Source organism: Engystomops pustulosus, chromosome 8, assembly GCF_040894005.1.
Source record: "Engystomops pustulosus chromosome 8, aEngPut4.maternal, whole genome shotgun sequence".
Classification (NCBI taxonomy): domain Eukaryota; kingdom Metazoa; phylum Chordata; class Amphibia; order Anura; family Leptodactylidae; genus Engystomops; species Engystomops pustulosus.
In genome coordinates this window covers 8608431-8896788 of record NC_092418.1, presented here as the reverse complement: position 1 = coordinate 8896788, position 288358 = coordinate 8608431, and the positions used below count along the sequence as shown (strand labels likewise).

General features: G+C 50.8%; 12 protein-coding genes across 21 annotated transcripts; 7 read left to right on the top strand and 5 right to left on the bottom strand.

Annotated features, from left to right (window-relative positions):
* Positions 1-31564: 31564 nt before the first annotated feature.
* LOC140074578 (large neutral amino acids transporter small subunit 4-like) lies at positions 31565-71979 on the top strand. Its single transcript, XM_072119581.1, has 14 exons — positions 31565-31985; positions 33757-33822; positions 42602-42791; positions 42879-42934; positions 50407-50483; positions 51316-51408; positions 51563-51696; positions 51808-51968; positions 58780-58929; positions 59004-59130; positions 59203-59317; positions 59485-59558; positions 59628-59751; positions 71388-71979. The coding sequence occupies exons 1-14, from the start codon at positions 31847-31849 to the stop codon at positions 71532-71534; spliced, it is 1653 nt and encodes a 550-aa protein (XP_071975682.1). The 5' UTR covers positions 31565-31846; the 3' UTR covers positions 71535-71979.
* On the bottom strand, positions 71918-98400 carry LOC140074579 (phosphatidylinositol transfer protein beta isoform-like). The gene is made up of 12 exons (XM_072119582.1): positions 98254-98400; positions 94159-94189; positions 93897-94042; positions 93402-93493; positions 93277-93284; positions 89412-89486; positions 77710-77793; positions 77558-77635; positions 77357-77467; positions 72597-72719; positions 72442-72516; positions 71918-72334 (listed from the first exon to the last, which is right to left on the bottom strand). Exons 1-11 carry the CDS (start codon positions 98271-98273, stop codon positions 72469-72471), a joined length of 816 nt encoding a protein of 271 aa, XP_071975683.1. The 5' UTR covers positions 98274-98400; the 3' UTR covers positions 71918-72334; positions 72442-72468.
* A 4051-nt stretch (positions 98401-102451) lies between these two features.
* On the bottom strand, positions 102452-123194 carry LOC140074577 (sulfotransferase 1 family member D1-like). Its single transcript, XM_072119580.1, has 8 exons — positions 123058-123194; positions 120544-120724; positions 107056-107184; positions 106693-106790; positions 106117-106243; positions 103356-103450; positions 103099-103279; positions 102452-102860 (listed from the first exon to the last, which is right to left on the bottom strand). The coding sequence occupies exons 1-8, from the start codon at positions 123070-123072 to the stop codon at positions 102748-102750; spliced, it is 939 nt and encodes a 312-aa protein (XP_071975681.1). The 5' UTR covers positions 123073-123194; the 3' UTR covers positions 102452-102747.
* A 20547-nt stretch (positions 123195-143741) lies between these two features.
* Positions 143742-156431, top strand: LOC140074574 (sulfotransferase 1C1-like). The gene is made up of 7 exons (XM_072119569.1): positions 143742-143970; positions 153719-153850; positions 153916-154013; positions 154119-154245; positions 155587-155681; positions 155767-155947; positions 156155-156431. Exons 1-7 carry the CDS (start codon positions 143784-143786, stop codon positions 156265-156267), a joined length of 933 nt encoding a protein of 310 aa, XP_071975670.1. The 5' UTR covers positions 143742-143783; the 3' UTR covers positions 156268-156431.
* Positions 156432-162895: 6464 nt separating this feature from the next.
* Positions 162896-179882, top strand: LOC140074576 (sulfotransferase 1C1-like). Of its 6 annotated transcripts, none has more exons than XM_072119576.1 (8): positions 162896-162999; positions 168013-168185; positions 168264-168377; positions 168454-168551; positions 168652-168778; positions 168923-169017; positions 169081-169261; positions 179693-179882. In XM_072119576.1, the coding sequence occupies exons 2-8, from the start codon at positions 168014-168016 to the stop codon at positions 179803-179805; spliced, it is 900 nt and encodes a 299-aa protein (XP_071975677.1). In that variant the 5' UTR covers positions 162896-162999; position 168013; the 3' UTR covers positions 179806-179882. The 6 variants fall into 6 exon arrangements, with proteins under 6 accessions (XP_071975677.1, XP_071975678.1, XP_071975679.1 ...); XM_072119577.1 differs by having other exon boundaries at positions 162906-163003; XM_072119578.1 differs by lacking the exon at positions 162896-162999 and adding an exon at positions 163033-163049.
* A 675-nt stretch (positions 179883-180557) lies between these two features.
* On the top strand, positions 180558-191924 carry LOC140074575 (sulfotransferase 1C1-like). 4 transcript variants are annotated; one of them, XR_011849210.1, is made up of 9 exons: positions 180558-181651; positions 187390-187783; positions 188326-188454; positions 188757-188854; positions 188931-189057; positions 190621-190715; positions 190791-190971; positions 191339-191537; positions 191763-191883. XR_011849210.1 is itself a non-coding variant. In XM_072119572.1 (8 exons), exons 2-8 carry the CDS (start codon positions 187612-187614, stop codon positions 191873-191875), a joined length of 915 nt encoding a protein of 304 aa, XP_071975673.1. In that variant the 5' UTR covers positions 180565-181651; positions 187395-187611; the 3' UTR covers positions 191876-191924. The 4 variants fall into 4 exon arrangements, 3 of the variants coding, with proteins under 3 accessions (XP_071975673.1, XP_071975671.1, XP_071975672.1); XM_072119572.1 differs by lacking the exon at positions 191339-191537 and having other exon boundaries at positions 180565-181651; positions 187395-187783; positions 191763-191924; XM_072119570.1 differs by lacking the exon at positions 191339-191537 and having other exon boundaries at positions 180565-181651; positions 191763-191924.
* Positions 191925-192671: 747 nt separating this feature from the next.
* LOC140074571 (uncharacterized) lies at positions 192672-197761 on the top strand. The gene is made up of 12 exons (XM_072119564.1): positions 192672-192976; positions 193988-194099; positions 194193-194286; positions 194527-194581; positions 194662-194802; positions 195217-195377; positions 195524-195622; positions 195704-195849; positions 195923-196094; positions 196822-196934; positions 197016-197100; positions 197185-197761. Exons 1-12 carry the CDS (start codon positions 192859-192861, stop codon positions 197239-197241), a joined length of 1353 nt encoding a protein of 450 aa, XP_071975665.1. The 5' UTR covers positions 192672-192858; the 3' UTR covers positions 197242-197761.
* Positions 197762-197882: 121 nt separating this feature from the next.
* Positions 197883-206870, bottom strand: NUPR1 (nuclear protein 1, transcriptional regulator). Its single transcript, XM_072119568.1, has 3 exons — positions 206213-206870; positions 205799-205951; positions 197883-198263 (listed from the first exon to the last, which is right to left on the bottom strand). Exons 1-2 carry the CDS (start codon positions 206853-206855, stop codon positions 205806-205808), a joined length of 789 nt encoding a protein of 262 aa, XP_071975669.1. The 5' UTR covers positions 206856-206870; the 3' UTR covers positions 197883-198263; positions 205799-205805.
* Positions 206871-209084: 2214 nt separating this feature from the next.
* Positions 209085-211890, top strand: SGF29 (SAGA complex associated factor 29). Of its 2 annotated transcripts, none has more exons than XM_072119567.1 (10): positions 209085-209205; positions 209677-209770; positions 209934-210009; positions 210095-210167; positions 210587-210651; positions 210753-210882; positions 210958-211104; positions 211173-211208; positions 211457-211619; positions 211724-211890. In XM_072119567.1, the coding sequence occupies exons 2-10, from the start codon at positions 209696-209698 to the stop codon at positions 211838-211840; spliced, it is 882 nt and encodes a 293-aa protein (XP_071975668.1). In that variant the 5' UTR covers positions 209085-209205; positions 209677-209695; the 3' UTR covers positions 211841-211890. The 2 variants fall into 2 exon arrangements, with proteins under 2 accessions (XP_071975668.1, XP_071975666.1); XM_072119565.1 differs by lacking the exon at positions 209085-209205 and adding an exon at positions 209260-209351.
* A 3291-nt stretch (positions 211891-215181) lies between these two features.
* On the bottom strand, positions 215182-229649 carry LOC140075945 (structure-specific endonuclease subunit slx1-like). Its single transcript, XM_072122394.1, has 7 exons — positions 229556-229649; positions 219898-220071; positions 219717-219768; positions 218564-218890; positions 218363-218490; positions 215652-215730; positions 215182-215574 (listed from the first exon to the last, which is right to left on the bottom strand). Exons 2-7 carry the CDS (start codon positions 220068-220070, stop codon positions 215545-215547), a joined length of 789 nt encoding a protein of 262 aa, XP_071978495.1. The 5' UTR covers position 220071; positions 229556-229649; the 3' UTR covers positions 215182-215544.
* Positions 229650-229939: 290 nt separating this feature from the next.
* Positions 229940-246043, top strand: LOC140074570 (bolA-like protein 2). Its single transcript, XM_072119563.1, has 3 exons — positions 229940-230098; positions 233603-233700; positions 245820-246043. The coding sequence occupies exons 1-3, from the start codon at positions 230024-230026 to the stop codon at positions 245917-245919; spliced, it is 273 nt and encodes a 90-aa protein (XP_071975664.1). The 5' UTR covers positions 229940-230023; the 3' UTR covers positions 245920-246043.
* Positions 246044-246302: 259 nt separating this feature from the next.
* On the bottom strand, positions 246303-286102 carry CORO1A (coronin 1A). The gene is made up of 11 exons (XM_072119562.1): positions 285952-286102; positions 285044-285246; positions 264521-264643; positions 264302-264431; positions 248237-248418; positions 247849-247968; positions 247644-247748; positions 247416-247561; positions 247286-247343; positions 246990-247211; positions 246303-246911 (listed from the first exon to the last, which is right to left on the bottom strand). The coding sequence occupies exons 1-11, from the start codon at positions 286085-286087 to the stop codon at positions 246807-246809; spliced, it is 1530 nt and encodes a 509-aa protein (XP_071975663.1). The 5' UTR covers positions 286088-286102; the 3' UTR covers positions 246303-246806.
* Positions 286103-288358: the final 2256 nt, after the last annotated feature.

Sequence of the window (288358 nt, the reverse complement as noted above, 5' to 3'; positions counted from 1 at the left end):
CAGTATTATAGTAGTTATATTCTTGTACATGGGGGGCAGTATTATAGTAGTTATATTCCTGTACATAGGGGGCAGTATTATAGTAGTTATATTCTTGTACATAGGGGGCAGTATTATAGTAGTTATATTCTTGTACATAGGAGGCAGTATTATAGTAGTTATATTCTTGTACAAAGGGGGCAGTATTATCGTAGTTATATTCCTGTACATTGGGGGCAGTATTATAGTAGTTATATTCTTGTACATAGGGGGCAGTATTATAGTAGTTATATTCCTGTACATAGGGGGCAGTGTTATAGTAGTTATATTCTTGTACATAGGGGGCAGTATTATAGTAGTTATATTCCTGTACATAGCGGGCAGTATTATAGTAGTTATATTCCTATACATATTCCTGTACATAGGGGGCAGTATTATAGTAGTTATATTCCTGTACATAGGGAGCAGTATTATTGTAGTTATATTCTTGTACATAGGGGGCAGTATTATAGTAGTTATATTCCTGTACATAGGGGACAGCATTATAGTAGTTATATTCTTATACATAAGGGGCAGTATTATATTAGTTATATTCTTGTACATAGGAGGCAATATTATAGTAGTTATATTCCTGTACATAGGGGGGCAGTGTTATAGTAGTTATATTCTTGTACATTGGGGGCAGTATTATATTAGTTATATTCTTGTACATAGGGGGCAGTATTATAGTAGTTATATTCCTGTACATAGGGGCAGTATTATAGTAGTTATATTCTTGTACATAGGGGGCAGTATTATAGTAGTTATATTCCTGTACATAGGGGGCAGTACTATAGTAGTTATATTCCTGTACATAGGGGCAGTATTATAGTAGTTATATTCTTGTACATAGGGGGCAGTATTATAGTAGTTATATTCCTGTACATAGGGGGCAGTATTATAGTAGTTATATTCTTGTACATAGGGGGCAGTATTATAGTAGTTATATTCTTGTACATAGGGGACAGTATTATAGTAGTTATATTCCTGTACATAGGGGACAGTATTATAGTAGTTATATTCCTGTACATTGGGGGCAGTATTATAGTAGTTATATTCTTGTACATGGGGGGCAAGATTATAGTAGTTATATTCTAGTACATAGGGGGCAGTGTTATAGTAGTTAAATTCTTGTACATAGGGGGCAGTATTATAGTAGTTATATTCTTGTACATAGGGGGCAGTATTATAGTAGTTATATTCTTGTACATAGGGGGCAGTATTATAGTAGTTATATTCTTGTACATAGGGAGCAGTATTATAGTAGTTATATTCTTGTACATAGGGGGCAGTATTATAGTAGTTATATATCTGTACATAGGGGGCAGTATTATAGTAGTTATATTCTTGTACATGGGGGGCAGTATTATAGTAGTTATATTCCTGTACATAGGAGGCAGTATTATAGTAGTTATATTCTTGCACGTAGGGGGCAGTATTATAGTAGTTACATTCTTGTACAAAGGGGGCAGTATTATAGTAGTTATATTCCTGTACATAGGGTGCAGTATTATAGTAGTTATATTCCTGTACATAGGGGGCTGTATTATAGTAGTTATATTCCTGTACATAGGAGGCAGTATTATAGTAGTTATATTCTTGTACATAGGGGGCAGTATTATAGTAGTTATATTCCTGTACATAGGGGGCAGTATTATAGTAGTTATATTCCTGTACATAGGGGGCAGTATTATAGTAGTTATATTCTTGTACATAGGGGGCAGTATTATAGTAGTTATATTCCTGTACATAGGGGGCAGTATTATAGTAGTTATATTCCTGTACATAGGGGGCAGTATTATAGTAGATATATTCCTGTACATAGGGGGCAGTATTATAGTAGTTATATTCTTGTACATAGGGGGCAGTATTATAGTAGTTATATTCTTGTACATGGGGGGCAGTATTATAGTAGTTATATTCCTGTACATAAGGAGCAGTATTATAGTAGTTATATTCTTGTACATAGGGGGCAGTATCATAGTAGTTATATTCCTGTACATAGGGGGCAGTATTATAGTAGTTATATTCTTGTACATAGGGGGCTGTATTATAGTAGTTATATTCCTGTACATAGGGGGCAGTATTATAGTAGTTATATTCCTATACATAGGGGGCAGTATTATAGTAGTTATATTCTTGTACATAGGGGGCAGTATTATAGTAGTTATATTCTTGTACATAGGGAGCAGTATTATAGTAGTTATATTCCTGTTCATAGGGGGCAGTATTATAGTAGATATATTCCTGTACATAGGGAGCAGTATTATAGTAGTTATATTCCTGTACATAGGGGGCAGTATTATAGTAGTTATATTCCTGTACATAGGGAGCAGTATTATTGTAGTTATATTCTTGTACATAGGGGGCAGTATTGTAGTAGTTATATTCCTGTACATAGGGGGCAGTATTATAGTAGTTATATTCTTATACATAAGGGGCAGTATTATAGTAGTTATATTCTTGTACATAGGAGGCAATATTATAGTAGTTATATTCCTGTACATAGGGGGCAGTGTTATAGTAGTTATATTCTTGTACATTGGGGGCAGTATTATAGTAGTTATATTCTTGTATATAGGGGGCAGTATTATAGTAGTTATATTCCTGTACATAGGGGGCAGTATTATAGTAGTTATATTCCTGTACATTGGGGGCAGTATTATAGTAGTTATATTCTTGTACATGGGGGAAGTATTATAGTAGTTATATTCTAGTACATAGGGGGCTATATTATAGTAGTTATACTCTTGTACATAGGGAGCAGTATTATAGTAGTTATATTCCTGTACATAGGGGCAGTATTATAGTAGTTATATTCCTGTACATAGGGGGCAGTATTATAGTAGTTATATTCATGTACATAGGGGGCAGTATTATAGTAGTTATATTCTTGTACATGGGGGGCAGTATTATAGTAGTTATATTCCTGTACATAGGGGGCAGTATTATAGTAGTTATATTCTTGCACATAGGGGGCAGTATTATAGTAGTTACATTCTTGTACATAGGGGGCAGTATTATAGTAGTTATATTCCTGTACATAGGGTGCAGTATTATAGTAGTTATATTCCTGTACATAGGGGGCAGTATTATAGTAGTTATATTCCTGTACATAGGAGGCAGTATTATAGTAGTTATATTCCTGTACATAGGGGGCAGTATTATAGTAGTTATATTCCTGTACATAGGGGGCAGTATTATAGTAGTTATATTCCTGTACATAGGGGGCAGTATTATAGTAGTTATATTCTTGTACATAGGGGGCAGTTTTATAGTAGTTATATTCTTGTACATAGGGGGCAATATTATAGTAGTTATATTCTTGTACATGGGGGGCAGTATTATAGTAGTTATATTTTTGTACATAGGAGGCAATATTATAGTAGTTATATTCCTGTACATAGGGGGCAGTGTTATAGTAGTTATATTCTTGTACGTAGGGGGCAGTATTATAGTTGTTCTATTCTTGTACATAGGGGGCAGTATTATAGTAGTTCTATTCTTGTACATAGGGGGCAGTATTATAGTAGTTTTATTCTTGTACATAGGGGGCAGTATTATAGTAGTTCTATTCTTGTACATAGGGGGAGTATTATAGTAGTTATATTCTTGTACATAGGGGGTAGTATTATAGTAGTTATATTCTTGTACATAGGGGGCAGTATTATAGTAGTTATATTCTTGTACATGGGGGGCAGTATTATAGTAGTTATATTCTTGTACATAGGGGGCAGTATTATAGTAGTTATATTCCTGTACATAGGGAGCAGTATTATAGTAGTTATATTCTTGTACATGGGGGGCAGTATTATAGTAGTTATATTCCTGTACATAGGGGGCAGTATTATGGTACTTATATTCTTGTACATAGGGGGCAGTATTATAGTAGTTATATTCCTGTACATAGGGGGCAGTATTATAGTAGTTATATTCTTGTACATAGGGGGCAGTATTATAGTAGTTATATTCTTGTACATAGGGGGCAGTATTATAGTAGTTATATTTCTGTACATAGGGGTCAATATTATAGTAGTTATATTCCTGTACATAGGGGGCAGTATTATAGTAGTTATATTCCTGTACATAGGGAGCAGTATTATAGTAGTTATATTCTTGTACATAGGGGGCAGTATTATAGTAGTTCTATTCTTGTACATAGGGGGAGTATTATAGTAGTTATATTCTTGTACATAGGGGGTAGTATTATAGTAGTTATATTCTTGTACATAGGGGGCAGTATTATAGTAGTTATATTCTTGTACATGGGGGGCAGTATTATAGTAGTTATATTCTTGTACATAGGGGGCAGTATTATAGTAGTTATATTCCTGTACATAGGGAGCAGTATTATAGTAGTTATATTCTTGTACATGGGGGGCAGTATTATAGTAGTTATATTCCTGTACATAGGGGGCAGTATTATGGTACTTATATTCTTGTACATAGGGGGCAGTATTATAGTAGTTATATTCCTGTACATAGGGGGCAGTATTATAGTAGTTATATTCTTGTACATAGGGGGCAGTATTATAGTAGTTATATTCTTGTACATAGGGGGCAGTATTATAGTAGTTATATTTCTGTACATAGGGGTCAATATTATAGTAGTTATATTCCTGTACATAGGGGGCAGTATTATAGTAGTTATATTCCTGTACATAGGGAGCAGTATTATAGTAGTTATATTCTTGTACATATGGGCAGTATTATAGTAGTTATATTCCTGTACGTAGGGGGCAGTATTATAGTAGTTATATTCTTGTACATAGGGGGCAGTATTATAGTAGTTATATTCTTGTACATGGGGGGCAGTATTATAGTGGTTATATTCCTGTACATAGGGGGCAGTATTATAGTAGTTATATTCCTATACATAGGGGGCAGTATTATAGTAGTTATATTCCTGTACATAGCGGACAGTATTATAGAAGTTATATTCTTGTACATAGGGGGCAGTATTATAGTAGTTATATTCCTGTACATAGGGGGCAGTATTATAGTAGTTATATTCCTGTACATAGGGGGCAGTAATATAGTAGTTATATTCCTGTACATAGGGGGCAGTATTATAGTAGTTATATTCCTGTACATAGGGGGCAGTATTATAGTAGTTATATTCCTGTACATAGCGGGCAGTATTATAGTAGTTATATTCCTGTACATAGGGGGTAGTATTATAGTAGTTATATTCCTGTACATAGGGGGCAGTATTATAGTAGTTATATTCCTGTACATAGGGGGCAGTATTATAGTAGTTATATTCTTGTACATAGGGGGCAGTTTTATAGTAGTTATATTCTTGTACATAGGGGGCAGTATTATAGTAGTTATATTCTTGTACATGGGGGGCAGTATTATAATAGTTATATTCCTGTACATAGGGGGCAGTATTATAGTAGTTATTTTCTTGTACATAGGGGGCAGTATTATAGTAGTTATATTCTTGTACATAGGAGGCAATATTATAGTAGTTATATTCCTGTACATAGGGGGCAGTGTTATAGTAGTTATATTCTTGTACGTAGGGGGCAGTATTATAGTAGTTCTATTCTTGTACATAGGGGGCAGTATTATAGTAGTTCTATTCTTGTACATAGGGGGAGTATTATAGTAGTTATATTCTTGTACATAGGGGGTAGTATTATAGTAGTTATATTCTTGTACATAGGGGGCAGTATTATAGTAGTTATATTCTTGTACATGGGGGGCAGTATTATAGTAGTTATATTCCTGTACATAGGGAGCAGTATTATAGTAGTTATATTCTTGTACATGGGGGGCAGTATTATAGTAGTTATATTCCTGTACATAGGGGGCAGTATTATGGTAGTTATATTCTTGTACATAGGGGGCAGTATTATAGTAGTTATATTCCTGTACATAGGGGGCAGTATTATAGTAGTTATATTCTTGTACATAGGGGGCAGTATTATAGTAGTTATATTCTTGTACATAGGGGGCAGTATTATAGTAGTTATATTCCTGTACATAGGGGTCAGTATTATAGTAGTTATATTCCTGTACATAGGCGGCAGTATTATAGTAGTTATATTCCTGTACATAGGGAGCAGTATTATAGTAGTTATATTCTTGTACATATGGGCAGTATTATAGTAGTTATATTCCTGTACGTAGGGGGCAGTATTATAGTAGTTATATTCTTGTACATAGGGGGCAGTATTATAGTAGTTATATTCTTGTACATGGGGGGCAGTATTATAGTAGTTATATTCCTGTACATAGGGGGCAGTATTATAGTAGTTATATTCCTGTACATAGGGGGCAGTATTATAGTAGTTATATTCTTGTACATATGGGCAGTATTATAGTAGTTATATTCCTGTACGTAGGGGGCAGTATTATAGTAGTTATATTCTTGTACATAGGGGGCAGTATTATAGTAGTTATATTCTTGTACATAGGGGGCAGTATTATAGTAGTTATATTCCTGTACATAGGGGGCAGTATTATAGTAGTTATATTCCTGTACATAGGGGGCAGTATTATAGTAGTTATATTCTTGTACATAGGATATCGGGCACACGATCTTAGTGACTCCCCGCACAGCGCATTATACACGGACAATGCACTTACATGCACCAGGAAGAAGAAGGTGAACTCCGGGGACCTGAGCAGGGAAGTGACACATGCAGGATATCGGATGCAGGATCTTAGTGACTCCCCGCACAGCGCACTATACACGGACAATGCACTTACATGCACCAGGAAGAAGAAGGTGAACTCCGGGGACCTGAGCGGGGAAGCGACACATGCAGGATATCGGGTGCACGATCTTAGTGACTCCCCGCACAGCGCATTATACACGGACAATGCACTTACATGCACCAGGAAGAAGAAGGTGAACTCCGGGGACCTGAGCGGGGAAGCGACACATGCAGGATATCGGGCGCAGGATCTTAGTGACTCCCTGCACAGTGCATTATAGACGGACAATGCACTTACATGCACCAGGAAGAAGGTGAACTCCAGGGACCTGAGCGGGGAAGCGACACATGCAGGATATCAGGTGCAGGATCTTAGTGACTCCCCGCACAGCACATTATAGACGGACAATGCACTTACATGCACCAGGAAGAAGAAGGTGAACTCCAGGGACCTGAGCGGGGAAGCGACACATGCAGGATATCGGGCGCAGGATCTTAGTGACTCCCCACACAGCACATTATAGACGGACAATGCACTTACATGCACCAGGAAGAAGAAGGTGAACTCCAGGGACCTGAGCGGGGAAGCGACACATGCAGGATATCGGGCGCAGGATCTTAGTGACTCCCCGCACAGCGCATTATACACGGACAATGCACTTTCTGTGACTTCCATAGGTAAATAAATGTGCCCCTGGGTGTCAGTTGTCAGATACTGCAGTATACCGCCCTATCTAGTCCCACTCCCACAGACAGACATATTCTAGCAGCTGATAGGTCAGACGTTGCAGTCAGGGTCTGTGTACGGTGTTGCAGTATATTTCGGCACTGTACAAGCTGCAGACACTATTGCCGGGGTCAGAGGTTGCGTTATATTTGTATATTTCTTACTTCTTGGAAAGTGAGTTCGGCTCCAGCCAGTCACACACTTACAACATTCAGACATTTCAGTAGAGAAATCTTAACAATGTGAAACCCAATGTCATATAACATTGGCCAATGGATTTCATCACCTGCGAGTTATTACTAATAGGAAAATCTGCTTAATAATGTCCAGACAGACATGGGGTCGGGTGCGGAGGTGACGAATAAGCCCGTCCCTCGGGGTACAGCAGCGCTGGATGTTGTGTATCTGGACCCCTACAAGTCTTATAACATCGTACAATGTATATATATATATATATATAATGCTGTGCAAAGACAGAGGGGATAGTAATGGTACAGGACACAGCAACTGGGATCAGTGGGGTACTAGGAGGGTCAGTATTAGAGGGGTCACAGTTATACATGGAGTACCACAGGGGTCTTTATAAAAGGAGTAACCATTACTTGTGGGGTGCCACAGGGGTCAGTACTGGAGGGGTCACCGTTACTTGTGAGGTACACAGGGGTCAGTACTGGAGAGGTCACAGTTATTTGTGGGGTACACAGGGGTCAGTACTGGAGAGGTCACAGTTATTTGTGGGGTACACAGGGGTCAGTACTGGAGAGGTCACATTTATTTGTGGGGTACACAGGGGTCAGTACTGGAGAGGTCACATTTATTTGTGGGGTACACAGGGGTCAGTACTGGAGAGGTCACATTTATTTGTGGGGTACACAGGGGTCAGTACTGGAGAGGTCACAGTTATTTGTGGGGTACACAGGGGTCAGTACTGGAGAGGTCACATTTATTTGTGGGGTACACAGGGGTCAGTACTGGAGAGGTCACAGTTATTTGTGGGGTACCCCGGGGGTCAGTACTGGAGAGGTCACAGTTATTTGTGGGGTACCCCGGGGGTCAGTACTGGAGAGGTCACAGTTATTTGTGGGGTACCCCGGGGGTCAGTACTGGAGAGGTCACAGTTATTTGTGGGGTACCCCGGGGGTCAGTACTGGAGAGGTCACATTTATTTGTGGGGTACCACTGGTGTCATATTTGCAGCCTCTTTAACATATTTATGAGCTCATAGGGGAATTGCACAGATGGAAAATTAGGGTTAATACTGATAATTGGATGATTCTGCAGATCTGAGGGGAATACCTGCCGAAATGACTTAATTAATGGAAATGACTGGATGATGGAGATATGTGTGTGTGGGGGGGGGGGGATGTTCAGAAAATTGATCTATTAGTAAATGTAACTACAGCTCCCAGCGTCAGGCGGCTGCTGTAAAGACATCAAAAAGGGGGAACAGGCAAAAGGGGGACCTCTACATCTGCAGGCTACATGCATGTACTAAGCCATTCGTACTGTCAGGGCCGCCGATAGGGCAGTACAACTGGTACTGCCCTATGGGGCCCGGACTCTAAGACACTAGGGGGGGGGGCCCGGGGGCCCGGCCGGTGGGCCGCAGACTGTGCGGTCTGTGCTGCACACAGGTGTGGCCGGTCGGTCCTGGGCCGGTCTGGGGCCGGGCCGGCGCTGATCCGGGCCGCCCGCACTCCCTCCTTACAATTTTTGATTTAATGTATAGTACCTGCATCGTACGATCGTTCGATGCAGGTACTATTAATCAGTACACAGACGCAGCGCAGCACCGCTGCTTCTGCGTCTGTGTATACAGGCAGCTACACAGGTTGCGCAATCGACGTCATTGCGCAACCTGTGTAGCGTGGAGGAGGCTGGCACTTACCATGTCAGCTCCGGCCCTCCCTGCAGCTCCGCGGCTTGGTGTGGAGGCGCGGGGCAGTGACGTCACTATCCTGAGCCTCTACACCAAGCCACAGAAGACCGAGGACAGGAAGAAACCTGCGCCAAAGGGGTGAGTATTATGTATTTTTTTTTTAATTATAGAAAGGGGACATTAATTTTATGTCTGGGGCAGGGGGGGGCATTATTCTGTATCTTGGGCCCGCAGGGGGCATTAATTATATGACGGGGGGTATTCTATATCTGGGGCTGGCAGGGGCATTATTTATGTGTCTGGGGCAGGGGGGGACACATTCTGTATCTGGGGCCCGCATGGGGCATTAATTATATGACGGGGGGCATTCTATATATGGGGCTTGCAGGGGGCATTATTTATATGTCAGGGGGGGGGGGGGCTTGCGGATATTATTCTGTATCTGGGGCCCGCAGGGGGCATTAATTATATGACGGGGGGCATTATTCTATATCTGGGGCTGGCAGGGGGCATTATTTATGTGTCTGGGACAGGGGGGGGGGGGGCATTATTCTATATCTGGGGCTGGCAGGGGGCATTATTTATGTGTCTGGGACAGGGGGGGGGGCATTATTCTGTATCTGGGGCTGGCAGGGGGCATTCTATATCTGGGGCTGGCAGGGGGCATTATTTATATGGTGGGAGGCATTATTCTATATCTGGGGCTGGCAGGGGGCATTATTTATGTGTCTGGGGGGGCATTATTGTATATCTAGGGCTGGCAGTGGGCATTAATTCTATGTCTCGGGCAGGGGGGCATTAATTATATGTCTGGGGCGGGCTGGGGCCATTACTTCTATGTCTGGGGTGGGCAGGGGCCATTCATTCTGTGTCTGGGGTAGGCTGGGGCCATTCATTCTGTGTCTGGGGTAGGCTGGGGCCATTCATTCTGTGTCTGGGGTAGGCTGGGGCCATTCATTCTGTGTCTGGGGTAGGCTGGGGCCATTCATTCTGTGTCTGGGGTAGGCTGGGGCCACTCATTCTATGTCTGGGGTAGGCAGGGGCATTTATTAAATGTCTGGGGTAGGCAGGGGCCATTCATTCTATGTCTGGGGTAGGCAGGGGGCATTTATTATATGTCTGGGGTAGGCTGGGGCCATTCATTCTATGTCTGGGGTAGGCAGGGGGCATTTATTATATGTCTGGGGTAGGCAGGGGGCATTTATTATATGTCTGGGGTAGGCAGGGGCATTTATTATATGTCTGGGGTAGGCTGGGGCCATTCATTCTATGTCTGGGGTAGGAGAGAAAGAAGAAATAAATTACCCTTACCATTACAGTGTGTTACATTATGGGGCACTATTTGTGTGGTACTAATATTTCAGGGGGCTCTATTACAGTATTTGGGGCACAGTATAGGTTATAGCAGAAGAAGGGACAATGGGAAAGTGCAGAACATAAGATGTCTGTGTGGTAAACTCTGCAGGAATTCTGTGTACGTGGAGGAAGAGACAAGGTGATGGTGGAACTAATGGAGAAGAGGAACGAGAACAATCCGAGGACACGTCACCTGATGTCACTGGATGCAATAGGTGAGGATCTCATGTGTTTTCTGTAGCTGTATATGATAAATACTGATTTTTTGCATGTTCATTTCTGTGTATATATGTAGTATTATAGTAGTTATATTCTTGTACATAGGAGGCAGTATTATAGTAGTTATATTCTTGTACATAGGAGGCAGTTTTATAGTAGTTATATTCTTGTACATAGGGGGCAGTATTGTAGTAGTTATATTACTGTACACAGGGGGCAGTATTATAGTAGTTATATTCCTGTACATAGGGGGCAGTATTATAGTAGTTATATTCTTGTACATAGCGGGCAGTATTATAGCAGTTATATTCTTGTACATAGCGGGCAGTATTATAGTAGTTATATTCTTGTACATAGGAGGCAGTTTTATAGTAGTTATATTCTTGTACATAGGGGGCAGTATTGTAGTAGTTATATTACTGTACACAGGGGGCAGTATTATAGTAGTTATATTCCTGTACATAGGGGGCAGTATTATAGTAGTTATATTCTTGTACATAGCGGGCAGTATTATAGCAGTTATATTCTTGTACATAGCGGGCAGTATTATAGTAGTTATATTCTTGTACATAGGGGCAGTATTATAGTAGTTATATTCTTGTACATAGGAGGCAGTATTATAGTAGTTATATTCTTGTACACAGGGGGCAGTATTATAGTAGTTATATTCTTGTACATAGGGGGCAGTATTATAGTAGTTATATTCTTGTACATAGGAGGCAGTATTATAGTAGTTATATTCTTGTACATAGGGGGCAGTATTATAGTAGTTATATTCTTGTACATAGGAGGCAGTATTATAGTAGTTATATTCTTGTACATGGGGGGCAGTATTATAGTAGTTATATTCTTGTACATAGGGGGTAGTATTATAGTAGTTATATTCTTGTACATAGGGGGCAGTATTATAGTAGTTATATTCTTGTACATGGGGGGCAGTATTATAGTAGTTATATTCCTGTACATAGGGGCAGTATTATAGTAGTTATATTCTTGTACATAGGGGGCAGTATTATAGTAGTTATATTCCTGTACATAGGGGACAGTATTATAGTAGTTATATTCCTGTACATAGGGGTCAGTATTATAGTAGTTATATTCTTGTACATAAGGGGCAGTATTATAGTAGTTATATTCCTGTACATAGGGGTCAGTATTATAGTAGTTATATTCTTGTACATAAGGGGCAGTATTATAGTAGTTATATTCCTGTACATAGGGGGCAGTATTATAGTAGTTATATTCCTGTACATAGGGGGCAGTATTATAGTAGTTATATTCTTGTACATAGGGGGCAGTATTATAGTAGTTATATTCCTGTACATAGGGGGCAGTATTATAGTAGTTATATTCCTGTACATAGGGAGCAGTATTATAGTAGCTATATTCCTGTACATAGGGGGCAGTATTATAGTAGTTATATTCCTGTACATAGGGGGCAGTATTATAGTAGTTATATCCTTGTACATAGGGGTCAGTATTATAGTAGTTATATTCCTGTACATAGAGGGCAGTATTATAGTAGTTATATCCTTGTACATAGGGGGCAGTATTACAGTAGTTATATTCCTGTACATAGGGGGCAGTATTATAGTAGTTATATCCCTGTACATAGGGGTCAGTATTATAGTAGTTATATCCCTGTACATAGGGGTCAGTATTATAGTAGTTATATTCTTGTACATAGGGGTCAGTATTATAGTAGTTATATTCTTGTACATAGGGGGCAGTATTATAGTAGTTATATTCTTGTACATAGGGAGCAGTATTATAGTAGTTATATTCTTGTACATAGGGGGCAGTACTATGGTAGTTACATTCTTGTTTATCAGAGAAGGTATTGTAGTATGTTTTTAGTGTACATATATGGCAGTATTAAGTTGTGTGCTCTTAAAATAGAAGCATTATTCCTCTATAATAGAGGCAGTACGAGTTGCATTTACTTTATCCATTGAATGCTGATGCTTATTTATTGGCATTCTTGTGACTACACACTTATAGATGCATGCATCTAATAAAGTTATTTTTATAGTGTGGTACATGAGTATTTTGTCTTTATATATATCCCTTGTTTAAAGGGAATCAAGCACCAGGTGCACAGCATAGTACCTGAAGGTATCATGCTATGCACCTGATGACCCTGACTTCAGCACTGTAAGTTCCATCAAAATGGCCTCTATGGTTATCCTTTAATGCTTTTATAAAGAATTATGTTAATTACCAGCTTAGGAGCAGTGGGAGTGCTCCAGTGCACCTAAGGGCTCCTTATGTCACCCAGCGGCCAGTCCTGCGGTGATCCGAAATCCCGATACCTGTGCCTGCTCAGCAGCCTCTGTGAATCAGTGTGCAGGTGCTGGGACTTTAGGTTTCCTTGGGGCATGCAATGAACGCTCCTTCTTTTCCTTCCCATTGGTTCTGAGGAAATATGAAGTCCTGACCCTTATGCAGTGATTCACAGAGGTTGCTGAGCAGGCACAGGTACCAGGACTTCAGATTACCTCAGGACTGGTGGCAGGGTGACGTAAAGAGCCCTTAGGTGCACTGGAGCACCCCCACTGGTAATTAACACAATTCTTTATTAAAACATTAAAAGATAGTGGCGGCCCTAGCAATTGCACTTTATAATGTTATATTTGTTATATGTTGTCTGTTAAACACTTTTATATGTTTACTGTTCACCATGCTTTAGTTTTTGATGCCATATTTGCACTATAATAAATATACTTGACCAAAAGTATGACTCCTATTGGCAATCTACCAGAAGAGTGTGCCTTGTCGTAGCAACAGGCCTCAAACCCTGTTTGTGAAAGGTCACTGCGGGGGGCAGGAGGCTTGTTCGGTTTTGGGGTGTGTTGGGGCCCAGACACTTTTGCTGTATGGGGCCCCGAATTTCCTGATGGCTGCCCTGCGTACTGTACAGGCCGAGGACTATGGGGGCCACAAGAAGCATCAACATGGGTCCGGAGTATAGGGGAAAAGTCAGCTATACAGTGCTGTCATAGTACTGCTATACAGTGCTGACATAGTACTGCTATGGAGGTGTGTGTGACCTCCATACAGGGCCTATATAATACCTATATAATACTGCCATCTATCTATGTCCTGATTACTTCTGTATGGCCATACAGTACACAGATAATACCGCCACGCTGTGTGATCGGGGAGCTCCTTCCTGTCAGTGTTGGTAGATACTAGTGACTCAGTGTTGTAGGAAGTCCTCGCCCCCCCCCCCCCGCCGCAGACCGCAGGAATCCTGACACTTGTTTCATAAGGAAGTGGCGATATCAGCAGAATCCGTGATCCGCACCCGGGGTCGGGGCTCCCCTCTTGTATTCGGGGCTCCCCTCTTGCATTTAGGGTCGGGGCTCCCCTCTTGTGCTCGGTTTCAATGAAAAAACAAAAGTGCTCAATATATATATCCCATGTACCCCTACATACATCTGCCGCTCACCACACGCTGCCATACCGTACATTAACCGCCAAAGATATAGATATAACCCCACCCTCCACATAGGCAAATTGTTATCATTATCGTAGAATTATTGTTATACATTGGGGGTCATTTACTAAGGGCCCGATTCGCGTTTTCCCGACGTGTTACCCGGATATTTCCGATTTGCGGCGATTGTACCTGAATTGCCCCGGGATTGTGGCGCACGCGATCGGATTGTGGCACATCGGCGCCGGCATGCGCGCGACGGAAATCGGGGGGCATGGCCGCACGAAAACCCGACGTATTCGGAAAAACCGCCGCATTTAAAAACCGAAAATGTGTCGCTTGGGAAGCGCTTACCTTCACCTGGTCCAGCTCCGTGTATTCCGGTGCGTTCAGATGATTTTCAGCGCAGCGGACCCGTATCCTGTGCAGAGAACGCGCCGTTGGATCGCAAATGGGCCGGGTAAGTAAATCTGCACCACACTGCTCAAAAAAATTAATGACCTCCCTACAATGCCTCGGCATGCTCATGATGAGGCTCAGTATTGTGTGTATGGCCTCCATGTGCCTGTATGACCTCCCTATGATGCCTCGGCATGCTCCTGATGGGGCTCAGTAGTGTGTGTGGCCTCCATGTGCCTGTATGACCTCCCTATGATGCCTCGGCATGCTCCTGATGAGGCTCAGTAGTGTGTGGCCTCCATGTGCCTGTATGACCTCCCTATGATGCCTCGGCATGCTCCTGCTGAGGCTCAGTAGTGTGTGTGGCCTCCATGTGCCTGTATGACCTCCCTATGATGCCTGGGCATGCTCCTGATGAGGCTCAGTAGTGTGTGTGACCTCCATGTGCCTGTATGAGCTCCCTATGATGCCTCGGCATGCTCCTGATGAGGCTCAGTATTGTGTGTGGCCTCCACGTGCCTGTATGACCTCCTTACAACCCCTCGGCATGCACCTGATGAGGCTCAGTAGTGTGTGTGGCCTCCACGTGCCTGTATGTTCTCCTTACAACCCCTCGGCATGCACCTGATGAGGCTCAGTAGTGTGTGTGGCCTCCATGTGCCTGTATGACCTCCCTATGATGCCTCGGCATGCTCCTGATGAGGCTCAGTAGTGTGTGTGACCTCCATGTGCCTGTATGACCTCACTATGATGCCTCGGCATGCTTCTGCTGAGGCTCAGTAGTGTGTGTGGCCTCCATGTGCCTGTATGACCTCCCTATGATGCCTGGGCATGCTCCTGATGAGGCTCAGTAGTGTGTGTGGCCTCCATGTGCCTGTATGACCTCCTTACAACACCAGGACATGTTCCTGATGGGGCTCAGTAGTGTGTGTGGCCTCCATGTGCCTGTATGACCTCCATACAGTGCCTGGACATGCTCCTGATGAGGCTCAGTAGTGTGTGACCTCCACGTGCCTGTATGACCTCCCTATGATGCCTCGGCATGCTCCTGATGAGGATCAGTAGTGTGTGTGGCCTCCATGTGCCTGTATGACCTCCCTATGATGCCTCGGCATGCTCCTGATGAGGCTCAGTAGTGTCTGTGACCTCCACGTGCCTGTATGACCTCCCTATGATGCCTCGGCATGCTCCTGATGAGGCTCAGTACTGTCTGTGACCTCCACGTGCCTGTATGACCTCCCTATGATGCCTCGGCATGCTCCTGATGAGGCTCAGTAGTGTCTGTGACCTCCATGTGCCTGTATGACCTCCCTATGATGCCTCGCCATGCTCCCAAAGAGGCTCAGTAGTGTGTGTGACCTCCATGTGCCTGAGCATGCTCCTGATGAGGTCAGTAATGTATGCGGCCTCCACGTGCCTGTATGACCTCCTGGTGCCGCTTCGGCATGCTCCTGATGAGGCTTATTATTGTGAGGCTCCACATGCCTGTATGTTGTATTTATTGTATTTTAACAACAAAATATGACAGTTTTTATTATCAGCTTTTTTTGCATTTATCTTACTACATTGCCTTTTTAATTGCATTTCATGTCCATATTTATTTTATTTTTACGTTATACTAGTGTTAGTTTCATAGTATTTTGAGTATACTATTTATCTGCATTTTCTGTCAAAAATTTTTTTTGCACCTGTATTACATTTTTATTGTATTTTTTTGGTCAGATTTAGTTTATTTTGTATTTTGTTCTTATTTTTCTATTTGTTTGTGTCTTTTATCTAGATACAACTTTTTAATTGTGTTTTATAATTTGGATTCATATACATTTTTATATGAATTTTGTTGTATTTCAGTTGATAATTGTCTGATGTCTTTGTAGATATTTAGATAGATTACTGCTATGATTTTACATTTTATTCATTTTCGTATCAAAATGATTGAGTTGATTGATTTATTTGAGTTTACTTTGTGATTGTTGAAACTTATTTAATTGACTTATCTCCATTCCTGTTGGATGTGCTCTATGGCAACAAACGCCCTAGGGGAGGTGTGATTCTAGTGACGCCCCCTACTGACAACCCCAATTACTGATAGCAGCGATCACAACTGTTTGACCACTTAGATGCCGCAGGATCCTAAGCACATTTACATTAGATTGTGCGAGTCATAGATAGGATCACATGTTCAAACTATGGGCCACATTTATCACTTTTGTGCGCCTAAGTGTAGTAGTTGCGCCTAAATTCGGGCGCACTGTTTTGCCAGAATTATCACAAGCTACAACCATCTGTGATAAGTATATTTTCTGCCTCTTATTAATCACTTTACTTTAACACAGTTTAGGCGCAATGTTAGATTCGGGCACTTATATGTGATCCTGCTACAAGCTCCTCTCTGCTTCTCCCACATCCCAGAATGAGAATAACACTCACAGCAGCACCCAGGTGTGTGACACCCAGCACCCAGTGACCTCCTCAGCAGTGGCTTCTCCTGGAGGGGATCCCCCAGTGCTGGTCTCCTGCTGCACCCCTGTAATTCTGCACAGTATCCCCCTCAGACACTGTGCAGAATTACATGGGGGACACTTGTTTGTAGTATCTGCAACATTCTGCAAACTTGTGCAAACTTCTCTTGCTCTTGCTGTGAGCTCAGCGTTTTGCAGAATATTTTGTAAATAGAAGGTGATGAACTGTAAATAGAGTCTGCAGCTCCTGTAATGTATCTAATTGTATCTATTATATGTACCAGTGTCTGCAGAGTATCTAATGTATCTATTATCTGTTCTAGTGTCTGCAGTGTATCTAATGTATCTATTATATGTTCTAGTGTCTGCAGTGTATCTAATGTATCTATTATATGTTCCAGTGTCTGCAGCTCCTGTCTGTAATGTATCTAATGTATCTATTATATGTTCCAGTGTCTGTAATGTATCTAATGTATCTATTATATGTTCCAGTGTCTGTAATGTATCTAATTGTATCTATTATATGTTCCAGTGTCTGCAGTGTATGTAATGTATCTATTATATGTTCCAGTGTCTGTAATGTATCTAATTGTATCTATTATATGTTCCAGTGTCTGCAGAGTATCTAATGTATCTATTATATGTTCCAGTGTCTGTAATGTATCTAATTGTATCTATTATATGTTCCAGTGTCTGCAGAGTATCTAATGTATCTATTATATGTTCCAGTGTCTGCAGAGTATCTAATGTATCTATTATATGTTCCAGTGTCTGCAGTGTATGTAATGTATCTATTATATGTTCCAGTGTCTGCAGAGTATCTAATGTATCTATTATCTGTTCTAGTGTCTGCAGTGTATCTAATGTATCTATTATCTGTCCTAGTGTCTGCAGAGTATCTAATGTATCTATTATATGTTCTAGTGTCTGCAGAGTATCTAATGTATCTATTATATGTTCTAGTGTCTGCAGTGTATGTAATGTATCTATTATATGTTCCAGTGTCTGCAGTGTATCTAATGTATCTATTATATGTTCCAGTGTCTGCAGAGTATCTAATGTATCTATTATATGTTCCAGTGTCTGCAGAGTATCTAATGTATCTATTATATGTTCCAGTGTCTGCAGTGTATGTAATGTATCTATTATATGTTCCAGTGTCTGCAGAGTATCTAATGTATCTATTATATGTACTAGTGTCTGCAGTGTATCTAATGTATCTATTATATGTTCCAGTGTCTGCAGTGTATCTAATGTATCTATTATATGTTCCAGTGTCTGCAGTGTATGTAATGTATCTATTATATGTTCCAGTGTCTGCAGTGTATGTAATGTATCTATTATCTGTACTAGTGTCTGCAGTGTATGTAATGTATCTATTATATGTTCCAGTGTCTGCAGAGTATCTAATGTATCTATTATATGTACTAGTGTCTGCAGTGTATCTAATGTATCTATTATATGTTCTAGTGTCTGCAGTGTATCTAATGTATCTATTATATGTTCCAGTGTCTGCAATGTATCTAATGTATCTATTATATGTTCCAGTGTCTGCAGTGTATGTAATGTATCTATTATATGTTCCAGTGTCTGCAGAGTATCTAATGTATCTATTATCTGTCCTAGTGTCTGCAGAGTATCTAATGTATCTATTATATGTTCCAGTGTCTGCAGTGTATGTAATGTATCTATTATATGTTCCAGTGTCTGCAGTGTATGTAATGTATCTATTATATGTTCCAGTGTCTGCAGAGTATCTAATGTATCTATTATATGTTCTAGTGTCTGCAGTGTATCTAATGTATCTATTATATGTTCCAGTGTCTGCAGTGTATCTAATGTATCTATTATATGTTCCAGTGTCTGCAGAGTATCTAATGTATCTATTATATGTTCCAGTGTCTGCAGAGTATCTAATGTATCTATTATATGTTCCAGTGTCTGCAGAGTATCTAATGTATCTATTATATGTTCCAGTGTCTGCAGAGTATCTAATGTATCTATTATATGTTCCAGTGTCTGCAGAGTATCTAATGTATCTATTATATGTTCTAGTGTCTGCAGTGTATGTAATGTTTCTATTATATGTTCCAGTGTCTGCAATGTATGTAATGTATCTATTATCTGTTCCAGTGTCTGCAGTGTATGTAATGTATCTATTATATGTTCCAGTGTCTGCAGTGTATGTAATGTATCTATTATATGTTCTAGTGTCTGCAGTGTATGTAATGTTTCTATTATATGTTCCAGTGTCTGCAGTGTATGTAATGTATCTATTATATGTTCTAGTGTCTACAGTGTATGTAATGTATCTATTATATGTACCAGTGTCTGCAGTGTATGTAATGTATCTATTATATGTTCTAGTGTCTGCAGAGTATCTAATGCATCTATTATCTGTTCCAGTGTCTGCAGTGTATGTAATGTATCTATTATATGTTCTAGTGTCTGCAGTGTATCTAATGTATCTATTATATGTTCCAGTGTCTGCAGAGTATCTAATGTATCTATTATATGTTCCAGTGTCTGCAGTGTATGTAATGTATCTATTATATGTACCAGTGTCTGCAGTGTATGTAATGTATCTATTATATGTTCTAGTGTCTGCAGAGTATCTAATGTATCTATTATATGTTCCAGTGTCTGCAGTGTATGTAATGTATCTATTATATGTACCAGTGTCTGCAGAGTATCTAATGTATCTATTATATGTTCTAGTGTCTGCAGTGTATCTAATGTATCTATTATATGTTCCAGTGTCTGCAGAGTATCTAATGTATCTATTATCTGTTCTAGTGTCTGCAATGTATCTAATGTATCTATTATCTGTTCTAGTGTCTGCAGAGTATCTAATGTATCTATTATCTGTTCTAGTGTCTGCAGAGTATCTAATGTATCTATTATATGTTCCAGTGTCTGCAGAGTATCTAATGTATCTATTATATGTTCCAGTGTCTGCAGTGTATGTAATGTATCTATTATATGTTCCAGTGTCTGCAGAGTATCTAATGTATCTATTATATGTTCCAGTGTCTGCAGTGTATGTAATGTATCTATTATATGTTCCAGTGTCTGCAGTGTATGTAATGTATCTATTATCTGTTCTAGTGTCTGCAGAGTATCTAATGTATCTATTATATGTTCCAGTGTCTGGCTGAGCTTTGCTGCTAGAAATGAGCTGTTCTGCAAAGGGGCTCAGTGCTTTCTTCTCAGATAACGCCACCTTCGGGCTGGAGTGTTTTTGCGCCCGTTTTTGCGCCTAAATGCAAAAGTCGCACGTGATGAATATCATTAGGCGCAGCAAAACATCTGGAATTGAACGATAGATGAGGGAAAGGTGGTTATTTTAGCTGCGCGGCTAATTTAACGTTTAATCGCAAAAATGGCGCAAAAACGGTGCGCCCAAACGAAAAGGCGCAAAAACAACAGAAAAAACAAGTGATAAATGTGGCCCTATAAAAGTATCGCAAAAATAATAAATAATAAAGTAAAAAAAAGAATTTAAAAGTATAAAATATTTTACTTAACAACATTATTTATTTAACTATTGTAAATTGTGGTGCCTTTAGAAAATACAATTTTTCCTGCAAAAAAAAAAAACAAAAAAAACCCACCCCCACGGGGCGAGAGAAAAGTCTGGGAGGTTGGTAAAAATGAAAGGAAAAAAAAAGGAAAAAAGGTTTGTTTTATAGGAAAACTCTTTAAACTTTATTACTATAAACATTATCATTTATTATTATTACACTTTTTAATCTTTTTGGTGATTCTTCCTTTTTCTGTGTTCTATTCTTTTTATTATATGTCAGAAATTTTGTTACATTTATATATTATGATGTAATTTTTTTTTGTTTTCATTTGTAATTTTGCACAAAAAAAGTTCCTGTGAAACCTAATTAAAAAAAAAAAACCTATTCATATTCAGTCTTCCCATAGAAACTGCTGACAGTGCGCCTCCTCTGTGTGAGGGCGCAGATACTTCTGGTGTCATGTGTACAGATCACAACTTTTAGTGATTCTCTGTGGAGTGGACACTGATGGGTCACACATGTGACACTGCTGCGAGGGCGGCCGCTGCTCCCATGCTCATTATGTAGGTGGTGAAACTGTATGTAGGTGGAGGTTTGTATGTCTGTGGAAATTTCACAAGACCAAGACTTTATACATTTCCCCTTTAAAAGTCACCGAAATATGCGCAGGACTGAAAAATATTTGACCGCTCATCAGCTTTGTCCTGTGTCCCAAATGAAGCAGAAGTAGGGGTGGGTATCATGTCCACCTCCCCTTACTCTGATCCAGTCATCGGTAGATGTAGTGGAGCAGACCTCATGGTGGGTATCATGTCCACCTCCCCTTACTCTGATCCAGTCATCGGTAGATGTAGTGGAGCAGACCTCATGGTGGGTATCATGTCCACCTCCCCTTACTCTGATCTGGCCACTGGTGGATGTTGTGAAGCAGACCTCATGGTGGGTATCATGTCCACCTCCCCTTACTCTGATCTGGCCACTGGTGGATGTTGTGAAGCAGACCTCATGGTGGGTATCATGTCCACCTCCCCTTACTCTGATCTTGTCACTAGTGGATGTAGTGGAGCAGACCTCATGGTGGGTATCATGTCCACCTCCCCTTACTCTGATCTGATCACTAGTGGATGTAGTGGAGCAGACCTCATGGTGGGTATCATGTCCACCTCCCCTCGCTCTGATCTGGCCACTGGTGGATGTAGTGAAGCAGACCATGGGACTAGGTGTTATGTCTGCCTCCACCTCTGCTCACTGGTAGATGAAGTGGCCGGGTATCATGTCCACCTCCCAACGCTCTGATCGGTCACTGGTGGGTGTAGTGTAGTAGACCCCAGGTCAGGGTGTTATATTCGATTCCTCCTTACTCTCATCTGGTCACTGGTATATGTAGTGGAGCAGACATCAGGGCTGGGTGTCATGTCCACCTGCCCCCTCACTGTCACTGGTGGATGTAGTGGAGCAGAGCACATGGCCGGCTGTCATGTCCATCCCCCCACCCCCTTACACCGGCACTCCTTGTTGTCTCTGGTGGACTTAGTGGAGAAGACCTCTGGTCCAGGTGTCATGACCGTCTCCCCCCTCGTTGTCTCTGGTGGATGCAGTGGAGAAGATCTCTGGGGCAGGTGTTATGTCCGCCCCCCCTCGTTGTCTCTGGTATATGTAAGTGAAGAAGACCTCTGGTACAGGTGTGATGTCCACCCCCCTCGTTGTCTCTGGTGGATGTAGTGGAGAAGACCTCTGGAGCTGGTGTCATGTCCGCCGCCACCTCGTTGTGTCGGGTGGATATAGTGTAGCAGAGACAATGGCTGGGTGTCATGTCCGCCTCCCCCCTTGTTGTCTCTGGTGGATGTAGTGGAGAAGATGTCTGGAGTAGGTGTCCTGTCTGCCTCTCCCCTTATCGTATTTGGTGGATGTAGTGGAGAAGACCTTTGGCACAGGTGTCATGTCCGCCCCCCCTCGTTGTCTCTGGTATATGTAAGTGAAGAAGACCTCTGGTCCAGGTGTGATGTCCGCCCCCTCCCATCCTCGTTGTCTCTGGTGGATGTAGTGGAGAAGACCTCTGGAGCAGGTGTCATGTCCACCTTCCCCCTCGTTGTCTATGGTGGACGTAGTGGAGCAGAGCCCATGGCTGGGTGTCATGTCCGCATCCCCCCTTGTTGTCTCTGGTGTATGTAGTGGAGAAGACTTCTGGTCCAGGTGTCATGTCCGCCTCCCCCTTCGCTGTCTCTGATGGATGTAGTGGAGAAGACCCCGGGTCCAGGTGTCATGTCCGCCTCCCCCCCTCGCTGTCTCTGGTGGATGTAGTGGAGAAGACCTCTGGAGAAGGTGTCATATCCGCCTCCCCCCTCGCTGTCCCTGGTATATGTAGTGGAGAAGACCTCTGGAGCAGCTGCCATGTCCGCCGCCCCCCTGGCTGTCTCTGGTGGATGTAGTGGAGAAGACCTCATGGTGGGTATCATGTCCACCTCCCCTTACTCTGATCTGGTCACTGGTGGATGTAGTGGAGCAGACCTCATGGTGGGTATCATGTCCACCTCCCCTTACTCTGATCTTGTCACTAGTGGATGTAGTGGAGCAGACCTCATGGTGGGTATCATGTCCACCTCCCCTTACTCTGATCTGATCACTAGTGGATGTAGTGGAGCAGACCTCATGGTGGGTATCATGTCCACCTCCCCTTACTCTGATCTTGTCACTAGTGGATGTAGTGGAGCAGACCTCATGGTGGGTATCATGTCCACCTCCCCTTACTCTGGTCCGGTCACTGGTGGATGTTGTGAAGCAGACCTCATGGTGGGTATCATGTCCACCTCCCCTCACTCTGATCTGGTCACTAGTGGATGTAGTGGAGCAGACCTCATGGTGGGTATCATGTCCACCTCCCCTTACTCTGGTCCGGTCACTGGTGGATGTTGTGAAGCAGACCTCATGGTGGGTATCATGTCCACCTCCCCTCACTCTGATCTGGTCACTAGTGGATGTAGTGGAGCAGACCTCATGGTGGGTATCATGTCCACCTCCCCTTACTCTGATCCGGTCACTGGTGGATGTTGTGAAGCAGACCTCATGGTGGGTATCATGTCCACCTCCCCTTACTCTGATCTGGTCACTGGTGGATGATGTAGTGGAGCAGACCTCATGGTGGGTATCATGTCCACCTCCCCTCACTCTGATCTGGCCACTGGTGGATGTAGAGGAGCAGACCTCATGGTGGGTATCATGTCCACCTCCCCTTACTCAGATCTGGTCACTGGTGGATGTAGTGGAGCAGACCTCATGGTGGGTATCATGTCCACCTCCCCTTAATCTGATCTGGTCACTGGTGGATGTAGTGGAGCAGACCTCATGGTGGGTATCATGTCCACCTCCCCTTACTCTGATCCGGTCACTGGTGGATGTAGTGGAGCAGACCTCATGGTGGGTATCATGTCCACCTCCCCTTAATCTGATCTGGTCACTGGTGGATGTAGTGGAGCAGACCTCATGGTGGGTATCATGTCCACCTCCCCTTACTCTGATCTGGTCACTAGTGGATGTAGTGGAGCAGACCTCATGGTGGGTATCATGTCCACCTCCCCTTACTCTGATCCGGTCACTGGTGGATGTAGTGGAGCAGACCTCATGGTGGGTATCATGTCCACCTCCCCTTACTCTGATCTGGTCACTAGTGGATGTAGTGGAGCAGACCTCATGGTGGGTATCATGTCCACCTCCCCTCGCTCTGATCTGGCCACTGGTGGATGTAGTGAAGCAGACCATGGGACTAGGTGTTATGTCTGCCTCCACCTCTGCTCACTGGTAGATGAAGTGGCCGGGTATCATGTCCACCTCCCAACGCTCTGATCGGTCACTGGTGGGTGTAGTGTAGTAGACCCCAGGTCAGGGTGTTATATTCGATTCCTCCTTACTCTCATCTGGACACTGGTATATGTAGTGGAGCAGACATCAGGGCTGGGTGTCATGTCCACCTGCCCCCTCACTGTCACTGGTGGATGTAGTGGAGCAGAGCACATGGCCGGCTGTCATGTCCATCCCCCCACCCCCTTACACCTGCACTCCTTGTTGTCTCTGGTGGACTTAGTGGAGAAGACCTCTGGTCCAGGTGTCATGACCGTCTCCCCCCTCGTTGTCTCTGGTGGATGCAGTGGAGAAGATCTCTGGGGCAGGTGTTATGTCCGCCCCCCCTCGTTGTCTCTGGTATATGTAAGTGAAGAAGACCTCTGGTACAGGTGTGATGTCCACCCCCCTCGTTGTCTCTGGTGGATGTAGTGGAGAAGACCTCTGGAGCTGGTGTCATGTCCGCCGCCACCTCGTTGTGTCGGGTGGATATAGTGTAGCAGAGACAATGGCTGGGTGTCATGTCCGCCTCCCCCCTTGTTGTCTCTGATGGATGTAGTGGAGAAGATGTCTGGAGTAGGTGTCCTGTCTGCCTCTCCCCTTATCGTATTTGGTGGATGTAGTGGAGAAGACCTTTGGCACAGGTGTCATGTCCGCCCCCCCTCGTTGTCTCTGGTATATGTAAGTGAAGAAGACCTCTGGTCCAGGTGTGATGTCCGCCCCCTCCCCCCCTCGTTGTCTCTGGTGGATGTAGTGGAGAAGACCTCTGGAGCAGGTGTCATGTCCACCTTCCCCCTCGTTGTCTATGGTGGACGTAGTGGAGCAGAGCCCATGGCTGGGTGTCATGTCCGCATCCCCCCTTGTTGTCTCTGGTGTATGTAGTGGAGAAGACTTCTGGTCCAGGTGTCATGTCCGCCTCCCCCTTCGCTGTCTCTTGTGGATGTAGTGGAGAAGACCTCTGGAGAAGGTGTCATATCCGCCTCCCCCCTCGCTGTCCCTGGTATATGTAGTGGAGAAGACCTCTGGAGCAGCTGTCATGTCCGCCGCCCCCCTCGCTGTCTCTGGTGGATGTAGTGGAGAAGACCTCTGGTCCAGCTGTCATGTCTGCCTCCCCCCTTGTTGACTCTGGTGGATGTGGTGGAGAAGACCTCTGGAGCAGGTGTCATGTCCGCCTCCCCCCTCGCTGTCTCTGGTGGATGTAGTGGAGAAGACCTCTGGTCCAGGTGTCATGTCTGCCTCCCTCTCGCTGTCTCTGGTAAATGTGGTGGAGAAGACCTCTGGAGCAGGTGTCATGTCCGCCTCCCCCCTCGCTGTCTCTGGTGGATGTAGTGGAGAAGACCTCTGGTCCAGGTGTCATGTCCGCCTCCCCCTCGCTGTCTCTGGTGGATGTGGTGGAGAAGACCTCTGGAGCAGGTGTCATGTCCGCCTTCCCCCCGCTGTCTCTGGTGGATGTAGTGGAGAAGACCTCTGGTCCAGGTGTTGCAACACCCTCGCCGATGCAAGGCAGAGCTGTGTTTGCGAATACGTCCCACCATGTAGTTTGCAGCCTGTGTAGGGTCTAGTCAGCCCCACAGCATGTCACTACATCACACTACATAGTCCTTATAGGACAGAAGGGAACAGTGCAGTGGTAGATCCTGCCTGGTAAGGCAGGAGTTAAGTGTTTTGTGTGATGTCATATGTGTCAGCCAATCACATGTGTTACACTCTGTCTCTGTTAGCTGAGAGGTAATTGGAGGAGCAGCCACCACCTGACCAGTGGGAGTAACAAAACCCCTGGCAGGAAACTTCTAGAAAGCAGTTCCAGTCAGACCAGAGAGTCTGAAAGACAGTCTAGTCAGTCAGACCAGGGAGTCTGAACAAGTTAGACAGAGAGAGAGGAAAGGGGTATCATCCTACCTTCAAGGGTGATACCTGAAGCAATCCAGGATAAAGCTGAAGCATCCTACTAGGACACAGCTATCCCCCAGCCTGCCATTGCATCCAGGCTGGTGATCTACATCCTGTGGCTCCCTCCAACTGCATCTCAGCAATCTACCATTCTGTTAAAGGCACGTTGCTGATGTTCCTGTCGGTTCCAATAAAGAACTGTAAGTTGTTTTTGTTCAAACTCTGCCTCCATCTGGTCCCTGCTACTACGGCTGTCACCATCACGGGCACCCTGTCCACCACACAGAGACTCATACTCTAGACACCAAAGGGTTGCCCCAGGGAGATCCGCTATAGCAGCCTCTCCCTCATCATTTCTTGCCAACACCACCCTGCTGGAGACCTGCCAGGCTGTAGGACAGCCCTCCGGTTCCCCCGTACCAAGCACCGTGACACAAGCGTGCTTAGGCCGCAACCGCCAGCCACTCAGGTACTGCGGGCCCCGGCTGACTCCAGGCCCCAAGAAAAGGCTAGGCCCCGGTGGGGGATGTTGCAAGTGGCGTCACGAACAGGATTTATACTTCTGTGCCTTATACTGGCACTATAGACTGCTGCCTAACCCTGCTGCCATTCGGGTTTAGGCCCAAGCGATTGTGTGCTTCTGCATTGAACTGTATTACTGCTGGCACGTGCTGTCGAGCACCGCTCCAGCACTCAAGAGGTTAAACCCTGCAAAGAACTTTGTCAGCTCTGCTACATCCGGTGCTGCCGCGCCTGAAGATTTTACCTCAGAGGCTGTGGCGCAGCAAGTATTTCCAGCCCGCCAAAAATCTGCACTGGCGGGAAATCCAGATGACACACCAAGCTCCACCCACGCGCGAATGGCGCGAACCACGCCTCCTGTGGCGCAGGAAAAAATAGAGCCCGCCACAGCTCTTGGCGGGAAGGACTTGGACTCCTCCCTCTGGCCTGAAGCGGACTTCCTGCCCCGCCTCAACGGAACGCCAGAACGAGTGTGGATCTTGTGCAGTGAGGTCAACACCATGTGGGGTCCTCGGCCATTCCCCTTCGTGGAACAACCAGAGTTCCTGGAAGTTCTTGAGACCATGACTGTGGTCTCTGCTCAGCCGGTCCGGAGGCCCTTCGCTGGGCACCGGCTGCATCGTGGACTGACCCGAGCCTTCATCACGAGGACGTACTTTCAGTCAGTGACGGAGCGCCAAGTACCACCCGGGCGGTTCCTAGTGCCTCTCCCGGCTACGATGCTGGTACCGCGGGCCCACGTGGAGGCGCCACGTGGGGAGACCCCGACTCCTGTCGAGCCAGCGCCTGGGCCTACTGCTGCTGTGCAACCTCCGGGGCCTAATGCTACTGCCGACCAGCCTGCCATACCTGCTGTTGTGGTTCCTGACCCTCCGGTTGCTCCTGCTCCAGTTCCGGCACCTGCCCGGCAATCTGCGAGACCAGGACCTGCACCGGAGAGACCTACTCCAGCACCGGCACCTCCGCAGCCTCGAGGCCGAGGTGAGGCCCTCCGCCGGCAACTCCGAGACGCTGTCTCGGAACAGCGACGCCGAGAGAAGGAGGCCCAGCGCTACATGGCCGGACGATCTCAAGAAGGAGCCTGGGTGAAGCAGAACCGCACCACCGGCATGGTCCGGTACTTTGACCGCGTGGCTATGGCTTTGCCACTCAAGACTATACCGGATGGGAGGTATTTATTCCCCGCCGGTCCGTCAAAAGGCCTGATTTGCCGGAGAGACTCCATAATCTGAGACCGGGAGAGTGCATCGAGTTTTCCATGCAGGAGGGACCTTGATCGCCGTGGGCAGCTGGCGTGATCCAGATCCCGGACTCTGATGAGGACCGCTACCCATCATGTGACGAGCTGTACGAGGACGATGAGTGGGCGGAGTCTCCGAACACGTCTTCTTCCTCGGCTGCGAGTCCCCGAGCGGTGACCCACGTGAATGCTCCATCCACGGTGATTGTGAATACAGGCCCCATTGCTATCCATGGGCCGGGCATGATCCAGGGCGCCACCCCCACCGCCTCCCCTGCAGGGAGCGTTGCCAGACCCCGTAGTTCTTCCGTGGGAGAGGATATCCCGGTTGGTGAGCCTTATCCGGAGGCTCCAACTAGACCCTCATCTTCACCTGCCGGTTACCAGTGGGGTGACAACCCGGCCCCAGAAGAATTAGAGCTGGAAGGAGCCGCGGCGCTGCCGCAGGTTCCCATTTACTTCTTTCTGGACCCCTCCGTGGTCCCTGGCTCTGTCGAGCCCCCGGCTGGAACAGCCGACACCCCGGGCTACAGCGCCCCTCCACCGGAATATCAGGAGGATGCTGCTGCGCCTGCAGTTCCTGAAACTGCCACCGGGTGTCCCCAGCCGGCTCCTACTTCCGCTGAGGATGCACAGGATTCCCTGCTGATTCTAGATCCTGTCCCTGCTGTCATGTGCTATGATAGCACCCCTTCCTCTGCCACAGCAGAGATTCCTACAAAGGACGCTGTCCCTCTGCACAAAGAGGAGACCCTTTGCATCTTTCTTTGCACTTTTCCCCACATCAAGGGCTGTACCCAGAAGATGGACTTTGCTATAAAAGACCTTCTGTGAGACTTTTGCCAACTCCAAGGAAAAGTTGCTACTTCAATGACTTCTTATACTGCACTTAATGCCTTCCTTTTTAGGTATGGACATTCTGCATGCACTTTTATGCCTTTCCTTTTCAGGTAAAGAGACATTTTATCCTGCTACCCTGAGTAGCTCACCTATGTAACGTTTGTAACGTTCAAGATGTGTACCCATTGGGCTCCTAAGCCAATGTGAGTTTGCCAGTAGTTTGCACTAACCTTTTATAGGCTTTTCAGGTTGTAGTGTGGCTGTGTCGGACCGTCTCTATGTAAAACCCTGACCGCTACTATCTTATGCCTCAAACCAAGGTTTGCACGTGGGGGTAGTCCGTAAACTGCGGGTCCTTCGGGGACCGGGGGTGTTACAGAGATAGCACCTGGATGCCAATCATACAAGGGTAAAAATGTCAGTCGGCAGGTACTTGTACATTGTACAATGTTTAATTGTGTCACATATGCCCATGTAATGCATATACACACTATATATTTGTCGCCAGGGAAGAAGTGTTTATATAACAAATATACAGGCCCTGGTGCAAGGAGTGGATTACAGTACATGACACCACACCTTTCCTACTGTACAGTTTGGTTTAATGGCGTTAGCGACCAACTGTCATACTTAGCATTTACATATCCGTGTCTTAGTCCGACACCAACCCAGGTGCCTGTCTCCAGGACCATGGGCGGATTGTCCCTACATATCAAGTAGCCTGCACTTCATAGAAGTGCCCCTATCTTCCTCTGCGCTCCAAACCATCCGTAGTCGAGCCGAGGGCGGCTCTTTCAATTGCCCCGGGGGTATGCAACACCCTCGCCGATGCAAGGCAGAGCTTTGTTTGCGAATACGTCCCACCATGTAGCTTGCAGCCTGTGTAGGGTCTAGTCAGCCCCACAGCATGTCACTACATCACACTACATAGTCCTTATAGGACAGAGGGGAACAGTGCAGTGGTAGATCCTGCCTGGTAAGGCAGGAGTTAAGTGTTTTGTGTGATGTCATATGTGTCAGCCAATCACATGTGTTACACTCTGTCTCTGTTAGCTGAGAGGTAATTGGAGGAGCAGCCACCACCTGACCAGTGGGAGTAACAAAACCCCTGGCAGGAAACTTCTAGAAAGCAGTTCCAGTCAGACCAGAGAGTCTGAAAGACAGTCTAGTCAGTCAGACCAGGGAGTCTGAACAAGTTAGACAGAGAGAGAGGAAAGGGGTATCATCCTACCTTCAAGGGTGATACCTGAAGCAATCCAGGATAAAGCTGAAGCATCCTACTAGGACACAGCTATCCCCCAGCCTGCCATTGCATCCAGGCTGGTGATCTACATCCTGTGGCTCCCTCCATCTGCATCTCAGCAATCTACCATTCTGTTAAAGGCACGTTGCTGATGTTCCTGTCGGTTCCAATAAAGAACTGTAAGTTGTTTTTGTTCAACCTCTGCCTCCGTCTGGTCCCTGCTACTACGGCTGTCACCATCACGGGCACCCTGTCCACCACACAGAGACTCATACTCTAGACACCAAAGGGTTGCCCCAGGGAGATCCGCTATAGCAGCCTCTCCCTCATAATTTTTTGCCAACACCACCCTGCTGGAGACCTGCCAGGCTGTAGGACAGCCCTCCGGTTCCCCATACCAAGCACCGTGACACAAGCGTGCTTAGGCCGCAACCGCCAGCCACTCAGGTACTGCGGGCCCCGGCTGACTCCAGGCCCCAAGAAAAGGCTAGGCCCCGGTGGGGGATGTTGCAGTGTCATGTCCGCCTCCCCCCTCGTTGTCTCTGGTGGATGTAGTGGAGAAGAGCTCTGGAGCAGCTGTCATGTCAGCCTCCCCCTCGCTGTCTCTGGTGGATGTAGTGGAGAAGACCTCTGGTCCAGGTGTCATGTCCGCCTCCCCCTCGCTGTCTCTGGTGGATGTAGTGGAGAAGACCTCTGGAGCAGCTGTCATGTCAGCCTCCCCCTCGCTGTCTCTGGTGGATGTAGTGGAGAAGACCTCTGGTCCAGGTGTCATGTCCGCCTCCCCCTCGCTGTCTCTGGGGGATGTGGTGGAGAAGACCTCTGGAGCAGGTGTCATGTCAGCCACCCCCCTCGCTGACTCTGGTGGATGCAGTGGAGAAGACCTCTGGTCCAGGTGTCATGTCCGCCTCCCCCTCGCTGTCTCTGGTGGATGTAGTGGAGAAGACCTCTGGTCCAGGTGTCATGTCCACCTCCCCCCTCGTTGTCCCTGGTGGATGTAGTGGAGAAGACCTCTGGTTCAGGTGTCATGTCCACCTCCCCCCTCGTTGTCCCTGGTGGATGTAGTGGAGAAGACCTCTGGTCCAGGTGTCATGTCCGCCTCGGCTTCGCTGTAAGTCTATACATAGGTCCCCACCCGCTGTTTGTGTACGGTCCTGGTGCTGCTGTATTGTACACACTCCGTCTCTCCTCCTGGTTTCTAGGATTGGCTCTGTATAGTTGTGGGTCACCATTACAGATGTGTCATGTGTAAACACGGGGGACGTCATACATGTACACACAACGCACAATAGCCAGAGACAGCAGAGGAGACGCAGAGACAACCCAATCTACAGTCCTCCATCTACTAGAGGAGACCTATAATATACCGCCTGGGATATACAGCCAAAGTACCGCAACATCCTGCCTATAGGACATCACTGGAGGAGTATTATATACCGCCTGTAATACACAGCAGGAATACCGCTACACACATTGGACTATTATCGCCTGTAATAAACAACCCAGTACTGCCACATAGCGCACAGAGGACATCACTGGAGGTGACCTATACCGCCACACTCTGCACTCGTCCTAACGTGTGAAATATGGGGCGAGTCCTGAGGCTGTGGGTGCTCGGCTCTGCCCTACTTGAAACTCTGCTATTTTCGGGGTGTCTTCTTGGCTGGAGTTCACTGTCCCCCATCTTGGTAGATGTGGGGGTGATGTCTAAGGACTGTCACTCAGGTCTGTATCAGCTGATTATTATCTTATTATAATGTCCCCCTCTCATTGTGTCCCCATATAATGTCCCCCTCTCATTGTGTCCCCATATAATGTCCCCCTCTCATTGTGTCCCCATATAATGTCCCCCTCTCATTGTGTCCCCATATAATGTCCCCCTCTCATTGTGTCCCCATATAATGTCCCCCTCTCATTGTGTCCCCATATAATGTCCCCCTCTCATTGTGTCCCCATATAATGTCCCCCTCTCATTGTGTCCCCATATAATGTCCCCCTCTCATTGTGTCCCCATATAATGTCCCCCTCTCATTGTGTCCCCATATAATGTCCCCCTCTCATTGTGTCCCCATATAATGTCCCCCTCTCATTGTGTCCCCATATAATGTCCCCCTCTCATTGTGTCCCCATATAATGTGCCCCTCTCATTGTGTCCCCATATAATGTGCCCCTCTCATTGTGTCCCCATATAATGTCCCCCTCTCATTGTGTCCCCATATAATGTCCCCCTCTCATTGTGTCCCCATATAATGTCCCCCTCTCATTGTGTCCCCATATAATGTCCCCCTGTCATTGTGTCCCCCATATAATGTCCCCCTGTCATTGTGTCCCCATATAATGTCCCCCTCTCATTGTGTCCCCATATAATGTGCCCCTCTCATTGTGTCCCCATATAATGTGCCCCTCTCATTGTGTCCCCATATAATGTCCCCCTCTCATTGTGTCCCCATATAATGTCCCCCTCTCATTGTGTCCCCATATAATGTCCCCCTCTCATTGTGTCCCCGTATAATGTCCCCCTCTCATTGTGTCCCCGTATAATGTCCCCCTCTCATTGTGTCCCCGTATAATGTCCCCCTCTCATTGTGTCCCCGTATAATGTGCCCCTCTCATTGTGTCCCCGTATAATGTGCCCCTCTCATTGTGTCCCCGTATAATGTGCCCCTCTCATTGTGTCCCCATATAATGTCCCCCTCTCATTGTGTCCCCATATAATGTCCCCCTCTCATTGTGTCCCCATATAATGTCCCCCTCTCATTGTGTCCCCATATAATGTCCCCCTCTCATTGTGTCCCCATATAATGTCCCCCTCTCATTGTGTCCCCATATAATGTCCCCCTCTCATTGTGTCCCCATATAATGTCCCCCTCTCATTGTGTCCCCATATAATGTCCCCCTCTCATTGTGTCCCCATATAATGTCCCCCTCTCATTGTGTCCCCATATAATGTCCCCCTCTCATTGTGTCCCCATATAATGTCCCCCTCTCATTGTGTCCCCATATAATGTCCCCCTCTCATTGTGTCCCCATATAATGTCCCCCTCTCATTGTGTCCCCATATAATGTCCCCCTCTCATTGTGTCCCCATATAATGTCCCCCTCTCATTGTGTCCCCATATAATGTCCCCCTCTCATTGTGTCCCCATATAATGTCCTCCTCTCATTGTGTCCCCGTATAATGTCCCCCTCTCATTGTGTCCCCGTATAATGTCCCCCTCTCATTGTGTCCCCTTATAATGTCCCCCTGTCATTGTGTCCCCATATAATGTCCCCCTGTCATTGTGTCCCCATATAATGTCCCCCTGTCATTGTGTCCCCCATATAATGTCCCCCTGTCATTGTGTCCCCATGTAATGTCCCCCTGTCATTGTGTCCCCATATAATGTCCCCCTCTCATTGTGTCCCCATATAATGTCCCCCTCTCATTGTGTCCCCATATAATGTCCCCCTCTCATTGTGTCCCCATATAATGTCCCCCTCTCATTGTGTCCCCCAGGTCTGGAGCTGCCCGGGGCACAGGGTAATAATACCACCAATGGTGACCTACATATACAAGCTAAAGGTGAGTACAGGAGCTGTAATACCGTAACGTATGAGGAATCGCTGTAGACCTACTACATAACAGACATCAGTATAGACCTATTATATACCGTACTGCAATATACCGTACTGCAATAAACCGTATATCAGACATCAGTATAGACCTATTATATACCGTACTGCAATATACCGTATATCAGACATCAGTATAGACCTATTATATACCGTACTGCAATATACCATATATCAGACATCAGTATAGACCTATTATAGACCGTACTGCAATATACCGTATATCAGACATCAGTATAGACCTATTATATACCGTACTGCAATATACCGTATATCAGACATCAGTATAGACCTATTATACACCGTACTGCAATATACCATATATCAGACATCAGTATAGACCTATTATATACCGTACTGCAATATACCGTATATCAGACATCAGTATAGACCTATTATACACCGTACTGCAATATACCGTATATCAGACATCAGTATAGACCTATTATATACCGTACTGCAATATACCGTATATCAGACATCAGTATAGACCTATTATATACCGTACTGCAATATACCATATATCAGACATCAGTATAGACCTATTATAGACCGTACTGCAATATACCGTATATCAGACATCAGTATAGACCTATTATATACCGTACTGCAATATACCGTATATCAGACATCAGTATAGACCTATTATACACCGTACTGCAATATACCATATATCAGACATCAGTATAGACCTATTATATACCGTACTGCAATATACCGTATATCAGACATCAGTATAGACCTATTACATACCGTACTGCAATATACCATATATCAGACATCAGTATAGACCTATTATATACCATACTGCAATATACCGTATATCAGACATCAGTATAGACCTATTATATACCGTACTGCAATATACCGTATATAAGACATCAGTATAGACCTATTATATACCGTACTGCAATATACCATATATCAGACATCAGTATAGACCTATTATATACCATACTGAAATATACCATATATCAGACATCAGTATAGACCTATTATATACCGTACTGCAATATACCATATATCAGACATCAGTATAGACCTATTATATACCGTACTGCAATGTACCGTATATAAGACATCAGTATAGACCTATTATATACCGTACTGCAATATAACGTATATCAGACATCAGTATAGACCTATTATATACCATACTGCAATATACCGTATATCAGACATCAGTATAGACCTATTATATACCGTACTGCAATATACCATATATCAGACATCAGTATAGACCTATTATATACCGTACTGCAATATACCGTATATCAGACATCAGTATAGACCTATTATATACCGTACTGCAATATACCGTATATCAGAAATCAGTATAGACCTATTATATACCGTACTGCAATATACCGTATATCAGACATCAGTATAGACCTATTATATACCGTACTGCAATATACCGTATATCAGACATCAGTATAGACCTATTATATTCCGTACTGAAATATACCATATATCAGACATCAGTATAGACCCATTATATACCATACTGCAATATACCATATATCAGACATCAGTATAGACCTATTATATACCGTACTGCAATATACCGTATATAAGACATCAGTATAGACCTATTATATACCGTACTGCAATATACCATATATCAGACATCAGTATAGACCTATTATATACCATACTGCAATATACCATATATCAGACATCAGCAGGCTCGGTCTGGCCCGCCGGGGGGCCGGGTAATTCCCCGGTGGGCCCCAACTCCTGTCATTATGGCAGGGGCCACCGTTCGTATCCATCGGAGGCCCCTGCCAGTGGCTGCAATAGTACTCGGTGCGGCCGAAACGGCCGCTCGAGTACTATTCCTGAAGCCAAAGCTGTCAGTGTGACGCGGCCGGCTGCTTTCCGGTGCACGTCACACTGTAACTTAGATGCGCTGCCGCGTCGTCACGTCATCGCAGCGCCGTGACGTCACGACGCGGGCGCGCATCTCTACCCCGTCCCACGGCAGCAACAGAGACAGGACGCAGGATGAGGTGAGTACATTTTTTTTTTTTCCTAATGGCAAAACAAATGGAGGTGGGGGTTAATGTGTATGGGGGGCCTAACTATTATATGAAGGGGGGCCTAACTATTATATGAAGGTGGGTTAATGTGTATGGGGGCCTAACTATAATATGAAGGGGGGTTAATGTTTATGGGGGGCCTAACTATTATATGAAGGGGGGCCTAACTATTATATGAAGGGGGGTTAATGTGTATGGGGGGGCCTAACTATTATATGAAGGGGGGCCTAACTATTATATGAAGGTGGGTTAATGTGTATGGGGGGCCTAACTATAATATGAAGGGGGGTTAATGTTTATGGGGGGCCTAACTATTATATGAAGGGGGGTTAATGTGTATGGGGGGGCCTAACTATGATATGAAGGGGGGTTAATGTGTATGGGGGGGGGGGCTAACTATGATATGAAGGGGGGTTTAATGTGCATGGGGGGTAAATATAATATGAAGGGGGGAAACATGTATGGGGGGGGGGTCTTACTAGAATCTGGAGGGGACAGTGTGTATGGAGGTGGCCTATTTAAAAAAATCTGGAGGGGGGTAAATGTTAAATGCTTAGGGGGGGTGTATAATAAGGGGGGGAGTGTGTATATACAATATACAGAAATAAAACTATTTATATGTAGCGGGAATGTGTCAGCAGGGAGTTTCCCAGTAACCAGCACCGTGTGCAACAAATCATTCACTTTATATTATAATACAATTAAATAATGTGCAGATACTAGGTGTAAATAAATAAATAGGAGGCAAGTTGTAAAAATATATAATTGAAGGGATACTATATGCCCATTAATAATTTGGGGGGGGATTATATGTATAATAATAATTAGGACATGGTATAAAAACGTATTAGTACATTTTGTATAAAAATAATAAGTAGATTGTTATATTATGTTATATTTTTTTAGTAGGGGAAATGAATAAAAATAATTAGAAGGGACATTAAATAGATAAATTAATTCATTAAAATAACTCACAGAGGAACCAAATATTGGGGGTCATTTACTTACCTGGTTCTGTCGCGATCCAGCGGCGCGTTTACCAACAAGGATTCAGGTCTTGCGGCGATTCACTAAGGTCGTGCGCCCGATGTCCACCAGGTGTCGCTGCTGAGCCGAGGTCCGCCAGAGTTCACCAGTCTATCCTTGGTGCATGTAAGTTAGTGTCAAGCGACACTTTTTATTTTAAAATAGCGCAATTTTTCCGACGGCCACGCCCCCGGATTTTCGGCGCATGCAACCCGGCACCGATGCGACACAATCCAATCGCGAGATTGCGCGATTTGGACCCTTAGTAAGAGTATGGTTCCCCCCATCTAATTAATGGGGGGAACCATACTTTTTTATGGCACAGTATTTATTCACAGACTGTAGTATAGTAATATATTTGGGGGTAACAATGTATTATTTGATATGCTGGGGGCACAGAGGGGTTTCTTATGTAGATTCTTTAGAAGTACAGTGTGGGACATAGTTTTATCCAGGTGACATTACACTGTAAGTAACTGTGGTATTTTTAGGGGCGCAGTGCGGGGATCTGCTTCCCAGAGCTGAACACATCTGACAGAAAATTCTGCAACCAGATTTTACGATGATGCTGGATGTGAATGAGAAGACATGTCACCTGCGAGGTACAAGATCCTACTTCTCCCTGTGTCAGATCTGTATTGTAGTCACTAAATAACCTTCTAGTGTGAGACAGGTCTCAGAGTATGTACGGTTATATCTATAGGGTCGGAGAGCCAGGTGTGACTTGTCTATGTGGTGCGGGGACGCCAGAGTAGGGTATCATTTCCTTATTGGAAGGTTGGTGCAGTGCGAACACTTACATCCCTAACCACTGCCCGGGACACCAGGGGTAACTCTTATACTATTCCTAACATTAATGCCCTGAGGTAATGTCACCACTGCAGCCCCTGTACACAAACCAAGAGCCGAGCACTAGCAGAGAGGGATTAGCTTATCCTTTATTTCACACCCCCCGCTAGTGCTTAGAAATTCCCTTATCCTAGAATATTTCTATGTAGTAGTAGTAGGTGGGCCCCCAAAATCAATTTCACTGGTGGGCCCCAGGTACCCCAGTCCGACCCTGGACATCAGTATAGACCTATTATATACCATACTGCAATATACCGTATATAAGACATCAGTATAGACCTATTATATACCATACTGCAATATACCGTATATCAGACATCAGTATAGACCTATTATATACCGTACTGCAATATACCGTATATCAGACATCAGTATAGACCTATTATATACCGTACTGCAATATACCGTATATCAGACATCAGTATAGACCTATTATATACCGTACTGCAATATACCATATATCAGACATCAGTATAGACCTATTATATACCGTACTGCAATATACCGTATATCAGACATCAGTATAGACCTATTATATTCCGTACTGAAATATACCATATATCAGACATCAGTATAGACCTATTATATACCATACTGCAATATACCGTATATCAGACATCAGTATAGACCTATTATATACCGTACTGAAATATACCATATATAAGACATCAGTATAGACCTATTATATACCATACTGCAATATACCGTATATCAGACATCAGTATAGACCTATTATATACCGTACTGCAATATTCCATATATCAGACATCAGTATAGACCTATTATATACCGTACTGCAATATACCGTATATCAGAAATCAGTATAGACCTATTATATACCGTACTGCAATGTACCGTATATAAGACATCAGTATAGACCTATTATATACCGTACTGCAATATAACGTATATCAGACATCAGTATAGACCTATTATATACCGTACTGCAATATACCGTATATCAGACATCAGTATAGACCTATTATATACCGTACTGCAATATACCGTATATCAGACATCAGTATAGACCTATTATATACCGTACTGCAATATACCGTATATCAGACATCAGTATAGACCTATTATATACCGTACTGCAATATACCGTATATCAGAAATCAGTATAGACCTATTATATACCGTACTGCAATATACCGTATATCAGACATCAGTATAGACCTATTATATACCGTACTGCAATATACCGTATATCAGACATCAGTATAGACCTATTATATTCCGTACTGAAATATACCATATATCAGACATCAGTATAGACCCATTATATACCATACTGCAATATACCATATATCAGACATCAGTATAGACCTATTATATACCGTACTGCAATATACCGTATATAAGACATCAGTATAGACCTATTATATACCGTACTGCAATATACCATATATCAGACATCAGTATAGACCTATTATATACCATACTGCAATATACCATATATCAGACATCAGTATAGACCTATTATATACCATACTGCAATATACCGTATATCAGACATCAGTATAGACCTATTATATACCGTACTGAAATATACCATATATAAGACATCAGTATAGACCTATTATATACCATACTGCAATATACCGTATATCAGACATCAGTATAGACCTATTATATACCGTACTGCAATATTCCATATATCAGACATCAGTATAGACCTATTATATACCGTACTGCAATATACCGTATATCAGACATCAGTATAGACCTATTATATACCGTACTGCAATGTACCGTATATAAGACATCAGTATAGACCTATTATATACCGTACTGCAATATAACGTATATCAGACATCAGTATAGACCTATTATATACCGTACTGCAATATACCGTATATCAGACATCAGTATAGACCTATTATATACCGTACTGCAATATACCGTATATCAGACATCAGTATAGACCTATTATATACCGTACTGCAATATACCGTATATCAGACATCAGTATAGACCTATTATATACCGTACTGCAATATACCGTATATCAGAAATCAGTATAGACCTATTATATACCGTACTGCAATATACCGTATATCAGACATCAGTATAGACCTATTATATACCGTACTGCAATATACCGTATATCAGACATCAGTATAGACCTATTATATTCCGTACTGAAATATACCATATATCAGACATCAGTATAGACCCATTATATACCATACTGCAATATACCATATATCAGACATCAGTATAGACCTATTATATACCGTACTGCAATATACCGTATATAAGACATCAGTATAGACCTATTATATACCGTACTGCAATATACCATATATCAGACATCAGTATAGACCTATTATATACCATACTGCAATATACCATATATCAGACATCAGTATAGACCTATTATATACCATACTGCAATATACCGTATATAAGACATCAGTATAGACCTATTATATACCATACTGCAATATACCGTATATCAGACATCAGTATAGACCTATTATATACCGTACTGCAATATACCGTATATCAGACATCAGTATAGACCTATTATATACCGTACTGCAATATACCGTATATCAGACATCAGTATAGACCTATTATATACCGTACTGCAATATACCATATATCAGACATCAGTATAGACCTATTATATACCGTACTGCAATATACCGTATATCAGACATCAGTATAGACCTATTATATTCCGTACTGAAATATACCATATATCAGACATCAGTATAGACCTATTATATACCATACTGCAATATACCGTATATCAGACATCAGTATAGACCTATTATATACCGTACTGAAATATACCATATATAAGACATCAGTATAGACCTATTATATACCATACTGCAATATACCGTATATCAGACATCAGTATAGACCTATTATATACCGTACTGCAATATTCCATATATCAGACATCAGTATAGACCTATTATATACCGTACTGCAATATACCGTATATCAGAAATCAGTATAGACCTATTATATACCGTACTGCAATGTACCGTATATAAGACATCAGTATAGACCTATTATATACCGTACTGCAATATAACGTATATCAGACATCAGTATAGACCTATTATATACCGTACTGCAATATACCGTATATCAGACATCAGTATAGACCTATTATATTCCGTACTGAAATATACCATATATCAGACATCAGTATAGACCTATTATATACCATACTGCAATATACCGTATATCAGACATCAGTATAGACCTATTATATACCATACTGCAATATACCGTATATCAGACATCAGTATAGACCTATTATATACCGTACTGCAATATACCATATATCAGACATCAGTATAGACCTATTATATACCGTACTGCAATATACCGTATATCAGACATCAGTATAGACCTATTATATACCGTACTGCAATATACCATATATCAGACATCAGTATAGACCTATTATATACCGTACTGCAATATACCGTATATCAGACATCAGTATAGACCTATTATATACCGTACTGCAATATACCGTATATCAGACATCAGTATAGACCTATTATATACCGTACTGCAATATACCATATATCAGACATCAGTATAGACCTATTATATACCGTACTGCAATATACCACATATCAGACATCAGTATAGACCTATTATATTCCGTACTGCAATATACCATATACCCTTCCATGCGCTCGCTGTGCCCCTCCTATGGCGTTCAGCAATGGCTTCCTCTTACCTCTTCCATAAGGAGCAGATTTTTGGAGATCCTGTCCGGGGTCTCACGTACCACCGTATCTGCGACTACTCCCCCCCCCCATAGAAGTCTATTATATACAGTCACCGGGCGGCCGATACAATCAGATACAATCACAAATAAGATAATAATTCCCACTAATGTCTCTTTCCCTTATATAACTTATTGTGCTACGATTTGTTTGCTTTGTTGTTTAGTTCTTTCTCCAATTTTCCTTGGAACGAGAGTTTCCGTGTGCGCCATAGTAGGAGGATCTCTACCGGGTTGTGACTGGTATAAGAGTCACAAACAGTGGGCCCCGAAGACTACACCCTCCCCCCAGCTGTCCCTTCCTACTTGCCTCACATTACCCCCCAAGTACAAACAATCAATGTTCCCTTCCTGCACCAAAGTGCCAAACACGGAGACAAAATTAAACAAAGAAGAATAGTCACCAGAGCAGAGTCACAACAAAGAGGGCAAAAGCAGTACAAAAGGAAAGGGTCAAAATACCAGAATATAGGGAAAAAAATCTGGATATAGGGAATTTACAAGGTAGGCCGACCCCTTATGTGATGTCAGAGGCCCCGCCCCTGGAGTGATTGAACCATAACTACAAGTAATGTGAGAGGAGGGAGAGTCTGTCAGTAACTGCCCGATGACTATAGAAGAACCAGAACCAAATCTTATAATAAAGTGGGTCAGATCAGGAAGAAACAATGGACGTCGTCAGTCATGTCTACATACCGTACATTCATTGGCTGTATGGGGAGGGCCTTATATGTATAGCAGATGGTCACATGACTAATGGAACTATGAAGGGGTAGAGGGGACACCCCTGGAGCTTCCATTTGTAATCTGGAAACATTTGGATGGGAATCCAGGGGAAAAGGTCTGATGGGTCTAAATTATGAGCTCATATTAAGGTGGTAAATATTTTATTTGGGGGGGGGGGGGGGTAAAGACCTATTATATACCGCACGGTAACATATAGCTCAGATCAGTATAGATGTATATATATAGTATCATATAATGTAAGATCCTGCTGATCCCGCTCACATCTCTCATCTCATGTCTCCTCCTGTTCCTGCATGTAGAGGCCGAGTCCTCCCTAGTGGAGAAGATCCTGAGAACCCGACAGCAGGAACCCCGAGCCTCCTGCATCACACAAGAGCGCTACCTGCACCTGGGGTTCACACTGGGAGCGTTCTGTGTCTGGGGCGGCTTCCTCCCACTGCAGCTGCTACTAGGATATGCACAGATCAGGTCACTGCGCCAGATAGGAGGGTGAGAAATATATGTACCCCCCCCCCCCCCGAAATACAGCAACATTGTCTACCACCGCTATAACCTACCTATACTGTCCCCATACAGAGCACTGGTATCTGTATCCTACCTCATGCTGGCGTATTGTCTCATTAACCCCAAAAGTAAGTATAAGGCTCGTCCATAGGGGGCAGTATTATAGTAGTTATATTCCTGTACATAGGGGCAGTATTATAGTAGTTATATTCCTGTACATAGGGGGCAGTATTATAGTAGTTATATTCCTGTACATAGGGGGCAGTATTATAGTAGTTATATTCCTGTACATAGGGGGCAGTATTATAGTAGTTATATTCCTGTACATAGGGGGCAGTATTATAGTAGTTATATTCTTGTACATAGGGGCAGTATTATAGTAGTTATATTCTTGTACATAGGGGGCAGTATTATAGTAGTTATATTCTTGTACATAGGGGGCAGTATTATAGTAGTTATATTCTTGTACATAGGGGGCAGTATTATAGTAGTTATATTCCTGTACATAGGGGGCAGTATTATAGTAGTTATATTCCTGTACATAGGGGGCAGTATTATAGTAGTTATATTCCTGTACATAGGGGGCAGTATTATAGTAGTTATATTCCTGTACATAGGGGGCAGTATTATAGTAGTTATATTCTTGTACATAGGGGGCAGTATTATAGTAGTTATATTCCTGTACATAGGGGACAGTATTATAGTAGTTATATTCTTGTACATAGGGGGCAGTATTATAGTAGTTATATTCCTGTACATAGGGGCAGTATTATAGTAGTTATATTCTTGTACATAGGGGGCAGTATTATAGTAGTTACATTCCTGTACATAGGGGACAGTATTATAGTAGTTATATTCTTGTACATAGGGGGCAGTATTATAGTAGTTATATTCTTGTACATAGGAGCAGTATTATAGTAGTTACATTCCTGTACATAGGGGACAGTATTATAGTAGTTATATTCCTGTACATAGAGGGCAGTATTATAGTAGTTATATCCCTGTACATAGGGGCAGTATCATAGTAGTTATATTCCTGTATATAGGGAGCAGTATTATAGTAGTTATATTCCTGTACATAGGGGGCAGTATTATAGTAGTTATATTCTTGTACATAGGGGGCAGTATTATAGTAGTTATATTCCTGTACATAGGGAGCAGTATTATAGTAGTTATATACCTGTACATAGGGGGCAGTATTATAGTAGTTATATTCTTGTACATAGGGGGCAGTATTATAGTAGTTATATTCTTGTACATAGGGGGCAGTATTATAGTAGTTATATTCCTGTACATAGGGGGCAGTATTATAGTAGTTATATTCTTGTACATAGGGGGCAGTATTATAGTAGTTATATTCTTGTACATAGGGGGCAGTATTATAGTAGTTACATTCCTGTACATAGGGGGCAGTATTATAGTAGTTATATTCTTGTACATAGGGGGCAGTATTATAGTAGTTATATTCTTGTACATAGGGGACAGTATTATAGTAGTTATATTCTTGTACATAGGGGCAGTATTATAGTAGTTATATTCTTATACATAGGGGGCAGTATTATACCGGTAGTAGTTATATTCCTGTACATAGGGGGCAGTATTATAGTAGTTATATTCCTGTACATAGGAGGCAGTATTATAGTAGTTATATTCCTGTACATAGGGGGCAGTATTATAGTAGTTATATTCCTGTACATAGGAGGCAGTATTATAGTAGTTATATTCCTGTACATAGGAGGCAGTATTATAGTAGTTATATTCCTGTACATAGGAGGCAGTATTATAGTAGTTATATTCCTGTATATAGGGGGCAGTATTATAGTAGTTATATTCCTGTACATAGGGGGCAATATTATAGTAGCTATATTCCTGTACATAGGGGGCAGTATTATAGTAGTTATATTCTTGTACATAGAGGGCAGTATTATAGTAGTTATATTCCTGTACATAGGGGGCAGTATTATAGTAGTTATATTCCTGTACATAGGGGGCAGTATTATAGTAGTTATATTCCTGTACATAGGGGGCGGTATTATAGTAGTTATATTCTTGTACATAGGGGCAGTATTATAGTAGTTATATTCCTGTACATAGGGGTCAGTATTATAGTAGTTATATTCCTGTACAAAGGGGGCAGTATTATAGTAGTTATATTCCTGTACATAGGGGGCAGTATTATAGTAGTTATATTCTTGTACATAGGGGGCAGTATTATAGTAGTTATATTCTTGTACATAGGAGGCAGTATTATAGTAGTTATATTCTTGTACATAGGGGGCAGTATTATAGTAGTTATAATCCTGTACATAGGGGGCAGTATTATAGTAGTTATATCCCTGTACATAGGGGGCAGTATTATAGTAGTTATATTCCTGTACATAGAGGGCAGTATTATAGTAGTTATACTCTTGTACATAGGGGGCAGTATTATAGTAGTTATATTCTTGTACATAGGGGGCAGTATTATAGTAGTTATATTCTTGTACATAGGGGGCAGTATTATAGTAGTTATATTCCTGTACATAGGGGGCAGTATTATAGTAGTTATATCCCTGTACATAGGGGGCAGTATTATAGTAGTTATATTCCTGTACATAGAGGGCAGTATTATAGTAGTTATACTCTTGTACATAGGGGGCAGTATTATAGTAGTTATATTCTTGTACATAGGGGGCAGTATTATAGTAGTTATATCCTTGTACATAGGGGGCAGTATTATAGTAGTTATATTCCTGTACATAGGGAGCAGTATTATAGTAGTTATATTCTTGTACATAGGGGCAATATTATAGTAGTTATATTCCTGTACATAGGGGGCAGTATTATAGTAGTTATATTCTTGTACATAGGGGGCAGTATTATAGTAGTTATATTCCTGTACATAGGGGGCAGTATTATAGTAGTTATATTCTTGTACATAGGGGCAGTATTATAGTAGTTATATTCTTGTACATAGGGGGCAGTATTATAGTAGTCATATTCCTGTACATAGGGGGCAGTATTATAGTAGTTATATTCCTGTACATAGGGGGCCGTATTATAGTAGTTATATTCTTGTACATAGGGGGCCGTATTATAGTAGTTATATTCTTGTACATAGGGGGCAGTATTATAGTAGTTATATTCTTGTACATAGGGGGCCGTATTATAGTAGTTATATTCTTGTACATAGGGGGCAGTATTATAGTAGTTATATTCTTGTACATAGGGGGCAGTATTATAGTAGTTATATTCTTGTACATAGGGGCAGTATTATAGTAGTTATATTCCTGTACATAGGGGGCAGTATTATAGTAGTTATATTCTTGTACATAGGGGGCAGTATTATAGTAGTTATAGTTTTGTACATAGGGGGGCAGTATTATAGTAGTTATATTCCTGTACATAGGGGCAGTATTATAGTAGTTATATTCCTGTACATAGGGGGCAGTATTATAGTAGTTATATTCCTGTACATAGGGGCAGTATTATAGTAGTTATATTCCTGTACATAGGGGGCAGTATTATAGTAGTTATATTCCTGTACATAGGGGACAGTATTATAGTAGTTATATTCTTGTACATAGGGGCAGTATTATAGTAGTTATATTCTTGTACATAGGGGGCAGTATTATACCGGTAGTAGTTATATTCCTGTACATAGAGGGCAGTATTATAGTAGTTATATTCTTGAACATAGGGGGCAGTATTATAGTAGTTATATTCCTGTACATAGGGGGCAGTATTATAGTAGTTATATTCTTGTACATAGGGGCAGTATTATAGTAGTTATATTCTTGTACATAGGAGGTAGTATTATAGTAGTTATATTCTTGTACATAGGGGCAGTATTATAGTAGTTATATTCTTGTACATAGGGGGCAGTATTATAGTAGTTATATTCCTGTACATAGGGGGCAGTATTATAGTAGTTATATTCCTGTACATAGGGGGCAGTATTATAGTAGTTATATTCCTGTACATAGGGGGCAGTATTATAGTAGTTATATTCCTGTACATAGAGGGCAGTATTATAGTAGTTATATTCCTGTACATAGGGGGCAGTATTATAGTAGTTATATTCCTGTACATAGGGGGCAGTATTATAGTAGTTATATTCTTGTACATAGGATGCAGTATTATAGTAGTTATATTCTTGTACATAGGGGGCAGTATTATAGTAGTTATATTCTTGTACATAGGGGGCAGTATTATAGTAGTTATATTCTTGTACATAGGGGCAGTATTATAGTAGTTATATTCTTGTACATAGGGGGCAGTATTATAGTAGTTATATTCCTGTACATAGGGGTAGTATTATAGTAGTTATATTCCTGTACATAGGGAGCAGTATTATAGTAGTTATATTCCTGTATATAGGGAGCAGTATTATAGTAGTTATATTCTTGTACATGGGGGGCAATATTATAGTAGTTATATCCCTGTACATAGAGGGCAGTATTATAGTAGTTATATTCCTGTACATAGTGGGCAGTATTATAGTAGTTATATTCCTGAACATAGGGGGCAGTATTATAGTAGTTATATTCCTGTACATAGGGGGCAGTATTATAGTAGTTATATCCCTGTACATGGGGGGCAGTATTATAGTAGTTATATTCCTGTACATAGGGGGCAGTATTATAGTAGTTATATTCCTGTACATAGGGGGCAGTATTATAGTAGCTATATTCCTGTACATAGGGGGTAGTATTATAGTAGTTATATTCCTGTACATAGGGGGCAGAATTATAGTAGTTATATTCTTGTACATAGGGGGCAGTGTTATAGTAGTTACATTCTTGTACATAGGGGGCAGTATTATAGTAGTTATATTCCTGTACATAGGGGGCAGTATTATAGTAGTTATATTCCTGTACATGGGGGGCAGTATTATAGTAGTTATATTCTTGTACATAGGGGGCAGTATTATAGTAGTTATATTCCTGTACATAGGGGGCAGTATTATAGTAGTTATATTCCTGTACATAGGGAGCAGTATTATAGTAGTTATATTCTTGTACATAGGGGCAGTATTATAGTAGTTATATTCTTGTACATAGGGGGCAGTATTATAGTAGTTATATTCCTGTACATAGGGGTAGTATTATAGTAATTATATTCCTGTACATAGGGAGCAGTATTATAGTAGTTATATTCCTGTACATAGGGAGCAGTATTATAGTTGTTATATTCTTGTACATGGGGGGCAATATTATAGTAGTTATATCCCTGTACATAGAGGGCAGTATTATAGTAGTTATATCCCTGTACATGGGGGGCAGTATTATTGTAGTTATATTCCTGTACATAGAGGGCAGTATTATGGTAGTTATATTCCTGTACATAGGGGGCAGTATTATAGTAGTTATATTCCTGTACATAGAGGGCAGTATTATAGTAGTTATATTCCTGTACATAGAGGACAGTATTATAGTAGTTATATTCCTGTACATAGGGGGCAGTATTATAGTAGTTATATCCCTGTACATAGGGGAAGTATTATAGTAGTTATATTCCTGTACATAGGGGGCAGTATTATAGTAGTTATATCCCTGTACATGGGGGGCAGTATTATAGTAGTTATATTCTTGTACATAGGGGGCAGTATTATAGTAGTTATATTCTTGTACATAGGGGGTAGTATTATAGTAGTTATATTCCTGTACATAGGGGGCAGTATTATAGTAGTTATATTCCTGTACATAGGGGGCAGTATTATAGTAGTTATATTCTTGTACATAGGGGGCAGTATTATAGTAGTTATATTCCTGTACATAGGAGGCAGTATTATACTAGTTATATTCTTGTACATAGGGGCAGTATTATAGTAGTTATATTCCTGTACATAGGAGCAGTATTATAGTAGTTATATTCCTGTACATAGGGGGCAGTATTATAGTAGTTATATTCCTGTACATAGGGGGCAGTATTATAGTAGTTATACTCCTGTACATAGGGGGCAGTATTATACTAGTTATATCCCTGTACATAGGGGGCAGTATTATAGTAGTTATATTCCTGTACATAGGAGGCAGTATTATAGTAGTTATATTTCTGTACATAGGGGGCAGTATTATAGTAGTTATAATCCTGTACATAGGGGGCAGTATTATAGTAGTTATATTCCTGTACATAGGAGGCAGTATTATAGTAGTTATATTCTTGTACATAGGGGGCAGTATTATAGTAGTTATATTCTTGTACATCGGGGCAGTATTATAGTAGTTATATTCTTGTACACAGGGGGCAGTATTATAGTAGTTATATTTCTGTACATAGGGGGCAGTATTATAGTAGTTATAATCCTCTACATAGGGGGCAGTATTATAGTAGTTATATTCTTGTACATAGGGGGCAGTATTATAGTAGTTATATTCCTGTACATAGGAGGCAGTATTATAGTAGTTATATTTCTGTACATAGGGGGCAGTATTATAGTAGTTATAATCCTGTACATAGGGGGCAGTATTATAGTAGTTATATTCTTGTACATAGGGGGCAGTATTATAGTAGTTATATTCCTGTACATAGGGGGCAGTATTATAGTAGTTATAATCCTGTACATAGGGGGCAGTATTATAGTAGTTATATTCCTGTACATAGGAGGCAGTATTATAGTAGTTATATTTCTGTACATAGGAGGCAGTGTTATAGTAGTTATATTCCTGTACATAGGGGGCAGTATTATAGTAGTTATATTCCTGTACATAGGGGGCAGTATTATAGTAGTTATATTCCTGTACATAGGAGGGCAGTATTATAGTAGTTATATTCCTGTACATAGGGGGCAGTATTATAGTAGTTATATTCCTGTACATAGGGGGCAGTATTATAGTAGTTATATTCCTGTACATAGGGGGCAGTATTATAGTAGTTATATTCCTGTACATAGGGGGCAGTATTATAGTAGTTATATTCCTGTACATAGGGGGCAGTATTATAGTAGTTATATTCCTGTACATAGGGGGCAGTATTATAGTAGTTATATTCCTGTACATAGGGGGCAGTATTATAGTAGTTATATTCCTGTACATAGGAGGGCAGTATTATAGTAGTTATATTCCTGTACATAGGGGGCAGTATTATAGTAGTTATATTCCTGTACATAGGGGGCAGTATTATAGTAGTTATATTCCTGTACATAGGGGGCAGTATTATAGTAGTTATATTCCTGTACATAGGAGGCAGTGTTATAGTAGTTATATTCCTGTACATAGGGGGCAGTATTATAGTAGTTATATTCCTGTACATAGGGGGCAGTATTATAGTAGTTATATTCTTGTACATAGGGGGCAGTATTATAGTAGTTATATCCTTGTACATAGGGGGCAGTATTATAGTAGTTATATTCTTGTACATAGGGGGCAGTATTATAGTAGTTATATTCTTGTACATAGGGGGCAGTATTATAGTAGTTATATTCCTGTACATAGGGGGCAGTATTATAGTAGTTATATTCCTGTACATAGGGGGCAGTGTTATAGTAGTTATATTCCTGTACATAGCGGGCAGTATTATAGTAGTTATATTCCTGTACATAGGGGGCAGTATTATAGTAGTTATATTCCTGTACATAGGGGGCGGTACTCTTTATGATTATATATGTGATGTTTTCCAGCTCTGTCTCTGTTCCTGCCATTTGCACTGGTGGCGCAGGGTCTCGGGGGCAGTTGTGTCCTTTTCTCCTCGCTCCTGGTAAGGATAAGATCTCTCCTCTGGATATAAAACATCTTATCAGTGAGACATTTATTGTGTTTTTAGTGATCGCTCTGTGACGTCTCATGTGTCACCTACAAACTGTCCCGAGCGTTTACACAACAGATTCTGGATCACACCCAAGAACCACAAGCACAAAGAGCACCCAGGGCACAACATACCACTGTTTAGCTGTGTATCTAATCCTATCCTGTGTGATACTGCCTGCTGAGCTGTGTATCTAATTCTATCCTGTGTGATACTGCCTGCTGAGCTGTGTATCTAATCCTATCCTGTGTGATACTGCCTGCTGAGCTGTGTATCTAATTCTATCCTGTGTGATACTGCCTGCTGAGCTGTGTATCTAATCCTATCCTGTGTGATACTGTCTGCTGAGCTGTGTATCTAATCATCTCCTGTGTGATACTGTCTGCTGAGCTGTGTATCTAATCATCTCCTGTGTGATACTATCTGCTGAGCTGTGTATCTAATCCTATCCTGTGTGATACTGTCTGCTGAGCTGTGTATCTAATCCTATCCTGTGTGATACCGCCTGCTGAGCTGTGTATCTCATCCTATCCTGTGTGATACTGCCCGCTGAGCTGTGTATCTAATCCTCTCCTGTGTGATACTGTCTGCTGAGCTGTGTATCTAATCCTATCCTGTGTGATACTGCCTGCTGAGCTGTGTATCTAATCCTATCCTGTGTGATACTGTCTGCTGAGCTGTGTATCTAATCCTCTCCTGTGTGATACTGCCCGCTGAGCTGTGTATCTAATCTGATTATGTGATACCTCCAGTTGTAGAAGTCTTCCTCTCTTGTCTCCTTTAGCTCCCGCACATCATGGAGGACGCTGGGCCTGTCTTCTCCGCTCTGGTAATTGCTAGTTTCTCCGCCTCTGCGGCCATCTTCACCATCATTAAGGTAAGTCCAGTGATCCACACATCGCCCAGGGCCCCGGTAGCATCGACCTCTCAGGGCCCCGGTACCCCGGGGGCATCGACAGCTCCGTCCCTGGTGGTCCAGTTGTGTATCACGCAGATTTCAGGATGTTTTATAATTTTTTGTGCTTGTCCAGGTCATCTACTATTCCGGGGCCCCCATTGTTGCCATCATTTTGGGGTACGGTTCCCTTTCCTGCGCCATGTTCCTGAACAGCACCCTCTGCTGGAGCCTCAACCTAAAGGGGAAGGAAGAGGACACCATGTACAGGTGAGGCCAGTGACCTCTGGAGGATGGGGGTCCCCGGGCCTACAGGGGTCCTGCCCGCTAGTGAAGTGAGGGGTCAGAGGTCAGCCCCGTCCTCCTCCTGTGTCTCCTCAGTGTCAGTCTGCGGCTCAACTGCTACGAGGCCATGAAGAAGCAGCAGCCCAGAGAGGCCGAGTGGTGCCAGAAGTCACTGAAACTCCGATTCCAGGAATCTCTGAGGGACCGGGAAAGGATCCTGAGCCTGAGGAGGACCATGAGCTTCAAGAGGCCGGACGGTAACCACCTAGTCACCACTATATAGTCCGGGTGTCCTCCAGGACACCAGGGCACCATCAAGAGGCCGGATGGTAACCACCTAGTCACCACTATATAGTCCGGGTGTCCTCCAGGACACCAGGGCACCATCAAGAGGCCGGATGGTAACCATCTAGTCACCACTATATAGTCAGGGTCTCCTCCAGGACACCAGGGCACCATCAAGAGGCCGGATGGTAACCACCTAGTCACCACTATATAGTCAGGGTCTCCTCCAGGACACCAGGGCACCATCAAGAGGCAGAACGGTAACCACCTAGTCACCACTATATAGTCCGGGTCTCCTCCAGGACACCAAGGCACCATCAAGAGGCAGAACGGTAACCACCTAGTCACCACTATATAGTCCGGGTCTCCTCCAGGACACCAGGGCACCATCAAGAGGCAGGATGGTAACCACCTAGTCACCACTATTTAGTCAGGGTCACCTCCAGGACACCAGGGCACCATCAAGAGGCAGAACGGTAACCACCTAGTCACCACTATATAGTCCGGGTCTCCTCCAGGACAACAGGGCACCATCAAGAGGCCGGATGGTAACCACCTAGTCACCACTATATAGTCCGGGTCTCCTCCAGGACACCAGGGCACCATCAAGAGGCAGAACGGTAACCACCTAGTCACCACTATATAGTCAGGGTCTCCTCCAGGACACCAGGGCACCATCAAGAGGCAGAACGGTAACCACCTAGTCACCACTATATAGTCCGGGTCTCCTCCAGGACACCAGGGCACCATCAAGAGGCCGGATGGTAACCACCTAGTCACCACTATTTAGTCAGGGTCTCCTCCAGGACACCAGGGCACCATCAAGAGGCCGGACAGTAACCACCTAGTCACCACTATATAGTCCGGGTCTCCTCCAGGACACCAAGGCACCATCAAGAGGCAGAACGGTAACCACCTAGTCACCACTATATAGTCCGGGTCTCCTCCAGGACACCAGGGCACCATCAAGAGGCAGGATGGTAACCACCTAGTCACCACTATTTAGTCAGGGTCACCTCCAGGACACCAGGGCACCATCAAGAGGCAGAACGGTAACCACCTAGTCACCACTATATAGTCCGGGTCTCCTCCAGGGCACCATCAAGAGGCCGGATGGTAACCACCTAGTCACCACTATATAGTCCGGGTCTCCTCCAGGACACCAGGGCACCATCAAGAGGCAGAACGGTAACCACCTAGTCACCACTATATAGTCAGGGTCTCCTCCAGGACACCAGGGCACCATCAAGAGGCAGAACGGTAACCACCTAGTCACCACTATATAGTCCGGGTCTCCTCCAGGACACCAGGGCACCATCAAGAGGCCGGATGGTAACCACCTAGTCACCACTATTTAGTCAGGGTCTCCTCCAGGACACCATCAAGAGGCAGAACGGTAACCACCTAGTCACCACTATATAGTCAGGGTCTCCTCCAGGACACCAGGGCACCATCAAGAGGCCGGACAGTAACCACCTAGTCACCACTATATAGTCAGGGTCTCCTCCAAGACACCAGGGCACCATCAAGAGGCAGGACAGTAACCACCTAGTCACCACTATATAGTCAGGGTCTCCTCCAGGACACCAGGGCACCATCAAGAGGCCGGACAGTAACCACCTAGTCACCACTATATAGTCAGGGTCTCCTCCAGGACACCAGGGCACCATCAAGAGGCCGGACAGTAACCACCTAGTCACCACTATATAGTCAGGGTCTCCTCCAGGACACCAGGGCACCATCAAGGACGGTAACCACCATGTACCAGTTACTATTCGTAGGGTGAGGGACTATGAGACACGGGGCCTCCAGCGCTAGACCATATATCTAGAGACTAGACAGTTACCACCATGTACCAGTCACCGCTATATGGTCAGGGTGAGGTCTCCTCCATGACACCAGCTAGATGGTACATGAAGAGGCTGAGTAGTAACCACCGAGTGCCAGTCATGGCTGTACAGGGAGGGCGCTGGAGAGTACCCACCATATACCAGTCACCTAGGAGGAGGTATTCTACAAGACAAAAGTACCATCATATGTCATGGGACCAAACGGTGACCACCACATACTAGTCCCTGCTGTAGGGCGAGGTCTCCTCTGAGACACCAGGCCACCATGAAGAGGAAGGAGACCTCGCGCACCAGGCAGGTAGCGCAAGGTCTCCTCCGGGACACCAGGCCACCATAACAAGGCTGGACAGTAACCACCAGGCAGGTAGCGCAAGGTCTCCTCCGGGACACCAGGCCACCATAACGAGGCTGGACAGTAACCACCAGGCAGGTAGTGTGAGGTCTCCTCCGGGACACCAGGCCACCATAACGAGGCTGGACAGTAACCACCAGGCAGGTAGTGTGAGGTCTCCTCCGGGACACCAGGCCACCATAACGAGGCTGGACAGTAACCACCAGGCAGGTAGTGTGAGGTCTCCTCCGGGACACCAGGCCACCATAACGAGGCTGGACAGTAACCACCAGGCAGGTAGTGTGAGGTCTCCTCCGGGACACCAGGCCACCATAACAAGGCTGGACAGTAACCACCAGGCAGGTAGTGTGAGGTCTCCTCCGGGACACCAGGTCACCATAACGAGGCTGGACAGTCACCACCAGGCAGGTAGTGTGAGGTCTCCTCCGGGACACCAGGCCACCATAACGAGGCTGGACAGTAACCACCAGGCAGGTAGCGCAAGGTCTCCTCCGGGACACCAGGCCACCATAACGAGGCTGGACAGTAACCACCAGGCAGGTAGTGTGAGGTCTCCTCCGGGACACCAGGCCACCATAACAAGGCTGGACAGTAACCACCAGGCAGGTAGTGTGAGGTCTCCTCCGGGACACCAGGCCACCATAACGAGGCTGGACAGTAACCACCAGGCAGGTAGTGTGAGGTCTCCTCCGGGACACCAGGCCACCATAACGAGGCTGGACAGTAACCACCAGGCAGGTAGTGTGAGGTCTCCTCCGGGACACCAGGCCACCATAACAAGGCTGGACAGTAACCACCAGGCAGGTAGTGTGAGGTCTCCTCCGGGACACCAGGCCACCATAACGAGGCTGGACAGTAACCACCAGGCAGGTAGTGTGAGGTCTCCTCCGGGACACCAGGTCACCATAACAAGGCTGGACAGTAACCACCAGGCCGGTAGTGTGAGGTCTCCTCCGGGACACCAGGCCACCATAACGAGGCTGGACAGTAACCACCAGGCCGGTAGTGTGAGGTCTCCTCCGGGACACCAGGCCACCATAACGAGGCTGGACAGTAACCACCAGGCAGGTAGTGTGAGGTCTCCTCCGGGACACCAGGGCACCATAACAAGGCTGGACAGTAACCACCAGGCAGGTAGTGTGAGGTCTCCTCCGGGACACCAGGCCACCATAACAAGGCTGGACAGTAACCACCAGGCAGGTAGTGTGAGGTCTCCTCCGGGACACCAGGCCACCATAACAAGGCTGGACAGTAACCACCAGGCAGGTAGTGTGAGGTCTCCTCCGGGACACCAGGTCACCATAACGAGGCTGGACAGTAACCACCAGGCAGGTAGTGTGAGGTCTCCTCCGGGACACCAGGCCACCATAACGAGGCTGGACAGTAACCACCAGGCAGGTAGTGTGAGGTCTCCTCCGGGACACCAGGCCACCATAACAAGGCTGGACAGTAACCACCAGGCCGGTAGTGTGAGGTCTCCTCCGGGACACCAGGCCACCATAACGAGGCTGGACAGTAACCACCAGGCAGGTAGTGTGAGGTCTCCTCCGGGACACCAGGCCACCATAACAAGGCTGGACAGTAACCACCAGGCAGGTAGTGTGAGGTCTCCTCCGGGACACCAGGCCACCATAACAAGGCTGGACAGTAACCACCAGGCAGGTAGTGTGAGGTCTCCTCCGGGACACCAGGCCACCATAACAAGGCTGGACAGTAACCACCAGGCAGGTAGTGTGAGGTCTCCTCCGGGACACCAGGTCACCATAACGAGGCTGGACAGTAACCACCAGGCCGGTAGTGTGAGGTCTCCTCCGGGACACCAGGTCACCATAACGAGGCTGGACAGTAACCACCAGGCAGGTAGTGTGAGGTCTCCTCCGGGACACCAGGCCACCATAACGAGGCTGGACAGTAACCACCAGGCAGGTAGTGTGAGGTCTCCTCCGGGACACCAGGTCACCATAACGAGGCTGGACAGTAACCACCAGGCAGGTAGTGTGAGGTCTCCTCCGGGACACCAGGCCACCATAACGAGGCTGGACAGTAACCACCAGGCAGGTAGTGTGAGGTCTCCTCCGGGACACCAGGCCACCATAACGAGGCTGGACAGTAACCACCAGGCAGGTAGTGTGAGGTCTCCTCCGGGACACCAGGCCACCATAACGAGGCTGGACAGTAACCACCAGGCAGGTAGTGTGAGGTCTCCTCCGGGACACCAGGCCACCATAACAAGGCTGGACAGTAACCACCAGGCCGGTAGTGTGAGGTCTCCTCCGGGACACCAGGCCACCATAACGAGGCTGGACAGTAACCACCAGGCAGGTAGTGTGAGGTCTCCTCCGGGACACCAGGTCACCATAACAAGGCTGGACAGTAACCACCAGGCCGGTAGTGTGAGGTCTCCTCCGGGACACCAGGCCACCATAACGAGGCTGGACAGTAACCACCAGGCAGGTAGTGTGAGGTCTCCTCCGGGACACCAGGCCACCATAACAAGGCTGGACAGTAACCACCAGGCAGGTAGTGTGAGGTCTCCTCCGGGACACCAGGCCACCATAACGAGGCTGGACAGTAACCACCAGGCAGGTAGTGTGAGGTCTCCTCCGGGACACCAGGCCACCATAACGAGGCTGGACAGTAACCACCAGGCAGGTAGTGTGAGGTCTCCTCCGGGACACCAGGCCACCATAACAAGGCTGGACAGTAACCACCAGGCAGGTAGTGTGAGGTCTCCTCCGGGACACCAGGCCACCATAACGAGGCTGGACAGTAACCACCAGGCAGGTAGTGTGAGGTCTCCTCCGGGACACCAGGCCACCATAACGAGGCTGGACAGTAACCACCAGGCCGGTAGTGTGAGGTCTCCTCCGGGACACCAGGCCACCATAACAAGGCTGGACAGTAACCACCAGGCCGGTAGTGTGAGGTCTCCTCCGGGACACCAGGCCACCATAACGAGGCTGGACAGTAACCACCAGGCAGGTAGTGTGAGGTCTCCTCCGGGACACCAGGCCACCATAACAAGGCTGGACAGTAACCACCAGGCCGGTAGTGTGAGGTCTCCTCCGGGACACCAGGCCACCATAACGAGGCTGGACAGTAACCACCAGGCAGGTAGTGTGAGGTCTCCTCCGGGACACCAGGCCACCATAACGAGGCTGGACAGTAACCACCAGGCAGGTAGTGTGAGGTCTCCTCCGGGACACCAGGCCACCATAACGAGGCTGGACAGTAACCACCAGGCAGGTAGTGTGAGGTCTCCTCCGGGACACCAGGCCACCATAACAAGGCTGGACAGTAACCACCAGGCCGGTAGTGTGAGGTCTCCTCCGGGACACCAGGCCACCATAACGAGGCTGGACAGTAACCACCAGGCAGGTAGTGTGAGGTCTCCTCCGGGACACCAGGCCACCATAACGAGGCTGGACAGTAACCACCAGGCCGGTAGTGTGAGGTCTCCTCCGGGACACCAGGCCACCATAACAAGGCTGGACAGTAACCACCAGGCCGGTAGTGTGAGGTCTCCTCCGGGACACCAGGCCACCATAACAAGGCTGGACAGTAACCACCAGGCAGGTAGTGTGAGGTCTCCTCCGGGACACCAGGCCACCATAACGAGGATGGACAGTAACCACCAGGCCGGTAGTGTGAGGTCTCCTCCGGGACACCAGGCCACCATAACGAGGATGGACAGTAACCACCAGGCAGGTAGTGTGAGGTCTCCTCCGGGACACCAGGCCACCATAACAAGGCTGGACAGTAACCACCAGGCCGGTAGTGTGAGGTCTCCTCCGGGACACCAGGCCACCATAACGAGGCTGGACAGTAACCACCAGGCAGGTAGTGTGAGGTCTCCTCCGGGCCACCAGGCCACCATAACAAGGCTGGACAGTAACCACCAGGCAGGTAGTGTGAGGTCTCCTCCGGGACACCAGTGCACCATAACGAGGCTGGACAGTAACCACCAGGCAGGTAGTGTGAGGTCTCCTCCGGGACACCAGGTCACCATAACAAGGCTGGACAGTAACCACCAGGCAGGTAGTGTGAGGTCTCCTCCGGGACACCAGGCCACCATAACAAGGCTGGACAGTAACCACCAGGCAGGTAGTGTGAGGTCTCCTCCGGGACACCAGGCCACCATAACAAGGCTGGACAGTAACCACCAGGCAGGTAGTGTGAGGTCTCCTCCGGGACACCAGGCCACCATAACAAGGCTGGACAGTAACCACCAGGCAGGTAGTGTGAGGTCTCCTCCGGGACACTTCTATGCAGGTAGGAGGATGTCTCAGCCATGTAGCAGCTACTGCCATATGGTCTGGGTGAGGTCTCCTCGGAGACACCAGGTCACAATCCAGAAGATAGACGGTAACTGTCATGTACCAATCAGGAAGAGGTAGAGAGAACATATAGAAAGGCTGAATAGTAACCGCTACACGTTCATGATGAGGTCTCCAGCTAGATCATGGATTGAAGGCCAACAATGGGTCCTTCAAGTAGCCCGTAAGGTCCAGGACACCTGAACTGTATCTCTGCTCCGAAGATTTTATAAAATGTTTTGGCATGTTTTTGGGTCCTGACCAGCTCCTGCCCCGACCCCTCTCCTGGAGAGCCTGACCAGCCCCACCTTCCTGCTCCACCTGCTGGCGGAGGCCACGCTGATCACCTGGATCTACTTCTACATTTCCTCGGTAAACTCTCATCTTCAGGATCAGGTGGAGGAGGATGAGGCAGGTGAGCGCTGTCATCCATCCCTCCCCATCACAGTCCTGGTCCCTGCTCCATGTCCTGGTGTCATGTCTCCGCAGAGCTCTACTCCTCGGTGTTCGGGGCGCTGCAGATGCTCGGCCTATTTGCTGCACCCTTGGTCTTCATCTTACTCCATAACCACCGGATCCGGAAAAGACCCATAAGAAGCGGCCACACCGAAGCCAGGTCCTGTTATATCCCGCTGTACCCCATCAGTCAGGGACGGCAGTCTAATCCTTGTGTCATGGTGTCTTGCAGGATGTCTCACAAGATTGCGTGCAGTGTGAGGAGACTGTCCATGGTCTACGCTCTCAGGTGTCTCCTGGTCATCGGCTTCGGGGTCTGCTGCCTCTTACCCTCCCCGCACATCCAGGTAACTGGGCCTAGATGTAGTACCACCTCCACGCCAGCAGATGGCGCTGTATCACTGCCATACACATGCCTCACACCTCCACCTGCAGGCAGAGACTGGTACTACACTTATCAGTGATGGGGGATTCCATGCCACCACCTGATTCCTGCCTCTCTTCACCCCCCAAGGTTGTCAGCTTCATCCTCCACGTGGTTATAAGAGCCTCCATGTTTGTTGTCAGCTCCAGCCTTTATCGATGCATGTGAGTACAATTCACACGTCATCAGACAACACGAAGGAATTGGGCGTCACCGTCCCCTCTGTCCCTCAGGTTTCCTGAACACCATTATGGAGCGCTGCTGGGAATCACCACATTCATCTCCTCCATCCTGTCCCTTCTCCAGTGCCCAATATTCCTGCTGCTCACCGGCCCCCTGCAGGGGGAGCCATTCTGGGTAAGTATCTGTCTATGTACATAGCCCTAATACATGCGGCCTTATACTCCAGAGCTGCACTCACTATTCTGCTAGTGCAGTCACTGTGTACATACATGACATTACTTATCCTGTACTGATCCTGAGTTACATCCTGTATTATACCCCAGAGCTGCACTCACTATTCTGCTGCCGGTGCAGTCACTGTACATACATGACATTACTTATCCTGTACTGATCCTGAGTTACATCCTGTATTATACTCCAGAGCTGCACTCACTATTCTGCTAGTGCAGTCACTGTGTACATACATGACATTACTTATCCTGTACTGATCCTGAGTTACATCCTGTATTATACCCCAGAGCTGCACTCACTATTCTGCTGCTGGTGCAGTCACTGTGTACATACATGACATTACTTATCCTGTACTGATCCTGAGTTACATCCTGTATTATACTCCAGAGCTGCACTCACTATTCTGCTAGTGCAGTCACTGTGTACATACATGACATTACTTATCCTGTACTGATCCTGAGTTACATCCTGTATTATACCCCAGAGCTGCACTCACTATTCTGCTGCCGGTGCAGTCACTGTACATACATGACATTACTTATCCTGTACTGATCCTGAGTTACATCCTGTATTATACTCCAGAGCTGCACTCACTATTCTGCTAGTGCAGTCACTGTGTACATACATGACATTACTTATCCTGTACTGATCCTGAGTTACATCCTGTATTATACCCCAGAGCTGCACTCACTATTCTGCTGCTGGTGCAGTCACTGTGTACATACATGACATTACTTATCCTGTACTGATCCTGAGTTACATCCTGTATTATACTCCAGAGCTGCACTCACTATTCTGCTAGTGCAGTCACTGTGTACATACATGACATTACTTATCCTGTACTGATCCTGAGTTACATCCTGTATTATACCCCAGAGCTGCACTCACTATTCTGCTGCCGGTGCAGTCACTGTACATACATGACATTACTTATCCTGTACTGATCCTGAGTTACATCCTGTATTATACTCCAGAGCTGCACTCACTATTCTGCTAGTGCAGTCACTGTGTACATACATGACATTACTTATCCTGTACTGATCCTGAGTTACATCCTGTATTATACCCCAGAGCTGCACTCACTATTCTGCTGCTGGTGCAGTCACTGTGTACATACATGACATTACTTATCCTGTACTGATCCTGAGTTACATTCTGTATTATACCCAGAGCTGCACTCACTATTCTGCTGCTGGTGCAGTCACTGTGTACATACATGACATTACTTATCCTGTACTGATCCTGAGTTACATCCTGTATTATACCCCAGAGCTGCACTCACTATTCTGCTGCTGGTGCAGTCACTGTGTACATACATGACATTACTTATCCTGTACTGATCCTGAGTTACATCCTGTATTATACTCCAGAGCTGCACTCACTATTCTGCTGCTGGTGCAGTCACTGTGTACATACATGACATTACTTATCCTGTACTGATCCTGAGTTACATCCTGTATTATACCCCAGAGCTGCACTCACTATTCTGCTGCTGGTGCAGTCACTGTGTACATACATGACATTACTTATCCTGTACTGATCCTGAGTTACATCCTGTATTATACCCCAGAGCTGCACTCACTATTCTGCTGCTGGTGCAGTCACTGTGTACATACATGACATTACTTATCCTGTACTGATCCTGAGTTACATCCTGTATTATACTCCAGACCTGCACTCACTATTCTGCTGCTGGTGCAGTCACTGTGTACATACATGACATTACTTATCCTGTACTGATCCTGAGTTACATCCTGTATTATACACCAGAGCTGCACTCACTATTCTGCTGCTGGTGCAGTCACTGTGTACATACATGACATTACTTATCCTGTACTGATCCTGAGTTACATCCTGTATTATACTCCACAGCTGCACTCACTATTCTGCTGCTGGTGCAGTCACTGTGTACATACATGACATTACTTATCCTGTACTGATCCTGAGTTACATCCTGTATTATACTCCAGAGCTGCACTCACTATTCTGCTGCTGGTGCAGTCACTGTGTACATACATGACATTACTTATCCTGTACTGATCCTGAGTTACATCCTGTATTATACCCCAGAGCTGCACTCACTATTCTGCTGCTGGTGCAGTCACTGTGTACATACATGACATTACTTATCCTGTACTGATCCTGAGTTACATCCTGTATTATACCCCAGAGCTGCACTCACTATTCTGCTGCTGGTGCAGTCACTGTGTACATACATGACATTACTTATCCTGTACTGATCCTGAGTTACATTCCTGTATTATACCCCAGAGCTGCACTCACTATTCTGCTGCTGGTGCAGTCACTGTGTACATACATGACATTACTTATCCTGTACTGATCCTGAGTTACATCCTGTATTATACCCCAGAGCTGCACTCACTATTCTGCTGCTGGTGCAGTCACTGTGTACATACATGACATTACTTATCCTGTACTGATCCTGAGTTACATCCTGTATTATACTCCAGAGCTGCACTCACTATTCTGCTGCTGGTGCAGTCACTGTGTACATACATGACATTACTTATCCTGTACTGATCCTGAGTTACATCCTGTATTATACCCCAGAGCTGCACTCACTATTCTGCTGCTGGTGCAGTCACTGTGTACATACATGACATTACTTATCCTGTACTGATCCTGAGTTACATCCTGTATTATACCCCAGAGCTGCACTCACTATTCTGCTGCTGGTGCAGTCACTGTGTACATACATGACATTACTTATCCTGTACTGATCCTGAGTTACATCCTGTATTATACCCCAGAGCTGCACTCACTATTCTGCTGCTGGTGCAGTCACTGTGTACATACATGACATTACTTATCCTGTACTGATCCTGAGTTACATCCTGTATTATACTCCAGAGCTGCACTCACTATTCTGCTGCTGGTGCAGTCACTGTGTACATACATGACATTACTTATCCTGTACTGATCCTGAGTTACATCCTGTATTATACTCCAGAGCTGCACTCACTATTCTGCTGCTGGTGCAGTCACTGTGTACATACATGACATTACTTATCCTGTACTGATCCTGAGTTACATCCTGTATTATACCCCAGAGCTGCACTCACTATTCTGCTGCTGGTGCAGTCACTGTGTACATACATGACATTACTTATCCTGTACTGATCCTGAGTTACATCCTGTATTATACTCCAGAGCTGCACTCACTATTCTGCTGCTGGTGCAGTCACTGTGTACATACATGACATTACTTATCCTGTACTGATCCTGAGTTACATCCTGTATTATACACCAGAGCTGCACTCACTATTCTGCTGCTGGTGCAGTCACTGTGTACATACATGACATTACTTATCCTGTACTGATCCTGAGTTACATCCTGTATTATACTCCACAGCTGCACTCACTATTCTGCTGCTGGTGCAGTCACTGTGTACATACATGACATTACTTATCCTGTACTGATCCTGAGTTACATCCTGTATTATACCCCAGAGCTGCACTCACTATTCTGCTGCTGGTGCAGTCACTGTGTACATACATGACATTACTTATCCTGTACTGATCCTGAGTTACATCCTGTATTATACCCCAGAGCTGCACTCACTATTCTGCTGCTGGTGCAGTCACTGTGTACATACATGACATTACTTATCCTGTACTGATCCTGAGTTACATCCTGTATTATACCCCAGAGCTGCACTCACTATTCTGCTGCTGGTGCAGTCACGGTGTACATACATGACATTACTCCTCCTGTACTGATCCTGAGTTACATCCTGTATTATACTCCAGAGCTGCACTCACTATTCTGCTGCTGGTGCAGTCACTGTGTACATACATGACATTACTTATCCTGTACTGATCCTGAGTTACATCCTGTATTATACCCCAGAGCTGCACTCACTATTCTGCTGCTGGTGCAGTCACTGTGTACATACATGACATTACTTATCCTGTACTGATCCTGAGTTACATCCTGTATTATACTCCAGAGCTGCACTCACTATTCTGCTGCTGGTGCAGTCACTGTGTACATACATGACATTACTTATTCTGTACTGATCCTGAGTTACATCCTGTATTATACCCCAGAGCTGCACTCACTATTCTGCTGCTGGTGCAGTCACTGTGTACATACATGACATTACTTATCCTGTACTGATCCTGAGTTACATCCTGTATTATACTCCACAGCTGCACTCACTATTCTGCTGCTGGTGCAGTCACTGTACATACATGACATTACTTATCCTGTACTGATCCTGAGTTACATCCTGTATTATACTCCAGAGTTGCACTCACTATTCTGCTGCTGGTGCAGTCACTGTACATACATGACATTACTTATCCTGTACTGATCCTGAGTTACATCCTGTATTATACTCCAGAGCTGCACTCACTATTCTGCTGCTGGTGCAGTCACTGTGTACATACATGACATTACTTATCCTGTACTGATCCTGAGTTACATCCTGTATTATACTCCAGAGCTGCACTCACTATTCTGCTGCTGGTGCAGTCACTGTGTACATACATGACATTACTAATCCTGTACTGCTCCTGAGTTACATCCTGTATTATACCCCAGAGCTGCACTCACTATTCTGCTGCTGGTGCAGTCACTGTGTACATACATGACATTACTTATCCTGTACTGATCCTGAGTTACATCCTGTATTATCTCCAGAGCTGCACTCACTATTCTGCTGCTGGTGCAGTCACTGTGTACATACATGACATTACTTATCCTGTACTGATCCTGAGTTACATCCTATATTATACCCCAGAGCTGCACTCACTATTCTGCTGCTGGTGCAGTCACTGTGTACATACATGACATTACTTATCCTGTACTGATCCTGAGTTACATCCTGTATTATACTCCAGAGCTGCACTCACTATTCTGCTGCTGGTGCAGTCACTGTGTACATACATGACATTACTTATCCTGTACTGATCCTGAGTTACATCCTGTATTATACCCCAGAGCTGCACTCACTATTCTGCTGCTGGTGCAGTCACTGTGTACATACATGACATTACTTATCCTGTACTGATCCTGAGTTACATCCTGTATTATACTCCAGAGCTGCACTCACTATTCTGCTGCTGGTGCAGTCACTGTGTACATACATGACATTACTTATCCTGTACTGATCCCGAGTTACATCCTGTATTATACTCCAGAGCTGCACTCACTATTCTGCTGCTGGTGCAGTCACTGTGTACATACATGACATTACTTATCCTGTACTGATCCTGAGTTACATCCTGTATTATACTCCAGAGTTGCACTCACTATTCTGCTGCTGGTGCAGTCACTGTACATACATGACATTACTTATCCTGTACTGATCCTGAGTTACATCCTGTATTATACCCCAGAGCTGCACTCACTATTCTACTGCTGGTGCAGTCACTGTGTACATACATGACATTACTTATCCTGTACTGATCCTGAGTTACATCCTGTATTATACTCCAGAGCTGCACTCACTATTCTGCTGCTGGTGCAGTCACTGTGTACATACATGACATTACATATCCTGTACTGATCCTGAGTTACATCCTGTATTATACCCCAGAGCTGCACTCACTATTCTGCTGCTGGTGCAGTCACTGTGTACATACATGACATTACTTATCCTGTACTGATCCTGAGTTACATCCTGTATTATCTCCAGAGCTGCACTCACTATTCTGCTGCTGGTGCAGTCACTGTGTACATACATGACATTACTTATCCTGTACTGATCCTGAGTTACATCCTATATTATACCCCAGAGCTGCACTCACTATTCTGCTGCTGGTGCAGTCACTGTGTACATACATGACATTACTTATCCTGTACTGATCCTGAGTTACATCCTGTATTATACTCCAGAGCTGCACTCACTATTCTGCTGCTGGTGCAGTCACTGTGTACATACATGACATTACTTATCCTGTACTGATCCTGAGTTACATCCTGTATTATACCCCAGAGCTGCACTCACTATTCTGCTGCTGGTGCAGTCACTGTGTACATACATGACATTACTTATCCTGTACTGATCCTGAGTTACATCCTGTATTATACCCCAGAGCTGCACTCACTATTCTGCTGCTGGTGCAGTCACTGTGTACATACATGACATTACTTATCCTGTACTGATCCTGAGTTACATCCTGTATTATACCCCAGAGCTGCACTCACTATTCTGCTGCTGGTGCAGTCACTGTGTACATACATGACATTACTTATCCTGTACTGATCCTGAGTTACATCCTGTATTATACCCCAGAGCTGCACTCACTATTCTGCTGCTGGTGCAGTCACGGTGTACATACATGACATTACTCCTCCTGTACTGATCCTGAGTTACATCCTGTATTATACCCCAGAGCTGCACTCACTATTCTGCTGCTGGTGCAGTCACTGTGTACATACATGACATTACTTATCCTGTACTGATCCTGAGTTACATCCTGTATTATACTCCAGAGCTGCACTCACTATTCTGCTGCTGGTGCAGTCACTGTGTACATACATGACATTACTTATCCTGTACTGATCCTGAGTTACATCCTGTATTATACTCCAGAGCTGCACTCACTATTCTGCTGCTGGTGCAGTCACTGTATATACATGACATTACTTATCCTGTACTGATCCTGAGTTACATCCTGTATTATACCCCAGAGCTGCACTCACTATTCTGCTGCTGGTGCAGTCACTGTATATACATGACATTACTTATCCTGTACTGATCCTGAGTTACATCCTGTATTATACCCCAGAGCTGCACTCACTATTCTGCTGCTGGTGCAGTCACTGTGTACATACATGACATTACTTATCCTGTACTGATCCTGAGTTACATCCTGTATTATACTCCAGAGCTGCACTCACTATTCTGCTGCTGGTGCAGTCACTGTGTACATACATGACATTACTTATTCTGTACTGATCCTGAGTTACATCCTGTATTATACCCCAGAGCTGCACTCACTATTCTGCTGCTGGTGCAGTCACTGTGTACATACATGACATTACTTATCCTGTACTGATCCTGAGTTACATCCTGTATTATACTCCAGAGCTGCACTCACTATTCTGCTGCTGGTGCAGTCACTGTACATACATGACATTACTTATCCTGTACTGATCCTGAGTTACATCCTGTATTATACTCCAGAGCTGCACTCACTATTCTGCTGCTGGTGCAGTCACTGTGTACATACATGACATTACTTATCCTGTACTGATCCTGAGTTACATCCTGTATTATACTCCAGAGCTGCACTCACTATTCTGCTGCTGGTGCAGTCACTGTGTACATACATGACATTACTAATCCTGTACTGCTCCTGAGTTACATCCTGTATTATACCCCAGAGCTGCACTCACTATTCTGCTGCTGGTGCAGTCACTGTGTACATACATGACATTACTTATCCTGTACTGATCCTGAGTTACATCCTGTATTATCTCCAGAGCTGCACTCACTATTCTGCTGCTGGTGCAGTCACTGTGTACATACATGACATTACTTATCCTGTACTGATCCTTAGTTACATCCTATATTATACCCCAGAGCTGCACTCACTATTCTGCTGCTGGTGCAGTCACTGTGTACATACATGACATTACTTATCCTGTACTGATCCTGAGTTACATCCTGTATTATACTCCAGAGCTGCACTCACTATTCTGCTGCTGGTGCAGTCACTGTGTACATACATGACATTACTTATCCTGTACTGATCCTGAGTTACATCCTGTATTATACCCCAGAGCTGCACTCACTATTCTGCTGCTGGTGCAGTCACTGTGTACATACATGACATTACTTATCCTGTACTGATCCTGAGTTACATCCTGTATTATACTCCAGAGCTGCACTCACTATTCTGCTGCTGGTGCAGTCACTGTGTACATACATGACATTACTTATCCTGTACTGATCCTGAGTTACATCCTGTATTATACCCCAGAGCTGCACTCACTATTCTGCTGCTGGTGCAGTCACTGTGTACATACATGACATTACTTATCCTGTACTGATCCTGAGTTACATCCTGTATTATACTCCAGAGCTGCACTCACTATTCTGCTGCTGGTGCAGTCACTGTGTACATACATGACATTACTTATTCTGTACTGATCCTGAGTTACATCCTGTATTATACCCCAGAGCTGCACTCACTATTCTGCTGCTGGTGCAGTCACTGTGTACATACATGACATTACTTATCCTGTACTGATCCTGAGTTACATCCTGTATTATACTCCAGAGCTGCACTCACTATTCTGCTGCTGGTGCAGTCACTGTACATACATGACATTACTTATCCTGTACTGATCCTGAGTTACATCCTGTATTATACTCCAGAGCTGCACTCACTATTCTGCTGCTGGTGCAGTCACTGTGTACATACATGACATTACTTATCCTGTACTGATCCTGAGTTACATCCTGTATTATACTCCAGAGCTGCACTCACTATTCTGCTGCTGGTGCAGTCACTGTGTACATACATGACATTACTAATCCTGTACTGCTCCTGAGTTACATCCTGTATTATACCCCAGAGCTGCACTCACTATTCTGCTGCTGGTGCAGTCACTGTGTACATACATGACATTACTTATCCTGTACTGATCCTGAGTTACATCCTGTATTATCTCCAGAGCTGCACTCACTATTCTGCTGCTGGTGCAGTCACTGTGTACATACATGACATTACTTATCCTGTACTGATCCTTAGTTACATCCTATATTATACCCCAGAGCTGCACTCACTATTCTGCTGCTGGTGCAGTCACTGTGTACATACATGACATTACTTATCCTGTACTGATCCTGAGTTACATCCTGTATTATACTCCAGAGCTGCACTCACTATTCTGCTGCTGGTGCAGTCACTGTGTACATACATGACATTACTTATCCTGTACTGATCCTGAGTTACATCCTGTATTATACCCCAGAGCTGCACTCACTATTCTGCTGCTGGTGCAGTCACTGTGTACATACATGACATTACTTATCCTGTACTGATCCTGAGTTACATCCTGTATTATACTCCAGAGCTGCACTCACTATTCTGCTGCTGGTGCAGTCACTGTGTACATACATGACATTACTTATCCTGTACTGATCCCGAGTTACATCCTGTATTATACTCCAGAGCTGCACTCACTATTCTGCTGCTGGTGCAGTCACTGTACATACATGACATTACTTATCCTGTACTGATCCTGAGTTACATCCTGTATTATACCCCAGAGCTGCACTCACTATTCTACTGCTGGTGCAGTCACTGTGTACATACATGACATTACTTATCCTGTACTGATCCTGAGTTACATCCTGTATTATACTCCAGAGCTGTACTCACTATTCTGCTGCTGGTGCAGTCACTGTGTACATACATGACATTACATATCCTGTACTGATCCTGAGTTACATCCTGTATTATACTCCAGAGCTGCACTCACTATTCTGCTGCTGGTGCAGTCACTGTGTACATACATGACATTACTTATCCTGTACTGATCCTGAGTTACATCCTGTATTATACCCCAGAGCTGCACTCACTATTCTGCTGCTGGTGCAGTCACTGTGTACATACATGACATTACTTATCCTGTACTGATCCTGAGTTACATCCTGTATTATCTCCAGAGCTGCACTCACTATTCTGCTGCTGGTGCAGTCACTGTGTACATACATGACATTACTTATCCTGTACTGATCCTGAGTTACATCCTATATTATACCCCAGAGCTGCACTCACTATTCTGCTGCTGGTGCAGTCACTGTGTACATACATGACATTACTTATCCTGTACTGATCCTGAGTTACATCCTGTATTATACTCCAGAGCTGCACTCACTATTCTGCTGCTGGTGCAGTCACTGTGTACATACATGACATTACTTATCCTGTACTGATCCTGAGTTACATCCTGTATTATACCCCAGAGCTGCACTCACTATTCTGCTGCTGGTGCAGTCACTGTGTACATACATGACATTACTTATCCTGTACTGATCCTGAGTTACATCCTGTATTATACCCCAGAGCTGCACTCACTATTCTGCTGCTGGTGCAGTCACTGTGTACATACATGACATTACTTATCCTGTACTGATCCTGAGTTACATCCTGTATTATCTCCAGAGCTGCACTCACTATTCTGCTGCTGGTGCAGTCACTGTGTACATACATGACATTACTTATCCTGTACTGATCCTGAGTTACATCCTGTATTATACCCCAGAGCTGCACTCACTATTCTGCTGCTGGTGCAGTCACTGTGTACATACATGACATTACTTATCCTGTACTGATCCTGAGTTACATCCTGTATTATACTCCAGAGCGGCACTCACTATTCTGCTGCTGGTGCAGTCACTGTGTACATACATGACATTACTTATCCTGTACTGATCCTGAGTTACATCCTGTATTATACCCCAGAGCTGCACTCACTATTCTGCTGCTGGTGCAGTCACTGTGTACATACATGACATTACTTATCCTGTACTGATCCTGAGTTACATCCTGTATTATCTCCAGAGCTGCACTCACTATTCTGCTGCTGGTGCAGTCACTGTGTACATACATGACATTACTTATCCTGTACTGATCCTGAGTTACATCCTGTATTATACCCCAGAGCTGCACTCACTATTCTGCTGCTGGTGCAGTCACTGTGTACATACATGACATTACTTATCCTGTACTGATCCTGAGTTACATCCTGTATTATACTCCAGAGCTGCACTCACTATTCTGCTGCTGCTGGTGCAGTCACTGTGTATATACATGGCATTACTTATCCTGTACTGATCCTGAGTTACATCCTGTATTATACCCCAGAGCTGCACTCACTATTCTGCTGCTGGTGCAGTCACTGTGTACATACATGACATTACTTATCCTGTACTGATCCTGAGTTACATCCTGTATTATACCCCAGAGCTGCACTCACTATTCTGCTGCTGGTGCAGTCACTGTGTACATACATGACATTACTTATCCTGTACTGATCCTGAGTTACATCCTGTATTATACTCCAGAGCTGCACTCACTATTCTGCTGCTGCTGGTGCAGTCACTGTGTATATACATGGCATTACTTATCCTGTACTGATCCTGAGTTACATCCTGTATTATACTCTAGAGCTGCACTCACTATTCTGCTGCTGGTGCAGTCACTGTGTACATACATGACATTACTTATCCTGTACTGATCCTGAGTTACATCCTGTATTATACCCCAGAGCTGCACTCACTATTCTGCTGCTGGTGCAGTCACTGTGTACATACATGACATTACTTATCCTGTACTGATCCTGAGTTACATCCTGTATTATACCCCAGAGCTGCACTCACTATTCTGCTGCTGGTGCAGTCACTGTGTACATACATGACATGACTTATCCTGTACTGATCCTGAGTTACATCCTGTATTATCTCCAGAGCTGCACTCACTATTCTGCTGCTGGTGCAGTCGCTGTGTACATACATGACATTACTTATCCTGTACTGATTTCAGCTCTGGAGCCGGTTAATGCTGTATATAACCAGCCTCCTCTCCTCCTGTAGATACACGCTACGTTCCTGGCTCTCTCTCTGGCGGCAGTCGCTCTACCAATCAATCTGATAATCAAGCACAAGCGTCGGAACCATCACCCGCTTTCTCGCCCCATTCACATCCGTCCGATGCCCCAACCGTCTCAGACAAAAGCCTGAGCCCGATGCTCCAACAAAGACGACCGTGGAGAAAATTCAAGATTTTTTTTTTCATTTTATTTTCATAAATGCGGTCACATGATACCTTTAAAAAAAAAAAAAAAAAAAAAAGTTACTAAAGCCCCCCCACATGATTACAGTCCCGGCCACGGCCCAAGTGAACATCCCTCGTGGTCCCTTCTGGATATGAGAGGTAAGTGGCACCGGAAGTGCTGCCCCCTGCAGGAAACTGGGCTACTGGACTGAACCAATAACCCCCATACCCCCCAGAATGGAACATTCCATGAGGAGAGAAGACGTGGCACCATACACTCCCTCCCCATTAGGTAAAGTAGTGCATCCCAGTGACCCCTGTGCTGCTGGACGGGAGCCTGTTAACCCCCCCACTGCTGGACAATAGTAGATTGTAGATGTTGTTGTAACCTCGTGACAATAAATCTGTGTGATCTAAGAACCGTTCTCTGTTCAAAAAGATGGAGAGGCGCGAGGCATCCGCTACCTCTCAATGTCCGTTCCCGGAGAGGTAAGGGTTAATGGCAATATTACTATTCCGCTGGAGGGCAGTGAAGAGGTTAACACAGCCTGGCAGTGCCATGGTGGGGGGGGGGGGGGCAGGCAGGAGAAAAAAAAAAAAGAAAAAAAAATTATGATAGAGGCCAAAAAGACATCACAAAATTGGGCAGGACTCCGCGGGGGAGGGGTCAGCAGCTCTTCCTCTCCTTTCTTCACTCCCCAAAGACACGCCCCCACACAGATCAGCCAAAGAGAGGAAGATGGTCCAGACTCAGTACGAGAGGGATCTGCGGAGGAGGAGAGGCAATAACTCATTCTGCCTGCAGGAGGCGACAGTCAGCATCCAGCGCTGGTTACTGCCGATACGGCACATCCAGAGTTAACCCTTTCCTACCTGTTCAAATCCGTGGACCCCCGGGCGCTATTCATCTTTGGCAGACATTCCTCTGACTGTTCCTTTCTGCCTCATCTGGAGGGAGATAATAAGATGCGTCAGAACCACGGAGGCCCCGCCCACTCCCGCCATTGGCCGCGCGCCTCGCGTCTCACCTCGTCTAGCTCTCTCTGTGTCTCGTCTTCCATCCGGCGGATGTCGTCCATGTTCAGGTGCACCCACCTGTCCAGCGAGCAGAAGAGCTGGCGGTGAAAGTTTGTGAAGAGGCGCTTCTCTTGCTGCAAGAATAACATCAGTCTTATACTCCAGTCACCACCAAAGCTGCATTTGAAAGGGAATCTGTCAGCAGCTTTAATCAATGGCCCTTGAGAGCTGTTTAATCGGACCTACATTTATGCGGTTAATAGCAGAACAGTGACATATGGATTTATATATCAAGGTTGTACTAGGGCGTGCCCTCACACTGCTGTGCTCTCTGCAGGCAGTGTTATGTATTGTCCCTGGAGAGAGGTGTAATCAGTCCTCACACTGCTGTGCTCTGTGCTCTCTGCAGGCAGTGTTATGTATTGTCCCTGGAGAGAGGTGTAATCAGTCCTCACACTGCTGTGCTCTGTGCTCTCTGCAGCCAGTGTTATGTATTGTCCCTGGAGAGAGGTGTAATCAGTCCTCACACTGCTGTGCTCTGTGCTCTCTGCAGCCAGTGTTATGTATTGCCCCTAGAGAGATGTGTAATCATACCTCACACTGCTGTGCTCTGTGCTCTCTGCAGCCAGTGTTATGTACTGTCCCTGGAGAGATGTGTAATCAGACCTCACACTGCTGTGCTCTGTGCTCTCTGCAGCCATTGTTATGTATTGTCCCTGGAGAGATGTATAATCAGACCTCACACTGCTGTGCTCTGTGCTCTCTGCAGCCAGTGTTATGTACTGTCCCTGGAGAGATGTGTAATCAGACCTCACACTGCTGTGCTCTGTGCTCTCTGCAGCCAGTGTTATGTATTGTCCCTGGAGAGATGTGTAATCAGACCTCACACTGCTGTGCTCTGTGCAGCCAGTGTTATGTATTGTCCCTGGAGAGATGTATAATCAGACCTCACACTGCTGTGCTCTGTGCTCTCTGCAGCCAGTGTTATGTACTGTCCCTGGAGAGATGTGTAATCAGACCTCACACTGCTGTGCTCTGTGCTCTCTGCAGCCAGTGTTATGTAGTGTCCCTGGAGAGATGTGTAATCAGACCTCACACTGCTGTGCTCTGTGCAGCCAGTGTTATGTATTGTCCCTGGAGACATGTGTAATCAGACCTCACACTGCTGTGCTCTGTGCTCTCTGCAGCCAGTGTTATGTATTGTCCCTGGAGAGATGTGTAATCAGACCTCACACTGCTGTGCTCTGTGCTCTCTGCAGCCAGTGTTATGTATTGTCCCTGGAGAGATGTGTAATCAGACCTCACACTGCTGTGCTCTGTGCTCCCTGCAGCCAGTGTTATGTATTGTCCCTGGAGAGATGTGTAATCATACCTCACACTGCTGTGCTCTGTGCCCTCTGCAGCCAGTGTTATGTATTGTACTGGAGAGCTGTGTAATCAGACCTCACACTGCTGTGCTCTGTGCTCTCTGCAGCCAATGTTATGTACTGTCCCTGCAGAGATGTGTAATCAGACCTCACACTGCTGTGCTCTGTGCTCTCTGCAGCCAGTGCTATGTATTGTCCCTGGAGAGATGTGTAATCAGACCTCACACTGCTGTGCTCTGTGCTCTCTGCAGCCAGTGTTATGTATTATCCCTGGAGAGATGTGTACTCAGACCTCACACTGCTGTGCTCTGTGCTCTCTGCAGCCAGTGTTATGTATTGTCCCTGGAGAGAGGTGTAATCAGTCCTCACACTGCTGTGTTCTGAGCTCTCTGCAGCCAGTGTTATGTATTGCCCCTAGAGAGATGTGTAATCATACCTCACACTGCTGTGCTCTGTGCTCTCTGGAGCCAGTGTTATGTAGTGTCCCTGGAGAGATGTGTAATCAGACCTCACACTGCTGTGCTCTGTGCTCTCTGGAGCCAGTGTTATGTAGTGTCCCTGGAGAGATGTGTAATCAGACCTCACACTGCAGTGCTCTGTGCTCTGTGCAGCCAGTGTTATGTATTGTCCCTGGAGAGATGTGTAATCAGACCTCACACTGCTGTGCTCTGTGCAGCCAGTGTTATGTATTGTCCCTGGAGACATGTGTAATCAGACCTCACACTGCTGTGCTCTGTGCTCTCTGCAGCCAGTGTTATGTAGTGTCCCTGGAGAGATGTGTAATCAGACCTCACACTGCAGTGCTCTGTGCTCTGTGCAGCCAGTGTTATGTATTGTCCCTGGAGAGATGTGTAATCAGACCTCACACTGCTGTGCTCTGTGCAGCCAGTGTTATGTATTGTCCCTGGAGACATGTGTAATCAGACCTCACACTGCTGTGCTCTGTGCTCTCTGCAGCCAGTGTTATGTAGTGTCCCTGGAGAGATGGGTAATCAGACCTCACACTGCTGCGCTCTCTGCAGCCAGTGTTATGTATTGTCCCTGCAGAGATGTGTAATCAGACCTCACACTGCTGTGCTCTGTGCTCTCTGCAGCCAGTGTTATGTACTGTCCCTGGAGAGATGTGTAATCAGACCTCACACTACTGTGCTCTGTGCTCTTTGCAGCCAGTGTTATGTACTGTCCCTGGAGAGATGTGTAATCAGACCTCACACTGCTGTGCTCTGTGCTTCCTGCAGCCAGTGTTATGTACTGTCCCTGGAGAGATGTGTAATCAGACCTCACACTGCTGTGCTCTGTGCTCCCTGCAGCCAGTGTTATGTACTGTCCCTGGAGAGATGTGTCATCAGACCTCACACTGCTGTGCTCTGTGCTCTCTGCAGCCAGTGTTATATATTGTCCCTGGAGAAATGTGTAATCAGACCTCACACTGCTGTGCTCTGTGCTCTCTGCAGCCAGTGTTATGTATTGTCCCTGGAGAGATGTGTAATCAGACCTCACACTGCTGTGCTCTGTGCTCTCTGCAGCCAGTGTTATGTATTGTCCCTGGAGAGATGTGTAATCAGACCTCACACTGCTGTGCTCTGTGCTCTCTGCAGCCAGTGTTATGTACTGTCCCTGGAGAGATGTGTAATCAGACCTCACACTGCTGTGCTCTGTGCTCTCTGCAGCCAGTGTTATGTACTGTCCCTGGAGAGATGTGTAATCATACCTCACACTGCTGTGCTCTGTGCTCTCTGCAGCCAGTGTTATGTATTATCCCTGGAGAGATGTGTAATCAGACCTCACACTGCTGTGCTCTGTGCTCCCTGCAGCCATTGTTATGTACTGTCCATGGAGAGATGTGTAATCAGACCTCACACTGCTGTGCTCTGTGCTCTCTGCAGCCAGTGTTATGTATTGTCCCTGGAGAGATGTGTAATCAGACCTCACACTGCTGTGCTCTGTGCTCTCTGCAGCCAGTGTTATGTATTGTCCCTGGAGAGATGTGTAATCAGACCTCACACTGCTGTGCTCTGTGCTCTCTGCAGCCAGTGTTATGTATTGTCCCTGGAGAGATGTCTAATGAGACCTCACACTGCTGCGCTCTGTGCTCTCTGCAGCCAGTATTATGTATTGTCCCTAGAGAGATGTGTAATCATACCTCACACTGCTGCGCTCTGTGCTCTCTGCAGCCAGTGTTATGTATTGTCCCTGGAGAGATGTGTAATCAGACCTCACACTGCTGTGCTCTGTGCTCTCTGCAGCCAGTGTTATGTATTGTCCCTGGAGAGATGTGTAATCAGACCTCTCACTGCTGTGCTCTGTGCTCTCTGCAGTCAGTGTTATGTATTGTCCCTGGAGAGATGTGTAATCAGACCTCACACTGCTGTGCTCTGTGCTCTCTGCAGCCAGTGTTATGTATTGTCCCTGGAGAGATGTGTAATCAGACCTCACACTGCTGTGCTCTGTGCTCTCTGCAGCCAGTGTTCTGTATTGTCCCTGGAGAGATGTGTAATCAGACCTCACACTGCTGTGCTCTGTGCTCTCTGCAGCCAGTGTTATGTATTGTCCCTGGAGAGATGTGTAATCATCCCTCACACTGCTGTGCTCTGTGCTCTCTGCAGCCAGTGTTATGTATTGTCCCTGGAGAGAGGTGTAATCAGACCTCATACTGCTGTGCTCTGTGCTCTCTGCAGCCAGTGTTATGTATTGTCCCTGGAGAGATGTGTAATCAGACCTCTCACTGCTGTGCTCTGTGCAGTCAGTGTAATGTATTGTCCCTGGAGAGATGTGTAATCACACCTCACACTGCTGAGCTCTGTGCTCTCTGCAGTCAGTGTTATGTATTGTCCCTGGAGAGATGTGTAATCATCCCTCACACTGCTGTGCTCTGTGCTCTCTGCAGCCAGTGTTATGTATTGTCCCTGGAGAGATGTGTAATCAGACCTCACACTGCTGTGCTCTGTGCTCTCTGCAGCCAGTGTTATGTATTGTCCCTGGAGAGATGTGTAATCAGACCTCTCACTGCTGTGCTCTGTGCAGTCAGTGTAATGTATTGTCCCTGGAGAGATGTGTAATCACACCTCACACTGCTGTGCTCTGTGCTCTCTGCAGCCAGTGTTATGTATTGTCCCTGGAGAGATGTGTAATCAGACCTCTCACTGCTGTGCTCTGTGCAGTCAGTGTAATGTATTGTCCCTGGAGAGATGTGTAATCACACCTCACACTGCTGTGCTCTGTGCTCTCTGCAGCCAGTGTTATGTATTGTCCCTGGAGAGATGTGTAATCAGACCTCTCACTGCTGTGCTCTGTGCAGTCAGTGTAATGTATTGTCCCTGGAGAGATGTGTAATCACACCTCACACTGCTGTGCTCTGTGCTCTCTGCAGTCAGTGTTATGTATTGTGTTGTCTATTCTCTTACCTTTTGGATAAACTTCTCCATTCTGCCCTGGAGACCCCACCACCGGAACTTGACGGTGACCAGCTTGTAGGCACACATGTGAGGGCACGAGGGGTTGTTCAGGATTTCTTTCTGCAATCAAGCATGAAGGGGTTAATCAGCGTCCTGGGTGTCAGTCCTCACTGCAGTCCTCGCCTGCTATTCAGTGACACAGGGTCTCACCATCCAGTCCTTATTTAAGGGTCCTCTCCCCGTCTTCTCCGACCTGTAGGTTGCTGGATCTTCTTCTGGTTTGTAGTCCTGTGGAGAGACAAGCAGTCCCAGGTAAGCGGCAGTCCCATGTCAGGCGGGGCTGGTGCTGGGGCTGTACTCACATCCTCAGAGATCTCGGAGCGGTCTGCAATGTCGATAGGGATCACCTCCACCTCCTTCCAGGTCTCTGCATCCAGACCATGGACCTGCAGGAAACGGGCGAAACAGGGTGACGAGGGGAACCCCAAAACACACCGTGCAGAAGAGGGCACATCCTACAGGGCACACACCCCCTCCCTCCCGAGCGCACATCCTACAGAGAGAGCACCCCCCCCCCTTCCCAGGGCACATCATCATACAGAGAGAGCACCCTCCCCCCCCCCCGGGACACATCATACAGAGAGGGCGCCCCGGGACACATCATACAGAGAGGGCGCCCCGGGACACATCATACAGAGAGGGCGCCCCGGGACACATCATACAGAGAGAGCACCCTCCCCCCCCCTTCCCAGGGCACATCATCATACAGAGAGGGCACCCCGGGACACATCATACAGAGAGGGCGCCCCGGGACACATCATACAGAGAGGGCGCCCCGGGACACATCATACAGAGAGGGCGCCCCGGGACACATCATACAGAGAGGGCGCCCCGGGACACATCATACAGAGAGGGCGCCCCCCCAGGACACATCATACAGAGAGGGCACCCCAGGGCACACCCTACAGAGAGGGCACCCCAGGGCACACCCTACAGAGAGGGCCCCCGGGACACATCATACAGAGAGGGCGCCCCGGGACACATCATACAGAGAGGGCGCCCCGGGACACATCATACAGAGAGGGCGCCCCGGGACACATCATACAGAGAGGGCGCCCCAGGACACATCCTACAGAGAGGGCACCCCGGGACACATCATACAGAGAGGGCGCCCCGGGACACATCATACAGAGCGGGCGCCCCAGGCCACATCATACAGAGAGGGCACCCCGGGACACATCATACAGAGAGGGCGCCCCAGGCCACATCATACAGAGCGGGCGCCCCAGGCCACATCATACAGAGAGGGCGCCCCGGGACATATCATACAGAGAGGGCGCCCCGGGACACATCATACAGAGAGGGCGCCCCGGGACACATCATACAGAGAGGGCGCCCCGGGACACATCATACAGAGAGGGCGCCCCGGGACACATCATACAGAGAGGGCACCCCGGGACACATCATACAGAGAGGGCACCCCGGGACACATCATACAGAGAGGGCACCCCGGGACACATCCTACAGAGAGAGCACCCCGGGACACATCATACAGAGAGGGCGCCCCGGGACACATCATACAGAGAGGGCCCCCCGGGACACATCATACAGAGAGGGCACCCCGGGACACATCATACAGAGAGGGCGCCCCGGGACACATCGTACAGAGAGGGCGCCCCGGGACACATCATACAGAGAGGGCACCCCGGGACACATCATACAGAGAGGGCACCCCGGGACACATCATACAGAGAGGGCACCCCGGGACACATCATACAGAGAGGGCGCCCCCCCGGGACACATCATACAGAGAGGGCGCCCCCCCGGGACACATCATACAGAGAGGGCGCCCCCCCGGGACACATCATACAGAGAGGGCGCCCCCCCAGGACACATCATACAGAGAGGGCACCCCGGGACACATCATACAGAGAGGGCACCCCGGGACACATCATACAGAGAGGGCGCCCCGGGACACATCATACAGAGAGGGCCCCCCGGGACACATCATACAGAGAGGGCGCCCCCCCAGGACACATCATACAGAGAGAGCACCCCCCCCCCCTTCCCAGGGCACATCATCCTACAGAGAGGGCGCCCTGGGACACATCATACAGAGAGGGCGCCCCGGGACACATCATACAGAGAGGGCACCACGGGACACATCATACAGAGAGGGCACCACGGGACACATCATACAGAGAGGGCCCCACGGGACACATCCTACAGAGAGGGCACCCCGGGACACATCATACAGAGAGGGCGCCCCGGGACACATCATACAGAGAGGGCGCCCCGGGACACATCATACAGAGAGGGCGCCCCGGGACACATCATACAGAGAGGGCGCCCCGGGACACATCATACAGAGAGGGCGCCCCGGGACACATCATACAGAGAGGGCGCCCCGGGACACATCATACAGAGAGGGCGCCCCGGGACACATCATACAGAGAGGGCGCCCCGGGACACATCATACAGAGAGGGCGCCCCGGGACACATCATACAGAGAGGGCGCCCCGGGACACATCATACAGAGAGGGCGCCCCGGGACACATCATACAGAGAGGGCGCCCCGGGACACATCATACAGAGAGGGCCCCCCCGGGACACATCATACAGAGAGGGCACCCCGGGACACATCATACAGAGAGGGCACCCCGGGACACATCATACAGAGAGGGCGCCCCGGGACACATCATACAGAGAGGGCGCCCCGGGACACATCATACAGAGAGGGCGCCCCGGGACACATCATACAGAGAGGGCGCCCCGGGACACATCATACAGAGAGGGCCCCCCCGGGACACATCATACAGAGAGGGCCCCCCGGGACACATCATACAGAGAGGGCGCCCCCCCAGGACACATCATACAGAGAGAGCGCCCCCCCCCCCTTCCCAGGGCACATCATCCTACAGAGAGGGCGCCCCGGGACACATCATACAGAGAGGGCGCCCCGGGACACATCATACAGAGAGGGCGCCCCGGGACACATCATACAGAGAGGGCACCACGGGTCACATCATACAGAGAGGGCACCACGGGACACATCATACAGAGAGGGCGCCCCGGGACACATCATACAGAGAGGGCACCCCGGGACACATCATACAGAGAGGGCGCCCCCCCAGGACACATCCTACAGAGAGGGCACCCCGGGACACATCATACAGAGAGGGCGCCCCGGGACACATCCGACAGAGAGGGCGCCCCGGGACACATCATACAGAGAGGGCGCCCCGGGACACATCATACAGAGAGGGCGCCCCGGGACACATCATACAGAGAGGGCGCCCCGGGACACATCATACAGAGAGGGCGCCCCGGGACACATCATACAGAGAGGGCCCCCCCGGGACACATCATACAGAGAGGGCACCCCGGGACACATCATACAGAGAGGGCCCCCCGGGACACATCATACAGAGAGGGCACCCCGGGACACATCATACAGAGAGGGCACCCCGGGACACATCATACAGAGAGGGCACCCCGGGACACATCATACAGAGAGGGCACCCCGGGACACATCATACAGAGAGGGCACCCCGGGACACATCATACAGAGAGGGCACCCCGGGACACATCATACAGAGAGGGCACCCCGGGACACATCATACAGAGAGGGCGCCCCAGGACACATCCTACAGAGAGGGCACCCCCCCAGGACACATCCTACAGAGAGGGCACCCCGGGACACATCATACAGAGAGGGCGCCCCGGGACACATCATACAGAGAGGGCGCCCCGGGACACATCATACAGAGAGGGCGCCCCGGGACACATCATACAGAGAGGGCCCCCCCGGGACACATCATACAGAGAGGGCCCCCCGGGACACATCATACAGAGAGGGCCCCCCGGGACACATCATACAGAGAGGGCGCCCCCCCAGGACACATCATACAGAGAAAGCACCCCCCCCCCCCCTTCCCAGGGCACATCATCCTACAGAGAGGGCGCCCCGGGACACATCATACAGAGAGGGCGCCCCGGGACACATCATACAGAGAGGGCCCCCCCGGGACACATCATACAGAGAGGGCACCCCGGGACACATCATACAGAGAGGGCACCCCGGGACACATCATACAGAGAGGGCGCCCCGGGACACATCATACAGAGAGGGCGCCCCGGGACACATCATACAGAGAGGGCGCCCCGGGACACATCATACAGAGAGGGCGCCCCGGGACACATCATACAGAGAGGGCGCCCCGGGACACATCATACAGAGAGGGCGCCCCGGGACACATCATACAGAGAGGGCGCCCCGGGACACATCATACAGAGAGGGCGCCCCGGGACACATCATACAGAGAGGGCGCCCCGGGACACATCATACAGAGAGGGCGCCCCGGGACACATCATACAGAGAGGGCGCCCCGGGACACATCATACAGAGAGGGCGCCCCGGGACACATCATACAGAGAGGGCCCCCCCGGGACACATCATACAGAGAGGGCGCCCCCCCAGGACACATCCTACAGAGAGGGCACCCCGGGACACATCATACAGAGAGGGCGCCCCGGGACACATCATACAGAGAGGGCGCCCCGGGACACATCATACAGAGAGGGCGCCCCGGGACACATCATACAGAGAGGGCGCCCCGGGACACATCATACAGAGAGGGCGCCCCGGGACACATCATACAGAGAGGGCGCCCCGGGACACATCATACAGAGAGGGCGCCCCGGGACACATCATACAGAGAGGGCGCCCCGGGACACATCATACAGAGAGGGCGCCCCGGGACACATCATACAGAGAGGGCGCCCCGGGACACATCATACAGAGAGGGCGCCCCGGGACACATCATACAGAGAGGGCGCCCCGGGACACATCATACAGAGAGGGCGCCCCGGGACACATCATAAAGAGAGGGCACCCCCCCGGGACACATCATACAGAGAGGGCCCCCCAGGGCACACCCTACAGAGAGGGCACCCCGGGACACATCATACAGAGAGGGCACCCCGGGACACATCATACAGAGAGGGCGCCCCGGGACACATCATACAGAGAGGGCGCCCCGGGACACATCATACAGAGAGGGCACCCCCCCGGGACACATCATACAGAGAGGGCCCCCCAGGGCACACCCTACAGAGAGGGCACCCCGGGACACATCATACAGAGAGGGCGCCCCCCCCAGGACACATCCTACAGAGCGGGCACCCCCCCAGGACACATCCTACAGAAAGGGCACCCCGGGACACATCATACAGAGAGGGCACCCCGGGACACATCATACAGAGAGGGCACCCCGGGACACATCATACAGAGCGGGCGCCCCGGGACACATCATACAGAGCGGGCGCCCCGGGACACATCATACAGAGCGGGCGCCCCGGGACACATCATACAGAGCAGGCGCCCCGGGACACATCATACAGAGCGGGCGCCCCGGGACACATCATACAGAGCGGGCGCCCCGGGACACATCATACAGAGCGGGCGCCCCGGGACACATCATACAGAGCGGGCGCCCCGGGACACATCATACAGAGCGGGCGCCCCGGGACACATCATACAGAGCGGGCGCCCCGGGACACATCATACAGAGCGGGCGCCCCGGGACACATCATACAGAGCGGGCGCCCCGGGACACATCATACAGAGCGGGCGCCCCGGGACACATCATACAGAGCGGGCGCCCCGGGACACATCCTACAGAGAGGGCACCCCGGGACACATCCTACAGAGAGGGCCCCCCCCCAGGACACATCCTACAGAGAGGGCGCCCCGGGACACATCATACAGAGCGGGCGCCCCGGGACACATCATACAGAGAGGGCGCCCCCCCAGGACACATCATACAGAGAGGGCGCCCCGGGACACATCATACAGAGAGGGCCCCCCCCCCAGGACACATCATACAGAGAGGGCACCCCGGGACACATCATACAGAGAGGGCACCCCGGGACACATCATACAGAGAGGGCACCCCGGGACACATCATACAGAGAGGGCGCCCCGGGACACATCATACAGAGAGGGCGCCCCGGGACACATCATACAGAGCGGGCGCCCCGGGACACATCATACAGAGCGGGCGCCCCGGGACACATCATACAGAGCGGGCGCCCCGGGACACATCCTACAGAGAGGGCACCCCGGGACACATCCTACAGAGAGGGCACCCCGGGACACATCCTACAGAGAGGGCCCCCCCCCAGGACACATCCTACAGAGAGGGCGCCCCGGGACACATCATACAGAGCGGGCGCCCCGGGACACATCATACAGAGAGGGCGCCCCCCCAGGACACATCATACAGAGAGGGCGCCCCGGGACACATCATACAGAGAGGGCCCCCCCCCCAGGACACATCATACAGAGAGGGCACCCCGGGACACATCATACAGAGAGGGCACCCCGGGACACATCATACAGAGAGGGCACCCCGGGACACATCATACAGAGAGGGCGCCCCGGGACACATCATACAGAGAGGGCGCCCCGGGACACATCATACAGAGAGGGCGCCCCGGGACACATCATACAGAGAGGGCGCCCCGGGACACATCATACAGAGAGGGCGCCCCGGGACACATCATACAGAGAGGGCGCCCCGGGACACATCATACAGAGAGGACGCCCCGGGACACATCATACAGAGAGGGCGCCCCGGGACACATCATACAGAGAGGACGCCCCGGGACACATCATACAGAGAGGGCGCCCCGGGACACATCATACAGAGAGGGGCCCCCCCCCAGGACACATCATACAGAGAGGGCGCCCCCCCAGGACACATCCTACAGAGAGGGCGCCCCCCAGGACACATCCTACAGAGAGGGCACCCCGGGACACATCCTACAGAGAGGGCCCCCCCCCAGGACACATCCTACAGAGAGGGCGCCCCGGGACACATCCTACAGAGAGGGCCCCCCCCCAGGACACATCATACAGAGAGGGCGCCCCGGGACACATCATACAGAGAGGGCCCCCCCCCCAGGACACATCATACAGAGAGGGCACCCCGGGACACATCATACAGAGAGGGCACCCCGGGACACATCCTACAGAGAGGGCGCCCCGGGACACATCCTACAGAGAGGGCCCCCCGGGACACATCATACAGAGAGGGCCCCCCCCCCCAGGACACATCATACAGAGAGGGGCCCCCCCCCAGGACACATCATACAGAGAGGGGCCCCCCCCCAGGACACATCATACAGAGAGGGCGCCCCGGGACACATCATACAGAGAGGGCGCCCCGGGACACATCATACAGAGAGGGCGCCCCGGGACACATCATACAGAGCGGGCGCCCCGGGACACATCATACAGAGAGGGCGCCCCGGGACACATCATACAGAGAGGGCAGCCCGGGACACATCATACAGAGAGGGCGCCCCGGGACACATCATACAGAGAGGGCGCCCCGGGACACATCATACAGAGAGGGCGCCCCGGGACACATCATACAGAGAGGGCGCCCCGGGACACATCATACAGAGAGGGCGCCCCGGGACACATCATACAGAGAGGGCGCCCCGGGACACATCATACAGAGAGGGCGCCCCGGGACACATCATACAGAGAGGGCGCCCCGGGACACATCATACAGAGAGGGCGCCCCGGGACACATCATACAGAGAGGGCGCCCCGGGACACATCATACAGAGAGGGCGCCCCGGGACACATCATACAGAGAGGGCGCCCCGGGACACATCATACAGAGAGGGCGCCCCGGGACACATCATACAGAGAGGGCGCCCCGGGACACATCATACAGAGAGGGCGCCCCGGGACACATCATACAGAGAGGGCGCCCCCCCCCCCCAGGACACATCATACAGAGAGGGCGCCCCCCCCCCCCAGGACACATCATACAGAGAGGGCACCCCCCCGGGACACATCATACAGAGAGGGCACCCCGGGACACATCATACAGAGAGGGCACCCCGGGACACATCATACAGAGAGGGCGCCCCGGGACACATCATACAGAGAGGGCGCCCCCCCAGGACACATCATACAGAGAGGGCACCCCCCCAGGACACATCCTACAGAGAGGGGCCCCCCCCCAGGACACATCATACAGAGAGGGCGCCCCGGGACACATCATACAGAGAGGGCGCCCCGGGACACATCATACAGAGAGGGCGCCCCGGGACACATCATACAGAGAGGGCGCCCCGGGACACATCATACAGAGAGGGCGCCCCGGGACACATCATACAGAGCGGGCGCCCCGGGACACATCATACAGAGAGGGCGCCCCGGGACACATCATACAGAGAGGGCGCCCCGGGACACATCATACAGAGCGGGCGCCCCGGGACACATCATACAGAGCGGGCGCCCCGGGACACATCATACAGAGAGGGCGCCCCGGGACACATCATACAGAGCGGGCGCCCCGGGACACATCATACAGAGCGGGCGCCCCGGGACACATCATACAGAGCGGGCGCCCCGGGACACATCATACAGAGCGGGCGCCCCGGGACACATCATACAGAGCGGGCGCCCCGGGACACATCATACAGAGCGGGCGCCCCGGGACACATCATACAGAGCGGGCTCCCCGGGACACATCATACAGAGCGGGCGCCCCGGGACACATCATACAGAGCGGGCGCCCCGGGACACATCATACAGAGCGGGCGCCCCGGGACACATCATACAGAGCGGGCGCCCCGGGACACATCATACAGAGCGGGCGCCCCGGGACACATCATACAGAGCGGGCGCCCCGGGACACATCATACAGAGCGGGCGCCCCGGGACACATCATACAGAGCGGGCGCCCCGGGACACATCATACAGAGCGGGCGCCCCGGGACACATCATACAGAGAGGGCGCCCCGGGACACATCATACAGAGAGGGCGCCCCGGGACACATCATACAGAGAGGGCGCCCCGGGACACATCATACAGAGAGGGCGCCCCGGGACACATCATACAGAGAGGGCGCCCCGGGACACATCATACAGAGAGGGCGCCCCGGGACACATCATACAGAGAGGGCGCCCCGGGACACATCATACAGAGAGGGCGCCCCGGGACACATCATACAGAGAGGGCGCCCCGGGACACATCATACAGAGAGGGCGCCCCGGGACACATCATACAGAGAGGGCGCCCCGGGACACATCATACAGAGAGGGCGCCCCGGGACACATCATACAGAGAGGGCGCCCCGGGACACATCATACAGAGAGGGCGCCCCGGGACACATCATACAGAGAGGGCGCCCCGGGACACATCATACAGAGAGGGCGCCCCGGGACACATCATACAGAGAGGGCGCCCCGGGACACATCATACAGAGAGGGCTCCCCCCCAGGACACATCCTACAGAGAGGGCACCCCGGGACACATCATACAGAGAGGGCGCCCCCCCAGGACACATCATACAGAGAGGGCACCCCGGGACACATCATACAGAGAGGGCACCCCGGGACACATCATACAGAGAGGGCGCCCCCCCAGGACACATCATACAGAGAGGGCGCCCCGGGACACATCATACAGAGAGGGCGCCCCGGGACACATCATACAGAGAGAGCGCCCCGGGACACATCATACAGAGAGGGCGCCCCGGGACACATCATACAGAGAGGGCACCCCGGGACACATCATACAGAGAGGGCACCCCGGGACACATCATACAGAGAGGGCGCCCCGGGACACATCATACAGAGAGGGCGCCCCGGGACACATCATACAGAGAGGGCACCCCGGGACACATCATACAGAGAGGGCACCCCGGGACACATCATACAGAGAGGGCACCCCGGGACACATCATACAGAGAGGGCACCCCGGGACACATCATACAGAGAGGGCACCCCGGGACACATCATACAGAGAGGGCGCCCCGGGACACATCATACAGAGAGGGCGCCCCGGGACACATCATACAGAGAGGGCGCCCCGGGACACATCATACAGAGAGGGCGCCCCGGGACACATCATACAGAGAGGGCGCCCCGGGACACATCATACAGAGAGGACGCCCCGGGACACATCATACAGAGAGGGCGCCCCGGGACACATCATACAGAGAGGGCGCCCCCCCCCCCCCAGGACACATCATACAGAGAGGGGCCCCCCCAGGACACATCATACAGAGAGGGCACCCCGGGACACATCATACAGAGAGGGCACCCCCCCAGGACACATCCTACAGAGAGGGCACCCCGGGACACATCATACAGAGCGGGCACCCCCCCAGGACACATCATACAGAGAGGGCGCCCCGGGACACATCATACAGAGAGGGCGCCCCGGGACACATCATACAGAGAGGGCGCCCCCCCCCCCCCCCCAGGACACATCATACAGAGAGGGGCCCCCCCAGGACACATCATACAGAGAGGGCTCCCCCCCAGGACACATCCTACAGAGAGGGCACCCCCCCAGGACACATCCTACAGAGAGGGCACCCCGGGACACATCATACAGAGCGGGCACCCCCCCAGGACACATCATACAGAGAGGGCCCCCCGGGACACATCCTACAGAGAGGGCGCCCCCCCAGGACACATCCTACAGAGAGGGCGCCCCGGGACACATCATACAGAGAGGGCGCCCCCCCAGGACACATCCTACAGAGAGGGCGCCCCGGGACACATCATACAGAGAGGGCACCCCGGGACACATCATACAGAGAGGGCACCCCGGGACACATCATACAGAGAGGGCACCCCGGGACACATCATACAGAGAGGGGCCCCCCCCAGGACACATCATACAGAGAGGGCTCCCCCCCAGGACACATCCTACAGAGAGGGCACCCCGGGACACATCATACAGAGCGGGCACCCCCCCAGGACACATCATACAGAGAGGGCGCCCCGGGACACATCATACAGAGAGGGCGCCCCCCCAGGACACATCCTACAGAGAGGGCCCCCCGGGACACATCCTACAGAGAGGGCGCCCCCCCAGGACACATCCTACAGAGAGGGCGCCCCGGGACACATCATACAGAGAGGGCGCCCCCCCAGGACACATCCTACAGAGAGGGCGCCCCCCCAGGACACATCCTACAGAGAGGGCGCCCCGGGACACATCATACAGAGAGGGCACCCCGGGACACATCATACAGAGAGGGCACCCCGGGACACATCATACAGAGAGGGCACCCCGGGACACATCATACAGAGAGGGCACCCCGGGACACATCATACAGAGAGGGCACCCCGGGACACATCATACAGAGAGGGCACCCCGGGACACATCATACAGAGAGGGCACCCCGGGACACATCATACAGAGAGGGCACCCCGGGACACATCATACAGAGAGGGCACCCCGGGACACATCATACAGAGAGGGCACCCCGGGACACATCATACAGAGAGGGCACCCCGGGACACATCATACAGAGAGGGCACCCCGGGACACATCATACAGAGAGGGCGCCCCGGGACACATCATACAGAGCGGGCGCCCCAGGCCACATCATACAGAGAGGGCACCCCGGGACACATCATACAGAGAGGGCACCCCGGGACACATCATACAGAGAGGGCACCCCGGGACACATCATACAGAGAGGGCACCCCGGGACACATCATACAGAGAGGGCGCCCCGGGACACATCATACAGAGAGGGCGCCCCGGGACACATCATACAGAGAGGGCACCCCGGGACACATCATACAGAGAGGGCACCCCGGGACACATCATACAGAGGGCACCCCGGGACACATCATACAGAGAGGGCACCCCGGGACACATCATACAGAGAGGGCACCCCGGGACACATCATACAGAGAGGGCACCCCGGGACACATCATACAGAGAGGGCACCCCGGGACACATCATACAGAGAGGGCACCCCGGGACACATCATACAGAGAGGGCACCCCGGGACACATCATACAGAGAGGGCACCCCGGGACACATCATACAGAGAGGGCGCCTCCCCAGGACACATCATACAGAGAGGGCGCCCCCCCAGGACACATCATACAGAAAGGGCACCCCGGGACACATCGTAAAGGGACAAAGGGAAGAGCCCAGAACACATACCTGGGGGGGAGGAGGGGAGACCCCAGAACATATACACAGTGGGGGGTGGGTGGACTCACGTTATCCAGGGTCCCAAAATCCGGTTTATGCCAGGTCTCGATTTTGATGAAGAAATCGTCTTTCATGTATTCATTCTGCAGGAAAAGTGACGGATGTGAGCGCCAGCGTCATAATCTGATGGGAGGAGCGCCCCCTGCAGGTCTAGGCGTGGAAGCACATGGGATGCAGCTACTTAATGGGGAAGTGAGCAGACGCTGCGCAGGATGTGACCGGAAACATCTATCACTGTAACCTGACAATCATCACATCTACCCCCACATACTGACACACAATATCAGCACAGTCCTGCAGGCACAGTCCTGGGTCATCACATCTACCCCCACATACTGACACACAATATCAGCACAGTCCTGCAGGCACAGTCCTGGGTCATCACATCTACCCCCACATACTGACACACAATATCAGCACAGTCCTGCAGGCACAGTCCTGGGTCATCACATCTACCCCCACATACTGACACACAATATCAGCACAGTCCTGCAGGCACAGTCCTACTTCTAGTATCAGATTCTTCACCATTTCTGAGATCTATTTGGCACTGACTAAAGACAGTGCAGCTGAGTGTTTGTTACAATTGTATCCAGTCTAGATAATCCTTTAAGTGTTCCAGACTCCAGACTGATACACTGACACTTTATTGATACAAAGTAGCAATTCATAAATCCGGCATTGCTCTGGCCGACAATCCTAATATAAAATACTGCCCAGTGACCGAAAGAGAGGAGGAACACGAGAGATGGTCCAGAGGAGGAGGAGGAGGAACACGAGAGACGGTGCAGAGGAGGAGGAGGAGGAAGAGGAGGAACACAAGAGATGGACCAGAAGGAGGAGGGACACGAGAGATGGTCCAGAGGAGGAGGAGGAACACGAGAGACGGTGCGGAGGAGGAGGAGGAAGAGGAGGAACACAAGAGATGGACCAGAAGGAGGAGGGACACGAGAGATGGACCAGAAGGAGGAGGAGGAGGAGGAACAGCACGAGAGATGGTCCAGAAGGAGGAGGAGGAACACGAGAGACGGTCCAGAAGGAGGAGGAGGAGGAACACGAGAGACGGTCCAGAAGGAAGACACTGAGCTTACAAGAGTGAGATTGCACGGAAGGAGGAGAAAGTGACAGAAGCTGAGAGAAAAGTCTAAACAGGGCTGTGGAGTCAGAGTTATGGAGTCTGTGACCATTTTGGGCGAGTCAGATTTGTGATAAAATAGACGGCCCCTACAATTATGTAATCATAAATATGATGTAATATCCTTTAAATGTTCTATTCCTGAATAAGGATTCAGACCAAGGTTTGAGCAGTGTTTATCGCTCCTGGGGCTCAACTTTAAGGGGCAGCTTCGCCTCTCCTCCCTGCGCCGCACACTGCAGCTTCTCCTCTCCTCTCCTCCCTGCGCCGCACACTGCAGCTTCTCCTCTCCTCCCTGCGCCGCACACTGCAGCTTCTCCTCTCCTCTCCTCCCTGCGCCGCACACTGCAGCTTCTCCTCTCCTCTCCTCCCTGCGCCGCACACTGCAGCTTCTCCTCTCCTCCTCCCTGCGCCGCACACTGCAGCTTCTCCTCTCCTCCTCCCTGCGCCGCACACTGCAGCTTCTCCTCTCCTCCTCCCTGCGCCGCACACTGCAGCTTCTCCTCTCCTCCTCCCTGCGCCGCACACTGCAGCCTCTCCTCTGCTGCCCGCGCCGCACACTGCAGCCTCTCCTCTCCTCCCTGCGCCGCACACTGCAGCCTCTCCTCTCCTCCCTGCGCCGCACACTGCAGCCTCTCCTCTCCTCCCTGCGCCGCACACTGCAGCTTCTCCTCTCCTCCCTGCGCCGCACACTGCAGCCTCTCCTCTCCTCCCTGCGCCGCACACTGCAGCCTCTCCTCTCCTCCCTGCGCCGCACACTGCAGCCTCTCCTCTCCTCCCTGCGCCGCACACTGCAGCCTCTCCTCTCCTCCCTGCGCCGCACACTGCAGCCTCTCCTCTCCTCCCTGCGCCGCACACTGCAGCCTCTCCTCTCCTCCCTGCGCCGCACACTGCAGCCTCTCCTCTCCTCCCTGCGCCGCACACTGCAGCCTCTCCTCTCCTCCCTGCGCCGCACACTGCAGCCTCTCCTCTCCTCCCTGCGCCGCACACTGCAGCCTCTCCTCTCCTCTCCTCCCTGCGCCGCACACTGCAGCCTCTCCTCTCTGCGCCGCACACTGCAGCCTCTCCTCTCTGCGCCGCACACTGCAGCCTCTCCTCTCTGCGCCGCACACTGCAGCCTCTCCTCTCTGCGCCGCACACTGCAGCCTCTCCTCTCTGCGCCGCACACTGCAGCCTCTCCTCTCCTCCCTGCGCCGCACACTGCAGCTTCTCCTCTCCTCCCTGCGCCGCACACTGCAGCTTCTCCTCTCCTCCCTGCGCCGCACACTGCAGCTTCTCCTCTCCTCCCTGCGCCGCACACTGCAGCTTCTCCTCTCCTCCCTGCGCCGCACACTGCAGCTTCTCCTCTCCTCCCTGCGCCGCACACTGCAGCTTCTCCTCTCCTCCCTGCGCCGCACACTGCAGCTTCTCCTCTCCTCCCTGCGCCGCACACTGCAGCTTCTCCTCTCCTCCCTGCGCCGCACACTGCAGCTTCTCCTCTCCTCCCTGCGCCGCACACTGCAGCTTCTCCTCTCCTCCCTGCGCCGCACACTGCAGCTTCTCCTCTCCTCCTCCCTGCGCCGCACACTGCAGCTTCTCCTCTCCTCCTCCCTGCGCCGCACACTGCAGCTTCTCCTCTCCTCCTCCCTGCGCCGCACACTGCAGCTTCTCCTCTCCTCCTCCCTGCGCCGCACACTGCAGCTTCTCCTCTCCTCCTCCCTGCGCCGCACACTGCAGCTTCTCCTCTCCTCCTCCCTGCGCCGCACACTGCAGCTTCTCCTCTCCTCCTCCCTGCGCCGCACACTGCAGCTTCTCCTCTCCTCCCTGCGCCGCACACTGCAGCTTCTCCTCTCCTCCCTGCGCCGCACACTGCAGCTTCTTCTCTCCTCCAAGTGGTGGTGTACTTGTATCCTGTGCTGATTGTACGCGCCGACATCAGGCCCGGCCAGAACGGTGCCAGAAGTGGACCTGGGAGCAGTACAGGACAGCTGACAAGTACTTACCACTCCTGGGTCCTCTCCTGCTCCTCACACCAGCGAATATATAAAGGCAGGACACACACAGAGCAGCAAAAGACCTGGGAGCAGTGACAATTTTGTCTCACATCGTTGAGGTTCTACCTATGATGTCAGGTACAGGCCATCATCTTTGGGGATGAACTTGCACAATTGATGGCGGACTACATGCTCTATTCCCCATTGTACATATTCAGTACTGAAGCTTCTCTGCTACAGAGGTATAAGTTGCTGAGAAGGAAAGTTGCGTGGGTTTCCTCCGGGTCTTCCGGTTTCCTTCCACACTCCAAAATACATTAATAATTATAATTCTTTATTTATATAGTGCCTACAGATTTCGTAGCGCTGTACAAAGCTTGACAAATTGGTCAGGTAGGTTTGCCCAAACCTAAATGGTAGCCCCATTGAGGACAGGGATTGATTTGTCAAGCTCTGTGCAGCGCTGCAGAATCTGTGTGCGCTATATAAAATAAATAAAGGAACACGAAAGGCCGCAGTTATCTCAGCAGTGATAGAGCAGCCAGGAAAACAGGACTGTGCAGACAGAGGTGGCCATTTGCTGGAGTTGGTGTTAAATTAAGAGTCTAAATTAAGAGATTGCAGACAGTGATCGCACAGGAGGAGACAGACCTTACAAGAGCAACACACTAGACAGGGGGAGAAAGAGAACAGAGCACAGCACACAGTGACTGCACAGCAGGGTGAGGGAGCCAAGCAGGTGGTATACATGATGTATATACTCACAGTGACGACTGACGCCCCCAGAGAGCAGCGGAAGGAGAGAAGAGAGACACAAGGTTATTGCATGATATGACATTATTACACGCTCCTGCAGTATCGGGGGGGGGGGGGGGGGGGGTGTCACTCACTGGTGCGGCAGTACGGATACGCGTTCCAGGCTTTCTCATGAAAAACCAGTGATCCCTCCGGGGCCAACATCTTCACGAAGCTCGGGACCTTACTGTAAGACAATGGGACATGTATCTTTATATTGACTTATTTATTGGGTGATTTGTGCCCCCAATGTATGTTTACAAGACAGATGTATTCTTTGAGTTGCAACCTTTTTTTATAGCAAATTAGAGACTTTTTAGGTGCAAATCGACAAACCCTCAAGACAGAGATACAAAGGAAAAAAACAACATGCATCACAACAGCAAATTTAGAAAGATACATAAGCGGCCAAAACAAAAACAATACATGTGTCCCCATGAATATGATCTCGCAGTGATGTCATCATTAAAGGGCCGGTGTCTGTATAATAGAGCGTCCTGTGAGATGGCTGGAGACAGTCAGGGGGCAGGAGGGGGTCATCCTACATAGGCCAATCACATTCCAGCCCGTTTCCCTCCTCCCCCCCTCACCTCTGCAGGTGGTAGATCTTGTGTGTGTACTGCCCCTTCTCTCCATCGCGCTCATAGGGCTCGTTCTTCAGGACCTCGATGCCTTCTCCTCCGCCCGTGTTGTCCTTACTGGCCTCCGCCACTGAGAAGAGCTGCCCGACCTGGTACTGGAGAGGAAGACACAGGGCTTGTTACAAGGCGGCGGAGCCACGGTCTCTGCAAAGTTGGGTGACATCAGAATTGTCAACCCCACCTGCCCGCCAGAGCAGAAGCAGCCACTTACCTCCTCCACCGAGATGGGCAGGTAGACGCGGCTGCAAGAGAGACAGCAAAGAGTTAAACAGCAATCACATGGCCCCTATGTGACTGATGGCCATAGGGGGCGCCACAGGACAGATGTTATGATCACTGCTGCCTGCTGGAGCCACAAGCAGAGAGAACTACAAGTATCAGCATGGCCCAGGCCTCAGACATGACCCATATGCAGAGAGAACTACAAGTATCAGCATGGCCCAGGCCTCAGACATGACCCACAAGCAGGGTGAACTACAAGTATCAGCATGGCCCAGGCCTCAGACATGACCCATATGCAGAGAGAACTACAAGTATCAGCATGACCCAGGCCTCAGACATGACCCATATGCAGAGAGAACTACAAGTATCAGCATGACCCAGGCCTCAGACATGACCCACAAGCAGGGTGAACTACAAGTATCAGAATAGCCCAGGCCTCAGACATGACCCATATGCAGAGAGAACTACAAGTATCAGCATGACCCAGGCCTCAGACATGACCCATATGCAGAGAGAACTACAAGTATCAGCATGACCCAGGCCTCAGACATGACCCATATGCAGAGAGAACTACAAGTATCAGCATGACCCAGGCCTCAGACATGACCCACAAGCAGGGTGAACTACAAGTATCAGAATAGCCCAGGCCTCAGACATGACCCATATGCAGAGAGAACTACAAGTATCAGCATGACCCAGGCCTCAGACATGACCCACAAGCAGGGTGAACTACAAGTATCAGCATGGCCCAGGCCTCAGACATGACCCATATGCAGAGAGAACTACAAGTATCAGCATGACCCAGGCCTCAGACATGACCCACAAGCAGGGTGAACTACAAGTATCAGAATGGCCCAGGCCTCAGACATGACCCATATGCAGAGAGAACTACAAGTATCAGCATGGCCCAGCCCTCAGACATGACCCATATGCAGAGAGAACTACAAGTATCAGCATGGCCCAGCACTCAGACATGACCCACAAGCAGGGTGAACTACAAGTATCAGCATGACCCAGGCCTCAGACATGACCCATATGCAGAGAGAACTACAAGTATCAGCATGGCCCAGGCCTCAGACATGACCCATATGCAGAGAGAACTACAAGTATCAGCATGGCCCAGGCCTCAGACATGACCCACAAGCAGAGAGAACTACAAGTATCAGCATGGCCCAGGCCTCAGACATGACCCACAAGCAGAGAACTACAAGTATCAGCATGGCCCAGGCCTCAGACATGACCCACAAGCAGAGAGAACTACAAGTATCAGCATGGCCCAGGCCTCAGACATGACCCACAAGCAGAGAGAACTACAAGTATCAGAATGGCCCAGGCCTCAGACATGACCCACAAGCAGAGAGAACTACAAGTATCAGCATGGCCCAGCCCTCAGACATGACCCACAAGCAGGGTGAACTACAAGTATCAGCATGGCCCAGGCCTCAGACATGACCCATATGCAGAGAGAACTACAAGTATCAGCATGGCCCAGGCCTCAGACATGACCCATATGCAGAGAGAACTACAAGTATCAGCATGGCCCAGGCCTCAGACATGACCCATATGCAGGGTGAACTACAAGTATCAGAATGGCCCAGGCCTCAGACATGACCCATATGCAGAGAGAACTACAAGTATCAGCATGGCCCAGGCCTCAGACATGACCCATATGCAGAGAGAACTACAAGTATCAGCATGGCCCAGCCCTCAGACATGACCCATATGCAGAGAGAACTACAAGTATCAGCATGGCCCAGCCCTCAGACATGACCCACAAGCAGAGAGAACTACAAGTATCAGCATGACCCAGGCCTCAGACATGACCCATATGCAGAGAGAACTACAAGTATTAGCATGACCCAGGCCTCAGACATGACCCACAAGCAGGGTGAACTACAAGTATCAGCATGGCCCAGGCCTCAGACATGACCCACAAGCAGAGAGAACTACAAGTATCAGAATGGCCCAGGCCTCAGAGATGACCCACAAGCAGAGAGAACTACAAGTATCAGCATGGCCCAGGCCTCAGACATGACCCACAAGCAGAGAGAACTACAAGTATCAGAATGGCCCAGGCCTCAGACATGACCCACAAGCAGGGTGAACTACAAGTATCAGCATGACCCAGGCCTCAGACATGACCCACAAGCAGGGTGAACTACAAGTATCAGCATGGCCCAGCCCTCAGACATGACCCACAAGCAGGGTGAACTACAAGTATCAGCATGGCCCAGGCCTCAGACATGACCCATATGCAGAGAGAACTACAAGTATCAGCATGACCCAGGCCTCAGACATGACCCACAAGCAGGGTGAACTACAAGTATCAGCATGGCCCAGGCCTCAGACATGACCCATATGCAGAGAGAACTACAAGTATCAGCATGGCCCAGCCCTCAGACATGACCCATATGCAGAGAGAACTACAAGTATCAGCATGACCCAGGCCTCAGACATGACCCACAAGCAGAGAGAACTACAAGTATCAGCATGGCCAAGCCCTCAGACATGACCCATATGCAGAGAGAACTACAAGTATCAGCATGGCCCAGGCCTCAGACATGACCCATATGCAGAGAGAACTACAAGTATCAGCATGGCCCAGCACTCAGACATGACCCATATGCAGAGAGAACTACAAGTATCAGCATGACCCAGGCCTCAGACATGACCCATATGCAGAGAGAACTACAAGTATCAGCATGGCCAAGCCCTCAGACATGACCCATATGCAGAGAGAACTACAAGTATCAGCATGGCCCAGGCCTCAGACATGACCCATATGCAGAGAGAACTACAAGTATCAGCATGGCCCAGCACTCAGACATGACCCACAAGCAGAGAGAACTACAAGTATCAGCATGGCCCAGGCCTCAGACATGACCCACAAGCAGAGAGAACTACAAGTATCAGCATGACCCAGGCCTCAGACATGACCCACAAGCAGGGTGAACTACAAGTATCAGCATGACCCAGGCCTCAGACATGACCCACAAGCAGGGTGAACTACAAGTATCAGCATGGCCCAGCCCTCAGACATGACCCATATGCAGAGAGAACTACAAGTATCAGCATGACCCAGGCCTCAGACATGACCCATATGCAGAGAGAACTACAAGTATCAGCATGGCCCAGGCCTCAGACATGACCCACAAGCAGGGTGAACTACAAGTATCAGCATGACCCAGGCCTCAGACATGACCCACAAGCAGGGTGAACTACAAGTATCAGCATGACCCAGGCCTCAGACATGACCCACAAGCAGAGAACTACAAGTATCAGCATGACCCAGGCCTCAGACATGACCCACAAGCAGAGAGAACTACAAGTATCAGCATGGCCCAGCCCTCAGACATGACCCATATGCAGAGAGAACTACAAGTATCAGCATGACCCAGGCCTCAGACATGACCCACAAGCAGGGTGAACTACAAGTATCAGCATGGCCCAGGCCTCAGACATGACCCACAAGCAGGGTGAACTACAAGTATCAGCATGACCCAGGCCTCAGACATGACCCACAAGCAGGGTGAACTACAAGTATCAGCATGGCCCAGCCCTCAGACATGACCCATATGCAGAGAGAACTACAAGTATCAGCATGACCCAGGCCTCAGACATGACCCACAAGCAGAGAGAACTACAAGTATCAGCATGGCCCAGGCCTCAGACATGACCCACAAGCAGGGTGAACTACAAGTATCAGCATGGCCCAGGCCTCAGACATGACCCACAAGCAGGGTGAACTACAAGTATCAGCATGACCCAGGCCTCAGACATGACCCACAAGCAGGGTGAACTACAAGTATCAGCATGACCCAGGCCTCAGACATGACCCACAAGCAGAGAGAACTACAAGTATCAGCATGACCCAGGCCTCAGACATGACCCATATGCAGAGAGAACTACAAGTATCAGCATGACCCAGGCCTCAGTCAGGGGTCCCGGGGGTCCTCCCCTGCTACCGGCTCCTGTCACGGGCCCCTCCTGACAGCTGGACCCCCACCCTGACACCCCGCACCTCTGCCCTTCACCCCCTGCCCCCCTCCGGCTCCGGTGCCCATGCCGGGCCCCGGGGACTCACAATTCCTTGATGAGGACCATCCTTCCTTCCCTCCCTCCGCTTCAGCAGCCCCTACACAACACAAGCCGGAAACCGGAAGCCAGGCCGCCCAGGCAGGAGGGAGGAGGGACGCATGCTTCTGCGGGAGCCGGCGGCGCAGTGACGTCATCATCCGGCGACGCGCGATGTGCTAGCGCTGTATGCGGCGGGTTGCTAGGTGGCTGCTCAGTAACTAGGGGCGGGACGTGGGTGACAAGGGGTGAGCCAATGGGGAGAGGCGGCGCCACCAGGGAGGGGCGGGGCTTGTGCGAAACTTCCAAGAAATCTGAAGACATTACTGAGAAAAGTGACGGCGAGACGTGAGAAGAGGAAGAAGATGAGAGGCCGGAGCCATGACAGGAGGTGACTGCACCCCTAAGTGACCAAATTATACCCAATCATCCTCCCCCGACATGTGACCGCGTTCACACGGTGCGTTCTAACATTTGCGTTTTGCCTGGAAATAGTTTCCCTAAACTATTTAATCAAAGTCCCAACTTCTAATGCGTTTTTTAAGGCTGGAGAAGACCATTTCATACGATTAGGATCCTAAAACGCATTAGCAGGTGTGAATGTGGTCTTACAGGGGCTCAGGTGTGAGTGGGGGGTAACAGCTGTTATCCTGTAAGAACATCATGGCTCCTCCTGGCACCAAACTCCACAAGAAGAAGAAGCCGAGACCAGGCAGGGGTAACAAGACAATGAGGGAAGTTATTGGGGTTTTATATGACCCCCCGGCCCGGATCTGGTGGGATCTCCCCTGCTCGGCCGGGTCAGATCCCGCAGTTTTCTACCACAGTCTCCGCTGGTTTTCTGGCAGAGACTGTAGTAAATGGTGCTGGCCCCGGTGGAGAAGGCCTCACCCTGGCCGACCATGCGCCATGTCATATCCAGAGGTTACAGGGGTGAGGGGTCAGTGCTCAGCCTCATATCCAGAGGTTACAGGGGTGAGGGGTCAGTGCTCAGCCTCATATCCAGAGGTTACAGGGGTGAGGGGTCAGTGCTCAGGATCATATCCAGAGGTTACAGGGGTGAGGGGTCAGTGCTCAGCCTCATATCCAGAGGTTACAGGGGTGAGGGGTCAGTGCTCAGCCTCATATCCAGAGGTTACAGGGGTGAAGGGTCAGTGCTCAGGATCATATCCAGAGGTTACAGGGGTGAGGGGTCAGTGCTCAGCCTCATATCCAGAGGTTACAGGGGTGAGGGGTCAGTGCTCAGCCTCATATCCAGAGGTTACAGGGGTGAGGGGTCAGTGCTCAGCCTCATATCCAGAGGTTACAGGGGTGAGGGGTCAGTGCTCAGCCTCATATCCAGAGGTTACAGGGTTGAGGGGTCAGTGCTCAGGATCATATCCAGAGGTTACAGGGGTGAGGGGTCAGTGCTCAGCCTCATATCCAGAGGTTACAGGGGTGAGGGGTCAGTGCTCAGCCTCATATCCAGAGGTTACAGGGGTGAGGGGTCAGTGCTCAGCCTCATATCCAGAGGTTACAGGGGTGAGGGGTCAGTGCTCAGCCTCATATCCAGAGGTTACAGGGTTGAGGGGTCAGTGCTCAGGATCATATCCAGAGGTTACAGGGGTGAGGGGTCAGTGCTCAGCCTCATATCCAGAGGTTACAGGGGTGAGGGGTCACTGCTCAGCCTCATATCCAGAGGTTACAGGGGTGAAGGGTCAGTGCTCAGGATCATATCCAGAGGTTACAGGGGTGAGGGGTCAGTGCTCAGCCTCATATCCAGAGGTTACAGGGGTGAGGGGTCAGTGCTCAGCCTCATATCCAGAGGTTACAGGGGTGAAGGGTCAGTGCTCAGGATCATATCCAGAGGTTACAGGGGTGAGGGGTCAGTGCTCAGCCTCATATCCAGAGGTTACAGGGGTGAAGGGTCAGTGCTCAGGATCATATCCAGAGGTTACAGGGGTGAGGGGTCAGTGCTCAGCCTCATATCCAGAGGTTACAGGGGTGAGGGGTCAGTGCTCAGCCTCATATCCAGAGGTTACAGGGGTGAAGGGTCAGTGCTCAGGATCATATCCAGAGGTTACAGGGGTGAGGGGTCAGTGCTCAGCCTCATATCCAGAGGTTACAGGGGTGAGGGGTCAGTGCTCAGCCTCATATCCAGAGGTTACAGGGGTGAAGGGTCAGTGCTCAGGATCATATCCAGAGGTTACAGGGGTGAGGGGTCAGTGCTCAGCCTCATATCCAGAGGTTACAGGGGTGAGGGGTCAGTGCTCAGCCTCATATCCAGAGGTTACAGGGGTGAAGGGTCAGTGCTCAGGATCATATCCAGAGGTTACAGGGGTGAGGGGTCAGTGCTCAGCCTCATATCCAGAGGTTACAGGGGTGAGGGGTCAGTGCTCAGCCTCATATCCAGAGGTTACAGGGGTGAAGGGTCAGTGCTCAGGATCATATCCAGGGGTATATCCTGATATGATCCTGAGCACTGACCCTTCACCCCTGTAACCTCTGGATATGAGGCTGAGCACTGACCCCTCACCCCTGTAACCTCTGGATATGATCCTGAGCACTGACCCTTCACCCCTGTAACCTCTGGATATGAGGCTGAGCAGTGACCCCTCACCCCTGTAACCTCTGGATATGAGGCTGAGCACTGACCCCTCACCCCTGTAACCTCTGGATATGAGGCTGAGCACTGACCCAGAGCGTCAGTGCTCAGCCTCATATACCGGGGTGAAGGGTCAGTGCTCAGCCTCATATACCGGGGTGAAGGGTCAGCCTATACCTCACACACTGTATTGCGTTGCTCCTCATCCCAGGAGCCTCTTATAAAGATGATGCACAAGAAGCTGAAGACTGAGGACATGGATTACTGCCCCCGTCCCTCCTGGGGTTGGAGGAGACCAAGGGAAACGTGTTTGGTGACGTCCGGCCCGTGTGGTGTCCGGCCTACAGCCCAGCCTGGTGCTGCTGGGATCATGGTTTGATGTGAACAGCATGATGAGGAGGACTGTGTATATCTTACATCTAACTTGCATGAAAATAATGTAAAGCACAAGGATCTGTGACGGGGAGGAGCTCCTCCCCCTAGGTGTGAACGCAGCCATAGAGAACAGAAAGTTGTGCGTAAAGTAGTGGAACAGTTTGACTTGTGAAGCGTAGAAAAGGTCACATTAAGTTCACCCACAAACCAAATACCCCTGAGTTCTGGTGAGTAGTTTGTGTATCTGGTTTTCTTTTAGATAAAACAGAATATCAGAGAGTGAGATCCATGTCCTCAGAAATCAGTGCCCCCTGATACTATGACCCGCCCCGTGTGATACTGATATGGGAGGGGGGGGGGATCACTACAAGGTGCTCCCCTGTATAACTGACCTTTTCTGGGGTCACCCAGCTTTCCAAGCCCCCTGAACGGTGTCATATACACAGATCTAGACACTACCTCTACATAAGTGTCAGTTCTTACTGTGCTGATGTCATTGTATTCACACACCAGGAGGCCCTGGATGAGCAAGGTCAGTACCTGCAGTCCTTATCAGAGGTCAGGGTACAGGCAGTCCTCGCTTATCTCATCCCTGTGTTTGTGCAGTTACTTGGCCGGGCTCCCACGATAACACGAGATCCGAGGGAGGACTAGATGTGAGGAATGTCAGATATAAGCCCTTAGAGGGGAACTCCACACTTCATAGAGACCTCCTCACTCCTCAGTTACTGCTTATACACCAGGGCCACAGTGCTGTAATTTTGGGGAATCGGCTGATTAGTCCATACAGAGACGGGCAGCGTTTGGGTGGAGGTCTGATGAAGGAGACGGGATAGTCCATACCCAGAATGCTATACCCATCGATCACAGGATTTTATCTAAACCCCTGCTGGTCAAAGCCTGTACTGCAACTTCAAACTCCACCCATCAGCAGGTGTGACCATCCAGACGGCAGCCAGTGTGGTCCCTGGAGGTAATCAGGGACCTTTGTGTGTGTTGTTAGTAGCAGCAGGACTGTGATGCAGGATTGTAGCTCCTCCTAGTTCACTAGGATCGTGTCCTCACACTGCTGTGCTCTGTGCTCTCTATTAATCCCCTCCCCTCTGCTATGGATTGTATTGAGAGTAAAGGCAGGGGACATATGTCACTCTCATGGAGGCGAGTGAAGCTCTAACAGTAGGAGGGATTCATGGGGTTCAGCAGACCTATTCCCCATCCGCATAATCACAGATATACCACAACAAGAACATAAAGTGCAATACATATGGCAGCACCCCGAGAAAAAGGTGTAACCCTTTATGTGCCGGTGTCAGAGCCCGGAGAGAGAAACTGGAATCAGTAATAAAGTCCAGGAGGTCGGAGGCTTTGGGTCCAAGTTTCACCTGGTCAGAGGTGGACTCCCTGTGGATTGTGTGCCTATCCCTTTAAAGCACTGAGGTCAGGGAGCAGCGGCTTGGATGGAGGGACAGGGATTGGCACCATAGGAGGGGGGGAACTCCGAGGGGCCCGGCGGTGACAGTAATGGTTCTGGCCTCGCATGTGGCATCAGATTTTGCAGCGGAACTTCAGGGTGGACCCCGCCATCCTCTTCTGGTACTCCTCATCAAACATCTTATTCTGAGCCTCTGAGAAGTGATTCATCCAATCAGAAACTTCCCCTAAAACAGTAAAAAACAACAAAAAAAGTAATTACTAGGGTGTCTAAAGGGGGGTCTAGAGGTCTAAATCTTCCCCTCTGGTCTCTTCCTGTGCAGCTTCATCCTCTCCGTGGATGGGTTACAGCTTCTCTGATGCTTTACAGCATGCCAGAAAGTGAGTCAGTCTTGAATTTCAATATGTGCTTAGTGCTGACATCTAGTGGCCACTCTGATAACTGCAGTGCTATGTTATTGATACCTTTCCTCATGAAGGGGGACACTGATTGGTCGATGACATTGCTGGGTATGCTGGAGTAGTTAGCCATCGGGTTCTCCTTCATGGCATTAAAGGAGGTGTGCTGGTAGACCTTCTCCACCACGTCCTCTGGAAGGTCCTTCCCCAAGAATCTCATCACTTTTCGGATCTCCCTCTTGGGGTCCTGTACAAAAAAAGTGACAATTTGTTAGACAAGATGTTTTGCAGCTACTTCTCTCTGGAGTCAGCCATGTCCTCACCTCCTTCATGTCTTCATAGAACACGTAGAGGATGTTGTGCTTCTCTCTGGCGTTCCACCACCCGAGGACGTGGTCGAACCAGCTGCCCCAGGGCACTACATGGAGAGAGGGGAGGTCAGCTGCGGTGCTGCTGCAATGTGTGGACAGGGGGAGGTCGGCTGCGGTGCTGCTGCAATGTGTGGACAGGGGGAGGTCGGCTGCGGTGCTGCTGCAATGTGTGGACAGGGGGAGGACGGCTGCGGTGCTGCTGCAATGTGTGGACAGGGGGAGGTCGGCTGCGGTGCTGCTGCAATGTGTGGACAGGGGGAGGTCGGCTGCGGTGCTGCTGCAATGTGTGGACAGGGGGAGGTCGGCTGCGGTGCTGCTGCAATGTGTGGACAGGGGGAGGTCGGCTGCGGTGCTGCTGCAATGTATGGACAGGGGGAGGTCGGCTGCGGTGCTGCTGCAATGTGTGGACAGGGGGAGGTCGGCTGCGGTGCTGCTGCAATGTGTGGACAGGGGGAGGTCGGCTGCGGTGCTGCTGCAATGTGTGGACAGGGGGAGGTCGGCTGCGGTGCTGCTGCAATGTGTGCACAGGGGGAGGTCGGCTGCGGTGCTGCTGCAATGTGTGGACAGGGGGAGGTCGGCTGCGGTGCTGCTGCAATGTGTGGACAGGGGGAGGTCGGCTGCGGTGCTGCTGCAATGTGTGGACAGGGGGAGGTCGGCTGCGGTGCTGCTGCAATGTGTGGACAGGGGGAGGTCGGCTGCGGTGCTGCTGCAATGTGTGGACAGGGGGAGGACAGCTGTGGTGCTGCTGCAATGTGTGGACAGGGGGAGGTCAGCTGCAGTGCTGCTGCAATGTGTGGACAGGGGGAGGTCGGCTGCTGTGCTGCTGCAATGTGTGATCTCAGGATGTGATGGCTGCTGCCACCTAGTGGACAGGTGTGTTACTGACTATAATCTGATACGTAATTCATATAAAAGACTACTGAGACCAACTGTGCAATCCAAGAAATTTCTTTATATTAGACTTGGATGACAACGGACATAACGCCATATAAATACATCACCAGTTCACGCCTCAATATGCTAAAAGTCCACACTATGTAATCCTGGCTCCACTGAGACGCCGAACGCCCGGTGTGTCCTATGACGTTTCGGAGGTAACCCCTCCTTCCTCAGACATGCGCAGTGCCGGTTAGGGAAGGGTTTAAATACATATGAAGCAACAACATAGTGCAATATTTAAGAAACCCTATCAAAACAACAATACAGCAATGACATCTTATTAACACTTATACATAACATCAAACATAAGAATCACTACATTCACACTACAGTATGGGGGACGTATATACGGCCGATATACGTCCTCCATAGACGTCAATGGGCGCACGGCGGCACCGTACCGCTCTGTACCCGGGAAAAAGATAGGACATGTCCTATCTTTACCCGTAGTACGGCGCCGTGCGCCATAGGTTGCTATGGAGAGGGGCGGGGGTGAGCTGCGCTCACCTCCTCCTCCTCTCCCCGTGCACTGCCGTTGCCCGCTACGGTACGGGCGGGCAATGGCAGTGTGAATATAGCCTAAGGGTTTTTTGCTCAGAAGCCATTCGTTATCCTGCATCACCTCTTCTAATATTAACCACCGTAAGTCACTAACTTGATGTTTATTTTCTCGAAAGTGTCTATCCACACCAGTCTGTTTTAGTGAGGAGGAACTTATTACTGGCAAGGAAAGGGTCAAACAGGAAACTGGTGTGGCTAGACACTTTTTGAGAAAATAAACATCAAGTTAGTGACTTACGGTGGTTAATATTAGAAGAGGTGATGCAGGATAACGAATGGCTTCTGAGCAAAAAACTCTTAAGCTATATTCACACTGCCATTGCCCGCCCGTACCGTACCGGGCAACGGCAGTGCACGGGGAGAGGAGGAGGAGGAGGTGAGCGCAGCTTCCCCCGCCCCTCTCCATAGCAACCTATGGCGCACGGTGCCGTATTACGGGAAAAGATAGGACAGGTCCTATCTTTTTCCCGGGTACGGAGCGGTACGGTGCTGCACGTGTGCTGCACCGTACCGCTCCCGTAGGGCGCCGTGCGCCCATTGACGTCTATGGAGGACGTATATCGGCCGTATATACGTCCCCCATACTGTAGTGTGAATGCAGCCTTACAGCGTGAGGCATATTGGATTACTAAGTTGGATACGTTGCAACCCCACGGGTTGAATGAACAATGCTGCTTCAGTGCATTTTTGTAGGGATTCTTATGTTTTTTGATGTTATGTATAAGTGTTAATAAGATGTCATTGCTGTATTGTTGTTTTGATAGGGTTTCTTAAATATTGCACTATGTTGTTGCTTCATATGTATTTAAACCCTTCCCTAACCGGCACTGCGCATGTCTGAGGAAGGAGGGGTTACCTCCGAAACGTCATAGGACACACCGGGCGTTCGGCGTCTCAGTGGAGCCAGGATTACATAGTGTGGACTTTTAGCATATTGAGGCGTGAACTGGTGATGTATTTATATGGCGTTATGTCCGTTGTCATCCAAGTCTAATATAAAGAAATTTCTTGGATTGCACAGTTGGTCTCAGTACTCTTTTATATGAATTACGTATCACGGTGAACCAGACCAGTGTACACACTATGATACAAGGTGCCTGATGGTTATTTATTGTTATAATCTGATACGTTGCATTATGGGAGATGTGTGACCGGAGCCCTGGAAGGACATGGAGCTGCACAGGGGTGTAAGGGGATGTGATGTCTCACTCACCGTCGCCCCTGATATACTTGGGCAGATATTCCTCCCAGGTCCCAGGGTGCGGCTGCGTCTTGTTCATCAGATCGAAAAAATAATATGACACGGCGTTATCCTTAGCGTTACGAGCAACGTATATCGTCTGCATGGAGAGAAGACAAAGTGGTGTGTCATTATTGTGTGGGGCGCACAGAGGTCACTATTGTGGGGAGGGGGGTCACAGAGGTCTCTATTGTGGGGAGGGGACACAAAGGTCACTATTATGGGGGGCGGCAGCGTAGAGGTCACTCTTGGGAGGGGGTGGTGTGCAGGTCGCTCTCGTGGGAGGGGGGTGGCACGGAGGTTACTCTCGTGGGAGGGGGTGGTGCGGAGGTCACTCATGGGAGGGGGGTGGCGTGGAGGTCACTCGTGGGAGGGGGTGGGGCGGATGTCACTCTTGTGGGAGGGGGTGGGGCGGAGTAACTCTTGTGGAAGGGGGTGGGCGGAGGTCTCTCATGGGAGGGGGTGGGCGGAGTCTCTTGTGGGAGGGGGTGGGCGGAGGTCACTCATGGGAGGGGGTGGGGCGGAGTCTCTCTTGTGGGGCGCTGTTACCTTGCACTTCTGCTGCCAGAAGGAGTTGGGCACCAGTTCATAGGGCAGATGGGTCTTCACCAGCCGGGGAGATGGGGTCACCTCTAACTGATCGATCCCTGAAATAAATAGGGACGCTCTATCAGCAGGTACACATACCTGTCATATATTGCTGACATTCAGAGCTGCATGTCCTGCTGTCATCCCCCCTCTGTGATTGTACAGGGTGCATTGCAGCGGGATTACAGCAGAACTGTGAATGCAGCTCTAGATGTGATTGGAGTATAGGGCATCACATAAACAGATCTGTGGCCGGTAACCCCTTTACATTCCATGACCACTAGGGGGTGTCGCCTGACGTCAGGGTCCAGTGCAGTGACTTACCTGAGGGCACGGGGGGCGGGGAGGCAATCTCCAGGAAGGGGGAGCGCACGTGTGTGGGGGCGCGCCTGCTCCTCTCCACATCCCCATCATTCATTATACAGTCCACAATCTCCTGCATCCACGTGGTCCCTGCAAAGAGAAACCGTGAGAAAACACGCAGATCTGGGAGTAACTAGAGAATTACAGCTAGAGCTCCGCCCACAGCAGAAACATCTGACCCACCCTGCTTAAAGCTGACCGGTCACCACTTCACACATGCCTCAGGGGCACCTGGAATTTTCTTTCTAGCCACAACGGTTGCTGAGATTTCAGTTCTGGTATCTGTCCGGTGTAATCCTCTCCACTGTCAGTGAGGAGGTGCTGGAGCAGAGGGGTGTGTGTGTTATGTTACCCTTCTCTGTCCAATCAGTGGCAGGCAGAGTCCGAGAAGCTGCAGGGTCCGAGAAGCTGCAGGGTCCGAGAAGCTGCAGGGTCCGAGAAGCTGCAGGGCCCGAGAAGCTGCAGGGCCCGAGAAGCTGCAGGGCCCGAGAAGCTGCAGGGCCCGAGAAGCTACAGGGCCCGAGAAGCTGCAGGGTCCGAGAAGCTGCAGGGTCCGAGAAGCTGCAGGGCCCGAGAAGCTGCAGGGTCCGAGAAGCTGCAGGGTCCGAGAAGCTGCTTGGTCCGAGAAGCTGCAGGGCCCGAGAAGCTGCAGGGTCCGAGAAGCTGCTTGGTCCGAGAAGCTGCTTGGTCCGAGAAGCTGCTTGGTCCGAGAAGCTGCTTGGTCCGAGAAGCTGCTTGGTCCGAGAAGCTGCAGGGCCCGAGAAGCTGCTTGGTCCGAGAAGCTGCTTGGTCCGAGAAGCTGCTTGGTCCGAGAAGCTGCTTGGTCCGAGAAGCTGCTTGGTCCGAGAAGCTGCTTGGTCCGAGAAGCTGCTTGGTCCGAGAAGCTGCAGGGCCCGAGAAGCTGCTTGGTCCGAGAAGCTGCAGGGCCCGAGAAGCTGCTCGGTCCGAGAAGCTGCTCGGTCCGAGAAGCTGCAGGGTTCGAGAAGCTGCTCGGTCCGAGAAGCTGCAGGGCCCGAGAAGCTGCTTGGTCCGAGAAGCTGCAGGGCCCAAGAAGCTGCAGGGCCCGAGAAGCTGCAGGGCCCGAGAAGCTGCAGGGCCCGAGAAGCTGCTTGGTCCGAGAAGCTGCAGGGTCCGAGAAGCTGCTTGGTCCGAGAAGCTGCTTGGTCCGAGAAGCTGCAGGGCCCGAGAAGCTGCAGGGCCCGAGAAGCTGCTTGGCCCGAGAAGCTGCAGGGCCCGAGAAGCTGCTTGGTCCGAGAAGCTGCAGGGTCCGAGAAGCTGCTTGGTCCGAGAAGCTGCAGGGCCCGAGAAGCTGCAGGGCCCGAGAAGCTGCTTGGTCCGAGAAGCTGCTTAGTCCGAGAAGCTGCTTGGTCCGAGAAGCTGCAGGGTCCGAGAAGCTGCTTGGTCCGAGAAGCTGCAGGGTCCGAGAAGCTGCTTGGTCCGAGAAGCTGCAGGGCCCGAGAAGCTGCTTGGTCCGAGAAGCTGCTTGGTCCGAGAAGCTGCTTGGTCCGAGAAGCTGCAGGGTCCGAGAAGCTGCTTGGTCCGAGAAGCTGCTTGGTCCGAGAAGCTGCAGGGCCCGAGAAGCTGCTTGGCCCGAGAAGCTGCAGGGCCCGAGAAGCTGCAGGGCCCGAGAAGCTGCAGGGCCCGAGAAGCTGCTTGGTCCGAGAAGCTGCTTGGTCCGAGAAGCTGCTTGGTCCGAGAAGCTGCTTGGTCCGAGAAGCTGCTTGGTCCGAGAAGCTGCTTGGTCCGAGAAGCTGCTTGGTCCGAGAAGCTGCTTGGTCCGAGAAGCTGCAGGGTCCGAGAAGCTGCTTGGTCCGAGAAGCTGCTTGGTCCGAGAAGCTGCAGGGCCCGAGAAGCTGCTTGGCCCGAGAAGCTGCTTGGCCCGAGAAGCTGCAGGGCCCGAGAAGCTGCAGGGTCCGAGAAGCTGCAGGGTCCGAGAAGCTGCAGGGCCCGAGAAGCTGCAGGGCCCGAGAAGCAGCTTGGTCCGAGAAGCTGCTTGGTCCGAGAAGCTGCTTGGTCCGAGAAGCTGCTTGGTCCGAGAAGCTGCAGGGTCCGAAAAGCTGCAGGGCCCGAGAAGCTGCTTGGTCCGAGAAGCTGCTTGGTCCGAGAAGCTGCTTGGTCCGAGAAGCTGCAGGGCCCGAGAAGCTGCAGGGCCCGAGAAGCTGCTTGGCCCGAGAAGCTGCTTGGCCCGAGAAGCTGCTTGGCCCGAGAAGCTGCAGGGCCCGAGAAGCTGCAGGGCCCGAGAAGCTGCACGGTCCGAGAAGCTGCACGGTCCGAGAAGCTGCACGGTCCGAGAAGCTGCAGGGTCCGAGAAGCTGCTTGGTCCGAGAAGCTGCAGGGTCCGAGAAGCTGCTTGGTCCGAGAAGCTGCAGGGCCCGAGAAGCTGCTTGGTCCGAGAAGCTGCTTGGTCCGAGAAGCTGCTTGGTCCGAGAAGCTGCTTGGTCCGAGAAGCTGCAGGGTCCGAGAAGCTGCAGGGTCCGAGAAGCTGCTTGGCCCGAGAAGCTGCTTGGTCCGAGAAGCTGCAGGGCCCGAGAAGCTGCAGGGTCCGAGAAGCTGCAGGGTCCGAGAAGCTGCAGGGCCCGAGAAGCTGCAGGGCCCGAGAAGCAGCTTGGTCCGAGAAGCTGCTTGGTCCGAGAAGCTGCTTGGTCCGAGAAGCTGCTTGGTCCGAGAAGCTGCAGGGTCCGAAAAGCTGCAGGGCCCGAGAAGCTGCTTGGTCCGAGAAGCTGCTTGGTCCGAGAAGCTGCTTGGTCCGAGAAGCTGCAGGGCCCGAGAAGCTGCAGGGCCCGAGAAGCTGCTTGGCCCGAGAAGCTGCTTGGCCCGAGAAGCTGCTTGGCCCGAGAAGCTGCAGGGCCCGAGAAGCTGCAGGGCCCGAGAAGCTGCAGGGCCCGAGAAGCTGCACGGTCCGAGAAGCTGCACGGTCCGAGAAGCTGCACGGTCCGAGAAGCTGCAGGGTCCGAGAAGCTGCAGGGTCCGAGAAGCTGCAGGGTCCGAGAAGCTGCTTGGTCCGAGAAGCTGCAGGGCCCGAGAAGCTGCTTGGTCCGAGAAGCTGCTTGGTCCGAGAAGCTGCTTGGTCCGAGAAGCTGCTTGGTCCGAGAAGCTGCAGGGTCCGAGAAGCTGCAGGGTCCGAGAAGCTGCTTGGCCCGAGAAGCTGCTTGGTCCGAGAAGCTGCAGGGTCCGAGAAGCTGCACGGTCCGAGAAGCTGCACGGTCCGAGAAGCTGCACGGTCCGAGAAGCTGCACGGTCCGAGAAGCTGCACGGTCCGAGAAGCTGCACGGTCCGAGAAGCTGCACGGTCCGAGAAGCTGCACGGTCCGAGAAGCTGCACGGCCCGAGAAGCAGCTTGGTCCGAGAAGCAGCTTGGTCCGAGAAGCTGCTTGGTCCGAGAAGCTGCTTGGTCCGAGAAGCTGCTTGGTCCGAGAAGCTGCAGGGTCCGAGAAGCTGCTTGGTCCGAGAAGCTGCAGGGTCCGAGAAGCTGCTTGGTCCGAGAAGCTGCAGGGCCCGAGAAGCTGCTTGGTCCGAGAAGCTGCTTGGTCCGAGAAGCTGCTTGGTCCGAGAAGCTGCAGGGTCCGAGAAGCTGCTTGGTCCGAGAAGCTGCAGGGCCCGAGAAGCTGCTTGGCCCGAGAAGCTGCTTGGTCCGAGAAGCTGCTTGGTCCGAGAAGCTGCTTGGTCCGAGAAGCTGCAGGGTCCGAGAAGCTGCTTGGTCCGAGAAGCTGCAGGGTCCGAGAAGCTGCTTGGTCCGAGAAGCTGCTTGGTCCGAGAAGCTGCAGGGCCCGAGAAGCTGCTTGGTCCGAGAAGCTGCTTGGTCCGAGAAGCTGCTTGGTCCGAGAAGCTGCAGGGTCCGAGAAGCTGCTTGGTCCGAGAAGCTGCAGGGCCCGAGAAGCTGCTTGGCCCGAGAAGCTGCAGGGCCCGAGAAGCTGCAGGGCCCGAGAAGCTGCAGGGCCCGAGAAGCTGCAGGGCCCGAGAAGCTGCACGGTCCGAGAAGCTGCACGGTCCGAGAAGCTGCACGGTCCGAGAAGCTGCACGGTCCGAGAAGCTGCACGGTCCGAGAAGCTGCAGGGCCCGAGAAGCTGCAGGGTCCGAGAAGCTGCAGGGTCCGAGAAGCTGCAGGGTCCGAGAAGCTGCTTGGCCCGAGAAGCTGCTTGGTCCGAGAAGCTGCAGGGTCCGAGAAGCTGCAGGGTCCGAGAAGCTGCACGGTCCGAGAAGCTGCACGGTCCGAGAAGCTGCACGGTCCGAGAAGCTGCACGGTCCGAGAAGCTGCACGGTCCGAGAAGCTGCACGGTCCGAGAAGCTGCACGGCCCGAGAAGCAGCTTGGTCCGAGAAGCAGCTTGGTCCGAGAAGCTGCTTGGTCCGAGAAGCTGCTTGGTCCGAGAAGCTGCTTGGTCCGAGAAGCTGCAGGGTCCGAGAAGCTGCTTGGTCCGAGAAGCTGCAGGGTCCGAGAAGCTGCTTGGTCCGAGAAGCTGCAGGGCCCGAGAAGCTGCTTGGTCCGAGAAGCTGCTTGGTCCGAGAAGCTGCTTGGTCCGAGAAGCTGCTTGGTCCGAGAAGCTGCTTGGTCCGAGAAGCTGCAGGGTCCGAGAAGCTGCTTGGTCCGAGAAGCTGCTTGGTCCGAGAAGCTGCAGGGCCCGAGAAGCTGCTTGGCCCGAGAAGCTGCAGGGCCCGAGAAGCTGCAGGGCCCGAGAAGCTGCAGGGCCCGAGAAGCTGCTTGGTCCGAGAAGCTGCACGGTCCGAGAAGCTGCACGGTCCGAGAAGCTGCACGGTCCGAGAAGCTGCAGGGCCCGAGAAGCCGCAGGGCCCGAGAAGCCGCAGGGTCCGAGAAGCCGCAGGGCCCGAGAAGCTGCAGGGCCCGAGAAGCTGCAGGGCCCGAGAAGCTGCACGGTCCGAGAAGCTGCACGGTCCGAGAAGCTGCAGGGTCCGAGAAGCTGCTTGGTCCGAGAAGCTGCAGGGTCCGAGAAGCTGCTTGGTCCGAGAAGCTGCAGGGCCCGAGAAGCTGCTTGGTCCGAGAAGCTGCTTGGTCCGAGAAGCTGCTTGGTCCGAGAAGCTGCAGGGTCCGAGAAGCTGCTTGGTCCGAGAAGCTGCAGGGCCCGAGAAGCTGCTTGGCCCGAGAAGCTGCAGGGCCTGAGAAGCTGCAGGGCCCGAGAAGCTGCAGGGCCCGAGAAGCTGCAGGGCCCGAGAAGCTGCACGGTCCGAGAAGCTGCACGGTCCGAGAAGCTGCACGGTCCGAGAAGCTGCACGGTCCGAGAAGCTGCACGGTCCGAGAAGCTGCAGGGCCCGAGAAGCTGCAGGGTCCGAGAAGCTGCAGGGTCCGAGAAGCTGCAGGGTCCGAGAAGCTGCTTGGCCCGAGAAGCTGCTTGGTCCGAGAAGCTGCAGGGTCCGAGAAGCTGCACGGTCCGAGAAGCTGCACGGTCCGAGAAGCACGGTCCGAGAAGCTGCACGGTCCGAGAAGCTGCACGGTCCGAGAAGCTGCACGGTCCGAGAAGCTGCACGGCCCGAGAAGCAGCTTGGTCCGAGAAGCAGCTTGGTCCGAGAAGCTGCTTGGTCCGAGAAGCTGCTTGGTCCGAGAAGCTGCTTGGTCCGAGAAGCTGCAGGGTCCGAGAAGCTGCTTGGTCCGAGAAGCTGCAGGGTCCGAGAAGCTGCTTGGTCCGAGAAGCTGCAGGGCCCGAGAAGCTGCTTGGTCCGAGAAGCTGCTTGGTCCGAGAAGCTGCTTGGTCCGAGAAGCTGCTTGGTCCGAGAAGCTGCTTGGTCCGAGAAGCTGCTTGGTCCGAGAAGCTGCAGGGTCCGAGAAGCTGCTTGGTCCGAGAAGCTGCTTGGTCCGAGAAGCTGCAGGGCCCGAGAAGCTGCTTGGCCCGAGAAGCTGCAGGGCCCGAGAAGCTGCAGGGCCCGAGAAGCTGCAGGGCCCGAGAAGCTGCACGGTCCGAGAAGCTGCACGGTCCGAGAAGCTGCACGGTCCGAGAAGCTGCACGGTCCGAGAAGCTGCAGGGCCCGAGAAGCCGCAGGGCCCGAGAAGCCGCAGGGTCCGAGAAGCCGCAGGGCCCGAGAAGCTGCAGGGCCCGAGAAGCTGCAGGGCCCGAGAAGCTGCACGGTCCGAGAAGCTGCACGGTCCGAGAAGCTGCAGGGTCCGAGAAGCTGCTTGGTCCGAGAAGCTGCAGGGTCCGAGAAGCTGCTTGGTCCGAGAAGCTGCAGGGCCCGAGAAGCTGCTTGGTCCGAGAAGCTGCTTGGTCCGAAAAGCTGCTTGGTCCGAGAAGCTGCTTGGTCCGAGAAGCTGCAGGGTCCGAGAAGCTGCAGGGTCCGAGAAGCTGCAGGGTCCGAGAAGCTGCTGGGTCCGAGAAGCTGCAGGGTCCGAGAAGCTGCACGGTCCGAGAAGCTGCACGGTCCGAGAAGCTGCACGGTCCGAGAAGCTGCACGGTCCGAGAAGCTGCACGGTCCGAGAAGCTGCACGGTCCGAGAAGCTGCACGGCCCGAGAAGCAGCTTGGTCCGAGAAGCAGCTTGGTCCGAGAAGCTGCTTGGTCCGAGAAGCTGCTTGGTCCGAGAAGCTGCTTGGTCCGAGAAGCTGCAGGGTCCGAGAAGCTGCTTGGTCCGAGAAGCTGCAGGGTCCGAGAAGCTGCTTGGTCCGAGAAGCTGCAGGGCCCGAGAAGCTGCTTGGTCCGAGAAGCTGCTTGGTCCGAGAAGCTGCTTGGTCCGAGAAGCTGCAGGGTCCGAGAAGCTGCTTGGTCCGAGAAGCTGCAGGGCCCGAGAAGCTGCTTGGCCCGAGAAGCTGCAGGGCCCGAGAAGCTGCAGGGCCCGAGAAGCTGCAGGGCCCGAGAAGCTGCAGGGCCCGAGAAGCTGCACGGTCCGAGAAGCTGCACGGTCCGAGAAGCTGCACGGTCCGAGAAGCTGCACGGTCCGAGAAGCTGCAGGGCCCGAGAAGCTGCAGGGTCCGAGAAGCTGCAGGGTCCGAGAAGCTGCAGGGTCCGAGAAGCTGCTTGGCCCGAGAAGCTGCTTGGTCCGAGAAGCTGCTTGGTCCGAGAAGCTGCAGGGTCCGAGAAGCTGCACGGTCCGAGAAGCTGCACGGTCCGAGAAGCTGCACGGTCCGAGAAGCTGCACGGTCCGAGAAGCTGCACGGTCCGAGAAGCTGCACGGCCCGAGAAGCAGCTTGGTCCGAGAAGCAGCTTGGTCCGAGAAGCTGCTTGGTCCGAGAAGCTGCTTGGTCCGAGAAGCTGCTTGGTCCGAGAAGCTGCAGGGTCCGAGAAGCTGCTTGGTCCGAGAAGCTGCAGGGTCCGAGAAGCTGCTTGGTCCGAGAAGCTGCAGGGCCCGAGAAGCTGCTTGGTCCGAGAAGCTGCTTGGTCCGAGAAGCTGCTTGGTCCGAGAAGCTGCAGGGTCCGAGAAGCTGCTTGGTCCGAGAAGCTGCAGGGCCCGAGAAGCTGCTTGGCCCGAGAAGCTGCAGGGCCCGAGAAGCTGCAGGGCCCGAGAAGCTGCAGGGCCCGAGAAGCTGCAGGGCCCGAGAAGCTGCAGGGCCCGAGAAGCTGCACGGTCCGAGAAGCTGCACGGTCCGAGAAGCTGCACGGTCCGAGAAGCTGCACGGTCCGAGAAGCTGCACGGTCCGAGAAGCTGCAGGGCCCGAGAAGCTGCAGGGTCCGAGAAGCTGCAGGGTCCGAGAAGCTGCAGGGTCCGAGAAGCTGCTTGGCCCGAGAAGCTGCTTGGTCCGAGAAGCTGCTTGGTCCGAGAAGCTGCAGGGTCCGAGAAGCTGCACGGTCCGAGAAGCTGCACGGTCCGAGAAGCTGCACGGTCCGAGAAGCTGCACGGTCCGAGAAGCTGCACGGTCCGAGAAGCTGCACGGCCCGAGAAGCAGCTTGGTCCGAGAAGCAGCTTGGTCCGAGAAGCTGCTTGGTCCGAGAAGCTGCTTGGTCCGAGAAGCTGCTTGGTCCGAGAAGCTGCAGGGTCCGAGAAGCTGCTTGGTCCGAGAAGCTGCAGGGTCCGAGAAGCTGCTTGGTCCGAGAAGCTGCAGGGCCCGAGAAGCTGCTTGGTCCGAGAAGCTGCTTGGTCCGAGAAGCTGCTTGGTCCGAGAAGCTGCAGGGTCCGAGAAGCTGCTTGGTCCGAGAAGCTGCAGGGCCCGAGAAGCTGCTTGGCCCGAGAAGCTGCAGGGCCCGAGAAGCTGCAGGGCCCGAGAAGCTGCAGGGCCCGAGAAGCTGCAGGGCCCGAGAAGCTGCACGGTCCGAGAAGCTGCACGGTCCGAGAAGCTGCACGGTCCGAGAAGCTGCACGGTCCGAGAAGCTGCACGGTCCGAGAAGCTGCAGGGCCCGAGAAGCTGCAGGGTCCGAGAAGCTGCAGGGTCCGAGAAGCTGCAGGGTCCGAGAAGCTGCAGGGTCCGAGAAGCTGCTTGGCCCGAGAAGCTGCTTGGTCCGAGAAGCTGCTTGGTCCGAGAAGCTGCAGGGTCCGAGAAGCTGCACGGTCCGAGAAGCTGCACGGTCCGAGAAGCTGCACGGTCCGAGAAGCTGCACGGTCCGAGAAGCTGCACGGTCCGAGAAGCTGCACGGCCCGAGAAGCAGCTTGGTCCGAGAAGCAGCTTGGTCCGAGAAGCTGCTTGGTCCGAGAAGCTGCTTGGTCCGAGAAGCTGCTTGGTCCGAGAAGCTGCAGGGTCCGAGAAGCTGCTTGGTCCGAGAAGCTGCAGGGTCCGAGAAGCTGCAGGGCCCGAGAAGCTGCTTGGTCCGAGAAGCTGCTTGGTCCGAGAAGCTGCTTGGTCCGAGAAGCTGCAGGGTCCGAGAAGCTGCTTGGTCCGAGAAGCTGCAGGGCCCGAGAAGCTGCTTGGCCCGAGAAGCTGCAGGGCCCGAGAAGCTGCAGGGCCCGAGAAGCTGCAGGGCCCGAGAAGCTGCAGGGCCCGAGAAGCTGCACGGTCCGAGAAGCTGCACGGTCCGAGAAGCTGCACGGTCCGAGAAGCTGCACGGTCCGAGAAGCTGCAGGGCCCGAGAAGCTGCAGGGTCCGAGAAGCTGCAGGGTCCGAGAAGCTGCAGGGTCCGAGAAGCTGCTTGGCCCGAGAAGCTGCTTGGTCCGAGAAGCTGCTTGGTCCGAGAAGCTGCAGGGTCCGAGAAGCTGCACGGTCCGAGAAGCTGCACGGTCCGAGAAGCTGCACGGTCCGAGAAGCTGCACGGTCCGAGAAGCTGCACGGCCCGAGAAGCAGCTTGGTCCGAGAAGCTGCTTGGTCCGAGAAGCTGCTTGGTCCGAGAAGCTGCAGGGTCCGAGAAGCTGCTTGGTCCGAGAAGCTGCAGGGTCCGAGAAGCTGCTTGGTCCGAGAAGCTGCAGGGCCCGAGAAGCTGCTTGGTCCGAGAAGCTGCTTGGTCCGAGAAGCTGCTTGGTCCGAGAAGCTGCTTGGTCCGAGAAGCTGCAGGGTCCGAGAAGCTGCTTGGTCCGAGAAGCTGCTTGGTCCGAGAAGCTGCTTGGTCCGAGAAGCTGCAGGGCCCGAGAAGCTGCTTGGCCCGAGAAGCTGCAGGGCCCGAGAAGCTGCAGGGCCCGAGAAGCTGCAGGGCCCGAGAAGCTGCTTGGTCCGAGAAGCTGCACGGTCCGAGAAGCTGCACGGTCCGAGAAGCTGCACGGTCCGAGAAGCCGCAGGGCCCGAGAAGCCGCAGGGCCCGAGAAGCCGCAGGGTCCGAGAAGCCGCAGGGTCCGAGAAGCTGCTTGGCCCGAGAAGCTGCTTGGTCCGAGAAGCTGCAGGGTCCGAGAAGCTGCAGGGTCCGAGAAGCTGCACGGTCCGAGAAGCTGCACGGTCCGAGAAGCTGCACGGTCCGAGAAGCTGCACGGTCCGAGAAGCTGCACGGTCCGAGAAGCTGCACGGTCCGAGAAGCTGCACGGTCCGAGAAGCTGCACGGTCCGAGAAGCTGCACGGTCCGAGAAGCTGCAGGGCCCGAGAAGCTGCAGGGTCCGAGAAGCTGCAGGGTCCGAGAAGCTGCAGGGTCCGAGAAGCTGCAGGGTCCGAGAAGCTGCAGGGTCCGAGAAGCTGCAGGGTCCGAGAAGCTGCAGGGTCCGAGAAGCTGCTTGGCCCGAGAAGCTGCTTGGTCCGAGAAGCTGCTTGGTCCGAGAAGCTGCAGGGTCCGAGAAGCTGCACGGTCCGAGAAGCTGCACGGTCCGAGAAGCTGCACGGTCCGAGAAGCTGCACGGTCCGAGAAGCTGCACGGCCCGAGAAGCAGCTTGGTCCGAGAAGCTGCTTGGTCCGAGAAGCTGCTTGGTCCGAGAAGCTGCAGGGTCCGAGAAGCTGCTTGGTCCGAGAAGCTGCAGGGTCCGAGAAGCTGCTTGGTCCGAGAAGCTGCAGGGCCCGAGAAGCTGCTTGGTCCGAGAAGCTGCTTGGTCCGAGAAGCTGCTTGGTCCGAGAAGCTGCTTGGTCCGAGAAGCTGCAGGGTCCGAGAAGCTGCTTGGTCCGAGAAGCTGCTTGGTCCGAGAAGCTGCTTGGTCCGAGAAGCTGCAGGGCCCGAGAAGCTGCTTGGCCCGAGAAGCTGCAGGGCCCGAGAAGCTGCAGGGCCCGAGAAGCTGCAGGGCCCGAGAAGCTGCTTGGTCCGAGAAGCTGCACGGTCCGAGAAGCTGCACGGTCCGAGAAGCTGCACGGTCCGAGAAGCCGCAGGGCCCGAGAAGCCGCAGGGCCCGAGAAGCCGCAGGGTCCGAGAAGCCGCAGGGTCCGAGAAGCTGCTTGGCCCGAGAAGCTGCTTGGTCCGAGAAGCTGCAGGGTCCGAGAAGCTGCAGGGTCCGAGAAGCTGCACGGTCCGAGAAGCTGCACGGTCCGAGAAGCTGCACGGTCCGAGAAGCTGCACGGTCCGAGAAGCTGCACGGTCCGAGAAGCTGCACGGTCCGAGAAGCTGCACGGTCCGAGAAGCTGCACGGTCCGAGAAGCTGCACGGTCCGAGAAGCTGCAGGGCCCGAGAAGCTGCAGGGTCCGAGAAGCTGCAGGGTCCGAGAAGCTGCAGGGTCCGAGAAGCTGCAGGGTCCGAGAAGCTGCAGGGTCCGAGAAGCTGCAGGGTCCGAGAAGCTGCAGGGTCCGAGAAGCTGCTTGGCCCGAGAAGCTGCTTGGTCCGAGAAGCTGCAGGGTCCGAGAAGCTGCAGGGTCCGAGAAGCTGCACGGTCCGAGAAGCTGCACGGTCCGAGAAGCTGCACGGTCCGAGAAGCTGCACGGTCCGAGAAGCTGCAGGGCCGAGAAGCTGCAGGGTCCGAGAAGCTGCAGGGTCCGAGAAGCTGCTTGGCCCGAGAAGCTGCTTGGCCCGAGAAGCTGCAGGGTCCGAGAAGCTGCACGGTCCGAGAAGCTGCACGGTCCGAGAAGCTGCACGGTCCGAGAAGCTGCACGGTCCGAGAAGCTGCACGGTCCGAGAAGCTGCACGGTCCGAGAAGCTGCACGGTCCGAGAAGCTGCACGGTCCGAGAAGCTGCACGGCCCGAGAAGCTGCACGGCCCGAGAAGCTGCACGGCCCGAGAAGCTGCACGGCCCGAGAAGCTGCACGGTCCGAGAAGCTGCACGGTCCGAGAAGCTGCACGGTCCGAGAAGCTGCACGGTCCGAGAAGCTGCAGGGCCCGAGAAGCTGCACGGTCCGAGAAGCTGCACGGTCCGAGAAGCTGCACGGTCCGAGAAGCTGCACGGTCCGAGAAGCTGCACGGTCCGAGAAGCTGCACGGTCCGAGAAGCTGCACGGCCCGAGAAGCTGCACGGCCCGAGAAGCTGCACGGCCCGAGAAGCTGCACGGCCCGAGAAGCTGCACGGTCCGAGAAGCTGCAGGGTCCGAGAAGCTGCTTGGTCCGAGAAGCTGCTTGGTCCGAGAAGCTGCAGGGTCCGAGAAGCTGCTTGGTCCGGGAAGCTGCAGGGTCCGAGAAGCTGCTTGGTCCGAGAAGCTGCAGGGTCCGAGAAGCTGCAGGGTCCGAGAAGCCTCATCTAAAGAGATCTCATTGGTTACAGTCAGTATTGCTCTGCATACAAAACACGGCTGATAGGAGCTGGGAGCAGGGGGGAGCAGGAGATAGGGGCCGGGCCACAAGGGACTAAGGATCTGCAGAGAGGTAGGTATATAGATCCCTATGCTTGGTGCCCAGGTGACTACAGCTATAGAACATGCAGGTCGCTAAAAGTTAAAGGGGTTGTTTGAGACCTAAAAAAAACTATGTGTCCGGGATGGGGTGGATTAAAACTATAGACATGTACTTACCTCTGTGGGCCCTCCCGGTGTCCCCCGCCCATGGCCGTGTTTGTTTATAGGGGTACGGAAGCTGCGCTCATGGGGAGAGGTGGCCGGTCCCGCCCACATGACCCCATACCCCAGTGTTTGGTACAGCGCGGGGACAGGGGGCGGGTGGGTGTGTCCGGTGGCTGTACTGAGCACGGCACTGGCTGGTGGGACACTGGGAGGGACCGCAGAAGGTAAGTACATGTTTATTGTTTTAATCAGCTTGGACAACCCCTTTGTGTCCAAGCCATTTTAGACCTTTCGGACCGGGCCTGATATTTAATATTTGCCCCGTGTCATTATAGCAGGTTATAACATCCGGGGGTTTGGAGATTGTTTTCCCATCACACATTGCACTTCAAAGTAATAGAAATATTTCTGATGAAATCTTTTGTGATTAGTTATGAAAAAATATTGAAATTTGACTCCTCCCGAGTCTGAGGACCCCCCATATGTGGTGGTGACTGCTGTACGGGGGGCGCACGGCCGGGCGTAGAATGGAGGGAGGGGCCATTCAGAGCAGATCTGTAGTGTCACATTGTACAGGATATAACATGTTTATTTTTTTGTAATTTGGACATATGGGGGATTATGTTTTTTGTGGATGTTTTTTTGATCACTTGTTCTGCGGCCACACGGCAGCCTCTCTGACCCTGCGGCCACACGGCAGCCTCTCTGACCCTGCGGCCACGCGGCAGCCTCTCTGACCCTGCGGCCACGCGGCAGCCTCTCTGACCCTGCGGCCACACGGCAGCCTCTCTGACCCTGCGGCCACGCGGCAGCCTCTCTGACCCTGCGGCCACGCGGCAGCCTCTCTGACCCTGCGGCAGCCTCTCTGACCCTGCGGCCACGCGGCAGCCTCTCTGACCCTGCGGCCACGCGGCTGCCTCTCTGACCCTGCGGCCACGTGGCTGCCTCTCTGACCCTGCGGCCACGCGGCTGCCTCTCTGACCCTGCGGCAGCCTCTCTGACCCTGCGGCCACGCGGCAGCTTCTCTGACCCTGCGGCAGCCTCTCTGACCCTGCGGCCACGCGGCTGCCTCTCTGACCCTGCGGCCACGCGGCAGCTTCTCTGACTCTGCAGAGAATAACTACTGCCCTGGACTTATACTTTGCACAGCTGAGGGTTTGCTACAGTAACATGTACAGTAACCCTCCATAATAGGAAGACCCTCTAGCCTGTACTGATACATTGTAACAAGCCGGGTGACATTTGTGCTGCGGTCGTGTTCCTCTCATAGGGACTGACACCCTGTAACAGATCCTTATGACGGGTCCTGTCACGGTAAGTACCTGCTTTGGGGTAGGTAGCGATCAGGAGGTCGTCCGGCCGGGCCTGGAAAGTCTCTATTTTCTCCCAGTACTCAGCGATTGGCTGCATGAGGGGGACCCCCCGCACCGGGACCAAGGGGAACCTATAGAATGTACCATCCGGGACCTCTCCAAGGGCCTCCGAGTACTTCAGGACATCCACCTGCAGGGGGCGACACAGTGTCATCACAGGCTGAGTGCAGGCTATTACCCTCTGTTATCAGCCAGTACACCCTGGGGAGAGGAGACTGTACAGGGGGGGATACAATCTATTACTCTCTGTTATCAGCCATTACATCCCGGGGAGAGGAGACTGTACAGGGGGGGATACAATCTATTACTCTCTGTTATCAGCCATTACACCCCGGGAAGAGGAGACTGTACAGGGGGATACAATCTATTACTCTCTGTTATCAGCCATTACACCCCGGGGAGAGGAGACTGTACAGGGGGGATACAATCTATTACTCTCTGTTATCAGCCATTACACCCCGGGGAGAGGAGACTGTACAGGGGGGATACAATCTATTACTCTCTGTTATCAGCCATTACATCCCGGGGAGAGGAGACTGTACAGGGGGATACAATCTATTACTCTCTGTTATCAGCCATTACATCCCGGGGAGAGGAGACTGTACAGGGGGGGGATACAATCTATTACTCTCTGTTATCAGCCATTACATCCCGGGGAGAGGAGACTGTACAGGGGGGGATACAATCTATTACTCTCTGTTATCAGCCATTACATCCCGGGGAGAGGAGACTGTACAGGGGGGATACAATCTATTACTCTCTGTTATCAGCCATTACACCCCGGGGAGAGGAGACTGTACATGGGGGGATACAATCTATTACTCTCTGTTATCAGCCATTACATCCCGGGGAGAGGAGACTGTACAGGGGGGATACAATCTATTACTCTCTGTTATCAGCCATTACATCCCGGGGAGAGGAGACTGTACAGGGGGGGATACAATCTATTACTCTCTGTTATCAGCCATTACATCCCGGGAAGAGGAGACTGTACAGGGGGATACAATCTATTACTCTCTGTTATCAGCCATTACATCCCGGGGAGAGGAGACTGTACAGGGGGAGGATACAAGCTATTACTCTCTGTTATCAGCCATTACATCCCGGGGAGAGGAGACTGTACAGGGGGAGGATACAAGCTATTACTCTCTGTTATCAGCCATTACATCCCGGGGAGAGGAGACTGTACAGGGGGGGATACAATCTATTACTCTCTGTTATCAGCCATTACATCCCGGGGAGAGGAGACTGTACAGGGGGGGATACAATCTATTACTCTCTGTTATCAGCCATTACATCCCGGGGAGAGGAGACTGTACAGGGGGGGGGATACAATCTATTACTCTCTGTTATCAGCCATTACACCCCGGGGAGAGGAGACTGTACAGGGGGATACAATCTATTACTCTCTGTTATCAGCCATTACACCCTGGGGAGAGGAGACTGTACAGGGGGGATACAATCTATTACTCTCTGTTATCAGCCATTACACCCCGGGGAGAGGAGACTGTACAGGGGGGATACAATCTATTACTCTCTGTTATCAGCCATTACATCCCGGGGAGAGGAGACTGTACAGGGGGGATACAATCTATTACTCTCTGTTATCAGCCATTACATCCCGGGGAGAGGAGACTGTACAGGGGGGGGGATACAATCTATTACTCTCTGTTATCAGCCATTACACCCCGGGGAGAGGAGACTGTACAGGGGGATACAATCTATTACTCTCTGTTATCAGCCATTACACCCTGGGGAGAGGAGACTGTACAGGGGGGATACAATCTATTACTCTCTGTTATCAGCCATTACACCCCGGGGAGAGGAGACTGTACAGGGGGGATACAATCTATTACTCTCTGTTATCAGCCATTACATCCCGGGGAGAGGAGACTGTACAGGGGGGATACAATCTATTACTCTCTGTTATCAGCCATTACATCCCGGGGAGAGGAGACTGTACAGGGGGGATACAATCTATTACTCTCTGTTATCAGCCATTACATCCCGGGGAGAGGAGACTGTACAGGGGGGATACAATCTATTACTCTCTGTTATCAGGTGTGGTGTTATGTAATGGGGTGATGGCTATAATCCGTGTGTGTATCTGGGGATTATTTAGTGTCTGGTTTCTGTATGTGATTACATTGTGTATCAGGCACATGAGTCGCTGTTGTTCCTCCTGTGTCCAGTCCTTACTGTACTGTGGGATTGTATTCCAGGATGCGTGGGCTGTGCGGGACCTTTGCTCCCCGGGTCGCCCCTTCCTCCTGGCTGCATTGTGTGCTGGACCTGTATTTCCTGCAGTGTAGACTGACACCAGTAACACAGGGGTGACCCTCTTATACAATGCAGGGCTCATGGAAAGCTGAGTGACTACCACACTGTTACCTATCACCCAGTGCCGCAGCAATTGCCCTGCCGATGCCCTTTGTAATCCTGCATTAACCCCGTGTTACTCACATCTGGCTTCTCCATCCTGAGCCTCAGGCGCCGCTCTCCACCCTCTGCCCAACTCCAATCTCACGAGCAGCGCCGACCCAAAAGATAAATAAGGTACAGAACTGCGACGTCACAGAGGGTGTGCCCCCCCGCCCCAGAGAGGCCGAACCTGGCAGCTACACGTGTGTCTGTGTACAGATGTAGCAGAGCTGAGGCTGCCACACTACTACCACTGCAGTCCTATGTAACAGCTGAGTACAGATCAAGTAGTAGATGTGACTTGCAGTCCTATGTAACATGATGATCGGCTCAGCTAAGCTCCGCCTCCTCTGTGCGGCTTTGGATCGGTGACAAGGATAACATCCTCATTACTCTCGGATTGTCTCTTCTTCCGGAGTTGGAGTCTGTAGGATCTGGGAGTCAGCAAAAGTTTCTCCTGCAGAGTATTAGAGCTGCCCCCATACCAGTGTGCGCCAGTCCTATGTGCCCCCTCCCAGTGTGCGCCAGTCCTAGGTGCCCCCCTACCAGTGTGCGCCAGTCCTAGGTGCCCCCATAGTAGTGTGCACCAGTCCTAGGTGCCCCCCTACCAGTGTGTGCCAGTCCTAGGTGCCCCCCTACCAGTGTGTGCCAGTCCTAGGTGCCCCCTACCAGTGTGTGCCAGTCCTAGGTGCCCCCCTACCAGTGTGTGCCAATCCTAGGTGCCCCCATACTAGTGTGTGCCAGTCCTAGGTGCCCCCATGAATGTAGAGTCCTTGTGGGGGGCAGTGAGGAGGACACTGTACAGAGGTGGAATGTTGCTTCGTTACAATGTATCAGCGCTGATAAGATAAAGTAACTGACACATTGACAAGTGTCCAAACGTGATCAGCCGACACATCCACCGCCGGGCACCACTACCTGACATCAGTAAGTTACTGCCTGCACCGCACTCACCTCAACCCCTGAGGTTACGCTCATGCGCACTGCACCCAGGTAGAGATGATTTACACTGCTAGCAGTGGCGTAACTAGGAGTGGCAGGGCCCCATAGCAGGCTTCGCTATGGGGCCCCCCTTCCCACTTAAAAATCTTACATATTTGTATACTCACAGAAGTTACAATCACACATTTATACGCTAATGCACACTCATATAGAGCATATACACACACATACAGTATATACACACACAGAATATATACACACACATACAGTATATACACACACAGTATATATACACACACATACAGTATATATACACACACATACAGTATATATACACACACACACAGTATATACACACACACAGTATATATACACACATACAGTATATATACACACACATACAGTATATATACACAGTATATATACACACACATACAGTATATATACACACATACAGTATATATACACACATACAGTATATACACACACACATACAGTATATACACACATACAGTACATATACACAGTATATATACACACACATACAGTACATATACACAGTATATAAACACACACATACAGTACATATACACACTATATAAACACACACATACAGTATATATACACAGTATATATACACACACATACAGTATATATACACACATACAGTACATATACACAGTATATATACACACACATACAGTACATATACACAGTATATATACACACACATACAGTACATATACACACACATACAGTATATATACACACAGTATATATACACACACATACAGTATATATACACACAGTATATATACACACACATACAGTATATATACACACAGTATATATACACACACATACAGTATATATACACACAGTATATATACACACACATACAGTATATATAAACACAGTATATACACACACACATACAGTATATATACACACAGTATATACACACACACATACAGTATATATACACACAGTATATATACACACAGTATATATACACACACATACAGTATATACACACACAGAATATATACACACACATACAGTATATACACACACAGAATATATACACACACATACAGTATATATACACACACATACAGTATATATACACACATACACAGTATATACACACACACAGTATATATACACACATACAGTATATATACACACACATACAGTATATATACACAGTATATATACACACACATACAGTATATATACACACATACAGTATATATACACACATACAGTATATACACACACACATACAGTATATACACACACATACAGTATATATACACAGTATATATACACAAACATACAGTATATATACACACACATACAGTACATATACACAGTATATATACACACACATACAGTACATATACACAGTATATAAACACACACATACAGTACATATACACAGTATATAAACACACACATACAGTACATATACACAGTATATAAACACACACATACAGTACATATACACAGTATATATACACACACATACAGTACATATACACACATACAGTACATATACACACACATACAGTATATATACACACAGTATATATACACACACATACAGTATATATACACACAGTATATATACACACACATACAGTATATATACACACAGTATATATACACACACATACAGTATATATACACACAGTATATACACACACACATACAGTATATATACACACAGTATATACACACACACATACAGTATATATACACACAGTATACAGTATATATACACACAGTATATACACACACACATACAGTATATATACACACAGTATATACACACACACATACAGTATATATACACACAGTATATATACACACAGTATATATACACACAGTATATATACACACACATACAGTATATATACACACATACAGAATATATACACACAGTATATATACACACACATACAGTATATATACACACACATACAGTATATATACACACAGTATATATACACACACATACAGAATATATACACACAGTATATATACACACACATACAGTATATATACACACACATACAGTATATATACACACACATACAGTATATACACACACAGTATATATACACACACATACAGTATATATACACACATACAGTATATATACACACATACAGTATATATACACACATACAGTATATACACACATACAGTATATACACACACATACAGTATATATACACACACATATACACACACATATACAGTATATACACACATACAGTATATACACACACATACAGTATATACACACACATACAGTATATATACACACACACATATACAGTATATACAGACGCCATAAACAATATACACATATACAGTATATATACACACATACAGTATATACACACACAGTATATATACACACATACAGTATATACACACACAGTATATATACACACATACAGTATATACACACACAGTATATATACACACATACAGTATATACACACACAGTATATACACACACAGTATATATACACACATACAGTATATACACACACATACATTATATACACACATACAGTATATTCACACATACAGTATATATACACACACACATACAGTATATATACACACAGTATATATACACACACATACAGTATATATACGCACACATACAGTATATATACGCACACATACAGTATATACACACACACATACAGTATATACAGACGCCATAAACAATATACACAGATGCAGCATATATACATCACATACACTCAACGGCCACTTTATTAGGTACACCTGTCCAACTGCTCGTTAACACCTAATTTCTAATCATCCAATCACATGGCGGCAACTCAGTGCATTTAGGCATGTAGACATGGTCAAGACAATCTCCTGCAGTTCTCCCGAGCATCAGTATGGGGAAGAAAGGTGATTTGTGGCCTGTGAACGTGGCATGGTTGTTGGTGCCAGAAGGGCTGGTCTGAGTATTTCAGAAACTGCTGATCTACTGGGATTTTCACACACAACCATCTCTAGGGTTTACATAGAATGGTCCAAAAAAGAAAAAACATCCAGTGAGCGGCAGTTCTGTGGGCGGAAATGCCTTGTTGATGCCAGAGGTCAGAGGAGAATGGGCAGACTGGTTCGAGCTGATAGAAAGGCAACAGTGACTCAAATCGCCACCCGTTACAACCAAGGTAGGCAGAAGAGCATCTCTGAACGCACAGTACGTCCAACTTTGAGGCAGATGGGCTACAGCAGCAGAAGACCACACCGGGTGCCACTCCTTTCAGCTAAGAACAGGAAACTGAGGCTACAATTTGCACAAGGTCATCCAAATTGGACAGTAGAAGATTGGAAAAACGTTGGCTGGTCTGATGAGTCTCGATTTCTGCTGCGACATTCGGATGGTAGGGTCAGAATTTGGCGTCAACAACATGAAAGCATGGATCCATCCTGCCTTGTATCAGCGGGTCAGGCTGGTGGTGGTGGTGTCATGGATCCATCCTGCCTTGTATCAGTGGGTCATGCTGGTGGTGGTGGTGTCATGGATCCATCCTGCCTTGTATCAGCGGGTCAGGCTGGTGGTGCTGGTGTCATGGATCCATCCTGCCTTGTATCAGCGGGTCAGGCTGGTGGTGGTGGTGTCATGGATCCATCCTGCCTTGTATCAGCGGCTCAGGCTGGTGGTGGTGGTGTCATGGATCCATCCTGCCTTGTATCAGCGGCTCAGGCTGGTGCTGGTGGTGTCATGGATCCATCCTGCCTTGTATCAGCGGGTCAGGCTGGTGGTGGTGGTGTCATGGATCCATCCTGCCTTGTATCAGCGGGTCAGGCTGGTGGTGCTGGTGTCATGGATCCATCCTGCCTTGTATCAGCGGGTCAGGCTGGTGGTGGTGGTGTCATGGATCCATCCTGCCTTGTATCAGCGGGTCAGGCTGGTGGTGGTGGTGTCATGGATCCATCCTGCCTTGTATCAGCGGGTCAGGCTGGTGGTGGTGGTGTCATGGATCCATCCTGCCTTGTATCAGCGGGTCAGGCTGGTGGTGGTGTCATGGATCCATCCTGCCTTGTATCAGCGGGTCAGGCTGGTGGTGGTGGTGTCATGGATCCATCCTGCCTTGTATCAGCGGCTCAGGCTGGTGGTGGTGGTGTCATGGATCCATCCTGCCTTGTATCAGCGGGTCAGGCTGGTGGTGGTGTCATGGATCCATCCTGCCTTGTATCAGCGGGTCAGGCTGGTGGTGGTGGTGGCATGGATCCATCCTGCCTTGTATCAGCGGGTCAGGCTGGTGGTGGTGTCATGGATCCATCCTGCCTTGTATCAGCGGGTCAGGCTGGTGGTGGTGGTGTCATGGATCCATCCTGCCTTGTATCAGCGGGTCAGGCTGGTGGTGCTGGTATCATGGATCCATCCTGCCTTGTATCAGCGGGTCAGGCTGGTGGTGGTGGTGGTGTCATGGATCCATCCTGCCTTGTATCAGCGGCTCAGGCTGGTGGTGGTGGTGTCATGGATCCAACCTGCCTTGTATCAGCGGGTCAGGCTGGTGGTGGTGGTGTCATGGATCCATCCTGCCCTGTATCAGCGGCTCAGGCTGGTGGTGGTGGTGTCATGGATCCATCCTGCCTTGTATCAGCGGGTCAGGCTGGTGCTGGTGGTGTCATGGATCCATCCTGCCTTGTATCAGCGGCTCAGGCTGGTGGTGGTGGTGGTGTCATGGATCCATCCTGCCTTGTATCAGTGGCTCAGGCTGGTGGTGGTGGCGTCATGGATCCATCCTGCCTTGTATCAGCGGGTCAGGCTGGTGCTGGTGGTGTCATGGATCCATCCTGCCCTGTATCAGCGGGTCAGGCTGGTGGTGGTGGTGTCATGGATCCATCCTGCCTTGTATCAGCGGGTCAGGCTGGTGGTGCTGGTGTCATGGATCCATCCTGCCTTGTATCAGCGGCTCAGGCTGGTGGTGGTGGTGTCATGGATCCATCCTGCCTTGTATCAGCAGCTCAGGCTGGTGGTGGTGGTGTCATGGATCCATCCTGCCATGTATCAGCGGTTCAGGCTGGTGGTGGTGGTGTCATGGATCCATCCTGCCTTGTATCAGCGGGTCAGGCTGGTGGTGCTGGTATCATGGATCCATCCTGCCTTGTATCAGCGGGTCAGGCTGGTGGTGGTGGTGGTGTCATGGATCCATCCTGCCTTGTATCAGCGGCTCAGGCTGGTGGTGGTGGTGTCATGGATCCATCCTGCCTTGTATCAGCGGGTCAGGCTGGTGGTGGTGGTGTCATGGATCCATCCTGCCCTGTATCAGCGGCTCAGGCTGGTGGTGGTGGTGTCATGGATCCATCCTGCCTTGTATCAGTGGCTCAGGCTGGTGGTGGTGGCGTCATGGATCCATCCTGCCTTGTATCAGCGGCTCAGGCTGGTGGTGGTGGTGTCATGGATCCATCCTGCCTTGTATCAGCGGGTCAGGCTGGTGGTGGTGGTGTCATGGATCCATCCTGCCTTGTATCAGCGGCTCAGGCTGGTGGTGGTGGTGTCATGGATCCATCCTGCCTTGTATCAGTGGGTCAGGCTGGTGGTGGTGTCATGGATCCATCCTGCCTTGTATCAGCGGGTCAGGCTGGTGGTGGTGGTGTCATGGATCCATCCTGCCCTGTATCAGCGGGTCAGGCTGGTGGTGGTGGTGTCATGGATCCATCCTGCCTTGTATCAGCGGGTCAGGCTGGTGGTGGTGGTGTCATGGATCCATCCTGCCTTGTATCAGCGGCTCAGGCTGGTGGTGGTGGTGTCATGGATCCATCCTGCCTTGTATCAGTGGGTCAGGCTGGTGGTGGTGTCATGGATCCATCCTGCCCTGTATCAGCGGGTCAGGCTGGTGGTGGTGGTGTCATGGATCCATCCTGCCTTGTATCAGTGGCTCAGGCTGGTGGTGGTGGCGTCATGGATCCATCCTGCCTTGTATCAGCGGCTCAGGCTGGTGGTGGTGGTGTCATGGATCCATCCTGCCTTGTATCAGTGGCTCAGGCTGGTGGTGGTGTCATGGATCCATCCTGCCTTGTATCAGCGGGTCAGGCTGGTGGTGGTGGTGTCATGGATCCATCCTGCCCTGTATCAGCGGGTCAGGCTGGTGGTGGTGGTGTCATGGATCCATCCTGCCTTGTATCAGCGGCTCAGGCTGGTGGTGGTGGTGTCATGGATCCATCCTGCCTTGTATCAGCGGGTCAGGCTGGTGGTGCTGGTGTCATGGATCCATCCTGCCTTGTATCAGCGGCTCAGGCTGGTGGTGGTGGTGTCATGGATCCATCCTGCCTTGTATCAGCGGCTCAGGCTGGTGGTGGTGGTGTCATGGATCCATCCTGCCTTGTATCAGCGGGTCAGGCTGGTGGTGGTGATGTCATGGATCCATCCTGCCTTGTATCAGCGGCTCAGGCTGGTGGTGGTGGTGTCATGGATCCATCCTGCCTTGTATCAGCGGCTCAGGCTGGTGGTGGTGGTGTCATGGATCCATCCTGCCTTGTATCAGCGGGTCAGGCTGGTGGTGGTGTCATGGATCCATCCTGCCTTGTATCAGCGGGTCAGGCTGGTGGTGGTGGTGTCATGGATCCATCCTGCCTTGTATCAGCGGCTCAGGCTGGTGGTGGTGGTGTCATGGATCCATCCTGCCTTGTATCAGCGGGTCAGGCTGGTGGTGGTGGTGTCATGGATCCATCCTGCCTTGTATCAGCGGCTCAGGCTGGTGGTGGTGGTGTCATGGATCCATCCTGCCTTGTATCAGCGGGTCAGGCTGGTGGTGGTGTCATGGATCCATCCTGCCTTGTATCAGCGGGTCAGGCTGGTGGTGGTGGTGGCATGGATCCATCCTGCCTTGTATCAGCGGGTCAGGCTGGTGGTGGTGTCATGGATCCATCCTGCCTTGTATCAGCGGGTCAGGCTGGTGGTGGTGGTGTCATGGATCCATCCTGCCTTGTATCAGCGGGTCAGGCTGGTGGTGCTGGTATCATGGATCCATCCTGCCTTGTATCAGCGGGTCAGGCTGGTGGTGGTGGTGGTGTCATGGATCCATCCTGCCTTGTATCAGCGGCTCAGGCTGGTGGTGGTGGTGTCATGGATCCAACCTGCCTTGTATCAGCGGGTCAGGCTGGTGGTGGTGGTGTCATGGATCCATCCTGCCCTGTATCAGCGGCTCAGGCTGGTGGTGGTGGTGTCATGGATCCATCCTGCCTTGTATCAGCGGGTCAGGCTGGTGCTGGTGGTGTCATGGATCCATCCTGCCTTGTATCAGCGGCTCAGGCTGGTGGTGGTGGTGGTGTCATGGATCCATCCTGCCTTGTATCAGTGGCTCAGGCTGGTGGTGGTGGCGTCATGGATCCATCCTGCCTTGTATCAGCGGGTCAGGCTGGTGCTGGTGGTGTCATGGATCCATCCTGCCCTGTATCAGCGGGTCAGGCTGGTGGTGGTGGTGTCATTGATCCATCCTGCCTTGTATCAGCGGGTCAGGCTGGTGGTGCTGGTGTCATGGATCCATCCTGCCTTGTATCAGCGGCTCAGGCTGGTGGTGGTGGTGTCATGGATCCATCCTGCCTTGTATCAGCGGCTCAGGCTGGTGGTGGTGGTGTCATGGATCCATCCTGCCTTGTATCAGCGGGTCAGGCTGGTGGTGGTGTCATGGATCCATCCTGCCTTGTATCAGCGGGTCAGGCTGGTGGTGGTGGTGTCATGGATCCATCCTGCCTTGTATCAGCGGCTCAGGCTGGTGGTGGTGGTGTCATGGATCCATCCTGCCTTGTATCAGCGGGTCAGGCTGGTGGTGGTGGTGTCATGGATCCATCCTGCCTTGTATCAGCGGCTCAGGCTGGTGGTGGTGGTGTCATGGATCCATCCTGCCTTGTATCAGCGGGTCAGGCTGGTGGTGGTGTCATGGATCCATCCTGCCTTGTATCAGCGGGTCAGGCTGGTGGTGGTGGTGGCATGGATCCATCCTGCCTTGTATCAGCGGGTCAGGCTGGTGGTGGTGTCATGGATCCATCCTGCCTTGTATCAGCGGGTCAGGCTGGTGGTGGTGGTGTCATGGATCCATCCTGCCTTGTATCAGCGGGTCAGGCTGGTGGTGCTGGTATCATGGATCCATCCTGCCTTGTATCAGCGGGTCAGGCTGGTGGTGGTGGTGGTGTCATGGATCCATCCTGCCTTGTATCAGCGGCTCAGGCTGGTGGTGGTGGTGTCATGGATCCAACCTGCCTTGTATCAGCGGGTCAGGCTGGTGGTGGTGGTGTCATGGATCCATCCTGCCCTGTATCAGCGGCTCAGGCTGGTGGTGGTGGTGTCATGGATCCATCCTGCCTTGTATCAGCGGGTCAGGCTGGTGCTGGTGGTGTCATGGATCCATCCTGCCTTGTATCAGCGGCTCAGGCTGGTGGTGGTGGTGGTGTCATGGATCCATCCTGCCTTGTATCAGTGGCTCAGGCTGGTGGTGGTGGCGTCATGGATCCATCCTGCCTTGTATCAGCGGGTCAGGCTGGTGCTGGTGGTGTCATGGATCCATCCTGCCCTGTATCAGCGGGTCAGGCTGGTGGTGGTGGTGTCATTGATCCATCCTGCCTTGTATCAGCGGGTCAGGCTGGTGGTGCTGGTGTCATGGATCCATCCTGCCTTGTATCAGCGGCTCAGGCTGGTGGTGGTGGTGTCATGGATCCATCCTGCCTTGTATCAGCAGCTCAGGCTGGTGGTGGTGGTGTCATGGATCCATCCTGCCATGTATCAGCGGTTCAGGCTGGTGGTGGTGGTGTCATGGATCCATCCTGCCTTGTATCAGCGGGTCAGGCTGGTGGTGCTGGTATCATGGATCCATCCTGCCTTGTATCAGCGGGTCAGGCTGGTGGTGGTGGTGGTGTCATGGATCCATCCTGCCTTGTATCAGCGGCTCAGGCTGGTGGTGGTGGTGTCATGGATCCATCCTGCCTTGTATCAGCGGGTCAGGCTGGTGGTGGTGGTGTCATGGATCCATCCTGCCCTGTATCAGCGGCTCAGGCTGGTGGTGGTGGTGTCATGGATCCATCCTGCCTTGTATCAGTGGCTCAGGCTGGTGGTGGTGGCGTCATGGATCCATCCTGCCTTGTATCAGCGGCTCAGGCTGGTGGTGGTGGTGTCATGGATCCATCCTGCCTTGTATCAGCGGGTCAGGCTGGTGGTGGTGGTGTCATGGATCCATCCTGCCTTGTATCAGCGGTTCAGGCTGGTGGTGGTGGTGTCATGGATCCATCCTGCCTTGTATCAGTGGGTCAGGCTGGTGGTGGTGTCATGGATCCATCCTGCCTTGTATCAGCGGGTCAGGCTGGTGGTGGTGGTGTCATGGATCCATCCTGCCCTGTATCAGCGGGTCAGGCTGGTGGTGGTGGTGTCATGGATCCATCCTGCCTTGTATCAGCGGGTCAGGCTGGTGGTGGTGGTGTCATGGATCCATCCTGCCTTGTATCAGCGGCTCAGGCTGGTGGTGGTGGTGTCATGGATCCATCCTGCCTTGTATCAGTGGGTCAGGCTGGTGGTGGTGTCATGGATCCATCCTGCCCTGTATCAGCGGGTCAGGCTGGTGGTGGTGGTGTCATGGATCCATCCTGCCTTGTATCAGTGGCTCAGGCTGGTGGTGGTGGCGTCATGGATCCATCCTGCCTTGTATCAGCGGCTCAGGCTGGTGGTGGTGGTGTCATGGATCCATCCTGCCTTGTATCAGTGGCTCAGGCTGGTGGTGGTGTCATGGATCCATCCTGCCTTGTATCAGCGGGTCAGGCTGGTGGTGGTGGTGTCATGGATCCATCCTGCCCTGTATCAGCGGGTCAGGCTGGTGGTGGTGGTGTCATGGATCCATCCTGCCTTGTATCAGCGGCTCAGGCTGGTGGTGGTGGTGTCATGGATCCATCCTGCCTTGTATCAGCGGGTCAGGCTGGTGGTGCTGGTGTCATGGATCCATCCTGCCTTGTATCAGCGGCTCAGGCTGGTGGTGGTGGTGTCATGGATCCATCCTGCCTTGTATCAGCGGGTCAGGCTGGTGGTGGTGGTGTCATGGATCCATCCTGCCTTGTATCAGCGGGTCAGGCTGGTGGTGGTGATGTCATGGATCCATCCTGCCTTGTATCAGCGGCTCAGGCTGGTGGTGGTGGTGTCATGGATCCATCCTGCCTTGTATCAGCGGCTCAGGCTGGTGGTGGTGGTGTCATGGATCCATCCTGCCTTGTATCAGAGGCTCAGGCTGGTGGTGGTGGTGTCATGGATCCATCCTGCCTTGTATCAGCGGGTCAGGCTGGTGGTGGTGGTGTCATGGATCCATCCTGCCTTGTATCAGCGGCTCAGGCTGGTGGTGGTGGTGTCATGGATCCATCCTGCCTTGTATCAGCGGGTCAGGGTGGTGGTGGTGGTGTCATGGATCCATCCTGCCTTGTATCAGCGGGTCAGGCTGGTGGTGGTGGTGTCATGGATCCATCCTGCCTTGTATCAGCGGCTCAGGCTGGTGGTGGTGGTGTCATGGATCCATCCTGCCTTGTATCAGCGGGTCAGGCTGGTGGTGGTGGTGTCATGGATCCATCCTGCCTTGTATCAGCGGCTCAGGCTGGTGGTGGTGGTGTCATGGATCCATCCTGCCTTATATCAGCGGCTCAGGCTGGTGGTGTCATGGATCCATCCTGCCTTGTATCAGCGGGTCAGGCTGGTGGTGGTGGTGTCATGGATCCATCCTGCCTTGTATCAGCGGGTCAGGCTGGTGGTGGTGGTGTCATGGATCCATCCTGCCTTGTATCAGCGGGTCAGGCTGGTGGTGGTGGTGTCATGGATCCATCCTGCCCTGTATCAGCGGGTCAGGCTGGTGGTGGTGGTGTCATGGATCCATCCTGCCTTGTATCAGCGGGTCAGGCTGGTGGTGGTGGTGTCATGGATCCATCCTGCCTTGTATCAGCGGGTCAGGCTGGTGGTGGTGGTGTCATGGATCCATCCAGCCTTGTATCAGCGGCTCAGGCTGGTGGTGGTGGTGTCATGGATCCATCCTGCCCTTGTATCAGCGGCTCAGGCTGGTGGTGGTGTCATGGATCCATCCTGTCTTGTATCAGCGGCTCAGGCTGGTGGTGGTGGTGTCATGGATCCATCCTGCCTTGTATCAGCGGGTCAGGCTGGTGGTGGTGGTGTCATGGATCCATCCTGCCTTGTATCAGCGGCTCAGGCTGGTGGTGGTGGTGTCATGGATCCATCCTGCCTTGTATCAGCGGGTCAGGGTGGTGGTGGTGGTGTCATGGATCCATCCTGCCTTGTATCAGCGGGTCAGGCTGGTGGTGGTGGTGTCATGGATCCATCCTGCCTTGTATCAGCGGCTCAGGCTGGTGGTGGTGGTGTCATGGATCCATCCTGCCTTGTATCAGCGGGTCAGGCTGGTGGTGGTGGTGTCATGGATCCATCCTGCCTTGTATCAGCGGCTCAGGCTGGTGGTGGTGGTGTCATGGATCCATCCTGCCTTATATCAGCGGCTCAGGCTGGTGGTGTCATGGATCCATCCTGCCTTGTATCAGCGGGTCAGGCTGGTGGTGGTGGTGTCATGGATCCATCCTGCCTTGTATCAGCGGGTCAGGCTGGTGGTGGTGGTGTCATGGATCCATCCTGCCTTGTATCAGCGGGTCAGGCTGGTGGTGGTGGTGTCATGGATCCATCCTGCCCTGTATCAGCGGGTCAGGCTGGTGGTGGTGGTGTCATGGATCCATCCTGCCTTGTATCAGCGGGTCAGGCTGGTGGTGGTGGTGTCATGGATCCATCCTGCCTTGTATCAGCGGGTCAGGCTGGTGGTGGTGGTGTCATGGATCCATCCTGCCTTGTATCAGCGGCTCAGGCTGGTGGTGGTGGTGTCATGGATCCATCCTGCCCTGTATCAGCGGGTCAGGCTGGTGGTGGTGGTGTCATGGATCCATCCTGCCTTGTATCAGCGGGTCAGGCTGGTGGTGGTGGTGTCATGGATCCATCCTGCCTTGTATCAGCGGGTCAGGCTGGTGGTGGTGGTGTCATGGATCCATCCTGCCTTGTATCAGCGGGTCAGGCTGGTGGTGGTGGTGTCATGGATCCATCCTGCCTTGTATCAGCGGCTCAGGCTGGTGCTGGTGGTGTCATGGATCCATCCTGCCTTGTATCAGCGGCTCAGGCTGGTGGTGGTGGTGTCATGGATCCATCCTGCCTTGTATCAGCGGCTCAGGCTGGTGGTGGTGTCATGGATCCATCCTGTCTTGTATCAGCGGCTCAGGCTGGTGGTGGTGGTGTCATGGATCCATCCTGCCTTGTATCAGCGGCTCAGGCTGGTGGTGGTGGTGTCATGGATCCATCCTGCCTTGTATCAGCGGCTCAGGCTGGTGGTGGTGGTGTCATGGATCCATCCTGCCTTGTATCAGCGGGTCAGGCTGGTGCTGGTGGTGTCATGGATCCATCCTGCCTTGTATCAGTGGGTCAGGCTGGTGGTGGTGGTGTCATGGATCCATCCTGCCTTGTATCAGCGGGTCAGGCTGGTGGTGGTGGTGTCATGGATCCATCCTGCCTTGTATCAGCGGGTCAGGCTGGTGGTGGTGGTGTCATGGATCCATCCTGCCTTGTATCAGCGGGTCAGGCTGGTGGTGCTGGTGTCATGGATCCATCCTGCCTTGTATCAGCGGCTCAGGCTGGTGGTGGTGGTGTCATGGATCCATCCTGCCTTGTATCAGCAGCTCAGGCTGGTGGTGGTGTCATGGATCCATCCTGCCTTGTATCAGCGGGTCAGGCTGGTGGTGGTGGTGTCATGGATCCATCCTGCCTTGTATCAGCGGGTCAGGCTGGTGGTGGTGGTGTCATGGATCCATCCTGCCATGTATCAGCGGTTCAGGCTGGTGGTGGTGGTGTCATGGATCCATCCTGCCTTGTATCAGCGGGTCAGGCTGGTGGTGCTGGTATCATGGATCCATCCTGCCTTGTATCAGCGGGTCAGGCTGGTGGTGGTGGTGGTGTCATGGATCCATCCTGCCTTGTATCAGCGGCTCAGGCTGGTGGTGGTGGTGTCATGGATCCATCCTGCCTTGTATCAGCGGGTCAGGCTGGTGGTGGTGGTGTCATGGATCCATCCTGCCCTGTATCAGCGGCTCAGGCTGGTGGTGGTGGTGTCATGGATCCATCCTGCCTTGTATCAGTGGCTCAGGCTGGTGGTGGTGGCGTCATGGATCCATCCTGCCTTGTATCAGCGGCTCAGGCTGGTGGTGGTGGTGTCATGGATCCATCCTGCCTTGTATCAGCGGCTCAGGCTGGTGGTGCTGGTGTCATGGATCCATCCTGCCTTGTATCAGCGGGTCAGGCTGGTGGTGGTGGTGTCATGGATCCATCCTGCCTTGTATCAGCGGCTCAGGCTGGTGGTGGTGGTGTCATGGATCCATCCTGCCTTGTATCAGTGGGTCAGGCTGGTGGTGGTGTCATGGATCCATCCTGCCTTGTATCAGCGGGTCAGGCTGGTGGTGGTGGTGTCATGGATCCATCCTGCCCTGTATCAGCGGGTCAGGCTGGTGGTGGTGGTGTCATGGATCCATCCTGCCTTGTATCAGCGGGTCAGGCTGGTGGTGCTGGTGTCATGGATCCATCCTGCCTTGTATCAGCGGCTCAGGCTGGTGGTGGTGGTGTCATGGATCCATCCTGCCTTGTATCAGCGGGTCAGGCTGGTGGTGGTGTCATGGATCCATCCTGCCTTGTATCAGCGGGTCAGGCTGGTGGTGGTGGTGTCATGGATCCATCCTGCCTTGTATCAGCGGCTCAGGCTGGTGGTGGTGGTGTCATGGATCCATCCTGCCTTGTATCAGCGGGTCAGGCTGGTGGTGGTGTCATGGATCCTTCCTGCTTTGTATCAGTGGCTCAGGCTGGTGGTGGTGGTGTCATGGATCCATCCTGCCTTGTATCACCGGGTCAGGCTGGTGGTGCTGTCATGGATCCATCCTGCCTTGTATCAGCGGGTCAGGCTGGTGGTGGTGGTGTCATGGATCCATCCTGCCTTGTATCAGCGGGTCAGGCTGGTGGTGGTGGTGTCATGGATCCATCCTGCCTTGTATCAGCGGCTCAGGCTGGTGGTGGTGGTGTCATGGATCCATCCTGCCTTGTATCAGCGGCTCAGGCTGGTGGTGCTGGTGTCATGGATCCATCCTGCCTTGTATCAGCGGCTCAGGCTGGTGGTGGTGGTGTCATGGATCCATCCTGCCTTGTATCAGCGGGTCAGGCTGGTGGTGGTGGTGTCATGGATCCATCCTGCCTTGTATCAGCGGCTCAGGCTGGTGGTGGTGGTGTCATGGATCCATCCTGCCTTGTATCAGCGGGTCAGGCTGGTGGTGGTGGTGTCATGGATCCATCCTGCCTTGTATCAGCGGGTCAGGCTGGTGGTGGTGGTGTCATGGATCCATCCTGCCTTGTATCAGCGGCTCAGGCTGGTGGTGCTGGTGTCATGGATCCATCCTGCCTTGTATCAGCGAGTCAGGCTGGTGGTGGTGTCATGGATCCATCCTGCCTTGTATCAGCGGCTCAGGCTGCTGGTGGTGTCATGGATCCATCCTGCCTTGTATCAGCGGGTCAGGCTGGTGGTGGTGGTGTCATGGATCCATCCTGCCTTGTATCAGCGGCTCAGGCTGGTGGTGGTGGTGTCATGGATCCATCCTGCCATGTATCAGCGGGTCAGGCTGGTGGTGGTGGTGTCATGGATCCATCCTGCCTTGTATCAGCGGGTCAGGCTGGTGCTGGTGGTGTCATGGATCCATCCTGCCTTGTATCAGCGGGTCAGGCTGGTGGTGGTGGTGTCATGGATCCATCCTGCCTTGTATCAGCGGGTCAGGCTGGTGGTGGTGGTGTCATGGATCCATCCTGCCTTGTATCAGCGGGTCAGGCTGGTGGTGGTGGTGTCATGGATCCATCCTGCCTTGTATCAGCGGGTCAGACTGGTGGTGGTGGTGTCATGGATCCATCCTGCCCTGTATCAGCGGGTCAGGCTGGTGGTGGTGGTGTCATGGATCCATCCTGCCTTGTATCAGCGGGTCAGGCTGGTGGTGGTGGTGTCATGGATCCATCCTGCCTTGTATCAGCGGGTCAGGCTGGTGGTGGTGGTGTCATGGATCCATCCTGCCTTGTATCAGCGGCTCAGGCTGGTGGTGGTGCTGGTGTCATGGATCCATCCTGCCCTGTATCAGCGGGTCAGGCTGGTGGTGGTGGTGTCATGGATCCATCCTGCCTTGTATCAGCGGGTCAGGCTGGTGCTGGTGGTGTCATGGATCCATCCTGCCTTGTATCAGCGGGTCAGGCTGGTGGTGGTGGTGTCATGGATCCATCCTGCCTTGTATCAGCGGGTCAGGCTGGTGGTGGTGCTGTCATGGATCCATCCTGCCTTGTATCAGCGGCTCAGGCTGGTGGTGGTGGTGTCATGGATCCATCCTGCCTTGTATCAGCGGTTCAGGCTGGTGGTGGTGGTGTCATGGATCCATCCTGCCTTGTATCAGCGGGTCAGGCTGGTGGTGGTGCTGTCATGGATCCATCCTGCCTTGTATCAGCGGGTCAGGCTGGTGGTGGTGTCATGGATCCATCCTGCCTTGTATCAGCGGCTCAGGCTGGTGGTGGTGTCATGGATCCATCCTGCCTTGTATCAGCGGCTCAGGCTGGTGGTGGTGGTGTCATGGATCCATCCTGCCTTGTATCAGCGGGTCAGGCTGGTGGTGGTGGTGTCATGGATCCATCCTGCCTTGTATCAGTGGGTCATGCTGGTGGTGGTGGTGTCATGGATCCATCCTGCCTTGTATCAGCGGCTCAGGCTGGTGGTGGTGGTGTCATGGATCCATCCTGCCTTGTATCAGCGGCTCAGGCTGGTGGTGCTGGTGTCATGGATCCATCCTGCCTTGTATCAGCGGGTCAGGCTGGTGGTGGTGGTGTCATGGATCCATCCTGCCTTGTATCAGCGGGTCAGGCTGGTGGTGGTGCTATCATGGATCCATCCTGCCTTGTATCAGCGGGTCAGGCTGGTGGTGGTGTCATGGATCCATCCTGCCTTGTATCAGCGGCTCAGGCTGGTGGTGGTGGTGTCATGGATCCATCCTGCCTTGTATCAGCGGGTCAGGCTGGTGGTGGTGGTGTCATGGATCCATCCTGCCTTGTATCAGCGGGTCAGGCTGGTGGTGGTGGTGTCATGGATCCATCCTGCCTTGTATCAGCGGGTCAGGCTGGTGCTGGTGGTGTCATGGATCCATCCTGCCTTGTATCAGCGGCTCAGGCTGGTGGTGGTGGTGTCATGGATCCATCCTGCCTTGTATCAGCGGGTCAGGCTGGTGGTGGTGTCATGGATCCATCCTGCCTTGTATCAGCGGCTCAGGCTGGTGCTGGTGGTGTCATGGATCCATCCTGCCTTGTATCAGCGGCTCAGGCTGGTGGTGGTGCTGTCATGGATCCATCCTGCCTTGTATCAGCGGGTCAGGCTGGTGGTGGTGTCATGGATCCATCCTGCCTTGTATCAGCGGCTCAGGCTGGTGGTGGTGGTGTCATGGATCCATCCTGCCTTGTATCAGCGGGTCAGGCTGGTGGTGGTGGTGTCATGGATCCATCCTGCCTTGTATCAGCGGCTCAGGCTGGTGGTGGTGGTGTCATGGATCCATCCTGCCTTGTATCAGCGGGTCAGGCTGGTGGTGGTGGTGTCATGGATCCATCCTGCCTTGTATCAGCGGGTCAGGCTGGTGGTGGTGGTGTCATGGATCCATCCTGCCTTGTATCAGCGGGTCAGGCTGGTGGTGGTGGTGTCATGGATCCATCCTGCCTTGTATCAGCGGGTCAGGCTGGTGGTGGTGGTGTCATGGATCCATCCTGCCTTGTATCAGCGGCTCAGGCTGGTGGTGGGGGTGTCATGGTGTCTTTGGGCCCCTTGGTACAACGCCACAGCCTACCTGAGTATTGTTGCTGACCATGTCCATCCCTTTATGAGCACAATGTACCCTGTAACATCTGATGGCTACTTTCAGCAGGATAATGCGCCATGTCATAAAGCTGGAATCATCTCAGACTGGTTTCTTGAACATGACAATGAGGTCACTGGACACAAATGGCCTCCACAGTCACCACATCTCAATCCAATAGAGCATCTTTAGGATGTGGTGGAACAGGAGATTCGCATCATGGATGTGCAGCCGACAAATCTGCGGCAACTGTGTGATGCCATCATGTCACTATGGAGCAAAATCTCTGAGGAGCTTCCAGCACCTTGTTGTATCTATGGCACGAAGAATTGAGGCAGTTCTGAAGGCAAAAGGGGGTCCAACCCGTTACTAGCATGGTGGACCTAATAAAGTGGCCGGTGAGTGTATATGTTATATACATATTATATAATATGGATATACTGATGCACATCCTCCACTCTTTAGTGTGTCAGGTCGGGTTGTGGGGCCCCCTGACATTATGGGCCCCATAGCGGTTGCTATAGCTGCTACCACTGTAGTTACGCCCCTGACTGCTAGCCCGGGTGCAATGAGGAGCCCCTCTGGTTCCGATACAAGATGAGACACAATCCAGGGAAAATTAGCATCATAATGGGGCTCATTTACTAAGGGTCCGCTGACCGCGTTTCCGTCGGCTTTCTATTTTGCGCCGAATTGCTCCGGGTTTTTGGCGCATGCAATCGGATTTCGGAGCATCGGGCCGGCTTGCATGAGACTGATTCGGACAAACGGCGGAATTTTAAAACGAAATTGTGTCGCAAGATCAGCACTTACATGCACCAGGAAGAAGAAGGTGAACTCCGGGGACCTGAGCGGGGAAGCAACACATGCAGGATATCGGACGCACGACTTTAGTGAATTGCGCCAGACCCGAATCCTCGTCGGAGAACGTGCTGCTGGATCGCGACAGGACTGGGTAAGTAAATTTGCTCCAATAAGCCAAATGATGTGTGAAAATACATACCAGCAGTGAATATACTGCACATAAAAATATATTCCAGCAGTAAGTAAGCTGCATATACACATATATACGGTAAACTAATAACTATATATATATATATATATAATATGACTTCCACCTTTGGAGCACATCTCCACACTGCGCCCCTGGAAATACCACGGTCACTTAGTGATGACATTTATACACAGCTCCCACTAATGAAGTGTTAGAAGACCCCAGAACCCCCTCATGAATTCATGTGCCGCCCCCCATAGTTATCACAGAACCCCCTCATGAATTCATGTGCCGCCCCCCCATAGTTATCACAGAACCCCCTCATGAATTCATGTGCCACCCCCCCCATAGTTATCACAGAACCCCCTCATTAATTCATAGCAAACACAGCAACTCATTAGCCAGTAATGGATACGCCTCCAGCCCTGATACACGATGAGATACACCTCCAGCCTGGATACAAGATGAGATACGCCTCCAGCCCTGATACAAGATGAGATACGCCTCCAGCCCTGATACAAGATGAGATACGCCTCCAGCCCCGATACACGATGAGATACACCTCCAGCCTGGATACAAGATGAGATACGCCTCCAGCCCTGATACAAGATGAGATACGCCTCCAGCCCTGATACAAGATGAGATACGCCTCCAGCCCTGATACAAGATGAGATACGCCTCCAGCCTGGATACAAGATGAGATACACCTCCAGCCCCGATACAAGATGAGATACGCCTCCAGCCCCGATACAAGATGGGATTCCCCTCCAGCCTGGATACAAGATGAGATACACCTCCAGCCCCGATACGCGATGAGATACCCCTCCAGCCCCGATACAAGATGAGATACGCCTCCAGCCCTGATACAAAATGAGATACGCCTCCAGCCCCGATACACGATGAGATACGCCTCCAGCCCCGATACAAGATGAGATACACCTCCAGCCCCGATACAAGATGAGATACACCTCCAGCCCCGATACAAGATGAGATACGCCTCTAGCCCCGATACAAGATGAGATACGCCTCCAGCCCCGATACACGACGAGATACGCCTCCAGCCCCGATACAAGATGGGATTCCCCTCCAGCCTGGATACAAGATGAGATACGCCTCCAGCCCCGATACAAGATGAGATACGCCTCCAGCCCCGATACAAGATGGGATTCCCCTCCAGCCTGGATACAAGATGAGATACGCCTCCAGCCCCGATACACGATGAGATACGCCTCTAGCCCCGATACAAGATGGGATTCCCCTCCAGCCTGGATACAAGATGAGATACGCCTCCAGCCCCGATACAAGATGGGATTCCCCTCCAGCCCCGATACAAGATGAGATACACCTCCAGCCCCGATACACGATGAGATACGCCTCCAGCCCCGATACAAGAAGAGATACACCTCTAGCCCCGATACAAGATGAGATACCCCTCCAGCCCCGATACAAGATGAGATACACCTCCGACCCCGATACAAGATTAGATACACCTCCGACCCCGATACAAGATGAGATACGCCTCCAGACTGGATACAAGATGAAATACGCCTCCAGCCTGGATACAAGATGAGATACACCTCTAGCTCAGGTACAAGATGAGATACGCCTCTAGCCCTGATACACGATAATATGAGAGGGGCCCAGTGTATGTGACTGGGAGCCTTCGCTTTGCTTTTTGTAGAAAGAATAGTTAATAAGACAAAAGCCTGGATAGGGGCGGGGCTGAGGCGGAGAGGGTGAGGTGGGGCTGAGGGGGAGAGGGCGGGGCTGAGGAGGAGGGGGCGGGGCAGGATCTAGGAATATGAAACCAGAATGTTATTGGCACAAGTCCAAAGTTGAGAAGTTGCTTATCCTGCGCTCGTCCTGTACAAGGAGAATGGAGAATCCGGCAATGGATCCAGAACTGCTGCAGAAACTGGCGCAACACATGGAGCACCACCCCCCGAAAATGGAGGAGTTCCAGGGGGTCCTGCTCCCAGAGTCCACCTGCCAAATATGGGACCAGATCCACAACTTCCAGGCACGAGAAGACGACATCCTCATCGCTACATACCCGAAAGCAGGTGAGAGGCTCCTGAGCCCCGCCCAGTACCACTAGCTCCACCCACTGTGCACCCACAGGAATACAACGTATCCAATGAGTTACATATCTAATCCTGTGTGATACACTCTGCTGAGCTGTGTATCTAATCCTCTCCTGTGTGATACTGTCTGCTGAGCTGTGTATCTAATCCTGTCCTGTGTGATACTGTCTACTGAGCTGTGTATCTAATCCTATCCTGTGTGATACTGACTGCTGAGCCGCGTATCTAATCCCATCCTGTGTGATACAGTCTGCTGAGTTGTGTATCTAATCCACTCCTGTGTGATACTGTCTGCTGAGCTGTGTATCTAATCCTATCCTGTGTGATACTGCCTGCTGAGCTGTGTATCTAATCCTATCCTGTGTGATACTCTCTGCTGAGCTGTGTATCTAATCCTATCCTGTGTGATACTGTCTGCTGAGCTGTGTATCTAATCCTACCCTGTGTGATACAGTCTGCTGAGCTGTGTATCTAACCCTATCCTGTGTGATACTGTCTGCTGAGCTGTGTATCTAATCCCATCCTGTGTGATACTGTCTGCTGAGCTGTGTATCTAATCCTATCCTGTGTGATACTGTCTGCCGAGCTGTGTATCTAACCCTATCCTGTGTGATACTGTCTGCTGAGCTGTGTATCTAATCCTATCCTGTGTGATACTGACTGCTGAGCTGTGTATCTAATCCCATCCTGTGTGATACTGTCTGCTGAGCTGTGTATCTAATCCTATCCTGTGTGATACTGTCTGCCGAGCTGTGTATCTAACCCTATCCTGTGTGATACTGTCTGCCGAGCTGTGTATCTAACCCTGTCCTGTGTGATACAGTCTGCTGAGCTGTGTATCTAACCCTATCCTGTGTGATACTGTCTGCTGAGCTGTGTATCTAATCCTATCCTGTGTGATACTGACTGCTGAGCTGTGTATCTAATCCTCTCCTGTGTGATACTGTCTGCTGAGCTGTGTATCTAACCCTATCCTGTGTGATACTGTCTGCTGAGCTGTGTATCTAATACTATCCTGTGTGATACTGACTGCTGAGCTGTGTATCTAATCCTCTCCTGTGTGATACTGTCTGCTGAGCTGTGTATCTAATCCTCTCCTGTGTGATACTGTCTGCTGAGCTGTGTATCTAATCCTATCCTGTGTGATACTCTCTGCTGAGCTGTGTATCTAATCCTATCCTGTGTGATACTGTCTGCTGAGCTGTGTATCTAATCCTCTCCTGTGTGATACTGTCTGCTGAGCTGTGTATCTAATCCTATCCTGTGTGATACTGTCTGCTGAGCTGTGTATCTAACCCTATCCTGTGTGATACTGTCTGCTGAGCTGTGTATCTAATCCTATCCTGTGTGATACTGTCTTCTGAGCTGTGTATCTAACCCTATCCTGTGTGATACTGTCTGCTGAGCTGTGTATCTAATCCCATCCTGTGTGATACTGTCTGCTGAGCTGTGTATCTAATCCTATCCTGTGTGATACTGCCTGCTGAGCTGTGTATCTAATCCTATCCTGTGTGATACTGCCTGCTGAGCTGTGTATCTAATCCTATCCTGTGTGATACTGGCTGCTGAGCTGTGTATCTAATCCCATCCTGTGTGATACTGCCTGCTGAGCTGTGTATCTAATCCAATCCTGTGTGATACTGTCTGCTGAGCTGTGTATCTAATCCTATCCTGTGTGATACAGTCTGCTGAGTTGTGTATCTAATCCCATCCTGTGTGATACTGTCTGCTGAGCTGTGTATCTAACCCTATCCTGTGTGATACTGTCTGCTGAGCTGTGTATCTAATCCTATCCTGTGTGATACTGTCTGCTGAGCTGTGTATCTAACCCTATCCTGTGTGATACTGTCTGCTGAGCTGTGTATCTAATCCCATCCTGTGTGATACTGTCTGCTGAGCTGTGTATCTAATCCCATCCTATGTGATACTGCCTGCTGAGCTGTGTATCTAATACTATCCTGTGTGATACTGTCTGCTGAGCTGTGTATCTAATCCTATCCTGTGTGATACTGTCTGCTGAGCTGTGTATCTAATCCTATCCTGTGTGATACTGTCTGCTGAGCTGTGTATCTAATCCTCTCCTGTGTGATACTGTCTGCTGAGCTGTGTATCTAATACTATCCTGTGTGATACTGTCTGCTGAGCTGTGTATCTAATCCCATCCTGTGTGATACTGTCTGCTGAGCTGTGTATCTAATCCTCTCCTGTGTGATACTGTCTGCTGAGCTGTGTATCTAATACTATCCTGTGTGATACTGTCTGCTGAGCTGTGTATCTAATCCCATCCTGTGTGATACTGTCTGCTGAGCTGTGTATCTAATCCTATCCTGTGTGATACTGCCTGCTGAGCTGTGTATCTAATCCTATCCTGTGTGATACTGTCTGCTGAGCTGTGTATCTAATACTATCCTGTGTGATACTGTCTGCTGAGCTGTGTATCTAATCCCATCCTGTGTGATACTGTCTGCTGAGCTGTGTATCTAATCCTATCCTGTGTGATACTGCCTGCTGAGCTGTGTATCTAATCCTATCGTGTGTGATACTGTCTGCTGAGCTGTGTATCTAATACTATCCTGTGTGATACTGTCTGCTGAGCTGTGTATCTAATCCCATCCTGTGTGATACTGTCTGCTGAGCTGTGTATCTGATCCTATCCTGTGTGATACTGTCTGCTGAGCTGTGTATCTAATCCTATCCTGTGTGATACTGTCTGCTGAGCTGTGTATCTAACCCTATCCTGTGTGATACTGTCTGCTGAGCTGTGTATCTAATCCTGTCCTGTGTGATACTGTCTGCTGAGCTGTGTATCTAATACTATCCTGTGTGATACTGTCTGCTGAGCTGTGTATCTAATCCTATCCTGTGTGATACTGTCTGCTGAGCTGTGTATCTAATACTATCCTGTGTGATACTGTCTGCTGAGCTGTGTATCTAATCCTATCCGGTGTGATACTGTCTGCTGAGCTGTGTATCTAATCCTGTCCTGTGTGATACTGTCTGCTGAGCTGTGTATCTAATCCTATCCTGTGTGATACTGTCTGCTGAGCTGTGTATCTAATACTATCCTGTGTGATACTGTCTGCTGAGCTGTGTATCTAATCCTATCCGGTGTGATACTGTCTGCTGAGCTGTGTATCTAATCCCATTATGTTTGATACAGTTCTCTGAGTTTCTGTGTACAATCCTACCTCTATAAAGAGCTCACTACATACAGATTATACACCACCACTAGGGGGAGATCACTACATACAGATTATACACCACCACTAGGGGGAGATCACTACATACACATTATACACCACCACTAGGGGGAGATCACTACATACACATTATACACCACCACTAGGGGGAGATCACTACATACAGATTATACACCACCACTAGGGGGAGATCACTACATACAGATTATACACCACCACTAGGGGGAGATCACTACATACAGATTATACACCACCACTAGGAGGAGATCACTACATACACATTATACACCACCACTAGGGGGAGATCACTACATACACATTATACACCACCACTAGGGGGAGCTCACTACATACAGATTATACACCACCACTAGGGGGAGATCACTACATACAGATTATACACCACCACTAGGAGGAGATCACTACATACACATTATACACCACCACTAGGAGGAGATCACTACATACACATTATACACCACCACTAGGGGGAGATCACTACATACAGATTATACACCACCACTAGGAGGAGATCACTACATACAGATTATACACCACCACTAGGAGGAGATCACTACATACAGATTATACACCACCACTAGGGGGAGATCACTACATACACATTGTACACCACCACTAGGGGGAGATCACTACATACACATTATACACCACCACTAGGAGGAGATCACTACATACAGATTATACACCACCACTAGGGGGAGCTCACTACATACACATTATACACCACCACTAGGGGGAGATCACTACATACACATTATACACCACCACTAGGGGGAGATCACTACATACAGATTATACACCACCACTAGAAGGAGATCACTACATACAGATTATACACCACCACTAGGGGGAGCTCACTACATACACATTATACACCACCACTAGGAGGAGCTCACTACATACACATTATACACCACCACTAGGGGGAGATCACTACATACAGATTATACACCACCACTAGGAGGAGATCACTACATACACATTATACACCACCACTAGGGGGAGATCACTACATACAGATTATACACCACCACTAGGAGGAGATCACTACATACACATTATACACCACCACTAGGGGGAGATCACTACATACAGATTATACACCACCACTAGGGGGAGCTCACTACATACACATTATACACCACCACTAGGGGGAGCTCACTACATACACATTATACACCACCACTAGGGGGAGATCACTACATACACATTATACACCACCACTAGGGGGAGATCACTACATACACATTATACACCACCACTAGGGGGAGATCACTACATACACATTATACACCACCACTAGGGGGAGATCACTACATACACATTATACACCACCACTAGGGGGAGATCACTACATACACATTATACACCACCACTAGGGGGAGATCACTACATACACATTATACACCACCACTAGGAGGAGATCACTACATACAGATTATACACCACCACTAGGGGGAGATCACTACATACAGATTATACACCACCACTAGGGGGAGCTCACTACATACACATTATACACCACCACTAGGGGGAGCTCACTACATACACATTATACACCACCACTAGGGGGAGATCACTACATACACATTATACACCACCACTAGGGGGAGATCACTACATACACATTATACACCACCACTAGGGGGAGATCACTACATACAGATTATACACCACCACTAGGGGGAGATCACTACATACACATTATACACCACCACTAGGGGGAGATCACTACATACACATTATACACCACCACTAGGGGGAGATCACTACATACACATTATACACCACCACTAGGAGGAGATCACTACATACACATTATACACCACCACTAGGGGGAGATCACTACATACAGATTATACACCACCACTAGGGGGAGATCACTACATACACATTATACACCACCACTAGGGGGAGATCACTACATACACATTATACACCACCACTAGGGGGAGATCACTACATACACATTATACACCACCACTAGGGGGAGATCACTACATACACATTATACACCACCACTAGGGGGAGATCACTACATACACATTATACACCACCACTAGGAGGAGATCACTACATACACATTATACACCACCACTAGGGGGAGATCACTACATACAGATTATATAGTCACCACTAGGGGGAGATCACTACATACAGATTATACACCACCACTAGGGGGAGATCACTACATACAGATTATACACCACCACTAGGGGGAGATCACTACATACAGATTATACACCACCACTAGGAGGAGATCACTACATACAGATTATACACCACCACTAGGAGGAGATCACTACATACAGATTATACACCACCACTAGGAGGAGATCACTACATACAGATTATACACCACCACTAGGAGGAGATCACTACATACAGATTATACACCACCACTAGGAGGAGATCACTACATACACATTATACACCACCACTAGGAGGAGATCACTACATACAGATTATACACCACCACTAGGGGGAGATCACTACATACAGATTATACACCACCACTAGGGGGAGTTCACTACATACAGATTATACACCACCACTAGGAGGAGATCACTACATACAGATTATACACCACCACTAGGAGGAGATCACTACATACAGATTATACACCACCACTAGGAGGAGATCACTACATACACATTATACACCACCACTAGGGGGAGATCACTACATACAGATTATACACTACCACTAGGGGGAGTTCACTACATACAGATTATACACCACCACTAGGAGGAGATCACTACATACAGATTATACACCACCACTAGGAGGAGATCACTACATACAGATTATACACCACCACTAGGAGGAGATCACTACATACAGATTATACACCACCACTAGGGGGAGATCACTACATACACATTATACACCACCACTAGGGGGAGATCACTACATACACATTATACACCACCACTAGGGGGAGATCACTACATACAGATTATACACCACCACTAGGGGGAGATCACTACATACACATTATACACCACCACTAGGGGGAGATCACTACATACACATTATACACCACCACTAGGGGGAGATCACTACATACACATTATACACCACCACTAGGAGGAGATCACTACATACACATTATACACCACCACTAGGAGGAGATCACTACATACAGATTATACACCACCACTAGGGGGAGATCACTACATACACATTATACACCACCACTAGGGGGAGATCACTACATACAGATTATACACCACCACTAGGAGGAGATCACTACATACACATTATACACCACCACTAGGGGGAGATCACTACATACACATTATACACCACCACTAGGGGGAGATCACTACATACACATTATACACCACCACTAGGAGGAGATCACTACATACAGATTATACACCACCACTAGGAGGAGATCACTACATACAGATTATACACCACCACTAGGGGGAGATCACTACATACAGATTATACACCACCACTAGGGGGAGCTCACTACATACACATTATACACCACCACTAGGGGGAGATCACTACATACACATTATACACCACCACTAGGGGGAGATCACTACATACACATTATACACCACCACTAGGGGGAGATCACTACATACAGATTATACACCACCACTAGGAGGAGATCACTACATACACATTATACACCACCACTAGGGGGAGATCACTACATACAGATTATACACCACCACTAGGGGGAGCTCACTACATACACATTATACACCACCACTAGGGGGAGCTCACTACATACACATTATACACCACCACTAGGGGGAGATCACTACATACACATTATACACCACCACTAGGGGGAGATCACTACATACACATTATACACCACCACTAGGGGGAGATCACTACATACAGATTATACACCACCACTAGGAGGAGATCACTACATACACATTATACACCACCACTAGGGGGAGATCACTACATACAGATTATACACCACCACTAGGGGGAGATCACTACATACAGATTATACACCACCACTAGGGGGAGCTCACTACATACACATTATACACCACCACTAGGGGGAGCTCACTACATACACATTATACACCACCACTAGGGGGAGATCACTACATACACATTATACACCACCACTAGGGGGAGATCACTACATACACATTATACACCACCACTAGGGGGAGATCACTACATACAGATTATACACCACCACTAGGGGGAGATCACTACATACAGATTATACACCACCACTAGGAGGAGATCACTACATACACATTATACACCACCACTAGGAGGAGATCACTACATACAGATTATACACCACCACTAGGGGGAGATCACTACATACAGATTATACACCACCACTAGGGGGAGATCACTACATACAGATTATACACCACCACTAGGAGGAGATCACTACATACAGATTATACACCACCACTAGGAGGAGATCACTACATACAGATTATACACCACCACTAGGAGGAGATCACTACATACAGATTATACACCACCACTAGGGGGAGCTCACTACATACACATTATACACCACCACTAGGGGGAGATCACTACATACAGATTATACACCACCACTAGGAGGAGATCACTACATACAGATTATACACCACCACTAGGGGGAGATCACTACATACACATTATACACCACCACTAGGAGGAGATCACTACATACACATTATACACCACCACTAGGGGGAGCTCACTACATACACATTATACACCACCACTAGGGGGAGATCACTACATACAGATTATACACCACCACTAGGGGGAGATCACTACATACAGATTATACACCACCACTAGGGGGAGATCACTACATACACATTATACACCACCACTAGGGGGAGATCACTACATACACATTATACACCACCACTAGGAGGAGATCACTACATACAGATTATACACCACCACTAGGAGGAGATCACTACATACACATTATACACCACCACTAGGAGGAGATCACTACATACAGATTATACACCACCACTAGGGGGAGATCACTACATACAGATTATACACCACCACTAGGGGGAGATCACTACATACAGATTATACACCACCACTAGGAGGAGATCACTACATACAGATTATACACCACCACTAGGAGGAGATCACTACATACAGATTATACACCACCACTAGGGGGAGATCACTACATACAGATTATACACCACCACTAGGAGGAGATCACTACATACAGATTATATACCACCACCAGGGGGAGATTACTACATACACATTATACACCACCACTAGGGGGAGCTCACTACATACACATTATACACCACCACTAGGGGGAGATCACTACATACAGATTATACACCACCACTAGGAGGAGATCACTACATACAGATTATACACCACCACTAGGGGGAGATCACTACATACACATTATACACCACCACTAGGAGGAGATCACTACATACACATTATACACCACCACTAGGGGGAGCTCACTACATACACATTATACACCACCACTAGGAGGAGGTCACTACATACACATTATACACCACCACTAGGGGGAGATCACTACATACAGATTATACACCACCACTAGGGGGAGATCACTACATACACATTATACACCACCACTAGGGGGAGATCACTACATACAGATTATACACCACCACTAGGGGGAGCTCACTACATACATATTATACATCACCACTAGGGGGAGATTACTACATACACATTATACACCACCACTAGGGGGAGATCACTACATACAGATTATACACCACCACTAGGGGGAGATCACTACATACAGATTATACACCACCACTAGGGGGAGATCACTACATACAGATTATACACCACCACTAGGGGGAGATCACTACATACACATTATACACCACCACTAGGGGGAGATCACTACATACACATTATACACCACCACTAGGGGGAGATCACTACATACAGATTATACACCACCACTAGGGGGAGATCACTACATACAGGACGGGATTAGATACTCTGCTCCCTGGAGATTATCGGACATGGCCGGGCAGTAATCCTAGGGTGGGGTCGGAGTCAGGGGTCGTCTTACTTTAGTTTCCCATATAATCCAATAATTGCTGATTATGAAATATTTAACCCTACCAACCCACAAGAGACGTTGGGGAGGAGGGGTATTACAGATCCCAATACTCCTTGTTATATAAGGGCAGAGTTTAGGCAGAACTTGATATTTCATTCAGGAGTCGGGAAAGCTGGGTGGAGCAAATACACAGTGAAATGTGATGAGACTCGATAGTGTTATCCACAATAAAGTATGTGCCCCCCTCCCAGAGTTCCCAGGAACCTGATTCCGAAACATCTTAATTATGGTTTGAGAGCAGACAATCGCCAGTAATAATCCACCACAATTTTCTGCACGGCATCGCCAAGTGCGCCAGGTCACGCCCTGCACCTGTGTGACTCTTAAAGGGACGGTATAATATTTACGAGGCGCCATCATGGCGGCCACCCGTGGTTCTCTGTGTAACTTGTCCGTGTTACCGCAGGGACGACGTGGATGCAGGAGATCGTGGACCTGATCATGCTGGACGGGGACGTGGAGCGGAGCATGCGCGCCCCCTGCTTTATCAAGGTGCCCTTCCTGGAGCTGAACCCAAAACCAATGCCAATGCAGTCAGGTAAAGGAGACCCCATCTAGAGCCACCAAAACCGTGGCCTGTTCACTCATCTCCATATGTTTCAGGGGTGGAAGCCGCTGACGCCCTGGAGTCTCCGCGCCTCTTAAAGACGCATTTCCCAGTAGATCTGGTGCCGCCTTCATTTTGGGAGAAGAATGTCAAGGTAGACATGAAGATGTGGAGGGCAACCCTTCAAATTCTGACTTCTACAAGTGTTTTCCAAAAAGTCCTGTGGTCTCTCACTTGTAGCGCTTCTCTCCTTCCACAGATCATTTACGTGGCTCGTAACGCCAAGGACTGCCTGGTGTCTTACTACTTCTTCCAGAAGATGAACAAGGGTCTGCCCGATCCCGGCACATGGGACGAGTATTTCTCAGCATTCTTGGCTGGAAAAGGTTAGAAGAAGAAGCACGTTCCTCATACGTTCCTGAAAGCGCGCCTCAGCTCCTAAACCATATTATTATGGGATTGCTATATAAGCAATTGTCCAATTTGTGCTAAGCCAGTACGTTCAGAACCAAAGTCCACTAGGTAAAAGTTGTGGCCGATAGTAAGATGCCACTCCCATTTACAAAGTCCAAGGCTACTCCAGGTTATCACGTGAGGGACTCAGCTTCCACGGAGCCAGGTTGTATCTGTGGAGTGAGGGGTCAGAGGACTAGTGACACGTGGAGAACGTTCCTCACAATCTCCCTTCAGAGTTATGGCCGCTGGGTGGAGAAGATAGAGCACGGACAGTGATATCTTATAAACATTGTCTCCATCTGCTTCACTGAACCAAGTGTCTGAGCTTTATCTCTCACATCATTTCTCCACCGTGTTCCTCGGCGTTTCCATATCTTCATTGTGTTCTGCAGTCTTTCCTGAGCATGTTCCTCACTGTGTTCTTCATCCATGAGCCCTGTCTTACCATTTCCTCACCATGTACTGCAGCTTGTCCTGCAGCCTTTCCTTACCAGGGCGCTCAGCATTTCTTCACTGTGTTCCTCAGACTTTTGTCACCACATTCCTTGGTCTCTCCCCAACATGTTGATCTGTCTCTGTTCATGATGTTCCTCATTCTTTCCCCACCATGTTCCTTATTCTTTCATTACCACCTTCCACAGTTTTTTCACACTATGTTCCTCTGGTTTTCCACACTATGTTCCTCTGGTTTTCCACACCATGATCCTCTGGTTTTCCACACCATGTTCCTCTGGTTTTCCACACCATGATCCTCTGGTTTTCCACACCATGATCCTCTGGTTTTCCACACCATGATCCTCTGGTTTTCCACACCATGTTCCTCTAGTTTTCCACACCATGTTCCTCTGGTTTTCCACACCATGATCCTCTGGTTTTCCACACTATGATCCTCTGGTTTTCCACACCATGTTCCTCTGGTTTTCCACACCATGTTCCTCTGGTTTTCCACACCATGATCCTCTGGTTTTCCACATTATGTTCCTCTTGTTTTCCGCACCATGTCCCTCTGGTTTTCCGCACCATGTTCCTCTAGTTTTCCGCACCATGTTCCTCTGGTTTTCCACACTATGATCCTCTGATTTTCCACACCATGTTCCTCTGGTTTTCCACACCATGTTCCTCTGGTTTTCCACACCATGTTCCTCAGTCTTTTATCCCCGTGTTTTGCAGCCTTTCCTCACTCTTTGTGTCTTCCTTCGCCATGTTCTTTGGGTTTGTTCTTCCCTTTTCCTTCTTGTCTTCCATCCTCCTAATGCTTCCCCCTCTTTCAGTTCCGTGGGGGAGCTGGTTTGACCACGTCACTGGATGGTGGAAAGCAAAAGACAAACACCAGATCCTCTTCGCCTTCTACGAGGACCTGATCGAGGTGAGGACACCGACTTCTTCTACGTTAAGGACACAGACACTTCCTGATGTTTCTTATAATTCCCTTTTGGTTTTTTTCCCATCAGAACCCAAAAAGTGAAATAAGAAAAATCGCAAAATTTCTGGGAAAGGATCTGACGGAGGAGATCCTGGACATCGTCCACCACCACACGACCTTCGACATCATGAAGGATAACCCAATGGCCAACTTCAGTGCCCTGCCGTCCTTTGTGTTTGACCAGTCAGTCTCCAACTTTATGAGAAAAGGTGAGTCCTCCTTTACATGGGAGAGATGCTCATCCTGAGCAGCCTGATTCATGAATGTAATAACCTGAAGGACAGTGAAGTGATGGAGATTTGCCAAGACACAGAGTTTACCAAAAACTGGATATTTGTTTGTAAAATCTTCCCCCATAAATTGTCAAAAATGACTGGAGAGGCACTGATCATTAACCCTTTGTTGTGTGGTTTTAGGTAAAGTTGGCGACTGGAAGAATCATTTCCTAGTGGCCCAAAATATTGTATTTGATGAGGAATACAAGAAGAAGATGGAGGGGATTGGGATCAACTTCCGCACGGAGCTATAGGACGATCCATGGCTGCAAGGAAGACTCCAACTCCATTCCAAGGGAAAATCACTCAGACACAAACACTTGTATGAAGGATCTAGTTTCTGCCCCAAAGGATGAGGTTAAAGCTCCTCCACCCTGCGCTGACCTTAGAGCTTCTCCACCCTGCGCTGACCTTAGAGCTCCTCCACCCTGCGCTGACCCTAAAGCTCCTCCACCCTGCGCTGACCTTAGAGCTCCTCCACTCTGCGCTGACCCTAAAGCTCCTCCACCCTGCGCTGACCTTAGAGCTCCTCCACTCTGCGCTGACCCTAAAGCTCCTCCACCCTGCGCTGACCCTAAAGCTCCTCCACCCTGCGCTGACCCTAAAGCTCCTCCACCCTGCGCTGACCCTAAAGCTCCTCCACCCTGCGCTGACCCTAAAGCTCCTCCACCCTGCGCTGACCCTAAAGCTCCTCCACCCTGCGCTGACCCTAAAGCTCCTCCACCCTGCGCTGACCCTAAAGCTCCTCCACCCTGCGCTGACCCTAAAGCTCCTCCACCCTGCGCTGACCTTAGAGCTCCTCCACCCTGCGCTGACCTTAGAGCTCCTCCACGCTGCGCTGACCTTAGAGCTTCTCCACCCTGCGCTGACCTTAGAGCTCCTCCACGCTGCGCTGACCTTAGAGCTTCTCCACCCTGCGCTGACCTTAGAGCTCCTCCACCCTGCGCTGACCTTAGAGCTCCTCCACCCTGCGCTGACCTTAGCGCTCCTCCACCCTGTGCTGAGCCTAAAGCTCCTCCACCCTGCGCTGACCTTAGAGCTCCTCCACCCTGCGCTGACCCTAAAGCTCCTCCACCCTGCGCTGACCTTAGAGCTCCTCCACCCTGTGCTGACCTTAGAGCTCCTCCACCCTGCGCTGACCTTAGAGCTCCTCCACCCTGTGCTGACCTTAGAGCTCCTCCACCCTGCGCTGACCTTAGAGCTCCTCCACGCTGCGCTGACCTTAGAGCTTCTCCACCCTGCGCTGAGCCTAAAGCTCCTCCACCCTGCGCTGAGCCTAAAGCTCCTCCACCCTGCGCTGAGCCTAAAGCTCCTCCACCCTGCGCTGACCTTAGAGCTCCTCCACCCTGCGCTGACCTTAGAGCTCCTCCACCCTGCGCTGACCTTAGAGCTCCTCCACCCTGCGCTGACCTTAGAGCTCCTCCACCCTGCGCTGACCTTAGAGCTCCTCCACGCTGCGCTGACCTTAGAGCTCCTCCACGCTGCGCTGACCTTAGAGCTTCTCCACCCTGCGCTGAGCCTAAAGCTCCTCCACCCTGCGCTGACCTTAGAGCTCCTCCACCCTGCGCTGACCTTAGAGCTCCTCCACCCTGCGCTGACCTTAGAGCCCCTCCACCCTGCGCTGACCTTAGAGCTCCTCCACCCTGCGATGACCTTAGAGCCCCTCCACCCTGCGCTGACCTTAAAGCTCCTCCACCCTGCGCTGACCTTAGAGCTCCTCCACCCTGCGCTGACCTTAGAGCTCCTCCACCCTGCGCTGACCTTAGAGCTCCTCCACCCTGCGCTGACCTTAGAGCTCCTCCACCCTGCGCTGACCTAAGAGCTCCTGCACCCTGCGCTGACCTTAGAGCTCCTCCACCCTGCGCTGACCTTAGAGCTCCTCCACCCTGCGCTGACCTTAGAGCTCCTCCACCCTGCGCTGACCTTAGAGCTCCTCCACCCTGCGCTGACCTTAGAGCTCCTCCACCCTGCGCTGACCTTAGCGCTCCTCCACCCTGCGCTGACCATAGAGCTCCTCCACCCTGCGCTGACCTTAGAGCTCCTCCACCCTGCGCTGAGCCTAAAGCTCCTCCAGCCTGCGCTGACCTTAGAGCTCCTCCACCCTGCGCTGAGCCTAAAGCTCCTCCACCCTGCGCTGACCTTAGAGCTCCTCCACCCTGCGCTGACCATAGAGTTCCTCCACCCTTCGCTGACCTTAGAGCTCCTCCACCCTTCGCTGACCTTAGAGCTCCTCCACCCTGCGCTGACCTTAGAGCTCCTCCACCCTGCGCTGACCATAGAGCTCCTCCACCCTGCGCTGACCTTAGAGCTCCTCCACCCTGCGCTGACCATAGAGCTCCTCCACCCTGGGCTGACCTTAGAGCTCCTCCACCCTGCGCTGACCTTAGAGCTCCTCCACCCTGCGCTGACCTTAGAGCTCCTCCACCCTGCGCTGAGCCTAAAGCTCCTCCACCCTGCGCTGACCTTAGAGCTCCTCCACCCTGCGCTGAGCTTAGCGCTCCTCCACCCTGCGCTGAGCTTAGCGCTCCTCCACCCTGCGCTGAGCTTAGAGCTCCTCCACCCTGCGCTGAGCTTAGAGCTCCTCCACCCTGCGCTGACCATAGAGCTCCTCCACCCTGCGCTGACCTTAGAGCTCCTCCACCCTGCGCTGACCTTAGCGCTCCTCCACCCTGCGCTGAGCTTAGAGCTTCTCCACCCTGCGCTGAGCTTAGAGCTCCTCCACCCTGCGCTGACCATAGAGCTCCTCCACCCTGCGCTGACCTTAGAGCTCCTCCACCCTGCGCTGACCTTAGCGCTCCTCCACCCTGCGCTGACCTTAGCGCTCCTCCACCCTGCGCTGACCTTAGAGCTTCTCCACCCTGCGCTGAGCCTAAAGCTCCTCCACCCTGCGCTGACCTTAGAGCTCCTCCACCCTGCGCTGACCTTAGAGCTCCTCCACCCTGCGCTGACCATAGAGCTCCTCCACCCTGCGCTGACCTTAGAGCTCCTCCACCCTGCGCTGACCATAGAGCTCCTCCACCCTGGGCTGACCTTAGAGCTCCTCCACCCTGCGCTGACCTTAGAGCTCCTCCACCCTGCGCTGACCTTAGAGCTCCTCCACCCTGCGCTGAGCCTAAAGCTCCTCCACCCTGCGCTGACCTTAGAGCTCCTCCACCCTGCGCTGAGCTTAGCGCTCCTCCACCCTGCGCTGAGCTTAGAGCTCCTCCACCCTGCGCTGAGCTTAGAGCTCCTCCACTCTGCGCTGACCTTAGAGCTCCTCCACCCTGCGCTGACCTTAGAGCTCCTCCACCCTGCGCTGACCTTAGCGCTCCTCCACCCTGCGCTGACCTTAGAGCTTCTCCACCCTGCGCTGAGCCTAAAGCTCCTCCACCCTGCGCTGACCATAGAGCTCCTCCACCCTGCGCTGACCTTAGCGCTCCTCCACCCTGCGCTGACCTTAGCGCTCCTCCACCCTGCGCTGACCTTAGCGCTCCTCCACGCTGCGCTGACCTTAGCGCTCCTCCACCCTGCGCTGACCTTAGCGCTCCTCCACCCTGCGCTGACCTTAGCGCTCCTCCACCCTGCGCTGACCTTAGCGCTCCTCCACCCTGCGCTGACCTTAGAGCTCCTCCACCCTGCGCTGACCTTAGAGCTCCTCCACCCTGCGCTGACCTTAGAGCTCCTCCACCCTGCGCTGACCTTAGAGCTCCTCCACCCTGCGCTGACCTTAGCGCTCCTCCACCCTGCGCTGACCTTAGCGCTCCTCCACCCTGCGCTGACCTTAGCGCTCCTCCACCCTGCGCTGACCTTAGCGCTCCTCCACGCTGCGCTGACCTCAGAGCTCCTCCACGCTGCGCTGACCTCAGAGCTCCTCCACGCTGCGCTGACCTCAGAGCTCCTCCACGCTGCGCTGACCTCAGAGCTCCTCCACCCTGCGCTGACCTCAGCGCTCCTCCACCCTGCGCTGACCTTAGAGCTTCTCCACCCTGCGCTGAGCCTAAAGCTCCTCCACCCTGCGCTGACCATAGAGCTCCTCCACCCTGCGCTGACCTTAGCGCTCCTCCACCCTGCGCTGACCTTAGCGCTCCTCCACGCTGCGCTGACCTTAGCGCTCCTCCACCCTGCGCTGACCTTAGCGCTCCTCCACCCTGCGCTGACCTTAGCGCTCCTCCACCCTGCGCTGACCTTAGAGCTCCTCCACCCTGCGCTGACCTTAGAGCTCCTCCACCCTGCGCTGACCTTAGAGCTCCTCCACCCTGCGCTGACCTTAGAGCTCCTCCACCCTGCGCTGACCTCAGAGCTCCTCCCCCCTGCGCTGACCTCCATCACTTGGAACAAGTAGATCCACAGCCTACATTATAGTGAAGGGATAAGTAGAAACCTGAGCCTGTGCTGATCCTGGAGCTGGACTTCAGTCACTGCCCCAGACCCCCATAGACCCTTTATAAGTCAATGTTCATAGACCCCCACATCATTAACGAGGAGCAGGAAACTAAAATGGTACATTGTAACGAAAGCTGAATAAAGCACAGTTCATATTAAACATCTCTGTGTTTATATAGGGGGGGGGGGTACGTCTACCATCCAGTGCCTGGGGGTAGACGTTCTCATTACTTTTGTTCTCCACCTGGTCCACACCACAATGACGACTCCTCCTGATAACAAGGACAGGATCCGTTAGGTACTTACCTCTTCTCCGTCCACCCTGCAGCCAATGTCCAGAGTCCTCTATACATGCGCAGCGTATTCTGCCTCCTCCGCCCTCTCAGTTACCTTGGGAGAGGAGGGAGATGCAGCTGCAGATTCTCTATACTGGGTGCTGTGAGAGGAACCTACCCCCCCATGGCTCTGAGCCCCCCCGCTATCACCTACACTCAGACCACCCTTAGAGGTCGTGACCTGTGCAGTCCACATCCCTGTATAGAGAGTGATCACCACCACTGCAGGAAGAGGCAGCTCCTTGGAAAGTTGGGTGGCCATTGTGTGAGCAGCCACGTAGTTTATCACCCAGCTTTCCGGGATACAGATATAATGTGACATTAGGATTGATTGTTCCTTTACACGTTTCATGTTCTGTAAAAGGAAAACTCCCCCTGTGAGGGTCCGGACACAACCCCCAAGGAAATAGCTCAGTTCAAATCTGCCTGCAGATCATCGCACTTAAAGGCGACCACCACTCCCAGCCGACACCGTCCACACTGCAGCAGGTAAGTGGACGCATCCGCAGCCTCTGCTGAAGACATGTGCAATATAAACAGCAGCACAAACACCACAAGGGGGAGACACTGCGCAGGGATTTATATGGATCCCATCGGCTACAATATGTGTGCAGGGAGCGCCCCCTACTGGCAGCTGTTATCCTCCAATTCTATGTCTGTGGCTATAAGGGGGGCTGCTGGCAATGCGGAGGACGCAGCTGAAGTGTATCTAATCCTATCCTGTGTGATACTCCCTGCTGAGCTGTGTATCTAATCCTATCCTGTGTGATACTGCCTGAGCGGTGTATCTAATCCTATCCTGTGTGATACTCCCTGCTGAGCTGTGTATCTAATCCCATCCTGTGTGATACTGCCTGCTGAGCTGTGTATCTAATCCTGTCCTGTGTGATACTGCCTGCTGAGCTGTGTATCTAATCCTATCCTGTGTGATACTGTCTGCTGAGCCGTGTATCTAATCCTCTCCTGTGTGATACTGCTGAGCTGTGTATCTAATCCTCTCCTGTGTGATACTGCCTGCTGAGCTGTGTATCTAATCCTATCCTGTGTGATACTGCCTGCTGAGCTGTGTATCTAATCCTATCCTGTGTGATACTGCCTGCTGAGCTGTGTATCTAATCCTCTCCTGTGTGATACTGTCTGCTGAGCTGTGTATCTAATCCTATCCTGTGTGATACTGTCTGCTGAGCTGTGTATCTAATCCTCTCCTGTGTGATACTGCCTGCTGAGCTGTGTATCTAATCCCCTCCTGTGTGATACTGTCTGCTGAGCTGTGTATCTAATCCCCTCCTGTGTGATACTGTCTGCTGAGCTGTGTATCTAATCCCATCCTGTGTGATACTGCCTGCTGAGCTGTGTATCTAATCCTATCCTGTGTGATACTGTCTGCTGTGCTGTGTATCTAATCCCCTCCTGTGTGATACTGTCTGCTGAGCTGTGTATCTAATCCCATCCTGTGTGATACTGCCTGCTGAGCTGTGTATCTAATCCTCTCCTGTGTGATACTGCCTGCTGAGCTGTGTATCACATAGGCTTGGATTAGATACACAGCTCAGCAGACAGTATCACACAGGATAGGATTAGATACACAGCTCAGCAGGCAGTATCACACAGGAGGGGATTAGATACACAACACAGCAGACAGTATCACACAGGATAGGATTAGATACACAGCTCAGCAGGCAGTATCACACAGGATGGGATTAGATACACAGCTCAGCAGACAGTATCACACAGGAGGGGATTAGATACACAGCACAGCAGACAGTATCACACAGGATAGGATTAGATACACAGCTCAGCAGACAGTATCACACAGGAGGGGATTAGATACACAGCTCAGCAGACAGTATCACACAGGAGGGGATTAGATACACAGCTCAGCAGACAGTATCACACAGGAGGGGATTAGATACACAGCACAGCAGACAGTATCACACAGGATGGGATTAGATACACAGCTCAGCAGGCAGTATCACACAGGATAGGATTAGATACACAGCTCAGCAGACAGTATCACACAGGAGGGGATTAGATACACAGCTCAGCAGACAGTATCACACAGGAGGGGATTAGATACACAGCTCAGCAGAGTGTATCTAAGCCTGTAATAGATACACTGTAGGTACACGGAGTCATGTGTTTGGGCTTTTCTCCTCCGGCCATGGACTCTGTTTGCTCTTCCCCTTTGGCATCAGACACAAAAAAGTTGAAGATCAGGAGGAGGAAGCAACACAACAAGCGTCTCCACAGCAGCCGGATCTGCACTGGAGGTGGATGATCTACAGCAGGGTAGGTAGGTGGTCTGCAGCAGGGTAAGTAGGTGGTCTGCAGCAGGGTAGGTAGGTGGTCTGCAGCAGGGTAAGTAGGTGGCACGTCTGTAGCAGGATTGGTGGGTGATCTGCAGCAGGGATGGAGTGGGATTTCTTTTGCTCTCAGGGACTGGGTCAATAATTAAACCAGTAGCCGGTCCGGCAGGACTTTGCATCTGAACCAATGACGCAGTGGAGCTCATTTACTTATCTCATCCCCGGAGGTCACAGAAAATGCATTGTCCGTGTATAATGCGCTGTGCGGGGAGTCACTAAGGTCCTGCACCCGATATCCTGCATGTGTCGCTTCCCCGCTCAGGTCCCTGGAGTTCACCTTCTTCTTCCTGGTGCATGTAAGTGCATTGTCCGTGTATAATGCACTGTGCGGGGAGTCACTAAGGTCCTGCACCCGATATCCTGCATGTGTCGCTTCCCCGCTCAGGTCCCCGGAGTTCACCTTCTTCTTCCTGGTGCATGTAAGTGCATTGTCCGTGTATAATGCGCTGTGCGGGGAGTCACTAAGATCCTGCACCCGATATCCTGCTTGTGTCGCTTCCCCGCTCAGGTCCCCGGAGTTCACCTTCTTCTTCCTGGTGCATGTAAGTGCATTGTCCATGTATAATGCGCTGTGCAGGGAGTCACTAAGATCGTGCCCCGATATCCTGCATGTGTCACTTCCCCGATCAGGTCCCCGGAGTTCACCTTCTTCTTCCTGGTGCATGTAAGTGCATTGTCCGTGTATAATGCGCTGTGCGGGGAGTCACTAAGATCCTGCACCTGATATCCTGCATGTGTCGCTTCCCCTCTCAGGTCCCTGGAGTTCACCTTCTTCTTCCTGGTGCATGTAAGTGCATTGTCCGTGTATAATGCGCTGTGCGGGGAGTCACTAAGGTCCTGCACCCGATATCCTGCATGTGTCGCTTCCCCGCTCAGGTCCCCGGAGTTCACCTTCTCCTTCCTGCTGCATGTAAGTGCATTGTCCGTGTATAATGCGCTGTGCAGGGAGTCACTAAGATCCTGCACCCGATATCCTGCATGTGTCGCTTCCCCGCTCAGGTCCCTGGAGTTCACCTTCTTCTTCCTGGTGCATGTAAGTGCATTGTTCGTGTATAATGTGCTGTGCGGGGAGTCACTAAGATCCTGCGCCCGATATCCTGCATGTGTCGCTTCCCCGCTCAGGTCCCTGGAGTTCACCTTCTTCTTCCTGGTGCATGTACGTGCATTGTCCGTGTATAATGCGCTGTGCGGGGAGTCACTAACATCGTGCGCCCGATATCCTGCATGTGTCGCTTCCCCGATCAGGTCCCCGGAGTTCACCTTCTTCTTCCTGGTGCATGTAAGTGCATTGTCCGTGTATAATGCGCTGTGCGGGGAGTCACTAAGATCGTGCACCCGATATCCTGCATGTGTGGCTTCCCTGCTCAGGTCCCCGGAGTTCACCTTCTTCTTCCTGGTGCATGTAAGTGCATTGTCCATGTATAATGCGCTGTGCGGGGAGTCACTAAGATCCTGCGCCCGATATCCTGCATGTGTCGCTTCCCCGCTCAGGTCCCCGGAGTTCACCTTCTTCTTCCTGGTGCATGTAAGTGCATTGTCCGTGTATAATGCGCTGTGCGGGGAGTCACTAAGATCCTGCACCCGATATCCTGCATGTGTCGCTTCCCCGCTCAGGTCCCTGGAGTTCACCTTCTTCTTCCTGGTGCATGTAAGTGCATTGTCCGTGTATAATGCGCTGTGCGGGGAGTCACTAAGATCCTGCGCCCGATATCCTGCATGTGTCGCTTCCCTGCTCAGGTCCCCGGAGTTCACCTTCTTCTTCCTGGTGCATGTAAGTGCATTGTCCGTGTATAATGGGCTGTGCGGGGAGTCACTAAGATCGTGCATCCGATATCCTGCATGTGTCACTTCCCTGCTCAGGTCCCCGGAGTTCTCCTTCTTCCTGGTGCATGTAAGTGCATTGTCCGTGTATAATGCGCTGTGCGGGGAGTCACTAAGATCCTGCGCCCGATATCCTGCATGTGTCGCTTCCCCGCTCAGGTCCCCGGAGTTCACCTTCTTCTTCCTGGTGCATGTAAGTGCATTGTCCATGTATAATGCGCTGTGCGGGGAGTCACTAAGATCCTGCGCCCGATATCCTGCATGTGTCGCTTCCCCGCTCAGGTCCCTGGAGTTCACCTTCTTCTCCCTGGTGCATGTAAGTGCATTGTCCGTGTATAATGCGCTGTGCGGGGAGTCACTAAGATCCTGCGCCCGATATCCTGCATGTGTCGCTTCCCCGCTCAGGTCCCCGGAGTTCACCTTCTTCTTCCTGGTGCATGTAAGTGCATTGTCCGTGTATAATGGGCTGTGCGGGGAGTCACTAAGATCGTGCATCCGATATCCTGCATGTGTCACTTCCCTGCTCAGGTCCCCGGAGTTCTCCTTCTTCCTGGTGCATGTAAGTGCATTGTCCGTGTATAATGCGCTGTGCGGGGAGTCACTAAGATCCTGCGCCCGATATCCTGCATGTGTCGCTTCCCCGCTCAGGTCCCCGGAGTTCACCTTCTTCTTCCTGGTGCATGTAAGTGCATTGTCCGTGTATAATGTGCTGTGCGGGGAGTCACTAAGATCGTGCACCCGATATCCTGCATGTGTCGCTTCCCCGCTCAGGTCCCCGGGGTTCACCTTCTTCTTCCTGGTGCATTTAAGTGGATTGTCCGTGTATAAGTCCAAGGAAAATCAGCAGCGCGACCCTTAGTAAATGAGCCCCAATATCTGCAGCGCACTGGACTGACCTGGGGGGCACAGAATTGTGAGGATCCCCCTGGGGCAGTCCCAGCCGGTAACGGTTCCGGGATGATGGTACCGGGGAGGCCCAGGGACAGACGAGGAGACACAGTCCTCACTCTGCTACAGACTCTGCTTCTCCTCTCTATCTATCTCCTAACCACTTATATAAACTCTGGGCTCTCCCTTCTAGAAGGTTCTGGGTCAGCAGCCAATAGGAATGCCTGCCTGCTACCAGGTGACAGTATAACATCAGTAAAATATTCAAATATTATAATTAGACATGCAATGTTGAAATGTTGAAATAACTCACAGTCTCTTTAATGGCACCCAGTCCACACAGCAGCACGTAACAGGCTGCTGATGGTCCGTACTGCAGGTACACACAAGGCGGTGGCTTGGCTGCTGCTGATCCCTACTGCAGGTACACACAAGGCGGTGGCTTGGCTGCTGATGGTCCCTACTGCAGGTACACACATGGCCGTGGATTGGCTGCTGATGGTCCCTACTGCAGGTACACACAAGGCCGTGGCTTGGCTGCTGATGGTCCCTACTGCAGGTACACACAAGGCCGTGGCTTGGCTGCTGATGGTCCCTACTGCAGGTACACACAAGGCCGTGGCTTGGCTGCTGATGGTCCCTACTGCAGGTACACACAAGGCCGTGGCTTGGCTGCTGATGGTCCCTACTGCAGGTACACACAAGGCCGTGGCTTGGCTGCTGATGGTCCCTACTGCAGGTACACACAGGGCCTTGGATTGGCTGCTGATGGTCCCTACTGCAGGTACACACAAGGCCGTGGCTTGGCTGCTGATGGTCCCTACTGCAGGTACACACAAGGCGGTGGATCGGTTGGCTGTGTTGATGATTCTGATGTGGAGCAAAAATTTGGAGGAACCTCAGCCCTGGAGCAGAGCTTCAGCAGGGTTGGAATCAGAGGAGCACAGTGGGCTCTGCTGCATGGGCAGCAATGTAGTGTCTATGCAGGGAATGTGGGAGGAGCACACACAGATCCCTGAGCCTTAGCAGGAGAGATACAAATAAAACAATAACATCCAAACTAACCCTGTGTGGCACTAAGTCACATGGAATGCACATGATGTCAGGCACATAATAGGTGGATGGTCTGCAGCAGGAGAGTTACAGGTCTGCAGCGGGATAGGTGGATGGTCTGCAGCAGGATAGGTGCTTGGTCTGCAGCAGGAGAGTTACAGGTCTGCAGCGGGATAGGTGGATGGTCTGCAGTAGGAAAGTTATAGGTCTGCAGCAGGATAGGTGCTTGGTCTGCAGCAGGGGAGTTATAGATCTCCAGCGGCATAGGTGCATGGTCTGCAGCGGCATAGGTGCATGGTCTGCAGCGGGATAGGTGCATGGTCTGCAGCGGGATAGGTGCATGGTCTGCAGCGGGATAGGTGCATGGTCTGCAGCGGGATAGGTGCATGGTCTGCAGCGGGATAGGTGCATGGTCTGCAGCAGGATAGGTGCATGGTCTTCAGCGGGATAGGTGCATGGTCTGCAGCGGAATAGGTGGATGGTCTGCAGCAGGATAGGTGGATGGTCTGCAGCAGGAGAGTTACAGGTCTGCAGCGGGATAGGTGGATGGTCTGCAGTAGGAAAGTTATAGGTCTGCAGCAGGATAGGTGCTTGGTCTGCAGCAGGGGAGTTATAGATCTCCAGCGGCATAGGTGCATGGTCTGCAGCGGCATAGGTGCATGGTCTGCAGCGGCATAGGTGCATGGTCTGCAGCGGGATAGGTGCATGGTCTGCAGCGGGATAGGTGCATGGTCTGCAGCGGGATAGGTGCATGGTCTGCAGCGGGATAGGTGCATGGTCTGCAGCGGGATAGGTGCATGGTCTGCAGCGGGATAGGTGCATGGTCTGCAGCAGGATAGGTGCATGGTCTTCAGCGGGATAGGTGCATGGTCTGCAGCGGAATAGGTGCATGGTCTGCAGCGGGATAGGTGCATGGTCTGCAGCGGGATAGGTGCATGGTCTGCAGCGGGATAGGTGCATAGTCTGCAGCGGGATAGGTGCATGGTCTGCAGCAAGATAGGTGCTTGGTCTGCAGCGGGATAGATGCATGGTCTGCAGCAGGCAATTTACAGGTCTGCAGCAGGAGATAGGTTTAGTGGTCTATTCCGGCAGATGTGGATGGTCTGCAGGAGGGAAGGTTGGTGGTCTGCAGCAGAATAAGTAAGTGTTCATATGCAAGACTCTTCTCCTCCAGGATGGATCCTCAGGTCATAGAGAAGGTGGTGCAGGAAATGGCGAACTTCAGCCCAGACATGGGAGAGCTACAAGGGGTCACCCTCCTTCAGGGGATCTGTGACATATGGGACACAATATACAACTTCCAGGCTCGGGACGGTGACATTGTGGTGGCATCTTACCCCAAATCAGGTGAGGGGCCTCAGCTCAGGGGTGGGAGGGATTCTCTGCAGTTACAGCAGATGTAACTGAGGGACCTTTTCCTGGCAGGGACCACCTGGATGCAGGAGATCCTGGATCTGATTGTCCTGGACGGAGACGTGGCGAGGAGTCTGCGGGCGCCGTGCTTCATCAAGGTGCCGTTCCTGGAGATGGGACACACCTGTAAGTGCCGGAGTGTAGACAGACATCAGGTAGATGGATAGAAGATGGACAATTGTATCATCTCTTCTACCTCCAGCTCTGGAAGTGGCTGAGTCCATGCCGTCTCCTCGGATCCTGAAGACTCATCTCCCGGTCCAGCTGGTGCCGCCCTCGTTCTGGGAGAAAGACGTGAAGGTGAGTGGGGACGGAGAGGGATAGAGTTGGGTGGTGCGGCCCCTGGCAGCCATGTTGTGTCCCGGTATATAGTGCGGCTGTGATGTGCTCTCCCGGACAGGTCGTATACGTTGCGAGGAACCCTAAGGACTGCATGGTGTCCTACTACTACTTCCACAAGATGGATCAGACCATGGCGGACCCCGGCACCTGGGAAGATTTCTTTTCCAACTTCATGTCTGGAAAAGGTGAGTCACTGACCATGGAGGGCACCGCAACCACTTTCTCCCATCATGCATTATTTCTAGTTTGCCCCCCCCCACCAGTAAGGACACCACGGGCGGGACTATGATCCTTATTGATGGACATTTCCTTTAAATTTCCGCCCCTAGTAACCTGGGGAGACTGGTTTGACCACGTGATCGGATGGTGGAAGGCGAAGGACCATCACAAGATCCTCTACATCTTCTACGAGGACATGATTGAGGTGAGGGGGATCCCCGCCTAGTCAGAAGGGGTCACACTGGACGCTAACACTCTCCTCATGCAGGACCCTCGACGTGAGATCCTGAAAGTCATGAAGTTCTTGGGGAAAGACTTCCCTGAAGACGTGGTCCAGAAGATCCTCCAACACACGTCCTTCAAGTCCATGAAGAACAACCCTGTGGTCAACTTCAGCTGCCTCCCCGAGTCGGTTTTTGACCAGTCTGTCACATCCTTTATGAGGAAAGGTAAGTTGTAGTAAGTGTCTATAGGTCACGAGACACTACCGACCCTAAAGACCATCACCCCATACAGTATATACATACATATATACATAGCTCCCAACCGTCCCGATTTTGACGGGACTTTCCCGTTTTTCGTACCTCTGCCCCGCGTCACGGGCAGCTATGAGAATGTCACGGATTTTCCCCCCAGGTCCCGCTGTGTCCCGGCGCTGTGTCCCCATAGTAAATACTTTGAAAGCCAGAACTCGCAGTACAGAATGGCTTCTACAGACATCGGGAGGGGAATCCTTTTCAGAGAAGTGTCGGCTTAGCGGAGAGCAGGGACCACGTCATCAGGTCAGATCAGCATCTGTCCATATATGGTCACTGCATCTCCTAGGGTTCCCCAGAGCAGACATCGGGCAGGGAATCCTTTTCAGAGAAGTGTCGGCTCAGCTGAGAGAGCAGGGACCACGTCATCAGGTCAGATCAGCATCTGTCCATATATGGTCACTGCATCTCCTAGGGTTCCCCAGAGCAGACATCGGGCAGGGAATCCTTTTCAGAGAAGTGTCGGGCTTAGCGGAGAGCAGGGACCACGTCATCAGGTTCAGATCACCATCTGTCCATATATGGTCACTGCATCTCCTAGGCTTCCCCAGAGCAGACATCGGGAGGGAATCCTTGTCAGAGAAGTGTCGGGCTTAGCGGAGAGCAGGGACCACGTCATCAGGTCAGATCAGTATCTGTCCATATATGGTCACTGCATCTCCTAGGCTTCCCCAGAGCAGACATCGGGCAGGGAATCCTTTTCAGAGAAGTGTCGGCTCATCTGAGAGAGCAGGGACCACGTCATCAGGTTCAGATCACCATCTGTCCATATATGGTCACTACATCTCCTAGGCTTCCCCAGAGCAGACATCGGGAGGGAATCCTTCTCAGAGAAGTGTCGGTCTTAGCGGAGAGCAGGGACCACGTCATCAGGTCAGATCAGTATCTGTCCATATATGGTCACTGCATCTCCTAGGCTTCCACAGAGCAGACATCGGGAGGGAATCCTTCTCAGAGAAGTGTCAGGCTTAGCAGAGAGCAGGGACCACGTCATCAGGTCAGATCAGCATCTGTCCATATATGGTCACTGCATCTCCTAGGCTTCCCCAGAGCAGACATCGGGCAGGGAATCCTTTTCAGAGAAGTGTCGGCTTAGCTGAGAGAGCAGGGACCACGTCATCAGGTCTGATCAGATCTGTCCATATATGGTCACTGCATCTCCTAGGGTTCCCCAGAGCAGACATCGGGCAGGGAATCCTTTTCAGAGAAGTGTCGGGCTTAGCGGAGAGCAGGGACCACGTCATCAGGTCAGATCAGCATCTGTCCATATATGGTCACTGCATCTCCTAGGGTTCCCCAGAGCAGACATCGGGAGGGAATCCTTTTCAGAGAAGTGTCGGGCATAGCGGAGAGCAGGGACCACGTCATCAGGTTCAGATCAGCATCTGTCCATATATGGTCACTGCATCTCCTAGGGTTCCCCAGAGCAGACATCGGGCAGGGAATCCTTTTCAGAGAAGTGTCGGGCTTAGCGGAGAGCAGGGACCACGTCATCAGCTTCAGATCAGTATCTGTCCATATATGGTCACTGCATCTCCTAGGGTTCCCCAGAGCAGACATCGGGCAGGGAATCCTTTTCAGAGAAGTGTCGGCTTAGCAGAGAGCAGGGACCACGTCATCAGGTCTGATCAGCATCTGTCCATATATGGTCACTGCATCTCCTAGGCTTCCCCAGAGCAGACATCGGGAGGGAATCCTTCTCAGAGAAGTGTCGGGCTTAGCGGAGAGCAGGGACCACGTCATCAGGTCAGATCAGTATCTGTCCATATATGGTCACTGCATCTCCTAGGCTTCCCCAGAGCAGACATCGGGCAGGGAATCCTTCTCAGAGAAGTGTCGGGCTTAGCGGAGAGCAGGGACCACGTCATCAGGTCAGATCAGCATCTGTCCATATATGGTCACTGCATCTCCTAGGGTTCCCCAGAGCAGACATCGGGAGGGAATCCTTTTCAGAGAAGTGTCAGGCTTAGCAGAGAGCAGGGACCGCGTCATCAGGTCAGATCAGCATCTGTCCATATATGGTCACTGCATCTCCTAGGGTTCCCCAGAGCAGACATCGGGCAGGGAATCCTTTTCAGAGAAGTGTCGGCTTAGCAGAGAGCAGGGACCACGTCATCAGGTCTGATCAGCATCTGTCCATATATGGTCACTGCATCTCCTAGGCTTCCCCAGAGCAGACATCGGGCAGGGAATCCTTTTCAGAGAAGTGTCGGGCTTAGCAGAGAGCAGGGACCACGTCATCAGGTCTGATCAGCATCTGTCCATATATGGTCACTGCATCTCCTAGGGTTCCCCAGAGCAGACATCGGGCAGGGAATCCTTTTCAGAGAAGTGTCGGGCTTAGCGGAGAGCAGGGACCACGTCATCAGGTCAGATCAGCATCTGTCCATATATGGTCACTGCCTCTCCTAGGCTTCCCCAGAGCAGACATCGGGAGGGAATCCTTTTCAGAGAAGTGTCGGGCTTAGCGGAGAGCAGGGACCACGTCATCAGGTTCAGATCACCATCTGTCCATATATGGTCACTGCATCTCCTAGGGTTCCCCAGAGCAGACATCGGGCAGGGAATCCTTTTCAGAGAAGTGTCGGGCTTAGCGGAGAGCAGGGACCATGTCATCAGGTCTGATCAGCATCTGTCCATATATGGTCACTGCATCTCCTAGGGTTCCCCAGAGCAGACATCGGGCAGGAAATCCTTTTCAGAGAAGTGTCGGCTTATCGGAGAGAGCAGGGACCACGTCATCAGCTTCAGATCAGCATCTGTCCATATATGGTCACTGCATCTCCTAGGGTTCCCCAGAGCAGACATCGGGCAGGGAATCCTTTTCAGAGAAGTGTCGGGCTTAGCGGAGAGCAGGGACCACGTCATCAGGTCTGATCAGCATCTGTCCATATATGGTCACTGCATCTCCTAGGCTTCCCCAGAGCATACATCGGGAGAGAATCCTTTTCAGAGAAGTGTCGGCTTAGCAGAGAGAGCAGGGACCACGTCATCAGGTCAGATCAGCATCTGTCCATATATGGTCACTGCATCTCCTAGGGTTCCCCAGAGCAGACATCGGGCAGGGAATCCTTTTCAGAGAAGTGTCGGGCTTAGCGGAGAGCAGGGACCACGTCATCAGCTTCAGATCAGCATCTGTCCATATATGGTCACTGCATCTCCTAGGGTTCCCCAGAGCAGACATCGGGCAGGGAATCCTTTTCAGAGAAGTGTCGGGCTTAGCGGAGAGCAGGGACCACGTCATCAGGTCTGATCAGCATCTGTCCATATATGGTCACTGCATCTCCTAGGCTTCCCCAGAGCAGACATCGGGAGAGAATCCTTTTCAGAGAAGTGTCGGCTTAGCAGAGAGAGCAGGGACCACGTCATCAGGTCTGATCAGCATCTGTCCATATATGGTCACTGCATCTCCTAGGGTTCCCCAGAGCAGACATCGGGAGAGAATCCTTTTCAGAGAAGTGTCGGCTTAGCGGAGAGCAGGACCACGTCATCAGCTCAGATCAGCATCTGTCCATATATGGTCACTGCATCTCCTAGGCTTCCCCAGAGCAGACATCGGGCAGGGAATCCTTTTCAGAGAAGTGTCGGGCTTAGCAGAGAGCAGGGACCACGTCATCAGGTCTGATCAGCATCTGTCCATATATGGTCACTGCATCTCCTTGGGTTCCCCAGAGCAGACATCGGGCAGGGAATCCTTTTCAGAGAAGTGTCAGGCTTAGCGGAGAGCAGGGACCACGTCATCAGCTCAGATCACCATCTGTCCATATATGGTCACTGCATCTCCTAGGCTTCCCCAGAGCAGACATCGGGAGAGAATCCTTTTCAGAGAAGTGTCGGGCTTAGCGGAGAGCAGGGACCACGTCATCAGGTCAGATCAGTAGCTGTCCATATATGGTCACTGCATCTCCTAGGCTTCCCCAGAGCAGACATCGGGAGGGAATCCTTTTCAGAGAAGTGTCGGGCTTAGCGGAGAGCAGGGACCACGTCATCAGGTCAGATCAGCATCTGTCCATATATGGTCACTGCATCTCCTAGGGTTCCCCAGAGCAGACATCGGGCAGGGAATCCTTTTCAGAGAAATGTCGGCTTAGCGGAGAGCAGGGACCACGTCATCAGGCTCAGATCAGCATCTGTCCATATATGGTCACTGCATCTCCTAGGGTTCCCCAGAGCAGACATCGGGCAGGGAATCCTTTTCAGAGAAGTGTCGGCTTATCGGAGAGAGCAGGGACCACGTCATCAGCTTCAGATCAGCATCTGTCCATATATGGTCACTGCATCTCCTAGGGTTCCCCAGAGCAGACATCGGGCAGGGAATCCTTTTCAGAGAAGTGTCGGCTTAGCGGAGAGCAGGGACCGCGTCATCAGGCTCAGATCAGCATCTGTCCATATATGGTCACTGCATCTCCTAGGCTTCCCCAGAGCAGACATCGGGCAGGGAATCCTTTTCAGAGAAGTGTCGGCTTAGCGGAGAGCAGGGACCACGTCATCAGGTCAGATCAGCATCTGTCCATATATGGTCACTGCATCTCCTAGGCTTCCCCAGAGCAGACATCGGGCAGGGAATCCTTTTCAGAGAAGTGTCGGCTTAGCGGAGAGCAGGGACCACGTCATCAGGTCAGATCAGCATCTGTCCATATATGGTCACTGCATCTCCTAGGGTTCCCCAGAGCAGACATCGGGCAGGGAATCCTTTTCAGAGAAGTGTCGGGCATAGCGGAGAGCAGGGACCACGTCATCAGGTCAGATCAGCATCTGTCCATATATGGTCACTGCATCTCCTAGGGTTCCCCAGAGCAGACATCGGGAGGGAATCCTTTTCAGAGAAGTGTCGGGCATAGCGGAGAGCAGGGACCACGTCATCAGGTCAGATCAGCATCTGTCCATATATGGTCACTGCATCTCCTAGGGTTCCCCAGAGCAGACATCGGGCAGGGAATCCTTTTCAGAGAAGTGTCGGGCTTAGCGGAGAGCAGGGACCACGTCATCAGCTTCAGATCAGTATCTGTCCATATATGGTCACTGCATCTCCTAGGGTTCCCCAGAGCAGACATCGGGCAGGGAATCCTTTTCAGAGAAGTGTCGGCTTAGCAGAGAGCAGGGACCACGTCATCAGGTCTGATCAGCATCTGTCCATATATGGTCACTGCATCTCCTAGGCTTCCCCAGAGCAGACATCGGGAGGGAATCCTTCTCAGAGAAGTGTCGGGCTTAGCGGAGAGCAGGGACCACGTCATCAGGTCAGATCAGTATCTGTCCATATATGGTCACTGCATCTCCTAGGCTTCCCCAGAGCAGACATCGGGCAGGGAATCCTTCTCAGAGAAGTGTCGGGCTTAGCGGAGAGCAGGGACCACGTCATCAGGTCAGATCAGCATCTGTCCATATATGGTCACTGCATCTCCTAGGGTTCCCCAGAGCAGACATCGGGAGGGAATCCTTTTCAGAGAAGTGTCAGGCTTAGCAGAGAGCAGGGACCGCGTCATCAGGTCAGATCAGCATCTGTCCATATATGGTCACTGCATCTCCTAGGGTTCCCCAGAGCAGACATCGGGCAGGGAATCCTTTTCAGAGAAGTGTCGGCTTAGCAGAGAGCAGGGACCACGTCATCAGGTCTGATCAGCATCTGTCCATATATGGTCACTGCATCTCCTAGGCTTCCCCAGAGCAGACATCGGGCAGGGAATCCTTTTCAGAGAAGTGTCGGGCTTAGCAGAGAGCAGGGACCACGTCATCAGGTCTGATCAGCATCTGTCCATATATGGTCACTGCATCTCCTAGGGTTCCCCAGAGCAGACATCGGGCAGGGAATCCTTTTCAGAGAAGTGTCGGGCTTAGCGGAGAGCAGGGACCACGTCATCAGGTCAGATCAGCATCTGTCCATATATGGTCACTGCCTCTCCTAGGCTTCCCCAGAGCAGACATCGGGAGGGAATCCTTTTCAGAGAAGTGTCGGGCTTAGCGGAGAGCAGGGACCACGTCATCAGGTTCAGATCACCATCTGTCCATATATGGTCACTGCATCTCCTAGGGTTCCCCAGAGCAGACATCGGGCAGGGAATCCTTTTCAGAGAAGTGTCGGGCTTAGCGGAGAGCAGGGACCATGTCATCAGGTCTGATCAGCATCTGTCCATATATGGTCACTGCATCTCCTAGGGTTCCCCAGAGCAGACATCGGGCAGGAAATCCTTTTCAGAGAAGTGTCGGCTTATCGGAGAGAGCAGGGACCACGTCATCAGCTTCAGATCAGCATCTGTCCATATATGGTCACTGCATCTCCTAGGGTTCCCCAGAGCAGACATCGGGCAGGGAATCCTTTTCAGAGAAGTGTCGGGCTTAGCGGAGAGCAGGGACCACGTCATCAGGTCTGATCAGCATCTGTCCATATATGGTCACTGCATCTCCTAGGCTTCCCCAGAGCATACATCGGGAGAGAATCCTTTTCAGAGAAGTGTCGGCTTAGCAGAGAGAGCAGGGACCACGTCATCAGGTCAGATCAGCATCTGTCCATATATGGTCACTGCATCTCCTAGGGTTCCCCAGAGCAGACATCGGGCAGGGAATCCTTTTCAGAGAAGTGTCGGGCTTAGCGGAGAGCAGGGACCACGTCATCAGCTTCAGATCAGCATCTGTCCATATATGGTCACTGCATCTCCTAGGGTTCCCCAGAGCAGACATCGGGCAGGGAATCCTTTTCAGAGAAGTGTCGGGCTTAGCGGAGAGCAGGGACCACGTCATCAGGTCTGATCAGCATCTGTCCATATATGGTCACTGCATCTCCTAGGCTTCCCCAGAGCAGACATCGGGAGAGAATCCTTTTCAGAGAAGTGTCGGCTTAGCAGAGAGAGCAGGGACCACGTCATCAGGTCTGATCAGCATCTGTCCATATATGGTCACTGCATCTCCTAGGGTTCCCCAGAGCAGACATCGGGAGAGAATCCTTTTCAGAGAAGTGTCGGCTTAGCGGAGAGCAGGACCACGTCATCAGCTCAGATCAGCATCTGTCCATATATGGTCACTGCATCTCCTAGGCTTCCCCAGAGCAGACATCGGGCAGGGAATCCTTTTCAGAGAAGTGTCGGGCTTAGCAGAGAGCAGGGACCACGTCATCAGGTCTGATCAGCATCTGTCCATATATGGTCACTGCATCTCCTTGGGTTCCCCAGAGCAGACATCGGGCAGGGAATCCTTTTCAGAGAAGTGTCAGGCTTAGCGGAGAGCAGGGACCACGTCATCAGCTCAGATCACCATCTGTCCATATATGGTCACTGCATCTCCTAGGCTTCCCCAGAGCAGACATCGGGAGAGAATCCTTTTCAGAGAAGTGTCGGGCTTAGCGGAGAGCAGGGACCACGTCATCAGGTCAGATCAGTAGCTGTCCATATATGGTCACTGCATCTCCTAGGCTTCCCCAGAGCAGACATCGGGAGGGAATCCTTTTCAGAGAAGTGTCGGGCTTAGCGGAGAGCAGGGACCACGTCATCAGGTCAGATCAGCATCTGTCCATATATGGTCACTGCATCTCCTAGGGTTCCCCAGAGCAGACATCGGGCAGGGAATCCTTTTCAGAGAAATGTCGGCTTAGCGGAGAGCAGGGACCACGTCATCAGGCTCAGATCAGCATCTGTCCATATATGGTCACTGCATCTCCTAGGGTTCCCCAGAGCAGACATCGGGCAGGGAATCCTTTTCAGAGAAGTGTCGGCTTATCGGAGAGAGCAGGGACCACGTCATCAGCTTCAGATCAGCATCTGTCCATATATGGTCACTGCATCTCCTAGGGTTCCCCAGAGCAGACATCGGGCAGGGAATCCTTTTCAGAGAAGTGTCGGCTTAGCGGAGAGCAGGGACCGCGTCATCAGGCTCAGATCAGCATCTGTCCATATATGGTCACTGCATCTCCTAGGCTTCCCCAGAGCAGACATCGGGCAGGGAATCCTTTTCAGAGAAGTGTCGGCTTAGCGGAGAGCAGGGACCACGTCATCAGGTCAGATCAGCATCTGTCCATATATGGTCACTGCATCTCCTAGGCTTCCCCAGAGCAGACATCGGGCAGGGAATCCTTTTCAGAGAAGTGTCGGCTTAGAGGAGAGCAGGGACCACGTCATCAGGTCAGATCAGCATCTGTCCATATATGGTCACTGCATCTCCTAGGCTTCCCCAGAGCAGACATCGGGCAGGGAATCCTTTTCAGAGAAGTGTCGGCTTAGCGGAGAGCAGGGACCACGTCATCAGGTCAGATCAGCATCTGTCCATATATGGTCACTGCATCTCCTAGGGTTCCCCAGAGCAGACATCGGGCAGGGAATCCTTTTCAGAGAAGTGTCGGCTTAGCGGAGAGCAGGGACCACGTCATCAGCTCAGATCAGCATCTGTCCATATATGGTCTCCAGGGATTCCCCAGACACAAGCTCTTTAGTTAATTAAATTACATAAAGTTTTGGCCAGGCTGAGATTCGAACCTGGGACCCTCTGCACCATAGACAGGAGCTTAACTAACTGAGCTATAAGCCCAGTGATACAGAGCTGAGGATTTCTGGTAACTAAGAAGTGTTATCTGCCATTTACACTGTGACACAGACTAATGCACTGATATATAGAGAGGGATCTTCTCAGAGATTATTATTGTAATTATTGAGACTATTATTATTATTATTATTATTATAAATTTTATTATTTTTATTATTATGGAGATGATTATTAATAATAGAAAAAATAATAATAATAATCTCCATAATAATAATAATAGTCGCAATAATTACAATAATCTCTGAGAAGATCCCTCTCTATATACCAAGGCATTAACCCCTTAAGGACGGAGGTTTTTTCGCTCATTTCTCGCTCTCCACCTTCAAAAATCCATAACTTTTTCATTTTTCCGTGTACAGAGCTGTGTGAGGGCTTATTTTGTGCGTAACACATTTTACTTTCCCGTAATGTTATTTATTATTCCCTGCCGTGTACTGCGAAGCTGAAAAAAAATTCCAAATGTAGAAAAATTGAAAAAAAAACGTCACGTTCTTGTGGGCTCAGTTTTTACGACTTTCACTCTTTGCTCAAAATAACACGTCAGCTTTATTCTTTGGTTCGGTGCGATCGCGGTGATACCAAATTTATATAGGTTTTATTGTGTTTTAATACATTTAAAAAAATGTAACAAATGTGTACAAAAAAGAAAAAAAAATTTGCCATTTTCTGAAGCTAATAACTTTTTCATACTTTGGCGCACGGAGATGTGTGAGGGGTCATTTTTGGCGAAATGAGACGATGTTTTCATTGCTACCATTTTGAGGTCTGTGCGACATATTGGTCATTTTTTATTCCATTTTTTATGTGATGTAAAAAGGTGTAAAAGTTGCATTTCGGACATTTGGGCGCCATTTCCCGCCTCGGAGGTCACCGCCGCCCGTAACCGTTTTTATATTTTGATACCTAATTTTTTTATTAGTTATTTTTACTGTTTATTATGTTTTATATCAGTTCTAGGGAAAGGCGGGTGATTTGAATTTTTTATATTTTATTAATTTTTTTTTTCTTTTTTTAAACTTTTTTAAACTTCTCTTTTTTTTCCACTATTTATTAGACCATCTAGGGTACATTAACCCTAGATAGTCAGATCGCTCCTACCATATACTGCAATACTTCTGGATAATACTTCTGTATTGCAATATATGGCATTTTTGCAGCTCATTCATTACAATGAGCCACTGGCTCATTGTAACGAATCTGCAGAAGTCATGTAGCCTCGTGTCAAACGAAGACCCGAGGCTACCATGGCAACCGATTGCCGCCCCCCGATGACGTTCGGGGGCGCGGCAATCAGAATAAAGATGGCGGAGGCAACGGACCGGTTAATAGCCGCGATCGGTGCAAGCAACGACCGCGGTTATTAGCGGTGGGGGTTTGCTGCAATATACAACAACCCCCACCCTTGTATGAAGAGGACTCAGCCCGGAAATTAGTTACCAAAATTCTAATCCTTGATAATCGCAGAGCTAATAGCTCAGTGGGTTGGGGCGCTGTGTTATTATTGTTCATGGACACTGCAGGTTCTGGGTTCAAATCCCAATGAGGAAATTTTTTTTATTTTTTAATTGAGATGATTTTTATTATTATAATATGGCTAAAATTTGGGGCGTGGCCAGGGAGTGATTGGGGGTGTGGCTTAGGGGGATCGCTACGCGTGCCGCCATTTGTCCCTCTTTCCCTTTCACAGATGTTGGGAGGTATGTATATATACCCTTATCCTCTCATCCTGTCCATGGAAAGGACTACGACAAGATGGCTTCCCTTGGCCAACCATTCACATCCCCGGCCAATCATAACCTTTCCCTCTGTTCTTAGGAACTGTAGGAGACTGGAAGAACCATTTCCTGGATTCTCAGAACCTCATATTTGATGAAGAATATAAAAAGAAGATGGCGGGGAGCGGCCTGGACTTCCGTATCGAGCTCTGACAGATTGTACGAGAAGCTGACGCTCCATAATAACCGTTTCTATAATATCCGTTTCTTTAATAAACGTGTATATAATATCCCTGTCTATAATAACCATACCTATAATATCTGTGTCTATAATATCCGTGCCTATAATATCCGTGCCTATAATATCCGTGTCTATAATATCTGTGTCTATAATATCCGTGTCTATAATATCCGTGCCTATAATATCCCTGTCTATAATATCCCTGTCTATAATATCCGTGCCTATAATATCCCTGTCTATAATATCCGTGTCTATAATATCCGTGTCTATAATATCCCCGTCTATAATATCCCTGTTTATAATATCCCCGTCTATAATATCCCTGTTTATAATATCCCTGTCTATAATATCCCTGTCTATAATATCCCCGTCTATAATATCCGTGCCTATAATATCCCTGTCTATAATATCCGTGCCTATAATATCCCTGTCTATAATATCCGTGTCTATAATATCCGTGTCTATAATATCCGTGCCTATAATATCCCTGTCTATAATATCCCTGTCTATAATATCCCTGTCTATAATATCCCTGTCTATAATATCCCTGTCTATAATATCCCTGTCTATAATATCCCTGTCTATAATATCCCTGTCTATAATATCCGTGCCTATAATATCCCTGTCTATAATATCCCTGTCTATAATATCCCTGTCTATAATATCCCTGTCTATAATATCCCTGTCTATAATATCCCTGTCTATAATATCCGTGCCTATAATATCCCCGTCTATAATATCCCCGTCTATAATATCCCCGTCTATAATATCCCCGTCTATAATATCCCCGTCTATAATATCCCCGTCTATAATATCCCCGTCTATAATATCCCCGTCTATAATATCCCCGTCTATAATATCCCCGTTTATAATATCCCCGTCTATAATATCCCTGTCTGTAATATCCCTGTCTATAATATCCGTGCCTATAATATCCCTGTCTGTAATATCCCTGTCTATAATATCCGTGTCTATAATATCCGTGTCTATAATATCCCTGTCTATAATATCCCTGTCTATAATATCCCTGTCTATAATATCCCTGTCTGTAATATCCGTGTCTATAATATCCGTATCTATAATATCCCTGTCTGTAATATCCCTGTCTATAATATCCCTGTCTATAATATCCGTATCTATAATATCCGTGTCTATAATATCCCTGTCTATAATATCCCTGTCTATAATATCCGTATCTATAATATCCGTATCTATAATATCCCTGTCTGTAATATCCGTGTCTATAATATCCGTGTCTATAATATCCGTGTCTATAATATCCGTGTCTATAATATCCCTGTCTATAATATCCCTGTCTATAATATCCCTGTCTATAATATCCCTGTCTGTAATATCCGTGTCTATAATATCCGTATCTATAATATCCCTGTCTGTAATATCCCTGTCTATAATATCCCTGTCTATAATATCCGTATCTATAATATCCCTGTCTGTAATATCCCTGTGTATAATATGTGTTTATTACGCAGTGATATAAATGTCCTCCCCCTTGCAGTGATTCCCCGATGTTTCGGGCGGCCCCATTGTTTCCCCAGATCTTATTTACATTCTGGATTTCCGTCTTCCCGCTGATGCCGGACAATCGCTGAGGGCAGTTTCTGGTACAATGTGTCAGGTGACGCCCAGAACATTATTTCCTCCTTGGCTGTGACTCCAGGGACTTGTAGGACTATCCCTTGTCCTTGTGAGGTTTCAGACCACGAGTATTTGTGCATTTACCACATTGTATGAATGGTATAATATACTGAGACTACGGTACGGGTGCTACCGGAGAGCTACACCCACAGGGACTCACAGGTAGGTCCCACCTTAACAATTCCAGTGTGTCCTAGCACCAATGGGCAGCACACAGTACATATAGCGCTATGCTATATACCAGGGGCACACAGTACATATAGTGCTATGGTCTATACCAGGGGCACACAGTACATATAGTGCTATGCTATATACCAGGAGCACACAGTACATATAGTGCTATGCTATATACCAGGGGCACACAGTACATATAGTGCTATGCTATATACCAGGGGCACACAGTACATATAGTGCTATGGTCTATACCAGGGGCACACAGTACATATAGTGCTATGCTATATACCAGGAGCACACAGTACATATAGTGCTATGCTATATACCAGGGGCACACAGTACATATAGTGCTATGCTATATACCAGGGGCACACAGTACATATAGTGCTATGGTATATACCAGGGGCACACAGTACATATAGTGCTATGGTCTATACCAGGGGCACACAGTACATATAGTGCTATGGTCTATACCAGGAGCACACAGTACATATAGTGCTATGGTCTATACCAGGGGCACACAGTACATATAGTGCTATGGTCTATACCAGGGGCACACAGTACATATAGCGCTATGGTCTATACCAGGGGCACACAGTACATATAGTGCTATGGTCTATACCAGGGGCACACAGTACATATAGTGCTATGGTCTATACCAGGAGCACACAGTACATATAGCGCTATGGTCTATACCAGGAGCACACAGTACATATAGCGCTATGGTCTATACCAGGGGCACACAGTACATATAGTGCTATGGTCTATACCAGGGGCACACAGTACATATAGTGCTATGCTATATACCAGGGGCACACAGTACATATAGCGCTATGGTCTATACCAGGGGCACACAGTACATATAGTGCTATGGTCTATACCAGGGGCACACAGTACATATAGTGCTATGGTCTATACCAGGGGCACACAGTACATATAGCGCTATGGTCTATACCAGGGGCACACAGTACATATAGCGCTATGGTCTATACCAGGGGCACACAGTACATATAGTGCTATGCTATATACCAGGAGCACACAGTACATATAGTGCTATGCTATATACCAGGGGCACACAGTACATATAGTGCTATGGTCTATACCAGGGGCACACAGTACATATAGTGCTATGGTCTATACCAGGGGCACACAGTACATATAGTGCTATGCTATATACCAGGGGCACACAGTACATATAGTGCTATGGTCTATACCAGGGGCACACAGTACATATAGTGCTATGGTCTATACCAGGGGCACACAGTACATATAGTGCTATGGTCTATACCAGGGGCACACAGTACATATAGTGCTATGGTCTATACCAGGGGCACACAGTACATATAGTGCTATGGTCTATACCAGGGGCACACAGTACATATAGTGCTATGGTCTATACCAGGGGCACACAGTACATATAGTGCTATGGTCTATACCAGGGGCACACAGTACATATAGTGCTATGGTCTATACCAGGGGCACACAGTACATATAGCGCTATGGTCTATACCAGGGGCACACAGTACATATAGCGCTATGGTCTATACCAGGGGCACACAGTACATATAGCGCTATGGTCTATACCAGGGGCACACAGTACATATAGCGCTATGGTCTATACCAGGGGCACACAGTACATATAGTGCTATGCTATATACCAGGGGCACACAGTACATATAGTGCTATGGTCTATACCAGGGGCACACAGTACATATAGTGCTATGGTCTATACCAGGGGCACACAGTACATATAGCGCTATGCTATATACCAGGGGCACACAGTACATATAGCGCTATGGTCTATACCAGGAGCACACAGTACATATAGCGCTATGGTCTATACCAGGGGCACACAGTACATACAGCGCTATGGTCTATACCAGGGGCACACAGTACATATAGTGCTATGGTCTATACCAGGGGCACACAGTACATACAGCGCTATGGTCTATACCAGGGGCACACAGTACATATAGCGCTATGGTCTATACCAGGAGCACACAGTACATATAGCGCTATGGTCTATACCAGGGGCACACAGTACATACAGCGCTATGGTCTATACCAGGGGCACACAGTACATATAGTGCTATGGTCTATACCAGGGGCACACAGTACATACAGCGCTATGGTCTATACCAGGGGCACACAGTACATATAGTGCTATGGTCTATACCAGGGGCACACAGTACATATAGCGCTATGGTCTATACCAGGGGCACACAGTACATATAGTGCTATGGTCTATACCAGGAGCACACAGTACATATAGTGCTATGCTATATACCAGGGGCACACAGTACATATAGTGCTATGCTATATACCAGGGGCACACAGTACATATAGCGCTATGGTCTATACCAGGGGCACACAGTACATATAGTGCTATGGTCTATACCAGGAGCACACAGTACATATAGTGCTATGCTATATACCAGGGGCACACAGTACATATAGTGCTATGGTCTATACCAGGAGCACACAGTACATATAGTGCTATGGTCTATACCAGGGGCACACAGTACATATAGTGCTATGGTCTATACCAGGAGCACACAGTACATATAGTGCTATGCTATATACCAGGGGCACACAGTACATATAGTGCTATGGTCTATACCAGGAGCACACAGTACATATAGTGCTATGGTCTATACCAGGGGCACACAGTACATATAGTGCTATGGTCTATACCAGGGGCACACAGTACATATAGCGCTATGCTATATACCAGGGGCACACAGTACATATAGTGCTATGGTCTATACCAGGGGCACACAGTACATATAGTGCTATGCTATATACCAGGGGCACACAGTACATATAGTGCTATGGTCTATACCAGGGGCACACAGTACATATAGTGCTATGGTCTATACCAGGAGCACACAGTACATATAGTGCTATGGTCTATACCAGGAGCACACAGTACATATAGTGCTATGGTCTATACCAGGAGCACACAGTACATATAGTGCTATGCTATATACCAGGGGCACACAGTACATATAGCGCTATGGTCTATACCAGGAGCACACAGTACATATAGTGCTATGCTATATACCAGGGGCACACAGTACATATAGTGCTATGGTCTATACCAGGGGCACACAGTACATATAGTGCTATGCTATATACCAGGGGCACACAGTACATATAGCGCTATGGTCTATACCAGGGGCACACAGTACATATAGTGCTATGGTCTATACCAAGAGCACACAGTACATATAGTGCTATGGTATATACCAGGAGCACACAGTACATATAGTGCTATGGTCTATACCAGGAGCACACAGTACATATAGCGCTATGGTCTATACCAGGAGCACACAGTACATATAGCGCTATGGTCTATACCAGGAGCACACAGTACATATAGTGCTATGGTATATACCAGGAGCACACAGTACATATAGTGCTATGGTCTATACCAGGGGCACACAGTACATATAGCGCTATGGTCTATACCAGGAGCACACAGTACATATAGTGCTATGGTCTATACCAGGAGCACACAGTACATATAGTGCTATGGTCTATACCAGGGGCACACAGTACATATTGTGCTATGGTCTATACCAGGAGCACACAGTACATATAGCACTATGGTCTATACCAGGGGCACACAGTACATATAGTGCTATGCTATATACCAGGGACACACAGTACATATAGTGCTATGGTCTATACCAGGAGCACACAGTACATATAGCACTATGGTCTATACCAGGAGCACACAGTACATATAGTGCTATGGTATATACCAGGAGCACACAGTACATATAGTGCTATGGTCTATACCAGGGGCACACAGTACATATAGCGCTATGGTCTATACCAGGAGCACACAGTACATATAGTGCTATGGTCTATACCAGGAGCACACAGTACATATAGTGCTATGGTCTATACCAGGGGCACACAGTACATATTGTGCTATGGTCTATACCAGGAGCACACAGTACATATAGCACTATGGTCTATACCAGGGGCACACAGTACATATAGTGCTATGCTATATACCAGGGACACACAGTACATATAGTGCTATGGTCTATACCAGGAGCACACAGTACATATAGCACTATGGTCTATACCAGGGGCACACAGTACATATAGCGCTATGCTATATACCAGGGACACACAGTACATATAGTGCTATGGTCTATACCAGGGGCACACAGTACATATAGCGCTATGGTCTATACCAGGGGCACACAGTACATATAGCGCTATGGTCTATACCAGGAGCACACAGTACATATAGTGCTATGGTCTATACCAGGGGCACACAGTACATATAGCGCTATGGTCTATACCAGGAGCACACAGTACATATAGTGCTATGGTCTATACCAGGGGCACACAGTACATATAGCGCTATGGTCTATACCAGGGGCACACAGTACATATAGCGCTATGGTCTATACCAGGGGCACACAGTACGTATAGTGCTATAGTCTATACCAGGAGCACACAGTACATATAGTGCTATGGTCTATACCAGGGGCACACAGTACATATAGAGCTATGGTCTATACCAGGAGCACACAGTACATATAGCGCTATGGTCTATACCAGGGGCACACAGTACATATAGTGCTATGGTCTATACCAGGAGCACACAGTACATATAGTGCTATGGTCTATACCAGGAGCACACAGTACATATAGTGCTATGGTATATACCAGGAGCACACAGTACATATAGTGCTATGCTATATACCAGGGGCACACAGTACATATAGTGCTATGGTCTATACCAGGGGCACACAGTACATATAGTGCTATGCTATATACCAGGGGCACACAGTACATATAGCGCTATGGTCTATACCAGGGGCACACAGTACATATAGCGCTATGCTATATACCAGGGACACACAGTACATATAGTGCTATGGTCTATACCAGGGGCACACAGTACATATAGCGCTATGGTCTATACCAGGGGCACACAGTACATATAGCGCTATGGTCTATACCAGGAGCACACAGTACATATAGTGCTATGGTCTATACCAGGGGCACACAGTACATATAGCGCTATGGTCTATACCAGGAGCACACAGTACATATAGTGCTATGGTCTATACCAGGGGCACACAGTACATATAGCGCTATGGTCTATACCAGGGGCACACAGTACATATAGCGCTATGGTCTATACCAGGGGCACACAGTACGTATAGTGCTATAGTCTATACCAGGAGCACACAGTACATATAGTGCTATGGTCTATACCAGGGGCACACAGTACATATAGCGCTATGGTCTATACCAGGGGCACACAGTACATATAATGCTATGGTATATACCAGGGGCACACAGTACATATAGTGCTATGGTCTATACCAGGGGCACACAGTACATATAATGCTATGGTCTATACCAGGAGCACACAGTACATATAGCGCTATGGTCTATACCAGGAGCACACAGTACATATAGTGCTATGGTCTATACCAGACGAGTCCCCTCTTTTTTTAACCCTTTTCCACCCCCGGATACATCTGCTTCGTGCAGAGATGTTACAGATTACTCATCCTGGCAGCAGAAAGTTTTTTTCTGTTTGTGAAAGCACAATGTGTGATGTGCGGAGGGGTCAGGGCGGCCCGGCCCCGGTACAGTAATGGGGGGTGTGGTGGTGGCGGGGACTTGGCGTCTCCTGAAAGGGACAATCCAGATGTCATCGGGTAAGATACGTAATGTCTCATTGATAGGCAAGTGCCAAACTTCACAGAGCGGAGCAGCCGCTGCCAGACAGGAGGGTCACGTGAAGAGACTCCGCTCCATAGCAACCGTCTCAAGAGTCTGCTGAGGAATTCTCGCTCCTCGCCGTCCCTCGTCTCTGATCCCCGGTGTCTCCTGTGAAACTTCCACCAAACTTTGCATCTCTGCATCGTGTATGAGCGCCCTGCGTCCTCTCCTTCTCCGCCGTCCTCATGGCTTTTGAGCAGAACGCGCAGCACTTTGGAGGTTACGTGATGCAGAGGCCGCGGCTCGGATACGTCTCTGGCGTCCCCCTCGATCAGAAAACGTGCGACACCTGGGACCAGATCTGGAAATTTCAGGCGCATCCTGAGGACATCCTGGTGGCGGCTTATCCAAAAGCAGGTAAGAACCAAACAGTGCGCACCTATCGTCATACAAAATAATACTGCCATACTGTGCAAAACTAAAACATCATGTGACATGCACATAATACCGCCATAGTGTGCGCAAACAACAGAGTCATACAATGCACAAAAAATACTTCCATAGTGTGCACAAATAACATGCACATAATACTGCCATAGTGTGCACAAAGATCAGGGTCAATATTATACATATAACGCTGCCATAGTGTGCACAAAGGGTCAACATTATACATATAACGCTGCCATAATGTGCACAAAGGGTCAACATTATACATATAACACTGCCATAGTGTGCACACGGACATACATACCGCCATGACTATTCCCACTTCAGCTATGGAGAAACTTCTCACTGGCAAATATCACATCTTATTCTCTAGTCACAACCAGAGCTGCATTCACAAATCAGAGTGTCCATGGCAATACCTACCAAAGGTTCTATAGAGCCAGAGGATTTATACTTTGTGACATGTTGTGATGCAGCTCCAGCTGTGACTGGAGTACACCTCCTTCCTGCAGGCACCACATGGATGCAGGAGATTGTGGATATGATCTGTCAGGAAGGAAATGCAGAAATCTGCCGCCGGGCTCCCACCTATGACAAGCACCCATTCCTGGAAGCTGTGGCCCCAAAACCTGTCCCTTCAGGTGAGGATTATACTTATAACTTACCCCTTGTAGTCTGTTCTTCTCCTCACACTGCTGTGTTCTGTGCTCCCTGTATTCAAGTAACCCACAGTCTCCTCTCTGCTCTGAATACAAACTGTAACTCATAATGCAGGGAGCACAGAGCACAGCAGTGTTAGGACATGCACACTCACATTCTGGTATATTAATCCATATTTCACAGTCCTGCTGCTACTAACAACACAAAGGTGTGATCACACATCTCTCCAGGATGGTTTCCTTGAAGTTTCAGCTTGGATAAACTATCACTTCTTCTCTATAAGGGCTGCAGTTGGCAGAAAACATGAAGCCGCCGCGCATCCTCAAAACCCACCTACCCGTCCAGCTACTGCCACCGTCTTTCTGGGAACAGGACTGTAAGGTAGGTAATGGGTAAGAAGAGGGGCAGTGACACCAGCCAGGACCCTCTCATCACTCTCCCATCCCCCACTGTACAGGTGATATACGTGGCCCGGAACGCCAAGGACTGCATGGTGTCATACTATCACTTCCAGAGAATGAACAAAGGCCTCCCGGACCCCGGGGACTGGGGCACCTACTTCTCACGCTTTCTGGCTGGAGATGGTGGGTGTCAGGGCAACAGCGAAGATCTAAATACAATGTCCCTGTAGAATGACACAGCGCTGCTGTCCATAGGCACTGTCCTGCCCTATGAAGGTCATTCACAATCTGTGTATATCACCAACATACAGACATGGCCCCTGCTGGGTGCCCATGGCGGTCCCTCAAAATGTAACAAGGGATTCTAGAATCATCAAATACTGTGCAGAGGGGAATCGGATAGCTACAAGGATTAGTGTTTATTCATCAGTATCACTTTGTGTATATAGACAGGATACAACCCTGGGCCCTAGTGTGCACCAATGGCAGTCCCACATAATCGAAAGGCAACATTATAGGTAATTTGGTTACATGTCTGACAGAAAGATGTAACTCAGTTTCCGTCTGTTCCAGATGTATTTTTTATTAGCAGCTTTGGAAGTGACTGGAGAATATGATCTGAAATTATTCATTATTTCAGTTACAATGATGTTTGATACTGTAAATCTTTACTAAAATTCTTTAATTTATTCCGTTCACCTCCAGTTCTGCCTTCTGCTGGCTTTCTTGCCTAATATTCATACCTCCAAAATTTTTTGTGCCATAGACTATGCCCATTGCCCCGCCTATTGCCCCACCCTCAAACACAACCTTAATGGCACCCAACATAGTATAATGCCCCTTCTTGTAGCCAACCCCCCCCCATGGACCATTATAATACCCCCTCTTCCTTTAATCCCCCCTTTCTCTGGCCCCACACACATTCATTGCCCTAACTTGGGTCCTCCATCCCCCTCATGTTGTGGCCTCTTTCTTCCATCCCCCTCATGTTGTGGCCTCCTTCCTCCTTCCCCCTCATGTTGTGTCCTCCTTCCTCCAGCCCCTAGATGAGATGGCTCCACTCTGTATCCGAAATTTTCAACACAGACACAGATAACCTTGGCACACGGACAAAACGTGTGTCCTCCGGCAGTTCTCCAGGATTGCCGAACGTCTCTGGAGAAAATCGCGCACATCTGCAGACTTTTTACACTACAAATTTATGCTCAAAACCTACAACTCTGCCCTTCAGCTCCATAAACAGGACTATTTTACTAATCTCATATCCTCTCTCCACAACTACCCAAATGTTACTCTTCACTCCTTACTAACACCAAAGGTGCAGCCACCTGTCACAGACCTTGGGGCTGAAGATCTGGCGTCTACTTTAAAGAGAAAATTGATTGCATTCGCCAAGAAATAATTTCCCAATCCCCCCCCCCCCCCCCCCCCCCCCACTAACTCCCTTCCATCCTGTTCACTCTCTTCCTTTGGGCCATTAGGCAGAATTTTCATATGAAGTTCTGGAGGAACTGACCTGCAATTATTTAGAATCAGTACAAAAAATTTGTTCTGATGTAAATCTGGTGGTTTTGGTCTGATTCTTTATATAGAAAGGAAAATATGAATATGGACTCTGGTGCGTACCCATGGCGGTCCCTAAAGAAATATTACAAGCGAGTCATACAGCAAAGTTGTGGTTGTGACAATAAATGTGTTAGTATTATGGAGTTTCCCTTTAACATTTTGGATTCCATCTTCTTGCAGTGACATGGGGGAGTTGGTTTGACCACGTCCGAGGCTGGTGGGAAGCGAAGGATCATCATCAGGTTCTCTATATCTTCTATGAGGACATGATGGAGGTGAGAGGAAATATCCTGGAGAGGGGGCAGGATGCATCACATGCAGGTAAATCTGTAATTTCTTGCTTCTGACAGAACACACGGCAAGAGATTGAGAAGGTGATGAGGTTCCTAGAGAAGGAGCTCTCGGAGGAGGTCCTGGAGGATGTCTACCAGCACACCACTTTCCAGGCAATGAGGGAGAATCCAATGGCCAACTATAGCACCATACCCTCCTTTGTCATGGACCATTCCGTATCCCCCTTCATGAGGAAAGGTAGGCTGTCCCATTTGTTGTTAGTCTTGGAAGCGGTCAGGGCTGACGCCAGTATTTGGCATTCCCGGGCAAGTGCCAGGGCCCAAAGCTGCTGGGGGGGTTGGGGGGGGGGGGCACATAAGGCTGTACATAAGGAATCCATTGGGGTGAGAGGGGCTGTTTCTAATAAATGCACAGGGGGTGACGAGGGTTTTATATAAAATAACCATGAGGGGACTGATTGGAATCATAAACTAGGGAATATTTAGGGAATAGTTGACTAGTTTATGAATTTTTAATGTTGCCATGTGAGTTCACTACAAAGGGGCCCACTGAGGCTCTGCCGCCCAGGGGCCCTACTTAGATTTGTAATGAATTTTGTACGCAGCTCTAGGTGTGAATGGAGAAATTATGATGTAACACTGTGGGGCAGATTCACTTACCCGGTCCAGTCGCGATCCAGCGGCGGGTTCTCCGACGCTGATTCGGGTCCGGACGGGATCCGCTAAGGTCCGTGCGCCGATATTCACCAGGTGTTGCTGCTGCGCCGAGGTCCGCTGGAGTTCACCTTCTATTACTTGGTGCAGGTAAGCGCGTGTCAAGTGACCCTTTTTTTAAAAATTTCAGCGTTTTTTCCCGATCCGTCGGGTTCTTTGATGGCCACGCCCCCTGATTTCCGTTGCATGCAACCCGGTGCGGTTGCGCCGAAATCCGATCGTGTGCACCAAAATCCTGGCGGAATTCGGCGCAAATCGGAAATCGTCCTTAGTAAATGAGCCCCTGTATGATGAGTTTGATTTCTTGCACTCCAGGAATCGTAGGGGACTGGAGGAACCATTTCACTGTGGCACAAGATGAGATCTTTGAGAAGGAATATTGGAGGAAGATGGAGGGGACGGACCTGAGCTTCCGCACTCAACTCTGAGGATCAACAACCTTATCTCTACACAATGTATATAATGTAACAATAAAGTGTATCCAATCTTGTGACGTGTGATGATGTCTCCTGTATATCTAATCCTATTAGGTGTGATATACCCCTATATACCCTATATAATACACAGTGTTACATGCAGACGCCAGAGATGACATCATGTGATGTCACAGGATACTACATGGCGCAAAAGCAGTGGTGTTACTGGAAGCTGCCGGGCCCCAGTGCAAAGTCTGTGCCGGGCTCCTGACTGTAATGTAAGGTTTATAGGACTAGTCTTCTCATATGGGAAAGTGACACCTTACGGGCCCCCTAAGCCTCTCGGGCCCGGTTATGACCGCGCACTCTGCACCCCCTTAAGATTTATATGTTGTCTGCAGCTATCTGATTAGGGGTCACCATGGGTCATATGGCCATGGGGTCATGGCATATTGAAGCACCACTAACAAATATTTCGGCCCCCACAATCCCCTTACTTATTGCTTCAGACTACAGGATTATTACCCAATTCCACATGTCACCGGCGGAGACTGCGGTTACATCAGGTCAGATGTTTTACCATTTTTTAGTGTATTACATATATTACACTTTATGTAACATGATTAGTGATTTCTGTAATAATTTTCTGTCATAATTAGCGATTATATTATGTTACCTGCACACTTTTAGTTCTTATTTCTCTAACCTTCAATATTGGAATAACCATAACAAATATGGCGGACGCGGCACTTCCGCTCTGGCCGGAAGTGCGCCTCCCTTGTTATGGCTTTAAGAACTTTATCATAAGTTTGACACGTTGCACGTCAGGCACGTCAGCAGCCGGAGCATGCTGGGAGATGTAGTGTTTTCTGGTGACGTCACGTCCTGTTTTACCTGAGAACTCAGAGGTGTAGAGACTACAGCTCCCGGCGTGCACCGCATCCCTCCGCTAGTAATTGAAACCGGCTCCAGTCAGCGGGGCTCAGACAGACAACATGTCCGGGAAGGTGAAGGTGCGGGCGGCTGCCAATGCTGAGGCCATGGCCGGCGCCGTGTCTGTGAACGAGAGGATCCTGAGAGACTGCCACAACCTGTACACAGACCCGGAGAACGGTGAGAGGGCGCCATCAGCAGGCAGCGGGGGGAACTGATCCCGTTTACACAGTGCGGGGCACTATACAATCATACATCACTGAGCGCTATAGTGTGTGTTATACAGGGTGCGGGGCGCTATAGCGCGTGTTATGCAGGGTGCGGGGCGCCATAGCGCGTGTTATGCAGGGTGCGGGGCGCCATAGCGCGTGTTATGCAGGGTGCGGGGCGCCATAGCGCGTGTTATGCAGGGTGCGGGGCGCCATAGCGCGTGTTATGCAGGGTGCGGGGCGCCATAGCGCGTGTTATGCAGGGTGCGGGGCGCCATAGCGCGTGTTATGCAGGGTGCGGGGCGCCATAGCGCGTGTTATGCAGGGTGCGGGGCGCCATAGCGCGTGTTATGCAGGGTGCGGGGCGCCATAGCGCGTGTTATGCAGGGTGCGGGGCGCCATAGCGCGTGTTATGCAGGGTGCGGGGCGCCATAGCGCGTGTTATGCAGGGTGCGGGGCGCCATAGCGCGTGTTATGCAGGGTGCGGGGCGCCATAGCGCGTGTTATGCAGGGTGCGGGGCGCCATAGCGCGTGTTATGCAGGGTGCGGGGCGCCATAGCGCGTGTTATGCAGGGTGCGGGGCGCCATAGCGGGTGTTATGCAGGGTGCGGGGCGCCATAGCGGGTGTTATGCAGGGTGCGGGGCGCCATAGCGGGTGTTATGCAGGGTGCGGGGCGCCATAGCGGGTGCTATGCAGGGTGCGGGGCGCCATAGCGGGTGCTATGCAGGGTGCGGGGCGCCATAGCGGGTGCTATGCAGGGTGCGGGTCGCCATAGCGGGTGCTATGCAGGGTGCGGGGCGCCATACACTTCTCATACATTACTAAGCCGGTATACTGTGGGTCACACGTGGCGCCGGGCGCTATACAAGCCAGAGAGCTCCCGGCAGGTAAAGACTTGGCCGGAGGCTTAATCCGCACATTCCTGCAGATCACAGAACCACAAGCCTGATGTAGTCTGAAATGCCGCATGCCTCCCCGCAGGTCTCATCGCTCTCGCCTCGCACCTCGGACTCACGTTTTTACCTCCCAGAAAGAAGATCACGGTGATGCTGATGGGGAATCACTCTGCAGGGAAGAGCAGCTTCATCAACTGGTGAGCACCTCCGCCCCCTGCTGGCCACTTACAGGTAACGCTCAGTCCTGGTGTCTGCCCCGGCCTCTCATGCCCCCTCTGCCCCCCGTACAGGTACATAGAGGAGCACATACAGCGCACCGGTGTTGCCATAGAAACACAAGGATTCGCCTTCATCACCAGCGGACGCAAGCGGGAATCACTGACGGTAAGTGGTGGATCCAGAGCTGCCCTGTATATATACTGCCCCCTGTATACTGTATATACACTGCCTCACCCCCTGTGTACATCGTATACCCTGCCTCACCCCCTGTGTACATCGTATACCCTGCCTCACCCCCTGTGTACATCGTATACCCTGCCTCACCCCCTGTGTACATCGTATACCCTGCCTCACCCCCTGTGTACATCGTATACACTGCCTCACCCCCTGTGATCTCCTCTATAGGGCGATGCTACTCTGCACCTCTACCCTCACTTCAAGCCCCTGCAGTCCTTCCAAGGTAAGGAGACCCCCTCCCCCACCAGTCCTGTGCCCCCTGCTGCCCCCAGGGTCTGAGCCGCTCCCTCTCCCCCCTCCCAGGTGTATCTGAATACCTGTGCACAGAGATCTCCACCTCCCGCCAGAAGAAGTTCAGCCTCGTCACCTTCGTGGACACCCCGGGGCTGGTGGATGGAGACATGAAGTACCCCTTTGATGTGAACAGAGCCCTCCTGTGGTTGGGTGAGTGTACTGCAGGGATGACTGGAGGGAAACGCAAATCCCAAGGCTCCATTCACACGAGTGCGTGAGCCACAAGTTGGCTGGAGAAGCAGTGTGTGAGCGCTGCAGCCCCTCCGCAGGACCTGCCCTATCTGCCTGTGCACGTCTGTGGCCGCTGCTTCCCTCTCCTGCGGCTGACGTTCCTCATGTGTAGACTTGTTGGATAATCCAGTGTCTGGCCATCTCTTGGGGAGGGAGATTACTGGATTATTGGAAAGCTCACTATCCCAGCCTCTGAGGGAATACTGCTCCTGCCTCTGCGGGGCCTAGGGAGGGCAGAGACTGTGCCTCCATGTCACTATCTCCGGGCCCAGAGCCGCCCTCCTGTGTGCTGTATGTGAGGTGCGCTGGTCTGATTCCCCCCTTGTCTCTCAGGAGAGCTCTGTGACCTGGTGCTGGTCTTCTTTGACCCCATGGGGCAGGCGTTGTGTAAACGCACCCTGGATATTGTGGAGAAGATCAACGAAAGCCACGGAGACAAACTGCGCTTCTACCTGAGCAAAGCCGACGAGGCCGGGGGCGAGAGCGACCGCCAGGTGAGAGACTCCAGTCACTACCAAAGCTGCAGCCACCATGTCACACATTGTACATCTCCCACAATGCATAGCGGCCTGCAGTGCAGCACGGGATAGACTAGAGTTGTGGATGCAGCTCTGGATGTAACTTGTGACTCTTCTTTCAGAGAGTCTTGATGCAGATTGTGCAGGAGTTGTGTAAGAGGCCGGGGCTGAACAAGTGCGGCTTTGACATGCCGACCATCTACATCCCCAACCCCAATAAGGTGAGTGATGTTACCCTTGATGCCGAGCAGTACAGCACCCCCTGGTGGCCGCAGTCACTCATTGCCCTCTCTCTTCTCCAGCCGAGTCGCTGCGTCAATCAGATAGAAGACGTCTGTAAGACCATTGAGAAGACCATCACCCAGACAGTGCAGAACACGCTCAACACTCTCGGGAGAGACTGCCAGAAACTGACCGAGAGCATCGCCAGCAAACTGCGAGAGGACGAGTGAGTGGTCCGCGGGGTGGGGGTCCCCATTACACTTTATATCACTGGTGACGTCTCGTCCTCTCCCCTGTAGTGACACTGTGTGGAGGAACAGGCGCGCCCGGGTGCGGGGATGTCTCTTCGGGATGACCGGCTTCCTGCTGCCGCTCTTCCTCTTCACCTCTGTCTTATTCGGTGCCATCCCCCGGGAGTTCTGGCTGAGTCTTCTGGGGGCTCCCGGAGTAGAGACCCTCGAAATCTACCTGGTGAGTCTTGTCATTTTCTATGGTTAAACCTCAGTGGTTATACCTCAGCTTGCTGTCATTGAATGAACCCCTCCTTCCCATATGGCTGCACACTTGTACCTCAGCTGAGAGGATAACTTGTTCCAATGTATCAGGACAAGAGTAGTAGGGAAACAATCAGCAAGTATGACCCTACAGGTTGCAGGTATTGTCCCTGGAGAGATGTGTAATCAGACCTCACACTGCTGTGCTCTGTGCTCTCTGCAGCCAGTGTTATGTATTGTTCCTGGAGAGATGTGTAATCAGACCTCACACTGCTGTGCTCTGTGCTCCCTGCAGCCAGTGTTATATACTGTCCTTGGAGAGATGTGTAATCAGACCTCACACTGCTGTGCTCTGTGCTCCCTGCAGCCAGTGTTATATACAGTCCTTGGAGAGATGTGTAATCAGACCTCACACTGCTGTGCTCTGTGCTCTCTGCAGCCAGTGTTATGTATTGTCCCTGGAGAGATGTGTAATCAGACCTCACACTGCTGTGCTCTGTGCTCCCTGCAGCTGGTGTTATGTACTCTCCTACTACTGTGTATTATGTAGCAGCGGGACTGTGAGATAGGGGTTTATACGCTAGCATTATAGATTCTAGGTGCCCTGGGGGCATTTCCTCACACTGCTGTGCTCTGTGCTCACTGGAGAGCCGTGTAGTCATAGCTCTGTAGACTCCTCATGTTACCTGCTCTCTTGTCCGCAGTCCCCGGTGCACACCCTGTGGTCCATGGTCCCGGAGGACTACGTGCTGCACACCTTTGTGGGGCTGCTCCTCCTCACCCTCCTGTTCCTGCTCCTGGCCCAGAGATGCTTCAGGTAGGAGATGATGTGATGGCTCCTGCAGAGCGCCCCCTGTTGCTGTGTCTCCTCTTCACCTCTGTCTCTTCTTCCTCCCAGAACTCGTGAGACTCTGAGCAAGAAGCAGCGTCGCTACCTACAGGACCGCCGCGCCTACGTGTCCGAGGTGGTGGAGCTCCAGAGGGTGAGAGGCAGCGACGTGGCGCCCGCCTGTACCCGCCCCTGTACCCTCCTACATCACTCACCACCTTCTCTCTTGTCTCCACAGAAGCGTCTGTACGAGGATTACCTGAAGCAGAGCGTGGGGGAGCACGACATGAGCTGAGACACTACACCCCGAGGTGGCACCGCCCTAACAATGTACAGACACAACCCCCATATCAGTGTATAATGCAGATGGATGTAGCAGAGCTGAGGCGGTGTCAGGGCTGTTACATGGGACTGCAGGTGGTATTTTATTACTACGTGTCCTGCAGGTTCTAGTTACATCGCACACTCGGCTCTGCTACATCAGTACCCGATAGTTTTATCATGTGTGATGATTTACACTCCATAATGTAGCGCCCCCCCCGGGGGAATCATGGTGCTGTGTACATACACTGGGGGGCCCTGTGCTGGGCTGGTGCTGTGTACATACACTGGGGGGCCCTGCGCTGGTCTGGTGCTGTGTACATACACTGGGGGGCGCCGCTGGGTTTGGTGCCTTTAGTTTTTATTATGCTATTATTAAATCCATATACACTGTGAGTGTTACACTGCCAGCAGGGGGCGCCCCTGCCCTCCCCTGATCTCATCCAGTTCTTCCATTTCCTTTTTTGTACAAGAGAATAAATAAGTTATTTCCATTCTTGTGTCTGAGACCCTGGAGGGGGAGGGGGGAGGAGGTACGGGCTGGTACCTGAGGGGGATACCCGGGTGCATCAGAGGAACCTGTACAACACGTAATGACTGACACCACAACACGTCTTCTACATCACAAATTCACTTTATTTTTGTCACTGATCGTTATTCAATACCCTGCAGCCAGGGAATGGTTAATGGAGCAGTAGCTCCGCCCCCTGGCTATAGGGGTCATTATAATACACATCACATAGAGAGCAGAGTGCAACGCTCTGCATCTCCTGTACTAATAACTCATGTGATGTGCTGCGGCGCTGTGCCGTCACTGCCACCGCCATGTGCTCCGCTGGAGGTGACGTGCTGGAGCAATGCTCTGCAGAGGTTCTGCCGTGTCCTGCATCTGCATTGCATCCTCCGGCCCAGCGGTGGAGATCTCTGCCCTCCAATATCTCTGTGTCTGTCACATGTCCTCAGTATCTGCGCCCTGGTGCCGTCCGGAGAGAGAACCTGCAGGAAACACGTCATTACAGCATGAAGCCACCGGGGGCAGTATTATAGTAGTTATATTCTTGTACATAGGGGGCAGTATTATAGTGGTTATATTCTTGTACATAGGGGGCAGTATTATAGTAGTTATATTCCTGTACATAGGGGCAGTATTATAGTAGTTATATTCCTGTACATAGGGGGGCAGTATTATAGTAGTTATATTCCTGTACATAGGGGGCAGTATTATAGTAGTTATATTCTTGTACATAGGGGCAGTATTATAGTAGTTATATTCTTGTACATAGGGGGCAGTATTATAGTGGTTATATTCTTGTACATGGGGGCAGTATTATAGTAGTAATATTCCTGTACATAGGGGGCAGTATTATAGTAGTTATATTCCTGTACATAGGGGGCAGTATTATAGTAGTTATATTCCTGTACATAGGGGGCAGTATTATAGTAGTTATATTCCTGTACATAGGGGCAGTATTGTAGTAGTTATATTGTTGTACACAGGGGGCAGTATTATAGTAGTTATATCCCTGTACATAGGGGGCAGTATTATAGTAGTTATATCCCTGTACATAGGGGGCAGTATTATAGTAGTTATATTCCTGTGCATAGGGGGCAGTATTATAGTAGTTATATTCTTGTACATAGGGAGCAGTATTATAGTAGTTATATTCTTGTACATAGGGAGCAGTATAATAGTAGTTATATTCCTGTACATAGGGGGCAGTATTATAGTAGTTATATTCCTGTACATAGGGGGCAGTATTATAGTAGTTATATTCCTGTACATGGGGGGCAGTATTATAGTAGTTATATTCTTGTACATAGGGGGCAGTATTATAGTAGTTATATTCTTGTACATAGGGGGCAGTATTATAGTAGTTATATTCTTGTACATAGGGGGCAGTATTATAGTAGTTATATTCTTGTACATAGGGGGCAGTATTATAGTAGTTATATTCTTGTACATAGGGGGCAGTATTATAGTAGTTATATTCTTGTACACAGGGGGCAGTATTATAGTAGTTATATTCCTGTACATAGGGGGCAGTATTATAGTAGTTATATTCTTGTACATAGGGGGCAGTATTATAGTAGTTATATTCTTGTACATAGGGGGCAGTATTATAGTAGTTATATTCCTGTACATAGGGGGCAGTATTATAGTAGTTATATTCTTGTACATAGGGGCAGTATTATAGTAGTTATATTCTTGTACATAGGGGGCAGTATTATAGTAGTTATATCCCTGTACATAGGGGGCAGTATTATAGTAGTTATATTCCTGTACATAGGGGGCAGTATTATAGTAGTTATATTCCTGTACATAGGGGGCAGTATTATAGTAGTTATATTCTTGTACATAGGGGGCAGTATTATAGTAGTTATATTCTTGTACATAGGGGGCAGTATTATAGTAGTTATATTCTTGTACATAGGGGGCAGTATTATAGTAGTTATATTCCTGTACATAGGGGGCAGTATTATAGTAGTTATATTCCTGTATATAGGGGGCAGTGTGATAGTAGTTATATTCTTGTACACAGGGGGCAGTATTATAGTAGTTATATTCCTGTACATAGGGGGGCAGTATTATAGTAGTTATATTCTTGTACATAGGGGGGCAGTATTATAGTAGTTATATTCCTGTACATAGGGGGCAGTATTATAGTAGTTATATTCTTGTACATAGGGGGCAGTATTATAGTGGTTATATTCTTGTACATAGGGGCAGTATTATAGTAGTAATATTCCTGTACATAGGGGGCAGTATTATAGTAGTTATATTCCTGTACATAGGGGGCAGTATTATAGTAGTTATATTCTTGTACATAGGGGGCAGTATTATAGTAGTTATATTCCTGTACATAGGGGGGCAGTATTATAGTAGTTATATTCCTGTACATAGGGGGGCAGTATTATAGTAGTTATATTCCTGTACATAGGGGGGCAGTATTATAGTAGTTATATTCTTGTACATAGGGGGCAGTATTATAGTAGTTATATTCCTGTACATAGGGGGCAGTATTATAGTAGCTATATTCTTGTACATAGGGGGCAGTATTATAGTAGTTATATTCTTGTACATAGGGGGCAGTATTATAGTAGTTATATTCCTGTACATAGGGGGCAGTATTATAGTAGTTATATTCTTGTACATAGGGGGCAGTATTATAGTAGTTATATTCTTGTACATAGGGGGCAGTATTATAGTAGTTATATTCTTGTACACAGGGGGCAGTATTATAGTAGTTATATTCCTGTACATAGGGGGGCAGTATTATAGTAGTTATATTCCTGTACATAGGGGGCAGTATTATAGTAGCTATATTCTTGTACATAGGGGGCAGTATTATAGTAGTTATATTCTTGTACATAGGGGGCAGTATTATAGTAGTTATATTCCTGTACATAGGGGGCAGTATTATAGTGGTTATATTCTTGTACATAGGGGGCAGTATTATAGTGGTTATATTCTTGTACATAGGGGCAGTATTATAGTAGTAATATTCCTGTACATAGGGGGCAGTATTATAGTAGTTATATTCCTGTACATAGGGGGCAGTATTATAGTAGTTATATTCTTGTACATAGGGGGCAGTATTATAGTAGTTATATTCTTGTACACAGGGGGCAGTATTATAGTAGTTATATTCCTGTACATAGGGGGGCAGTATTATAGTAGTTATATTCCTGTACATAGGGGGCAGTATTATAGTAGCTATATTCTTGTACATAGGGGGCAGTATTATAGTAGTTATATTCTTGTACATAGGGGGCAGTATTATAGTAGTTATATTCCTGTACATAGGGGGCAGTATTATAGTAGTTATATTCCTGTACATAGGGGGCAGTATTATAGTAGTTATATTCCTGTATATAGGGGGCAGTGTGATAGTAGTTATATTCTTGTACACAGGGGGCAGTATTATAGTAGTTATATTCCTGTACATAGGGGGGCAGTATTATAGTAGTTATATTCCTGTACATAGGGGGGCAGTATTATAGTAGTTATATTCCTGTACATAGGGGGCAGTATTATAGTAGCTATATTCTTGTACATAGGGGGCAGTATTATAGTAGTTATATTCTTGTACATAGGGGGCAGTATTATAGTAGTTATATTCCTGTACATAGGGGGCAGTATTATAGTAGTTATATTCCTGTACATAGGGGGCAGTATTATAGTAGTTATATTCCTGTATATAGGGGGCAGTGTGATAGTAGTTATATTCTTGTACACAGGGGGCAGTATTATAGTAGTTATATTCCTGTACATAGGGGGGCAGTATTATAGTAGTTATATTCCTGTACATAGGGGGGCAGTATTATAGTAGTTATATTCCTGTACATAGGGGGCAGTATTATAGTAGCTATATTCTTGTACATAGGGGGCAGTATTATAGTAGTTATATTCTTGTACATAGGGGGCAGTATTATAGTAGTTATATTCCTGTACATAGGGGGGCAGTATTATAGTAGTTATATTCCTGTACATAGGGGGCAGTATTATAGTAGCTATATTCTTGTACATAGGGGGCAGTATTATAGTAGTTATATTCTTGTACATAGGGGGCAGTATTATAGTAGTTATATTCCTGTACATAGGGGGCAGTATTATAGTAGTTATATTCCTGTACATAGGGGGCAGTATTATAGTAGTTATATTCCTGTATATAGGGGGCAGTGTGATAGTAGTTATATTCTTGTACACAGGGGGCAGTATTATAGTAGTTATATTCCTGTACATAGGGGGGCAGTATTATAGTAGTTATATTCCTGTACATAGGGGGGCAGTATTATAGTAGTTATATTCCTGTACATAGGGGGCAGTATTATAGTAGCTATATTCTTGTACATAGGGGGCAGTATTATAGTAGTTATATTCTTGTACATAGGGGGCAGTATTATAGTAGTTATATTCCTGTACATAGGGGGCAGTATTATAGTAGTTATATTCCTGTACATAGGGGGCAGTATTATAGTAGTTATATTCCTGTATATAGGGGGCAGTGTGATAGTAGTTATATTCTTGTACACAGGGGGCAGTATTATAGTAGTTATATTCCTGTACATAGGGGGGCAGTATTATAGTAGTTATATTCCTGTACATAGGGGGGCAGTATTATAGTAGTTATATTCCTGTACATAGGGGGCAGTATTATAGTAGCTATATTCTTGTACATAGGGGGCAGTATTATAGTAGTTATATTCTTGTACATAGGGGGCAGTATTATAGTAGTTATATTCCTGTACATAGGGGGGCAGTATTATAGTAGTTATATTCCTGTACATAGGGGGCAGTATTATAGTAGCTATATTCTTGTACATAGGGGGCAGTATTATAGTAGTTATATTCTTGTACATAGGGGGCAGTATTATAGTAGTTATATTCCTGTACATAGGGGGCAGTATTATAGTAGTTATATTCTTGTACATAGGGGGCAGTATTATAGTAGTTATATTCCTGTACATAGGGGGGCAGTATTATAGTAGTTATATTCCTGTACATAGGGGGGCAGTATTATAGTAGTTATATTCCTGTACATAGGGGGCAGTATTATAGTAGTTATATTCTTGTACATAGGGGGCAGTATTATAGTAGTTATATCCCTGTACATAGGAGCAGTATTATAGTAGTTATATTCTTGTACATAGGGGGCAGTATTATAGTAGTTATATTCTTGTACATAGGGGGCAGTATTATAGTAGTTATATTCTTGTACATAGGGGCAGTATTATAGTAGTTATATTCCTGTACATAGGGGGCAGTATTATAGTAGTTATATTCTTGTACATAGGGGGCAGTATTATAGTAGTTATATTCCTGTACATAGGGGGCAGTATTATAGTAGTTATATTCTTGTACATAGGGGGCAGTATTATAGTAGTTATATTCCTGTACATAGGGGGCAGTATTATAGTAGTTATATTCTTGTACATAGGGGGCAGTATTATAGTAGTTATATTCCTGTACATAGGGGGCAGTATTATAGTAGTTATATTCTTGTACATAGGGGGCAGTATTATAGTAGTTATATTCCTGTACATAGGGGGCAGTATTATAGTAGTTATATTCTTGTACATAGGGGGCAGTATTATAGTAGTTATATTCTTGTACATAGGGGGCAGTATTATAGTAGTTATATTCTTGTACATAGGGGGCAGTATTATAGTAGTTATATTCTTGTACATAGGGGGCAGTATTATAGTAGTTATATTCCTGTACATAGGGGGCAGTATTATAGTAGTTATATTCTTGTACATAGGGGGCAGTATTATAGTAGTTATATTCTTGTACATAGGGGGCAGTATTATAGTAGTTATATTCCTGTACATAGGGGGCAGTAATATAGTAGTTATATTCCTGTACATAGGGGGCAGTATTATAGTAGTTATATCCCTGTACATAGGGGGCAGTATTATAGTAGTTATATCCCTGTACATAGGGGGCAGTATTATAGTAGTTATATTCCTGTACATAGGGGGCAGTATTATAGTAGTTATATTCCTGTACATAGGGGGCAGTATTATAGTAGTTATATTCTTGTACATAGGGGGCAGTATTATAGTAGTTATATTCCTGTACATAGGGGGCAGTATTATAGTAGTTATATTCCTGTACATAGGGGGCAGTATTATAGTAGTTATATTCCTGTACATAGGGGGCAGTATTATAGTAGTTATATTCCTGTACATAGGGGGCAGTATTATAGTAGTTATATCCCTGTACATAGGGGGCAGTATTATAGTAGTTATATTCCTGTACATAGGGGGCAGTATTATAGTAGTTATATTCCTGTACACAGGGGGCAGTATTATAGTAGTTATATTCCTGTACACAGGGGGCAGTATTATAGTAGTTATATTCCTGTACACAGGGGGCAGTATTATAGTAGTTATATTCCTGTACACAGGGGGCAATATTATAGTAGTTATATTCCTGTACACAGGGGGCAGTATTATAGTAGTTATATTCCTGTACACAGGGGGCAGTATTATAGTAGTTATATTCCTGTACATAGGGGGCAGTATTATAGTAGTTATATTCCTGTACATAGGGGGCAGTATTATAGTAGTTATATTCCTGTACATAGGGGGCAGTATTATAGTAGTTATATTCCTGTACATAGGGGGCAGTATTATAGTAGTTATATTCTTGTACATAGGGGGCAGTATTATAGTAGTTATATTCCTGTACATAGGGGGCAGTATTATAGTAGTTATATTCCTGTACATAGGGGCAGTATTATAGTAGTTATATTCCTGTACATAGGGGGCAGTATTATAGTAGTTATATTCCTGTACATAGGGGGCAGTATTATAGTAGTTATATCCCTGTACATAGGGGGCAGTATTATAGTAGTTATATTCCTGTACACAGGGGGCAGTATTATAGTAGTTATATTCCTGTACACAGGGGGCAATATTATAGTAGTTATATTCTTGTACACAGGGGGCAGTATTATAGTAGTTATATTCCTGTACATAGGGGGCAGTATTATAGTAGTTATATTCCTGTACATAGGGGGCAGTATTATAGTAGTTATATTCCTGTACATAGGGGGCAGTATTATAGTAGTTATATTCCTGTACATAGGGGGCAGTATTATAGTAGTTATATCCCTGTACATAGGGGGCAGTATTATAGTAGTTATATTCCTGTACATAGGGGGCAGTATTATAGTAGTTATATTCCTGTACATAGGGGGCAGTATTATAGTAGTTATATTCCTGTACACAGGGGGCAGTATTATAGTAGTTATATTCCTGTACACAGGGGGCAGTATTATAGTAGTTATATTCCTGTACACAGGGGGCAGTATTATAGTAGTTATATTCCTGTACACAGGGGGCAGTATTATAGTAGTTATATTCCTGTACACAGGGGGCAGTATTATAGTAGTTATATTCCTGTACACAGGGGGCAGTATTATAGTAGTTATATTCCTGTACATAGGGGGCAGTATTATAGTAGTTATATTCCTGTACATAGGGGGCAGTATTATAGTAGTTATATTCCTGTACATAGGGGGCAGTATTATAGTAGTTATATTCCTGTACATAGGGGGCAGTATTATAGTAGTTATATTCTTGTACATAGGGGGCAGTATTATAGTAGTTATATTCCTGTACATAGGGGGCAGTATTATAGTAGTTATATTCCTGTACATAGGGGCAGTATTATAGTAGCTATATTCTTGTACATAGGGGGCAGTATTATAGTAGTTATATTCCTGTACATAGGGGGCAGTATTATAGTAGTTATATTCCTGTACATAGGGGCAGTATTATAGTAGCTATATTCTTGTACATAGGGGGCAGTATTATAGTAGTTATATTCTTGTACATAGGGGGCAGTATTATAGTAGTTATATTCCTGTACAAAGGGGCAGTATTATAGTAGTTATATTCTTGTACATAGGGGGCAGTATTATAGTAGTTATATTCCTGTACATAGGAGGCAGTATTATAGTAGTTATATTCCTGTATATAGGGGGCAGTATTGTACACCTGACACTGTAGTCTCCTCTCACCTCGCTTTCAGTCTTTGTTGGGTTTGCTCTTCCTCTTGGCTTCGGTCCTCTGCAGTTTGTCCACTATCTTCCTCTCGTGGCCGCAGGGACTGTCACGGTTCGTGTTCTCTCGAGCCTCTTTCTTGGTCCGTCCCTTCCTGGCTGCTGCGGGCACTTGGGGGGAAGATATTGGGTTAGTGATGTGTCGGAGCTCAGGCTGAGATGGGGTTAGGGTAGATATGGGTCGTCCTCTGCCTGAACATCTGGGGTCACATTGTATACGGGGGGCTGATGACATCACAAGTCACTGGTTATAGCAGGATATGACATATGTTGTGGTATCATGTAATAGTCACTGCGGATTATAAGGGGAGGACATATATAATCTGCTGGGAGTTGTAGTCCCATACACTGGAGGGGGCAGAGGTCACTTACAGGCGTATCGGTCGGTCAGGTTGTAGAAGTCGTAGTCATCGAAGTATCGCACTTCAAAGTCTGTGGGCTGCAGCTTCTCCGCCTGCACGTACGAGGTGGTCATGATGGCGGTGTCTCGGCTTAGGTCTCGGTCCGGTGCGGTCTCTCGGCTTAGGTCTCGGTCCGGTGCGGTCTCTCGGCTTAGGTCTCGGTCCGGTGCGGGCTCTCGGCTTAGGTCTCGGTCCGGTGCGGGCTCTCGGGTGAGGTCTCGGTCCGGTGCGGGCTCTCGGCTTAGGTCTCGGTCCGGTGCGGGCTCTCGGCTTAGGTCTCGGTCCGGTGCGGGCTCTCGGGTGAGGTCTCGGTCCGGTGCGGGCTCTCGGCTTAGGTCTCGGTCCAGTGCGGGCTCTCGGGTGAGGTCTCGGTCCGGTGCGGGCTCTCGGCTTAGGTCTCGGTCCGGTGCGGGCTCTCGGGTGAGGTCTCGGTCCGGTGCGGGCTCTCGGGTGAGGTCTCGGTCCGGTGCGGGCTCTCGGGTGAGGTCTCGGTCCGGTGAGGGCTCTCGGGTGAGGTCTCGGTCCGGTGAGGTCTCGTTCCTGGTTGTTTTTGTGTCTGGTCTTTGTCTGAAGTTTATATTGCAGAAGCTCCGCCCAGTCTCCGCCTCCTCCATGCCTTTGCCCCGCCCCCTGCATTGCATCAGGCTGAGTGTCCTCTGTTTACATCAGATTACACCACCGCCCTGCAGAGCGTCTCACCCAGCGCTGCAGCACATCACACCCTCCTGTACATCTGCAGAGCGTCTCACCTGGAGCTGCGGCATATCCCACTCTCCTGTACATCTGCAGAGCATCTCTCCAGGCGCTGCAGCACATCACACCCTCCTGTACATCTGCAGAGCGTCTCTCACAGCGCTGCAGAACATTGCACAACACAATGCACCTTCTCACTTGCTGCTTTATTCTGCAGAACATCACGCTATATAATATGAAGGTCACTATGCAGAATATCGCACCATATTTTGCTCTGCAGGGCTATAAAATGACTTTAGGCCGCAGATCATCGCAGCTTTATAACATGCAGCAGATCACATGATCCCGCTCTGCAGAGCATCACCTCCAGTACATACAGCCACAGTTTTCTGCAGAGCGTCTCATCTTTCTGGCAAGGGATTATTGTGCAGAATATCGCATAAAACCCCACAGCAGATTCCTGCAGAGCATTGCATGGGGCGGCCATGGATGGGCTCAGCATTAACCCCTCGCTCCTGGGATCTGAGGACACTTCCTGCTGTGGCCCCCAGGGCCCCGGATCCTGTATTAACCCATTATTCCCCTCACACCTTACAGGAGAAGTTTCTGTATTTTTCCAGATTCTTCCCTGGGGGTGGAGCCTCTGGCCACACCCCATAACAAATACAAGCGCAAACATGCAGGGGGTGTGGTCACCAGACAGCTCCGCCCCTATGACTAATGTTTGTTTGCTGTCAGGGTAATGAGTAAGCGGAGGATGAGGGTTATGACTGGAGCGTGTGTCATACTAACAACATGTACACAACTGGCTGTCTGTGCCCAGGAAAGCTGGGTGACCACCAACATGACCGTGACACATTACCCATTCAGCTTTTCCTGGCTCCTGCATAGACCATGTGTCACTCTGCACAGTAATGCATCTATTCCTTTTACACTTCTGCCATTCAGGAGACTGGGAAAGGCGAGTCAGCATCACATCTGACACCCAGCTTTCCTGGCATTCAGTCATATCTGCTGCCTGGAAAAGCTGGGTGGATTACTACATTTCCTGTCATTGTGGTGGTCACTCAGCTTTCCCAGACTCCTGCATGTAAATGTCCATTGCTACATCCCCTGTATGGTTACATGACAAGGATTGGCTGTCACCCAGCTTTCCTAGGTGCAGATACACCATGTGATTGTTAGCTCTGAGGCTCAGAACTTCCTATCACTTTGTCCTTGTCATTATCAGCACAATAACAAAACCTGGTGAGATATCCGCGTCCAATCAGAGCCCTGCGTTACCTGTGGGCGGGGCCTCGTGCTGCTGTTACTCACCTGTACTGGGAATCTCAGGACAACGTGTCCCAGGTAAACACACATGACCCGCACGTGACCCTGCACCGACACACTGTGACAAACCCTCAGGGCAGGCGAAATGGAGAAGTCGCGATTCTAATGGGTCTAGGCGGCTGCCAGACATAGGACAAGGATTATCACCGCTGAGGGTTTGTTACAGTCTGACGGGGAGGAAATTCAATTACATCAATCCCCTCAGGTCAGGGATTCTCATAGCTGAGGGTTTGTTACAGTGTATCAGTCTAGAGACTAAACATCACTTCTATACTCTGTTTGTTACAATGTAACAGTCTGGCATCGATGAGATTTAAATACATCAATCCCCTTAGGTCAGGGATTCTCATAGCTGAGGGTTTGTTACAGTGTATCAGTCTAGAGACTAAACATCACTTCTATACTCTGTTTGTTACAATGTAACAGTCTGGCATCGAAGAGATTTAAATACATCAATCCCCCCAGGTCAGGGATTCTCATAGCTGAGGGTTTATTGCAGTGTTTCATAGAGTCATAAAGAGTGAAGAAATCAGGCGATACGTTTTGAGGCTGACAGCTCCACAAAATCATCTCTCTCCTGTCTCATAATTTGTTACAATGTATCAGTCTGGAGTTCAAAATGGGATTGGTCTGGATCGGATACCACTGAAGCAAAACCTCAGCTGTGAGACGCCCGCAGGTCAGAGATGCTCGCAGCTGAGGGTTGGTTGCAGATCTTTTTTCCGTGCTGAAAGTTTGTTACAATGTGTCAGGGCAGAGCGAGCGCGCTTCACAAAGCAAAGTCCCCGCGCACGCGCAGTGCGCGCAGTGCACGCAGCTCCCGCAGACTACACTCCCGTCATGCCCCGGCCGCGGTCTCCCTGGTGACGGTGACGTCATCTCCCTGCGCCCCACTCCTCGCGCTGGTCGCTCACGGCTGTAGGCCTCGTCCGTCGTTCGGTGAGTTCTGTCTCTAATATGTCGCGATATCATCGCCGGACTGCGCAGGCGCCTATCGTGACATGGGGCCCCGCCTCCTTAGGGGTTATATAGGGGGGAAGGGGAGGTCATATCGTGCCAGGCGCCTCATTATCCACCATGGTGCTGTGTGTATCGCGATATATCGTGTGTTCTACCTGCAGGGGTTGTAGGAATCAGCGGAGGTTGCAATCATGGACACCCAGCTCTCCTGGGAGCTGTAGTCCTCCAGCATCAGATACTGAGAAGCGGGATCTGCTGGGAGTTGTAGTTGTGCACTGTCTGGGGAGGCTAGGGTGGGAGTTGTAGGCTACATGAGAATGCTGGGAGTTGTACTTGTGTAGTTTATGATGCTGATTATTGGTATAGTAAGGCAGTGTCTGCTGGGAGTTGTAGTCCTGCGCTGCCTCTTTCTGTACGTGAATAATGAGAATTGTTTTTTTTCCTCCTTAGAACAATCCAGAAGTCGCAGATGGCGCTCGTGTCTGCGGATACGAAGATCTCGGAGCTCCTGACCGAGCTGCACCAACTCATCAAGCAGACGCAGGTGAGGAGACTGCTGCCACTCCACACAGTCCACGCGGCGCAGGCTGGGGCTGACCTCTGGGGGGTGGGGGTCCACGCGGCGCAGGCTGGGGCTGACCTCTGGGCGGTGACGTCCACGCGGCGCAGGCTGGGGCTGACCTCGCTACTCTTCCTTTTTCTTCCAGGAGGAACGGTCACGGAGCGAACACAACCTGGTGAACATCCAGAAGACGCACGAGAGGATGCAGACCGAGAACAAAAGTGAGTGCATCTGCAGGGTCATGTGACCTGAGGAGCCGCCATTGTCCCTGATTTGTAACCAGACCCCTCTTTCCCGTCTCCACAGTCTCTCCGTATTATCGCACTAAACTGCGCGGCCTCTACACAACGGCAAAGGCCGACGCTGAAGCCGAGTGCAAGTAAGTGGTGACGGGGTTAAATCTCATTGTAGTATCTGCCAGTACTGACTTCTTAAAGGGATGAGCCATGAATAGGCGTCTGTGTCCTGGACCCCACATCCCAAGCGTTGGGGAGACCCTATGACCTCAGCAAAGGGAATCCAATCACTTAAAGGGGTTTAGTGAGAATTAGCGGCAGCAGAGCCTCTTGGTTTCTCCAACTATTTAACACTTTAGTTACTGTCCCCTTGGCCAGTCTATTTGCTTTCTATATGAGGTTCAGAAGATCGTGTGATCCTCTGGTGCTGCCACGGATGGGAGAGCCTACGGACCAGATAGGATGCTATAGAACACTGGGCCTTTATAGAGCTGATGGGGATGGGGGGGGGTTGTGTGGCCCCCACTTATCCCACCACTGACTCCTCTCTCTTCCCCTCCAGTATTCTGCGCAGATCTTTAGATAAAATTGCTGAGATCAAATCCTTACTGGAGGAAAGACGCATCGGTGAGTAAAATAAAGTAGATTTACTTTTGCTCTAGTTACTGCTCAAGCTGCGAGGCTGTATAACCTGCAAGGGGTAAAACATCACACGTCTTTTTCTGCAGCTGCCAAGATCGCTGGCCTGTACCACGACTCTGAGCCCCCCAGGAAGACCATGAGGCGCGGAGTGCTGATGACTCTCCTCCAGCAGTCGGCCATGACTCTACCGCTGTGGATTGGGAAACCTGGGGAGAAGTGAGTGTGAGCTCAGAGACCGGGTAGTATGTGCCCCCTGAGGACTCCTGCTGACATGTTTGTTGTCCCCTCTAGGCCGCCTCCTCTGTGTGGAGCTATCCCTGCATCCAGCGATTACGTGGCCAAACCTGGAGACAAGGTGGCGGCGCGAGTGAAGGGCGTGGATGGAGATGAGCAGTGGATTCTGGCCGAGGTGGTCAGTTACAGCCATGCTGCCAACAAGTAGGATCCTGCCCGGGGTACTGGGGGGGCTTCTGTATGAGCACAGCTAACCCTATCACTTTCCCTAGGTACGAGGTGGATGACATCGATGAGGAGGGAAAGGAGTAAGTATCACATGACCTGCACAGTAATGTAGTAACCCCTTGTACTCCAGTCACAGCCAGAGCTGCAGTCACAATCCTGGACAATGGTTTGTTGCCCTCCCATTGATCTATAGGATGTGTAGACGCTGAAGTTTACAGGATTAGAATTGTTATTGCAGCTCTTGATGTGACTCCCGGCCTTCTGCTGCTGCATGACGAGTTCTGCTCTGAGGTCCGGCCAGCCATTGACTGCTCTTGCTCTTCTCCAGGCGTCACACCCTGAGTCGCAGGCGGATCATCCCGCTGCCCCAGTGGAAAGCCAACCCAGAGACGGACCCCGAGGCGCTGTTCCAGAAAGACCAACTGGTGCTGGCGCTGTACCCCCAGACCACCTGCTTCTACCGTGCCCTGATCCACACCCCCCCTCAGCGGGTGAGTACATGTCCGGTCAGGAGTAGACCCCCTCCCTGATGAGCTTGTGGGGTATAGTCTGTCTGCACAGGGCGGGACACTAATCTCCATGTCTTCCCCTCCAGCCCCAGGATGATTACTCGGTGCTGTTTGAAGACACGTCCTATGCTGATGGCTACTCGCCTCCCCTCAACGTAGCCCAGAGATACGTGGTGGCCTGCAAGGAGCCCAAGAAGAAATGAGGATGTCAACAAAAGCTGGAGAGAAGGCGCAGACCTCAGGAGGGGGTGGGTGGGGGGGGAGATACTGTCATTTTAGGTCATTAAATGAAATGTTTAAGTCTATAAGCAAAAGTAGTTTGCGTTTTTTTTCCTCAAGGGGCTGACACTGGGGTGTTCTGACACTGGATGTTGAAGTGTCAGGTGAGCTCCCTATATACACCCTGCAATAACATGGCTGCTGTGGTCAAAGGCATCCACAAGGGGGAGCTCTCTATACATACTGCAATAACGTGATGGATGTGGTCAGTTATAGCCACTAGGGGGAGCTCCTCGTATACACAATAACATGGCGGCTGTGGTCAGGGACATCTCCCTGTATACACAGTACAATAACATGTCCATGCTGATATACAACCAAAAGTAGTGCAGTACTGTGGTTGCGGTGCCGATGTGGGGTGCCCGCTGAGAGTTACAGTGGAGCCTCTCATATGTACTGCACTACGGGCAACCAGCATTTGGCACCTTATCCAACGAACGGCCCCATACTGATTGCCATCCAATGTAACCCATGTTCGGGATCACAAGGTGCATTGCCCAGCATCATTTATAAAGGATTGTCTGCTGGCACCCAATAACTGAACCCTGAAATATATGAACACAAGGGTCGATATAATTTCCCCTGATGAGCCCTGATTTATGCTTGTAACATGGCATGTAGGGAACTCCAGACCATGACTGTATATATGACTTGGGGATTAGTACCTAATCATCCTATACACCTTTCATACTTTCTTGCACCTCTATAACCTTGTGGGGACGTGACTAGGACCTCCACAACACTCACTGACCTCACCTTTTCCCTACATCTAGGGTCAGCGGGGAGAGGTTCCAGCCGGGGCGGCAGCCTATAGGGCGGTTGCTCCGTGATCAGGCATAATAGGGTCTTTCTAGACCCTTCCTCTACAGTACGTGCGGTCCATCTCTTCTCCCGCCCATTTGGAGAAATACACACATCCGGGCACCCGCGATTGGCTGGGTATATGATTTCTCTCTGAATGGAGACCTCTTTGTGGGGGTCTCAGAAGGCATTAGCACGTTACTAGGTGGAACTTTAAGTTTTCCTATTGTCGGTGTATACCCGCATCAAATCTATTGACTATTCAGTAATTGCCCGTATCAGTAGCACTTTATTTGTATGATTTTATATATATATATATATATATATATATATATATATATACACCTTCACCTTTTGTACTTGGCGCTTATTGATGAAATAATTCCATTTTTATACCCGCAGCCCAATCTGCCTCCTGGGAGCAGGGTTATAGTTCTATCCCAAATTTTTTTTAGGTGTTCTATGACATATTTATCTAGTAGTAGCGGTGACCACATAAATAAAACAGGCGATCGAACTTCTGTCACCGAGATAACGGGAATAATGATTCACACTCGCCCAACAACTTGAAGAAGACGCAAATATAGAGATCACGTGATCATATCGCCGCTCCCAAGATAATGATGGAAGCAGGTCATGAGCGCCTGACCGATCGCAAGAAAAGGAAGCTGCTCTGGTGGCTATAGTGACTAGGACTTTTTTTTGTGGTCAGGGGCAGCCACGAGGGGGAGCTCCCTGTATACGCAGTACAATAACATGCCGGCTGTGGTCAGGGGCAGCCACCAGGGGGAGCTCCCTGTATACACACTACAATAACATGGCAGCTGTGGTCAGGGGCAGCCACCAGGGGGAGCTCCCTGTATACACACTACAATAACATGGCGGCTGTGGTCAGGGGCAGCCACTAGGGGGAGCTCCCTGTATACGCACTACAATAACATGGCGGCTGTGGTCAGGGGCAGCCACCAGGGGGAGCTCCCTGTATACGCAGTACAATAACATGGCGGCTGTGGTCAGGGGCAGCCACTAGGGGGAGCTCACTGTATACACACTACAATAACATGGCGGCTGTGGTCAGGGGCAGCCACCAGGGGGAGCTCCCTGTATACACACTACAATAACATGACGGCTGTGGTCAGGGGAAGCCACTAGGGGGAGCTCCCTGTATACACACTACAATAACATGGCGGCTGTGGTCAGGGGCAGCCACCAGGGGGAGCTCCCTGTATACACACTACAATAACATGGCGGCTGTGGTCAGGGGCAGCCACTAGGGGGAGCTCACTGTATACACACTACAATAACATGACGGCTGTGGTCAGGGGCAGCCACCAGGGGGAGCTCCCTGTATACACACTACAATAACATGACGGCTGTGGTCAGGGGCAGCCACCAGGGGGAGCTCCCTGTATACACACTACAATAACATGACGGCTGTGGTCAGGGGCAGCCACTAGGGGGAGCTCCCTGTATACACACTACAATAACATGGCGGCTGTGGTCAGGGGCAGCCACCAGGGGGAGCTCCCTGTATACACACTACAATAACATGGCGGCTGTGGTCAGGGGCAGCCACCAGGGGGAGCTCCCTGTGTACACACTACAATAACATGACGGCTGTGGTCAGGGGCAGCCACCAGGGGGAGCTCCCTGTGTACACACTACAATAACATGGCGGCTGTGGTCAGGGGCAGCCACCAGGGGGAGCTCCCTGTATACACACTACAATAACATGGCGGCTGTGGTCAGGGGCAGCCACCAGGGGGAGCTCCCTGTGTACACACTACAATAACATGACGGCTGTGGTCAGGGGCAGCCACCAGGGGGAGCTCCCTGTATACGCAGTACAATAACATGACGGCTGTGGTCAGGGGCAGCCACCAGGGGGAGCTCCCTGTATACACACTACAATAACATGACGGCTGTGGTCAGGGGCAGCCACTAGGGGGAGCTCCCTGTATACACACTACAATAACATGACGGCTGTGGTCAGGGGCAGCCACCAGGGGGAGCTCCCTGTATACACACTACAATAACATGGCGGCTGTGGTCAGGGGCAGCCACTAGGGGGAGCTCCCTGTATACACACTACAATAACATGACGGCTGTGGTCAGGGGCAGCCACCAGGGGGAGCTCCCTGTATACACACTACAATAACATGGCGGCTGTGGTCAGGGGCAGCCACCAGGGGGAGCTCCCTGTGTACACACTACAATAACATGACGGCTGTGGTCAGGGGCAGCCACCAGGGGGAGCTCCCTGTGTACACACTACAATAACATGGCGGCTGTGGTCAGGGGCAGCCACTAGGGGGAGCTCCCTGTATACACACTACAATAACATGACGGCTGTGGTCAGGGGCAGCCACCAGGGGGAGCTCCCTGTATACACACTACAATAACATGGCGGCTGTGGTCAGGGGCAGCCACCAGGGGGAGCTCCCTGTGTACACACTACAATAACATGACGGCTGTGGTCAGGGGCAGCCACCAGGGGGAGCTCCCTGTGTACACACTACAATAACATGGCGGCTGTGGTCAGGGGCAGCCACTAGGGGGGTGCGCACAGTGTACAGCTGTAATCTGTGTTGTTCTAGTAAGGTAAGTTCTGCAGGGAGCCACCACTTACCTCTGATCAGATATCACTCAGTTTATTACATGCACCTTCATGATTGGTTTATATAAAAGTCAGTGATTATTGTGGAGCTGCAGAGGTCAGGCCCGTCCTCTGCTGCTCCTGTCCTGTCCTAGTCATCTGTACAGGATACCCCCTGCGGATGTACTACAACTCCCAGCAATAAATAATGTGCTGAAATCCTCTGTGCTGTCACCCGTGCAGCTCGTCCACCCAGTGCGTCTGCGGAGAACAAGGAGAAGTTATGTGCGGCCTCAGCGATCCACCAATCAGCAGCGAATATACTGCGCCTACTCCACCTGCGCCTGCTCCTCCAGATCCCCGTAACAGCCCTTCTTATACCGGATCAGATCCCCCCACAGCACCGAGTGACCACAGCTGCAAAACAAGAGGGAGACGGGTCACACAGGAGACCGGGAGGCAAGGGAACCTGTCAGCAAGACATCTGCTCCTCAGCTTAGAGAATTTGTTACATTGTTTCAAGACAAGGGTAGGAGGAAACCAATCAGCAGGTGGGGCCATAAAGACTGCTGCTAGTGTTATGCACTGTCCTGGAGAGATGTGTAATCAGACCTCACACTGCTGTGCTCTGTGCTCTCTGCAGCCAGTGTTATGTACTGTCCCTGGAGAGATGTGTAATCAGACCTCACACTGCTGTGCTCTGTGCAGCCAGTGTTATGTATTGTCCCTGGAGAGATGTGTAATCAGACCTCACACTGCTGTGCTCTGTGCTCTCTGCAGCCAGTGTTATGTACTGTCCCCGGAGAGATGTGTAATCAGACCTCACACTGCTGTGCTCTGTGCTGCTAGTGTTATGCACTGTCCTGGAGAGATGTGTAATCAGACCTCACACTGCTGTGCTCTGTGCTCTCTGCAGCCAGTGTTATGTACTGTCCCTGGAGAGATGTGTAATCAGACCTCACACTGCTGTGCTCTGTGCTCTCTGCAGCCAGTGTTATGTACTGTCCCCGGAGAGATGTGTAATCATACCTCACACTGCTGTGCTCTGTGCTCTCTACAGCCAGTGTTATGTATTGTCCCTGGAGAGATGTGTAATCAGACCTCACACTGCTGTGCTCTGTGCTCTCTGCAGCCAGTGTTATGTATTGTCCCTGGAGAGATGTGTAATCAGACCTCACACTGCTGTGCTCTGTGCTCTCTGCAGCCAGTGTTATGTACTGTCCCTGGAGAGATGTGTAATCAGACCTCACACTGCTGTGCTCTGTGCTCTCTGCAGCCAGTGTTATGCATTGTCCCTGGAGAAATGTGTAATCAGACCTCACACTGCTGTGCTCTGTGCAGCCAGTGTTATGTATTGTCCCTGGAGAGATGTGTAATCAGACCTCACACTGCTGTGCTCTGTGCTCTCTGCAGCCAGTGTTATGTACTGTCCCTGGAGAGATGTGTAATCAGACCTCACACTGCTGTGCTCTGTGCTCTCTGCAGCCAGTGTTATGTATTGTCCCTGGAGAGATGTGTAATCAGACCTCACACTGCTGTGCTCTGTGTTCTGTGCAGCCAGTGTTATGTACTCTCCCTGGAGAGATGTGTAATCAGACCTCACACTGCTGTGTTCTGTGCTCTCTGCAGCCAGTGTTATGTACTGTCCCTGGAGAGATGTGTAATCAGACCTCACACTGCTGTGTTCTGTGCTCTCTGCATCCAGTGTTATGTATTGTCCCTGGAGAGATGTGTAATCAGACCTCACACTGCTGTGCTCTGTGCTCCCTGCAGCCAGTGTTATGTATTGTCCCTGGAGAGATGTGTAATCAGACCTCACACTGCTGTGCTCTGTGCTCTCTGCAGCCAGTGTTATGTATTGTCCCTGGAGAGATGTGTAATCAGACCTCACACTGCTGTGCTCTGCGCTCCCTGCAGCCAGTGTTATGTATTGTCCCTGGAGAGATGTGTAATCAGACCTCACACTGCTGTGCTCTGCGCTCTCTGCAGCCAGTGTTATGTATTGTGCCTGGAGAGATGTGTAATCAGACCTCACACTGCTGTGCTCTGTGCTCTCTGCAGCCAGTGTTATGTATTGTCCCTGGAGAGATGTGTAATCAGACCTCACACTGCTGTGCTCTGTGCTCTCTGCAGCCAGTGTTATGTATTGTCCCTGGGGAGATGTGTAATCAGACCTCACACTGCTGTGCTCTGTGCTCTCTGCAGCCAGTGTAATATATAGTCCCTGGAGAGATGTGTAATCAGACCTCACACTGCTGTGCTCTGTGCTCTCTGCAGCCAGTGTTAGGTATTGTCCCTGGAGAGATGTGTAATCAGACCTCACACTGCTGTGCTCTGTGCTCTCTGCAGCCAGTGTTAGGTATTGTCCCTGGAGAGATGTGTAATCAGACCTCACACTGCTGTGCTCTGTGCTCTCTGCAGCCAGTGTTATGTATTATCCTGGGGAGATGTGTAATCAGACCTCACACTGCTGTGCTCTGTGCTCCCTGCAGCCAGTGTTATGTATTGTGCCTGGAGAGATGTGTAATCAGACCTCACACTGCTGTGCTCTGTGCTCTCTGCAGCCAGTGTTATGTATTGTCCCTGGAGAGATGTGTAATCAGACCTCACACTGCTGTGCTCTGTGCTCTCTGCAGCCAGTGTTATATACTGTCCCTGGAGAGATGTGTAATCAGACCTCACACTGCTGTGCTCTGTGCTCTCTGCAGCCAGTGTTATGTATTATCCTGGGGAGATGTGTAATCAGGCCTTTGTGTATGTTATTAGTAGCAGCAGGACTGTGATATTTGGATTTATATTCCAGGACTGTAGATTCTCAGAATGTGCTGGGGCATGTCCTCACACTGCTGTGCTCTGTGCATAGAACTAATCTAAAGCCCCGCCCCTGTACTGCCGTATTATGCAACACGCTAAAGTTTACTCAGAGGGGATTGGCTGTGGGGCCAGTACTGTTCAGAGCACAGCAGTGGCTCCTGGTGACTTCTGACAGCTGAGGATTTGTTGCAGTGTATCAGCAGGGATGACTGGGGGGGCGGGGGGCGGGGCTGACCTGGGGCACGGACCCTCCACAGGGATCAGATGATCCGGCTCATTCCGGAGGAAGAGTTTGGCGAGACACAAGATGTGGGCGATCAGGGTGCAGCCGGGGTGGAAGCAGCGCAGGGCGTCCTCCTTACTCTGCGGGAACAAGAGGCTGTTACCTGAGGGGCTCTGCGCCTGATGGGAGTTGTAGTCCTGTAACAGCACTTACCTGGAGGGTTTCGTAGCAGACCCGGCATGGCAGTGCGATGCTCTGCAGCGGGGGGCCCCCCTCCCCCGGGGTCTTAGCGATGGGCTTGGCACGGACCTGCCCGTAGGCGAGGGGCATGTGCAGCGGGGGCTGGAGGAGGGGCGGCAGCTGCTGCTGATACTCCTGTCTGAGCCAGCGCAGGGTCAGGGGCAGGCGGCTCCACGGCGCCACCCGCAGCATGTGGTACAGGACCAGGAGGTGGAAGTCAAAGCTCGACTGTTTCTTTGTCTTCCGTGGGACATGGGTGAGGCGGCGGGAGACGTGCGGGTGCTGCCAGGCCCACTCAAACTGCGGAGAGAGAACAGTCACATCCAGAGCTGCGCTCGTCATTCTCATCCTCCAGTCACATCCAGAGCTGCGCTCGTCATTCTCATCCTCCAGTCACATCCAGAGCTGCGCTCGTCATTCTCATCCTCCAGTCACATCCAGAGCTGCGCTCGTCATTCTCATCCTCCAGTCACATCCAGAGCTGCGCTCGTCATTCTCATCCTCCAGTCACATCCAGAGCTGCGCTCGTCATTCTCATCCTCCAGTCACATCCAGAGCTGCGCTCGTCATTCTCATCCTCCATCCCCCCTCCCCTAGAGCTGCGCTCGTCATTCTCATCCTCCATCCCCCCCCAGAGCTGCGCTCATCATTCTCATCCTCCATTCCCCCCCAGAGCTGCGCTCATCATTCTCATCCTCCATTCCCCCCCAGAGCTGCGCTCATCATTCTCATCCTCCAATCCCCCCAGAGCAGCGCTCGTCATTCTCATCCTCCAATCCCCCCCAGAGCAGCGCTCATCATTCTCATCCTCCAATCCCCCCCCAGAGCTGCGCTCATCGCGCTCATCATTCTCATCCTCCAATCCCCCCCAGAGCAGCGCTCGTCATTCTCATCCTCCAATCCCCCCCAGAGCAGCGCTCATCATTCTCATCCTCCAATCCCCCCCAGAGCAGCGCTCATCATTCTCATCCTCCAATCCCCCCCAGAGCAGCGCTCATCATTCTCATCCTCCAATCCCCCCCAGAGCAGCGCTCATCATTCTCATCCTCCAATCCCCCCCAGAGCAGCGCTCATCATTCTCATCCTCCAATCCCCCCCAGAGCAGCAGTCTCTCCGGTGCTCTTACCCGCAGCGCTGCGATATCACTGGGGAATCCGTGGACGATCAGCACCATGTCCCTGTACAAGACACAAAGTGAGACTTTGAATCCTGTACCTTTAAATACAGCGCCCCTTGTGTCAGGAGCGGACAGTGCATATATGAGAGGGCCTGCTCATATTATCACCACCTCAGGGGCAGGTCCTTACCAGGGGCCCCTCCCACTTGTCTTCCAGGCTCCGCCTTTCTGTTTCCCTCCATTGTGCTGCTGGATCCTCCGCTCTGGGTTTACAGTGAAACCGATGTAGATCCGACCTTTATACTTGGGATTGGTGCAGTAAAGGAGGTAAACGCCGAAAAATCCTTCCACCTCCACAACCATCCTGCAAAGAGAGAGGGGCGGAGTCACACTGAACAGTGCACAGTCCTACTTCTCCTGCGTATATGGAGAGGGCACAGTCCTACTTCTCCTGTGTATATGGACAGTGCACAGTACTACTTCTCCTGTATATATATATGGACAGTGCACAGTACTACTTCTCCTGTATATATGGGCAGTGCACAGTACTACTTCTCCTGTATATATATATACAGTGCACAGTACTACTTCTCCTGTATATATGGGCAGTGCAGAGTACTACTTCTCCTGTATATATGGGCAGTGCACAGTACTACTTCTCCTGTATATATGGGCAGTGCAGAGTACTACTTCTCCTGTATATACGGGCAGTGCACAGTACTACTTCTCCTGTATATACGGGCAGTGCAGAGTACTACTTCTCCTGTATATACGGACAGTGCACAGTACTACTTCTCCTGTATATACGGGCAGTGCACAGTACTACTTCTCCTGTATATACGGACAGTGCACAGTACTACTTCTCCTGTATATACGGGCAGTGCACAGTACTACTTCTCCTGTATATACGGGCAGTGCACAGTACTACTTCTCCTGTATATATATATATGGGCAGTGCACAGTACTACTTCTCCTGTATATATATATATGGGCAGTGCACAGTACTACTTCTCCTGTATATATATATATGGGCAGTGCACAGTACTACTTCTCCTGTATATATATATATGGGCAGTGCACAGTACTACTTCTCCTGTATATATATATATGGGCAGTGCACAGTACTACTTCTCCTGTATATATATATATGGGCAGTGCACAGTACTACTTCTCCTGTATATATATATATGGGCAGTGCACAGTACTACTTCTCCTGTATATATATATATGGGCAGTGCACAGTACTACTTCTCCTGTATATATATATATGGGCAGTGCACAGTACTACTTCTCCTGTATATATATATATGGGCAGTGCACAGTACTACTTCTCCTGTATATATATATATATATATGCAGTGCACAGTACTACTTCTCCTGTATATATATATATATGCAGTGCACAGTACTACTTCTCCTGTATATATATATATATACAGTGCACAGTACTACTTCTCCTGTATATATATATATATATACAGTGCACAGTACTACTTCTCCTGTATATATATATATATATACAGTGCACAGTACTACTTCTCCTGTATATATGGGCAGTGCACAGTACTACTTCTCCTGTATATATGGGCAGTGCACAGTACTACCTCTCCTGTATATATGGGCAGTGCACAGTACTACCTCTCCTGTATATATGGGCAGTGCACAGTACTACCTCTCCTGTATATATGGGCAGTGCACAGTACTACCTCTCCTGTATATATGGGCAGTGCACAGTACTACCTCTCCTGTATATATGGGCAGTGCACAGTACTACCTCTCCTGTATATATGGGCAGTGCACAGTACTACCTCTCCTGTATATATGGGCAGTGCACAGTACTACCTCTCCTGTATATATGGGCAGTGCACAGTACTACCTCTCCTGTATATATGGGCAGTGCACAGTACTACCTCTCCTGTATATATGGGCAGTGCACAGTACTACCTCTCCTGTATATATGGGCAGTGCACAGTACTACCTCTCCTGTATATATGGGCAGTGCACAGTACTACCTCTCCTGTATATATGGGCAGTGCACAGTACTACCTCTCCTGTATATATGGGCAGTGCACAGTACTACCTCTCCTGTATATATGGGCAGTGCACAGTACTACCTCTCCTGTATATATGGGCAGTGCACAGTACTACCTCTCCTGTATATATGGGCAGTGCACAGTACTACCTCTCCTGTATATATGGGCAGTGCACAGTACTACCTCTCCTGTATATATGGGCAGTGCACAGTACTACCTCTCCTGTATATATGGGCAGTGCACAGTACTACCTCTCCTGTATATATGGGCAGTGCACAGTACTACCTCTCCTGTATATATGGGCAGTGCACAGTACTACCTCTCCTGTATATATGGGCAGTGCACAGTACTACCTCTCCTGTATATATGGGCAGTGCACAGTACTACCTCTCCTGTATATATGGGCAGTGCACAGTACTACCTCTCCTGTATATATGGGCAGTGCACAGTACTACCTCTCCTGTATATATGGGCAGTGCACAGTACTACCTCTCCTGTATATATGGGCAGTGCACAGTACTACCTCTCCTGTATATATGGGCAGTGCACAGTACTACCTCTCCTGTATATATGGGCAGTGCACAGTACTACCTCTCCTGTATATATGGGCAGTGCACAGTACTACCTCTCCTGTATATATGGGCAGTGCACAGTACTACCTCTCCTGTATATATGGGCAGTGCACAGTACTACCTCTCCTGTATATATGGGCAGTGCACAGTACTACCTCTCCTGTATATATGGGCAGTGCACAGTACTACCTCTCCTGTATATATGGGCAGTGCACAGTACTACCTCTCCTGTATATATGGGCAGTGCACAGTACTACCTCTCCTGTATATATGGGCAGTGCACAGTACTACCTCTCCTGTATATATGGGCAGTGCACAGTACTACCTCTCCTGTATATATGGGCAGTGCACAGTACTACCTCTCCTGTATATATGGGCAGTGCACAGTACTACCTCTCCTGTATATATGGGCAGTGCACAGTACTACCTCTCCTGTATATATGGGCAGTGCACAGTACTACCTCTCCTGTATATATGGGCAGTGCACAGTACTACCTCTCCTGTATATATGGGCAGTGCACAGTACTACCTCTCCTGTATATATGGGCAGTGCACAGTACTACCTCTCCTGTATATATGGGCAGTGCACAGTACTACCTCTCCTGTATATATGGGCAGTGCACAGTACTACCTCTCCTGTATATATGGGCAGTGCACAGTACTACCTCTCCTGTATATATGGGCAGTGCACAGTACTACCTCTCCTGTATATATGGGCAGTGCACAGTACTACCTCTCCTGTATATATGGGCAGTGCACAGTACTACCTCTCCTGTATATATGGGCAGTGCACAGTACTACCTCTCCTGTATATATGGGCAGTGCACAGTACTACCTCTCCTGTATATATGGGCAGTGCACAGTACTACCTCTCCTGTATATATGGGCAGTGCACAGTACTACCTCTCCTGTATATATGGGCAGTGCACAGTACTACCTCTCCTGTATATATGGGCAGTGCACAGTACTACCTCTCCTGTATATATGGGCAGTGCACAGTACTACCTCTCCTGTATATATGGGCAGTGCACAGTACTACCTCTCCTGTATATATGGGCAGTGCACAGTACTACCTCTCCTGTATATATGGGCAGTGCACAGTACTACCTCTCCTGTATATATGGGCAGTGCACAGTACTACCTCTCCTGTATATATGGGCAGTGCACAGTACTACCTCTCCTGTATATATGGGCAGTGCACAGTACTACCTCTCCTGTATATATGGGCAGTGCACAGTACTACCTCTCCTGTATATATGGGCAGTGCACAGTACTACCTCTCCTGTATATATGGGCAGTGCACAGTACTACCTCTCCTGTATATATGGGCAGTGCACAGTACTACCTCTCCTGTATATATGGGCAGTGCACAGTACTACCTCTCCTGTATATATGGGCAGTGCACAGTACTACCTCTCCTGTATATATGGGCAGTGCACAGTACTACCTCTCCTGTATATATGGGCAGTGCACAGTACTACCTCTCCTGTATATATGGGCAGTGCACAGTACTACCTCTCCTGTATATATGGGCAGTGCACAGTACTACCTCTCCTGTATATATGGGCAGTGCACAGTACTACCTCTCCTGTATATATGGGCAGTGCACAGTACTACCTCTCCTGTATATATGGGCAGTGCACAGTACTACCTCTCCTGTATATATGGGCAGTGCACAGTACTACCTCTCCTGTATATATGGGCAGTGCACAGTACTACCTCTCCTGTATATATGGGCAGTGCACAGTACTACCTCTCCTGTATATATGGGCAGTGCACAGTACTACCTCTCCTGTATATATGGGCAGTGCACAGTACTACCTCTCCTGTATATATGGGCAGTGCACAGTACTACCTCTCCTGTATATATGGGCAGTGCACAGTACTACCTCTCCTGTATATATGGGCAGTGCACAGTACTACCTCTCCTGTATATATGGGCAGTGCACAGTACTACCTCTCCTGTATATATGGGCAGTGCACAGTACTACCTCTCCTGTATATATGGGCAGTGCACAGTACTACCTCTCCTGTATATATGGGCAGTGCACAGTACTACCTCTCCTGTATATATGGGCAGTGCACAGTACTACCTCTCCTGTATATATGGGCAGTGCACAGTACTACCTCTCCTGTATATATGGGCAGTGCACAGTACTACCTCTCCTGTATATATGGGCAGTGCACAGTACTACCTCTCCTGTATATATGGGCAGTGCACAGTACTACCTCTCCTGTATATATGGGCAGTGCACAGTACTACCTCTCCTGTATATATGGGCAGTGCACAGTACTACCTCTCCTGTATATATGGGCAGTGCACAGTACTACCTCTCCTGTATATATGGGCAGTGCACAGTACTACCTCTCCTGTATATATGGGCAGTGCACAGTACTACCTCTCCTGTATATATGGGCAGTGCACAGTACTACCTCTCCTGTATATATGGGCAGTGCACAGTACTACCTCTCCTGTATATATGGGCAGTGCACAGTACTACTTCTCCTGTATATATGGGCAGTGCACAGTACTACTTCTCCTGTATATATGGGCAGTGCACAGTACTACCTCTCCTGTATATATGGGCAGTGCACAGTACTACCTCTCCTGTATATATGGGCAGTGCACAGTACTACTTCTCCTGTATATATGGGCAGTGCACAGTACTACTTCTCCTGTATATATGGGCAGTGCACAGTACTACTTCTCCTGTATATATGGGCAGTGCACAGTACTACTTCTCCTGTATATATGGGCAGTGCACAGTACTACTTCTCCTGTATATATGGGCAGTGCACAGTACTACTTCTCCTGTATATATGGGCAGTGCACAGTACTACTTCTCCTGTATATATGGGCAGTGCACAGTACTACTTCTCCTGTATATATGGGCAGTGCACAGTACTACTTCTCCTGTATATATGGGCAGTGCACAGTACTACTTCTCCTGTATATATGGGCAGTGCACAGTACTACTTCTCCTGTATATATGGGCAGTGCACAGTACTACTTCTCCTGTATATATGGGCAGTGCACAGTACTACTTCTCCTGTATATATGGGCAGTGCACAGTACTACTTCTCCTGTATATATGGGCAGTGCACAGTACTACTTCTCCTGTATATATGGGCAGTGCACAGTACTACTTCTCCTGTATATATGGGCAGTGCACAGTACTACTTCTCCTGTATATATGGGCAGTGCACAGTACTACTTCTCCTGTATATATGGGCAGTGCACAGTACTACTTCTCCTGTATATATGGGCAGTGCACAGTACTACTTCTCCTGTATATATGGGCAGTGCACAGTACTACTTCTCCTGTATATATGGGCAGTGCACAGTACTACTTCTCCTGTATATATGGGCAGTGCACAGTACTACTTCTCCTGTATATATGGGCAGTGCACAGTACTACTTCTCCTGTATATATGGGCAGTGCACAGTACTACTTCTCCTGTATATATGGGCAGTGCACAGTACTACTTCTCCTGTATATATGGGCAGTGCACAGTACTACTTCTCCTGTATATATGGGCAGTGCACAGTACTACTTCTCCTGTATATATGGGCAGTGCACAGTACTACTTCTCCTGTATATATGGGCAGTGCACAGTACTACTTCTCCTGTATATATGGGCAGTGCACAGTACTACTTCTCCTGTATATATGGGCAGTGCACAGTACTACTTCTCCTGTATATATGGGCAGTGCACAGTACTACTTCTCCTGTATATATGGGCAGTGCACAGTACTACTTCTCCTGTATATATGGGCAGTGCACAGTACTACCTCTCCTGTATATATGGGCAGTGCACAGTACTACCTCTCCTGTATATATGGGCAGTGCACAGTACTACCTCTCCTGTATATATGGGCAGTGCACAGTACTACCTCTCCTGTATATATGGGCAGTGCACAGTACTACCTCTCCTGTATATATGGGCAGTGCACAGTACTACCTCTCCTGTATATATGGGCAGTGCACAGTACTACCTCTCCTGTATATATGGGCAGTGCACAGTACTACCTCTCCTGTATATATGGGCAGTGCACAGTACTACCTCTCCTGTATATATGGGCAGTGCACAGTACTACCTCTCCTGTATATATGGGCAGTGCACAGTACTACCTCTCCTGTATATATGGGCAGTGCACAGTACTACCTCTCCTGTATATATGGGCAGTGCACAGTACTACCTCTCCTGTATATATGGGCAGTGCACAGTACTACCTCTCCTGTATATATGGGCAGTGCACAGTACTACCTCTCCTGTATATATGGGCAGTGCACAGTACTACCTCTCCTGTATATATGGGCAGTGCACAGTACTACCTCTCCTGTATATATGGGCAGTGCACAGTACTACCTCTCCTGTATATATGGGCAGTGCACAGTACTACCTCTCCTGTATATATGGGCAGTGCACAGTACTACCTCTCCTGTATATATGGGCAGTGCACAGTACTACCTCTCCTGTATATATGGGCAGTGCACAGTACTACCTCTCCTGTATATATGGGCAGTGCACAGTACTACCTCTCCTGTATATATGGGCAGTGCACAGTACTACCTCTCCTGTATATATGGGCAGTGCACAGTACTACCTCTCCTGTATATATGGGCAGTGCACAGTACTACCTCTCCTGTATATATGGGCAGTGCACAGTACTACCTCTCCTGTATATATGGGCAGTGCACAGTACTACCTCTCCTGTATATATGGGCAGTGCACAGTACTACCTCTCCTGTATATATGGGCAGTGCACAGTACTACCTCTCCTGTATATATGGGCAGTGCCCAGTACTACTTCTCCTGTATATATACAGTGCCCAGTACTACTTCTCCTGTATATATGGGCAGTGCACAGTACAACTTCTCCTGTATATATGGGCAGTGCACAGTACAACTTCTCCTGTATATATGGGCAGCGCACAGTACTGCTTCTCCTGTATATATACAGTGCACAGTACTACTTCTCCTGTATATATACAGTGCACAGTACTACTTCTCCTGTATATATATATATATATATATATACAGTGCACAGTACTACTTCTCCTGTATATATGGGCAGCGCACAGTACTACTTCTCCTGTATATATACAGTGCACAGTACTACTTCTCCTGTATATATATACAGTGCACAGTACTACTTCTCCTGTATATATACAGTGCACAGTACTACTTCTCCTGTATATATATGGACAGTGCACAGTACTACTTCTCCTGTATATATATGGACAGTGCACAGTACTACTTCTCCTGTATATATATGGACAGTGCACAGTACTACTTCTCCTGTATATATATGGACAGTGCACAGTACTACTTCTCCTGTATATATATATATACAGTGCACAGTACTACTTCTCCTGCATATATACAGTGCACAGTACTACTTCTCCTGCATATATACAGTGCACAGTACTACTTCTCCTGCATATATACAGTGCACAGTACTACTTCTCCTGTATATATATGGACAGTGCACAGTACTACTTCTCCTGTATATATACAGTGCACAGTACTACTTCTCCTGTATATATATATATATATACAGTGCACAGTACTACTTCTCCTGTATATATATACAGTGCACAGTACTACTTCTCCTGTATATATACAGTGCACAGTACTACTTCTCCTGTATATATATATATACAGTGCACAGTACTACTTCTCCTGTATATATATACAGTGCACAGTACTACTTCTCCTGTATATATATATATATATACAGTGCACAGTACTACTTCTCCTGTATATATATACAGTGCACAGTACTACTTCTCCTGTATATATATACAGTGCACAGTACTACTTCTCCTGTATATATATACAGTGCACAGTACTACTTCTCCTGTATATATATACAGTGCACAGTACTACTTCTCCTGTATATATATACAGTGCACAGTACTACTTCTCCTGTATATATATACAGTGCACAGTACTACTTCTCCTGTATATATACAGTGCACAGTACTACTTCTCCTGTATATATACACAGTGCACAGTACTACTTCTCCTGTATATATACACAGTGCACAGTACTACTTCTCCTGTATATATACACAGTGCACAGTACTACTTCTCCTGTATATATACACAGTGCACAGTACTACTTCTCCTGTATATATACACAGTGCACAGTACTACTTCTCCTGTATATATACACAGTGCACAGTACTACTTCTCCTGTATATATATACAGTGCACAGTACTACTTCTCCTGTATATATGCACAGTACTACTTCTCCTGTATATATACACAGTGCACAGTACTACTTCTCCTGTATATATATATACACTGCACAGTACTACTTCTCCTGTATATATATATACACAGTGCACAGTACTACTTCTCCTGTATATATATACAGTGCACAGTACTACTTCTCCTGTATATATATACAGTGCACAGTACTACTTCTCCTGTATATATACAGTGCACAGTACTACTTCTCCTGTATATATACAGTGCACAGTACTACTTCTCCTGTATATATACAGTGCACAGTACTACTTCTCCTGTATATATACACAGTGCACAGTACTACTTCTCCTGTATATATACACAGTGCACAGTACTACTTCTCCTGTATATATATACAGTGCACAGTACTACTTCTCCTGTATATATACAGTGCACAGTACTACTTCTCCTGTATATATACACAGTGCACAGTACTACTTCTCCTGTATATATACAGTGCACAGTACTACTTCTCCTGTATATATACACAGTGCACAGTACTACTTCTCCTGTATATATATATACAGTGCACAGTACTACTTCTCCTGTATATATATATATACAGTGCACAGTACTACTTCTCCTGTATATATATACAGTGCACAGTACTACTTCTCCTGTATATATACAGTGCACAGTACTACTTCTCCTGTATATATACAGTGCACAGTACTACTTCTCCTGTATATATACAGTGCACAGTACTACTTCTCCTGTATATATACAGTGCACAGTACTACTTCTCCTGTATATATACAGTGCACAGTACTACTTCTCCTGTATATACACAGTGCACAGTACTACTTCTCCTGTATATACACAGTGCACAGTACTACTTCTCCTGTATATATATACAGTGCACAGTACTACTTCTCCTGTATATATACAGTGCACAGTACTACTTCTCCTGTATATATACTTCTGTACTTCTCTTATTATTACACATTATTGTTTTCTACTTGATAACAGAGATTTTCTTACCTTCCCACAATCCTCCTGCATCCTCCGATCACTTCCTGGTTGCGGGTCCTCCTTACATAGTGACAGGGGTGTCCCTTGATCCCGCCTGTTACATTTGAAACAGTAAATCTAAGATATTCGATCACGTGAAGGGTCGTACATCACCTCGACACATTTTATATTTGCTTCAATAGTCATCGGATTAATAAACCTACAAATACCCTTAAGAATAGTTACAGATGTCACTTCGACATTTCAGGCAATAACGAAGACAGCCCGGAGCGGGATTGTGAGGGCTTAATGCCTTAGGTGGTGATTGACTGAGTTTGTATTTCTCTCCGCCTCTTACTCACTCATCGAGCATCGCTTATTGGCTGAGTTTCCTGTCCGTCCCTAGGTTATGGAGACCCTGGGACCAATGGGCATTGGAAGAGCCCCGCGCAGCGCGGAAGTGTGTGCGCAGGCGCAGTGCTGCCGGTTTTTGGGATCATGGCCGGAGACGGGGCGATCAGCGCCGAGAACCTGAAGGAGAAGCTGAGGCGGGAGCTGCAGGCGGAGCACGTGGTGAGGCCGGGGGTCACGTGACACTCCCAGCGGTCGCTCTCTCTGTGCATCTACAGTTGTCACCGTGGCCTCCTGTCCTCTCTTCCTCCTCATATTGTGGCCTCCTGTCCTCTCTTCCTCCTCATATTGTGGCCTCCTGTCCTCTCTTCCTCCTCATATTGTGGCCTCCTGTCCTCTCTTCCTCCTCATATTGTGGCCTCCTGTCCTCTGTCCTCCGTCATATTGTGGCCTCCTGTCCTCCGTCATATTGTGGCCTCCTGTCCTCCGTCATATTGTGGCCTCCTGTCCTCCGTCATATTGTGGCCTCCTGTCCTCCGTCATATTGTGGCCTCCTGTCCTCCGTCCTCCATCATATTGTGGCCTCCTGTCCTCCATCCTCCATCATATTGTGGCCTCCTGTCCCAGTCCTCCATCATATTGTGGCCTCCTGTCCTCCATCCTCCATCATATTGTGGCCTCCTGTCCTCCATCCTCCATCATATTGTGGCCTCCTGTCCTCCGTCCTCCATCATATTGTGGCCTCCTGTCCTCCGTCCTCCATCATATTGTGGCCTCCTGTCCTCCGTCCCCCTCATATTGTGGCCTCCTGTCCTCCGTCCCCCTCATATTGTGGCCTCCTGTCCTCCGTCCCCCTCATACTGTGGCCTCCTGTCCTCCCTCGTATTGTGGCCTCCTGTCCTCCCTCGTATTGTGGCCTCCTGGCCTCCCTCGTATTGTGGCCTCCGGCCTCCCTCGTATTGTGGCCTCCGTCCTCCCTCGTATTGTGGCCTCCGTCCTCCCTCGTATTGTGGCCTCCGTCCTCCCTCGTATTGTGGCCTCCGTCCTCCCTCGTATTGTGGCCTCCGTCCTCCCTCGTATTGTGGCCTCCGTCCTCCCTCGTATTGTGGCCTCCGTCCTCCCTCGTATTGTGGCCTCCTGTCCTCCATCCTCCCTCATATTGTGGCCTCCTGTCCTCCGTCGTATTGTGGCCTCCTGTCCTCCATCCTCCCTCATATTGTGGCCTCCTGTCCTCCGTCATATTGTGGCCTCCTGTCCTCCGTCATATTGTGGCCTCCTGTCCTCCGTCATATTGTGGCCTCCTGTCCTCCGTCATATTGTGGCCTCCTGTCCTCCGTCATATTGTGGCCTCCTGTCCTCTGTCCTCCGTCATATTGTGGCCTCCTGTCCTCCCTCGTATTGTGGCCTCCTGTCCTCCCTCGTATTGTGGCCTCCTGTCCTCCGTCATATTGTGGCCTCCTGTCCTCCGTCATATTGTGGCCTCCTGTCCTCTGTCCTCCCTCATATTGTGGCCTCCTGTCCTCTGTCCTCCCTCATATTGTGGCCTCCTGTCCTCTGTCCTCCCTCATATTGTGGCCTCCTGTCCTCTGTCCTCCGTCATATTGTGGCCTCCTGTCCTCTGTCCTCCGTCATATTGTGGCCTCCTGTCCTCTGTCCTCCGTCATATTGTGGCCTCCTGTCCTCTGTCCTCCGTCATATTGTGGCCTCCTGTCCTCTGTCCTCCGTCATATTGTGGCCTCCTGTCCTCTGTCCTCCGTCATATTGTGGCCTCCTGTCCTCTGTCCTCCGTCATATTGTGGCCTCCTGTCCTCTGTCCTCCGTCATATTGTGGCCTCCTGTCCTCTGTCCTCCGTCATATTGTGGCCTCCTGTCCTCTGTCCTCCGTCATATTGTGGCCTCCTGTCCTCTGTCCTCCGTCATATTGTGGCCTCCTGTCCTCTGTCCTCCGTCATATTGTGGCCTCCTGTCCTCTGTCCTCCGTCATATTGTGGCCTCCTGTCCTCCGTCCTCCATCATATTGTGGCCTCCTGTCCTCCGTCCTCCCTCATATTGTGGCCTCCTGTCCTCCGTCATATTGTGGCCTCCTGTCCTCTGTCCTCCGTCATATTGTGGCCTCCTGTCCTCTGTCCTCCGTCATATTGTGGCCTCCTGTCCTCCGTCCTCCATCATATTGTGGCCTCCTGTCCTCCGTCCTCCCTCATATTGTGGCCTCCTGTCCTCCGTCATATTGTGGCCTCCTGTCCTCTGTCCTCCGTCATATTGTGGCCTCCTGTCCTCTGTCCTCCGTCATATTGTGGCCTCCTGTCCTCCGTCCTCCATCATATTGTGGCCTCCTGTCCTCCATCCTCCCTCATATTGTGGCCTCCTGTCCTCCGTCATATTGTGGCCTCCTGTCCTCTGTCCTCCGTCATATTGTGGCCTCCTGTCCTCCGTCCTCCCTCATATTGTGGCCTCCTGTCCTCCGTCATATTGTGGCCTCCTGTCCTCCGTCCTCCATCATATTGTGGCCTCCTGTCCTCCGTCCTCCATCATATTGTGGCCTCCTGTCCTCCGTCCTCCATCATATTGTGGCCTCCTGTCCTCCGTCCTCCATCATATTGTGGCCTCCTGTCCTCCGTCCCCCTCATATTGTGGCCTCCTGTCCTCCATCCCCCTCATATTGTGGCCTCCTGTCCTCCATCCTCCCTCATATTGTGGCCTCCTGTCCTCCGTCATATTGTGGCCTCCTGTCCTCTGTCCTCCGTCATATTGTGGCCTCCTGTCCTCCGTCCTCCCTCATATTGTGGCCTCCTGTCCTCCGTCATATTGTGGCCTCCTGTCCTCCGTCCTCCATCATATTGTGGCCTCCTGTCCTCCGTCCTCCATCATATTGTGGCCTCCTGTCCTCCGTCCTCCATCATATTGTGGCCTCCTGTCCTCCGTCCTCCATCATATTGTGGCCTCCTGTCCTCCGTCCCCCTCATATTGTGGCCTCCTGTCCTCCATCCCCCTCATATTGTGGCCTCCTGTCCTCCATCCTCCCTCATACTGTGGCCTCCTGTCCTCCCTCGTATTGTGGCCTCCTGGCCTCCGTCCTCCCTCGTATTGTGGCCTCCGTCCTCCCTCGTATTGTGGCCTCCGTCCTCCCTCGTATTGTGGCCTCCGTCCTCCCTCGTATTGTGGCCTCCGTCCTCCCTCGTATTGTGGCCTCCGTCCTCCCTCGTATTGTGGCCTCCTGGCCTCCGTCCTCCCTCGTATTGTGGCCTCCTGGCCTCCGTCCTCCCTCGTATTGTGGCCTCCTGGCCTCCGTCCCCCCTCGTATTGTGGCCTCCTGTCCTCCGTCCCCAACCTGTCGCCCCTTGTTACAGGGTATTAAACAAAAAAATTCTGCTACTTGCCTTCTGTCAATCCCCCGCATCAGTGTCACTATCTCTTTTCTGAGGGAGGGGGCGGGGCCAGTCAGGGACAGAGCTACTCGTGCAGACACATGTGTGGAGGTAGCAGGGGCTGATCCCGTCTCCTCCTGGTTCTGATGCTTTGACTAATGTACGGGACCAGGTGGGGCAGGACAGTGCAGGGGATAATGGGGCAGCCCAGAACATTCTCCCAACCCCCCATGATGGCAGGATAGCGCCCAAAAAACAGGACTGTCCCGCAGAATCCGGGACGGTTGGGAGACGTCACCCACCAGTCCCCAATGTTATGTAGTGTACTGTAATAACCTCCTGCCCCTTCTGTATCCTCCAGGAAGTAGAAGACACTTCCCCGAACCACTGCTCCACCAGCTTCAGGGTCCTAGTGGTGTCCCCACAGTTTGAAGGGAAAGCTCTGATCCAGAGGCACAGGTAACATCGAGATCCATCACCGACCCCATATTATACCCCAGAGCTGCACTCACTATTCTGCTGCTGGTGCAGTCACACTGTACATACATGACATTAGTTATCCTGTACTGATCCTGAGTTACATCCTGTATTATACCCCAGAGCTGCACACACTATTCTGCTGCTGGTGCAGTCACTGTGTACATACATGACATTACTTATCCTGTACTGATCCTGAGTTACATCCTGTATTATACCCCAGAGCTGCACTCACTATTCTGCTGCTGGTGCAGTCACTGTGTACATACATGACATTACTTATCCTGTACTGATCCTGAGTTACATCCTGTATTATACCCCAGAGCTGCACACACTATTCTGCTGCTGGTGCAGTCACTGTGTACATACATGACATTACTTATCCTGTACTGATCCTGAGTTACATCCTGTATTATACCCCAGAGCTGCACTCACTATTCTGCTGCTGGTGCAGTCACACTGTACATACATGACATTAGTTATCCTGTACTGATCCTGAGTTACATCCTGTATTATACCCCAGAGCTGCACACACTATTCTGCTGCTGGTGCAGTCACTGTGTACATACATGACATTACTTATCCTGTACTGATCCTGAGTTACATCCTGTATTATACCCCAGAGCTGCACTCACTATTCTGCTGCTGGTGCAGTCACTGTGTACATACATGACATTACTTATCCTGTACTGATCCTGAGTTACATCCTGTATTATACCCCAGAGCTGCACTCACTATTCTGCTGCTGGTGCAGTCACTGTGTACATACATGACATTACTTATCCTGTACTGATCCTGAGTTACATCCTGTATTATACTCCAGAGCTGCACTCACTATTCTGCTGCTGGTGCAGTCACTGTGTACATACATGACATTACTTATCCTGTACTGATCCTGAGTTACATCCTGTATTATACCCCAGAGCTGCACTCACTATTCTGCTGCTGGTGCAGTCACTGTGTACATACATGACAATACTTATCCTGTACTGATCCTGAGTTACATCATGTATTATACTCCAGAGCTGCACTCACTATTCTGCAGTCACTGTGTACATACATGACATTACTTATCCTGTACTGATCCTGAGTTACATCCTGTATTATACCCCAGAGCTGCACACACTATTCTGCTGCTGGTGCAGTCACTGTGTACATACATGACATTACTTATCCTGTACTGATCCTGAGTTACATCCTGTATTATACCCCAGAGCTGCACTCACTATTCTGCTGCTGGTGCAGTCACTGTGTACATACATGACATTACTTATCCTGTACTGATCCTGAGTTACATCCTGTATTATACCCCAGAGCTGCACACACTATTCTGCTGCTGGTGCAGTCACTGTGTACATACATGACATTACTTATCCTGTACTGATCCTGAGTTACATCCTGTATTATACTCCAGAGCTGCACTCACTATTCTGCTGCTGGTGCAGTCACTGTGTACATACATGACATTACTTATCCTGTACTGATCCTGAGTTACATCATGTATTATACTCCAGAGCTGCACTCACTATTCTGCAGTCACTGTGTACATACATGACATTACTTATCCTGTACTGATCCTGAGTTACATCATGTATTATACTCCAGAGCTGCACTCACTATTCTGCTGCTGGTGCAGTCACTGTGTACATACATGACATTACTTATCCTGTACTGATCCTGAGTTACATCCTGTATTATACTCCAGAGCTGCACTCACTATTCTGCTGGTGGTGCAGTCACTGTGTACATACATGACATTACTTATCCTGTACTGATCCTGAGTTACATCCTGTATTATACTCCAGAGCTGCACTCACTATTCTGCTGGTGGTGCAGTCACCGTGTACATACATGACATTACTTATCCTGTACTGATCCTGAGTTACATCCTGTATTATACTCCAGAGCTGCACTCACTATTCTGCTGCTGGTGCAGTCACTGTGTACATACATGACATTACTTATCCTGTACTGATCCTGAGTTACATCCTGTATTATACTCCAGAGCTGCACTCACTATTCTGCTGCTGGTGCAGTCACTGTGTACATACATGACATTACTTATCCTGTACTGATCCTGAGTTACATACTGTATTATACTCCAGAGCTGCACTCACTATTCTGCTGCTGGTGCAGTCACTATGTACATACATAACATTACTTATCCTGTACTGATCCTGAGTTACATCCTGTATTATACTCCAGAGCTGCACTCACTATTCTGCTGCTGGTGCAGTCACTATGTACATACATAACATTACTTATCCTGTACTGATCCTGAGTTACATCCTGTAGATCTTTTATTTTATATATAAAAATGAAAAACATTACAACAATAAACATAAATCAAGCCATAACTTCTGGCAAAACAAAACAATAATAATAACAAAACAATAATACAAACTAAAAGAGTCTTACGAAAATCTCCTGGCCCAGCCACACACACACCACACAATCAGCATTATAAAACAAAACCTTCACCCAATCCCACCACCTAATATTTTTATTTTATTTTTTTTATATAAATTTTTATAATATTTTTTTTTTTTTTTTTTTCCCCATAAATAACTAAAGAATGCACAGCAAAAAAAAAAGACAAACAGGAAATAAAAACATTAACCGGTTAAGGACCGGGCCCTTTCCTGTTTTTTCATGTCCATTTTTCACTCCCCACCTTCAAAAATCTATAACCTTTTTATTTTTACACGTAAAGAGCTGTGTGACGGCTTGTTTTCTGCGTAACAAATTGCACTTCATAATGATGGTATTAAATATTCCATGCCATGTACTCGGAAGCGGGAAAAAAATTCCAAATGCAATGAAAATGGTGAAAAAACGCATTTGCGCCATTTTCTTGTGGGCTTGGATATTACGTCTTTCACTGAGCGCCCCAAATGACATGTCTACTTTATTCTTTGGGTCGGTACGATTAAGGGGATACCAAATTTGTATAGGTTTTATAATGTTTTCATACATTTACAAAAATTAAAACCTCCTGTACAAAAATAATTTTTTTGATTTTGCCAACTTCTGGCGCTAATAACTTTTTTATAATTTGGTGTACGGAGCTGTGGGTGGTGTCATTTTTTGCGAAATTTGATAATATTTTCAATGATATCATTTTTAGGACTGTACGACCTTTTGATCACTTTTTATAGATTTTTTTAGATTTTTCAAAATGGCAAAAAAGTGCCATTTTCGACTTTGGGCGCTATTTTCCGTTACGGGGTTAAACGCATTGAAAAACCGTTATCATATTTTGATAGAGCGGGCATTTTCGGACGCGTCGATACCTGATGTGTTTATGATTTTTACTGTTTATTTATATTTATGTCAGTTCTAGGGAAAGGGGGGTGATTTGAAATTTTAGGTTTTTTTATTATAATTTTTTTTTTTAAACTTTTTTTTATTTTTATTTATACTATTTTTTAGACTCCCTAGGGTACTTTAACCCTAGGTTGTCTGATCGATCCTATCATATACTGCCATACTACAGTATGGCAGTATATGGGGATTTTCTTCCTCATTCATTACAATGTGCTATCAGCACATTGTAATGAGGGGGTTAAAACGAAATAGCCTCGGGTCTTCGGAAGACCCGAGGCTACCATGGAGATGGATCGCCGCCCCCCGATGACGTCACGGGGAGCGGCGATCCCAGGTAAGATGGCGGCGCCCATGCGCCGCTATCTGTTTGAGGCTGCCGGCAGCCCACGCTGTAAAAACACCCGCGATCGGTGCTAGCACCGATCGCGGATGTTACCGGTAAGCCTTTGCTGCAATATGCAGCAAAGACTTACCGGCTATGGAGAGGGCTCAGCCCGTGAGCCCTCTCCATGCAGCGCGACGCGACCGCCGCCGTGAATACACGGCGGGCGGTCGCGAACCGGTTAAATATTAAATATAACTAACTAAATCCCACGCCCATCACCCTCCCACCCAGACACTGGTCTAACGTCCAAAGTTCGCGCTATATAGTCCAGACCAGTGCCCAGGATCATAAAGTCCAAGTCCCGTCCACCCCCCTCCCAACCTAACACCCTAACACCAACACCCCAAAACCAACCAAGCTATATACACATTAACTATAACTACATAAATACATACTGTACACAAAATACAAACACATTAAACATATCAACATATAACAAACCAACCACATAAAGCCCAGGTTCGGCGCCTGCAAGCCCTACATCACTATAACCTCAGATACAAAACAAAAATCTACAGTGTCAGCTTCAGCCCAACACCAGGAGAGGAGATGACAGGCTAAGGGACACTAAAGGAGAACCCCCTCCAAAGGAGAGAGGCCCTCCCCGTGCCCCGCCTCTCATACTCCAGAGAGCGCACCTTCACCAGGTCACCCAGAATGTTCCTAACCACCTCATCCACCGGGAGGATTTTACGCTGCGTCGATACTAAACACCGTGCGTTCCACGTGTGGTACCTGACCACTAGACTGACTAAGAATAACGTGCAGCGGTCCCGGCCACCCAGGCCTCTGAATGCTCCATAGGCCCACTCCGCATAGGAGAGACCGGCCAACCCGGGCCAATGGATGGAAGCGCCCACCCGGCTGTACACCTCTGTGTTATAGGGGCACTGAAGCAGGAAGTGGTCCATGCTCTCCAGCAGGCCACCACACTCCTCCCGGGGACAACCCCTTTCCTCAGAGCTCCTACACTTCAGATTGTCCCTCACACACAGCTTTCCATGGAAGCAGCGCCAAGTCAAGTCCCAAAACTTCAAGGGGATCCTGATGGAATTCAAAAGACCTAAACCCACCCCCAGATCCCGACTTGGGCAATCCCTGAGGGCCAGAGGCTTCTGGAAATGGGTCAACAGAACCCTTTTGTCAAGGAGTTTCCTCGACATGGTCCTGATCTCCCACATTCCCAGACCCCACCGGCGAATCACCTTCAGAACCGGGGTAGCGTAAGCCGGAAGATGCCCATGTGGTGTACGGAGATCCTTCACTCGCCCTCCTGTCTCCCATTCCTGGAAGAAAGGCCGAAACCATCCCCTGCAGGAGTATACCCACGGAGGAGCCCTCTCTTTCCAGAGGTTTGCTACATTGATCTTAAGAAAGGTATTCACTAGGAACACCACAGGGTTGACCATACACAACCCTCCTTGTCTCCTCGTGCGGTAAGTAACCTCCCTCTTGATTAGGTTCAGCCTATTCCCCCATAACAGCTGGAAGAACAGACTGTAGACCCGAGTCCAGAGGGGTTCTGGCAACATGCACACACTGCCCAGATATATCAGCAATGGGAGCAGGTAAGTTTTAATCAAGTTCACCCTTTCCCTGAGGGTCAAAGACCAACCCTTCCACTGGTCCACCCTCTGAGCGGCGATCTTAAGCCTGCCGTCCCAGTTTTGCATGGGGTAATCCCCCTGGCCAAATTCGATGCCGAGAACTTTGGCAGAGTCTTGGGGCCCTGGAAGAGTGTCCGGGAGATCAAAGCCTGGATCCCCCTCTCCCAGCCAGAGACTCTCACACTTATCCCGGTTGATCTTGGACCCAGAAGCCTCTGAGTAGCGGTCAACCTCTGACATCACCCATTGCGCCTCCCCTCCCGAGGACACAAAAACGGTGACATCATCGGCATACGCTACCACCCTTAGAGTGGCTTCCGGTGCCTCCTGGTCCATCCCGACTCCCACCAACGGCCCACGATCAACCCTCCTAAGGAATGGGTCAATCGCGAACACGTATAAAAGTGGGCTCAGAGGACAACCCTGGCGAACACCAGACCCGACCTCAAAAGAGCGGCCAATCCAACCGTTCACAAGCGGGAAACTCTCTGCCCCTGCGTACAAAACCTTTAGCCAATTGACAAACTCCCCAGGCAGGCCATACCTCAGAAGGACAGACCAGAGGTACTCGTGGTTAACCCGATCAAACGCTTTTGCCTGATCCAAGGACAGCAAGTACCCCTTCCAGTTACCAGCCCTGCCCTGCTCCACTGCCTCCCGAACACAAAGCACAGCACTAAATGTACTGCGGCCTGGAACAGAGCAGTGCTGGGTCCCCGAAAGGAGCCGGGGCGCAAACTGCACCAGCCGATTAAACAGCACCTTTGCCAAAACCTTTCTGTCCGTATTGAGAAGCGCTATGGGACGCCAGTTCTCAATACGAGATCGGTCCTTACCCTTTGACAGAATGATCAGGGCTGACCTCCTCATTGACTTCGGCAGAGCGCCCGAGGAAAGACACTCATTGAATACCTCAGTCAAGAGGGGAACCAAGGCGTCCTTAAAGGTCTTATAAAACTCAGATGTTAAGCCATCCGGACCTGGCGATTTCTTGAGGGCGAGCCCTTCAATCGCCCGGCTGACTTCCTCTTCACTGATCATCTCTGTCAAAACATCAAGAGAGGGGTCTACTCCTGGCTCAGGGACAGTTTCAGCCAGGAAAGCCGACATCACATCCCGATCTAGATCCTTCCTGCCCAAGAGGTGTGAGTAGAAGGATCTGACGACCTCCAGAATCCCTGATCTGGACCTTTTCAGGGATCCCGTACTGTCAACCAGTCCTGTGACAACTTTACTACTCACTGACATCTTGCAGTTCCTGTAAGGGTCGGGCGAACGGTACTTCCCGTAATCCCTCTCAAAAACCAAAGATGCGTGTCTATCGTACTGACACCTCTTCAGCAAGGATTTCACTCTGGAGATGTCCTCACGACTACCTCCAGTCGAGACGAGATGCTCGAGTTTCCTCCTCAGGCCCTGATACAGGCGGTACCTGTCCAGGCTCCTGAGGCTCGAGAGCTGGCGGAAGAATCTCGCCACCCTTTTCTTGAGCATCTCCCACCACTCTGACTTACTGCTACAAAGGCCCAGCAATGGTACCTGGCTCTGAAGAAAGTCCTCAAAGGATTGTCTGATCTCCGCTTCCTCCAGGAGAGACGAATTGAGCTTCCAGTAGCCTCTTCCCATCCGGGGGGTCTCTGTAACATTCAGAGAAAACAAAATTAGACAGTGGTCGGAGAACTCCACCTCAACAACGGACACTGCTGAAGAGATGGCTTCCTCCTTTAAATAAAACCTGTCTATTCTAGACCTGCAGCTACCCCTATAATAGGTGAACCCCGCGTGGCCTGGGGTGTGCCGGATGTGGACATCCACCAGGCGAGCCTCACTGGCTATGCTATTAAGAGCGACGCTATCATAAGTCAGCTTGTCTCTGGAACCTCCCCTATCCTGGGACCTCGTGACAGCATTGAAGTCCCCTCCAAAGACCACCTGCCGACTTGTAAAAAGGTAGATCCTCATAAAGAGACACTTCCTGTCCCACTTGGACTGGGGACCATAGATGTTAATTAGGCGAAGTTCTTGTCCCTTCATGAGGACATCCAGGATCAGGCACCTCCCCATTTCTAACTCAATAACTCGTCGGCATTCTACCGGTGCGGTAAAAAGGACCGCCACCCCGCTATACGGCTCGGCCGCAAGAGACCAATAGGAAGGCCCGTGTCTCCATTCCCTCTTAGCTTTAAACACGGCCGCCAAATCCGGCAGCCTGGTCTCCTGCAAAAATAAAATGTCGGCTTCAACACGGCCGAGAAAATCAAAGGCCGCAAATCTAGCCGCATCAGACTTAATGCTGGCGACATTAATGGACGCCAGCGTCAACGGAGTGGGTGCCGCCATCATGAGTGATTGAGTTAGACGGCTTTTTTCTTACTATTTCCCTTCCCCCGACTCTCCTCTGAAGATGATGCCTTTTCCCTTTAGAATTGGGGCAACTTCTCTTTAATGAAATTGAGGTGTCCATGTTATTACTGGCCCCCAAGGACCCACCCGGACCACCCTCTCCTTCGTCCTTGTCTCCTGACTCTGAGTCAGTCTCCCACTCTGAGGACCCAGCATCCCCAGAGGATAGAGACTCGGCGCCCCCTGCAGGCTGCTCCGCCGCCACCTCCAGAACCCCACCCTCAGCCCCTCCTTCCGAGGAGGCGATCTCATCGAGGGTGAGGAACCGGTTGGAAAGCTCAACCAGAGGGGAGGAAGTTTTCCCTTCCTTAGGTACCTTAGATCGGCCGCGGTTTTTCTTTTTCTGCTTGCGCTTATTTTCTAGCCAAATCCTGTTATCCTCATCCATACTCTCATAATGGGAGGACGTGGAGGACATGGCACCTTTCTCGCGCTCCATCCTCCTGACCTCCTCATCCAACTCATCATCCCTCAGGGCCTCAGTAGCATGACCAGCCTCTGAGGAAGGACCAAGGGTCACCCCAGCAACCTGAGGCTTCCCCAGTTCTCTCCCTTTTTGTCTGGCTTCAAGCCGCCTCAACTGAGAAGGTGACTTATTCTTGCTTTTCTTCACAGGCCCCTCAGCTCCTCCACCTCTGCTGGTACCTTCCCCAGCAGAAGCAACCTCATGGCTCTCCTCCACTGGGGTCACAACCGCATTGGCAAAGGAGCGAGGACAACGGCTGAAAGGGTGACCGAGCTCACCACACAGGTTACACCTAATGTCCTTACAGGATGTAGCGAGATGACCTAGCCCACCACACAAAGCGCACTTCTGCACTTGGCAGCTGGCGCTAAAGTGTGTGGGGTCACCGCACCTGTGACAGACCTTCGGCTGCCCCTGGTAGAAAATCAGGATTCTGTCCCGCCCAAGAAAGGCTGAAGAGGGAATGTGGGCGACTGTGCCGCCTGAACACTTCAACTTCATCATGAAGGTCCAGGCTCCAGACCAAATGCCAAATTCATCGCGGTTTTTCTGCGGTACCTGTACAACCTCACCATAACGACTGAGCCAAGACATGATGTCCATGCAAGAAAGTGACTCGTTACGGGTCAAAACGGTCACCTTCTTGACTGTGTTTTGGCGAGACACTGCTTGCACAGCAAAGTCTCGCCATGCGGGCTCGTTCTTTGCCAGCTCATAATTCGACCAGAAGAGCTCTAAGCCCTCCGGCCGAACAAAGCTGACATCAAACTCCGGAGTACCATAAGGATGTATCAGGGCAAAGATGTCACTAGCCCTGAAGTTCATCTTCAGGAGGAGCTCCACCACCCTTGACCTGGGTGGGCATGCGTCACTGCCCCTCCAGCGAAGACGAACCACATTCCTACGGGCAGCTCCGGGCCCGGTTGTGGGTAAAGACCATACAGTCTCTCCCCCCCTTTTCTCTTGGAAGGCTGCCAGGCCATGCCTGTCTGTCCAGAAGGACAGATCAACATCTCTCCCCTCTACATTGATTGACTTTTCCCCTCTCCTGAGAGCCTCCAGAAGACGCCTTTGCAAAACGCTATTCCCAGAGTCAGGAGACAAGGAGTTAACCCCACTTGCCCCAGCGGTGACACTCGCATAGCTCCTTATAGGAGCGGCCACCACTGGGGGTGCAGATGGACCAGCACTCACACCAGGATCCCCCTCAGCACCATTCACCACCCCCACCACACTATGTGCATTACTGCCTCGCTTCCCTGCATCACTCACACCAGCTGGGCCAGGAGGACCTGGGGTTGCCTCGGCGTCACTGGGCACTGGGGGTAGAGCCACCTCCATAGCTGATACAGCCTGAGAAGAGGCAGCTCCAACCCCGATCTTACTTGTGCCCTCTGCCTCATTGGCATTAACCCCTTGTTGACCAGCTATTTTAATGTTTGTGCACCGCTGCTCACTAGATGCATGAGGTCTCTTATCTTTATGAAGTCCGGAAAGTCTCTTGTTACCATCTCCTGGGTCTGATGACCCAATGCAAAATAATATTTTTCCTGCGCCCTTTCCTGCAGGCTGCACAGGACGCTTGGGAGGCGCTGCACCACAAGCCCCAGCAGCCCCATCACACTGCCGCTGCTTACCGGAGCAAGCAACAGCCACAGCGCTAGGGGCCACAGGAGCCACCGCCACTGCCCCTGGCACAGGGCCACCCCCCCCCTCCCACTGGGGGACAGCGCACAGTACCAGGACCTGCTGGATCGCCCTCACTGTCCGGCCTTTCGGCCGATGCCTTCCCTGCACCATCCTTGCTACTACAAACAAGGCTGGTGCTCTGCGCCATGATGGAACGTGGCTTTGCAATCTCCCCGCACCCTGGCACCGAGTCCACTGCAGGATTCGTGCTGGGCTGGGTAACGGGGCCTACACGACAGGCTGGCACTGCTGCCCGCCCGGAGGGAACAGGGAGGGGACGAAACACCAGATTCACCTCCTGAGACGCCTTGATCTTCTTGGCTCTCTTCTTTCTCTTTGGGTCGTCTTCTGGCATATCATCGCCGAAGGAGAAGTTCTGGAGGTGAACTGGGGACTCGAGCTGTCGGATCTGAGCCATTAGCGCCCCCCCCTGGCCGCTGCCATCACTTTCCTCCTCCAGGTTGGCAGAGCCGCAGCCTGATGGTAATGGCGCTTGCTCTGCAGGCAGCCTGTCGTGCGAGGCCTGCTGGTGTTGGCGCAGGCCACCAGACGGACACGGCTGGTCTTCCTCATCCTCCTCATCATCGCCATCATCCGCCTGGATCTGAAGCCCCTTCAGCTTTCTCAGCTTCTCCTGGCGCATCTCCTCAAATCTGGCGTCGTTCTCCAACTTTTCCCTGAACGGACCGCTGTGCTCCCGGATCAACCGTCGTTTTTCCTGCAGAGCGGTGACCTCGGCTTTTAGTCTGTCTATGGTGGTAAGAAAATCAGACTTTTTCTTCTGTGTAGCCACCCCCGCTAGGGCCAAGGTCTCCCTTATCTCCTCCTGGAGCCTCCTCAGCGCTTTTCCAGCTTCCTCGTACTCACGGAGGTGCTCAGCAATCCGGGAGCCATAGATGGTAGCAGACTCCCGGGCCTTTAGATGTCCCCATGCTTTTTGCACACCTCCGTGAGCACCCAGCTTTCCAGCTGACCCACCCAACTTTCCCGCACAGTCGCTCAGCTTTCCAGGAGGAGCACTCAGGCTGATGTTACTTGCCTTGATCTTCTGTGTTCCGGAGACCTTGCGGCTTCCCTGGGTCTTGGGGGTGGCAGCCGAGGTCACATCGCTGCGTCCTTGGGTCCGGGCAGATCTTCTCACCCCCTCCATGTTGGCCGGTATCTGGCTTCTCCTGCCCCCCGCCGGCCTGGTCCGGGAGACAGGAGCCTGGCATTTGCCTGGTTCACTCATCCCAGAAAACCCACTCCCTCCCTGGGGAGGAGAGAGCAGGCCTGGGTGGATTGGTCTTCCACCAGGTGGTGCAGGAGCTCAGTCACAGACAACCACACCCGTCAGCAGTTCACAGGGGAATGAGCCAGCACTCACTATTCTGCTGCTGGTGCAGTCACTGTGTACATACATGACATTACTTATCCTGTACTGATCCTGAGTTACATCCTGTATTATACCCCAGAGCTGCACTCACTATACTGCTGCTGGTGCAGTCACTGTGTACATACATGACATTACTTATCCTGTACTGATCCTGAGTTACATCCTGTATTATACCCCAGAGCTGCACTCACTATTCTGCTGCAGTCACTGTGTACATACATGACATTACTTATCCTGTACTGATCCTGAGTTACATCTTGTATTATACCCCAGAGCTGCACTCACTATTCTGCTGCTGGTGCAGTCTCTGTGTACATACATGCCATTACTTATCCTGTACTGATCCTGAGTTACATCCTGTATTATACCCCAGAGCTGCACTCACTATTCTGCTGCTGGTGCAGTCACTGTGTACATACATGACATTACTTATCCTGTACTGATCCTGAGTTACATCCTGTATTATACCCCAGAGCTGCACTCACTATTCTGCTGCTGGTGCAGTCACTGTGTACATACATGACATTACTTATCCTGTACTGATCCTGAGTTACATCCTGTATTATACCCCAGAGCTGCACTCACTATTCTGCTGCTGGTGCAGTCACTGTGTACATACATGACATTACTTATCCTGTACTGATCCTGAGTTACATCCTGTATTATACCCCAGGGCTGCACTCACTATTCTGCTGCTGGTGCAGTCACAGTGTACATACATGACATTACTTATCCTGTACTGATCCTGAGTTACATCCTGTATTATACCCCAGAGCTGCACTCACTATTCTTCCATCAGCCTCTGTAACATGTTCTCCTCAGTGTGTGACTCTCTGATGCTCCCTACAGGCTTGTGAACAGTTGCTTGGCAGAAGAGCTGAAGATTATTCATGCCTTTGAACAGAAGACTCTGACTCCTGCACAGTGGGAACAGGAGAAGCAGAAGTGAAGCGTTTGTGTTGTCGGCCTTTGCTGTATGGACTTGTGCCTCTGGTGCCGCTATGGACATTATGTGTCCTGGGATGGCACTGAGAGGGTTAATGAAGATGTAAGAATAAATTATGTTCCAATGATTGTCTTTTGGGTGATTTAAAGGGGAGGTGACAAATCCAGCACCGAACCTCATTAATAATTCTGTTGCTTGCAGCCACCACTAGGGGGAGCTCTGTGTCTTTTCCGCTCTATGTCCAGACTGCTCCTCCTAGTGGCAGCGCTTTCTGTTACGTTGAGCAGCTGGTGCACCAGTTTACTACATTTAAGACAATGATAAGATAGGCCGGCTCTTAAAGGGGCCCTCTAAATAAACTTCATTGACAAAAGCCATAGCCACAGTGACTGTTGACAATTTATTCTCCAGGAGGCGGCATCAGACAATATTAAACAGCGTTTCGTATTGCAGTAAAAAAAAAAATCCAGCATTGAGTGCTTTCATTTCAGGTACCTGGGCTTTCTGGAAAAGCTGAGTGACTGCCAATATGGAGTCATTCCAGCTTCTCCCCCAGTGTCTCCCGCTCCCATACCCTGGTAGATATGCCTTTCATCACTCTGGGAAAGCTGGGTGCTTGTCTGTGACTGATGGACAGTCCCTCACCCAGCTTTCCCGAGGACATGGAATGGGGGATGGTACCGTTATCAGTAGTATTTACACCATGCTCCGCCCCTTGGGGCCGGCACATAGGACTGAGAGGAACAGAAGGATGGGGGTGGGGTTATAAGTGGAGGTTTTACTGACCCCACCCCCTGTGATGTCACAGTGTCCTATATTATATCATCAGTAATGGGAGCAACGTGGGGTTAATGCCAGGCTCCTCCCCCTGGTGACGCCTCGGGCGGCCTCTAGTTGGCGGCCTTCTCCTCTAGCTGTGCGATGCGTTTCTCCTGCTCGGATACGGTGGCCTTCAGCTGCTTGATGTCCTCCAGGAGCTGCTCCAGGGCGGAGTCCTGTGTGTGGGAGGACCTGGCGTGTTATTATGTTGCACTGCCCCCCAGGAATGTCTAGGATTTGCCCCTCCCTCTTACCGTACAAGCTCCGCCCCCGCCGGAGGACTGGCTGCGTTTGGGCAGTCGTACGTTGAGGATGTTCTTGGTGACCTTCAGCTCGCGGCTCTTGCTCGGGGCGTAGCCGTCCTTTAGGGAGATGAGCAGCGGCTCGGCGTCCTGTCCGGAGAGCCACTCCTCGGCTGTAAGCGCAGGGTCCGGGCCGATGGTGTCCGGGTACAGATCCTCCTGGAACAGGTCAGACTGCGGAGGAGAGGAGCGATGGTCAGGCCGTCCCCCCAGTGATGTCACCCCCCCATGTAATGCCAGCACCTCACCTTGCGGGGCACCGTCATGCCGATCGGCTCGCACTTCCTCTCGAGCAGCTTGTAAAATCTATGAGAGTAAGAGGCACATGAGGCGCAGTCCTGGGGGGCTCCAGTAGGGGGCGCCCTCCTCACTACTCACCTTGCTATCTCACATTTGTTGACCTCCAGGCCGCGCTTTGGCATGTAGCCCATCCCCCGCTGCGACTCCTTACTGCTGTGCACGGACAAGTAATGGACGTAGGGAGACTCGTCCGTCACCTCGAAGTATCGGATACTGCTGTCCCCCTGTAACCACACACAGAGACGAAGCTCCTGAGACCCCACAACCGAGTGTAACCCAGAAAAGTGCAAAGGTCTCAGCACCCACCTTCCCGCACAGGTAGACGATGTTTGTATCGGGGTCGAAGAAGGGGATGAGGACCCCACTGCTCGTGTCCAGCTCCTGCAGGGTCAGCGGAGAGTCAAAGGCCTTCTGTGGGGGGAAAAAGGGGGAGGAGTGAGCGGGGGTCCGAGAGACTCCGGACCTCAAGGGTTCTAGACCCTCATTATATAGAATGTCATCCTGGTCTCACCGTGTCCCATAATGCCACCTGCCGCTCGCTCATCCGACTGAATCCCGTGGTAAGTATCTGGTCATCGGACACAAAAATGGCGCGGACCGGGCGGCTGCCCTCATGGGCCTTGTCCTTCTCCTGCAGGAAGAGAAAACGTGTCAGGAGGCGGGTGTAATGCTCTGCAGGCAGGGGGTTGTAATGCTCTGCAGGTAGGGGGGTGTAATGCTCTGCAGGCAGGGGGGTGTAATGCTCTGCAGGCAGGGGGGTGTAATGCTCTGCAGGCAGGGGGGTGTAATGCTCTGCAGGCAGGGGGGTGTAATGCTCTGCAGGCAGGGGGGTGTAATGCTCTGCAGAGGGTGGGTGTAATGCTCTGCAGGCAGGGCGGTGTAATGCTCTGCACACTCACCGCTTTAATGGCCCCTGATCTGGGCTCTATGATGCGGATCTTCTTGTCTTTGCAGGAGGTGCAGATGAGGGAGCCGTTCCTGTTCCAGGCCACGCTGTATATGAGGTCGCTGTGGGTCTCGTCTATGGAGATGATGGACTGTCCACAGCCCACGTCCCAGATCAGGATGACGTTATCACAGCCTGGGGACAGCAGAGTGTAATAATAAGGAGGCCACACCTACCCACAATGGCTAACAGTGCACCCTGTGCCCCCTCTTACCTGCACTCTCACAGATAACAGTGCAGCCTGTGCCCCCTCTTACCTGCACTCTCACAGATAACAGTGCACCCTGTGCCCCCTCTTACCTGCACTCTCACAGATAACAGTGCACCCTGTGCCCCCTCTTACCTGCACTCACAGATAACAGTGCAGCCTGTGCCCCCTCTTACCTGCACTCTCACAGATAACAGTGCACCCTGTGCCCCCTCTTACCTGCACTCTCACAGATAACAGTGCACCCTGTGCGCCCTCTTACCTGCACTCACAGATAACAGTGCACCCTGTGCCCCCTCTTACCTGCACTCTCACAGATAACAGTGCACCCTGTGCCCCCTCTTACCTGCACTCTCACAGATAACAGTGCACCCTGTGCCCCCTCTTACCTGCACTCTCACAGATAACAGTGCACCCTGTGCCCCCTCTTACCTGCACTCACAGATAACAGTGCACCCTGTGCCCCCTCTTACCTGCACTCACAGATAACAGTGCAGCCTGTGCCCCCTCTTACCTGCACTCTCACAGATAACAGTGCACCCTGTGCCCCCTCTTACCTGCACTCTCACAGATAACAGTGCAGCCTGTGCCCCCTCTTACCTGCACTCTCACAGATAACAGTGCACCCTGTGCCCCCTCTTACCTGCACTCACAGATAACAGTGCACCCTGTGCCCCCTCTTACCTGCACTCACAGATAACAGTGCACCCTGTGCCCCCTCTTACCTGCACTCTCACAGATAACAGTGCACCCTGTGCCCCCTCTTACCTGCACTCTCACAGATAACAGTGCAGCCTGTGCCCCCTCTTACCTGCACTCACAGATAACAGTGCACCCTGTGCCCCCTCTTACCTGCACTCTCACAGATAACAGTGCACCCTGTGCGCCCTCTTACCTGCACTCTCACAGATAACAGTGCACTCTGTGCCCCCTCTTACCTGCACTCACAGATAACAGTGCAGCCTGTGCCCCCTCTTACCTGCACTCACAGATAACAGTGCAGCCTGTGCCCCCTCTTACCTGCACTCACAGATAACAGTGCACCTTGTGCCCCCTCTTACCTGCACTCACAGATAACAGTGCACCCTGTGCCCCCTCTTACCTGCACTCTCACAGATAACAGTGCACCCTGTGCCCCCTCTTACCTGCACTCACAGATAACAGTGCACCCTGTGCCCCCTCTTACCTGCACTCTCACAGATAACAGTGCACCCTGTGCCCCCTCTTACCTGCACTCTCACAGATAACAGTGCAGCCTGTGTCCCCTCTTACCTGCACTCTCACAGATAACAGTGCACCCTGTGCCCCCTCTTACCTACACTCTCACAGATAACAGTGCACCCTGTGCCCCCTCTTACCTACACTCTCACAGATAACAGTGCAGCCTGTGTCCCCTCTTACCTGCACTCTCACAGATAACAGTGCAGCCTGTGCCCCCTCTTACCTGCACTCTCACAGATAACAGTGCACCCTGTGCCCCCTCTTACCTGCACTCACAGATAACAGTGCACCCTGTGCCCCCTCTTACCTGCACTCACAGATAACAGTGCAGCCTGTGCCCCCTCTTACCTGCACTCTCACAGATAACAGTGCAGCCTGTGCCCCCTCTTACCTGCACTCTCACAGATAACAGTGCACCCTGTGCCCCCTCTTACCTGCACTCACAGATAACAGTGCACCCTGTGCCCCCTCTTACCTACACTCTCACGGATAACAGTGCACCCTGTGCCCCCTCTTACCTGCACTCTCACAGATAACAGTGCACCCTGTGCCCCCTCTTACCTACACTCTCACGGATAACAGTGCACCCTGTGCCCCCTCTTACCTGCACTCTCACAGATAACAGTGCACCCTGTGCCCCCTCTTACCTACACTCTCACGGATAACAGTGCACCCTGTGCCCCCTCTTACCTGCACTCTCACAGATAACAGTGCACCCTGTGCCCCCTCTTACCTGCACTCACAGATAACAGTGCACCCTGTGCCCCCTCTTACCTGCACTCTCACAGATAACAGTGCAGCCTGTGCCCCCTCTTACCTGCACTCTCACAGATAACAGTGCACCCTGTGCCCCCTCTTACCTGCACTCTCACAGATAACAGTGCACCCTGTGCCCCCTCTTACCTGCACTCTCACAGATAACAGTGCAGCCTGTGTCCCCTCTTACCTGCACTCACAGATAACAGTGCACCCTGTGCCCCCTCTTACCTGCACTCACAGATAACAGTGCACCCTGTGCCCCCTCTTACCTGCACTCTCACAGATAACAGTGCACCCTGTGCCCCCTCTTACCTGCACTCTCACAGATAACAGTGCACCCTGTGCCCCCTCTTACCTGCACTCACAGATAACAGTGCAGCCTGTGCCCCCTCTTACCTGCACTCTCACAGATAACAGTGCACCCTGTGCGCCCTCTTACCTGCACTCTCACAGATAACAGTGCACCCTGTGCCCCCTCTTACCTACACTCTCACAGATAACAGTGCACCCTGTGCCCCCTCTTACCTGCACTCTCACAGATAACAGTGCACCCTGTGCCCCCTCTTACCTGCACTCACAGATAACAGTGCACCCTGTGCCCCCTCTTACCTGCACTCTCACAGATAACAGTGCACCCTGTGCCCCCTCTTACCTGCACTCACAGATAACAGTGCAGCCTGTGCCCCCTCTTACCTGCACTCTCACAGATAACAGTGCACCCTGTGCCCCCTCTTACCTGCACTCACAGATAACAGTGCACCCTGTGCCCCCTCTTACCTACACTCTCACAGATAACAGTGCACCCTGTGCCCCCTCTTACCTGCACTCTCACAGATAACAGTGCAGCCTGTGTCCCCTCTTACCTGCACTCACAGATAACAGTGCACCCTGTGCCCCCTCTTACCTGCACTCACAGATAACAGTGCACCCTGTGCCCCCTCTTACCTGCACTCTCACAGATAACAGTGCACCCTGTGCCCCCTCTTACCTGCACTCTCACAGATAACAGTGCAGCCTGTGTCCCCTCTTACCTGCACTCACAGATAACAGTGCACCCTGTGCCCCCTCTTACCTGAACTCACAGATAACAGTGCAGCCTGTGCCCCCTCTTACCTGCACTCTCACAGATAACAGTGCACCCTGTGCCCCCTCTTACCTGCACTCTCACAGATAACAGTGCAGCCTGTGCCCCCTCTTACCTGCACTCACAGATAACAGTGCACCCTGTGCCCCCTCTTACCTGCACTCACAGATAACAGTGCACCCTGTGCCCCCTCTTACCTGCACTCTCACAGATAACAGTGCACCCTGTGCCCCCTCTTACCTGCACTCTCACAGATAACAGTGCAGCCTGTGCCCCCTCTTACCTGCACTCTCACAGATAACAGTGCACCCTGTGCCCCCTCTTACCTGCACTCACAGATAACAGTGCAGCCTGTGCCCCCTCTTACCTGCACTCTCACAGATAACAGTGCACCCTGTGCCCCCTCTTACCTGCACTCACAGATAACAGTGCACCCTGTGCCCCCTCTTACCTGCACTCTCACAGATAACAGTGTACCCTGTGCCCCCTCTTACCTGCACTCTCACAGATAACAGTGCACCCTGTGCCCCCTCTTACCTGCACTCACAGATAACAGTGCACCCTGTGCCCCCTCTTACCTGCACTCACAGATAACAGTGCACCCTGTGCCCCCTCTTACCTGCACTCACAGATAACAGTGCACCCTGTGCCCCCTCTTACTTACCTGCACTCTCACAGATAACAGTGCACCCTGTGCCCCCTCTTACCTGCACTCACAGATAACAGTGCACCCTGTGCGCCCTCTTACCTGCACTCTCACAGATAACAGTGCACCCTGTGCCCCCTCTTACCTGCACTCACAGATAACAGTGCAGCCTGTGCCCCCTCTTACCTGCACTCTCACAGATAACAGTGCACCCTGTGCCCCCTCTTACCTGCACTCTCACAGATAACAGTGCAGCCTGTGCCCCCTCTTACCTGCACTCACAGATAACAGTGCACCCTGTGCCCCCTCTTACCTGCACTCACAGATAACAGTGCAGCCTGTGCCCCCTCTTACCTGCACTCTCACAGATAACAGTGCACCCTGTGCGCCCTCTTACCTGCACTCTCACAGATAACAGTGCACCCTGTGCCCCCTCTTACCTGCACTCTCACAGATAACAGTGCAGCCTGTGCCCCCTCTTACCTGCACTCACAGATAACAGTGCACCCTGTGCCCCCTCTTACCTGCACTCACAGATAACAGTGCACCCTGTGCCCCCTCTTACCTGCACTCTCACAGATAACAGTGCACCCTGTGCGCCCTCTTACCTGCACTCTCACAGATAACAGTGCACCCTGTGTCCCCTCTTACCTGCACTCACAGATAACAGTGCAGCCTGTGCCCCCTCTTACCTGCACTCTCACAGATAACAGTGCACCCTGTGTCCCCTCTTACCTGCACTCTCACAGATAACAGTGCAGCCTGTGCCCCCTCTTACCTGCACTCACAGATAACAGTGCACCCTGTGCCCCCTCTTACCTGCACTCACAGATAACAGTGCACCCTGTGCCCCCTCTTACCTGCACTCTCACAGATAACAGTGCAGCCTGTGCCCCCTCTTACCTGCACTCTCACAGATAACAGTGCAGCCTGTGCCCCCTCTTACCTGCACTCACAGATAACAGTGCACCCTGTGCGCCCTCTTACCTGCACTCTCACAGATAACAGTGCACCCTGTGCCCCCTCTTACCTGCACTCTCACAGATAACAGTGCACCCTGTGCGCCCTCTTACCTGCACTCTCACAGATAACAGTGCAGCCTGTGCCCCCTCTTACCTGCACTCACAGATAACAGTGCACCCTGTGCGCCCTCTTACCTGCACTCTCACAGATAACAGTGCACCCTGTGCCCCCTCTTACCTGCACTCTCACAGATAACAGTGCACCCTGTGCGCCCTCTTACCTGCACTCTCACAGATAACAGTGCACCCTGTGACCCCTCTTACTTACCTGCACTCTCACAGATAACAGTGCAGCCTGTGCCCCCTCTTACCTGCACTCTCACAGATAACAGTGCAGCCTGTGCCCCCTCTTACCTGCACTCACAGATAACAGTGCAGCCTGTGCCCCCTCTTACCTGCACTCTCACAGATAACAGTGCACCCTGTGCCCCCTCTTACCTGCACTCTCACAGATAACAGTGCACCCTGTGCCCCCTCTTACCTGCACTCTCACAGATAACAGTGCACCCTGTGCCCCCTCTTACCTGCACTCTCACAGATAACAGTGCACCCTGTGCCCCCTCTTACCTGCACTCTCACAGATAACAGTGCACCCTGTGCCCCCTCTTACCTGCACTCTCACAGATAACAGTGCAGCCTGTGCCCCCTCTTACCTGCACTCTCACAGATAACATTGCACCCTGTGCCCCCTCTTACCAGCACTCTCACAGATAACAGTGCACCCTGTGCCCCCTCTTACCTGCACTCTCACAGATAACAGTGCAGCCTGTGCCCCCTCTTACCTGCACTCACAGATAACAGTGCACCCTGTGCCCCCTCTTACCTGCACTCACAGATAACAGTGCACCCTGTGCCCCCTCTTACCTGCACTCTCACAGATAACAGTGCAGCCTGTGCCCCCTCTTACCTGCACTCTCACAGATAACAGTGCCGCCTGTGCCCCCTCTTACCTGCACTCTCACAGATAACAGTGCAGCCTGTGCCCCCTCTTACCTGCACTCTCACAGATAACAGTGCCGCCTGTGCCCCCTCTTACCTGCACTCTCACAGATAACAGTGCACCCTGTGCCCCCTCTTACCTGCACTCTCACAGATAACAGTGCACCCTGTGCCACCTCTTACCTGCACTCTCACAGATAACAGTGCACCCTGTGCCCCCTCTTACCTGCACTCTCACAGATAACAGTGCACCCTGTGCCCCCTCTTACCTGCACTCTCACAGATAACAGTGCAGCCTGTGCCCCCTCTTACCTGCACTCTCACAGATAACAGTGCACCCTGTGCCCCCTCTTACCTGCACTCTCACAGATAACAGTGCACCCTGTGCGCCCTCTTACCTGCACTCTCACAGATAACAGTGCACCCTGTGCCCCCTCTTACCTGCACTCTCACAGATAACAGTGCAGCCTGTGCCCCCTCTTACCTGCACTCACAGATAACAGTGCACCCTGTGCCCCCTCTTACCTGCACTCTCACAGATAACAGTGCACCCTGTGCCCCCTCTTACCTACACTCTCACAGATAACAGTGCAGCCTGTGCCCCCTCTTACCTGCACTCACAGATAACAGTGCACCCTGTGCCCCCTCTTACCTGCACTCTCACAGATAACAGTGCACCCTGTGCCCCCTCTTACCTGCACTCTCCCAGATAACAGTGCACCCTGTGCCCCCTCTTACCTGCACTCTCACAGATAACAGTGCAGCCTGTGCCCCCTCTTACCTACACTCTCACAGATAACAGTGCAGCCTGTGCCCCCTCTTACCTGCACTCTCACAGATAACAGTGCCGCCTGTGCCCCCTCTTACCTGCACTCTCACAGATAACAGTGCACCCTGTGCCCCCTCTTACCTGCACTCTCACAGATAACAGTGCACCCTGTGCCCCCTCTTACCTGCACTCTCACAGATAACAGTGCACCCTGTGCCCCCTCTTACCTGCACTCTCACAGATAACAGTGCAGCCTGTGCCCCCTCTTACCTGCACTCTCACAGATAACAGTGCAGCCTGTGCCCCCTCTTACCTGCACTCTCACAGATAACAGTGCAGCCTGTGTCCCCTCTTACCTGCACTCTCACAGATAACAGTGCACCCTGTGCCCCCTCTTACCTGCACTCACAGATAACAGTGCAGCCTGTGCCCCCTCTTACCTGCACTCTCACAGATAACAGTGCCGCCTGTGCCCCCTCTTACCTGCACTCTCACAGATAACAGTGCAGCCTGTGCCCCCTCTTACCTGCACTCTCACAGATAACAGTGCACCCTGTGCCCCCTCTTACCTGCACTCTCACAGATAACAGTGCAGCCTGTGCCCCCTCTTACCTGCACTCTCACAGATAACAGTGCAGCCTGTGCCCCCTCTTACCTGCACTCTCACAGATAACAGTGCAGCCTGTGCCCCCTCTTACCTGCACTCTCACAGATAACAGTGCACCCTGTGCCCCCTCTTACCTGCACTCTCACAGATAACAGTGCACCCTGTGCGCCCTCTTACCTGCACTCTCACAGATAACAGTGCAGCCTGTGCCCCCTCTTACCTGCACTCTCACAGATAACAGTGCACCCTGTGCGCCCTCTTACCTGCACTCTCACAGATAACAGTGCACCCTGTGCCCCCTCTTACCTGCACTCTCACAGATAACAGTGCAGCCTGTGCCCCCTCTTACCTGCACTCACAGATAACAGTGCACCCTGTGCCCCCTCTTACCTGCACTCTCACAGATACCAGTGCAGCCTGTGCCCCCTCTTACCTGCACTCACAGATAACAGTGCACCCTGTGCCCCCTCTTACCTGCACTCTCACAGATAACAGTGCACCCTGTGCCCCCTCTTACCTGCACTCTCACAGATAACAGTGCACCCTGTGCCCCCTCTTACCTGCACTCTCACAGATAACAGTGCACCCTGTGCCCCCTCTTACCTGCACTCTCACAGATAACAGTGCACCCTGTGCGCCCTCTTACCTGCACTCTCACAGATAACAGTGCAGCCTGTGCCCCCTCTTACCTGCACTCTCACAGATAACAGTGCCGCCTGTGCCCCCTCTTACCTGCACTCTCACAGATAACAGTGCACCCTGTGACCCCTCTTACTTACCTGCACTCTCACAGATAACAGTGCACCCTGTGTCCCCTCTTACCTGCACTCTCACAGATAACAGTGCAGCCTGTGCCCCCTCTTACCTGCACTCTCACAGATAACAGTGTACCCTGTGCCCCCTCTTACCTGCACTCTCACAGATAACAGTGCACCCTGTGCCCCCTCTTACTTACCTGCACTCTCACAGATAACAGTGCAGCCTGTGCGCCCTCTTACCTGCACTCTCACAGATAACAGTGCACCCTGTGCCCCCTCTTACCTGCACTCTCACAGATAACAGTGCAGCCTGTGCCCCCTCTTACCTGCACTCTCACAGATAACAGTGCACCCTGTGCCCCCTCTTACCTGCACTCTCACAGATAACAGTGCACCCTGTGCGCCCTCTTACCTGCACTCTCACAGATAACAGTGCAGCCTGTGCCCCCTCTTACCTGCACTCTCACAGATAACAGTGCACCCTGTGCGCCCTCTTACCTGCACTCTCACAGATAACAGTGCACCCTGTGCCCCCTCTTACCTGCACTCTCACAGATAACAGTGCAGCCTGTGCCCCCTCTTACCTGCACTCACAGATAACAGTGCACCCTGTGCCCCCTCTTACCTGCACTCTCACAGATACCAGTGCAGCCTGTGCCCCCTCTTACCTGCACTCACAGATAACAGTGCACCCTGTGCCCCCTCTTACCTGCACTCTCACAGATAACAGTGCACCCTGTGCCCCCTCTTACCTGCACTCTCACAGATAACAGTGCACCCTGTGCCCCCTCTTACCTGCACTCTCACAGATAACAGTGCACCCTGTGCCCCCTCTTACCTGCACTCTCACAGATAACAGTGCACCCTGTGCGCCCTCTTACCTGCACTCTCACAGATAACAGTGCAGCCTGTGCCCCCTCTTACCTGCACTCTCACAGATAACAGTGCCGCCTGTGCCCCCTCTTACCTGCACTCTCACAGATAACAGTGCACCCTGTGACCCCTCTTACTTACCTGCACTCTCACAGATAACAGTGCACCCTGTGTCCCCTCTTACCTGCACTCTCACAGATAACAGTGCAGCCTGTGCCCCCTCTTACCTGCACTCTCACAGATAACAGTGTACCCTGTGCCCCCTCTTACCTGCACTCTCACAGATAACAGTGCACCCTGTGCCCCCTCTTACCTGCACTCTCACAGATAACAGTGCAGCCTGTGCCCCCTCTTACCTGCACTCTCACAGATAACAGTGCACCCTGTGCCCCCTCTTACTTACCTGCACTCTCACAGATAACAGTGCACCCTGTGCGCCCTCTTACCTGCACTCTCACAGATAACAGTGCACCCTGTGCCCCCTCTTACCTGCAATCTCACAGATAACAGTGCACCCTGTGCCCCCTCTTACCTGCACTCTCACAGATAACAGTGCAGCCTGTGTCCCCTCTTACCTGCACTCACAGATAACCGTGCACCCTGTGCCCCCTCTTACCTGCACTCACAGATAACAGTGCACCCTGTGCCCCCTCTTACCTGCACTCTCACAGATAACAGTGCACCCTGTGCCCCCTCTTACTTACCTGCACTCTCACAGATAACAGTGCACCCTGTGCCCCCTCTTACCTGCACTCTCACAGATAACAGTGCAGCCTGTGCCCCCTCTTACCTGCACTCTCACAGATAACAGTGCACCCTGTGCCCCCTCTTACCTGCACTCTCACAGATAACAGTGCACCCTGTGCCCACTCTTACCTGCACTCTCACAGATAACAGTGCACCCTGTGCCCCCTCTTACCTGCACTCTCACAGATAACAGTGCACCCTGTGCCCCCTCTTACCTGCACTCTCACAGATAACAGTGCAGCCTGTGCCCCCTCTTACCTGCACTCACAGATAACAGTGCACCCTGTGCCCCCTCTTACCTGCACTCTCACAGATAACAGTGCAGCCTGTGCCCCCTCTTACCTGCACTCTCACAGATAACAGTGCACCCTGTGCCCCCTCTTACCTGCACTCTCACAGATAACAGTGCACCCTGTGCCCCCTCTTACCTGCACTCTCACAGATAACAGTGCACCCTGTGCCCCCTCTTACCTACACTCTCACAGATAACAGTGCACCCTGTGCCCCCTCTTACCTGCACTCTCACAGATAACAGTGCAGCCTGTGCCCCCTCTTACCTGCACTCTCACAGATAACAGTGCACCCTGTGCCCCCTCTTACCTGCACTCTCACAGATAACAGTGCACCCTGTGCCCCCTCTTACCTGCACTCACAGATAACAGTGCACCCTGTGCCCCCTCTTACCTGCACTCTCACAGATAACAGTGCACCCTGTGCCCCCTCTTACCTGCACTCTCACAGATAACAGTGCACCCTGTGCCCCCTCTTACCTGCACTCTCACAGATAACAGTGCACCCTGTGCCCCCTCTTACCTGCACTCTCACAGATAACAGTGCACCCTGTGCCCCCTCTTACCTGCACTCTCACAGATAACAGTGCAGCCTGTGCCCCCTCTTACCTGCACTCTCACAGATAACAGTGCACCCTGTGCCCCCTCTTACCTGCACTCTCATAGATAACAGTGCAGCCTGTGCTCCCTCTTACCTGCACTCTCACAGATAACAGTGCCGCCTGTGCCCCCTCTTACCTGCACTCTCACAGATAACAGTGCACCCTGTGTCCTCTCTTACCTGCACTCTCACAGATAACAGTGCACCCTGTGCCCCCTCTTACCTGCACTCTCACAGATAACAGTGCACCCTGTGCCCCCTCTTACCTGCACTCTCATAGATAACAGTGCAGCCTGTGCTCCCTCTTACCTGCACTCTCACAGATAACAGTGCCGCCTGTGCCCCCTCTTACCTGCACTCTCACAGATAACAGTGCACCCTGTGTCCTCTCTTACCTGCACTCTCACAGATAACAGTGCCGCCTGTGCCCCCTCTTACCTGCACTCTCACAGATAACAGTGCACCCTGTGCCCCCTCTTACCTGCACTCTCACAGATAACAGTGCCGCCTGTGCCCCCTCTTACCTGCACTCTCACAGATAACAGTGCACCCTGTGCGCCCTCTTACCTGCACTCTCACAGATAACAGTGCAGCCTGTGCCCCCTCTTACCTGCACTCTCACAGATAACAGTGCAGCCTGTGCCCCCTCTTACCTGCACTCACAGATAACAGTGCACCCTGTGCCCCCTCTTACCTGCACTCTCACAGATAACAGTGCAGCCTGTGCCCCCTCTTACCTGCACTCTCACAGATAACAGTGCAGCCTGTGCCCCCTCTTACCTGCACTCACAGATAACAGTGCACCCTGTGCGCCCTCTTACCTGCACTCTCACAGATAACAGTGCACCCTGTGCCCCCTCTTACCTGCACTCTCACAGATAACAGTGCACCCTGTGCCCCCTCTTACCTGCACTCTCACAGATAACAGTGCACCCTGTGCCCCCTCTTACCTGCACTCTCACAGATAACAGTGCACCCTGTGCCCCCTCTTACCTGCACTCTCACAGATAACAGTGCACCCTGTGCCCCCTCTTACCTGCACTCTCACAGATAACAGTGCACCCTGTGCCCCCTCTTACCTGCACTCTCACAGATAACAGTGCACCCTGGGCCCCCTCTTACCTGCACTCTCACAGATAACAGTGCACCCTGTGCCCCCTCTTACCTGCACTCTCACAGATAACAGTGCAGCCTGTGCCCCCTCTTACCTGCACTCTCACAGATAACAGTGCAGCCTGTGCCCCCTCTTACCTGCACTCTCACAGATAACAGTGCACCCTGTGCCCCCTCTTACCTGCACTCTCACAGATAACCGTGCACCCTGTGCCCCCTCTTACCTGCACTCTCACAGATAACAGTGCCGCCTGTGCCCCCTCTTACCTGCACTCTCACAGATAACAGTGCACCCTGTGCCCCCTCTTACCTGCACTCTCACAGATAACAGTGCAGCATGTGTCCCCTCTTACCAGCACTCACAGATAACAGTGCACCCTGTGCCCCCTCTTACCTACACTCTCACAGATAACAGTGCAGCCTGTGCCCCCTCTTACCTGCCCTCTCACAGATAACAGTGTCGCCTGTGCCCCCTCTTACCTGCACTCTCACAGATAACAGTGCACCCTGTGCCCCCTCTTACCTGCACTCTCATAGATAACAGTGCAGCCTGTGCCCCCTCTTACCTGCACTCTCACAGATAACAGTGCACCCTGTGCCCCCTCTTACTTGCACTCTCACAGATAACAGTGCACTCTGTGCGCCCTCTTACCTGCACTCTCACAGATAACAGTGCACCCTGTGCCCCCTCTTACCTGCACTCTCACAGATAACAGTGCACCCTGTGCCCCCTCTTACCTGCACTCTCACAGATAACAGTGCACCCTGTGCCCCCTCTTACTTACCTGCACTCTCACAGATAACAGTGCAGCCTGTGCCCCCTCTTACTTACCTGCACTCTCACAGATAACAGTGCACCCTGTGCCCCCTCTTACCTGCACTCTCACAGATAACAGTGCACCCTGTGCCCCCTCTTACCTGCACTCTCACAGATAACAGTGCACCCTGTGCCCCCTCTTACTTACCTGCACTCTCACAGATAACAGTGCACCCTGTGCCCCCTCTTACCTGCACTCTCACAGATAACCGTGCACCCTGTGCCCCCTCTTACCTGCACTCTCACAGATAACAGTGCCGCCTGTGCCCCCTCTTACCTGCACTCTCACAGATAACAGTGCAGCCTGTGTCCCCTCTTACCTGCACTCACAGATAACAGTGCACCCTGTGCCCCCTCTTACCTGCACTCTCACAGATAACAGTGCAGCCTGTGCCCCCTCTTACCTGCACTCTCACAGATAACAGTGCACCCTGTGCCCCCTCTTACCTGCACTCTCACAGATAACAGTGCACCCTGTGCCCCCTCTTACCTGCACTCTCACAGATAACAGTGCACCCTGTGCCCCCTCTTACCTGCACTCTCACAGATAACAGTGCACCCTGTGCCCCCTCTTACCTGCACTCTCACAGATAACAGTGCAGCCTGTGCCCCCTCTTACCTGCACTCTCACAGATAACAGTGCACCCTGTGCCCCCTCTTACCTGCACTCTCATAGATAACAGTGCAGCCTGTGCCCCCTCTTACCTGCACTCTCACAGATAACAGTGCACCCTGTGCCCCCTCTTACTTGCACTCTCACAGATAACAGTGCACCCTGTGCGCCCTCTTACCTGCACTCTCACAGATAACAGTGCACCCTGTGCCCCCTCTTACCTGCACTCTCACAGATAACAGTGCACCCTGTGCCCCCTCTTACCTGCACTCTAACAGATAACAGTGCACCCTGTGCCCCCTCTTACCTGCACTCTCACAGATAACAGTGCACCCTGTGCCCCCTCTTACCTGCACTCTCACAGATAACAGTGCAGCCTGTGCCCCCTCTTACCTGCACTCTCACAGATAACAGTGTCGCCTGTGCCCCCTCTTACCTGCACTCTCACAGATAACAGTGCAGCCTGTGCCCCCTCTTACCTGCACTCTCACAGATAACAGTGCACCCTGTGCCCCCTCTTACCTGCACTCTCACAGATAACAGTGCACCCTGTGCCCCCTCTTACCTGCACTCTCACAGATAACAGTGCACCCTGTGCCCCCTCTTACCTGCACTCTCACAGATAACAGTGCACCCTGTGCCCCCTCTTACCTGCACTCTCACAGATAACAGTGCACCCTGTGCGCCCTCTTACCTGCACTCTCACAGATAACAGTGCACCCTGTGCGCCCTCTTACCTGCACTCTCACAGATAACAGTGCACCCTGTGCGCCCTCTTACCTGCACTCTCACAGATAACAGTGCACCCTGTGCCCCCTCTTACCTGCACTCTCACAGATAACAGTGCACCCTGTGCCCCCTCTTACCTGCACTCTCACAGATAACAGTGCTCCCTGTGCCCCCTCTTACCTGCACTCTCACAGATAACAGTGCACCCTGTGCCCCCTCTTACCTGCACTCTCACAGATAACAGTGCAGCCTGTGCCCCCTCTTACCTGCACTCTCACAGATAACAGTGCACCCTGTGCCCCCTCTTACCTGCACTCACAGATAACAGTGCACCCTGTGCCCCCTCTTACCTGCACTCTCACAGATAACAGTGCAGCCTGTGCCCCCTCTTACCTGCACTCTCACAGATAACAGTGCACCCTGTGCCCCCTCTTACCTGCACTCTCACAGATAACAGTGCAGCCTGTGCCCCCTCTTACCTGCACTCTCACAGATAACAGTGCACCCTGTGCCCCCTCTTACCTGCACTCATAGATAACAGTGCACCCTGTGCCCCCTCTTACCTGCACTCTCACAGATAACAGTGCACCCTGTGGCTCCTCTTACCTGCACTCTCACAGATAACAGTGCACCCTGTGCCCCCTCTTACCTACACTCACAGATAACAGTGCAGCCTGTGCCCCCTCTTACCTGCACTCACAGATAACAGTGCAGCCTGTGCCCCCTCTTACCTGCACTCACACAGATAACAGTGCCGCCTGTGCCCCCTCTTACCTGCACTCACAGATAACAGTGCACCCTGTGCCCCCTCTTACCTGCACTCACAGATAACAGTGCACCCTGTGCCCCCTCTTACCTGCACTCTCACAGATAACAGTGCAGCCTGTGCCCCCTCTTACTTGCACTCTCACAGATAACAGTGCACCCTGTGCCCCCTCTTACCTGCACTCTCACAGATAACAGTGCACCCTGTGCCACCTCTTACCTGCACTCTCACAGATAACAGTGCACCCTGTGCCCCCTCTTACCTGCACTCTCACAGATAACAGTGCACCCTGTGCCCCCTCTTACCTGCACTCTCACAGATAACAGTGCAGCCTGTGCCCCCTCTTACCTGCACTCACAGATAACAGTGCACCCTGTGCCCCCTCTTACCTGCACTCTCACAGATAACAGTGCAGCCTGTGCCCCCTCTTACCTGCACTCACAGATAACAGTGCCGCCTGTGCCCCCTCTTACCTGCACTCTCACAGATAACAGTGCACCCTGTGCCCCCTCTTACCTGCACTCTCACAGATAACAGTGCAGCCTGTGCCCCCTCTTACCTGCACTCACAGATAACAGTGCACCCTGTGCCCCCTCTTACCTGCACTCTCACAGATAACAGTGCACCCTGTGCGCCCTCTTACCTGCACTCTCACAGATAACAGTGCACCCTGTGCCCCCTCTTACCTGCACTCTCACAGATAACAGTGCAGCCTGTGCCCCCTCTTACCTGCACTCTCACAGATAACAGTGCTCCCTGTGCCCCCTCTTACCTGCACTCTCACAGATAACAGTGCACCCTGTGCCCCCTCTTACCTGCACTCTCACAGATAACAGTGCAGCCTGTGCCCCCTCTTACCTGCACTCTCACAGATAACAGTGCACCCTGTGCCCCCTCTTACCTGCACTCACAGATAACAGTGCACCCTGTGCCCCCTCTTACCTGCACTCTCACAGATAACAGTGCAGCCTGTGCCCCCTCTTACCTGCACTCTCACAGATAACAGTGCACCCTGTGCCCCCTCTTACCTGCACTCTCACAGATAACAGTGCAGCCTGTGCCCCCTCTTACCTGCACTCTCACAGATAACAGTGCACCCTGTGCCCCCTCTTACCTGCACTCTCACAGATAACAGTGCAGCCTGTGCCCCCTCTTACCTGCACTCTCACAGATAACAGTGCACCCTGTGCCACCTCTTACCTGCACTCACAGATAACAGTGCACCCTGTGCCCCCTCTTACCTGCACTCTCACAGATAACAGTGCAGCCTGTGCCCCCTCTTACCTGCACTCTCACAGATAACAGTGCAGCCTGTGCGCCCTCTTACCTGCACTCTCACAGATAACAGTGCACCCTGTGCCCCCTCTTACCTGCACTCTCACAGATAACAGTGCAGCCTGTGCCCCCTCTTACCTGCACTCTCACAGATAACAGTGCACCCTGTGCCCCCTCTTACCTGCACTCAGTAGCACATTCTGGGCAGTCGGGTGCCACAGAACAATCCCCACCCTCTTTGTGTGACCCTCCAGGGTGACAATGGGCTCTGTGAGGGAGCGGGTGAGCCCGCCGTCGGGAATCTCCCATACCTGGTGTAATAAGAAGAGACATGAATGTGCTGCCCCCACCCTGGGGCTGTCCCCCCCCCCCCTCCATACGCAGGGTGACCCCCTCTTACCATGACGGTGCAGTCCTCGGAGCCGCTGGCGATGACATTGTCGTTGTGTGGGCACCAATCTATGTCCAGCACCGGAGCCGTGTGCCCACAGACCAGAGGCTGCGACTTATCCAGACGCCCTGTCTGTGGAGAGATGACACGTGAGGAATACTCTGCAGAGCATCGCTCAGCCCTGTCTGTGGAGAGATGACACGTGAGGAATACTCTGCAGAGCATCGCTCAGTCCTGTCTGTGGAGAGTTGACACGTGAGGAATACTCTGCAGAGCATCGCTCAGTCCTGTCTGTGGAGAGATGACACGTGAGGAATAATCTGCAGAGCATCGCCCAGTCCTGTCTGTGGAGAGATGACACTTGAGGAATAATCTGCTGAGCATCGCCCAGTCCTGTCTGTGGAGAGGTGACACGAGAGGAATACTCTGCAGGTACCCATCCTGCAGAGCATCGCTAAGTCCTGTCTGTGGAGAGATGACGTGAGGAATTCTCTGCAGACCATCGCTCAGTCCTGTCTGTGGAGAGATGACACGTGAGGAATACTCTGCAGAGCATCGCTCAGTCCTGTCTGTGGAGAGATGACACGTGAGGAATAATCTGCTGAGCATCGCCCAGTCCTGTCTGTGGAGAGGTGACACGAGAGGAATACTCTGCAGGTACCCATCCTGCAGAGCATCGCTAAGTCCTGTCTGTGGAGAGATGACGTGAGGAATTCTCTGCAGACCATCGCTCAGTCCTGTCTGTGGAGAGATGACACGTGAGGAATACTCTGCAGAGCATTGCTCAGTTCTGTCTGTGGAGAGATGACACGTGAGGAATACTCTGCAGAGCATTGCTCAGTCCTGTCTGTGGAGAGATGACATGTGAGGAATACTCTGCAGAGCATTGCTCAGTCCTGTCTGTGGAGAGATGACACGTGAGGAATACTCTGCAGAGCATCACTCAGTCCTGTTTGGTCTCCCTCCCTGCACTGCACACGTTACTCAGCAGGGGGCGGCACTGAGCACAGGGGGAGTATAGGGAATCACTGTGTGTAAATGATTGGGGCGATATACACTCACTGGCCACTTTATTAGGTACACCTGTCCAACTGCTCGTTAACACTTAATTTCTAATCAGCCAATCACATGGCGGCAGTGCATTTAGGCATGTAGACATGGTCAAGACAATCTCCTGCAGTTCTCCCGAGCATCAGTATGGGGAAGAAAGGTGATTTGTGGCCTTTGAACGTGGCATGGTTGGTGGTGCCAGAAGGGCTGGTCTGAGTATTTCAGAAACTGCTGATCTACTGGGATTTTCACGCACAACCATCTCTAGGGTTTACATAGAATGGTCCAAAAAAGAAAAAACATCCAGTGAGCGGCAGTTCTGTGGGCGGAATACCTTGTTGATGCCAGAGGTCAGAGGAGAATGGGCAGACTGGTTCGAGCTGATAGAAAGGCAACAGTGACTCAAATCACCCCCCGTTACAACCAAGGTAGGCAGAAGAGCATCTCTGAACGCACAGTACGTCCAACTTTGAGGCAGATGGGCTACAGCAGCAGAAGACCACACCGGGTGCCACTCCTTTCAGCTAAGAACAGGAAACTGAGGCTACAATTTGCACAAGCTCATCCAAATTGGACAGTAGAAGATTGGAAAAACGTTGCCTGGTCTGAGGAGTCTCGATTTCTGCTGCGACATTCGGATGGTAGGGTCAGAATTTGGTACAACAACATGAAAGCATGGATCCATCCTGCCTTGTATCAGCGGGTCAGGCTGGTGGTGGTGGTGTCATGGATCCATCCTGCCTTGTATCAGCGGCTCAGGCTGGTGGTGGTGGTGTCATGGATCCATCCTGCCTTGTATCAGCGGGTCAGGCTGGTGGTGGTGGTGTCATGGATCCATCCTGCCTTGTATCAGCGGGTCAGGCTGGTGGTGGTGGTGTCATGGATCCATCCTGCCTTGTATCAGCGGTTCAGGCTGGTGGTGGTGGTGTCATGGATCCATCCTGCCTTGTATCAGCGGGTCAGGCTGGTGCTGGTGTCATGGATCCATCCTGCCTTGTATCAGCGGCTCAGGCTGGTGGTGGTGGTGTCATGGATCCATCCTGCCTTGTATCAGCGGCTCAGGCTGGTGGTGGTGGTGTCATGGATCCATCCTGCCTTGTATCAGCGGGTCAGGCTGGTGGTGGTGGTGTCATGGATCCATCCTGCCTTGTATCAGCGGGTCAGGCTGGTGGTGGTGGTGTCATGGATCCATCCTGCCTTGTATCAGCGGCTCAGGCTGGTGGTGGTGGTGGTGTCATGGATCCATCCTGCCTTGTATCAGCGGGTCAGGCTGGTGGTGGTGGTGTCATGGATCCATCCTGCCTTGTATCAGCGGCTCAGGCTGGTGGTGGTGGTGTCATGGATCCATCCTGCCTTGTATCAGCGGTTCAGGCTGGTGGTGGTGGTGTCATGGATCCATCCTGCCTTGTATCAGCGGGTCAGGCTGGTGGTGCTGGTGTCATGGATCCATCCTGCCTTGTATCAGCGGGTCAGGCTGGTGCTGGTGGTGTCATGGATCCATCCTGCCTTGTATCAGCGGCTCAGGCTGGTGGTGGTGGTGTCATGGATCCATCCTGCCTTGTATCAGCGGGTCAGGCTGGTGGTGGTGGTGTCATGGATCCATCCTGCCTTGTATCAGCGGCTCAGGCTGGTGGTGGTGGTGTCATGGATCCATCCTGCCTTGTATCAGCGGGTCAGGCTGGTGGTGCTGGTGTCATGGATCCATCCTGCCTTGTATCAGCGGGTCAGGCTGGTGGTGGTGTCATGGATCCATCCTGCCTTGTATCAGCGGGTCAGGCTGGTGGTGGTGGTGTCATGGATCCATCCTGCCTTGTATCAGCGGGTCAGGCTGGTGGTGGTGGTGTCATGGATCCATCCTGCCTTGTATCAGCGGGTCAGGCTGGTGGTGCTGGTGTCATGGATCCATCCTGCCTTGTATCAGCGGGTCAGGCTGGTGGTGGTGGTGTCATGGATCCATCCTGCCATGTATCAGCGGGTCAGGCTGGTGGTGGTGGTGTCATGGATCCATCCTGCCTTGTATCAGCGGGTCAGGCTGGTGGTGGTGGTGTCATGGATCCATCCTGCCATGTATCAGCGGGTCAGGCTGGTGGTGGTGGTGTCATGGATCCATCCTGCCTTGTATCAGCGGGTCAGGCTGGTGCTGGTGGTGTCATGGATCCATCCTGCCCTGTATCAGCGGCTCAGGCTGGTGGTGGTGGTGTCATGGATCCATCCTGCCTTGTATCAGCGGCTCAGGCTGGTGGTGCTGGTGTCATGGATCCATCCTGCCTTGTATCAGCGGGTCAGGCTGGTGGTGGTGGTGTCATGGATCCATCCTGCCTTGTATCAGCGGCTCAGGCTGGTGGTGCTGGTGTCATGGATCCATCCTGCCTTGTATCAGCGGCTCAGGCTGGTGGTGGTGGTGTCATGGATCCATCCTGCCTTGTATCAGCGGGTCAGGCTGGTGGTGCTGGTGTCATGGATCCATCCTGCCTTGTATCAGCGGGTCAGGCTGGTGGTGGTGGTGTCATGGATCCATCCTGCCTTGTATCAGCGGGTCAGGCTGGTGGTGGTGGTGTCATGGATCCATCCTGCCTTGTATCAGCGGGTCAGGCTGGTGGTGGTGGTGTCATGGATCCATCCTGCCTTGTATCAGCGGCTCAGGCTGGTGGTGGTGGTGTCATGGATCCATCCTGCCTTGTATCAGCGGGTCAGGCTGGTGGTGGTGTCATGGATCCATCCTGCCTTGTATCAGCGGGTCAGGCTGGTGGTGGTGGTGTCATGGATCCATCCTGCCTTGTATCAGCGGGTCAGGCTGGTGGTGGTGGTGTCATGGATCCATCCTGCCTTGTATCAGCGGGTCAGGCTGGTGGTGGTGGTGTCATGGATCCATCCTGCCTTGTATCAGCGGGTCAGGCTGGTGGTGGTGGTGTCATGGATCCATCCTGCCTTGTATCAGCGGCTCAGGCTGGTGGTGCTGGTGTCATGGATCCATCCTGCCTTGTATCAGCGGGTCAGGCTGATGGTGGTGGTGTCATGGATCCATCCTGCCTTGTATCAGCGGCTCAGGCTGGTGGTGCTGGTGTCATGGATCCATCCTGCCTTGTATCAGCGGCTCAGGCTGGTGGTGGTGGTGTCATGGATCCATCCTGCCTTGTATCAGCGGGTCAGGCTGGTGGTGCTGGTGTCATGGATCCATCCTGCCTTGTATCAGCGGCTCAGGCTGGTGGTGGTGGTGTCATGGATCCATCCTGCCTTGTATCAGCGGGTCAGGCTGGTGGTGGTGGTGTCATGGATCCATCCTGCCTTGTATCAGCGGGTCAGGCCGGTGGTGCTGGTGTCATGGATCCATCCTGCCTTGTATCAGCGGGTCAGGCTGGTGGTGGTGGTGTCATGGATCCATCCTGCCTTGTATCAGCGGGTCAGGCTGGTGGTGGTGGTGTCATGGATCCATCCTGCCTTGTATCAGCGGTTCAGGCTGGTGGCGGTGGTGTCATGGATCCATCCTGCCTTGTATCAGCGGCTCAGGCTGGTGCTGGTGGTGTCATGGATCCATCCTGCCTTGTATCAGCGGCTCAGGCTGGTGGTGGTGGTGTCATGGATCCATCCTGCCTTGTATCAGCGGATCAGGCTGGTGGTGGTGGTGTCATGGATCCATCCTGCCTTGTATCAGCGGATCAGGCTGGTGGTGGTGGTGTCATGGATCCATCCTGCCTTGTATCAGCGGGTCAGGCTGGTGGTGGTGGTGTCATGGATCCATCCTGCCTTGTATCAGCGGGTCAGGCTGGTGGTGGTGGTGTCATGGATCCATCCTGCCTTGTATCAGCGGGTCAGGCTGGTGGTGGTGGTGTCATGGATCCATCCTGCCTTGTATCAGCGGGTCAGGCTGGTGGTGGTGGTGTCATGGATCCATCCTGCCTTGTATCAGCGGGTCAGGCCGGTGGTGCTGGTGTCATGGATCCATCCTGCCTTGTATCAGCGGGTCAGGCTGGTGGTGGTGGTGTCATGGATCCATCCTGCCTTGTATCAGCGGCTCAGGCTGGTGGTGGTGGTGTCATGGATCCATCCTGCCTTGTATCAGCGGCTCAGGCTGGTGGTGGTGGTGTCATGGATCCATCCTGCCCTGTATCAGCGGGTCAGGCTGGTGGTGGTGGTGTCATGGATCCATCCTGCCTTGTATCAGCGGGTCAGGCTGGTGGTGGTGATGTCATGGATCCATCCTGCCTTGTATCAGCGGGTCAGGCCGGTGGTGCTGGTGTCATGGATCCATCCTGCCTTGTATCAGCGGCTCAGGCTGGTGGTGGTGGTGTCATGGATCCATCCTGCCTTGTATCAGCGGCTCAGGCTGGTGGTGGTGGTGTCATGGATCCATCCTGCCTTGTATCAGCGGGTCAGGCTGGTGGTGGTGGTGTCATGGATCCATCCTGCCTTGTATCAGCGGGTCAGGCTGGTGCTGGTGGTGTCATGGATCCATCCTGCCTTGTATCAGCGGGTCAGGCTGGTGCTGGTGGTGTCATGGATCCATCCTGCCTTGTATCAGCGGGTCAGGCTGGTGGTGGTGTCATGGATCCATCCTGCCTTGTATCAGCGGGTCAGGCTGGTGGTGGTGATGTCATGGATCCATCCTGCCTTGTATCAGCGGGTCAGGCCGGTGGTGCTGGTGTCATGGATCCATCCTGCCTTGTATCAGCGGGTCAGGCTGGTGGTGGTGGTGTCATGGATCCATCCTGCCTTGTATCAGCGGCTCAGGCTGGTGGTGTCATGGATCCATCCTGCCTTGTATCAGCGGGTCAGGCTGGTGGTGCTGGTGTCATGGATCCCTCCTGCCTTGTATCAGCGGCTCAGGCTGGTGGTGGTGGTGTCATGGATCCATCCTGCCTTGTATCAGCGGCTCAGGCTGGTGGTGGTGGTGTCATGGATCCATCCTGCCTTGTATCAGCGGCTCAGGCTGGTGGTGGTGGTGTCATGGATCCATCCTGCCTTGTATCAGCGGGTCAGGCTGGTGGTGGTGGTGTCATGGATCCATCCTGCCTTGTATCAGCGGGTCAGGCTGGTGGTGGTGGTGTCATGGATCCATCCTGCCTTGTATCAGCGGGTCAGGCTGGTGCTGGTGGTGTCATGGATCCATCCTGCCTTGTATCAGCGGGTCAGGCTGGTGGTGCTGGTGTCATGGATCCATCCTGCCTTGTATCAGCGGCTCAGGCTGGTGGTGGTGGTGTCATGGATCCATCCTGCCTTGTATCAGCGGGTCAGGCTGGTGGTGGTGGTGTCATGGATCCATCCTGCCTTGTATCAGCGGGTCAGGCTGGTGGTGCTGGTGTCATGGATCCATCCTGCCTTGTATAATGGGTCAGGCTGGTGGTGCTGGTGTCATGGATCCATCCTGCCTTGTATCAGCGGCTCAGGCTGGTGGTGCTGGTGTCATGGATCCATCCTGCCTTGTATCAGCGGGTCAGGCTGGTGGTGGTGGTGTCATGGATCCATCCTGCCTTGTATCAGCGGCTCAGGCTGGTGGTGGTGGTGTCATGGATCCATCCTGCCTTGTATCAGCGGGTCAGGCTGGTGGTGCTGGTGTCATGGATCCATCCTGCCTTGTATCAGCGGCTCAGGCTGGTGGTGGTGGTGTCATGGATCCATCCTGCCTTGTATCAGCGGGTCAGGCTGGTGGTGGTGGTGGTGTCATGGATCCATCCTGCCTTGTATCAGCGGGTCAGGCTGGTGGTGGTGGTGTCATGGATCCATCCTGCCTTGTATCAGCGGATCAGGCTGGTGGTGGTGGTGTCATGGATCCATCCTGCCTTGTATCAGCGGGTCAGGCTGGTGGTGGTGGTGTCATGGATCCATCCTGCCTTGTATCAGCGGCTCAGGCTGGTGGTGGTGGTGTCATGGATCCATCCTGCCTTGTATCAGCGGGTCAGGCTGGTGGTGGTGGTGTCATGGATCCATCCTGCCTTGTATCAGCGGGTCAGGCTGGTGGTGGTGGTGTCATGGATCCATCCTGCCTTGTATCAGCGGATCAGGCTGGTGGTGGTGGTGTCATGGATCCATCCTGCCTTGTATCAGCGGGTCAGGCTGGTGGTGGTGGTGTCATGGATCCATCCTGCCTTGTATCAGCGGCTCAGGCTGGTGGTGGTGGTGTCATGGATCCATCCTGCCTTGTATCAGCGGGTCAGGCTGGTGGTGGTGGTGTCATGGATCCATCCTGCCTTGTATCAGCGGGTCAGGCTGGTGGTGCTGGTGTCATGGATCCATCCTGCCTTGTATCAGCGGGTCAGGCTGGTGGTGCTGGTGTCATGGATCCATCCTGCCTTGTATCAGCGGGTCAGGCTGGTGGTGGTGTCATGGATCCATCCTGCCTTGTATCAGCGGCTCAGGCTGGTGGTGGTGGTGTCATGGATCCATCCTGCCTTGTATCAGCGGGTCAGGCTGGTGGTGGTGGTGTCATGGATCCATCCTGCCTTGTATCAGCGGGTCAGGCTGGTGGTGGTGGTGTCATGGATCCATCCTGCCTTGTATCAGCGGCTCAGGCTGGTGGTGGTGGTGTCATGGATCCATCCTGCCTTGTATCACCGGGTCAGGCTGGTGGTGGTGGTGTCATGGATCCATCCTGCCTTGTATCAGCGGGTCAGGCTGGTGGTGGTGGTGTCATGGATCCATCCTGCCTTGTATCAGCGGGTCAGGCTGGTGGTGCTGGTGTCATGGATCCATCCTGCCTTGTATCAGCGGCTCAGGCTGGTGGTGTCATGGATCCATCCTGCCTTGTATCAGCGGCTCAGGCTGGTGGTGGTGGTGTCATGGATCCATCCTGCCCTGTATCAGCGGCTCAGGCTGGTGGTGGTGGTGTCATGGATCCATCCTGCCTTGTATCAGCGGGTCAGGCTGGTGGTGGTGGTGTCATGGATCCATCCTGCCTTGTATCAGCGGGTCAGGCTGGTGGTGGTGGTGTCATGGATCCATCCTGCCTTGTATCAGCGGCTCAGGCTGGTGGTGGTGGTGTCATGGATCCATCCTGCCTTGTATCAGCGGGTCAGGCTGGTGGTGGTGGTGTCATGGATCCATCCTGCCTTGTATCAGCGGGTCAGGCTGGTGGTGGTGGTGTCATGGATCCATCCTGCCTTGTATCAGCGGGTCAGGCTGGTGGTGGTGGTGTCATGGATCCATCCTGCCTTGTATCAGCGGCTCAGGCTGGTGGTGGTGGTGTCATGGATCCATCCTGCCTTGTATCAGCGGGTCAGGCTGGTGGTGGTGGTGTCATGGATCCATCCTGCCTTGTATCAGCGGGTCAGGCTGGTGGTGGTGGTGTCATGGATCCATCCTGCCTTGTATCAGCGGGTCAGGCTGGTGCTGGTGGTGTCATGGATCCATCCTGCCTTGTATCAGCGGGTCAGGCTGGTGGTGGTGGTGTCATGGATCCATCCTGCCTTGTATCAGCGGCTCAGGCTGGTGCTGGTGGTGTCATGGATCCATCCTGCCTTGTATCAGCGGCTCAGGCTGGTGGTGGTGTCATGGATCCATCCCGCCTTGTATCAGCGGGTCAGGCTGGTGGTGCTGGTGTCATGGATCCATCCTGCCTTGTATCAGCGGGTCAGGCTGGTGGTGGTGGTGTCATGGATCCATCCTGCCTTGTATCAGCGGGTCAGGCTGGTGGTGGTGGTGTCATGGATCCATCCTGCCTTGTATCAGCGGGTCAGGCTGGTGGTGGTGGTGTCATGGATCCATCCTGCCTTGTATCAGCGGGTCAGGCTGGTGGTGGTGGTGTCATGGATCCATCCTGCCTTGTATCAGCGGTTCAGGCTGGTGGTGGTGGTGTCATGGATCCATCCTGCCTTGTATCAGTGGGTCAGGCTGGTGGTGGTGGTGTCATGGATCCATCCTGCCTTGTATCAGCGGGTCAGGCTGGTGGTGGTGTCATGGATCCATCCTGCCTTGTATCAGCGGGTCAGGCTGGTGGTGCTGGTGTCATGGATCCATCCTGCCTTGTATCAGCGGCTCAGGCTGGTGGTGTCATGGATCCATCCTGCCTTGTATCAGCGGCTCAGGCTGGTGGTGGTGGTGCCATGGATCCATCCTGCCCTGTATCAGCGGGTCAGGCTGGTGCTGGTGTCATGGATCCATCCTGCCTTGTATCAGTGGGTCAGGCTGGTGGTGGTGGTGTCATGGATCCATCCTGCCTTGTATCAGCGGGTCAGGCAGGTGGTGGTGTCATGGATCCATCCTGCCTTGTATCAGTGGGTCAGGCTGGTGGTGGTGGTGTCATGGATCCATCCTGCCTTGTATCAGCGGGTCAGGCTGGTGCTGGTGTCATGGATCCATCCTGCCTTGTATCAGCGGGTCAGGCTGGTGGTGGTGGTGTCATGGATCCATCCTGCCTTGTATCAGCGGGTCAGGCTGGTGCTGGTGTCATGGATCCATCCTGCCTTGTATCAGCGGCTCAGGCTGGTGGTGGTGGTGTCATGGATCCATCCTGCCTTGTATCAGCGGGTCAGGCTGGTGCTGGTGGTGTCATGGATCCATCCTGCCTTGTATCAGCGGCTCAGGCTGGTGGTGGTGGTGTCATGGATCCATCCTGCCTTGTATCAGCGGGTCAGGCTGGTGGTGGTGGTGTCATGGATCCATCCTGCCTTGTATCAGCGGCTCAGGCTGGTGGTGGTGTCATGGATCCATCCTGCCTTGTATCAGCGGGTCAGGCTGGTGGTGGTGGTGTCATGGATTTATCCTGCCTTGTATCAGCGGCTCAGGCTGGTGGTGGTGGTGTCATGGATCCATCCTGCCTTGTATCAGCGGGTCAGGCTGGTGGTGGTGGTGTCATGGATCCATCCTGCCTTGTATCAGCGGGTCAGGCTGGTGGTGGTGTCATGGATCCATCCTGCCTTGTATCAGCGGGTCAGGCTGGTGGTGGTGGTGTCATGGATCCATCCTGCCTTGTATCAGCGGGTCAGGCTGGTGGTGGTGGTGTCATGGATCCATCCTGCCTTGTATCAGCGGGTCAGGCTGGTGGTGGTGGTGTCATGGATCCATCCTGCCTTGTATCAGCGGGTCAGGCTGGTGGTGGTGGTGTCATGGATCCATCCTGCCTTGTATCAGCGGGTCAGGCTGGTGGTGGGGGTGTCATGGATCCATCCTGCCTTGTATCAGCGGGTCAGGCTGGTGGTGCTGGTGTCATGGATCCATCCTGCCTTGTATCAGCGGCTCAGGCTGGTGGTGGTGGTGTCATGGATCCATCCTGCCTTGTATCAGCGGCTCAGGCTGGTGGTGGTGGTGTCATGGATCCATCCTGCCTTGTATCAGCGGGTCAGGCTGGTGCTGGTGGTGTCATGGATCCATCCTGCCTTGTATCAGCGGCTCAGGCTGGTGGTGGTGGTGTCATGGATCCATCCTGCCTTGTATCAGCGGGTCAGGCTGGTGCTGGTGGTGTCATGGATCCATCCTGCCTTGTATCAGCGGCTCAGGCTGGTGGTGGTGGTGTCATGGATCCATCCTGCCTTGTATCAGCGGCTCAGGCTGGTGGTGGTGGTGTCATGGATCCATCCTGCCTTGTATCAGCGGGTCAGGCTGGTGCTGGTGGTGTCATGGATCCATCCTGCCTTGTATCAGCGGCTCAGGCTGGTGGTGGTGGTGTCATGGATCCATCCTGCCTTGTATCAGCGGGTCAGGCTGGTGCTGGTGGTGTCATGGATCCATCCTGCCTTGTATCAGCGGCTCAGGCTGGTGGTGGTGGTGTCATGGATCCATCCTGCCTTGTATCAGCGGGTCAGGCTGGTGCTGGTGGTGTCATGGATCCATCCTGCCTTGTATCAGCGGGTCAGGCTGGTGGTGGTGGTGTCATGGATCCATCCTGCCTTGTATCAGCGGCTCAGGCTGGTGGTGGTGGTGTCATGGATCCATCCTGCCTTGTATCAGCGGGTCAGGCTGGTGGTGGTGGTGTCATGGATCCATCCTGCCTTGTATCAGCGGGTCAGGCTGGTGGTGGTGGTGTCATGGATCCATCCTGCCTTGTATCAGCGGGTCAGGCTGGTGGTGGTGGTGTCATGGATCCATCCTGCCTTGTATCAGCGGGTCAGGCTGGTGGTGGTGGTGTCATGGATCCATCCTGCCTTGTATCAGCGGCTCAGGCTGGTGGTGGTGGTGTCATGGATCCATCCTGCCTTGTATCAGCGGCTCAGGCTGGTGGTGGTGGTGTCATGGATCCATCCTGCCTTGTATCAGCGGGTCAGGCTGGTGGTGGTGGTGTCATGGATCCCTCCTGCCTTGTATCAGCGGCTCAGGCTGGTGGTGGTGGTGTCATGGATCCATCCTGCCTTGTATCAGCGGTTCAGGCTGGTGGTGGTGGTGTCATGGATCCATCCTGCCTTGTATCAGCGGGTCAGGCTGGTGGTGGTGTCATGGATCCATCCTGCCTTGTATCAGCGGCTCAGGCTGGTGGTGGTGGTGTCATGGATCCATCCTGCCTTGTATCAGCGGGTCAGGCTGGTGGTGGTGGTGTCATGGATCCATCCCGCCTTGTATCAGCGGTTCAGGCTGGTGGTGGTGGTGTCATGGATCCATCCTGCCTTGTATCAGCGGGTCAGGCTGGTGGTGGTGTCATGGATCCATCCTGCCTTGTATCAGCGGCTCAGGCTGGTGGTGGTGGTGTCATGGATCCATCCTGCCTTGTATCAGCGGCTCAGGCTGGTGGTGGTGGTGTCATGGATCCATCCTGCCTTGTATCAGCGGCTCAGGCTGGTGGTGGTGGTGTCATGGATCCATCCTGCCTTGTATCAGCGGGTCAGGCTGGTGGTGGTGGTGTCATGGATCCATCCCGCCTTGTATCAGCGGTTCAGGCTGGTGGTGCTGGTGTCATGGATCCATCCTGCCTTGTATCAGCGGGTCAGGCTGGTGGTGGTGGTGTCATGGATCCATCCTGCCTTGTATCAGCGGGTCAGGCTGGTGGTGGTGTCATGGATCCATCCTGCCTTGTATCAGCGGCTCAGGCTGGTGGTGGTGGTGTCATGGATCCATCCTGCCTTGTATCAGCGGGTCAGGCTGGTGCTGGTGGTGTCATGGATCCATCCTGCCTTGTATCAGCGGGTCAGGCTGGTGGTGCTGGTGTCATGGATCCATCCTGCCTTGTATCAGCGGGTCAGGCTGGTGGTGGTGGTGTCATGGATCCATCCTGCCTTGTATCAGCGGCTCAGGCTGGTGGTGCTGGTGTCATGGATCCATCCTGCCTTGTATCAGCGGCTCAGGCTGGTGGTGGTGGGGTCATGGATCCATCCTGCCTTGTATCAGCGGGTCAGGCTGGTGGTGGTGGTGTCATGGATCCATCCTGCCTTGTATCAGCGGTTCAGGCTGGTGGTGGTGTCATGGATCCATCCTGCCTTGTATCAGCGGCTCAGGCTGGTGGTGGTGGTGTCATGGATCCATCCTGCCTTGTATCAGCGGGTCAGGCTGGTGGTGGTGGTGTCATGGATCCATCCTGCCCTGTATCAGCGGCTCAGGCTGGTGGTGGTGGTGTCATGGATCCATCCTGCCTTGTATCAGCGGGTCAGGCTGGTGGTGCTGGTGTCATGGATCCATCCTGCCTTGTATCAGCGGCTCAGGCTGGTGGTGGTGGTGTCATGGATCCATCCTGCCTTGTATCAGCGGGTCAGGCTGGTGGTGGTGGTGTCATGGATCCATCCTGCCTTGTATCAGCGGGTCAGGCTGGTGGTGCTGGTGTCATGGATCCATCCTGCCTTGTATCAGCGGGTCAGGCTGGTGGTGGGGGTGTCATGGATCCATCCTGCCTTGTATCAGCGGGTCAGGCTGGTGGTGCTGGTGTCATGGATCCATCCTGCCTTGTATCAGCGGGTCAGGCTGGTGGTGGTGGTGTCATGGATCCATCCTGCCTTGTATCAGCGGGTCAGGCTGGTGGTGGTGGTGTCATGGATCCATCCTGCCCTGTATCAGCGGCTCAGGCTGGTGGTGGTGGTGTCATGGATCCATCCTGCCTTGTATCAGCGGGTCAGGCTGGTGCTGGTGGTGTCATGGATCCATCCTGCCTTGTATCAGCGGGTCAGGCTGGTGGTGCTGGTGTCATGGATCCATCCTGCCTTGTATCAGCGGGTCAGGCTGGTGGTGGTGGTGTCATGGATCCATCCTGCCTTGTATCAGCGGCTCAGGCTGGTGGTGCTGGTGTCATGGATCCATCCTGCCTTGTATCAGCGGCTCAGGCTGGTGGTGGTGGTGTCATGGATCCATCCTGCCTTGTATCAGCGGGTCAGGCTGGTGGTGGTGGTGTCATGGATCCATCCTGCCCTGTATCAGCGGCTCAGGCTGGTGGTGGTGGTGTCATGGATCCATCCTGCCTTGTATCAGCGGCTCAGGCTGGTGGTGGTGGTGTCATGGATCCATCCTGCCTTGTATCAGCGGCTCAGGCTGGTGGTGCTGGTGTCATGGATCCATCCTGCCTTGTATCAGCGGGTCAGGCTGGTGGTGGTGTCATGGATCCATCCTGCCTTGTATCAGCGGCTCAGGCTGGTGGTGGTGGTGTCATGGATCCATCCTGCCTTGTATCAGCGGCTCAGGCTGGTGGTGGTGGTGTCATGGATCCATCCTGCCTTGTATCAGCGGCTCAGGCTGGTGGTGGTGGTGTCATGGATCCATCCTGCCTTGTATCAGCGGGTCAGGCTGGTGGTGGTGGTGTCATGGATCCATCCCGCCTTGTATCAGCGGTTCAGGCTGGTGGTGCTGGTGTCATGGATCCATCCTGCCTTGTATCAGCGGGTCAGGCTGGTGGTGGTGGTGTCATGGATCCATCCTGCCTTGTATCAGCGGGTCAGGCTGGTGGTGGTGTCATGGATCCATCCTGCCTTGTATCAGCGGCTCAGGCTGGTGGTGGTGGTGTCATGGATCCATCCTGCCTTGTATCAGCGGGTCAGGCTGGTGCTGGTGGTGTCATGGATCCATCCTGCCTTGTATCAGCGGGTCAGGCTGGTGGTGCTGGTGTCATGGATCCATCCTGCCTTGTATCAACGGGTCAGGCTGGTGGTGGTGGTGTCATGGATCCATCCTGCCTTGTATCAGCGGCTCAGGCTGGTGGTGCTGGTGTCATGGATCCATCCTGCCTTGTATCAGCGGCTCAGGCTGGTGGTGGTGGGGTCATGGATCCATCCTGCCTTGTATCAGCGGGTCAGGCTGGTGGTGGTGGTGTCATGGATCCATCCTGCCTTGTATCAGCGGTTCAGGCTGGTGGTGGTGTCATGGATCCATCCTGCCTTGTATCAGCGGCTCAGGCTGGTGGTGGTGGTGTCATGGATCCATCCTGCCTTGTATCAGCGGGTCAGGCTGGTGGTGGTGGTGTCATGGATCCATCCTGCCCTGTATCAGCGGCTCAGGCTGGTGGTGGTGGTGTCATGGATCCATCCTGCCTTGTATCAGCGGGTCAGGCTGGTGGTGCTGGTGTCATGGATCCATCCTGCCTTGTATCAGCGGCTCAGGCTGGTGGTGGTGGTGTCATGGATCCATCCTGCCTTGTATCAGCGGGTCAGGCTGGTGGTGGTGGTGTCATGGATCCATCCTGCCCTGTATCAGCGGCTCAGGCTGGTGGTGGTGGTGTCATGGATCCATCCTGCCTTGTATCAGCGGCTCAGGCTGGTGGTGGTGGTGTCATGGATCCATCCTGCCTTGTATCAGCGGGTCAGGCTGGTGGTGCTGGTGTCATGGATCCATCCTGCCTTGTATCAGCGGCTCAGGCTGGTGGTGGTGGTGTCATGGATCCATCCTGCCTTGTATCAGCGGGTCAGGCTGGTGGTGGTGGTGTCATGGATCCATCCTGCCTTGTATCAGCGGGTCAGGCTGGTGGTGCTGGTGTCATGGATCCATCCTGCCTTGTATCAGCGGGTCAGGCTGGTGGTGGGGGTGTCATGGATCCATCCTGCCTTGTATCAGCGGGTCAGGCTGGTGGCGGTGGTGTCATGGATCCATCCTGCCTTGTATCAGCGGGTCAGGCTGGTGGCGGTGGTGTCATGGATCCATCCTGCCTTGTATCAGCGGCTCAGGCTGGTGGTGGTGCTGGTGTCATGGATCCATCCTGCCTTGTATCAGCGGCTCAGGCTGGTGGTGGTGGTGTCATGGATCCATCCTGCCTTGTATCAGCGGGTCAGGCTGGTGGTGGTGGTGTCATGGATCCATCCTGCCTTGTATCAGCGGGTCAGGCTGGTGGTGGTGGTGTCATGGATCCATCCTGCCTTGTATCAGCGGCTCAGGCTGGTGGTGCTGGTGTCATGGATCCATCCTGCCTTGTATCAGCGGCTCAGGCTGGTGGTGGTGGTGTCATGGATCCATCCTGCCTTGTATCAGCGGGTCAGGCTGGTGCTGGTGGTGTCATGGATCCATCCTGCCTTGTATCAGCGGGTCAGGCTGGTGGTGGTGGTGTCATGGATCCATCCTGCCTTGTATCAGCGGCTCAGGCTGGTGGTGCTGGTGTCATGGATCCATCCTGCCTTGTATCAGCGGGTCAGGCTGGTGGTGGTGGTGTCATGGATCCATCCTGCCTTGTATCAGCGGGTCAGGCTGGTGGTGCTGGTGTCATGGATCCATCCTGCCTTGTATCAGCGGGTCAGGCTGGTGGTGGTGGTGTCATGGATCCATCCTGCCATGTATCAGCGGGTCAGGCTGGTGGTGGTGGTGTCATGGATCCATCCTGCCTTGTATCAGCGGCTCAGGCTGGTGGTGGTGGTGTCATGGTGTCTTTGGGCCCCTTGGTACAATGCCACAGCCTACCTGAGTATTGTTGCTGACCATGTCCATCCCTTTATGAGCACAATGTACCCTGTAACATCTGATGGCTACTTTCAGCAGGATAATGCGCCATGTCATAAAGCTGGAAGCATCTCAGACTGGTTTCTTGAACATGACAATGAGGTCACTGGACACAAATGGCTCCACAGTCACCAGATCTCAATCCAATAGAGCATCTTTAGGATGTGGTGGAACGGGAGATTCGCATCATGGATGTGCAGCCGACAAATCTGCGGCAACTGTGTGATGCCATCATGTCACTATGGAGCAAAATCTCTGAGGAGCTTCCAGCACCTTGTTGTATCTATGCCACGAAGAATTGAGGCAGTTCTGAAGGCAAAAGGGGGTCCAAGCCGTTACTAGCATGGTGCACCTAATAAAGTGGCCGGTGAGTGTATATGACAGGAGGCGTTGCAGATAATCTGAGTGGAGCATCAGAGGCGGAGCAGCGCGATGAGCTGCGGTTAGATGCTCTGCAGCAGTATAATATGATGTGGGTGACGCTTCTTCCTGTGGTTTGCACTAGAAGGTGTCGCAGTAATCCACCTGCAGGACCAAATAAGGTCAGGACCGAGCCGAGGTGTCACCAGCACTTCCCCTATTACTGCAGGCCACACTCCGGGGAGCGCGCTCACTATATACACACTATATACACACTATACACTCACTATATACACACTATATACACACTCACTATATACACACTATACACTCACTATACACCAGGGATCACACAGAGTCACATCAGTCCAACCTTACAGTCACAGGAAACAGCATGATGACTCTAATTACACCGCCATACAGTGCTCTATACATTATTATACCGCCATACCGTGTTATTGTACCGCCATACAGTGCTCTATACATTATTATACCGCCATACCGTGTTATTGTACCGCCATACAGTGCTCTATACATTATTATACCGCCATACCGTGTTATTGTACCGCCATACAGTGCTCTATACATTATTATACCGCCATACCGTGTTATTGTACCGCCATACAGTGCTCTATACATTATTATACCGCCATACCGTGTTATTGTACCGCCATACAGGGCTCTATTCATTATTATACCGCCATACCGTGTTATTGTACCGCCATACAGTGCTCTATACATTATTATACCGCCATACCGTGTTATTGTACCACCATACAGTGCTCTATACATTATTATACCGCCATACCGTGTTATTGTATCGCCATACCGTGTTATTATACCTCCATACCGTGTTATTGTACCGCCATACCGTGTTATTGTACCGCCATACAGTGTTATTGTACCGCCATACCGTGTTATTATACCTCCATGCCGTGTTATTATACCGCCATACCGTGTTATTATACCGCCATACCGTGTTATTATACCTCCATACCGTGTTATTGTATCGCCATACCGTGTTATTATACCGCCATACCGTGTTATAATACCGCCATACCGTGTTATTGTACCGCCATACCGTGTTATTGTACCGCCATACAGTGTTATTGTACCGCCATACTGTGTTATTATACCTCCATACCGTGTTATTATACCGCCATACCGTGTTATTATGCCGCCATACCGTGTTATTATACCGCCAAACAGTGTTATTGTATCGCCATACAGTGTTATTATACCGCCATACAGTGTTATTGTATCGCCATACCGTGTTATTGTACCGCCATACCGTGTTATTGTATCGCCATACCGTGTTATTATACCGCCATACCGTGTTATTGTATCGCCATACCGTGTTATTATACCTCCATACCGTGTTATTGTATCGCCATACCGTGTTATTATACCGCCATACCGTGTTATAATACCGCCATACCGTGTTATTGTACCGCCATACCGTGTTATTGTACCGCCATACAGTGTTATTGTATCGCCATACCGTGTTATTGTACCGCCATACAGTGTTATTGTACCGCCATACCTTGTTATTATACCTCCATACCGTGTTATTATACCGCCATACCGTGTTATTATACCGCCATACAGTGTTATTGTATCGCCATACCGTGTTATTGTACCGCCATACCGTGTTATTGTATCGCCATACCGTGTTATTATACCGCCATACCGTGTTATTGTATCGCCATACCGTGTTATTATACCTCCATACCGTGTTATTGTATCGCCATACCGTGTTATTGTATCGCCATACCGTGTTATTATACCGCCATACCGTGTTATTGTATCGCCATACCGTGTTATTATACCTCCATACCGTGTTATTGTATCGCCATACAGTGTTATTGTATCACCATACAGTGTTATTGTATCGCCATACCGTGTTATTATACCGCCATACCGTGTTATAATACCGCCATACCGTGTTATTGTACCGCCATACCGTGTTATTGTACCGCCATACAGTGTTATTGTACCGCCATACCTTGTTATTATACCTCCATACCGTGTTATTATACCGCCATACCGTGTTATTATACCGCCATACAGTGTTATTGTATCGCCATACAGTGTTATTATACCGCCATACAGTGTTATTGTATCGCCATACAGTGTTATTGTATCGCCATACAGTGTTATTGTATCGCCATACAGTGCTATACCATATCCCCCTTTATAATGGCGTCCAGTGCTATATAACACACTGCTATACGCTGTGCGGGGCCCTGCACTTTGCCCTCAGGTGTGCACGGGGCTGATAAGTATGTGCCCCTTTCCTGCAGATAATGGTGGGTGCTGCAGGATCCCCCCCCCCCCCCGACTCCATGTTTGTTGTGTTATATCCTCCTCCTCAGCTTTTATGTTGGTCATAAGACGTCTCCCCCCCGAGGGCATCGCATACCCCCCCCCCCCATACACACATGGCGGTATGTCACGGGGGGACACAGGGGCCATTGTGTGCGGCTACAACTGCTCAGCCCCTGTGTGTCATCCACACCACGAGGGCCAGGTACCGGCCATCATCAGAGTATACCGCCATATACTGCTTACATCACCGCCATATAGTGCTTACATCACCGCCATATAGTGCTTACATCACCGCCATATACTGCTTACATCACCGCTATATACTGCTTACATCACCGCCATATAGTGCTTACATCACCGCCATATACTGCTTACATCACCGCCGTAGACTGCTTACATCACCGCCTTATACTGCCGACATCACCGCCATATACTGCTTACATCACCGCCATATACTGCTTACATCACCGCCATATAGTGCTTACATCACCGCCATATACTGCTTACACCACCGCCGTATATTGCTTACATCACCGCCGTATACTGCTTACATCACCGCCGTATACTGCTTACATCACCGCCGTATACTGTTTACATCACCGCCATATACTGCTTACATCACCGCCATATATTGCTTACATCACCGCCTTATACTGTTTACATCACCGCCATATACTGCCGACATCACCGCCATATACTGCTTACATCACCGCCGTATACTGCTTACATCACCGCCATATACTGCTTACATCACCGCCATATACTGCTTACATCACCGCCATATACTGCTTACATCACCGCCATAAACTGCCTACATCACCGCCGTATACTGCTTACATCACCGCCATATACTGTTTACATCACCGCCATATACTGCCTACATCACCGCCATATACTGCCTACATCACCGCCGTATACTGCCGACATCACCGCCATATACTGCTTACATCACCGCCATATACTGCCGACATCACCGCCGTATACTGCTTACACCACCGCCATATACTGCCTACATCACCGCCGTATACTGCTTACATCACCGCCATATACTGTTTACATCACCGCCATATAGTGCAGACATGTGATGTCACCACGTCCTGTCACCCTGCATGTGATGTCCTAGTACTAGTGCAGTATTATTATTGGTTGGTGCTATATATGGATGTATAGATGCTGTGATTGGTGACTCCATATGTAGTGGGTGGAGTCAGGAGATGTATGTACATATATGTCCTCATCCTCTTCACCTGCGTCTCTTCTCTTATCTCCACTTCCTTTCACTAAACCACAAGATCCGGGACACGGCGACGCTCCCAGCGCTGCATCACCGACTTCACACCCATCACCCGCCTCACACCCGTCATCATCACCGACTTCACACCCATCACCCGCCTCACACCCGTCATCATCACCCGCCTCACACCCATCACCCGCTTCACACCAGTCACCATCACCCGCCTCACACCCATCACCCGCCTCACACCCGTCACCGTCACCCGCCTCACACCCGTCACCCGCCCCACACCCGTCACCATCACCCGCCTCACACCCGTCACCATCACCCGCCTCACACCCGTCACCATCACCCACCTCACACCCGTCACCCGCCTCACGCCCGTCACCATCACCCGCATCACACCCGTCACCATCACCCGCCTCACACCCGTCACCATCACCCTCCTCACACCCGTCACCCGCCTCACGCCCGTCACCATCACCCTCACACCCGTCACCCTCACCCGCCTCACGCCCCGTCACCTTCACCCGCCTCACACCCATCACCCACCTCACACCCGTCACCCTCACCCGCCTCACGCCCCGTCACCTTCACCCGCCTCACACCCATCACCCACCTCACACCCGTCACCCGCCTCACGCCCGTCACCATCACCCTCCTCACACCCGTCACCGTCACCCGCCTCACACCCGTCACCCGCCTTACGCCCCGTCACCTGCCTCACGCCCGTCACCATCACCCGCCTCATGCCCATCACTCGCCTCACACTCGTCACCCGCCTCACACTCGTCACCCACCTTGGACAGGGGCAGCACCATGAAGGCGCCTCCGCCGCTCGCCTCCACCACGATGGCCAGGAACTTGGGGTTGACAGAGCAGAAGTTGCTGTCCCACGTGTTCTGCGACACTCGGATGTCGTCGTAGCACTGATCGGCCTTCACCGGCTGCCCGAAGACATGGCGGAACTTACTGGAGCGGACGACCTTCCTCATGACCAGGCCTGGGAGAGGGCAGAAGGGTCAGTGTATGGGGGGCAATGGCCTGGGAGAGGGCAGAAGGGTCAGTGTATGGGGGGCAATGGCCGGGTGTCAGGAGGAGGCTGCTAAAGCAATGGGGGAGATTTATCATTGGTTTCCATGGGCAACTAGAACATTTTTACCTCAGAAACTTAATCAGAGCTCAGCTTTCATTTTATAAACAGCTGTGAGGAAATGAAAGCTGAGCTCTGATTGGTTAGAACTAGAACAGTTCTGCTCGGAGAGACTTTGATAAATCTCCCCCGATGTGTCCCTGGGAAACAGGAGAAGAGCGGCCCAGTAATGGGGTCCAGCTAATCTGGAACAGGGGAACCAGTATAGAGGGGTCCTGGTGTCAGGAGGAGGCCATGTAAAGCTTGTCCTGGTCACACACACAAGCCGCACATTACGATTGATGCTCAGTGTTTGGGGGTTCAGCTGACACATTTAGGATATAATGGGGAGTCCTAGTCCCGGGGTCAGGAGGAGGCTGGTAAAGCAGGTCGTGGTCAGAAATCCCATTGTCTGTACCCCAATAATCCGGGAACTAATGGGGTCCCACAACTTCATTCATCTATTTGGGGGGGGGGGGGGTGAGGTTGTGATATTGGGGTCTGCGAAACGAGGAGGATGAAAGAAGAGAGAGGGGGCACTACAAGCCCCCCATTACATCCCCCGCACCCACTTACCTGAGTATACGCAGTGGGGTCCGGGGCAGGGTGATGCTCGCTGTCGGCTGCCTGGAGTCCAAACTAAAACTTCTGCTTTTTGATGCTTATTCTGCAAGAGGAGGAGGAGGAGGCAGGAAGCGGAGGGGGGGCTCATCTGCAGGGGAGGGCAATGTGCAGCGCGTAAAGGGTTAACCAGATTGGGGGCATGAAGGGGTTAATGGGTCGCCACTGCGAGGGAAGCAGATATAGAGGACGGTGATGCTGAGATTACTGGGCATCAGGACTCACTGGACAGAAAACTCAGCTGTGACGGGCGAGAGATCCTCACAGAGATGCAGGGGCCCCCGCTACTGCACCCAGTGATTGTGTGGTATAACATATATCACCATGGCTGCTGCAGAACCTCTTTGGGGTGAGTATCTGCTGATGACTGTAGTTCCTCCTGTCACATCTGCGCTTCCTGCCCAAATTACTGATGTAACCGAAACATTTCATCACCAGATCCCACATCCTGCAGTGTGCACAGCGCCCGACACTACAACCCCCAGCATACACAGCGCCCAACACTACAACCCCCATCATGTACAGCGCTCAACACTACAACCCCCAGCATGCACAGAGCCCGACACTACAACCCCCAGCATGCACAGCGCCCAACACTACAACCCCCAGCATGTACAGCGCCCAACACTACAACCCCCAGCATGTACAGCGCCCAACACTACAACCCCCAGCATACACAGCGCCCGACACTACAACCCCCAGCATGTACAGCGCCCAACACTACAACCCCCAGCATGCACAGAGCCCGACACTACAACCGCCAGCATGCACAGCGCCCGACACTACAACCCCCAGCATACACAGCGCCCAACACTACAACCCCCATCATGTACAGCGCTCAACACTACAACCCCCAGCATGCACAGAGCCCGACACTACAACCCCCAGCATGCACAGCGCCCAACACTACAACCCCCAGCATGTACAGCGCCCAACACTACAACCCCCAGCATGTACAGCGCCCAACACTACAACCCCCAGCATACACAGCGCCCGACACTACAACCCCCAGCATGTACAGCGCCCAACACTACAACCCCCAGCATGCACAGAGCCCGACACTACAACCGCCAGCATGCACAGCACCCGACACTACAACCGCCAGCATGCACAGCGCCCAACACTACAACCCCCAGCATACACAGCGCCCAACACTACAACCCCCAGCATACACAGCGCCCAACACTACAACCCCCAGCATGCACAGAGCCCGACACTACAACCCCCCAGCATGCACAGCGCCCAACACTACAACCCCCAGCATGCACAGCGCCCAACACTACAACCCCCAGCATACACAGCGCCCAACACTACAACCCCCAGCATGCACAGAGCCCGACACTACAACCCCCAGCATGCACAGCACCCAACACTACAACCACCAGCATGCACAGCGCCCAAAACTACAACCCCCAGCATACACAGCGCCCAACACTACAACCCCCAGCATGTACAGCGCCCAACACTACAACCCCCAGCATGCACAGCGCCCAACACTACAACCCCCAGCATGCACAGAGCCCGACACTACAACCCCCAGCATGCACAGCGCCCGACGCTACAACCCCCAGCATACACATCGCCCAACACTACAACCCCCAGCATGTACAGCGCCCAACACTACAACCCCCAGCATGCACAGAGCCCGACACTACAACCCCCAGCATACACAGCGCCCAACACTACAACCCCCAGCATGCACAGAGCCCGACACTACAACCCCCAGCATGCACAGCGCCCGAAACTACAACCCCCAGCATGTACAGCGCCCAACACTACAACCCCCAGCATGCACAGCACCCAACACTGCAACCACCAGCATGCACAGCGCCCAAAACTACAACCCCCAGCATACACAGCGCCCAACACTACAACCCCCAGCATGTACAGCGCCCAACACTACAACCCCCAGCATGCACAGAGCCCGACACTACAACCCCCAGCATGCACAGCGCCCGAAACTACAACCCCCAGCAAGCACAGCGCCCGACATTACAACCCCCAGCATGCACAGCACCCAACACTGCAACCACCAGCATGCACAGCGCCCAAAACTACAACCCCCAGCATACACAGCGCCCAACACTACAACCCCCAGCATGTACAGCGCCCAACACTACAACCCCCAGCATGCACAGAGCCCGACACTACAACCCCCAGCATGCACAGCGCCCGAAACTACAACCCCCAGCAAGCACAGCGCCCGACATTACAACCCCCAGCATGCACAGCGCCCAGCACTACAACCCACAGCATGCACAGCGCCCAGCAGTACAACCCCCAGCATGCACAGCGCCCGACACTACAACCCCCAGCTTGCACAGCGCCTGACACTACAACCCCCAGCATGCACAGCGCCCAG

What these genes read in the sequence shown, in the direction of transcription:
- LOC140074578 (XM_072119581.1), top strand. Translation starts at nt 31,847, where the DNA reads ATGGGGCGAGTCCTGAGGCTGTGGGTGCTCGGCTCTGCCCTACTTGAA. An exon ending in CCATCTTCACCATCATTAAG is followed by an intron (nt 51,409 to 51,562) that starts GTAAGTCCAGTG and finishes GTGCTTGTCCAG; the next exon opens with GTCATCTACTATTCCGGGGC. An exon ending in TGCAGGGGGAGCCATTCTGG is followed by an intron (nt 59,752 to 71,387) that starts GTAAGTATCTGT and finishes CTCCTCCTGTAG; the next exon opens with ATACACGCTACGTTCCTGGC.
- LOC140074579 (XM_072119582.1), bottom strand. Translation starts at nt 98,273, where the DNA reads ATGGTCCTCATCAAGGAATT. An exon ending in CCTTAAATAAGGACTGGATG is followed by an intron (nt 77,468 to 77,557) that starts GTGAGACCCTGT and finishes GCTTGATTGCAG; the next exon opens with AAAGAAATCCTGAACAACCC. An exon ending in CACAGAGAGAGCTAGACGAG is followed by an intron (nt 72,517 to 72,596) that starts GTGAGACGCGAG and finishes ATCTCCCTCCAG; the next exon opens with ATGAGGCAGAAAGGAACAGT.
- LOC140074577 (XM_072119580.1), bottom strand. An exon ending in CGCTACCTACCCCAAAGCAG is followed by an intron (nt 107,185 to 120,543) that starts GTACTTACCGTG and finishes TTCTCTTTGCAG; the next exon opens with GGACCACGTGGATGCAGGAG. An exon ending in TCTGGCAGCAGAAGTGCAAG is followed by an intron (nt 106,244 to 106,692) that starts GTAACAGCGCCC and finishes CTCTCCATGCAG; the next exon opens with ACGATATACGTTGCTCGTAA.
- LOC140074574 (XM_072119569.1), top strand. Translation starts at nt 143,784, where the DNA reads ATGGAGAATCCGGCAATGGATCCAGAACTGCTGCAGAAACTGGCGCAA. An exon ending in CGCTACATACCCGAAAGCAG is followed by an intron (nt 143,971 to 153,718) that starts GTGAGAGGCTCC and finishes GTGTTACCGCAG; the next exon opens with GGACGACGTGGATGCAGGAG. An exon ending in ACCAATGCCAATGCAGTCAG is followed by an intron (nt 153,851 to 153,915) that starts GTAAAGGAGACC and finishes CATATGTTTCAG; the next exon opens with GGGTGGAAGCCGCTGACGCC.
- LOC140074576 (XM_072119575.1), top strand. An exon ending in CCTGGAGATGGGACACACCT is followed by an intron (nt 168,378 to 168,453) that starts GTAAGTGCCGGA and finishes TTCTACCTCCAG; the next exon opens with CTCTGGAAGTGGCTGAGTCC. An exon ending in TCTACGAGGACATGATTGAG is followed by an intron (nt 169,018 to 169,080) that starts GTGAGGGGGATC and finishes CTCCTCATGCAG; the next exon opens with GACCCTCGACGTGAGATCCT.
- LOC140074575 (XM_072119572.1), top strand. Translation starts at nt 187,612, where the DNA reads ATGGCTTTTGAGCAGAACGCGCAGCACTTTGGAGGTTACGTGATGCAG. An exon ending in ACGCTTTCTGGCTGGAGATG is followed by an intron (nt 189,058 to 190,620) that starts GTGGGTGTCAGG and finishes ATCTTCTTGCAG; the next exon opens with TGACATGGGGGAGTTGGTTT. An exon ending in ATCCCCCTTCATGAGGAAAG is followed by an intron (nt 190,972 to 191,762) that starts GTAGGCTGTCCC and finishes CTTGCACTCCAG; the next exon opens with GAATCGTAGGGGACTGGAGG.
- LOC140074571 (XM_072119564.1), top strand. Translation starts at nt 192,859, where the DNA reads ATGTCCGGGAAGGTGAAGGTGCGGGCGGCTGCCAATGCTGAGGCCATG. An exon ending in GCAAGCGGGAATCACTGACG is followed by an intron (nt 194,287 to 194,526) that starts GTAAGTGGTGGA and finishes TCTCCTCTATAG; the next exon opens with GGCGATGCTACTCTGCACCT. An exon ending in CAGAGCCCTCCTGTGGTTGG is followed by an intron (nt 194,803 to 195,216) that starts GTGAGTGTACTG and finishes CTTGTCTCTCAG; the next exon opens with GAGAGCTCTGTGACCTGGTG.
- NUPR1 (XM_072119568.1), bottom strand. Translation starts at nt 206,855, where the DNA reads ATGGAGGAGGCGGAGACTGGGCGGAGCTTCTGCAATATAAACTTCAGA. An exon ending in CCTGACCGACCGATACGCCT is followed by an intron (nt 205,952 to 206,212) that starts GTAAGTGACCTC and finishes CTTCCCCCCAAG; the next exon opens with TGCCCGCAGCAGCCAGGAAG.
- SGF29 (XM_072119565.1), top strand. An exon ending in ATCGATGAGGAGGGAAAGGA is followed by an intron (nt 211,209 to 211,456) that starts GTAAGTATCACA and finishes GCTCTTCTCCAG; the next exon opens with GCGTCACACCCTGAGTCGCA. An exon ending in TCCACACCCCCCCTCAGCGG is followed by an intron (nt 211,620 to 211,723) that starts GTGAGTACATGT and finishes CTTCCCCTCCAG; the next exon opens with CCCCAGGATGATTACTCGGT.
- LOC140075945 (XM_072122394.1), bottom strand. Translation starts at nt 220,070, where the DNA reads ATGGTTGTGGAGGTGGAAGGATTTTTCGGCGTTTACCTCCTTTACTGC. An exon ending in GTGGAGGGTCCGTGCCCCAG is followed by an intron (nt 215,731 to 218,362) that starts GTCAGCCCCGCC and finishes CTTGTTTTGCAG; the next exon opens with CTGTGGTCACTCGGTGCTGT. An exon ending in ATCTGGAGGAGCAGGCGCAG is followed by an intron (nt 215,575 to 215,651) that starts GTGGAGTAGGCG and finishes TGTTCTCCGCAG; the next exon opens with ACGCACTGGGTGGACGAGCT.
- LOC140074570 (XM_072119563.1), top strand. Translation starts at nt 230,024, where the DNA reads ATGGCCGGAGACGGGGCGATCAGCGCCGAGAACCTGAAGGAGAAGCTG. An exon ending in AGCTGCAGGCGGAGCACGTG is followed by an intron (nt 230,099 to 233,602) that starts GTGAGGCCGGGG and finishes TGTATCCTCCAG; the next exon opens with GAAGTAGAAGACACTTCCCC. An exon ending in GCTCTGATCCAGAGGCACAG is followed by an intron (nt 233,701 to 245,819) that starts GTAACATCGAGA and finishes TGCTCCCTACAG; the next exon opens with GCTTGTGAACAGTTGCTTGG.
- CORO1A (XM_072119562.1), bottom strand. Translation starts at nt 286,087, where the DNA reads ATGAGCCCCCCCTCCGCTTCCTGCCTCCTCCTCCTCCTCTTGCAGAAT. An exon ending in ACCCCACTGCGTATACTCAG is followed by an intron (nt 285,247 to 285,951) that starts GTAAGTGGGTGC and finishes GCCCTCTCCCAG; the next exon opens with GCCTGGTCATGAGGAAGGTC. An exon ending in TGGTGCTGCCCCTGTCCAAG is followed by an intron (nt 264,644 to 285,043) that starts GTGGGTGACGAG and finishes ATCTCTCCACAG; the next exon opens with ACAGGGCGTCTGGATAAGTC.